Genomic DNA, 285,679 nt, shown 5'->3' with positions numbered 1-285,679 from the left:
AAGAAAGAACATGTCTTCCCCGCAGTGTCACTGTTGAGGCACTATTTCCAAGCTAGAAAAGAGAAATGGATTTCCTCTATGACTCTGGGCTCCACTTAATCTGCTACCTTCAGATGAACTATAAGGATTATAAGGACTTCACAGTTTTCGTTTCTGCAGTTGTGGATATCAGAAACACCTTTTCTTTCCTCTTCCTCATTGGTTTCCACTTGCAGAATGAAGTGGGCATCAAACTCATCTGTGTGACAATTCTAGAAGAATGGCTCAACATTGTCATGAAATGGTGAGTGTGGTGTCTACTTGGGCTTTTTTGTTTGTTTCTGGATCTTTAAAATCACTTCTGGTCCCTCTGGAAATTATTTGGAGAGAAGGGGAGCATGGTTGTATATATAAAAACTAATCTTCCTTTTCTTCATAAGAGTAGGGACTCTAATCTCAATTCAGGTAAATCCCTTAGTTCCCATCACAGTGTCATATACCCTATTCAGCCAGTGTTTGGAGAAGGTGAGGTGAACCCACAAGGTGAAGTTGAAGTATATTGCTAATTAACCAATTATCTGAGTTGTAATCAGCTTAAATAACCTCTTTGGTTTGTTTTATTTAAAATCTAGTAAAGGAAAATTAGAAATCCTTGAGGTTTTTTTTTTGCATATGAAGTCTCTCCAATAACTGATCCCTAAGTACAACACGTGGTCCATCTTTTCTTCTGATTATCTGGGCAACTGAAAGAGTGGAAGTACCTTTTGAAGTTCAATTCAATTTAATAAACATTTATGAATCACTTAACATGTGCCGAGCATCTTGTTTGGCCATGGGAATATATAGTTTCATCATTTTTTTTTTGGTGGGGCAATGAGGGTTAAATGACTTGCCCAAGGTCACACAGTTAGTAAACGTCAAGTGTCTGAGGCTGAATTTGAACTCAGGTCCTCCTGAATCAAGGGCCAGTGCTTTATCCACTTCATCACCTAGCTGCCCCCATATATAAAGTTTAGATAAGAAACATGGCCCCTGCCTTCTTAGAGTTTATAGTAGAAGGATAGTTTATGTACAAAAATAACCATAATATAAAATAATGTATGATAAGTGCATTAGAGAAATACAGAGAAAGTCTTCTGTGAAATCCAAGGAAATGATCAATTTAAAAAGGGGAAGACAGACAGGGAAAGGCTTCCTGGAGGAAGAAGCATTTGAATTGGATTTTAAAGTCTAAGTAGGACTTTTTTAGCTGGCTTTGCTTAATTGTTTTCTGAAAACTTGCCAGAATCTTAGAGTTTTAGAGTTGGAACAGGACTCAGTGGCCATTTAATCTATCCTGTACTAGAAAGGAATTGCCACTATACCATATCCAGCCTCTACATGAAGAACTCTACTGAAAGGGAACACACTGTCTTCAGAGGCAGTTCATCCTACTTTTGGGTAACTCTAATTGTCAAGAAGCTTCTCCTGACATCAAACCTAAATTTGCCTCTTTATATCTACCACCCATTGTACCTGATTCTTCCTACCAGGGACAAACAGAAAACACTGAATCCCTTATGACATGGTAAATTTGGAAATACTTGAAAATAACTATTGTATTCCTCTTCTAAATCGAGGCTAAATCATCCCTAGTTCCCTGAATGGATCACCATATGGAATGAACTCAAGGCACTTCACCATATTGGTTATCCTCCTTTGAATACTTGATTGCTTATCCATATCTTTTTTTCCCCCAGGGCAATGAGGGTTAAGTGAGTTGCCCAGGGTCACACAGCTAGTAAGTGTCAAGTGTCTGAGGCCAGATTTGAACTCAGGTCCTCCTGAATCCAGGGCTGGTGCTTTATCCACTTCCCACCTAGCAGCCCCCATGCCTTTCTTAAACTGTGACACTTAATGGGGGGAGGGAGGAAGTTGTGTTTGTGTTTGTTGGGCTCTATTATATATTTTTAAAGTATCTGTACAATAAAAATGTAAGGACATGTGGAAGTTGAATATGTAAGATATTCGACAGTACTTTCTAGCTGCAGAGAACAGAGACAAAGGTATGGAGGCAGAAAAGTATAAGGCACATAAAATGGACAATGAGTAGTCCAGTTTGTCTGAAACATAGATTACGTGGACAGGAGGAATATTAGAAAAGACTTTAAAGCTAGGATAGTGTCAGGCTGTGGAGAGCCTTGGATGCTTAGCTAAGGAGTTTTAATTTACTCAGGAAACAAAATAAGTCATTATAGAATTTTGAACTATGTGAGATGATCAGGTTTATGAATTATTAAGATAAGTCTGGTATACAAGTAAAGGATGAATTGAAAAGGTAATGAAGTAGAGATGAGCCAAGCTGTTAAAAAACTTACAAACATATAGATAGGTGGTAATGAGGGCCCTTTGTTAATTTTAGAGGTCAGTAACAACTCTAGTGCCTTTTAATTCTTGGAGAATCTCACCAGTTTATATGTAATAGGGTTCTAAGAAGACACTGGGGAACAGAATGTGTCTGGGACTTTGGGACAATTACAGGGGTGTTCTCCTCACTGTACCAACCATCTGTTGATTTCCACTATCCCCAAAGTTTCACCTCTGTTTGGTAAGATTCACTCTTGTTTGAGATTAATTGTTGTGATGAACATTAGAAAAGTTTGGGTTTTTATAGGTTGAGAGCATAACTCCTCCTTAGCCCTAACAAAGGCAGCTAGGTGGTGCAGTGGATTAAGTCCAGGGTTTAGAGTCAGGAAGACTCATCTTCCCGAGTTCAAATGTGACCTTAGACACTTACTAGCAATGTGACCCTGGGCAAGTCACTTTTCATCCTGTTTGCCTCAGTTTTCTCATCTGTAAAATGAATTGGAGAAGGAAATGGCAAACAACTGCAGCATCTCTGCCAAGAAAACCCCAAATGGGGCCAAGAAACCTGACACAACTGAAAATGACAGAAGCCCTAACAAATCATGGAAAGGAACTTAGAGATCAGTGTTGAGTCCCACTCCCCATCCCCACCTCTCATTTTATAAATGGAGACACAGAAATTAAATGACTTGCTCAGAGTCATACATCTAGTAAGTGTCTGAACCCAAACTTGATTAAAAAAAACACACACACATTAAAAAAGACATCAAGGGGCAGCTAGGTGGCTCAGTGGATAGAGCACGGGCCCTGGATTCAGGAGGACCTGAGTTCAAATCCGACCTCAGACACTTAACACTTACTAGCTGTGTGACCCTGGGCAAGTCACTTAACCCCAATTGCCTCACCAAAAAAAAAAAAAAGACATCAATAAGTTCTTGTAACTCAAAAGTGGGATTAAGATGAAAACCAGAATACTTTTGAGAAAAGATTAGTGTAGAACATTGGTATCTCCCTAAAAGAGGTTTACTTTTCAAAAAGAAGCCTTTTGGGAGATGCTATTATTTTAACTTCAGAATATCTGACTAGGAATTCAGTCCTAGTTGCCAGTGACACTTCTACCCTTGTTCATGCTTATTCATTTCAGATAGTTACTTAGTGGCAGGTAAAGTGATGCCACTTAGATTGTGAGCTCCTTGAAATCGAAGACTGTCTTTTACCTTTCTTTGTTTTACAATGCCCAGCATATAGTAGGTGCTTAATAAGTCCTTATTGACTGACATCACTCAAGGACATGTCTCCTTGACTGAATTCTCCCAGGCAATGTGCACTATTTCACCCCCCATGGATTTAATTTTAGGATTCTCTTTGGCCACAGATCCTAGTGGCAAATTCATAAAACCAATTTTTATCATAGCTTCTCAGTCTCAAAGATATGACAGTTTTCTTTCAGTTGTGAAGCTACTGCAGGTAAGTAGGATCTCCCAATAGTCTTTTGTGTTCTTCTAAGACTCATTTTTCCAAGTTAATCAGAGTTCATACTAGTACTAAAATCAACTTTAATTTACCTAGACTGACAGAGAACAGTGATGTGGATAATCCCAAATAGTTGATCATCCAAAAATAATATATTGGTAACTCAAAATGCATTATATTTGTTTTTTTGCAGATTTATCTTTCTAATTAGGTCTTGCTCAGGCACATATTAAAATAAATTCATATGTCCTAAGCATATATCAACTAATAGTAGAATTAGTCATCTAAGACTCCATGTTATATAGCAAGGAAAACCTTAGAAACTAAAATTTTGCTGCTGAAAGTTTGTAATATATATACATATTATATATGTTTATATGTTATATATGTGTATATATAAAAATGTGAAGAGTTGGTTGTTAGCAATGCTTTTTATTTGGTCTGGAGGTATGTTTTTAAAAATCACATATGTATTATATATACATGTGTGTATGTACATATCTGTATAAAAATATAGCATGATAGAGCTGAGTTTAGAATCAGGAAAAACTGGCTTCAAGTCCTGATTTTGCCACATACTATGTGACTGGCAAAATAATTTAACCTCAGTGATGTGTAAAGAGTCTGTTTCCTCATCTGTAAAAGGAAAATAAAAATCTCTTCCCTGTCTACCTCATTGGTTTTAATGAAGAAATCACTTAGTAAAATGTAAAACAGGGCAGAGTTAAGATGGTGGGATAGCAGAAAAGCATAACTTAATTCTCCTACCAAACATTTTCCACAAAGATCTAGAAAATATACCAGATTAAATTCTGATTGGGAAATCCAGGAAAAAGTCACAATGGGTCATTTTTCCAGCCTGGGTTGGCTTAGAGAGACAAACAAAGAAGTCTACTGACTCAGGTCCAGGAGTGTGCTGTATGTCCCATTATCCAAGGACAGAAAGACAGGACACCAGGACAGGAAGTATCAGAGCTGGAATTGCTGCCAGAGTGCAAGAATGGATGTCATCTGGCACCTCTGAGATGCACTTCCCAGTTCCAGATCACAGATCCAGGGTAGACTGAGGAAGGAACCTGCCTATAGAGGTGATGGAGAGGAGAGGTGGAAAAGGAATGGTGGTATACTAGACCCTAGCTCTGTACTGAGTGAGGAACAAGTTCAGAAACAAACATTAGCTGTGTTTGCTGCTGATCTCAGGAGCAAAACAAATGCTGAAGTAGAATAACCAGGGCAGGAATTCCTTACCAAAATGGAACCTTAAGTTCAGTAACTGAACCTGCAGAGCTTCCTAGCAGGCTAACAATGGCTGAGTTCAGGAGCAATCTATTGAAATCCCCGACCAAGGTCAAGCTAACAGATGCAAACCTGGGTCAGGAACTTGTAAAGCTCATACCAGGAGGGTACTGGACAAACTTCATCCTAGATCATGTTTCTTTAGGAACACTAAAAGCTTACAGATCCTCAGCTTGAGCTGTGAAAACAACAGGACACAAGAGGACAGAAGCTTAGGCCTAAAGTTCTCCCAGAAGTGTGCAGAATCTGCCACCAATATGCAACCCAAAGTCAAGAAGTAGACTGAAAGAATGAACAAACAACAAAAGAGTGTCCCCATAAAGAACTATTATGGCAACAGGGAAGCTCAAAACACAAACAGAAGAGAATGACTTGAAAACCTTTATAAGCAGTGCCTCAAAGAAAAGCTTAGCTTCCATACAAGTCCAACCAGAATTCCTGAAAAAGAAACAATGAAGAGGGGGGAGAGGGGAGAGAGAAAAGTTAAAATTGTGAGGGCCAAAATTTAATATACGGAGCATTATTTGGGTGACTTGCTTTAATATTGGGGTCCCAGAAATATGAGGGACCTTTTAGGTTCTCCCTCCGCTCTGAACTGTCCTTTTTAGATATTTCTCCCAGGCCAATAAGAAAGGAGCCTCTAAGCTTTAGTTCACAAAAGGATCAGATTTTATTACTTGGGAATTAATTAAGCAACAAAGGTGAAACTAATAAAAATGAAAGATAAGGAAATAGGAAAATAGAAATACAGATAGATATTCTTAACTCTAAGCTTAACCTATTCAACTGCCCAGACAGTTTCTAATTAAGCTAGTTCAAAGGAATTTAGGGTTTTCCGTAATTAGCTCACCAAACCTGAAAGTCTACACTTGCTAGCGCCACCAGAACAGCTAACATGCCACCACAAGGGGAGTTGCCAGACAGAGAGACCTGAGAAGCCTAACATTCTGGAAGCAGCCTACCCTCCTCCTCCCTTCAGGGAGTGTTCAATCTTTCCTTCCCCAAAAGGGGAGGTCCTTCAAAAGCTGCCCATGGAGAGTCTAATTTTTTTTACCACAAAATGATTTTTAAAACCAAATGAGGGGGCAGCTAGGTGGCACAGTGGATAAAGCACTTGGATTCAGGAGGACCTGAGTTCAAATCCAGCCTCAGACACTTGACACTTAACTAGCTGTGTGACCCTGGGCAAGTCACTTAACCCTCATTGCCCTGCAAAAAGAACAACAACAACAAAAACCAAATGAGAAGAGTAGAAGAAAATATGGTGAGGGGAGGGGAATGAAAGTTGTAGAAGAAAAACATGAAAAGATAATTTACAGCTTGAAATAAGATGTATAAAACCTTATTAAAAAAATTTTTAAATAGAATTGGTGAAATAGAAGCTGATGGCTCCATGAAACATCAAGAAACATTCAAACAAAGTCAAGACTGAAAAAAAGAGAAGAAAATGTGACTCACTCATAAGATAAAAAATTGACCTGGAAAATAGAACAAGAGAATTTTTTTTTTTTTTGCAGGGCAATGGGGGTTAAGCGACTTGCCCAGGGTCACACAGCTAGTAAATGTCCGGTGTCTGATGCCGGATTTGAACTCAGGTACTCCTGAATCCAGGGCCAGTGCTTTATCCACTGCACCACCTAGCCGCCCCCAGAACAAGAGAATTTAAGAATTACTGAACTACATTGAAACCATGACAACAACAAAAAAGAGCCTAGATTTCATATTTCAAGAAATCATAAAAGAAAACTACCCAGATCTTTTAAGGCCAGAGGACAAATTATGCATTGAAAGAATCCACCAATTGCCTCCTGAAAAAAACTCCAAAATGAAAATATTATAGCCAAAATCCAGAACTCCCAGTTAAAAGAAAAAATACTTCAAGCAACCTGAAAGAATTTCAAAACCAAAAAGCGATAGTCAAAATCGCTCAAAATTGAAAAGCCACCATCACAAAGAAACAAAGAATTTGGAATATGATATTTCAGAAGACAAAAGATCTCATCTTACAACTAAGAGTAACTTACCCAGCAAAACTGAGTATAATTCTACAAGGAGGTAAAGGGATCTTTAATGAAATAAAAGACTTCTAATCATTCTTTTTTTGTTTGTTTGGTTTTTTTAGTGAGGCAATTGGGGTTAAGTGACTTGCCCAGGGTCACATAGCTAGTAAGTGTTAAGTGTCTGAGGCCGGATTTGAACTCAGGTACTCCTGACTCCAGGGCCAGTGCTCTATCCACTGCGCCACCTAGCTGCCCTCTAATTATTCTTAATGAAGAGACAAAAGCAGACATACAAACATAGGAGTCAAGAGAAGCATAAAAAGGTAAACATGAGCAAGCAATCATAGAGGACTAAACAAGATTAAACTGTTTACATTTTGTTATGGAAAGAGGACACATTTATCCTCTCAGAATTCTATCCTCATCAGAGTTCCTAGGGAGAGTCTAATTTGAAGTCCTAGAAGTGATTCTGTTTTATTTTGATGTTCTTTTAAAAAGTGGAAAGGGAGAGGAAGAAGAAAACACTGGGAGGGGAAAGATGAAGAATTGAGACAATTATTCCTTTCAAAAGTTATACAAAACAAGGAGGAAGGAGTTTGGGGAGGGTGATGATGAGTGACACTTGAACCTCACTCTTATTTGAACTAACCTAAGGAAAGAATAATACATATACACACAGATGGGTACAAAAATACATTTTAACCAACAGGGAAATAGGAAGGAAAAGGGGTTAAGGAAAAAGGTAGAATAAAAAGGAGGATAGATTAAGTGAAGGATTAGTCAGAAGCAAAACAAATTCTTAAAGAGTAGTTGGAAAGAATAGTATGCAGTAGGGTGAAAGTAAACACACAATAACTATAACTGTGAATAGAATGAACTCACCCATAAAATGGAAGAGGATAACAGATTAGAAACCAGAATCCAACAATATATTGTTTATAAGAAATATACTTTAAAACAGAAAGATACCCACAGAGTAAAAATAAGCAGCCAAATCTATTATGTTTTAGTGAAAGCAAAAAGGGCAGGGATAGCAATCATGATGTCAGACAAAGCAAAAGAAAAAATAGACCTAATTAAAAGACATAAACAGAAAATTACATTTTGCTGAAAGGTATCACAGATAATGAATTAATATAATATTAAACATAGATGCACTAAATGGAACAATGTCTTGAATCTTTAAGGAAATTTAAATAAGTTACAGGGATAAATAGCCAAACTGTAATAGTGAGGGGACCTCAATTTGCCTCTCAGATTTATATAAATCTAACCAAAAAATTAAAAAGAAATGAAGGACTTGTACAGAACTTTGGAAAAAGTTAGATAATAAAGGTTAGATAAAAGAAAAGTTAGACCTCTTGAGGAATATTGAGTGGATATGGAACCTTCACAAAAATTACCATGTAGTTATCACGTCACACCTATCAGAGTGGCAAATATAACAAAAAAGGAAAATACTGGATGTTGGAGGGGATGTGAGAAAACTGGGATGCTAATCCATTGTTGGTGGAGTTGTGAACTGATCCAACCATTCTGGAGAACAATTTGGAACTATGCCCAAAGGGCTATAAAACTGTGCATACCTTTTGACCCAGCAATACCACTACTATGTCTGTATCCCAAAGATATCAAAGTAAAGGGAAAAGGACCTATTTATACAAAAATAGTTATAGCAGCTCTTTTTGTGGTGGCAAAGAATTAGAAGCTGAGGGGATGCCCATCAATTGGGGAACAACTTGTGGCATACAATTGTGATAAAATACTATTTTGCTATAAGAAATGACAAGCAGGGGAAAAAAAAGAAACGACAAGCAGGATGGTTTTCCCAAGAAAAACTTGGAAAGACTTACATGAACTCATGCAAAGTGAAGTAAGCAGAACCAGGAGAACATTGTATATAGTAACGGCAATATTGTAAGGATGATGAACTATGAAAGACTTAGCTACTCTGATCAAGACAATGATCCAAGACAATTCCAAAACACCCCTGATGAAAAATACTATCCACCTCCAGAGAAGGAACTGAGGAACTCTGAATGCATATTGTAGTATTCTTCTTTTTGTTGTTTTATTTTGTTTATGTTTTCGTTTGTAACATGGTCAATATGGAAATATGTTTTGTGTACCTTACAGGAACAATCAAAATCAAATTGCTTGCCTTTTCAAGGAGGGGGGAGGGCTGGAAGAGAGGGAGAGAATTAGGAACTCAACATTTTAAAAAATGATGGTTAAAATTTTTTTTCACATGTAATGGGGAAATATTTAATGAAATAAATACAGATAATTAAAAAATATATCATTACTATCATTTTTTGATATTTGTTGAGTGTTCCCACTTGGCTAGTTGGATGTAGTACTAGATAACTAAATAGAACATTACCAGAACATGTGCACATGCTTTGCTGTCCCCCAGGATTACCATTTTTTCCTTTCGTAACTCCCGTTAACTATGAACTTTTTCAGGTTTCTTCATATATTGGGTGGCGTCAGCATTTTGGACAATTGAGATCTGTGTGTGTGTGTGTGTTCAGGTGCTTTTTAGCAACTCATTTCTCACACCAGATGGTTAGTGGTGCCATTGCTGTTGTTCAGCTGTTCAGTTGTATCCAACTCTGTGATCCTATATAGGATTTTCTTGGTAAAGATACCAGAGTGGTTTAATCCTTCTCCAGTGCATTAAGGCAAATAGAAATTAAGTTACTTGTTCAAGCTCATACAGCTAGTGAGTGCCTAAGGCCACATTTAAACTCAGGTTTTCTTGACTCCCGACCCAGTGCTCTATCTGCTGAGCCACCTAGCCATTACAGGTTAGTATTTGCTGCTGTACTCTCCCTCACATACAAGTGGAATCTCTCCTACCCTTCTCTTACAAAAAACATGATAAATGTTCCAAATACCATATAGAAATCTAGTTCACATCCAGACTTCCTTTAGGTGTATTTTACTTTAGGCTGTAAATGTATTCCTAAAATGGGTGCAAATCAGGATTTTGTTGTCCTTGTGCAAATTGAATCAGATTTTAAAGATATGAGGAACTTTTTCTATTGAACCTTCTTAGGAATCATTTTGTATAGTGAAGATGTCCACAAATTTACATAATGTTTTCATATATCATATTTGATCAGAGTACAATCGTGCCAATCAAAAATGAAGTATAAGCATTACTGCTTTTACTTAAGAATCATCAAAGGGATAGATTTATAAGTAGCATGAAGGAAAGATGAGAAGTGATGAAGACTCTTAAGACTGGAGATAGAGAAGGAAATACAGATGACATTTAAATTCTGACCTAGGGGCAGCTGGGTGGTACGATGGATAAAGTACTGGCCCTGGATTCAGGAGGACCTGAGTTCAAATCTGGCCTCAGACATTTGACACTTACTAGCTGTGTGACCCTGGGCAAGTCACTTAACCCTCATTGCCCTACCAAAAAAAAATCAAGCATAAATTCTGACCTACAAGAAACAGATAATAGATCATATCTATTTATGTTGTCCATGTAGCTATTAGTATCATCAATGCTACGGAATGTAGAGTAGCTCAGGAGGTAGGTGCAAAGGAAACTTCAGAACCTAGCACTGCTCTAAAACTCTGGTCTTTGGTTTTGTGTGTGTGTGTTTTTTGTTTGTTTGGTTGGTTTTGGTGAGGCAATTGGGGTCAAGTGGCTTGCCCTGCGTCACACAGCTAGTAAGTGTCAAGTGTCTGAGGTCGGATTTGAACTCAGGTCCTCCTGAATCCAGGGCCGGTGCTTTATGCACTGCACCACCTAGCTGCCCCAACTCTGGTCTTTGTAATGGTGGGATTTAATGTCTAGAATATCAATCATCATTATACTAGAGAAGGATAAACTTGCTCCATAAAAAAAACAAATAATAAATTCCTTCCATATATTATACAGGTTGACCCCTGAGCCTCTGTTAGCATTTTGTAAACAATCTCATATATTACAATATACCAAAGAGATAATGAAATGTTTTCTTTTCCATTTGGCTTAAATACAGGTGGCAATTTTAGAGTTCTTGAGCAGTTTTATAATTGCAACTCCCCAGCACCCCCTGCTGTTGATATATAACTTTGCAGTTCTTGAGGATTCCTTTCAATAGTAGCTACTAAAGGATTAGACGAAGAAAAAGCAGAAGAAATGTTTAAAAACACTATTTTCATGTGAAACTTTAATAGTAGTTAATGTTACTAGTAGTAAACAGTAACAATGAGACAGGGAATAGGGATGTCACCAAAGGATGTATTGAATTGTTTTTTAGCTTTTTCCACATACATGCATGTTACACTGGAAGAATATATTTTTACCAGTGCTATTAATAGAATAAATGTATAATGTATCTCCTTAGAGATTAAATTTTGTTAAGTAAGAGGGAGAGATAAATCAACAATTTGCTTTAGAAATAGGAACCATTGATGTTGACCTCTAGGGTCCCAGGAAGGAAGGTCCTTGAAAACACCTCAGACTCAGCATTATGCTTAAGAGGCCTGTCCTATTCAACTTGAGATTAGAAAATGAGTGGCAACATTAAATTTGAAAGGTTGTTAATTTATTAATTATTAGCACCTCAGAATTCTTGTGTCCAAGGTCCCAGAACCACTTAATTTAACTCCAATAAGAACTTGATGGCATATAAAATAGAAAGTACATTGTTAGAACTTGGAACAATTCCTCACTTGGGGGGGGTGCTGAGGCAATTGGGGTTAAGTGACTTGCCCAGGGTCACACAGCTAGTAAGTGTCAAGTGTCTGAGGCCAGATTTGAACTCAGGTCCTCTTGACTCCAGGGCTGGTGCTCTATCCACTGCACCACCTAGCTGCCTCTGCCCCCTTACTTTTAATAGAATATGAATACCGCTTTTCTTTTTTTAGGAATTTTCCTTGCCAAAAAAATTTACTACACCAATAGGATATGTAAGGCAAATTTCAAGATCTATTCCTATATTATCATCTTCCTGATAGCCTTTGCCATAAGTTTTTACCTGCTGCTGAAGGTCATAGGGGTAGATCTCCTGTGGTCATCGGGAATGGCCAAGAAGTAGTTAAATATCTACACAACTTCCTTTGCCAGCCTCTTCAGCGTTGTAAGCATCTTATTTGAATTAGGGTTAGTCCTACATTCTCAGTTGTACAAGAATGACAAAAGAATACAAAGACTGCAGAACTGCTTCTATGTATGCAGCATGGTGGCATCAATGACCTTTGTGCAAGTGTTAGACCTCCGGAAAACATCATCCTACAACATGCTATTGTTTTGCATATTGTCTTTCTGTGAGTATGCTGCCATATCTGTGCTGGTAGTTGGGATAAGCCCTTTCTGCATGGTCTACATCCTGAGATTGTAGGTAAAAGGTTTGTTAGGAGAAGAGGTATTAGATCTATCCATTTCTCCTGTGGTGAGTACCTTTTCTTTTATTCAGCATACATATTTGTTCATCCTATGGTGCTCATGTACTTGAAAAGAGAATTTTCTTGTGTGACCCTGGGCAAGTCACTTAACCTCAATTGCCTCACCAAAAAAGAGAGAGAGAGAGAGAATTTTCTTTTACTGTTCAAATGAGAACATCCCAAAATAATTACTAGAGAGAGCCTTTTAAAGGACTCTGAACACAGGACAGCCTAAATGTATAAAGGTTGGTTGAGTGGAATGGAAGGAAAGGGAAATTCTCATTCACAAAAGAATAGATTAATTCCATCTTTTTTTTAAAGCCACACAATATTCACATTGATGTTTTTTAAATTGATAAGAATGTCATAAACAGAGCAATGACAAAGTTATTGGATGATCTATCAGGGATTTTGAAAGGGTTGATATAAATTGAAGAGATAAGATGTCACTGTGATTTTTTTTCTAGTCAAGTTCTCGGCATGGAAATCCCACAGGTAAATAATGTATGAATTGGGCTTGTTTTCTTAAATATTTAAGTTCTCCCAAAGGTCCCAGGATTTATTAGCAGAGTTACTCATGTAGGGTATGTAAAACAGAGTACATATATATCCCTTTGTGAAAAGAGGGAACTCTCTTTCCCAAAGAATACGTATCATCCTTTATAATTGGACTTTATTAAAATTATGCATTCATTAAAGATGTTTAGCTATAGGTTCGGTCAAGTTCTAGGAAAAATATTTGGAAATGTTCAATAAAACTTTCTGAGATATACAAACTATTCACTAAGAAATGTCAAGATTTTTTTCTCATCATCAAATTAGGCTCTGATGTTATGCATCTTATTATTAAGGAAACCACTTTGGAATTTTGATCTAGCATAATATCCACTCATGACTAAAGAGTGTAGTGAGACTGCAGTGGGTACTGTCACACATACAACAGCTGTCTAGAATTTAGTGTCTTGGCTCTAACTCTATTTTTCATTTATTAGTACTTGGAAACTAACATTTGTAGTACATACACATATGATTCTGAGATTCTCTGAAAATTAAATAAAACATCTTGCCATAATCCTTCCTGATGATCTATATCCATGAGCAATTAACAAGACCCTTTTTTTTTTTTTTTGGTGAGGCAATTAGGGTTAAGTAACTTGCCCAGGGTCACACATCTAGTGTGTTAAGTGTCTGAGGCCAGGTTTGAACTCAGGTCCTCCTGACTCCAGGGCCAGTGCTCTATCCACTGCACCACCTAGCTGCCGCAACAAGACCCTTTTGACACTTGAATTTCTAAATTCCTTTGGGATGGTATCTGACCTAAGGTCTGGCTTATACTAATTTCTGCTTTATAACAAATATAATTACAGAAATCTTCCTGTGTATGCATGTGGGGATGTACATATCAATAAGTTTATTTTAAAAAAACATAGCAAATACAATTCTTATTTATGAAATAAAGTGTTAGTGATTTAAAAACAGCTTATATCTGGTCTACTTTTCATTTCCTTTCATTATTCTGATGGATCTTAGGAAGTGCTGAAGAAAATTTTACAGATAACCTACCTGTTTCTGGTAATTTTTTTAAAATCATAAAACTGCCTAAATCTAATTAGAAAGCAAAAATAAAGAGGCAAAGTAAAAATAGAATCTACCAGTCACCACTTGAATGGAGCTGGAGAAAAACATGGAAGTGTGCTGATTAATTGAAACCACTACAAGTTTATGTTACATGATCTCAACTGAGTCCTTACTGCAGCAAGGAAATACTCACCAATTGATGCACTGCTCCACTCTCTGGTGACTATTTCAAGCCTCTTCATCCTTTCTGAAGCCTTCAATGGAATTTTCCATTCCCAATCTCTCAACTGAGGACCTTGCCTCATACTTAACTGAAAATTTTGCCAAGAGCTCTCTTTTATTCCTGGGGACAGCTAGTTGAATAGAATGCTGAGCCTGGAGTCAGGAAGACTTGTCTTTCTGAGTTTAAATCTGGCCTTAGACATTTTTTTTACCCTGGCCAAGTCAACTTAACCCTGTTTGCCTCAGTTTCTTCATCTTTAAAATGAGCTGGAGAAAGAAATGACAAACCACTCTAGTATCTTTGCCAAGAAAACCCCAACTGGGCCATGAAGAGTTGGACACAAATGAAAACAGCCTAACAACTGAATTCTCTCAAGACACTGCTCCTTCCTTGTTTTCCTACCTTTCAGACTAGTGAGCAATCTCCTTTTCTGAATCTTCATCCAAATTATGCCCACTAACTTTGAGTGTTCCCCAAATATCTGTCCTTGGCCTTCTCTTCTTCCTCTATACTATCTTGCTTGGTGATCTCTTATCAGCTCCCATGGATTCAGTTATCTCTATGAAGATGATTCTCAGATTTGTCCAGCCCTAACTTTTATTCTGATCTCCAACTGACATATTACACCCCACACAAAATGAAACCACTATCAAATCCTGTCCTTTCTACTTTCACACTGGCACTCGAGTATGCACACATGCGCACACACACAGACACACATACACACACACTCTTTCCACTCACATAGTGACCACCATGTTGCATGTTCTCATTATTTCATGCATGGGCTATTACAATAGCTTGCTAGTTGGTCTCTCTGCTGCTAAGAAGTCTTCCCCACTCCATCATTCACTTAGCTGCTAAAGTGATTTTAAAGCACAGATCTGAACATATCATTTCCCTATCCAATAAACTCCAGTGCCACCCTACAACTTCCAAGATCAAATATAAAATCTTCTGTTTTACTTTTCAGGCCCTTCACAATTTGGCTCCTTCCTACCATTCCAATCTTTTTATATTTTGCTCTTTATATACTCTATGATCCAGTGACATTAACCTTCTTTCTGTTTATTGTGCCTTTTTATTATTTTTTAAAATTCAATTTTCACTTCCAGATTTTCTCCCTCTTCCTTTACTTTCCTTCACTCATTGAGAAAGCAAGAAAAATAGAACCTGTTACAAATATTTATAGTCATATAAAACAAATTTCCATATTAGCCATGCTCTTCCCAAAAAGAGTAAGAAAAGAAAATATATTTCAGTCTGCAATCTTTAGTTCATCAGTTCTCTGTCTGGAGATGGAAAGCATGTTTCATTATGAGCCATTTGGAATTTTGTTTTGTCAATGTGTTTATCAGAATTACCAAGTCTTTCAAATCTTTACAATATTATTGTTATTGTATAAATTATTTTCTTGGTTCTTCTCACTTCATTTTGTATCTTTTCAAAAAAGTCTTCTCGGGCAGCTAGGTGGTGCAGTGGATAAGCACTGGCCCTGGAGTGAGGAGTACCTGAGTTCAAATCTGGCCTCAGATACTTAACACTTACTAGCTGTGTGACCCTGGGCAAGTCACTTAACCCCAATTGCCTGACCTAAAAAAAAAACAACCAAACAAACAAAAAAGTCTTCTCAGGTTTTTCTGAAACCATCCCTTGTTCATTTTTTACAGCATAATATCATTCCATTCCATTCATATACCATTACTTCTTTAGTCCCTCCCTAGTTGATGGGCAATTGCCCAGTTTCCATTTCTTTGCAAATATAAAAGGAGCTGCTATAAATAGTTTTGTACATATGGGTTCTTTTCCTCTTTCTTTGATCTATTCGAAGTTTAGACCCAGTATAACTGGGTCAAAGTGTATGTTCAGCTTAATAGCTTTTGGTACAGAGTTCCACATTGCTTTCCAGAATATTTGGAATAGTAAAGAGTTCCACTAAAGTGCATTAATGTATTTATTGACCCCCACATGCTCTCTATCATTTGCAATTTTCCCTTTTTGTCATAATAGCTAATCTGATGGGTATGAAATGGTACTTCAGAGTTGTTTTAATATGTATGTCTCTAATTCTTTGTGATTTAGAGTATTTTTTTAATGTGGCTACTCATAGCTTTGATTTTTTTCCCCTCTAAAACTGCCTGTTCATAGCTTTTTACCATTTATCATTTGGGGAATGGTTCTTATTCTTGTAAATTTGACTAAGTTCCCTATACATTTTAAAAATGAGACTCTTATCAAAGAAACTTGATGCAAAGATTCCCCCCCAAAAAAATTCCCTACTTTTTTCTAATTTTAGCTGCATTGTATTATTTGTGCAAAAACATTTTAATTTTATGTAATCAAAATTATCTATTTTCTCTCTTATGAACCTCTATATATATTGTTTGGTTATGAACTCTTCCTCCATTCATAGATCTAACAGATAATCTTTGATATTTGCTATATCACCTTTTTTGTCTAAATTATAAACTCAGTTTGAGCATAGCTTGGTATGTAATGTGAGATGTTGGTCTCTGGTTTCTGTTAGATAAAAGCTACTTAAACTGTGGTCTCAACATTGCATAACTGAATGTGGGGATCATGAAAAATTTGACAACAGTAAAAGGTTATATATACCTATTTTATATGCCTCTATACCCCGAGATCACATAAAAAATTTTAGGGTGAAAAGGGGTCACAAGTAGAAAAAGTTTAAGAAGTCATGTGCTAGATTACTTTCCATTCCCCCCCCCAATTTTTTTTTTCCAAATAGTGAGTTCTTACTGCAGTAGTTGGGATCTTTAGGATCAAATATAGGTTACTACTCTCATTTGCGCCTGTATATTGTGCATATAATCTATTACACTGATCAACCTCTCTATATCTTACCCTTTACCAAATTGTTTTGACTATTACAACTTTGTAGTATAGTTTGAGATCTAGTACTGTTAGTCTACCTTCCCATTTTTTCAGTGATTCTCTTAATATTCTTGACCTTTTGTTCTTTAAGATAAATATTGTTGGGGCAGCTAGGTGGCATAGTGGATAGACCACCAGCCCTGGAGTCAGGAGTACCTGAGTTCAAATCCGGCCTCAGACACTTGACACTTCAGATACCATCAGTTCTTTCTCTGTAGATGGATTGCAATTTTCATAAGTACTTTAGGGCTATACTGGAAATTATTGCTGAAAATAATAACCACATGCTTACCAGCAGATCATCTTACACTATTGCGGTTATTTTGTATACAGTACATTTCACTCTGCTTCAGACATTTGACACTTACTAGCTGTGTAATCCCGGGAGAATCACTTAACCCTCATTACACCACAAAAAAACCGCTGAAAACCCAAAATAAATGAATGAATGAATAAATAAGTAGATGTATGGTTAATTAAATGAATGAATTAAAAAAACACACTAGAAAGCACAGGTATAAATGGAGCTTTCCTTAAAATAAGTAGTATCTAACTAAAATCAAGAGCAAGCATTTAACATTTCTGCTTTTTTGTATTTGTGAGATTTTTATAGCCTAATTTATGATCAGTTTTTGTAAAGATGCCATGCACATCTGGGAAATAGTTATACTCTTTTTTTCCCCATTCAATATTTGCCAGAGATCTATAATATTTAATTTTTCTAAAATTCTATTTAGCTCCTTAACTTCTTTGTAGTTTATTAATTCTCTGCCTTTTCACTGGGTGTCTGTGCCTGGAATGCTTTCCCTTGCCTTCACTTCCTTGCTTCAAGACTGAGCCTCAGATCCCACCTTCTTCAAGAAGACTTTCTCAATCTCAGTTCTACCTCTCCCTCACCCCAATGACAATGTCTTTCCTCTGAGAGAACCTCCTACTTATCTTTCATATATCTTTTATGTCCATACTTGTTTGTCTGTGGTCTCCTTCCACTTAAGAAAGCGACTGTGTTTTTGCCTTCTTTGTATTCCCAGTACTTAGCACAATGACTCCTACATAGTAAGGGACTAATAATGTTTGTTGATACCTCCTGAAAGAAACCCTAAGCTGAAAATATCCAGGAAAGTAATAGCCAAAATCCAGAGCTGCCAGGTCAAAGAAAAATACTGCAAAAAGCTGTAAAGATAGAGTTCAAGTACCAGAAAGCCACTATCAGGATCACATAAGATTAAGTTGCAGTTACAATAAAGGAGAAAAATTCTCCTCCTGGGGAAATTGAGAAAGTTATATCTCAGCAGGACCCCATTAACTTATCTCTTCTACCTCCAGTTGGAACACAGAGTCCAAATTTCCTTCTCTTTTATTTAGGCTATGAATCTTGTCTCGTAAGTAGTGCCAACTTGTTTGTTCTGGAAGAAGGCTAATTAGATTGGTATTCTCTCTTCCCCAAGGCATGTGATGTGTGAGGAAAAAAATAATTAGATATTAAAGATGTTTGGACCCAGAGTCACAACCTACAGTGACTTCTTTTCTCCTTTTTATTAAATCATGTTTGCAATCAGAAACTACTTTAATGATGTGCCTTTCAAGACTGGGAGAAGCATGTGACAACTATAACTATCTGTTACCTCCCCTGGCCATCAGCTTTATTGTCTGTTTTATTTCCCATTATGTATTAAGACCATTTCAGCTTTATAATCTGTTGTAAAAATCATTTTTACTGACATTACCCTAGAACGTTTCCCCCAAAGGATAAACTAGAATGGGGCTGGGTGTGTTTCCAACTTGACTCAGCTGCTCTTTTTCAGAGCATGAGAGGGGAGAGGTATGTGCTTATATTTGGGGACCATCTTGGGATGTTGACTGAACATGGCTAGTGCCTGGATGCTAGCATAAAGGTGCCAATCCTCATAGAAAGACACGTAAACAGAAGTTCTCTTCTTTTGTGCCCCCACATTTTCTTTCAAAAGGTCTAGAGCTAAATGTAGAACTAACACATAAAGACAGGTGTGTATACACCAACTAAGTGGTGATAGCCTCTGGCCTGTACTTGTGAGGTGTAGAGGGAAGATGTCTACTACCTTCATTTGCTACCCACTCTCAATACCAATTAATGAGGAGAACAAAAGTTTAGATAATAGGGAATATTGAATAATCTGAGTTCGGTTTTTTTTTTAACTTTGTAACAGAGACAAACAGAACAAACACATGTGCCCATATGAAGCCATTCAACTCTCCCGTCCTTGATTCCTCTCTTCCACTTTTCCATGTTTATCTGTGATGCAAATCCAGACTTAGCTCTACTGTCAACAGCTGGAAGCCAGAGTCACAATTCTGACTTCAGAGGGTGGAACTGAAAACACTGAGTTGAAATTGTAGAAGCAGATTTAGGTTCTATGTAAAGAAATATAATTTCTTTTTCTTTTTTTTTTTTTTAGTGAGGCAGTTGGGGTTAAGTGCCTTGCCCAGGGCCACACAGCTAGTAAGTGTTAATTGTCTGAGGCTGGATTTGAACTCAGGTACTCCTGACTCCAGGGCCGGTGCTCTATCCACTGTGCCACCTAGCCGCCCCAAGAAAAACTTTATAACAATTAGAACTGTCTAATACCTTATATGAGCTTCCCATCAAGGAAGGTTCCAATTTGGAGAAATTGGATTGTCTGATCACTGAGGTCCCTTCCAACTTTTGGATTCTGTGCATAATCCACGAATGAGTTAGTTGAGCAATACTACATGTGTCCTCTGCATGCTTTTGTGGCCATATTTACATGGCTTATAGTCCTACAGCAAAAAAAAAAAAAAATGAAAAATACTAATGGGAACAGATTGTGGGTCCTCTCATCTAGGCAGATCTACAGCTTTTATCCAACTGTTTTTCATAGCTTCAAGAAAGGAAGCCCTGGTTGAGTTGGCATATTTCATTCACACCAAACCCATTACCTTTTTTATAGAGTACATAATTGTGTACACACACAAAGAACAACTACATAGGCTTGTAGACAGTCAAACACAGGATTCCATACTCAATAAAGTCATTTTATTGTCTAGAAGAAAGCAAAATTTTTCCACGGCCACATGCTGTCTGGTCCTAGGGAAATGCCTGGGAAGGACACAAGGGCAGGAGTTGTTATTCCTCAGCACTCTGACTGTTGAGATAGTCCTGGAGAAGGGCCTGTACCTCTGGCCGCCGGCTGAGTTTAGTGGCCTTGCCTTGAAAGCGGCCTTTCTTCCCAGCTCCCTTGCCTTGTAGCAATTCAGCTACCCTGAAAACCAATGGATAACATCAGAGACAACCAAGCCCGCTTAGGAAGAATACTAAGAAGAGCAAAGTTCTTAAGTTATCCTTTACCACTTACAGGGTATCTCGTAATTGTATTCATAACTGTCCCTTTATATCTCTCTTTCATAACCAAACACCTGGAAAAAGCTCTCTATACTCACTGCTGCCACTTCTTTAGATGTAAGATCCCAAGGTAGGGGCTGGAGACCTAGTTGGGACCCAGCTGTGGAAGCTTCCTCCTCTCCTCTCCCTGAGCCTCTACTCCCAACTGGATGCTAACTCCCCCATCCTCTCTCCATCCAGGAGTTTATCCCAAACCTCCATTCCATTCTGACCCTCAGGCTGACTGCCCATTTCCCAACACTCAGGCCAGGGATATGGTTAATAACATTACTTGGAAAAGCAGGATGTGACCAAGATCCTTCTGGTAAGATGGTAGACCACTGGGCCTGACCACATGCCCTGCCACTGTGCTCTCTTAGACCCCCCAGGGTATTGCCATTTGACCTATAACTGCCCCCTAAGAATGCCTTGCCACATGCCCTGCTCCTTCACCCTAAGCACCACTGTGCCTTTCCATCTGCCCTGAAGCTGACCCCTTCTAGATGTGTTGTCTCCTCTAAGTAGAAGGAAGTTCCTCAAGAGGAGAGCTGACTCCCTTTTCTGTTGGTATACTTGGCACTTAGCACGGTGGTGCCTCATGCTCATGGTAAGTGCATTAAAAAGTTCTTTTTCACTCATTCCTCCATTTCTCAATTCCTGGCAATCAATCCAGTTTAAGATCCAATTATTCCACTGAAACTATCCTTTCCAAAGTTATTAGTTATCTCCTAATGGCTAAATCCAATGACCTTTCTCCTACTTGTCTTTCTTCTTGAGGTCACATTGGCATCTGACCTATGGACTGCGCTGTCTTCCTAAATACTCTCTTCTTCTTGGGTTTTCATGATGCCACTTTTTCCAGATTCTCCTACCTACCTGACCATTCCTTCTCATCTCCAAGATCACATACATCCTGCCCCTGTTATATGAGTGCACCCCAGGGCTCTGTCCTGGATCCACATCTGTTTTGAGTGTAACCTCTCTCCTGGTGATCTCTTCCAGCTCCCAATAAACATCTTTATGCAAATGACTTTAAAAATCTTGCTTATCTCCTGAACTCACCTGTAACCAACATCTTTATCTCAATATCTCATAAGCATCCTAAACTCAACAAGTTCAAAATGGAACCTACTACCAGCCTGACCTCATGACCCCAATTTCCCTCTTTTTGTCAAAGGCATTACCATCCTTCCAGTCAGTCAACCAGCTTTACAAACTCAGGGGTCGTCCATCAACCTTCCCTCTCCCTCACTCCCCCACTCAATCAGTTGCCATATACTGTCCATTCTACCTCCACATCTCTAAAATCTGCTTCTTCTTCCTACAAGAATGATTCGTAGCCCCAGCTGTTAGCATCCACGCCTCACCATCCACAATAACTTCATACATATTGTACATTTACTGATCCTTATACATTTTGCTTCCTTTCAGTAGAATGTAAGCTTCTTGAGGTCAGAGATTGTTTTGCTTCTGTCTTTGTATCTATCCCCACTGCCTGGTACTCATACATGCTCCATATCTGAATCAAAGGATTTCTTCTAGACTTACCTGGGTCCTAACATATCCACGGCCTCAACTGGCCCTGCAAGTAAGAAGAGCCCAGCACCTTTTTCATCTCCTACAGTTAAGAAGAGAAGGGTGTCCTAGAAGACAAGATGGAGGAATGAGTCCTAATACCCAGTGATACAAAACCTACCCTTTCCCAAAATTATTCCCTCCACCAGGGATGAACATCTCCTAAGTTTCAGAATCAAACTCCCTGAGCAAAGCAGAAAGATCTCCTTCATCTGTCCATAATGCATAATACAAGAAGAAGAGATGGTCTTGAAAGCAGTTGGAAGATATAGGGGAACTACCAGGAGAGCTTGGAGATCATTACACTTAACGGATGACTAAGAGTGACACTGGACCATCATTCCAGAGGGGTTGTCTGAAACACAGGTGCCCAGGATGAAAGGTCTGGCTATGACTCAAAAACTGGGTCCCACAAACAGTAGGGGTGTCCCCCTCTAGAGCCTGCTCTAAAAGGACAGGCATACCAAGGCCAATGCTGGAGGCCCAGGAAGACATATGCTACAGTCTGACCTTGGAAGAAGTTAACAGACTGTGTTTACACTAGAGCACCAAATATGAGGAGGAAAGGCCCCTGAGCCCAGAAGGGTAAGGGAGGGTACCTCATACACTCTCACCTCTATCCCAATCTCATTGGCAATGATGTTCATAAACTCAGAGTCTCCATCTTTCCTAGAACAAAGGACCATTTAGATTTAGATTTGAATAGGACCACTAAGATATCTAGAACATTTTACAGATAAGGAAACCGAGGCCTAGAGAGACTAAATGACTTCCCCAAAGTCACACACATGGCAAGCTGAAGAGACATGATTTGAATGGAGGTCCTCAGACTTCAGATCCAACATTATTTCTACCACCCCTCATACCCAAAGCTTGCTTATATAGGGCATTAGAGCCAGGTTGGGGTCAGAGACCAGTGAGAGCAGGCTGTGTGCTTTGTGTTTAGAGCCATCTGTTCCCCAAGAGTAGGTGTCCATGGCACACAGAACCTCAGACTCCCTCAAGAAGGAAAAGTACACCAGAGAAGAGAGAGCATATGGTCCCTCCCCAACCTCAGCAGTTAAAGCTTTGGGTTTGGTTTATTTTTCCCTAAGTGGGGCTCCCTGGGACAACTAGAGCTTTTCTGGATGGTAGCAGAAGTGATGGGACCATGAAGCAGGGTGGGGGGGAGAAGAAGATTCTGGGGACATGTTCATCACCCTGCCCAAACCAAGAAATCAGGCACTGACACATTTCCCCCTCCCCATAGATTTTATAATATCAGAAAGAACTCAAATGCGCACAGACTTGTCTTTCCAATGTCTTTAGGCAGGCCATGTACTGTGCACAGTAGAAATGTGGGGCACAAGCCTAACTTCCCACTCCAGCCCTCCTCCTCACTCCTGGTGCCCATTTCTGAATCCTCACCTGTGTAATACAATCACTCCTCCCCTGTCTGGGCTGTCCCTAAGACTGTGGGCAGTGAGAACGGCCAGGTCTCTCAGTAGATTCAGGTTGCTCTGAAAATGTTATAACTTAGCAATGCAGGTGGTAGGGAGTAAAGGTGACACACAGGAAGGAGGTGACACACAGTAGGTGCCCCCCATCTCCCACCCCCCAGTTCCCTTATCCCTTGCCACCAATCCATACATCTAGGGAGTCAATTCTGTAAAGCAGCTGCAGCAATCAGGGCCAGGCCTAGATGTTACTTATACTCTCACAACCCAGTCCCCATGGAAACCCACTGCAGGGCAGTCTATTTCCACTACAGCCTCCCCTTCTTGTGGCTCCAGGGTAAGTCACCTTCTGGAGCAGCTTGGTTGAGTTCTGCAATTTCTGAACAGCCTCTGCATGTTCTTCCACTCCGCACCTTGAGAGACAAAGAAGTCTGGAGACCCATCCTCCAATTCCCCACCCTAATTCCTAGAGCATGAATTTCTAAGCAACAGTGATGCCAGGCCTCAAACAGTTGCTTCTCCCAAGACTAAGGACTGTAGATTATTGTTGGGGATAACAGAGGGACAGCAGCATCAGGAATAAAGTCTGAGGGTGGAAGGTCAGTGATTCACAAGACAAGTGGGGGGCAAGGCCTGGCTATTTAATAACAGCTGACATTTGTTTAGTACATTAAGTCTTACAAAGAACTTTGCATTCACTGTCTCATTTGATTCTTCTATCAGTTCTCTGAAGTAGGTGCTATTTTTAGCTGAAACTCAGGTTCAGAGAGGTTATATTGTTGCTTAGGTCCACACAGTTAAGTGTCTGAGGCATGATTGGAACCCAGGTCTTCCTGACTCTAAGCCCAGCACTCCTTCTGCCTGGCTGTTCTGCCTGAGTGTACATGAAGGACTTCACCTTCAAGAGCACTCCCACACCTATGAGCTCGTTTGATCCCTGCACTGAAAGAGAGGAAATAAAGGGGGATATTCCTCATGTTGCTGATGGGGAAACTGAGGCACTTCCCTAACATCACTCAATAAATCCACAAGAAGGAAAAGACAGACACCTACTTGAGTAATGTGGTCAGGGCCCTTTCTGCTCCATGACTTCTCTCCATCCACTTCAGCACCCGGTTCCCTGCTAGAAACACCAGGTTGGTCTTGTTCTTTTTGCCCTTCTCTGTACCCAGGATTTTAATGACCTGGATAGGGTTTGGAAGACATACACAGTGAAGTGGGTTCTAAGAGTGAGCTAGACCCACATTGTCTCTCCAGAATAAGTGAATTATGAGGTCTTTGGGGGGGGGGGGGAGTCTTACAAGGAATCCCTCATATAGGGACTCAATGCACTTTGCCTATATAGAACACGTTCCCAGTAGAAGTGCTGGGACAGACGCTGGCTCCTTTGCCCAAAGCACTTCAGTTATTTTTGAGCTTCTCCTCTCTCTCCTCCTCCAGTCTCAGGCTCATCTTGCTCCTCCACCCCACTAACAGGCCTTGTCTGGAACTCCAGCCCTTTCCTCCTCCCCATCCTACTCACCTGCAGGTCACTGAGGTTTCTCACATGGGTTCCACAGCACATATTGGAGTCGACACCCTCAATGGTGATGACCCGGATAGGTCCTGCATGGTCATCTGGCAAACCCCGGCCCCTTACCTGGGAGGGGCAGATGTGTCTGAGCTTCTAAACAGACCCCTTTAGATACCCTGGAGTTGTCACTGGCTAGCTCTTCCCAACAGATTTTACCTTCTCCACCTCAGGATCATCTGGGTTCAGTTCCCTCACAGTCACAGGGAGCCGATTTCGGATCTTCTCATTGACGCTCTGCTCGATAGCAGCTATCTGTTCTGGCAAGACCATGGGGCTATCCAGCTCTATCGTGCTCCGAAAGCGTCCTAACTCCCTAACCAGAGAGAGTGGCATTCATGGGATGAGAATGAAATAGAAGATTGGCAGCTTGGAGGAGCGGAGCTTGAGGTGTTCTTAACCTCTGTTGTGTCACCAGCCTCACTCTGGAAGTCTGCTTAAGCCTATGGCCTCCACTGCAGGGTAATGCTTTTAAATACACAGGCATGCAAAGGGATCCGATTATTTTGAAATGCAACTATCACAATACTGAAGAAACAACATCATAGAAGCCCTGAAAGAGGTCATCATTGAAAGGGGTCCAGCAGCCTCCAGTTAAGAACACCTAGATTAGAAGAGCTCCCTTCCCCCATCTATCCTCTGGCGCAGATCTCACCCTACACATCTTCTGGGCTAACAGAAGAGTACTGAGCAAATGAAAGGCAGTATTCCATTCCAGGAAAGCTCCCTCCCTTTCTCTGGTCTCTATCCCTAGGTCTTTGTTAGGAAAAAGCTGGAGAAGTCAGTGATCTGTATGAAATAATCCATTATAAAACTGCAAAATGAAAAAAAGCAGAACAAGAAAATGGAGGACATACTAAAAGTACAACCTTTTTTTTTGTACCTGTAATTTCAGCAGTATAGAGAAACTCCGAGTGAGAGAACTCTGTCCACCAATTCAGACCAGTAACTGTTCTAAAACTGGTGGTCTTAGATACTTGAATGGGCATTGGGAAGTTGAGTGACTTCCCCAGGGTCATAGAGATAGTCTATGTCAGAGGCAGAACATGAATCCAGATCTGCCTGACTCTAAGCCTGCCCCCCTACCCACTATCCCATGCTGCCTCTCTAATTAGGGATAGGAACTAGACTGGTGGTGTATCTATTTAATCTGGGCAGTAAATGAGCCTAACTCTCATCAGAATTGGCTCAAGGAGGGAATAATATATACACTCAATTGAGTAGAGTAATCTATCTAACCCTGCAGGAAAATAGGAGAGGAAGGGGATAAAGAGAGAGGGGCAAAAGAAGGGAGGGCAGATTGGGGGAGGGGGCAGACAGAAGCAAATCCCTCTTGAAGAGAGATAGGGTGAAAGAAGATAGATAATAGAGTAAATATCATGGGGAAAGGAATAGGATGGAGGGAAACAGTTAACAATAGTAATCATGAAAGAGATAAAAGGGGGGAAATAAATAAATTTTTTAGAAAAGTAATAAGGAGAGGGGCAGCTAGGTGGCACAGTGGATAGAGCACCGGTCCTGGAGTCAGGAGGACCTGAGTTCAAATCCAGCCTGAGACACTTAACACTTACTAGCTGTGTGACCCTCGGCAAGTCACTTAACCCCAATTGCCTCACCAAATAAATAAATACATAAATAATAGGGAGTGACTGAAAAAGGACTAAGACATGTTACATGTTGAAATTAATTTAAATGTTAACATCTGCTGAGCCAGTTTAGTGGGTTGTACTGATGTTCAAAGTTAAGATTTTAATAAAACATTTAAATTGTTCGTAGTTAAGAAAATGCCTTTCACTCACCACGATGTTGTCTTAAACCCAAACAGGTCATCTGCCACAGCTGTGATGAGATGCTGCCCTGGGTCCCAAGAGAAAGAGATAAGGAGAAAGGGGAACATTAGAAGTCTAACACACTTACTAGTTGTGTGACCCTGGGCAAGTCACTTAACCCCAATTGCCTCACAAAAAAAAAAAAAGAAAGAAAGATCTGTTGGGGCAGTTAGATGGCACCAGCCCTGGAATCAGAGTATCTGAGTTCAAATCCAACCTCAGACACTTAACACTTACTAGCTGTGTGACCCTGGGCAAGTCACTTAACCCCAATTGCCTCGCTAAAAAAAATTTTTTTTAAATTAAAAAAAAATTAAATTAAATTAAATTTAAAAAAAAAGAAGTCTAACATATGGGGGCTTACAGATTCAGACAGTCTTTCTACACAAATGCTTGTCTACATGGGTAGCCATGGTGTCCCAATCAGCCAGACTTGAATTCCCAGCAACAAGGCTAATTTTTTTCTCCATTTCCATTCCCAAGGTACCTGAATGCTGCTGCATGTGGTCAAACCTCCGCTCCCAGTCCAGCTTCACTTGGACCTGGCTCCCTGGTGCCAGGGGGGTAAGCAAGAAATGCTCAGCTTCAGATCCCCGACGGGTCACTTTGAGCACTGGGATGTTGTCAATGGAACCTCGGTCATCAGGCTGGGGGGAAAAGGTGTCTACTATGGATTTAGGAAGGGAAGGATGAAGGAGTAATTCACAATAAGTAGTTTAGGAATTTAAAAGTACATTTTGGCCCATAAGGTAGGAGTTAGGATTTGTCTACACTACAAGGGAATAAGGAGAGGTTCAGGCCTAGCTGCCCCATGATGACATCTTTAGGGTTAAATTGAGGGGTGAGGGGAATGCACTGGGGGAGGGAGAAGGGCAGAGGTAGCATGGGGTGAAATCCTACATGAAAGAAACAGGAAAGGGAGGAGCAGGGCAGTAAATTAATTTTACACTCATCTGAATAGGCTCAAACACCTCAATCTCATCGGAATTGGCTCAAGGAGGGAATAACATACAGACTCAATTGGGTAGAGTAATCTATCCAATCCTACAGGAAAATAGTTGGGGAAGGGGACAAAGAGAGGGGTAAAAGAAGGGAGGGCAGATTGGGGGAGGGGACAGACAGGAGCAAATCCCTTTTGAAGAAGGATAGGGTGAAAGAAAGATAATAGAAAAAGTATCATGGGGAAGGGAATAGGATGGAGGGAAACAGTTAACAATAGTAATCATGAAAAAGAGAAAAGGGGAGAAAATTGTACAAAAAATATTTATAGCAACTCTTTGTGGTGGCTAAGAACTGGGAATCAAGGGAATGTCCCTCAATTAAGGAATGACTGAAGAAGCTGTGGTATGATTGTAGTGGAATGGAATTGTGCTATAGGAAATGACAAACAGGATGATACAAGAAAAACCTGGAAAGACTCATATGAGCTGATGTACAGTGAAGTGAGCAGAACTGGGAGGACATTGTACATTGTGACAGCAGTATGTGACAATGAGCAATTGTGAATGACTTAACTACTCTCAGCAATACAATGATCCAAGACAATCCCAAGGGACTAATGACAAAGCATACTGTCCACCTCCATAGAAAGAACTGATAAAAAGAGCACTTGTGGATTGTACATATATAACCTGATTGATGTCTTGGGGGGGGGAGGGGGGGGAAGAAAGGGAGGGAAGGAGAAAAATTTGGAACGCTAAATCTTATGAAAATGAATGTTGAAAACTACCCTTACATGTAACTGGAAAAAATAAAATAAATGTTTGTTGCAAAGAAAAAGAGAAATAAATTTTTTTTTTAAAAAAGGAGAGGTGTAGGAATGAAGGCTTAAGTTTGAATACTGTCTTTGCCACATACTTGTAGGACTTTGGATAAGGTCACTTTATCTTTCTGGGACTCAGTTTCTTCCAATATAAAATGAACAAGTTGAATGAGATGACCTCTGACATCACTACCAATTCTAAATCTATGATCCTTTGAAACTAGGTATGTTGGGTTTTTTGTGTGGGAGGGAGTGGAATAATGCTAGAATCTGAGGTTTCCAAGGGTTGGAGGTCAAATGCAGAGGTAGTAATGGGTTTAATACGATCAGGCTATTCTGTTTTAAGCTTCTGATAACTGGGAAGGAGGGAGAGGGTTTGTCCCTCTAGCTTCCTCTTATTCCAGCTTACTTTGCTCTTAAGGAGGACAGGGATAGGAATGGGCCTATTTCATTAGTATAATTGTATGAAGAACTCCCTTTACCAATGTAAATCAGCTCCTTCTCTGCAAATTATAGAAAGTAATCCACAATCCAGAGAGATTAAGTCCGGGGTGACACAGTAAGTGAAAGAAAGCTCCACCTGGATTCAAGGCTGGCTCTTTAATAATCATAGCTAATAAGAACTAAGATGTCCTTAGCACTTTAAGGTTTCCCAAAATGTTTCACATATGATACTATCTACCATGCCATGTTCATTCTTAAAACTGTGGTGCTGAACTGGAAGAGCATAGGATCAAAGATTTAGAGCTGAAAGAGGTCTTAGAAATCATTTAAGTGAGGGGTTCTTAAACCTGGGGCCTATGTACTTAAAAAAAATATTCTAATAAATGTATTTCAACATAATTGGTAATGCTATAGATTTCATAGTATGGATTTTAAAACATTATTCTGAGAATGGCTCCACTGGCTTATCAAACTGCCAAAAGAGTCCAAGACACAAAAAACGTTAAGAACCCCATATCTAGTCTAATTCCCTACTTTTACAGGTAAGGGTAAAGAAATGTTAGACCCAGGAAGAGACCCAAGGTAGGGAAAGGAAGGGCTTTGCTAGTCTTGAGTATTTCCCAATATAAGTAATCAGGTCTTGGAGATGAGACAGGACCTAAAGGATTTTAAGAGAAGCCAAGGTTTTTTTTAAAACCCAAGACTTAGAACTTAGAACTCTTGTCTCTGCTACCTATTGGTGGCAAGTAACCTTGGACAAGTCACTTCCCCCTCAGTTAAAGAAGTGATCTCTGATACCCCACCCATCATGAACCCTCTCTTCTGCCCCACACGAGGTGACTCCAAAGAGATACTACATTGGTGCATGGGGGTAGGTCCTGGGGAACTGGGGCAGGGCCGGGAGGAAGGTATGGCTCTGAGGGTGGGGCCAAGACGGGGGCGTGGTCTAAGCGAGGGGCGGGACTTCTGGGAGGATGACTGAGAGGAGGCGGGGCATAGGCAAAGGGATGGGACTTCTGGGAGAGCAACTGGCGCGCTGGGGGCAGGGCTGGAGAACTAGGGCGGGGCCTCGCACCTGGCCCCCGCCCTCAGGGAAAAGCAATGTATCTTCCAACACCACGTGGTAACCGCTTAGCTTCTCCTTGTTCTTGTTATTGCCTGTTCCTTCGGTCAACAGCTCCGCGGGGCGGCAGGAGAGCACAGTGGTGCTGAACTGCGGAGCAAAGGGAGGGCCGTAAGGCGGGGCCTGCCGGCCGAGCCCCCAAGCTCCACCCCTCCCCAGCCCCTTTGATCTCAAACCCCCAGCCCCAGATCTCACCGCTCGAGCGTAGCTGTCCCGCTGGCACCGGAACACCATAGTTGCTGGCTCCCTGGCCGTGGGGAACGCTAAACAGAAGGACCTGGCAAGGGCGGAGCTCAAGCCCTAGGTAGCACCTGCGTTTCTTTCCCCTGCGGCGATAGAGTGTGAGGAAAAGGATTCGGACGGTAGGCGGCGTGGGCCAGAATTAGCGAAAACGGAAGTCGGGGACTCTTCCTTCCCGGTCGTTTAGTAACCTTTGGCGAAGCTCTCAGAAACCGGAAGTGAAGTGCGGGCAACGGAAATCATGGAGCCGGGAAAGATGGCGTCCCCCAAGACCACGCCGAAAGATGCCCAAGTGATGGCCCAAATTCTGAAGGATATGGGGATCACAGAGTACGAGCCAAGGGTCATCAATCAGATGCTGGAGTTCGCCTTCCGCTACGTCACCACGATTTTGGACGACGCCAAGATTTACTCGAGCCACGCCAAGAAACCGACGGTGGATGCGGACGACGTGCGGCTGGCCATCCAATGCAGGGCCGACCAGTCGTTCACTGCACCGCCGCCCAGAGACTTCCTCTTAGATATCGCGCGGCAGAAAAACCAAACGCCGCTGCCACTGATCAAGCCGTACTCGGGGCCCCGGCTACCGCCGGACCGTTACTGCCTAACGGCCCCCAACTACCGGCTGAAGTCCCTGCCCAAAAAGGTGCCCGGCCAGGCCGGGAGGATCACGGTGCCCCGGCTCAGCGTAGGCGCCGTTAGTAGCAGGCCAGGCACCCCGACCCTGGGCACGCCTTCGTCCGCCCCCGCAGTGGCCGTGGCCGCCGACGTCGGCACCCCGCTGTCGTTGGCCGGCCAGAGGTTCACGGTGCAGATCCCGGCCTCGCAGAGCCCTGCGGTCAAGGCCTCGATGCCCGCGGCGCCGGCCGTTCAGAACGTCCTGATCAACCCCTCCCTGATCGGGTCCAAGAACATCCTCATCACTACGAACATGGTGTCGTCGTCGTCCTCGTCCTCATCATCATCCTCGTCGTCCTCGTCGTCGTCGCAGAGCACCCCAGCCGAATCCTCGAATTCCTTGAAAAGGAAACACGAAGAGGACGATGACTATGACAATTTGTAAAGGACAGGAGCCAGGCCCGGTGTTTGTCAAAGGTAAGATTGGGCTGGAGTTCGGGGTTTTAGAGTCTGGGTTTGTGGGGAATGTCCCAAAAGTCCTAGTGCAGTTTGAAGTTCAAAATAAAGCAGGAGCTTCTTAGGCTGTACCGGTTGCCCTAAAAGTCTTAGTTCAGGGGCAGCTAGGTGGCGAAGTGGATAAAGCACGGGCCCTGGATTCAGGAGGACCTGAATTCAAATCCAGCCACAGACACTTTACTAGCTCAGACACTTAGTAGCTGTGGGACCCTGGGCAAGTCACAAAAGAAAGAAGAGTCTATAATCTTCATTCAACTTCCAATAGGTCTCTTCCCCTCACTTCATAATGTCAATAGTTACATCAGCTCAAGTCTGGAGAAATTCAGTAAGGGTTAAATGGTTATCCTGTGCTTTTTTAAAAAAGTCTTAGTGCAAGTTTAAGCTAATAAAGCTGAGGCCCACTCTGTACGGGATGTCCTGGGCAAGTCAGCTATAAAAACCTAAAACTGCACCAGGACTTTTGGAGCACCATATATTATAAATGATAATAGCTGACACTTATGTAGCACTTTAAAGTTTGCAAAGTACTTCTTCACAACAACCCTAGGAGGTAGGTACTATTATTATCCCTGTTTTACAGGATTTTATTGAGGCAGAGAGATTAAGTGATTTGCTTAGATCAGACAGTGTCGAGGCAAAATTTGAACCCAGCTCTTCCTGACTCCAAGTCTATCCACTGCGCCACCTAGCTGCCTTTGTTATTAAAAAATAAATAGGGGTGGGGCAGCTAGGTGGCGCAGTGGATAGAGCACCGGCCCTGGAATCAGGAGTACCTGAGTTCAAATGTGGCCCGATACACTTAACACTTACTAGCTGTGTAACCCTGGGCAAGTCACTTAACCCCAATTGCCTTGGTAAAAAAAAAAAAAATTAATAAATGAATGAACGAATAAATAAATAAGTGACCCTGGGCAAGTCATTTAACCCCAATTGCCTCAGTTAAAAAAAATACATAAATAAATGAATGAATGAATAAATGGATAGATAGATAGATAGATAGATAGATAGATAGATAGATAGATAGATAGATAGGGGGCGGCTAGGTTGCACAGTGGATAAAGCACCAGCCCTGGATTCAGGAGGACCTGAGTTCAAATCTAGCCTCAGACACTTGACACTGGCTGTGTGACCCTGGGTAAGTCACATAACCCCCATTGGGGGGGGATCAAATAAATAAGTGGTGTGGCAGCAGTATTTTTTACTGGAATCATAATTATTGTATTTTCTTTAGTAGGATCAAGTTTTTTTTTTTTTGTTAGAATGCAGTTAGAAAATATAAATAAGAAAATGAGTGAAACAATGAAATGATATCTGTACTTGACTGTGACTCTTTAGCCTTGATGCCCTTTGGGGCCAGGGTTCTTCAAGTTCATAGCATCTTAGTATTCAGAACTGAGATTTTAGAATTAATTTAGACAAGGATATTGGGAGAGGATCAGGACTGGCCCAACATATTAAATTACAGGTAGTAAATATATGAGTTAAAATTGATTACCCCCCACCCCCATTTGAACCCAGCTCTCTTCCAGTATAACTTACAAGTGATGGCAATGATAGAGTCCTCACCAACATGGGACTGCTTGAGAATATTAATTCCCAAACATGGGGAAAATTCCTTACTCCAACATATTCACAGAATCAGTATTTCAGAGTTGGATTAATGAGAATAATAATAACAATAGTAGTGATTAACATTTATGTAGCTTTTTAAGGTTTGCAAAGCCCTTTATATATATTATCTCATATGGATACTATTGTTATCCCCATTTTGTAGAAGAGGAAACTGATACTAAGGTTAAGTGACTTGCTTAGAGTCACACCTAGTTAAGTGTTTGAGGTAGAATTTGAACTCAGGTCTTCTGGATTTAGACACTACAACACCTAGGGGCCTGACTTGAAGGGGACCTCAGTGGCCATCTAGTCCAACCTGTACCCAAAAAGGAATCTCAACTATAACATATCAGAAAAGTGGTTATCCTGCCTTTTATTTCAGACACTCCCCACTCAGTAATTTCTACCCATTGCTCCAGGTTCTGACTTCTTGGGCTAAACAGAAAAGTCTAATCTGTCTTTCACATGACAGCCCTTCTAAAATGTGAACTCAGCCATTGTGTACCATTCTCTCCCCCTCCCCCTCCCTTCTTTTCTCTAGGCTAAACATCTCCAGTTCATTCAACTATCCTTATATGACATGGACTCAAGATCCTTCACCATCATGCTCTTTGACAATGTCCTGCTTATCAGTGTCCTTCCTAAACTGTGGTGAAACCCAGCTTCCAGCAGAATTCTTGATATTGCTCATGCTTCCTGAAAGTGTTGTTTCCTTTGAAAAAAGTACCCACCTTTTTTTGCCTCCTTTTCTACCCCATACATTTTTCATTTGAAAAAACAAATATCCCTCTTCTCAGAACTGGATCGCTGTCTCTGGCTATGGCCAAAGTCATGAATATCATCCAAATGAACTTCTTCAAATACTTCTTTTCCAAGGCACCACATCATGTTCTGGGTGGGTGCGGTTAAATTAATGTGAAAACTAAGCAAAAACCACAGCAGCCCAGTTTTTGAAAGGGATGTTCTATGATGGTATGGAAGTGACCCTTGGTTTTTTAAGGCAATGAATAAACATGCATTTTGGTAGGTATTTCCTACTTGGGAAGGCTTTCAAGTATGTCCTCAGAAATAAACTTTACCTGCTGTCTGAGGACCAGCCCAGCTAAGTACAAAAGAGGATCATTATAAAAATATAAAATGACTCTCTGGTCTGTGCAGCAGACATGGTGATGATGGGAAAGGGACACTTTTAAGAATCAGTTCTTGGGGCAGCTAGATGGCGCAGTGGATAGAGCACCGGCCCTGGAGTCAGGGGTACCTGAGTTCAAATCCGACCTCAGACACTTAATACTTACTAGCTGTGTGACCCTGGGCAAGTCACTTAACCCCAACTGCCTCACTAAAAAAAAAAAAAAAAAGAATCAGTTCTTAGACTTGTCTAGACAATTTAACTGTTGTTTTAAGTCTGCAAGCTTTATTTCCCATTGATAATACTGGAGGAACTGAAATATCCATGGGCACATTGTTGTTACAAATAAAAGCCAAAAGACATGAAGTTGTTGGTTAAATAGAAGGCTGGTTCCCAGCTTCCCGGAGTGGGGTTTGTTTCATCATGTACCCAAAGGCAACAAAGAAAGTCATTTTGTGGGATGTGACCTTAGAACTCTGTGTCTCTGTCATCTCCAACAAGGGAGAGGGAAAGTGACTGTAGGTTCAGAACCTGAATTTTAGGCATAATAAGGGAGAAGTGGATTGTTCAAAGCAAAAGCTGTATAAACTGCACCTATCTTGTGATGAAATAATTCACCTTTTGGGAATGTGCCCAAAGGAGATGACTAAAAAAAGTTATTTATAAAAATCATAGCACTTTTTACAAAATTTGAAACAGCCCCAATGGCCAACAATAGGGGATTGGCTCAGTAGTCTATGAATACTAACATACCAGTAGTTTGCATTTAGATAGCACTTTATAGGCACTTTCTTCACAGCCTAGTGACACAGGAATTGGACTGTTAGCGCATTTTGCAGATGACCAAACAGGCTTATGGACATTGAGTGAATTGCATATGGTCATACTGCTAGTAAATGTCAGATTTGGGACTTCAAGAGCTTTTGGTTTTAGATCCAGTGTTCAATCTCCACTATATGATGACTATGAAATATGTATAGTATATTGAAACATGCAAATGTATATGTGAAATCACGTTAAGTTAAAAAAAATACACAATACAACTTCAAAAATGAACATAGATTTACAAAGGTGGGAAGGAGATACGGAGGGATGAAGATGGCATGTTCATTCTCTTCTGTAATGTTGCTTAAGTTCCTAATAAAAAAAAATTACAAAAGCTTTAGTAAAATATCCTTTGCTCTTTGCCTTTTGTCTTGCCATATACACAAACATGACTGCCCCAAATCCAGAAATGAAAGGCTGATAATGGGAAGGCAGCACCCCAACCCCACCCCTCCTGCAGCCTATTTCTTTGCCATCCTGTTCAGAAACAGTTGCCAAAGTCACTTCCCTGCTGGAGGGCCTAAGAGAAGGGGCTTCCTGGGAGTGTAAATGTTAAAGGTGGAAGTAAACCCAGGGGCAGCTAGGTGTCACAGTGGATGAAGCACCAGCCCAGGATTCAGGAGGACCTGAGCTCAAATCCAGCATCAGACACTTGACACTTATTAGTTGTGTGACCCTGGGCAAGTCACTTAACCCTTATTGCCCTGACAAAAAAAAAGGGAAGTAAACCCAATGCCCAGGACTGTTTCACCATAGGCCTATAGTACAGCCAAAAAGGGACAAACCCCCCAGCATTTTATAGGAAATGGTTTCCAGACCCCTACCCATCTCTTTTACAGAGAAATTACCTGTCATGTCTTCACCACTGGACTCATCCTAGAAAAAAACAGAGGCTATGTTGGGCCAGGGAAGAGAAGCAGTATTTGGGGGTAGCTAGGTGGTACAGTGGATAAAGCACCAGCCCTGGATTCAGGAAGACCTGAGTTCAAATCTGGCCTCAGACACTTGACACTTACTAGCTGTGTGACCCTGGGCAAGTCACTTAACCCCCATTGCCCCCCCCCCCAAAAAATGTCTTCTGCAAGAGAAGCAGTATTTGCATTCATATTCCCAAATGGGGCAGGAAGGAAAAAGGCCCTGCTGCGGATACCCATGGAAAGGAGAAAACTCATCCAAGCATCTTTGCCTTTGCTACCTGGAAGGAAATTGGAACTAGATAAAGCAGGCTTCACTAGGGAACATAGCATCTAAGGGCCATAACCAGAAAGAAGAACCAATTTCACTGACCAGAGCCTCATGAATTAAGCTGTATCAGCCCCACTTACATCCAGATCATCCATGGCAGGGGGAGGTCCCTTTGCACTGGCCTTCTTTAAGAGCTGGAAAGGAGACAAGAAGTCACAGGGGGACAGGATATCTAGATATCTAGATTGCATCTAGATCAAAAAGAGCCAGCAAGACCCTACATGACAGCAAGCCAGACAGAACTTACACAGAGAAAAAGACAGGAAGAGATAATAAACCCAGGGACAGACATGGAACCCTGGTATCTTCTCTCACCTCTGCATAATGTTCCACCTGGGCCAGCTCCACCTCTTCATCCCCTTCCCAGTCTCTCCAGTTATCAAAGTCCACAGATAGCCACACGGGCTACAAGAGGAAAAAAAATTTAAAATTCAATAAACATTTATTAAGAGTCTACTATGTGAAATAAATAAATGAATGAATAAATAAGTAAATAAGAGTCTACTATGTGGCTGGCAATCTAAGGTCCTGGAGATGTTTAAAAAAAAAATCCCATAATAGTACTGTGAAAGGTAAAACTAAATGTGTGTGGTCACCTTATCTGTCCCCTGTGTGGGGAAAGCTAACTAGGACAACAGTTACAGTTTAACAGTTTAGGTATTAAACATTTATTGAAATATATTAGACGTTAACAAAGAGAGAACAAGTGTCTGAAAGAATAGGAGAACCCTAACTACCCTCTGGGAGCTATCAAAACTCCATACCTCACAAGGTTCCAACCACCAATTGACAAAATCAACTGCCTTACACACTGCTTCAAGCTGATTGGTTGAAGGTGGTCTCATGCTCATTCAGCAGGGGGGCCCAGATAATAATATTCTCACAGTACAAAGGGTTTACATTCCACCATAAGAAACGAAGTAAATACAATACAATGAGTAATATCAAGAAAGGCCTCATGTAGGAGCTGGCCCTTGAGATACGTTTTGGGGGCAGCTAGGTGGCACAGTGGATAAAGCACCAGCCCAGGATTCAGAAGGACCTGAGTTCAAATCTGGCCTCACACTTGACATGTTCTAGCTGTGTGATGCTGGACAAGTCACTTAACCCTCATTGCCCCACAAAAAACGAAATGAGTTTTGAAAGATGTTATTTTAAAAGATGAAGGTAAGGAGAAAGTTCATTCTATACATGGGGAACAACTTGTACAAAGTTATGTTGATGGTAGGGAGAATGTCCTAATTATAAGAGCAACATCTACCCATTGTAGGCTGGGTTTGTTTTTCCTTAAAAAGGAATTGAGGGTGGGGGAAGTGTGGGAGAAAATTTGGAACTCAAAATTTAAAAAAAATGAATGTTATAACTAATGCAGAAATATGTTTAATGTGATTGTTCATATATAACCTATATCAGATTACTTGCTGTCTTGGGGAGGGAGGGAGAAAAATTTGAAACTAAACTCTCTAAATGTAACTGTAAAATAATAAAATGTTTCTATGGAAAAAATGAATATTAAAACAACTTATATGTACTTGGGAAATATTTACAATAATTTTTTTTAAAAATTAAGTGTTATAGGGTAGCTAGGTGGCACAGTGGATAAAGCACTGGCCTTGGATTCAGGAGGACCTGAGTTCAAATCCAGCCTCAGACACTTGACACTTAACTAGCTGTGTGACCCTGAGCAAGTCACTTAACCCTCATTGCCTTGCAAACAGAAAAAAAAAAATTAAGTGTCGAAACCATCTTAGAGATTTAGTTGGTGTAGGGATTAAGGCTCAAACCATGGAGGTAGATGGCTGGGGGACTTAAATACACAAGGAATTGAGAACTTCTCCCTCAAGTATGACTTCTGGTATACCACCATGGCAAATGTAGACTTAGGGAAGCTGTACCCATAACTGAATTAAAGCAGTATACTTGCTCAATATCCTTTCCAACCTAGAGCTAAGTAAACTTTCTTTTCTTAACTATCTGATGAATTACAAATGTCTCATTTAATTCCAATAGGGAATGTAAACCACCAGGCCAGACCTAATTCAGGCCAGTCAAAGACTACAGACAGGTCAAGGGTGAGGACTGAGAAAAGGCCATTGGATTTGTCAATAAAGAGATCACTGTTAACTGTGGAGAACACTGATGAGGCCAAACCCAAATAACAAGGCATTAAGAAATAAGATGTACCAAAAGAAATTAATAACTCGATGAGTTCAGAGAAGCATGGAAAGACATGAACTAATGCAAAATGAAGGAAGCACAGCCAGGAAAACAACATATACAATGACTACATGAATGTAAATGGAAAAAATATCCACAAAGAATCTTGCAAAACTATAAAGAACAGGGGCAGCTAGGTGGTGCAGTGGATAAAGCACCAGCCCTGGATTCAGGAGGACCTGAGTTCAAATGGAGCCTCAGACACTTGACACTTACTAGCTGTGTGACCCTGGGCAAGTCATTTAACCCCCATTGCCCCAGCCCCCGTCCCAAAACAAACAAAAAAAAAAACTATCAAGAAAAAGCTTGGCTTCAAAGATTTATGAGAAGATGCCTCCCTACCTCAACTCCTGTACTGGAAGGAGAGAAGGGTTTGAGGGGACCAAGAGTACAGTGATACGAAACATTGCATATAATGTTATATTTTTTCTATTCTATATTTTCCTATTTCTATTTATTATTTCTATTTTTCATTTATTAGTCTACTAGTGAAGATTTATCTTAACATGTACAGACAATACAAACTCCTACAGATGAGGCCTGGCCCTTCAAGGCTGAGGAAGATGGTTATCTTATTCTGATTCCCAACTGAGAAATCAACTCACCTCCATATCCAATCAGTTGCCAAGTCTCATCAAGTCTACCTCCACTGCAGCTCTGTCTTCTTCACTCACAGAGCTGCCACTCTAGAGTTTGGGGCCTAGAACTTTGGCTTCCTAATTAGCCTCAATGTCTCCAAGTCTCTCCCCGCTCCAATCCATGCTCCACATAGCTGCCAAACTGATACTCCTAAATCATGGGACACTTATTAGCTGTGTGACCCTGAGCAAGTCACTTAATTTTTATTGGCCTCAGTTTCCTCAATTGTAAATGGGGGGGGCAGCTAGGTGGGGCAGTGGATAAAGCACTGGCCCTGGATTCAGGAGGATCTGAGTTCAAATCTGGCCTCAAACACTTGACACTAGCTGTGTGACCCTGGGCAAGTCACTTAACCCCAATTGCCTCACCAAAAAAAAAAAGAGAGAGAGAGAGAGAATTGTAAATGGGGATGATAATAGCATCTACTTCCCAGGTTTGTGAGGATCAAATGAGATATTTAGCACACAATGCCTGGCACTTACTAATTAGTTAGTAAATATTTGCTCCTTTCCCTTCCCTTTCTTTTCCTTCTCTTCCCTTAGGTAGGAACATAAACTCAATAAACTGCAGTGGTTCCCTATCACCTCCAGGAGCAAATACAAAATGCTGCTTGGCATTCAAAGCCCTTCATAAGCCAGCCTCCTCCTACCTGCCATATCTTATTCTTCAACACCTATTCTTTGATCCAGTGACACTGGCCTCCTGGCTCTTGCATGAATGAGACAACCCATCTCTCCGATCCAGGCATTCTGCCTGCCTCTCCCCTTTACCTAGAATGCTCTCCCTCCTCTTCTCCAAATACTGATCTCCCTGGCTTCCTTTAAGTCCCAACTAAAATCCCATTTTCTATAGGAAGCCTTCCCCAACCCCTCTTAATTCCTGGGCCTTCCCACTGCTCATGATTTCCTATTTATCCTGTACATAACTTGTTTGTATATGTTTGATTGCATGAGGGCTCCCCCATTAGACTATAATCTCCTTGAAGGCAGGGACTGGTTTTTGCCTCTTTTTTATCCCCAGCACTTAGCACAGTGCCTGGTACATCGCAAGCATTTAATAATTGTCTATCAATTGATGGATTTATTAAAAGAAGCTTTAATGACTATCATCTGTAAGATAAAATATATACCCCTCTGTTTGATTTTTAAAGCCCTTCACAATCTGATTCAAACCAGCCTTTCCAGGCTGGTCTCTTCTTCACACCCTCCTAATTTTAGCCAAGCTACTCATCCCCTTCAATGCTGTCCTCATAGGCTGTCCCCACCCTACCACCCCCAGTTGTTCTTCCTTCTCCTTTCTGCCTCTTGGAGTCTCTACCTTCCTTCAAAGCTCAGCTCAAATGACACCTTCCAGCAAAAGCCTTTCCTGATCCCCTTAACTGTTAGTGCTTTTCTCCCTGCCACATTTTTTGTCTTTATTAGTATACATCTCGAACATGCTTATCTGGGCACTGAAAGATGTCCTGGGATCCAAGAAGACCTGAGTTCAAACCTTCCTCTTACACATAGTGTTCTTCTTACTCTCAGTGCCCCAAGTGGCCGATAGGGGAAGTGCTGCTCTTCATGCCCTAGGAAATCAAGGGCCTAGTCCCTATTCCTAGCTAGGTTAAATTGTATCCCACCAAAAGAAAGTAAGTGCCTTGAGGGTAGGGACTGTTTTGTTTTTAAAGTCTTTGTATCCTAGCACCAGATCAAAAGCTTCTGGAATGAATTCGAGGCCCCAACCTAATCTCTGCATCCTTAAGTCCCATACCTGCTCACCTTTATGTCTTCTTTGGTGAGCCGTGGCCAGGCTACCTTCTCCTTCCACTTTCTCACGAAGCAAGTGATTGAGCGGCTAGACCGCTTATCCTGAGAGTCCTGGGGGACAGGCAGAGGGGGCCTCAGTCAAGTGGGGGGTAGGGTGCTTCTTTGTCCTAAAACAGTGTCTCTCCCCCTCCCCCAGGCCCTTTTCTGTCTTTCCCCATGCTCCATTCCGCTTTACCTTGGAGTTCACTTTGGCGTAGAATTCAATCTCATTGTACATCTCCACACCGTCTGCATTCTTGCAGCTGGAGAGACAGAGAAAAGGGTCGGGAAAGGGAGCGGAGGTGAATGAGAAGAAAGACCCTATCCCAAAGTCAGCGGTGGCCCTTACCTGAAAACAATCCGGTGGTCCTCCAGAAGTACTTGGACATCAGTGCTGTCCTCCACACAGAACTCCATGAACACATACTTGGGACGGTCATACCACAGAGTCCGGGCATGCTGTCTGGTGAGGAGGGGGGATGGGACAGGCATGAGGAGGGGGGATGAGGGAGATCAGAATCACACCACCCATAAAAGAGAGCAAATGGGAGGCGGCAAATTGTGGGAACCCCAGAAGGCAAAGTTTTCAGGGGAATCCTCTGCTTCCTTCTAACTGCTCACCCTCCTACCCACATGATCTGATCTCTGGGGTCTTGAGCTCACTGAGGCCAGACCACCTAGAGGCACCGAGTCCTGGGGTTCTGGGGGATGCCAGAGGCACTGCGAAAGGCAAAGCTAAAGAAGAGAACCTGGCCAAATGGGCAGAGGACACTCACCGTGCCATGGCGCTTCTGGCAGCGTGTTTTGTGCTACTCAATGCAGCCCCTTCCCCCTCTCCCCAGCTATCTTTAGAGCCAGGTGCCGCCCCCAACAGCTGGTGCTCCTTATATGGCCCTGGGAAGGGCAGGCAAGGGACTACAGGGTCCAGACGCCTGTGGGGTAGGGATTTCAAGATAGGGATGGAGGGTTTGAAGACAGCCCTACGACCTCGTGCAGAGCAAGAATAGACTGGCTGCACTAAGATTCTGTCTCTCCTCTCTGCGTTTCTGTCTCTGTGTCTCTCGCCCACGCAGCTCCATCCTGAATTCACCAAGTATTTATTTGCTAAGATAAATTTTATTGATATATTTTAACATCGCCTACATTTCCCAAGGTATCTGTCTTTCCTCCCCTCCCTGGAGAGCAATCCCTAATAACGATTTTTTTAAAGGAAGGGGGAAAAATTCTGCAAAATTAATCAATTTTAAAAAGTTTAACATCATGTGTAATATCATTATATGCACCCACAAACTCCCACTTCTGCAAAGAATGTGATAGGGGATGGTAGATGTATTTTCATGTTTTTTTTTTCTTTTGGGCCAAGCTTTCACCAAACATTGAGAGTACTATGCACATAGTGGGGGGGGGGGGAGAAAAAGAAAAGAGAGAAAGGAGGGAGAAAGGGAAAGAGAAAGAAAAAATTTGAAAGAAAAAGATTTTTGCCTTCGAGGACCTGTCTACTTCTAGGATATGCAACATGTAAAAATAATTATATGTCAGATAATCCAAGACTCACAGAACAAATTTAGAACTAAAAGAACACTAAACTACGGGAACCCCATAGGAGGTAGCACCTGAACTGAGCCTTGAAGTACATTCTAAGTATTGGGAACAGTCTGTGCAAAGGCTCGGAGGCGGGAGCTAGAATGTCGAGTGAAGGCCACTTCAGATGGCCAGTATGGCTAGTAAATGGAGGAGGGGTAGTGTGAAGTAAGTCTACAGAGCTGGGGAAAGAGCGGGGTCTAGAAAACTTCCTCGATTGGCGCAGCTCACTGCCCTATTTAGCTGGAAGGTCGACCTTCGGTCGGGGGAATCTGGAAAGAACGCCCAGTCCCGATGACGCCACATGCCCAGGCCCCGCCTGCCACCCCCAAGCTCTTGCGCGCGGCGTTGCCATGGCAGCGAGGGGGCGCGGCTGACGGGACGCGCTTCCGGGAAGATGGCTGCCGTGGAGGGTATGGCGGCGGCAGTTGCTGCCGGAGCGGCGGCGGAGCTCAAGGCTGAGGCCGAAGGGGAGGAGGCGGAGGCGACGCCGCCGCCGTGTGAGGCTGTGCGGTGGGCGCCGGTGGGCGCAGTAGCCGAGGCGCAGGCGGCGCTGTGCGAGGAGGACGACGGCTCGGAGGGGTGCGCGGGCTCCGGCCCCTCCTCGCCCCCGGAGTCCCCGGGCCGGGCGCTGCGGCGGCTGCGGGCCGAGCGACGGCGGCTGGACTCGGCGCTGCTCGCGCTGTCTTCGCACTTCGCGCAGGTGCAGTTCCGCCTGCGCCAGGTGGTGCGCGGGGCCCCAGCCGAACAGCAGCGCCTGCTGCGCGAACTCGAGGACTTCGCCTTCAGAGGCTGCCCCCACGTGCTGGGCTGGGGCGCCCCCGGGGACCCAACGGCCGAGGAGGCAGACGGAGAGCGGCCGCGCGAGGGCCCGCAGGGGCTGCGGCCCAAAGACCGGGTGAGGCCCTCCCGCGGGCTGAGGGGTGGGGGCACTGATGGAGAGAGACCGGCGTTCCTGGAGGCGGCTCTGCCGAAGGGGAAAGGGCTGGCAGCCGGAGAGGCACACCCCGCCCCCCAGCCCCAGCTGATAGAGACCTGTACACCTGGAGGCGCCACTGCTGAAAGGGGACAGGTCTGACAGCTGGACTGGGGGGACAGGATGGAGAGAGACCTTTGAGCCTGGAGGTGGCCCTGCTAAAGGGGCCAGGCCTGGTAGGGGCAGATCTAGCTTCCCTCTCCCTCTGCTGATCCTAGGGGGTCTCATAAGAAGCAGCTTTACATCTGGAAGGGACTTTAGATGCCATCTGGGCCAACCCCCTCACTTTACAGATGAGATGTGAGATGTGAATCCAAGCACCCCTGATTCCAGTGCTGCTCCACTCTGCCCTTCTGTGCCTCAGGCAACTCCCTACACTTGTCTAGTGAGTCATAGGTAACTGGAATCCCTACACCTGCACTTCCCCAAGCTGATGAAACCCTGAGGGACTGAAGGCTGGGAACAAAAAGGAAAAGTGTAAGGGTTGAAGGCTTGTGTAGGGAGCAGCAGCAGCACAGCCTAGTGGCAGGAGTACTGCCCTGGGACCTGGAGAGCTGGGCTCTGTCCCAGGCTCTGCTGCTAATTAGCTGTCCTCTCACTTCACTGGGCCTGTTCCCTCTTCCCTAAAATGCAGATGGCATATTATAATCTCTAAAGGCCTTTCTAGTTCTCTTTGATTCTGTGCATGGCTCTTTGAAGGTGAATCCCATGACTTGGTTAATGTACCTGCTGCTGCTGTCCCTTCCAAAAGTGTAGGTCAGTCCAACCTTGACGAAAGGAGGAAATTTATAAAAGCTTGGGAGTAGCAGCAGTCCAAGGAATCTGGAGAGGCCCATCCGTGATTTCCTAGAAAGATCTGGAAGACATTTAATCTGAAATAGTGTCTCAGGTTTAGGATTTTACATAAAATAGTCTAACCACTGAAACTCAAATCTTGACTAATTTGAACACTTTAACCCTTTACCCTCCATACACCCAAGTGCTCACAGCCTTAGGCTGAGGTCTTATTAGTGATTAGTCTTAATTCTTCTGCCCTCCCTTCTATCAGTACCACCCTATTCCCCTAACCCTGTGCTCTTTACCACAGGGAATTTCCTTCCTGGGCTGACTCTGGGATGGCCCAGGTGTACACAGCTTGATATGCTGAGAGGGCTCTGTATCTCCTAGACATTCTTTTAGTTTGTTATTAAGTCACATACACATACTCCCACATATGGCTTCCTTCCCACCAGAAAGTGAAGTCCTGGAAGCTTCTTATCAGCAAAGAATGTTGACCTACTTCTTTTAAATCTGAAATATGCCTAGTTTAATCCTTCCTATTTGCTCCTCCTCCTCTCTCCTCCACTGCCACTGGAGGAAGGAGGGTCAAATGAAGCCATTCCCACCTCTCACCCAGGCTTGTTTGGTCCTGATTGATCCATAAACTCTAAGGAAGCCTCCCTTCCTGGAATAGAAGTGGTGTGAATATGATTAGGCCCCTTGTTCTGGGGTATCAGCACCATGTACCCCACCTGCTTAAGAAAACAATGTAGAACTTTTAAAAACTATTGACACTGGGGCAGCTAGGTGTCGCAGTGGATAAAGCACCAGCCCTGGATTCAGGAGTACCTGAGTTCAAATCCAGCCTCAGACACTTGACACTTACTAGCTGTGTGACCCTGGTCAAGTCGCTTAACCCCCATTGCCCCACAAAACCAAAAGACAAACAAACAAACAAAAAACTATTGACACTGACTATCACTACCATGAAGTTTCTTAGATCCTTTATTAAGTGGCTGGGAGCTTGTACACAGGGAAACTTTAAAATGGGAAGGCCAGTGGACAGAGCCAGAGAACCTGCAGTTGGAACCCTGTCTTTGCCACTTAAGTACATTCACCTCTCTGTACCTGAGTTTCCTCATAAGTAAAATGGTCCAGATGACCCCTGAGCTTCCTTTCCAGCTCCAAATACATGATCCTGGGGCCCTGTGGTGGTATAGTGACTGCTTTACTAGATATTATTTAGAATTCTTTTTACAAAAGTTCCCTGTGCCTTCATACTGGGGGGAGGGGAGGGGAGGGGAGGGGAAGGGAATGGGAATGGATATTGTTTTCTACCTTGCCACCTTTTTCTAGTGTTCATTATAACTTACCCTGTGATTAACCTTATTGGGTTTGTCCCCATTCTAGTAAATAGCGGTTTTTTGCCCCGTAGGAGACAGTTTTCTGCAGAGATTGTCAGATTGTTTTTTGTTTTGTTTTTTTGCCTTTATCTGCAGAAAGTTAGGACATTTGGAAAAAGAAACTTCCCCCTTCTCTCCGGTAGCTGGTTAGACAACTTTTCATAGCCAGAGTTCAAGACTAACTGGAATGTATGGTCAGATACACCGTTGACACTGCTGTGATTTTCCTAGGCTGTAGTCACTGTTTGTAGAAAAGAGGAGATTGAGGGATTTCTATTTAGAGCAAACCAAAAGGAAATGAAGTATTTATAAACTATCGTGACATTAATTTGCCATTTTTGTCTTTGTTCTTTCTCATGCCTTACAATTGCAGGGATTGGTAAGTGCCTCTTAAAAATGTAATTTTGTTTAAGAAAAATGAGGATAGATTTATGCTCTCCAGAATAAATCTGAAAAGTCCTAATTGTGGATTTTTACAAAATAATTCTGTGCATAAATTGGAAGCTAAAAATGGGGGTGGAGAATGTCAGGAGACCTAGAGATTTTTATTTATTTATTTATTTATTTATTTGTTGGTGAGGCAATTGGGGTTAAGTGACTTGCCCAGGGTCACACAGCTAGTGTTAAATGTCTGAGGCCAGATTCGAACTCAGGTATTCCTGAATCCAGGGCCGGTGTTCTATCCACTTCACCATCTAGCTGCCCCCGGCCTAGAGATTTTTAACCAGCAGTTTGCTCTATGCTGCCTTAACCCTCATTTAGCACTTGGCTCTACAACTCCATCAATGAACTTAGTACCAAGAAGAGATCACTGTATATTTCTTACCTTGATATAGTGGTCAGTAGATAAACATTTATAAATTGCCTACTATGTGCTAAGTGCTAGCTCACTGTTTAATAGAGGAGACGATATGCAAACAACTATGAGCAAACAAGATAGAGATGGCCAGAAAGAAACTGTATAAACTGGAGAAAATCTTAGAGGGAAGGCACCAAGATTAAGGAGGACTGGAAAAAGCTTCCAGCAAAAGAGTAGTTTAAAAAAAAAAAGGCAGGCAGCTAGGTGGCACAGTGGATAAAGCACTGGCCCTGGATTCAGGAGGACCTGAGTTCAAATCTGGCCTCAGACACTTAACACTTACTAGCTGTGTGACCCTGGGCAAGTCACTTAACCCCAATTGCCTCACTTAAAAAAAAAAAAGGCACAGGGTTTAGAAGAATGGATGAGGTGGTGAGAGGATAGCTGTGTATCTGCTGGTATATATTTCTCTCTTTATTTCCCTCAGAGAAGTACAAATGTTGCATTATTGACTTCTGATTGGCCATTACTACCATAACTGTGCATTGCCACATTTGCCAGTGAGTGGATAGGAGCAGGGATAGCCTTACTTTCTTTTCTCCTTCTCAAGACAGAAGGTAATGGGAGTTAGAGAGTAAAAGCCCAGGAACTAAGCAAGGGGGATACTGGAGTGATGTGTCCCCAGACAAGGGTTTAGAAGCAGGCAGAAGGAAGCAGTAATGGGTCACCCTAGACATGTGCTGTCATGCAGTAACTGACTAGATTATAATTTCTTGGGGGGGGGCAATTGGGGTTAAGTGACTTGCCCAGGGTCACACAGCTAGTAAGTATCAAGTGTCTGAGGTCGAATTTGAACTCAGGTACTCCTGAATCCAGGGCCAGTGCTCTATCCACTGCACCACCTAGCTGCCCCTAGATTATAATTTCATTAGGATGAGATGACTGGACTCTGTAAACTCAGTTTTTCCTTTATTCTGTTTTCTTTTACTTTTCTCTTGGTTGTCTAGAAAATTTCCCTTCAAAATACTGAAACTTGGGGGCAGCTAGGTGGCCCAGTGGACAAAGCGCCGGTCCTGGATTCAGGAGGACTTGAGTTCAAATCCAGCCTCAGATACTTGACCCTTACTAGCTGTGTGACCCTGGGCAAGTCACTTAATCCTCATTGTTCCACCAAAAAAAGAAAAGACAACTACTGAAACTTTAGCTAGGTTGAATAAGGGACAAAACAATGGTTCATGTTCTTCCCTAGAAAACTAGGGGTAGAATGTGCTCTAGAAGCTAAATGTGGGGGCAGCTATGGGTGGAGCCCATTAGAGAGGTGATAAGGAATCTAGTTTGAATGATTTTCCCTACTCGACTACTGCTGTGTTTTTCCAAGACTCCTGGAGATGTGAGTGTGAGCTAGAAAGTCCATAAGTGGTAATGTTGCCCAAGGAAAGTTTGGGCTCTTCTGCTGGGGAGGATGCTCATGGCTGAGACCCAGGAAGCCTTGGCAGAGATAGTGACTAGTTGGTTCAGCCCTAACAGTCCAATTGGGATGAGGCTCTACTGTGTCCAAAGACTTCTGCCAGGGAGAGAAGGACACTAAGCGTCCCCTGCACCAGCTCTTTTCAAACTCAGCATAAGAATTCTGGGTATTTCCTTATTTTAGAGTGAACAGGAAAAACAGGAGCGTGTAGAAGCCCAGAGAGAGAAGCAGCGAGAGCTCATTGTTCAGCTCAAGACTCAGCTAGATGACCTGGAAACCTTTGCCTACCAGGAGGGCAACTATGACTCCCTGCCACAGTCCATGGTCTTGGAAAGACAGCGGGTAAGTACATCTCGGAGATACCTTTGCTAGGTGCCTCTGATTGAGTGCTCCACACACACACACACACACACACACACACACACACACACACACACACACACACACACACACACACACACACACACACGGTGTCAGGATTTGGCCTTTGCAGGCATTGTTTTAACTGGCTTTTCCTAGAAGTCTTTTTGGGTTGCTTCCCCCACCACCAGTGAGTTTTTTAGGAGATAGGAACAGATTTTATTACTGCATTAGTTTAAGCATGATAGACATGGTAAACATGCTGGGTTCTATATACAGATACACATGTCCATAGAACTGTAGTTCAGGGGGCAGCTAGGTGGCGCAGTGGATAAAGCACTGGCTCTGGATTCAGGAGTTCCTGAGTTCAAATCCGGCCTCAGACACTTGACACTTACTAGCTGTGTGACCTTGGGCAAGTCACTTAACCCCCATTGCCCCCCCCAAAAAAAAGACCTGTAGTTCAGGTTATATAATATATGGGGTGTGCAGCGATTAGTCAGTAGGTTTATTTTCCTACCTCTGTCTTTAAGATAATACTATATTAAAATTATTTTGTAACACTGAAGGAAACAGTCACTTTCCCTTGGGAACACTCCTGCTTCAGAAGTAGGTGGGAGGCAGGTCATGCAAAGGTCTCATAACTGAGCCAGAGTTCCAGAAGCCTGTAATGGATTTCCACCAGGTCCTGATAGTAGCCAGATTATTTTTCTCTCTAATTTACCACAATATTCCTCAGTCGTAACTGATTTTTTTCTCTCTAATCACCTAGGACCTGTAGTTATCTAGTTGACCAGAAATTTTAAGAAATCAAAATAAGTCTATGCTGGGGCATTTGGGAAACAAATTTCAGTCATATCCTTCCTAATGTTGTTACGTGGTTTTACAAAACTGTGATGTTAGGAGAAACACAAAGAGGCAGATAATTTAGTCTCCTAGTGTTATAAATGAGTGATTTTCCAAATGGGGGTACAGGATATGTTGTAGCTTTATGATGGTATTGACATCATTCTAGTGCATTCACAATGTTATTGTGAAACTTCATGAGCAACCTCATGTAGGCTATACACAGGCTTATAGAGTGGCCACAAGAGAGACAGAAGGTCTGCAGACTTGGTCAATCAGCTGTAGCATCCTGGGCTTGGATATGTGTATGTCTCCCCCTTGTGGAACTCCATGTCAAATGAAAAGTTTGCCAGAAGTCCCCTGTGGTGAGCCGTCTGTCATTGCTTGTGGCCTCATGCAGATGATCATAGACGAACTAATAAAGAAGTTGGACATGAATCTGAATGAAGACATCAGTTCACTGTCTCCTGAAGAGCTACGGCAACGTGTGGATGCAGCCGTGGCCCAAATAGTGAATCCTGCCCGAGTGAAGGAGCAATTGGTGGAACAGCTAAAAACTCAGATCCGAGACCTGGAAATGTTCATTAATTTCATCCAAGGTCAGTGGGCCTCCCGAGGCAAGGGGTGAAGGCATTGCAGAATCATAATTCCATGTCCATATAATTGGAGCACCAGTGACCAGCCTGTTAGAACTTAATAAATGATCCTAATAAATAAAAAAAATATCCAACCCCATCCCAGTCCCTTCCTCAGAGAGGCTTAAGTAAGGGCCCTCTCCTTGTGACTTTGTATTCCAGATGAAGTGGGAAGCCCCTTGCAGACAGGAGGTGAACATTGTGAGTGTGGGACATCAGGGAAGCCTGGAAATGGCTCCTCGAGGGTTGGTTCTAGATTATCTTCTGGAAATAAGAAAGGTAAGTGTGGCCTCATCCTTGGCAGCTCTTCATCATGTCTGGGGTGTATGTGTCTACCCATGGTGGGCAATATGCACCTCTCACTGACAAGTGGTTGTTTCTTTCCACAGTGAATACTGAGGAGGCAAAGAAGATCCGAGAGACAGGGCTGCATTTGATGCGGCGGGCACTGGCTGTACTCCAGATCTTTGCAGTGAGTCAGTTTGGCTGCACTGCTGGTCAGATCCCCCGCACCCTGTGGCAGAGGGACCAAGCAGATAAGGACTATTCTCCTCTGTTGAAACAGTTGGAGGCCTCAGTGGACAGGGTGAGGCAGCTAGCTTTGAGGAGCCAGCTGAATGATCACGTCATCAGCAGTACCAGCCTTCAGGACATCCCCCTGGGGGGCAAAGATGAGCTAACAGTGGCAGTGCGAAAGGAGTTAACGGTGGCCATACGAGACTTGCTAGCCCATGGATTGTACGCCTCCTCATCAGGGATGAGTCTTGTATTGGCACCCATTGCTTGCCTGCTCCCTTCCCTCTCCTCTGCCCCTCAGACCATGCACCCTTGGGAGCTCTTTGTGAAATACTACAACAACAAGAATGGCCGAGCTTTTGTGGAATCCCCAGCTCGAAAGCTGTCCCAGTCCTTTGGGCTGCCTGTCACAGGAGGTGCTGTTGTGACACCCAAACAAAGCTTGTTAACTGCCATCCACGTAGTGCTGACTGAACACGACCCCTTTAAGCGCAGTGCAGACTCAGAGTTGAAGGCTCTGGTATGCATGGCCCTGAATGAACAGCGTTTGGTGTCTTGGGTCAATCTAATCTGCAAATCTGGGGCACTCATTGAGCCACACTACCAGCCTTGGAGTTATATGGCACACACAGGCTTTGAAAGTGCCCTCAATCTGCTCAGCCGGCTGAGCAGCCTCAAATTCAGCCTCCCTGTGGACCTGGCTGTCCGACAGCTCAAGAACATCAAAGATGCCTTTTGACAACCAGGCCCTTGCCCCTGCCCAGTGCCTCTCCATAGGGATGAGTTGCCACTTTACTACATGAGGCTGAGGGAATTGGAGGAAGAAGCAGCTGGGTTACAGGTTATCCCTAGGCTCTGCATAGGTGGCCAGCCCTAGTGCCTCTAAAGTCTGTTACCCACACTTTAGCACCTTAGAATTCACACTGGAGAGCCCCTGGTTGGAAATGCCCTGTGCTGGTATATGACCGCTTGCCTGTGTGTACCTGGGTGCACACGTGGATGTGCATGGCCTTTCTCCCAGAGGCATCTTTGCCTTCCCAGCTGCTCTAATAACCCACAGGTACCTTCATCAGAAACTTAGCAAACCCAGGAGTGCATTCGTCCTGTGGCAATAAAAATAAGGGTTGGCAAAGATGTGTTCCCACTTGTGGGGAGAAGTTAAGCCCGGTGTTCTGCTGCTCAAATGAGAGACTCCCTCTTTTTCTTTATTTTTTTTATTTTGGACTTGACAATGAACACTTCCACATAGATAGTAGGACAGAAAAAAGAGAATTGTACCTGAAACCCTTGATCTCTATAAATACAGCTCACTTTTCCTTTTAATCCTCTTTTTTCTTCCCTTCTTTCTTTTTTCTTTTTCTTTATTTTTTTTTGAAGCAGGGGACAGCTGGGTAGACATAATAATACATGGAATTCTGGATTGGAAGTCAGGAAGACTTGAATTCAAATGCTCCCACTTACTTACTGTGTGACCCTGAGCAAGTTACTTAATCTCTGTCTGCCTCAGTTTCCTCTTCTGTAAAAATAGGGATAACAGCACCTACCTCCCTGGGTTGTTGTAAGGGTCAAATGAGATAATATTTGTGAAGCTTTTTGCCAAACTAAAGCATCATATAAATGCTTTTTTATCGTTTTTTTTCTTAAAGCAGGTTTGAATCACCCAAAGGCAGCCCCCCTGTGACCATAGTTTCTCCTTTGTACCCAAAGACAGTCTCTGTGCTAGAAGTTTCTGTATCTTTCCTCTGTTCTAAGCCAGTGAATACCATAAGAAAAATTGCATTCCCTTATACCTTATGACAGAAATTTCGGCAGGGCTGTAAGGGAGTTAGCCACATTTATTTCTTTGTTTTTCTTTTAAATTAAGCCATTTAGAAGCATCTTTCCTCGTGGAGATCAGCTTCTAAATCCGAGTGGGCTGATGTTTTGCCAATTTGTGTGCCATGACAAATATTCTCTGGCCTTGTGTGTTTTCTACCTACCCACCCTCTTTTCCCAAGACTCTTGTATCCCTAGGAATTCTCAGATGCAGAGCTGTTGTTGATCTATTGTGTCAGGGATCCCCATGTTGGGGCAGACTTGTGTGTCTAAAAATACACATGCATAACCAGTATCAACTTTTCCTTAATTCAGGAGCTTCCTTGGCACAGCCTGTCTTGGAGACTGAGAAAGCTTTCTTATCCCTCCAGGGAAGACATTAGGTTGATCTCAGTATGCTAGGAACTGGCCCCTCCTATTGTAGGTGTTGATGCTTGTCTGCTGATAATTGTTCCCAAGAGTGAAATGGGAAGAACTGAATAGCTAATTCTAGAACAGCCCTATTTAGCATTTATTATCTCTTGAGTCTTTTTATTCCACTTTTTTTTTCAATCAGTTTATGGCAAATACCAGTATATAACTGTCCAAAGCTGTGAATGTACAACTTTCTGGACAAACCTTCGAGGTTTAAACACCCTTAAAAAAGCTTTGTATTCAGTTACATGTGTGCAATTGTGGGATGATCTTGTGTCTGCTGAGCTCTACAGTGCATTTTAACTTAATTTTTTTTTTCAGCAAATGTCACTTATTTAAAATTGGGTTGATTTTTTTATCCTAATTTATCCACTGTATGACAGAATAAATGTAAATGTTGTGGACGATAACCTCTCCTTGTTCCTTTACAAAATCTTTAGTGGGAAGTGTTTCCTTGAAAGCTGGGGTTCCCATCTCAGAGTCTCCTAGGTTTTCTGATTTTTGACTGACAAGTATTAGGCATTCTAGTCCTTTTAGCAAGCAGCTTCATTCTTTGATAAGTTCTCCCTTTTGTAGGTGGGGATATCTAGAGTATGGCCCCCTTGTACGCTGGAATTAACTTAGTTAAAAATAAATTACTACTGGGGGCAGCTAGGTGGCGCAGTGGATAAAGCATTGGCCCTGCATTCAGGAGGACCCGAGTTCAAATTTGGCCTCAGACACTTGACACTTACTAGCTGTATGACCCTGGGCAAGTCACTTGACCCTCATTACCCTGAAAAACGCAAAACAAAACAAAAAAATAAATAAATTGCTACTGCTCCTTAAGAACGCCCCCAAACTGTAAGATCCCCCTGCCAGGGGGTTCCTATCCCTGGCTGTTCATGTTAATTTTCTGCCAAAATCACCAGAAAATAGACGAGAAAAATTTCTCCAGTGCTTCAAGAAGGGTGCCATGGTATTTCAGATTGCTCTTCTCCAGCAGGACTTCTTCCTCCACCTCAACGCTACCTTCCCCATGCATGGTCCAGTCCCTGGTGTGTTATGTGAACTCATAGTTGATATACACAGCTGTTCTTGACTACACAAAGAATTTGGAGTGCAAACTATACAGAGGATGTAAATAATAGGCATTCATTCAGCAAACATTTGTTAAGCATTTGCTGTGTGCAGTGTACTTACTGTCCTAGGCAACGTGCAAGGAGAAGGTAGGAGCAGGCCTCTGCCTTATCTTTGTATGCTAAATGGTAGTATCTTATGACTCAGCTAGGTACAAGTTTAAGGCATTTAGCTTCCTTGCTTTTAGCTGCTTCTGTTGTCAGTTTCAGTCTGCAGTTCCCTCTTGTAGACATTTGTCATCACTATTGCCATTTACCCATTGCTACTTAGAGCAAAGGCCAAATCCTCCTTCAGCCCTCTAAACCCTCCCATTGCAATAGCCACTAGACTTGACACTGGCTGGTATTCTCTGGGTTCTACCCACAGTAAATCTCTGTCCTACCTTTGTTAGCCTGTTTGTGAGGCTCCATCGTGGGTTTGGTTTCCTAGTTCTGTTCTGTGTCTTTTACTTTCCCCCTGAATGTTGTTTACTCTCCAACTCTGGATCAGCTTATTCTTTCCAGGTTTTCCGTTTTTCCCCCCTCTAAACCTTAAGTTTCACCAAAATTCACTGTGGTTCTTGATAATTTTATTCTCTGGCACCATCATTGGCTGTACCCACTGAATTTATTTTTCCTATCCCCTCAATTAAGGCTTGCTACACATACTGTTCCTCCCTCAGGCAAACTGACACCACTGTCTTATACCAGGTTAATCACAGTTCTAGGTCTTCATCAACATATAGCAAAAGAACCATCCTTTTGTGGGTTTTTGTTTTGTTTTGCAGGGCAATGAGGGTTAAGTGACTTGCCCAGGGTCAGACAGCTAGTAAGTGTCAAGTGTCTGAGGCCAAATTTGAACTCAGGTCCTCCTGAATGCAGGGTTGGTGCTTTATCCACTGCGCCACCTAGCTGCCCACATCCTTTTGTTCTGAGAAGTCCCAACACTGCAATCTTTTAAAACATTTTGGTTAGACCTGTAACTTCATCCATGTGGAGGAATTCCCATGGCAAGAGTGGCAGCTTCAGGGCAGCTAGGTGGCACAGTGGATAGAGCACCGGCCCTGGAGTCAGGAATACCTGAGTTCAAATGCTGCCTCAGACACTTAACAATTACGAGCTGTGTGACCCTGGGCAAGTCACTTAACCCCAACTGCCTCACTTAAAAAAAAAAAAAAGAGTGGCAGCTTCTCTGTAACTTAAAAATATGCTTGGGCCACTCACTGTCACTTGCTTTCCAGCTCAGATCTAACCTCAACTGGGTCCTCACTGAAGAAAGCAATCCTTTGACTCTGCCCTGATTGATTCTCTATCACTCTCCACAAGCTCTCCTCAAACCTCCCCATAACACACTGGAAAAGAGGCAATTTGTTGAGTGCTCCCTCATTTCCCCCCTTCCTCTTCTCACAGCACATTGACACTATGCCTCACCATTTCCTCTTTTACTGTGATAAAGAGATGGCCTTTCCCACCCAGAGCAACCCTCTAGATGCACCCTTGATCCCACCCCTTCCCATCTTCTCCAGCAGACTACTCCTACTATATTACCTACCCCTTTGATTTTCAAGGTTTTCAATCTCTCCCCTACCTGCTGGTTCCTTAGCCTGCTGCCTACAAGCATGTATGGAGCTATCATTAAAAAAACTCTCACTAGATCATACCATGCCCACTATCATCCTACATCTCTCCTTTGTCAGCCAATCTTCCTTCACACATATAAAAACCCATTGCCTGCATTTCCTCTCCTCTCCTTAGCTTTCTGCAGCCTAGTTTCATCAGACTCAACTCAACACTTAACAAAATGATTTTTCCAGTTACCAAAGATTTCTTTATTGCCAAACCTAATTTTTCTTAGTCTTCAGCCTCCTTCACCTCTCTCCACCATTTGATACAGTTAACTACACGTTATTTATTCCTAGATGTTTTCTCCTTTGAATTTTTTATTTTATTCACCCTGGTTCTCCTGCCTAATGCTTCTTCCCTGCCTCCTTTGCTGATTCATCATCATGTTAAGCTCAGTACCCCAAGGCTCTCTCTTAGGTTCATTACCCTGTTCTACACTCTAACTAGGCATCCCCTGGGTTCAGTGGTCTCTAAACAAATGATTCTAGGATCTGTATATCCAGTATCTTCTGAACTCCAGTCCCACACGGCCAACTGCTTTTGGGGTATTTCTTTCCAACAGGTTGTCCCATAGGCACCTCAAATTCAAGTCCAAAACAAAACTCATTTTCTTTACATCTTCTGAAATTCTCTATTACTGCCAAGGATACCCCCATCCTTCCAGTCATCCAGGTTCAAACTTTGGTGTCATCCTGAACTCCACATTCTCATCCCACCTACCCAGTCCACTGGCAAGTTTTGTCACTTCTAAATTCCACATCTCTCTAATATCTCCCTTTCTTTCCACTTATACACCTTTCACCCAAGTTAAGGCCTTTAACTGTTCTTGCCTGGGTTATCACAACAGCATCCTCTGGTGTCTTCACCTCAAGCTTCTCTCCACTCCATCCCCCACCATTGCATGATTTTCCTACGGCACACGTGCAACCATGTCACCTCCTACCCGGTCAAACTTAGTGATTTCTTGTCACTTCTAGGATCAGATATGAACCTTTTTTGTGTTTAAAGCTCTTTACAACCTGGCTTTTATTACAACTGCCTCAATTAGCTATTAGTTTTTTGTCTGTGTCATTGCACTGGCTCTTATCCATACAAGGAAAGGACCTTCATCTCTCCTCTGCCTCTTGGAACCCCATTTTAGTTTAAGACTTAGCTCAAGTGCCACCTTCTTTCTCCCTGGACACTTTTCGTATCTCGGAGTAGCTAGTGCCTTCCTTCCCGGAAGGACAGCTCCCTCTTCAGTTTGTATGCATATAGCACTGCTTAGTTGTGTATAGATTCTCTCCCTGTTAGAATGTAAGCCCCAAGGGGGCAGCTAGGTGGCGCAGTGGATAGAGCACCGGCCCTGGAGTCAGGAGTACCTGAGTTCAAATCTGGTCTCAGACACTTAACACTTACTAGCTGTGTGACCCTGGGCAAGTCACTTAACCCCAATTGCCTCACTAAAAAAAAAAAAAAAAAAAAAAAGAATGTAAGCCCCTTTGGTCTTTGTATCTCCAGTGTTTAGTGCAGTGCCCAGAGCGTAGTAAGTAGTTGCTCGTTTATTAATTGCAGAAGTGTGTTGGCAAATGTTTAACAACCTACTTTCTAGGGGGAAAAAGTATACATGACAGATTTTAGTCATCTCCATCACTTTCTTATGTCCAGGCAACCAAGAAAAGAAATCAGACCCTGATTTGTAGCATTTGCCTTTTTCTGAGGTGCAAAAGCTCACACTGAAAATTTAACAATTGGCCACTGGGAAGCTCCAGCACACCAGGAAGGCCTGATGCTCTCTAATATATCATCCAAAATCACCTGAATTCCAATCCTTGATCTGCCTAGAAACTATTCATGTGACCCTGAGCAAATCATTTAACCTTTTCTGGGCTCCAGTCTCATCTCTAAAATAAAGGGGTTAAAGTATCATCTAGCTCCAAAGGTCTATGATCTAAATTCATGCATGAGGGGGCAGCTAGGTGGCGCAGTGGATAAAGCACCGGCCCTGGATTCAGGAGGACCTGAGTTCAAATCTGGCCTCAAATACTTGACACTTACTAGCTGTGTGACCCTGGGCAAGTCACTTAGCCCTCATTGCTTTGCCAAAAATAAATAAATAAATTCATGCATGGATACAAAAAAGAAATCAATCCCTAGATCCTGAGAGAGACTGGAGAACAAGGGCTCCTCACCCGGGGTCTGTGGATTTAAAAAAATATATTTTTTAATCACTATTTCAATAGAATTGGTTTCTTTTGTAGTTCTAAGTGTTTTATTCATTTAAAAACATTATTCTGAGGAGTCCACAGGCTCCAATTGGACTGCCAAAGGGGTCCATGACACCAAAAAATTCCCTGTTGTAAAGTCCCTGGGATAGCTTCAAAAAAAAAGAGAAAAGGGGCAGCTAGGTGGTGCAGTGGATAGAGTACTGGCCCTGGAGTCAGGAGTACCTGAATTCAAATCTGGCCTCAGACACTTAACACTTACTAGCTGTGTGACCCTGGGCAAGTCACTTAACCCCAATTGCCTCACTAAAAAAAAAAAAAAAGAGAGAAAAGACAAAGTCTAAGTACACTAAAACTAGGGTGCTTTATTAATGATAATAGCTAACATTTATATAGAACTTTAAGGTTTGCAAGATTTTTTTTTACATATGCTCTCTTATTTTATCCTCAAAACAGTCCTAGGGAGCAGGGATTATTATTATTATTTCCTTTTCACAGATGAGGACACTGAGAGAGGTTAAGTGACATGCCCAAGGCCAAGACAGCTAATAAAGGTCTTAGGCAGGATTTGAACCCAGGTCTTCATAACTCTAAGTCCATGTGCTGAGCTGCCACCTATGATTAGCCCTAGGGGACAGCTGGGTGGTGAAGTGGATAGAGTGACAGCCCTGGAGTCAGGAAGCCTCATATTCCTGAGTTCAACACAGATGCTTAGTAGCTGTGTGACCCTGGACAAGTCACTTCACCCTGTTTGCCTCAGTTTCCTCATCTGTAAAATTAACTGAAGAAGAAAATAGCAAACCACTCCAGTACCTTTGCCAAGAAAACCCCAAATGGGGTCACAAAAAATCGATAGGACTGAACGATCTCTAGACAAATCAGATCAATAACAATTGCTCCTTCAGTGCTAAGCTTGGGGGGATACAAAAAAAATGGACAGTCCCTTCTCTTAAAATCTTATGGGGGAGGGGCAGCTAGGTGGCGCAGTGGATTCGGGAGGACCTGAGTTCAAATGTGGCCTTAGACACTTGACACTTACTAGCTGTGTGACCCTGGGCAAGTCACTTGACCCCAACTGCCTCACCAAAAAAAAAAAAAATCTAATGGGGGAAGCAACATGCAAACAACCATGTAGAGACAAGATGTATACATGATAAACTGGGGATAATCTCAGCAAGAAGGCACCGAGGTTACAGAGGAACAAGGGAAAAAGCTTAGCTGAGACCTGAAGGAAAGCCAGGAAGCAGAGAGGATGGGGGAAAGCATTGCAGGCATGGGCACAGCCCAGCCAGAGAGAACGCCTGCGAGTGTGCCTGTCATAGCAAAGAGGCCAGAGTTCCTAGGAGGCGCCGGGTGATGGGAAGCTCTGATAGCCAAACGGTTTTATATTTGATTCTGAGGTGATCAGGGGCTACAGGGATTTAGCGAAGGGGACTGGGGTTGGTCACATGGTCAGACCGGCGCTTTAGGAAGATGGAGTTGACAGATGAGTGGAGAATGAACTGGACACAGCTTTCAGGGAGGGAGGTCGGACTGGACTGGACCCGTTTGGGACCATCCGTGTTTGAGGGCAAGGACTCTTGCCTTTATTTGCATCCCCGGCGCTTAGCACTGTCCGTGGCACATAGTAGGCATTTCATAAGCCTGATCAGCGGGGAGGAACTCCTTCCCAATTCCAATAAAGAAAAAGCAGAGTGGATGCTGGGGGGTCCCTCCAGCACCTTGAAGGGAACAAAGCCTCTCCTCTATGAGAGCCCGGGTCTACAGATTCCACCCCCTCTACCCCCGTCTGTTCTTTGGGGGAGGGTCTCCGTTCAGTTCAGACGCTCCCGTCTCAGAATACTGCCCTAGTCCCGAATCCCAGGGAACTGCAAGGGAAAACCGGAAGCGGCTTCCTGTCCCTGTCCGCGTCGCAGGCTGCTAATAAAGTTTGATTTCACGGAATGACTCACCAGGCCCCGCCTCCCGCTCAAAAAACTTCTTCCGCCCACAACCCGGCTTCTGCAGAGCGAGGCTCGAATGCTCGGGTTCGGGGGCGGGACTTAAAGCGGAAGTGACGCCATCCGACCCGGCGTGAAAGGTCAGCGGAAGCGGGCCGTCTTCCTTTTGGCTGTAGGAGCGTTCTGCTTCGTGTCGGTGAGTCCCGGGCTCCGGGCTGCGGTAGAATCCGCCGCCATCCGCGCTCTACGGGGCACCGGGGCCCTCGGGCCCCATCTCAGCAAAGACCCGGGGGCCTCCGGACCTGTGGGCTGGGCGGGAATGTGGGCCCGCGGGGAGGCTGAAGGAGCCGGGGCTGGTTCTGGGCTCAGCGGTGCTTCGGCCTCCCCGGCACTGACTAAGGGTCTCTTTCCTGCTGCGTTCTCTCCCCAGAAATGGGCAAGTTCATGAAACCCGGGAAGGTGGTGCTGGTCCTGGCCGGGCGGTACTCCGGGCGCAAAGCCGTCATCGTCAAGGTACCGGGGAGGGTCGTTGCAGGCTGGAGGAGCCCGGGGTGGCCGGCCATTTTTGCGTCAAAGCAGCAGGCATACATTAAGCGCCTGCTGTGTGCTAAGCTCTGGTGCTAGAGAGAAAGCAAAAACAGCCCCTTCCCTCAAGAATGCTCAAATTGTAATGGGGGAGACTGCACGCAGACCACCATGCACGAACAAGTTCGAACCGCGATAAATTAGAGATGATGCATAGCATTAAGGAGGATGGGGAATGTGGGATTTTAGTCGGGACTGGAAGGAAGCTGGCAAGTGGTGAACGTGGGAGAAAGCTCGGGGGAACGCCCAGAGAAAAGGCACAGTTTGGACATGTCGCGTGTGAGCAAGAGAAAGGAGGTCATTGTCACTGAATCCTAGATTAAGTGGAGGCACGGAGTGAGAAGTAAGGCCAGGTTATGAAGGCTACCTAGATGGAGCAGCACATCCTTAACATAGACCTGAATTTTCCTGGGGCAGAAAAAAAATGTCCTCTTGGGGAGAGAGAATTGGGTTGTGGTGGAGCTGATTTGAAGAGTTGCTGAGCTTTTAGCCAAAATCTCAACAATCAAGGATGGAAAATTCTTAGTCAATCTTCCAACTCTTTTAATTAGTTTTTAGCAGCCATTGAGTTAGGGACCCCAGCTTTCTTTGGTTTGTTTGTTTGGTTTTTTGCGGGGCAATGAGGGTTAAGTGACTTGCTCAGGGTCACACAGCTAGTAAGTGTCAAGTGTCTGAGGCCGGATTTGAACTCAGGTCCTCCTGGATTCTGAATCCAGGGCTGGTGCTTTATCCACTGTCCCTTGGGACCCCAGCTTTCAAGGGAGCCTGATCACCAGGATTTTTTGTAGGGTAAAACCAAAACCTATGTAGAGAAAGTTCCATGTATCATATGTATGTATCATATATTGATTGTTTCTCTTAGAACATTGATGATGGGACATCCGACAGGCCCTACAGCCATGCCTTGGTGGCAGGCATTGACCGCTACCCTCGAAAGGTGACTGCAGCAATGGGCAAAAAGAAGATTGCCAAGAGATCGAAAATCAAGTCCTTTGTGAAAGTTTATAACTACAACCACCTCATGCCCACCAGGTAGGCCTCTTTAAAAGGTACAGTTCTGGCATTAATTCTCTAGTGAGTCTGACTTTGTATTGGATATTGGTTCAAAATCTTAGAATCTGAATTGGGAGAAGAAAGTAGCATAAATAAATACTACATTTCAGAAGACAAAGGGGTCACTGAAGGCAGAGGAGCTGGGTCCACTTTGAAAGAAAGCCAGACGTGGCCAATGCATTTATGTGTTTGATGTGTTTTTTAGCCTTTTCCAGAATAAGGACAGTTGATATTTCTTCTCCAGCTTATCTAAGAAAAAATATTCTACTCTTTAGATTTAGGTTTGCCATAAATGATTAATGAATTTAAATTAATGCATTAAATTATATTCATTGAACATTCTGTGTCCAAGTCTTTCTGCCTCAGAGAAATGTCCAACCTGGCATAGTCTTCATATGCCCTCTGACATCTTTCTGCCCCAAGACAGTTTGAGGTAACAGGAATCTGAAGGAAGAGAACATAGTCTTCAACTAGAACTATTTCTTGGCCACTCTCAAGAATTGGAAAATTCCTCCAAAGATTATAATCTTAATTCTTATTTGTAAATAAAAGAAAACAAAAACTAAACCCCTGCACTAGGCCAGGCTCCGGGCCAATAAAGCATTTTGCAAATATTAATCATTTAATCCTGTAACAACCCTGGGAAGAAGTAGGTGCTATTCTATTTTGTAGTTGAAGAAACTGGGGTAGAGAAAGGTTATGTGACTTGCTCATGGTCTCAAAGTTACCTGAGGCCATGTTTGAACTCAGGGCTGACTGACTTCTAACCCAACACTCTTACCAACTGCTCCACCTAGCTGCTTTTCTATGGTTGCTACCATCAGGTAGACCTTAAGCCAATTATCTGTGGATGAGGAAGTTCAAAGTTAAGTTTCCACTCTTAATCCAATTATATATATATTCAGTATATATAATCCTAGTTCTAGTCTTGTCCCCTTATCTTTTACATGTTCCTTAATTCAACCATCCACCATGTCCCCATTTCCCACTTCAAACTACCCTCTTGGTCTGGCCTATATAATACTCATCTGATACTAGCACTTTAAAAATTGCTTTGGTGAACTCTAGGTGGACTGCCTGTGTTCTGATACTAGAGAGTAGCCTTCTTGGGGTTGGGGCGGGGGGATCCAGTTGTCAGGTTGCTGGCTCCCCTACCTACATTCTGTTGCTTTTCCTATCTCCAGATACTCTGTGGATATCCCATTGGACAAAACAGTTGTCAACAAGGATGTGTTCCGTGACCCTGCTCTAAAACGGAAGGCAAGAAGGGAGGCCAAGGTCAAGTTTGAGGAGAGGTGAGTAATGTGAGGTAGTAGGAGAGTAAATTTCCCTTTAACACGGAGGCCTTGTCCTCCCTCCCTGTTGCTTACTTATCTTTTCATCAGTGCTTCTTTTTCTCTCTAGGTACAAGACGGGCAAAAACAAGTGGTTCTTCCAGAAGCTACGGTTTTAGAACTACTGTTGGTCAGTAAATAAAATGTTTATTAAAAATGAACGTTGGTGTGTCTGATTCATAGAGTGCATGGGACCTAAATCACCTCTTTAAAGATGGGGAGATTGGATTGTTTTTAATCACCTGTCTAATCAAGTGGAGGGAAACAGAAGTAGACTGGGGTAGGGGGCAGAGTGCTATTGGCTTGTGCACACAATCATTACTAAGCATTTCTCAAGGGGCTTACATTCCAATAGGAAACTTGAACAATGTGGATACATACATAAGGGTAGTTTGGGGGAGGGAATACACTAGCAGCTAAGGAGATTAGGAAAGGCTTCTTGTAGAATTGGGGGTTTGTAACCTGGGGTCTATTAACTTTAATATTTATGATAACTATTTCAATATACTCATGCATTTTATTTATTTTGGTAGGGCAATGAGGGTTGAGTGACTTGCCCAGGGTCACACATTTTGAGGATTCCACAGGCTTCACCAAAGGAGTCTGACCCAAAAAGGTTAAGAACCCTCAACAAAGGTGATAATTCAGTGGAATTTTGGGTGTAGGGATTAGTAAATAGAACTGTGTGACTACCATGGAAGGCATTAGAGTTGTAAGTTCAAAGACTCATGATAGAAAATGCTATCCACATCTAGAGAAAGAACTTATGGGGAATCTGAATGCAGACCAAAGCATACTATTTTCACTTTATTTTTTTTCCCTTTTCTGTTTCAAAGCACAACTGATACAGAATTGTTTTACATAATCTGTATCAAATTGCTTGCCCTCTTAGGGAGAAAAATTTGGAATTCAAAACCTTATTAGAATGTTTTTTAAAATGTCTTTACATGTAATTGGAAAAAATAAAATACTATTTTTGTAAAAGGTGAGAATTAGGGGCAGCTAGATGGCGCAGTGGATAAAGCATGGACCCTGGATTCAGGAGGACCGGAGTTCAAATCTGGTCTCAGATACTTGACACTTACTAGCTGTGTGACCCTGGGCAAGTCACTTACTTAACCCTCTCGCCCCTTAAAAAAAAAAGTGAGGATTAAAATGAGATTTGTAAAGTGCTTTGCAAATCTTAGTGTTACATAAATCTAGTTATTAAAAAACAAAAATTTGAACATTGTGGGGAAATGGAAAACATTGTGGGACCTCTGAACAAGTGGTATGTGGTTGTGATGGGATACTGTTGTGCTATTATGGGGAGGGAGAGAATTTGGAGTGCAATTTTTAAAAAGAATGTTAAAAATTCTCTTTAAAAGACTTAAATGAACTGATGCTGAGTGAAATGAGCAGAAACAACATTGTACACAATAACGGCAACATTGTGCAATGATCAATTACGAAGAAATATAATGATGCAAGACAAAAGACTCATGTTAAATTGTCCCCACATCCAGGAAAAGAACTATGGAGTCTCAATGCAGATGGAATCATATTTTTCTTGTGGTTTTTCCCTTTTCTGATTCTTTCACAATATGACTATATATGATTATACATATATAACCTATATCATTGCTTTTTCTCTTGGAGAGGGAGAAAAATTTGGAACTCAAAATCTTACAGAAATGAAGGTTGAAAACTATGTTTAGATGAGCAGGAGGAGTTCAGAGAAACCTGGAGGGTCTTGCTTGGGCTGATGATGAGTGAGATGAGCAGAACCAGAAGAACATTGTACACAGTAACATCAACAGTGAGTGTTGATCTACTGTGATGGACTATATTCTTCTCACCAATGCAATGGCACAGAAGAGTTCCAGGGAACTTGTGATGGAAGAGGATCTCCAAATCCAGGAAAAAAAAAACTGCAGAGTATAGATGCTAAATGAACCATACTATTTCTTTTGTTTTTGATGCTGTTGTTTTTTTTCTATTTTGAGGTTTTCCATCATTGCTCTGATTTTTTTCTCTTATAACATGACTAATGCAGAAATAGGATTAATGTTATGTGTATATATATAACACCTATATCAGAATACCTGCTGTCTAGGGGAGGGGGAGGGAGGGAGAAAAATCTGAAATTGTAAAGCTTGTATAAACAAAGGTTGAGAACTATCTTTACATGTAACGGAAAAGAAATAAAATTATTTTAAAAAACTGTTTACATGTAATTAGAATAAGAAAGTATACTATTCAGATGGAAAAATTATTTTACAAACAAGGGATTCAATACAACTAAATTGTTTATATTTTGACATGGGAAGATATCTCTCATTTAAAATTGTACCGCAAGTAGTACTGCTAGAAGGAATATATAGAGAGGAGGGTATGAGTGTAAATTGAATTTTTGGGGATGACAAAAAAAAGGGAAGGGGTATACTGGGTCCAGAAGGAAGGGAGAAGTAGAACAGGGTAAATTATTTCATATGAAGAGGCATTAAAGACCTATTACAATGGAGGGGAAGATGGGACAGTGGCAAAGGGCATCACTTGAACCTTACTCATCAGAATTGTCTCAAAGAGGGAATAGTATACATAATCAATTGAATACAGAAATCTAACCTGATCAGGAAGTATGAGGGGAGATTGATTACAGGGAGTGGGGTACTGATAGGAGGGAGGTGGTAGACAGAAGCAAAAGATGTGGGAGGAGGGAGAGAAAAGAGGACAGGAGGAAAAATAACATAATTGGAAAAAAACCTGAAAAGACATGAACCAATGTAAAGCAAAATGAGCAGAACCAGTAATAGCACAGTGATAGCAATATTGTAATAATGATCAGCTGAATGACTTAGCAGTACAGTGATCTAAGACGTTTCTCAAGGATATATGAAAAATGCTGTCCACCTTCTGAGAATACAGATTGAAGCATACTGTTTTTACTTTTATTTTGGGGGATTTTTGTCTATTAATATGGAAATGTTTTACATGTTTATGTCTGTATAATCTTTCAAATTGCTTGCCTTCTCAAAGAGAAAGGGAGAATCTGGAATTCAAGATATAAAAACGCTTTTTTGTTTACTTGTGATTGATTATTAGTAACTTCTGGGGAAGCAGTTTCTGTTCAGTGATCAAGTAGGAAGATTGTTGGTGTGGTAGTGGGTGGGGAGGGATGGTGTGTGGTTAAAGAATGAAGCACCAAGTATGTGTGACATCAAAGAGTATGGCTGAGAAAGGGGAGAAGAGATTTGTTAGCAGCCATGATAGGATGGATCTAAGGCGTGTTTTATGAGTGGGATTGAAGATTAGAGAAAATTGATAGAGCAGTATGCAGAAGATGATGAAAGGGGTTGTACATGATCATGGTTCCCTTAGGTAAGAAAGACCCCTCTCCTTCAGAAATTGGATTAAAGGGGGAAGTGACAAGGAATGATGTTCAGGAGATTGTGAGATAAAGCAGAGAAAAGAATCTTTGGTGAATAGCCTCAGTTTCTTTAGCCAAGGATAAAAAGAGGCCTTCAGGAGGCAGCTAGGTGGCACAGTAGATAGATAAAGCACCAGCCCTGGGTTCAGGAAGACCTGAGTTCAAATGTGGCCTCAGACACTTGATACTAGCTGTGGGACTCTGGGCAAGTCACTTAACTCATTGCCCCTGCAAAGAAAAGAAAAGGCCCTCAGTTGACAGGGTTGTAGGAGGTTTTGAGAGAAGAGGTTTGAAACCACCATTGTGAAGAATGGAATAGAAAATGCAGATGTAAAAGGATTGCCTTGCTGCAGTGAGATCCCAATTAATGTTAACCAGTGAATTTGTAGAAGATTCCATCAGCATGAGAGAGAGTATGCAACCCTAACTCAAGTCACTTAACTTCTCATTTCTCTAGGAAACTCAAGTTTCAGGGAGGGTACTAACTTGTATTTGGTAGGAGTTTCCTGGGAGTTAGTATGACCAATGAAATAAATTCAGTTGAAAGATTTCATCCATCAGCAGCACATGAGTAAGAGCCAAGGAGGTAAATGGTGGGAATAATGTTGGGTTTGACAAGGCATGAGTGGTGATAGAACAAAGGCCTCTAGAGAGGGATAGCGTAGACCTGAACTGGTTCACCAAGAAGTTGAAAATGAGAAAGTTGGAGAAGCATAGCCAGAACAGGGGTGATGATGGCCTAGCATAATTACTGAGTGGAGAGATTGCAAGTCAAGGTGAAGATGAAGAATAGATATATATTTTTTTTCTCGTTCAGAATTTTATTTTCCAAATTACATGTAAAAGCAAATTTTGACATCAATTTCTTAAAACTTTGTGTTCCAACTTCTCTTCCTCCCTCCCCACCCCAAGAACTCAAGCAATTCAATGTAAGTTATACATGAGTAGTCATGGAAAACAAATAGATCTATTTCCAATGTAAAGCACTCCCCTGCTCAGAAACCAGCAGGGGCTCTTCTGTACAGAATAAAGTCTAGACCATTTAAACTGATTCTGTGTTGCGAAATTATGAAAGAGATCATTTGGCCCCAAGATAGAGTTACAAGGAGACCCTCTTCCCACTACTTTGTGGAGGTGGAAGGATGGTTGTTCACAGGTGTGGAACAGATATTTTTGCATATATTCATTGATTTGATGGGGGGGGTTTCTTATTCCTCTTTGTTTTTTAAAAGTCTTTATTATAAGGGATGGCTCTCTGGGAAGGATATGGGGAAGGATAAGAGTAATTCTAGCTGATGTAAAAACAAAACATATCAGGGGCAGCTAGGTGGCACAGTGGATAGAGCACTGGCCCTGTAGTCAGGAGGACCTGAGTTCAAATCCAGCCTCAGACACTTAACACCAACTAGCTGTGTGACCCTGGGCAAGACACTTAACCCCAATTGCCTCACCAAAAAAAAATAATAATAATCAAATGGACCTATAAATGTTCTTATATCTACATGCTAAAGATCTGGAAACAGAAGGTTTGAACTTATTTAAAATTTTTCTAAATTAAGGGCTTCAGTGGATTCGTAATCCATTACTTATGAAATATTAAAGAGTAATGCATTCTAATTAATATTCAGGAACAATTGACATAAAGGAAGATGAAAATTTACTATCCAAGTTTCAACAAAATACATAACTGGTGGATGAAATTGAAAAATGAGCAACATGATTTTTTAAGCAGTCAATGATGCAATTCCTCCATTTAGAACTGTGTATCTTAGTGATATATGGTTTTTAAATACAACAGTCATTAAAACTAAGTAGTAACATAAACTGAACTTAATAAAGTATATTCAATCATATGGTTCTCACAAAAAAAATTTACTACTAAAAATAAAATAAGAGTTGTGTCATTAACAAATAAAACTTTAAAAAAATAATCAAATGGAAACAAAAAATGATGAATAAACTAATACTCCAGGCCTTCTACAACCTGGCCTCTTTTCCCTTTCTAGGTCTAGACTGTTTTCTATGTTAACATCCTAGGTGCCTGTCCCAAACTTAATTGCTCCTGGGCATGTCCAACACTTTTATTCAGTCAGTAAACACTAAGCGTCAGGCTATGCCGAAGACTGATGAGACAGTTACTGCCCTTGAGGAGCTCACAAATCTATTTACCCTATTCCTTAGGTCTTTAATGCCTCCTCCGGCCCCACCTCAACATTCCCGTGCCCCACCCTAATTTGGAAGGGATCTATCCCATCAAAATACTACCTTTCTTTCATAATTCTTCTATGTACTAATCAGGTTAAATACTTTTTAATGAAATTATATCTCCTAATAGACTTTTCTACTCTTGAGATTCTGTCAGGCTTCTTTCTCTTTGAGCTAGCTAATTACTCACTCAGCAAGTGTGGGAACTCCTTTTGACTATGGTACTTTGAGATCAATCAAAAGCTCATTGGTCAGGGTAGCTACGTGATGCAGTGGATGAAGCACTGGCCCTGCATTCAGGAGAACCTGAGTTCAAATCTGGTCTCAGACACTTGACACTTAATAACTGTGACCCTGGGCAAGTCACTTAACCCTCATTGCCCTGCAAAAAAAAAAAAAAAAGAAGAAAGTTAAAAAAATCTTTGCAAGATTTTGCCTAAAAAGGTGCATCTGTTAAAGTACAAGTACGTGGAGAATTTGGGTCTGATTGATAGCTGCCTCAATCATCGGGACAATCTCCTGTTCCTTTGCCATTGTGGCTTTGGTCTGGGACTACCTACACCCCCTTCCAGTATTCAAGTTGGTTCTTGCCTTGTGTGTCCTATTCTTTATCATCATTTTAAGAATCCTCACCATCTGCACTGCATATAAGGAGAAAAGCATTTTCCTTCTAGCATATGGAAAAGATCCATTGGAAATGTATTCTGAAGATGTTTGGAAGCTCTCTTCCATCCTTAAGCAATTTGATGACAAGTGTGCACTCTGAAGCTTTTCTTCTTTAGTGGGAAAACCAAGCAGTAGAAGGAAGTAGGGGCCAGCTAGGTGGTGCAGTGGATAGGGAGCCAGGCCTAGAGTCAGGAAGACTCATCTTCATGAGTTCAAATCCAGCCTCAGATACTTACTAGCTCTGTGGCCCTGGGGAAGTCACTTCACCCTGTTTGCCTCAGTTTCCTCATCTGTAAAATGAGTTAGAGAAGGAAATGGCAAACCACTCCAGGATCTGTATCTTTGCTATTAAAACCCCAAAAGGGCTAACAAAGAGTTGAACATAACTGAACGGCAACAAAAGAAGGAAGCAAAGTTCACTAAGTCCATCACCAAGTATTTTGACACCAGTGGGATGCTGGTCATAGGAGCCTATGAGCATGAGATCTCTAAGCTCCATGACAGTCTTGCCACAGGAAAAGGAAATAACCTTTCCAGGAGCAGCCTTTTTTTTTTCTGCTAGGATCATGCTGACCACTAAAGGGTTAAATTTTTGTGTATGACTAAAATAGAATGTTTTAATAAGGAAAACTAATTCATGCTGACCCACAAGGTTGCAAAACAGAAAAAGGAGGCAACCAAGTTGCTGATAAACTGCAGGTTTGTTTGTACAGGAGACCTCTGGACATTCTCCAAAACAGAATGTCTTCAGGATAAGAAAAAGGACTTGCGTCAGTATTATGTCAGCAGGAGAACAATGTTTAGTAAAGAGAAGAAACCGGAGTCATTTTAATCAAGGGTTTTAAAAATTGGGGTGATTTTTTTTGTTTTCTTTTTGTTGTTGTTGTTGATTTCTTGGGTTTTGTAATTGTCCAGAAACTATGTCTCTTGAACTTTTTTTTTTTTTTGGTGAGGCAATTGGGGTTAAGTGACTTGCCCAGGGTCACACAGCTAGTAGTGTCAAGTGCCTGAGGCCAGATTTGAACTCAGGTACTCCTGACTCCAGGGCCGGTGCTCTATCCACTGCACCACCTAGCTGCCCCAAATTGGGGTGATTTAGAGGAATTTCATAGCTTCTCTAGGGGGCTGCCTACACGTGTGTATTTGGCCTACATCTATTCATTCTGGCTACTGCACATGACAACCAATAAGCTTTTCATTAATTTGAGATAATTTCTGCTTCCAGATTTCTTATGACCTTATAGCACAGTTGTTATTGTTCAGTCATGTCCAACTCTTTGTGATCCCATTTGGGGTTTTCTTGGCAAAAATACAGATACTACAATTGTTTACCATTTCCTTCTCCAGCTCATTTTATAGATGAGGAAACTGAGGCAAACAGGGTGAAGTGACTTGTCCAGGGTCACATGGCTAGAAAGTATCTGAGGCCAGATTTGAACTAAAGATGAGTCTTCCAGACTCCAGGCCTGGTACTCTATTCCCAGTACCACCCAGCTGTCCCACTGCATATACACACAAAACAAACAACAAAAACTAAAATGGAAACAAAGACCCCACAAGCCAGAAATTAAAATAGATAAGAGTAAAATAAGGAATGTTTAAAACTTTTCACGTTTTGTCATGAAATTCTATTCCCTTCTGGATCAAAAGGATTTCCTAAATCGGAACTAGTTGTTGGGAGCTAGTCCAGATTGAGGTCAGCTGCTTTGCTCTAATTTACCACTGGGGTTGCCCTTGGACCTTTTTGACTGGATTAAAAAATTTATTTATCAAGAACATTTGGAAGGAGTTTTTGCTGGCAGCTCTTTCCTGTCAATGCTTTTACCATGCAGAAAATTCTTGCCCTTTCTGAATTTGTTAACCTGTTTCTGATTATCCCAACTTTGTTGTACTTGTTATTTATATATGTGTGTGCACATGTATCTATGTGTGCATCTATACACACATGTACATGTATATTATGTATGTGCATGCACATATGCATGTGTATATGTATAAATACACCTACATGCGTGTGTGTGTGTGTGTGTGTGTGTGTGTGTGTGTGTGTGTGTGTGTGTGTGTTTAAATCCCAGGACCTGCCTCCTTAGATTTAGTGATTTAGAACAAAACCTTCGGGATACAACAATTTCCAGTCACCATCCTACTTTTCTTTAGTTTCCTATTTATTGGACTGAAGGGGTGTGTGTGATTTTTAAAAAGTAATAATGCCCCATACTTTATTTAATTTTTAATTTAATTTAAAAATATTTATCTTATTTTTATTTTTTATTTTATTTTAATGTTTATTTTATTTTTAATTTTTTAATTATTTGTTTTATTTTTGTTTTTATTTTTCTCAATTACATGTAAATATATTTTTGAGTTCCAAATTTTTCTCCCACCTTCTCTTCCCTCCTCCCTCCCAAGGCCAGCAAGCAATTTGTACATTATTATCAGCAAGGTTGTACATTACTATCATGTTAAACAAATTTCCACATTAATCAGAACAAAAGGGGAAAAAAACCACAAGAAAGAATAAACAAGAACAATAACAAAAGTGAAAATAGTATGCTTCAGTCTGCATTCTGACTCCACAGTTCTTTTTTTTGTTTTGTTTTTTAGTGAGGCAATTGGGGTTAAGTGACTTGCCCAGGGTCACATAGCTAGTAAGTGTTAAGTGTCTGAGGCCGATTTGAACTCAGGTACTCCTGCCTCTAGGGGCGGTGCTCTATCCACTGCGCCATCTGGCTGACCCCCTCCCCAGTTCTTTTTCTGAATGTTACTCATCACTTTAATTTGTTGAAAGCAGGCCCAGGGGAGGAGAGATCTTTTTTCCGGATCTCAGGTTTTGTGCTCAATCAAATCTGTCTATGGCATTTTTAGTCCTCTTTACGTCCTTACTGGCTTTCTCCCCTTTCCCTCCCCCCTGCACCACCCCAACTCTCACATTTCTTAATTTCTGTCCTATATCCCTTTTTTAACTGCCATTTTCTAAATGATTTTTTTCAACAAAAGGAGAGATGCAAAAAAAGCTTTAAATCATTATATCCATGTTAGCTATTGTTATGATTGTTCCTACATAGTCCAGTAGGCAATCAACACTGATGTGCCACCTCTGGGCTAAGTGCTGGGAGCAGAAAGGCAAAGGACAGTCCCTGCTCTCAGAGAGCTTACACTCTACTGGAGGAGACAGAATGCAAATAACTACATACAAATATCCACATGCAGAATAAATTGGAAATAATCAACAGAGGGAAAGCACCAGAATTAAGAGGGATCTTGTCTCCCCCTTTAGAATGTGAGCTCTCGGAGAGCAGGGACTGTTTTTGCCATTCTTTGTATCCCCAATACTAAGCACAGTGTCTGGGACACAGTAAGCACTTAATAAATGCTTATTGACTGACTGCTTAATAGGCACTTGGAATAGTGGGTGAAGGGGTTACCATTCCTGTATGTATGTGAGGCTTCCCTGGGAGGCAGGGTCTCACCTACTCTTTAACTCATAGCTGGGGATGGGGAGACAATCCCAGCTGACCGAGGGTAGTGAAGGTTGGTTCTTCTTATAGCTGGGCACAGGCTCCAAACACAGGCTCCGTACAGGAAACCAAACACAAGGGAGGCGTGGTCACCGAGGGGAGGGTATTTATAAGAAATGAAAGTGGAAGTACTGATTTGGGGAGAGCGAGGGGATCCTGCGGACTGTTTCCGTAGAGTGTTGAGACCGAGGGATTAATCCTATATACTTCACCCTCACCTCCATCCCTCCCACCCCGAATCTTCACCTCCAGGTGGCACCCTGAACCTTTGTGTTGCCCCTAAGCAGGACAAGAGAAGAAGCTCATGGATGAGAAATGTAATAAGGTAAGTGGTGGGTCCGGTGATGGTCTTCAAATTGGGGGAGTGAAAATGGATCATGCTGTGGCTGGGATCAGAAATCAGGCTGATTTTTTTCCACCACCACCCCTTTGGCTTCCTTGCAAAAAAGAGGAGAAACAGACTGAGCCCTTGGAGTTGGACCTCACCTATAAAGAAAACCAATTCTCACATTGTCTCAAATAACACTGTTCTTAGGGTCTGAAGGTGTCTGCCTCACCCTCGCCCTCTGAAGAGAAAAGTTACTCTGGGCTCCCCTTCTTCCCCAAAAAAGTCTAACGACAACGAGAAACATCAATCCTAATTTTTAATTCAGTATAATCTGTCTGCATTTTGATCTATTCCCCAGTCTCAAATATTTTCTTAAAGCTAGTTGGGTTTCTTTTCCTAATTAACAATCATTTCTTTTCTCTCCCTCTCCCTCCCCATTCCCCATCATCTCAAGTTAAAGAAAAACAAAACCCTTATAATAAATTTGCATACTCAGGCAAAACAAATTCCCATCTCGTACACATCCAAAGATGTATGTTCCATTCTGTATATTGAATCCATCCCTCTCTCTGTCAGGGGACGGGTAACAATTTTCATCATCAGACCTCTAAAATGGTTGGTCATTGCACTGATCAGCCTTAAATCGTTTAACGTTATTTGTCTTTATGATATGATCATTATTATTACTATAGAATTTTTTCTCCTGGTTCTGCTCACCTAGTTCTGCATCAGTTCATAGCATAAGTGTTCCCAGGTTTCTCTGAAAGCATCCCTGTATCGCCTCCATACAATAGTTACCATAATTTGTTCAGCCATTCCCCTTTAGTTTCCTATTTTTTGCCACTTCAAAAAAAAAAAGCTGCTATAAGTATTTTATACATATGTGTCTTTTCTTTTTTTCTCTCATCTCCTTTAGCCATAGGCCTGCTAGTGGTATTTCTAGGTCAAAAGGCATGAACAGGGCAGCTAGGTGGCGCAGTGGATAAAGCACCGGCCCTGGATTCAGGAGTTCCTGAGTTCAAATCTGGCCTCAGACACTTGACACTTACTGGCTATGTGACCCTGGGCAAGTCACTTAACCCCCATTTCCCCGCAAAAAAAAAAAAAAAAAAAGGCATGAACAAAGTTTACAGAATTTTTTGTGCATTGTTCCAAATCGATTACCAAAATAGTTGGACCCAATCAACCAGCACCATTTCCACTTACTACTTAGGTAACAGGCAAGTCATTAAAGATCTTTGGTCCTCATTCTCTTCATCTATAAAATGAAGATGATTAGATCATAGGTTCATAGATTGAATGCTGAAAGAGACTATCTGGGGCAGCTAGGTGGGTCAGTGGATAGAGCACCAGCCCTGGAGTCAGGAGGACCTGAGTTCAAATCCGACCTCAGACACTTGACACTTACTAACTGTGTGACCCTGGGCAAGTCACTTAGCCCCAATTGCCTCACCAAAGAAAGAAAGAGACCATCTAGTCCTACCCTTGTCATTTTGCAGATGAGGAAACAATCTCAGAGAGGTTAAGTGACATACCCAGGGTCACAGGCAGGATTTGAACCCACGTCTTCAAAAGCCCAAATCCAGTAATCTATCAACTATGCCATACTGCCTCTAACGTCCATTCCACCTCCGACTCTGATGTTCTATGTGTAAATTTTGCCACGATAGAAACCACGGGATTATAAAGTCCTTGAGGGATCATGTTTCATATATCTCCTAAATCCTATGAAGCTCCTTGCTTGGGGCTCAGTGGATAGTTGGTACTCAATAACTGCTTGTTGATTGATTGACAAGGACCAACTGATGCCAGAGACTACTTTGGGAGCAGAGACACACAAACTTCAGGCGGGGATTCTATGGAGACGGAAGCTTCAGGTGAGTCCCAGTGATCAGCAGGGGTCTTCCTTCTCTCCAGGAAGGAGAGGGAACAGATGGGGTTTCAGGTGGGACCTTCCAGGATGGGGAACCTTTTCCTTGAGTAGGCAGATTCTTTGGAAAGGCAAGTGGTTAATTCATCACCATCATCATCTCTCCCTCCAACCCTTCCTGAGCAGGAGCTCTGCTCCCTGAAAGAAGAACAGAAGAGGCTGAAACGGAGAAAGGAGGAACTACAGCAAATCCAGACAGAACAACGTGTCCCCGAAAAGGAGGAGGTAAAGGGGGGAACAGACAGCAGGGGACAGGGAGGCAGGGGGGGAAGGGGACTTTTTTTCCTCTTTTCTCCTCTCCCTCATATCCAGTCAGTTCTATGTCTGATAATCTTTCTCATCCCCATCATTTCTATTATCACTATTGCCCACAAAGGTTGGGTTCTTACAACATCTTTCTTGGACCATAGTGTGGTTATCCTTTCCACATAGGAGGAGTTAGGGGTGTGGGGGCCCCCACAGTCTAAAAAATTCGCATAGGGGCAGCTAGGTGGTGCAGTGGATAAAGCACCGGCCCTGGATTCAGGAAGACCTGAGTTCAAATGCAGCCTCAGACACTTGACACTTACTAGCTGTGTGACCCTGAGCAAGTCACTTAACCCCAATTGCCTCACCAAAAAAAAAAAAAAAAAAGAAAGAAAGAAAAAAGAAGTGATCCTTCCTATCCCAGTCTTTCTTTGATTTCTCCTGTATACCTTTTTCTAAATTTTGTGATAACAATGTGTATTTGTATACCTTTTTTATGCTGTATTAGAATCTAAGATCTTCGAAGGCAAGAACCCTGTGGTAGCTTGGGGTTAGGGTTTTTTTTTTTTCTTTTCGGGGCATTGGGGGGTTAAGTGACTTGCCCAGGGTCACGCAGCTAATAAGTGTTAAGTGTCTGAGGCCAGATTTGAACTCAGGTACTCCTGACTCCAGAGCCAGTGTTCTATCCACTGCGCCATCTAGCTGCCCCCCTTGGGGTTAGTTTTAATCTTTATATTTCCCATGATGCCTTACAGTAGTTAAGCATTTACTACCTGGAATTTAATCAGTGAATTGTTCACATAATTTACCTGGCTGAGGGAGCCATGTGAGAATTAGGGGGGCAGCTAGGTGGTGCAGTGGATAGAGTACTGGCCCTGGGTTCAGAAGGATCTGAGTTCAAATCCATCCTCAGACACTTGACACTTACTAGCTGTGTGACCCTGGGCAAGTCACCTAACTCCAACTGCCTCACCAAAAAAAAAGAAAGAGAGAATTAGGAGCAATGACTGGAAATTGACAAGAGAGAAATTTAGACTCAATGTAAGAAGGAGAATCTTCCTTAAAATTGGGGTTATCTAAAAGTGAAATGAATTGCTTCCTAGAAGGGAGTTCCCCCTACTCAGGCAAAGGCTTGATGACCACTTGTCAAGTATGTTGTAGAAGGGATTCTTGGTCAAGCATAGGTTGGACTAGATGGCCCCTGAGGGCCTTTTTGATCCTGAAGTTCTGTGACTTGGTGGAAGCTCTTCTATCCTGGTGCATTAGACTGGAAATCAGAAGCCCTATAGTCAAGTCATCAATTCTGAGCTTCACTTACTAGCTTTGTGACTGTCCATGTTTCTTCCTCCCTCCCTCCCTACTCCCAGAGAACCATCCCATATGACAAAGAATATTTTTTTTTTGGTGAGGCAATGAGGGTTAAGTGACTTGCCCAGGGTCACACAGCTAGTAAGTGTCTGAGGTCACATTTGAACTCAGATCCTCCTGAATCCAGGGCTGGTGCTTTATCCACTGGGCCACCTAGCTGCTCCCAAAGAATAGTTTTTAAAGAATAAAGAGGGGGGGGGGCAGCTAGGTGGTGCAGTGGATAAAGCACCAGCCTTGGATTCAGGAATGCCTGAGTTCAAATCTGGCCTCAGACACTTGACACTTACTAGCTGTGTGACCCTGGGCAAGTCACTTAACCCCCATTGCCCTGCAAAAAAAACCCAAAAAACCCAAAAAACAAAGAATAAAGAGGAAAGGAGAAAAAAATAATCAAAACCAATTAATGACATTGAAAAAATCTGAAAGTACAGACAATATTCCACACACATGGACTGCCCACCTCTGCAAAGGAGTGCAGTGGGATTATCTTCTCTTATCTCTTCTTTGGGGGCTTTGTTTTCCTGCTTACTTTCACTTCTTGTGGTGGTGATTCTTTTCCTTGTTGTACTCATTGTATATATTGTTTTCTTTGCTCAGCTTACCTCCATCTGTATCATTTCATCTAAGTTTTCCCATGCTTCTCTGTATTCACCATATCTGTCTTTTAAAGTAAGGTGATAATCGATTGCACTCATGCATCGGAACTCGTTTAACCATTTCCTATTTAATGAGTATCTACTTTCTTTCTTGTTTTTTTTGCTACCACAAAAAGTGCTGTTATAAATATTTTGGTGTATAGGAGGACTTCCTTCTTATCAGTGACTTCCTTGCCTAGAATAAGAATCTCTTAGTGAATGGATATGGACATTTTAGCCAGTTTCTTTGCATAATTCCAAATTGATTTCCAGAATGGTTGTACTCATTCAGAACTCCACCAACAATCTATTAGCTTGCCTGGGTGACTGTCTCCATCTTTGCTAATTTGCTGGGTGGGAGGTGAGACCTCAAGATTCCTTTGATTTATATTTCTTTTACAAGTAGGGATTTCATGTGGTTTTGGAATTGTTGAACTATGGCTTAAATCCTAGCTTTGCCATCTACTAGCCGTGTGACCCGGGACAGATCACTTTACCTTTGTGGGCCTCAGTTTCCTCATCTGTAAAAGGAAGGGTCTAACATTCCTTCCAACTCAAAATCTAAAGTTTGGCTAGTAAATTTCCATTTTCCCTGATGTTAGGGATGGGAGGGTAATTATTACTCTTTGGGGGTCAGGTCCTGGGTCCAGAGGGTCTTTTTTCCAGTTGGGAATAAGGAGGTAGTAGCAGATGGCAAGATGCCCAACTAAGCCCTGATGTCTTGGTGCTGGTTGACCTTCTTTATTTGCTTCCAAGCTGATGAATGGGTTTAGGTGGATCTGGTCCTAAAGCAGATCCTAGAGAATTCTGGGCTTGGTTACTTAAGCCTCAAACCCACTGGCAGTAGTAGCCAACACTGTTGACTCTTTTTTTTTTTTTTTAGTGAGGCAATTGGAATTAAGTGACTTGCCCAGGGTCACACAGCTAGTAAGTGTCAAGTGTCTGAGGCCAGATTTAAACTCAGGTACTCCTGACTCCAGGGCCGGTGCTCTATCCACTGTGCCACCTAGCTGCCCCTGAACACTGTTGACTCTTGCTGGTTGCCTACTCTCACTTTTGATATGTCTATGCCTACTCTTCCCTATTTGGTCCAAGTCTTCCTTGTTCTTTTGGAGGTAGGAGGAAAGAAAGAAGAACCTGAGCAAACAAAAGGGAAATTACATGCATGGGGAATCATTTCCCCTATCTCAGCCCAGCCTGGCTGCCTGAGCTCATGGAGAATCCCTTTCCCAAGGATTTCACAGATCATTTCCCCTGGTCTGTCCTAAGTTCTAGAGCATACATGCTATCTATCCTTCCCCAAGGGTGAGGCCCTGCAAGGGTCCCCACTTTCAGAGAAAAGCGGGGTCTGTCTGTCACCTCAGCATCTCACTGGGGTCCTAGAAGAATGAAGAGCCCTGGCCAGGGGACATGGAAGGTATGCCCTACTGCTGCAGTGACACAGGAAAGGGAGGAAGGCATGCACAGAGATTAAGGAGGGAATGACCTGCTGCCTGCCTGCCTGCCTGGGGAGGATCAGCTGTGGGTCACAATCTGCCCTTGGGACAGGAAGAAGGAAGGAGAACAGTGGGGACAGGCAAGTATGTACAAGCTTGCTGAACAGCTGTGCAGTTGTCTTTGGGGCTTTACTCTTTTCTTTGTACATCTCCATGGATCATCTTGCACTCCTGGGGTACCCCACTTTGGAGGCAACTGATGCAGAATAGGAATAATAGGAGAAAGCCATTTCCTAGTAAATAAGTGGCCAGAGGATATGAACAAACAGTCCTCGGGAAACAAAAGGTTGGAAACTATTAGCAGCCATACAAAGGAATGCTCCAAATCATTAAAAGAGAAATACAAATAAATCATAACAACCTTGGAGTTTCACCTCATGCCCTTAGTAAATTGGCAAAGATGACAAAATATGGGAATAGTCAAAATTGGGGAGGTTGTGGGGAGATAGGCACATTCATGCATCGTTTGTGGAATTGTAAATTGTGTGTGTGTTTAATTGTTTTCAGTCATGTCCAACTTTCTGTGACCCCTTTTGAGGTTTTCTTGGCAAAGACACTGAAGTGGTTTGGCATTTTCTTCTCTGCCTCATTTTACAGATGAGGAAACTGAGGCAAACAGGGTTAAGCTACTTGCCCAGGGTCACACAGCTAGTAAGTGTCTGAGGCTAGATTTGAACTTAGGTCCTTCTGACTCTGGCACTCTGTCCACTTCATCATTGTTCAATTAGTTATGTGTGACTCTTTGTAACCCCATTTGGGGTTTTCTTGGCAAAGATAATGGAACAGTTTGCCACTTCCTTCTCCAGATGAGGAACCGAAGCAAAGAGGGTGAAGTGACTATGACTTATTTACCATTATTTAGATTATTTCATTTATTTAAAAAAATAAGAAAATAATTCTTTAAATATGAGTGTATTGCCCAGATTTCAACATGCACATGTTGCATGGTGCCTGGCACATAGTAAGAGCTTAATAAATGTTGATTGATTGGGTAGACACCCTATTATTAGCCCTTTTCATATCATGCATCCCTTCCCTCCTCCTTGGCAGTCTGTTGAAGCCCATGGGCCCCTTCCCAGATTAATATATTTTTTTATTTTTAGTGAGGCATTTGGGGTTAAGCAGCTTGCCCAGGGTCACACAGCTAGTAAGTGTTAAGTGTCTGAGGTCGGATTTGAACTCAGGTCTTCCTGACTCCAGGGCCGGTGCTCTATCCACTGCGCCACCTAGCTGCCCCTCAGAATAATATTTTTAGAGGTACAGAATAAAATACATAGGATTACAAAGGAAAACAATTCTTATTTAAATACAAAGATGTCATTTATTTTCCCATCCAAGTTCAGGTACCCCCTGAAATGTATTCCTAGATCCCTTGTGGATCTGTGGACTTCACAATAAGAACCCTTGCTAGAGAGCTAGTCCTACCTTAGGTCAATGTGTGGGGCCAAAAGAGCTGTAGGACAATGAGTTGGTCCCAGACTTGAATAGGAGGAGGAGGAAAGTGGCTTGGATTGTGTTAGGGTTAGGGGCAATGGGGGTTAAGTGACTTGCCCAGGGTCACAGAGCTAGTGTCAAGTGTCTGAGGCTGAATTTGAACTCAGGTCCTCCTGAATCCAAGGCCATTGTTTTATCTACTGCGCCATCTAGCTGTCCTCCCACCCCACCCCCACCCCCGCTGGATTGCTTTTAGGACATTGCAGAGCTTTGTGCCTAGGCCCTTCTTCTCAGTACTATCACCTTATTTGTGTTGCCCTATGACACCAAGACATGGCACACCACTGCAAAAGATGAGAATCACAACCGAGAGGCCCTTGGGAGCAGGTGCAACATAGAACCAATGAGGAGCTCTGAAGAAGAACAGAAGTCATCGAACGTTGTATACCAAGGGTAGAAGAAGAAATGGTGGTGTGGCCCAAGAGGGTAGATGTAATAGGTGGACAGCCACCCTGCCCTTCTAGAGCCCCCTCGGGGTCAGGAGAAAGCAGGAAAAGCCTCCAGGACACTGGGGTGGACCCACAGGGGTGAACTTGTGGGAAAACATGGACAAAAGTCACACTGGATGGGCAGGATTGTGATTTACATGTTTGGAAGGAGCTCTTTGAATTGGTGAGATCACAGATGCATTTGAGACACCAGAGGGATCACCGAGAAGGACTTCCGCTGCTTGGGATGTGGCTGTCTCTGGGCTGAAAGAGAATGGTGGTCATACCCTGACTCCCTTTTGCCCATCTCTCCTCCCCATCTTCAGGTCCCCTTCCCAGTGCCTCAGGTCGTACTAGTGTTCAAAGGAAAGACAAAGGTGGAAAAGGAAGTGCTTGAGACCCTGGTTTCTGATCTCCGTGTCCATTATCCACTGCCTGCAAGTTCAGCTTTGGTTAGCTTTGAGGATCCTGAAGGTAGAAGATAGAGGAACATGGGAGAGGGATTGGATCGGTTGGGGGATGGGGGGGGGCTAGGATGTGTGTGTGGGGGGAGGAGGCTAGCCTCTCATAGTGAAGTGCTGCCCCCGTCCATCCTTGTCTGTCCTCTAGTGCCAAAAGGTCTCCTAAAGAGCCGAGAACATAATATCATCTTGGAGGAATGCCGGCTTCCTGTCCGCATCCAGCCCTTGGAGTTGCCTATTCCCACTGCCATCAAGGTTCTAAGAGCTCGGGGTGGGCAGGCTCTAAGATGTCGGCAGGCCCAGTGATCCCATTCTCTGCCATCCCATTCCCAGGTGCTGACTTGGTTATGCAGCCAAAAGGTGCTGGTCACTGGGGTGCCCCCTGCCCTGAAGCTGAGTGAAGAGTATCTATTGGACAAGTTAGAACTTTTCTTCTGCAAACCCTCCAATGGAGGTGGTGAGGTGAAGACCAGGGAGCTGCTACCTGGGGCTGCTGTTCTGGGCTTTACTGATGACAAAGGTAAGCGAGGGAGAGGGAGGTCTGGGAATGGTGGGGGCTTCACTGTATAACTCAGGGATCTCAGGAGCTTCCCCTTCATTCCACCCCACCCCCACCCCCCGCCCCCATCCAGTGGCTCAGCGCCTGGCTGAGATCTGCCATTTCATGGTGCCCTTCGGTGGTCTGGACGTTCCTTTGAGAGTCTTTCCTTATGTTGACGGGAAGATCCAGGAGATAGAGGTGAGATGGGGGAAAGGGGGATGAACAGGAGACCGTGACACCATCGGAGGGTGGCCTATCTCCATCTGATCCTCTGTATGTCTGCCTTTCCCAGATAAGTCCTAGCTCAGTCCCCAACTCGGTGCTGGTGCTTAACATCCCAGACGTCCTTGATGGTCCAGACCTCCAGGATATCCTCGAAATCCATTTCCAAAAGCCAACTCGAGGTGGGGGTGAGGTGGAAGCCTTGATGTTGGTAGCCCCGGGGACCCAGGGCCTGGCCCTTTTCACCCCCATGTCAGGTTAGCCAGCCGCACAAGCTCCCCAGGCTGCTGCTTCCTGTACCTCACTATGCCAGATTTTCTGTCTGTATTTAAGGGAGAAGGCTTCGTTCCCTTCTCTCCAGCCTTTCCCCATTTAAAACATTAAGCCCCCTTTGGGCCATGGAACATATGACCTGACACTGCTACGTTTTCACAGTACTGTACTCAAATGTGATTGTGGGGGAGCAGGGGGAGGGAGAAAGTGAGCTTCCATCTTTCATCTCTCTTTGTATCCCCAGCATTTAGTATGGTGCCTGGCACATGGTTGGTGCTTAATAAATGCTTTTGATGGACTATATGAGTAGCAAAATAATTGCAGCTTCCTCCACAGTGTCACTTACCCTCATTCCCCCACCCAAAACACACACACACACACACACACACACACACACACACACACACATACACACACACACACAATTCAGTGGAGACGGGCTATAGGGACAGCGCTTTATTGACACAAACACAAAGGCAGCTTCGGCAATGGGTAGATGGGGGAGACAAACACACAAGCAGAAAAATCACATTTCACTTAGGCCTTGCTTAGAAGATGAGGGAGGGATAGGATATGTCTACCTCCCCTTCCCCACACTGGTCATTTTGGCAGTGACCTACCTGCCCTTCACCCTCAGAATCCTGACATTTGGCCTCCAGCTCAGGGACCCGAGGGCAGAAGCCCATATCTGCCCACTGTTCTCTTCCCCCCCCCCCAACCAATCCCCAATGTAAACAAGAGACCCAGGGCTATGTTTAAGAAATCTGTCTCCCGCTTTCAGGAGAGCAAAAGTCGTCGGGGCCTTACAAGACTCAAGCTGGAATGTGCTTCAAATTTTACTTTGGTCCCAGAGTTTGGAAATGGACACAATTGTCTCTAGGAGCCCAGGCTGGTAAACTCCACAGTTATCTGCAAGGCTGAAAAAAATATCCTCCCCAACCAAAAACAGACAGATAAGGTAGACTGGCAACAGGAGTGGGGGAGTTTCTTTCTCTCCAAGCCCCAGAGACTATAGCCTGTCTGGATCCCCACCCCCTCAGACACACTTAGGAGATTTTTGGCAGCGCAGTGGGACTGGAAACCCCAGCTCCATCAGAACAAGGCACTGGGGAGTGTTGGCGGTGAGAACGTAGGGGGAAAAAATATGGTTATACTCCCCATGAGCACAAGAAACTTTTCAGATGCTAAGGCACTGAGAACAGATCTAAGGAACTCAGTGGAAGAGGGGATGCCAGGGGGACTCCTGCCAGGCCCCCTCAGAGCCTAAGGGTGGGGGGCGGGGATAAGGACAAGTCTGGTCCTTTCCCTTGGGTGTAAGACAAAAACTAGGTTAAGACTGTGGAAGAGCCCTGTGTTAGGAAAGGCCCAGTTGTGCTTATAAAGTCAGGAATAAGGAGGAGAGGCATGCTGACTGGGCTTAGCTAATGACTGATAATTACTTACATTTTATACAGGGTGTCCCAGAAGTCTTAGTGCCATTTGAAGCAAGCTTACAATGTCACTAAGACTTCTGGGACACCCCGTCTATCACTTTAGAGACTGGTCAGCTCTGGGGCTGTTCAGACTTAGTGGGAATATGGAGTGCAGCTGAGATGGGACATATGCTAGACTCACCCCCACCCTGACCTGGCATTTCAGTTTCATTGGGGGAAGTAAGGGGTAGGACTGGAGAAGAGTAAGCAGAGACCAACTCATACACAACAGGGCAGGGAGGGTGGCAGCGGGGTAGAGGCTAAACTTGGCACAAGTAGGGCGGAAAGCCCAGGGGAACAAGAGGTGGGGTGGGAAGAAGCAGCTGGGCCCCTGGGTGGGTCCCCGCCCACTCAGCAGGACCCATACATCCAAGTGGTCACTTCTTAACCTTCTGAGGGAAGAGGAAGGGAGGGGAGGCAGCCCTGACCAAGAGGGAAGAAACAGGATCACAGAGAGGTCATCACACCATGGAGACCGTCCCTGACCCTTGGAAGGGCAATGTATTTGGGAGAGCTGAAGAAGGAAGAAGGCAGAGACATCAGTAGTAACCCAAAAGAATATGACTTCCTGACCTCTCCATTCTAGGTCCCCCAAGTCTTACCCTTCTCCTCTCTGCCCCCCAACCTTTCTCCCCTGCCATGACCCTCCCCCCTAGTTCTTCTTCTCTGAATTGGGCACCAGGATGACTTTGCCCACGTTCTTTTTCTCTTGGATTTGCTTCATGGCGTCAGCCACCTGTAGGGAAAAGTGGGGGGAAACCATTGAAGCTTAATTGTGAAGGAAGCAAAACCTTCACCTTCCCATCCATCCATCCATCCCCACACGGGGAGTCATCCAAGACCAAGCTGTCTCTAAGGATCATGGGATTTGGAGTTGAAAGAGACAATCTAGCTCAATTTCCTCTTTTTTTTTTTTTTGGTGGGTTAATGAGGGTTAAGTGACTTGCCTAAGGCCACACAGCTAATGTCAAGTGTCTGAGGTTAAATTTGAACTCGGGTCCTCCTGAATCTGGGGCCAGTGCTTTATCCACTGTGCCACCTAGCTGCCCCCATGCCATCCAATTTCCTCTTACAGATGAGAAAAACTAAGCCTCAGAAAGATCTCGAAGTGACTGGCCCAAGGTCACAGGGAGGAAGCTTAGAACCTACATCTCTTCACTCCAAATGCAGTGTTCTTTCCAGCCCTTCTCAGCTACCATCACAATTATGGGGAAGAGGCCTTCCCTTCTAAGAGCTGTAGAGAAAGCATCGTAGGGTGGAAAGAGCCCTGGACTTGGAGGAATGAAGAAGGAAACAATCACTTATCACTGTGTGCTAAGCATTTTTATAAACATCTCAACGATCCTGAGAGGCAGGTGCTATTAGGATCCATTTCATAGTTGCGGACTCTGAGGCAAACAGAGGTTAAGTGACTTACCCAGGATCACAGAGCTAGTAAGTTTCTGAGGCTGGATTTGAACTCAGGCCTTCCTGACTCCAGGCCCAGTGTTCCACCCACTGCACCACATGGCTGCCTTGGTGTCAGGCAAGGCTTGGGTTGCAATGTGACCTCTGACACTTAGAAGCTATGCACACATGGGCAAGTCTCTCTAAACCCTGGGGTCCTCTTGGGTCCTCTTATGTAAAACATGTGCCACCTAAGGCCCTTTGTATTTAAATATCAGCAGTTATCCTTAGACCTTCACAAGGGAAACCCCAGAGGCCTGCTTGGGCCAGTCCCCAACTCACCTTCTCAAAGGGCCAGACTGAGTCAATATGGGGCTTGATGTGGCCCTGGCTGTAGAGGGTCATCAGCTGCAGCACCACCCTGCTAACCAGCTCCACCTCGTTCTCCAGATAGTTGAGGTTGAAACCACAAATGCCCCGATTTGCCTGCAGCAGCTGCAAGGCAGACACACTGAACTGATTCCACCAGGTTTTAGCCATTGCCATCAGGTTCCGTTTTGGGCCGGTCAGCAAGTTGGACACCCCTGTGGAAAAGAGGGGACAGGGCACAGTCATCAAAAACCACCCACATCTGTTACTGGCCGAGGAAGGAACTGAGGCTCACTGGCCAACTAGAGCCGTCTCTCAAACAATTCCCACCGGGGCAGGAAGCAGCCACTCAGAGAATTCCAAACCAGCACCTGATCCGAAAACAATTTACGTTAGTTTTAAAATCCAATTTGCTCTGACGTAGTAGACTGGTTTTTTTTTTATCTGTGCTTGGTTCAGGCAGATTTTTTAAATATAAAAACACACGAACACACAATGTACACGTATGTGGATATACATGTACATATGTGAACATATAACATATAAAGGTGTTGTGTATATTCTGTGCATCAAATATATTAAAAATCTGGTATGTACCTATAGTATAGATTTAATTATACATTGTATATTAAATATGCATATACTTTGGAGGCAATATCAGGGTATAATGGATAGAGAGTAGGCCTTGGCCTTGGAGTTAGGAAGACTTGAATTCAACTGTTGCCTCTGACACAACCTGGCTGTGTCACCTTGGTCAAGTCACTTAACTATCTGAGCCCCGGAGTATAACCCTCCAAGGTTCTAAGTTGGAAAACAGATATTGATTTACATTGACAGGAATTTCCTCACTGGGCATTCTTTATTATTAATAAAACTATAGGTCTGCTCAAATTTTAAAAAATGTATCAAATTAAATATATATACACACACATATATATATATATATTTATGTATGTATAAGTGCATACATGAGGGGGAAGCTAGGTGGCGCAGTGGACAGTGCCAGACCTGGAGTCAGGGAGACTCATCTTCCTGAGTTCCAGTTCGACCTCAGACACTTACTGTCTGTGTGACCCTGGGCAAGTCACTTCACCCACCCTGCTTGCCTCATTTTCCTCATCTGTAAAATGAGCTGGAGAAGGAAATGGCAAATCACTCCAGTATCTTTGATAAGAAAACCCCAAATGAGGTCACAGAGAGTCAGAGACAACTGAAAATGACTGAACAAATACATGAAAGTATTTGTGTGTGTGTGTGTGTATACATACTCACACATAAATACTGTATAAACATGAAGAGAGGCAGATACACAGAGAGACAAGACAAATGGCACTGTGGAGCAAAGACTAGTTTTGGAGCCAGGAAACCTAGACTTAAGTTCTATCTCTGACATATGCTAACTGGGTGACCTTGGGCAAGTCATTTCACCATATAATCAGCAACACCAAGACAGTGAGAAATGGACAAGTTTTGGTTCTCAATCAGTTTCCACACTGATGAAATCAGAAGTTCAGGCTCCGCTCCAACCTTGTCCCCTGAAAAAGAGTGAGTGTGTGAGTGTGTAACTAAAATGTTTAAACTAGAAATTTAAGCATTTTTATGGTGGGGGATCAAGTTTTGCTATTGTTCAGTCATTTCAGTCTTGTTCAACTTGACCTCATCTTGGGGTTTTCTTGGCAAAGATGCTGGGAGTGGTTTGCCATTTCCTTCTCAAGATCCTTTTATAGATGAGGAAACTTGGGCAAACAGGGTTAAGTGACTTGTCCAGGGTCATATAACTCGTAATAGTCTGAGGCCAGATTTGAACTTAGGTCCTCCTGACTCCAGGCCCAGAGCTCTGTCCACTGCACCATCTGAAGGAAACCTACTGTACTCTAAGGTACTCATATTACTTTCTGGTATTTGTTCATGTGCTTGTGTCTACTTTTACACACTTGTGTCACTGGGTCAGTTGACAGGGACCGCAGAAATCATCTAGTCCTACCCATACCTGAACAGGAATCCCCTCCTACAATGTTCCTCACAAGTAGCCATTCAGCTTTTATCTGAAGACCTCCAGGGAGGTCTTTTGGCCAGTATGACTATAATCTTGTGGATTTTCTATTGCAAATGTCCCAGATCTTGTCTCCACAGACCCGACTGCCAAACTGACAGATGGTCTCTGACAGGTGTCTCGGCTGGAGAATCAGCAAGCACAGGCGGCACGTCTGTTACACTTGGGCTGGTTCTTGAAAAGCAGACAGGCCCATGGCTAGGCCAAGGCAGCTGCCACATTTTCTAGGTCCTAAGGCCTGTTGGAGTCTTTGAGGCACAGTCCCTCCATGCACAAGAAGGTATTGCTAGGAGAACTTTAGCACCATCTAATCTCAAACACATTATTACTCCATGTGGGCAGAGTCTACACACCTATCACTTTATAGCCGGCCAGTATTCCACTGTGATAGTTTGTTAGTTTGTTTAGTCAGCCTAGATCAGCAATCTGGGCTGCTGGCCATTTTTCTGCCATCACTGTTATAAACACCTTTGCACAAATTCCTTCCCCCCACCTACTTCCTTTCAGGTTATTTCTTTGTGGGATATGAGTCAAGGTGGAATCGGCAAGCAGGTCAAAGGGTGAGCATTTTTATATTTCTTGTGACACACTGCTGGATTCCTTTCCCAAAAAGAAGGAAGGGACACTATTCAGGGAGAAGAGTAAGATGACTTTGCATTCCCTGGGCAGTGGGTGTAGCAGCCAAGCATGCTGGAAGATGGAAGTGAAGGGGAAAGGAATAAACAGTTATTAAGCATCTACTACTATGTAACAGACACTTTACAAAATATTATTTCGTTTGGTCCTGGAGGAAATTTGGGGTTTTTTTTGTTTGTTTGTTGGGCAATGAGGGTTAAGTGACTTGCCCAGGGTCACACAGCTAGTAAATGTCAAGTGTATGAGGTCAGATTTGAACTCGGGTCCTTCTGAATCCAGGGCTAGTGCTTTATCCACTGTGCTACCTAGCTGCCCCATTTTTTTTTTAGTGAGGCAATTGGGGTTAAGTGACTTGCCCAGGGTCACACAGCTGGTAAGTGTTATTAAGTGTCTGATGCCGGATTTGAACTCAGGTCCTCCTGACTCCAGGGCCTCTGCTCTATGCACTGCGCCACCGAGCTGCCCCCCCCCCCCCGTTTTTTTTTTAAAGTGTGCCTCAAAAGCTCCTTGCCTCAGGGGCGGCTAGGTGATGCAGTGGATAGAGCACTGGCCCTGGAGTCAGGAGTACCTGAGTTCAAATCCGGCCTCAGACACTTGACACTTACTAGCTGTGTGACCCTGGGCAAGTCACTTAACCTCCATTGCCCCACAGAAAAAACAAAACAAAAAAGCTCCTTGCCTCTCTACCTCTCCAGCTGTATCTTTCCTTAAATCCCTTCAGTGGCAGTGTGGCATGCTGGTTAGAGTGCTGGACAGAGAGTCAGGAAGATCTGTGTTCTAATCTCATCTCTGACACTTATTAGATCTGTGATTCTAGGTAATACTTAGCCTGCTTCTTTACTTGAAAAATGAAATAGATGGATTTAATGACAGCTAAAGTCCCTTCCATCTCCAAATCTATGATCTTATGAAAGAGAGAAAAATTGGCCAACTCCCTTTCCTCAGAGACTCAGGAATCACCCCCCACACACACACACACTTCATCTCCAGACCCTTACCCCATTTGCCTATTTTTCCCCCTAACCCATTCATTAAAAATCTAACTTAAATAAGACAAGTTTAAAAATAAATCAATAGGGGCAGCTAGGTGGCGCAGTGGATGGAGCACTGGCCCTGGAGTCAGGAAGACCTCAGTTCAAATTCGGCCTCAGACACTTGACACTTACTAGCTGTGTGACCCTGGGCAAGTCACTTAACCCTCACTGCCCCGCCCAAAAAAAAAAATCAATATGGGGCAGTTAGTGGCACAGTGGATAAAGCACCAGCCCTGGATCCAGGAGGACCCAAGTTCAAATCTGGCCTCAGACATTTGACACTTGCTAGCTGGGTGACCCTGGGCAAGTCATTCAACCCTCATTGCCCTGCCCCCTCAAAAAAAAGAAGTATTTCGGTTAATCCAGAAGAATACATGGAGACAATGCCAAACAACAGATTGACAAACTCTACTGTACCAAGCACTGCAAACATCCCAACTCAACCCCTCTCCCTCAGTGTTTTCTCCCCACTCCCAAAGCAACTCACCATAGGTGACAACTTTCCCCATTGGTTTCAGCAGGTTGTAAGCTTTGTAGGTATCTGCTCCACCCAGTGGATCGAGGACAATGTCCACTCCTGTAAAGGAAGGTCATTGGAAGTCAGCAGGGATGGAGATGGGGAAATGGAGCCCCCTCCCATGACAGCCACACATGCTCAGGGTGTGCCCACCTTTGGGGGAGATCTTTTTGACTTCTTCCACGTAGTTGGATGTGTGGTAGTCAATGGGGTGGCTGACCCCCTTCTCCTTCAGCACGTCATGCTTGCTGGCTGAGGCCGTCCCAAACACGGTCACGTTCTCCACCGTCTGGCACAACTGGATGGCTGCCATCCCTACCCCTCCTAGAGCCGAGGGACAGAGGAGACCATCACAAAACCAGGCCAAGTCTTCTGGCAGGCAGGCCTTCACGCAGCCCACCTCCCAACCCACTTCTACACACATACACATTCCACACCCAGATTTCCATAGGAAAGGGGCAGGGGCAAGTTACTATGGAAACCACACCGCCAAACCGAACCTGGAGCCTGGATGTTGCCAAGGCAACGGCACTGCTGAGGCCTCTGGGAGGCTCCTGGGCAGTACAGGCCAAGGTCTGGCTGGTGTTGCTATGACAACGACCAGCTTTGGTAGTTGGGGGAGGGGGCAGAGTTGGGGGTGGGGAGTTGAGACAGGCAGACAGAGCCGAAGAGCCTGGCATTACCTGCGGCCATGTGCACCAGAACACTGTGGCCAGGCCGAAGATTGCCACAGTCGAAGAGGACCATGTAGGCGGTGATGTAATTGACCGGCAGGGCAGCTGCCTCCTCGAAGGACATGGCTTCTGGCATCGGGAATGTCTGCACTGCTGGCACAGTCACCTCCTCCTGCCACATCCCAGCCTGTACCAGCACCATCACCCGGTCACCTACCTTGGGGAATGGGAAGAAAAAAAAGACTTTGCATTCAACAAAGAAAATGACAGGACGTCAGAAGGGGAAGGAGCTTGACTCAGCTGCTCTGGGCCCCTTTCTTGTGCCATGGACCCCTGTTCAGAAAAAAAACAAGTTCTCAAATGCACAAAATAAAACAGAAAGGATCATAAAGGAAATTAATTCTACCGAAATTCAGTTGGCAAAATGATTTTTAAAACTAATCCATGGACCCTGGGGTTAAGAACCCTGATCTAGTACAGCTCATTTTATGCACAAAGAAACTAAGGCCCAGAGAAGAAAGTGATTTACTAAAGTCACACAGTTAATATGTGGAGGAAGAAGGTCTCAAACTCAGGCTTTGTAACTCCCAAGTCCTGTTCTCTTATTTAACTATTGTTCAAGCACTGCTAGGGGAGGGGCAGAATGCAGAGATGGAATAAAACCAGGCCTTCTCTAAAGCTTAGAGTCAAGTCGGAGGGATAAAACATATATAAGAATCAACTCTAATACTGTGGCAATTCAAAGAAGGCAGGGTTCCAACTCTAGAGGGTGAGATGGGAGTGGGAATCAAGGGGAGATTTTCTGGAAGAGGAAGCACTCAAGTTAGGTCCGGAAGGATGGGACAGAATCCAAGGTATTCTGAGTCTTAGCACAGTTTAGCTCAAATAGCTTTAAATTACATTAAGGTTTCTGGAACACCCTATATACACAGACAGGTTATTGGATACTCAGTTCTGGGTAATCTGTTCTATCACCTCTCCCCCATTCCTCCACTCTAAGATAGAGCAATACTCCCCTTATAAATACACACAGAGCACGAATACACAATGACTATTATTTGGTCTTCTCCAGCTCTGCAGCATTTTTTGAGGGGTGGGGGTTCCTCTCTGGGCTGGGGGTGGAAGGTTTATTCTTCCTCCATGGGTAACATAGAGATGTGGGTGAGGGTGAGATCCCTGGACAATCAGGGTCTGTCTCAGCCCTTGCCAAGAATGATGGGACTCCTGCATGGTAATGAGAACCAACCAGTTAGCTGGGAAGGGGGAGGGGGCCAGAACTCCCACACATAACCCCCTTCCCACCAGAAAGTCTACTACCCCCAAGGCCTACATTCCCTACATGGTAGAGAGACTAGAGCATAAAAACTCCGAAGGTATTTCCCTTTCTCCTCAGCCCCACTCCCCACAGCCCAGGGCAGCTGCCTTAGACAGAGTCAAGGAAAGAGAGCAGGAGGAAAATATTATTCCAGCCTTGGTTCAAAGGCTAGGAAATGGGGGGAAGGGGGGATGGAAGTACCCTATGATTTAACATGGTCATAGAATTAGAGCTGGAAGGGACCTGAGGGATCAACTTCCTCACATTTCAAGACAAAGAAGCTAAGGCACTCTTTTAATTGGCTTGCCCATGGGCCCATGCCTAGATCTGAAGCAGGATTTGAACTCTGGTCTTTTGGACCCCCAAGCCTCCTTCCCCAGACCTCCCCCACCCCAACAATCCATTTATAGGATCTTCCTGTACAGGGCCCTGGCTGTGCCCTGTATAATGGTTCCTCATGGCTCATATCCCTTGATCTCAGAGGTGGGGTCGATTCAAAGGCCAATTCTAGACCCTCACTTCAGATTCTTCCTGGGGACAGGATATCCGACGGAAGGCCTGTGTATATTGGTGGGGGAAGATACAGAGAATGGCTTTCAACAGTTTACAGAAACTTGTGGCTAGTCACCACCCCCAAATCCCTCATGTACCCTCCCTCCCATCTCTTCAGGTCAGCTTCCCAACTAAAAGGGTAGAAAGAAGGGCCTGACACTGAATTGAGGTTAACAGAGAGTAAGAAGGAAAGGGCTGGATTTTAATGGCGTTTTAGCTAGACGTTTTTAGCAGCAGTCTTTCTCCCCTGTTATACCTTTGGGGACTCTGTTTCAGAGTTTGGAGTGGGAAATGGTTCCTGATAAAAAAGATCTTTTTCGATTGTCGTTGATCTATCCCTTTGCACACATATTTCTCTAAAACTTTATTTTAATTTGTTTTCCTGAATCAAACCAAGGGCTGTGTCTGAGATTAATGATAAATTAAAACAGGATGCTGTGACCGGTGGAGCAGGGACAACCTGCTCTTTAGTGCCAACCCCACCCCCAAAGCACTGAAAAGCAGAGTCAGGGTCCCGGTGGGGGGCTGCTTTGTCTGACCTCTCCCTGGGGAGGGTGCTCAGAGGTTTTTGCCCGGGCCTTGCCAGCAGCGGCAGAGTGAGCCAGGCCGGCTGGATGACTCACGGGGAGGAGAGATAGCAGGATGGTCACAGAAGAAGGAGCCTCTCTGAAAGCCCTCTCCCGCCTTCGATGCCTCCTCCCTAGATTTCTCTCCCCCCACCCCTTGAAATCCCAAGCTAGTTTACGGAACAGAAAACGCCCCAAAGAAAGGGGGGAGGGGAGGAGGGGGTAACTGGTGGGGTAAGAGTTCCAACCCTCCCTCTTCCAGAGGGTGGGCGTGTCCGTCCCTCAACTCAGGCTTAGGGAGAGGTAGTCACCTCCCCTCCGCCCCCGCCAGCCACGGGGGTGCATGTGACTCTGGCCCTGGCTCCCCCTTCTGCCCCCCCAAAACCCACTGGCTTTTAACCAACGTTTATCCCCGCCCCACCCCTTCGCCCTTACAAGAGAACCGAGTGCTACAAACCTTGCCTAAGGATGTGCACAGCCCAGGCCCGACTGTTTGTTGAAGGGGGGGGGCGCATTCAAGGAGATTGGGGGGGGTTAATCCTTTTTTTTGGGGAGGGGGGCTGGATGTGTAGCTCACTCTCCGCATGCGCATGGCCACCCTATTGTTTTTCAGTCACTAGCGAAGGGCGGCGGCTGCAACTGGACCAACATATGGGGTGGAGTCCCCCTCCCAACAATCACCCCCAAATTCCTTATCCGCAGGGGCTACTAAGGAGCCCCAAGGCAGGAGAGCTCATCTGCAGATCCTACACCATTCACTTCCCCAAACACACCCACACACCCCACCCCGAGCTAGTTTCTCCCTCTGTGCCACACCCCCGGCCCCCATGCACTCGCCTATCATACCTGCAACCCCCACACTTCTTCCAGACCCCAAGAGCCCTCTCACCTTGCGTTCGCTGACTCCCTCTCCCACCGCAATCACAACGCCCGCACCCTCCATTCCGGGGGTGAAAGGTACCGGGGGTATGCGGTCGTACACCCCCTGGCGAATCATGAGATCAGCAAAGTTGAGGCCGCAGGCTCGGACCCGAACGGTCAGCTGTCCTGGGCCGGGGGCCGGAGGGGCAGCCGGCCGGCTCTGCAGCTTCACTTTGTCATAGCCGCCGTGGCCGGTGAGCACCAGGCAACGCAACGGGGGCCGCTCCGGGGGAACCTCGTCCTTGGCCTCCTCCGACGGCTGCGGAGCGGCGGGCTCTTCAGCCTTTGGGGGCTGCGGAGGGGCATCGCCCCCTTCGCCGGCCGTGGCCGTCGCTGCAATGGCCACCTCCGCCGACTCCCCTTCTGCGGACATAGCTATCTCCTGCTCCATTCGTTCACCGCCGGGTCCCGGGTACACAGACAGCTATGGGAAGCGAGCTCCGGACGCTGGGGAAAGCGACGGGCGCGGGGCGGGGCCGAAGAGGAGAAGAATCGCGAGGCGCGGGGCGGAGCCCAGGCGGCCGAGTTAAAGGGACGCTTGGAGTCTGTATGCTCGATGCTAGTCAATTTCTAACTAGGCTCGAGCCGCCCTCCTCCCCCGCCCAGGCCAGAACGAAACGTTCCCAGCCCTCACAGCGCTTACATTCTAATTGCGCTAACGTTCTACTCCAGATTTCTTGTGGGAGAGGGGGAGGTGAGGCATTGTTGGCGTCTTTCAGGGAAGCTGAGGGTAGTGGACGGATGGAGGAGAATCTATTTTTGTTAGTAATATGACAAATTAAGAATCTTAATGGTCATTGTTAACAACAATGTAACAACTCTGGCCCCAAACATTTATTAAGTGCCCATTATTTACCGGCGCTGGGGATAAAAATACGAAGAATGAAGCAGACGCTACCCTACATTCTTCTCAATCTGTTTTTTCTTTTTTATGAGGCAATTGGGGTTAAGTGACTTGCCCAGGGTCACACACAGCTAGGAAGTGTCAAGTGTCTGAGGCTAGATTTGAACTCAGGTCCTCCTGACTCCGGGGCCGGTGCTCTATCCACTAAACCACCTAGCTGCCTCACTACCCTACATTCTTATAGCACTTCAGGCTTTTTCTTTAAAACAGAGGTTCTTTGTAACCATGAGACTTAGCTACCCTGTTCCAAGACAGTTTCCAAGGACCTGCGTTGAAAAATGCTATCTACCTCTCAAAGAAAAAACTGATGAACTCTGCATGCCGATGGAAGCATAATTTTTTCATTTTATTTTTCATGTGCGCACATGTGTGTGCTTTTGCAACATGGCTAATGTGGAAATGTTTTGTATGACTTTACACATATATTCAATATCATATTGCTTGTCTTCCCAAGGGGTAGAGGAGGAGCAGGTGACAAGGAGAGGATTTGAATTCAAAATTCTTAAAAATGAATGTTGGGGGGGGCAGCTAGGTGGTGCAGTGGATAGAGCACCGGCCCTGGAGTCAGGAGTACCTGAGTTCAAATCTGGCCTCAGACACCTAACACTTACTAGCTGTGTGACCCTAGGCAAGTCACTTAAACCCCAATTGCCTCACTAAAAAAAAAAAAAAAATGAATGTTGGGGCAGCTAGGTGGAGCAGTGGATAGAGCACCGGCCCTGGAGTCAGGAGTACCTGAGTTCAAATCTGACCTCAGACATTTAACACGTACTAGCTGTGTGACCCTGGGCAAGTCACTTAACCCCCATTGACTCACTAAAAAAAAAAAAGAATGTTAATTTTTTTACATATAATTGGGAAATAAAGAAATATAGATATTTTAAGAAAAAAAAGGTTCTTAACCTTTCTTATGTCATGGAGTGACACAATTTGGTGATGCCTGTGGGGTTTTTCTTCAAATAATTTATTTAAGTGCATAAAGTAAAATATATATGGATCACAATTTATGATAACACAGTTATCCAAACATATAAAAACCCCCAAGTTCCTGGACCCCAAATTAATAATCTTATGCTTCAAAAGGACCTTAGTATCCTTCAAAACTCAGCCCAAAGGTTACTTTCTGAGGCCTTTCTGATCCCATCAGCTGTTAGTGGTTAGTGATTGACCCCATATTACCTTGAAATGATAATGTATATATTTTGTACGGTCTTTTTAAAAATTATTAAATGGGGCAGGTAGGTGGCGCAGTAGATAGAGCACTGGCCCAGGAGTCAGGAGTACCTGAGTTCAAATCCGGCCTCAGACACTTAACACTTACTAGCTGTGTGACCCTGGACAAGTCACTTAACCCCAGTTACCTCACAAAAAAAAATATGTATATTAAGTAATTGATTTTAATTTTGTACTTTCTTAACTGTGTATGTGTTGTCCCTAGCCCTAACTTAAGTTCGGTCACTTTTTCATTTAGGTATTTGTATCTGTAGTGCCTAGCATAGTACATGGTTTAACAGGAGGGACTTAATAAATTCTTGTTGATGATCACATACATACTTTTCAGCCCTTTAGGGGCTTGAGAGGATTTGACATATCCTGCCAAGGGCACCCTGAAGGAAGAAAATCCTTGGCCCTACAACTAAAGCCAGGCCTTTCCTACCTGGAGCCCCAATCCAGAAAAGATGTTACTGATTTTATTTTTTTATCTTTCCCCAGGATAGAGTCTAGTTTAGTGTGGCCTAGTGGAAAAACTATTGGGCTGCTAGTGGGGTAATATAATACAGGAATGCATAGGGTGAAGGGAAGTGGTTGCATAGTTATATAACTTTAGACAAATAAGTTATTTTCCCCTCTCTCTGCCTTAATTATCTTGTCTCCAAAATGGAGATTAATTCATTATGCATTCATTAATTCAACAAGCAACAAGCACCTGCAGATACAAAGATAAAAATAAAAAACAAATTTTCCAGTCTCTGTAGTAAATCAACTTTTAATTTTATTGGAGAAAAACAACATGTATACAGTTTAGTTTTTAAAATGTGCATATACACATATGTATATGTGTTTATATATGTTTATATGTATATGCACATATGTATATAATAAATTTGGCAAGAGGTACTGTAGGGGGTAGGAGTAGAGCTGGGCCCTAAAGAAAGCCAGAAATTATGAAAGGCAGAGGTAAGAAGGGAGTACCTTCTATACATAATAAAAAAATTCATGCCCCATAATGTTACTTTTTTTTATTCCAAGTTATTTCAATTTTTTTGGGGGGGGCAATGAGGGTTAAGTGATGTGCCCAGGGTCACACAGCTAGCAAGTGTCAAGTGTCCAAGGTCAGACCTGAACTCAGGTCCCCCTGAATCCAGGGCCGGCGCTCTATCCACTGTGTCACCCAACTTCCCTCATAATGTTACTTTTTAGTAAATGAAAATAGGTTCTGAAAGTGCATTAGAAAAGTAAAATAATTAAAATCATCCAAGTTAAAGCATTAGTGTTAGAAGGAACCTCAGTGATAGATCACCTACTTGAGTACCTACATTTTGCAGATGAGGAAATGGAGGCCCAGAGAGGTTAAGTGATTGTCCAAGGTCACACAGCTAGTTAGTGACAGAGCACCTGGGATTTCCTGAACCCTAGTTCAGTTCTAAGATCAGACTGCTCTTGAGAATAATAAAAGTTCATTTGGAAGGAGGGAAGTTTCATGTTACTTTTCTCACAACCCTGTTAGGTAGGCATTGACACCAAGGGGTAAGTAATATCACCTCTGTTTTGCAAAGGAGGCGACTAAGGCTGAAAATGACTTGTTTAACAAGACACAGGACTCATAAAGGACAAAGCCTGGACTCAAATCTTGGTTTTATTGACTCCAAAACCCTTCCTCTCGCCACTATGCCAAAGATGCCTGTGTGGGGGAACTATTAGGCAAGCCAGTATTATAATTAAGCCTTGACAAGGCCCACACATGATTCCAAGCCTAGCCAGATGTGGGTCTGAATTCACCAGATGTTAACACCAAAACAGAATGCTATCTTCTCCCTTCTCCTCTCCTCAGGTTGGCCACCAGAGGGCGCCGCTCTCCAAAATTTTCCAACTGGACTCGTCACAGGAAGCGGGTGCCCGAGCTCTCCTAGCTGCATCCCAGGCTCTCGGTGCAGTCACCACTACTCTCCCCTATCACCCCACCTCCCGCCCCCGCCCCACCGACAAGGAGTTGACCGTGATGTCACCACCGTCGCCCCGAGCCTTCAGGCTCCGGGGCTGTCAGTCACCGGTCCTCAAAGCCCGTCCCCTAGCTTAGAGAGAAGGGTACCCTTATTTTCTCTAAGATCTCCTCTGGGCAAGAAAGAATCGAGGACCCCCCTACCTCCAACCCCGCAAGTCCTGGAGGTGGACTGTTGCACACGTGGATGCACGCGTTTGGTTGGAGGAGGAAACTTAACCTGTGTAAGGCGCAGACCAGTGGCTTCACCCCCAAGAAAACTTCTTCGGGGGCTCAGCGCCCATTCCCCAGGCACCCCTCCTTTCCAAGGAAGAAGCTCCCTAATAAGGCCCACCCACCCGTCCGCAAATCTGCAGGCACCTCATGCCCCTGGCCCCGCCCCTCCCGGCCCGGCCCCTCCCCGTTGCGCTGGGGCGGGAGGCGGGGCCGGGGGCGCGGTTCCCGGGCTGGGGGGCGGAGGCCGAGGGAGGGGGGGGGTGGCTGCCCGGGGCGGGGGCTCGGCGCGGGCCCGGGAGATGCCGGTGTCGGCGGCGGCCGGAGTGGCGGCTGCAGCGGCGGCGGCTGCGGGGCCCGGGCGGGGGACCCAGGCTGGCGCGTAGCTGTGATCATGGAGGGGCAGAGCGGCCGTTGCAAGATAGTGGTGGTGGGGGACGCGGAGTGCGGCAAGACAGCGCTGCTGCAGGTGTTCGCCAAGGACGCCTACCCCGGGGTGAGGGGCTGGGGACCCGGGGGATGCGCTCCCGGGAGGCGCGGAGCTGGGCAGCTGGGCACTGGGGGGGGGTCCGGGTGTACGGAGGGGAAGCCTGTATGCTGGGATGATCGGGGCTGGGGGGCTTAGGCAACGGGGTGGGGGCTGGGAGGACTGGGGGCCGAGGGACAGGGCTTCAGTCTTGAGGTTTGGGGTACCCGGGGGAAAGCCAGAAGAAGGCGATCTCTATCTGGGGAACCAAGGAAGACAAAATGAGGGCTGCAGGAGAGGGGGACTGTGGAGGGGCTCTCTGCTTCTTCCCACCAGGCAGTGCCTAGAGTCCTTCTAAGCCTTCTTCCCCCCCTCCCCCCCAAAAAAAAAATCCCAGGGCGATCCCGTTCAGGTCCTTCCCCGGGATGAGCGGGAGGGGAGGAAATATGGCCCGAGTATGGTAGGGGAGAGGGGGAAAGGGACCTCAGCGTGACCCAGTGCCTCCTGTCCGCAGAGTTATGTCCCTACCGTGTTTGAGAACTACACAGCCAGCTTCGAGATCGACAAGCGCCGCATAGAGCTCAACATGTGGGACACTTCAGGTAACTCCCTCTCCTGTCATCTCTGAAGGACTTAACACCCCTCCAAAGCCCAGGCCTCCGCTCTAGCGCCAGGTAGCTCAGATCCTAGGAGACCCCAGATGTCTGTCACACTGAGACAGACAGACAGACAGACAGACAGACAGACACTTCCACGCCCCCCCCTCTTTCCATCCATTGCCTTAAAAATCTTCAGGCCCTGGGGAGAAGGTGTAAAGGTAGGGTTGGGTCTTGGGTCTTGTCTGTGCAAACGGGAAACTGAGTCATAAGACATAGGGAGGAACCATTCTAAACTTACACTGAGTCCAAGCCCAAGAAAATGCAAGATGTCTGAGATAATGTATCTGCGGAACTTAAGGGAAAGGGGTGATTTTTATTTTTGTAACCTTTTCCTTTTGACATGAGATCAAGCTTGGAAAAGTCTTTTAGAGAGTTTGGGGGTCAGGGGCTTGCTCAGATAGTCCAGAGCAGTATCCTATAATAATAATTGAAAAGTTCTTACTGGAATCTAACTTCCTCAATTGCTTCTTCTCCCAGCTTCCCCCACCTCCAAGAACCCTGAAGGACAATTCAAGGGCTGATTGACATTATTACTAATTGATCTTTGATATTCTCCCAGCCTTTGCATTTGTGTTGGAGTAGGGGGCTGGGGAAGAAGAAGAGGGGAGCTCTCTTCTTGGCTCTGACACCTTTTCCCCTACTCTGGTCCTATTGCCCATTCCCTGGCCAACCAGTCTTTCCCCAGCCTACTTTCTAGGCCTTCTCTTACCAGCTCTGGACCCCTTGTTTCTCTCTCTCCATAGGTTCTTCCTATTATGACAATGTCCGCCCACTGGCCTACCCAGACTCTGATGCTGTCCTTATCTGCTTTGATATCAGCAGGCCAGAGACACTTGACAGTGTGCTCAAGAAGGTGGGAACTATTGTGGGAAAATCTAGGTTCTCTCCCTTAGGAAACCTGAGTATCCTGGCATCACCAGGATACTTGGGTAGCTCCCTGTGCTTTGGAGAATAAGCAAGTGACTTCTGGCTTGTCTAGCCTAGCCAGCTGTGCCCAGAGATTCTCTGATCCTTCCCTGAAATTAATCCTGATCCAGCATTTGGTTCTCTCCCCATACCCCACCCCTCCCCACCCCCAGCCTGCTCTCTGTGGGAGATTGGGAGCTCCCTGAGCTTAGGGGGGTGGGGCTGGGGAAGCCCCACTCTCCAGCTGCCTTCTCCCCAGGACCTGATTTCCATGAGAAAAGTTAGTGGTGAATAGAGAGAAGTGGGCTCTTGGCCTGCTGGATTCCTGGGAGGAGGCGGGGGCGGGGGTCTGAATTAGTCAGTTCCCAGGGAAAGTTTGGGAAAGAGGGAGTTCCTTAACCCTGGCTGAGGTCAGCCCCTCCCCTGGGGGAAGAGAGTGAGAAGCCCCAAGTTTTGAAGCCTTTCCCTCCATCCCGAGTCCTCTATTCTCACACTCCACTGGAAAGGTTCCCACGACTCTTGCTCTGGCTACCTGGGTATCTCTTCTTCAGTGCCTTCAGATGCAGACTAGGCACAGAGATCCACAGTTTCTGAAGTCAGAGCAAGCTCTTTCATATGTGTGTGTGTGTGTGTGTGTGTGTGTGTGTGTGTGTGTGTATGTATGTGAGATCCCTCCCCATGCCTCCTCTCCCCACAAACAAACCTATTCTTTACTCCACCAGTGGCAAGGGGAGACCCAGGAGTTCTGTCCCAATGCCAAGGTTGTTCTGGTCGGGTGTAAACTGGACATGAGGACAGACCTAGCGACACTGAGGGAGCTCTCTAAACAGCGACTCATCCCTGTCACCCATGAGCAGGTGCGGCCCTTGCCCCTTGCCCTCTGACCCAGGTCCAGCCTGGATCCCAAACCTCTGACCCTTTGATTTTCTCTCCAAACTCTTCCCTGATCTGAACACCATTTCATTCCCAAGTCCACCTCTGTACCCTGACACTGGTGCAGTGTGCTGGCGAGTGTCAGGAGGTGGAATCGTTGCTGGGGGATTGCTCCCCGATTCTATTATTATCTCTGTGCTTCCCTCTGTCCCAGGGCAGCGTCCTGGCCCGGCAGGTGGGGGCCGTGTCTTACGTTGAGTGCTCATCCCGGTCATCTGAGCGAAGTGTCCGAGACGTTTTCCACGTGGCCACCGTGGCCTCCCTTGGCCGTGGCCACAGGCAGCTTCGTCGTAGCGATTCAAGGAGAGGCCTACAGAGGTCAGCACAGAGGTCAGCACAGCTGCCTGGGAGGTCAGACAAGGGTGCCGAGGCGGAGATTCGAAAGGACCGAGCCAAGAGCTGTAGCATCATGTGAGGGGATCAGAGAGGGCAGCCCAGACACCCAACTGAGCCTGAGGGGAGTTCTGGGGGAGGGGGTCAAACTCACCCATGACCCCCCTTCCCCCAGGACTCACCCTGATAATCTAGTTTAACTAGACACAAGGATGGGGGTGGGTGGGACTTTTATGCCCAACACCTTCTACCAATCCTCCTTCTCTCTTATAGAACTCTGGGGAGGCTGGGAGGGTCTCTGATGATCACATGATCTGGGCACATGCCACACAGAGGCATGAGTGCACAGGCACAGGCATGTCCACAGAATATAGACATACATGAACGTGAGGGAGATGAGGAGTGGCCAAATCCTTGGGTGAAGGTAACCTTCCTGCACCTCCCCCAATATTCATATCATGTTCCTAGTGGCCCCAGAGCCAGCCTCACCTCCACATCCCATCCCCTCATCTGCTTCTGCTGCTGTTTTCTCTGACCCCCTAACTCCAGGCCACATGCACTAAATTCAGGACAAAGGATATGTCCCCATCCAGTTCCTTCCCTACTGCCTTCCTCCACCAACAGGAGGCTAATAAAACCCATGTCCATGGAAAATGGCTGTATTTCAGTTCATTGCCTTTTTAAAAACCTACAGAAAGAAGCAAGAGGGATGGAAGCTAAACCCTAGGTAGGACTTGTTATTGTTTGAGGCTATCACAAATGAGAAGAATCTTAGAGGTTGAGCAATGGAAATCAGACCTCAGCTAGGGGTCCTGATATCTGAAGGTACCACAGAGGAGATGAATCTTGGTTAAAGATTGAAGTCAGAGAAGGAAGGATGCATGTCTTGATAGCTCTGGGAGGTGTTGGAGATTTTAGGACATTGATATATATTGGCAAAAGCAACCTTCCCCTTCCCTCCATCTGGTCCCCATTTCTCTCCTTGATAAGAAAAGGAAGTCTCTGGTACTTCCCACTGTCTTGGATGGGGAAAGAAAAAACTGGGCAGTTTGGGTCCCTTTCCCTGAAAAGGGTACATCACACTGCTTCAAGGCAGCCAGGCCTGATTTCAAGTCACATAGGCATCACCTTCAGACCCAACTAACTCTTTGCCAATGCCAACTTGTCGGTGGGGGAGGGTATGCCCCTCTCCCCAACATCCTTGACCCTCATTCTCGTGGCCTTGGATTCCCTCTTTTACTCAACACCCAGGTTCCACATTTCCCACTTTCCCAGGAGAATAAAAATCACTTATATTTGATTTCAGCATCCCAGATTCTGAAAATTAGGAAAATCTGTGATACCATTAGCTACTTTGGGGGATCTGGCCAGTGCTCCACCCCATTTATGAGCTCTTTTGCATTTCTGAGGTTAAATACTCATCAGTATTTAAAATTATTAACACACTCACTAGGCAAGGTTAAATAAGTTCTAAGGTTCATGGGCTAAAAGGATTTGGAACCAGAGAGACCTTGTTCTCCTCTCATTTTATAGATTTTGTAGTGTTGTGCCTGACATACAGTAAGTGCTTAATAAATGCTTTCTATGGCTATCTACAAATAACAAAACCTTGGCTCAAAGAGACATTTCTCTTGCCCAGAGTCTCCTAAGGTGGCAAATTCCCGAGCCAGGATTTGAATCTAGTTCTTCTATCTCCCAATCCAAGGTTGTTTTTTCCCCTCTAGTTCATCCCTGTTAGAGTTGCAGGGTCCCAGGGTGGAAGAGGGAAGCCAGGTGGAAGGGACCCAGGGGAGTGATATCCTGGTGAGTCGTTAGGTGTTTGCCTGTCCACCTTTTCTCCCTGGCCCTGGTGCCAAGGACGGAGACTAGCTGGGAAGGGGGCAGGGTGGGGCAAGAACGATGTTGAAATGGGAAATAAGTGGAGAATTTTCTCATGACAAAAGGATGGAGAATTGCTGTATACACTATGAAGTCACAGCTGCACTGATTGTGGTTCCACTAATCCTCTTCTTGGGAGTATTAAGTCTCCATTGTTTTCGAGGGGAAAATTTCTTACTTCCAACCCCACCCCCCAGCCCAGGCCTAGGGTTCCTAAGAACAGGGAAATGAGAGCCGGCGCAGATAGTGTCCCCTAAGCAGAGAGGATGGTCTCTCACCCAGAGACACCTACCTACATCACCTACAACACCCCATCCTGCCCTCTCTCTCCCACTAAGCCGTTCTCAGCTTCTCCACACTCCCCCGAGAGACCCCAGGTCTCTAAACTTGCCTGTATCCCACTCCTACTCAAGTTGATAACCTATGCCCTCTTTGTTGGAATTTTTCCCTGGGCATCTGCTCTGAAATTTGTCATTTAAAATGATTCCTCCCTATTTGCTTCCCCCTCCCCCATCCGAAACAAAGAAAGGAAATTTCCACTCACCTCCCTCTGACTCTTGGGGGCTAGCTTCTACATCAATGAAAAGCCAGGCCCCTTAAACATAGACACTATGTATGACCGAGTCAGATTCGGGTGCAGAGACACTGCAGGGACTCAGGAGTCTGAGGCCCTGGGCCTCTATCTCACTGCCGCCCTCTCCCCTCCAGTGTAGCTGAAGGCCTTGGGTTCTTAGGCCTGGCTGCAATGTTGCTGCCCTGGGGTGTATCACTCAGACTTTATCCACTGACCATGCTATGGCCCACAGCTGGGAGGCTCTCTGGAGGGAAGAGGAAATCCAGTCCATTCTCAGTTATCTGCTTTGTGGCTACAAGATTGGCTTTACTGGCCTGATAACCTAGGTGATCTGTCCCTATCCATCCACCTCTCCCTTCCCTGCTCACCCCCAATAGTTTGCATCCAGGAAAAGCAAACTCAAAATTTCAATATCAGCTTAAAAAACATAATTAGGAAGATAAACCCCGGGGGGGGGGGAGGGAATGGGAGAAGAGAAAGGGGGTGGAACAGGAACATTGAATGCATTTCCATTGCTTGTCATCTGGAAATGAATTTGGTATCCTGCTTTACACCTGGGCTTGCCTGATATGCCCTGAGGATGGGGGCGAGAGGGCAGACAGACGGGAAAAGGTGGGATAGTGTGAGAGAATGGGGGTGGGGGCTGTTCTCTCTTGCCACCCCGAAGCCCCCACAGACAGGCGGGTGGGGAACCGTGTCACGTAGGATGAGAGGGAAGCTGGTTCAGCTGCTGCTTTCCCCACAAATTAGGCATCCTTGTGGAAACAATGTCGCCTCAGTTAATCATTTAATGAAATAAACAGCTAATCAGACTCTGGAGAAGCTGCCACTGTTTCTGAACCTCTGAGACACTCGACTTGCATTAGGAAGGAGGAAGGGGAATGGGGAGTAGCAGGGAGGTTGGAGATTAATTGGATAGAAGGCAGGCCGTCCTGGGAAAGTCCTCTGCTAGGAAACACTGGTTCCTCATCCCTCCCGGATTTGAGACATGGGACAAGATCACCTACTCAGACATGCAGAGGAAATTTTGTGATGCTGAGTTATTATTGAGGGGATGATGCAAAGCACTGACAAGAATTGGAAGGGAATGAGAAGAGGAAGAGGAGAGAGAGGGTTGACTTGTTCTCAGAAGATCTGCTCTGGGGAGGATGGTCTGAGGTTTGCAGGCCTTGCTACTTCCTGGGGACAAGGTTCAGAACTTCATCTTCCAGTCCTTGATTCCTGACACCAGACCGGCTTTGTTCTGTGGTGTTTCCGATTGTCCTGTTGGGTGCTCCCCTCGTTGCCATGGTACCACACATTCAGCTTATTTTTCTAACAGTCCAGGTCTAGGGTGGGAGAAGGATTGATCATATCAGGACCACAGATTTAGAATCAGAAAAGACCTCAGAAGTCACCTAGTCCGGTTTCTGTAGATGAAAGAAGCCCAGAGGGAGACAGGAAGGTTGGTACAGTGGACAGAGTCTTAGCTCTGGAGTCTGAAGACCTGGGTTCAAATCTCACTTCTGATGCTGACTACCCCTTTGACCCTAGGCAAGTCAATTAACCTCCCGAGCCTCGACTTTCTCATCTGTAAAATGAAGAGGTTGAACTATATGGTTTTGTAGGTTCCTTCCAGTCCTGTACTCCTATAGAAGTGTATAAGAGAGAAGGGAAATACCCCCATATCTCATGTCACGGAGCTGCTGCCCTCATCTGGGGGGTGCATTTGTGGAGGTGATATTAGGACAGAACTTAGATGGGGAACATGATGTGGAAAACAGCCTCTGTTTCAGAAGCAGCTCTTGTGCAGGATAGACTGTTGGGTCTAGAGTCTAGAAGTCCAGAATTCAAATCTGGCTTGTGTGACCCTGGGCAAATCATTTAACCTGTTTGCCTCGGTTTCCTCAATTATAAAATGTGGCTAAAAACTTGGCTTGCAGGGTTGTTGTAAGGATCAAACAAGATATTTTTTTTAAAGGAAGGTATACAGTAGGCATTATATAAATGCTTATTCCTTTCCCTCTAGAGGGGAAGTTAGGTAGAGGGGGACTAGTGACTTCTTGTACCTGGTTCTGTTCTGCCCCACCCCCTTCTTCCATCTACTTGAGTTTTCTGAGCCCTCTTTCCTGCTCCCTGCTCCCCAAACTCAAAACTGTGAATCAGCTTGAGACACTAGGTCCATGGAGGGTGGGGCATATGGGGATGTGTCTGTGGGGAAAATCTCCAGGAATGAAAGGGGTGGAGAAGCTTCTTCCAGCCGAGAAGCTCCTCCCCAAAAAAACCTTGAGTCGTGAATTCAGAAATAACAGATGTCTGTTCACATATTAATGAAATTGGACAAATCATTGGCAAGTTTTTCATTCAGTGTCAGAATGAACCCAGAGGCCTTATGTTCTCACATACATACACAGTCACCCACTCTCTCCGTCTTGGTCTGTCTCTTTCTGTGCGTGTGTCTCTCTCTTTTCCTCTGTCTGTCTGTCTGTCTCTCTCACACACCTCCTAGAGAAACAGACCTGAAGAGATCTAGGTGTACACACACACACACACACACACACACACACACACACACAGATTGGTTCACTCACAGATTTGATTCCCATGCCAATATTATGAGGTAGGTAACCAAAAGGACAGGCTACAGGTAGGGGATGTGTGTGGGTTGGGGAGGGGAAGATTTTCCAAGAGCAGAGGCCCTCTGCTCAGGGTATCTCCCCCATATAATCTATTAGCTATCCTCTGGCCTCATCCCACCCACCCCAAGACCCACTCCTATTATACAGACATGCTTTGTTGCTGTTCAGTTGTTTTCAATCCTGTCTGACTCTCTTCATGACCCTGTTTGGGGTTTTCTTGGCAGAGATACTGGAGTGGTTTTGCCATTTCCTTCTCCAGCTCATTTTACAGATGAACAAACTGAGGTAAACAGGCTTAGGTGACCTGCCCAGGGTGGCTAGCCTTTGATTAGTCCAAAGCTCTTCAGGGAAGGGCTGTAGGATTATAGGCTTAGAGGAGGGGGATAAACCTCAGAGGTCATCCAGTTCAGCCCTCTCATTTTACAGGTCTACAAGGGTTAAATGACTCACTTCCGCAAATATAGGTTATAAGAAGCAAAGCCAAGACTTTGGATCCAGTACTTTGCCAGGCAGAGTGGGAGGCAGGGATTGGAAACCAGGAGCTCAACTGAGATATTTGAGGGTATTCAGAGAATTCCCCGAAGATAATTCTGGTTTAGACTGAGTTGAAGGGTCCTTCCTGAGCATTCTGGTCCAGTTTTATAGATTAAACAAGCCCAGAAGTAAACAGGCAGGGTGGCCCAGTGAAAAGAACTTTTGCTCTGGTGTCTGAGGACCTGGGTTCAAATCTCACCTGTGATGCTGACTACCTCTTCTACCATAGGCAAGTCACATATTCTCTTGAGCCTTGATTTCCTCATCTGTAAAATTAGGACATTGAACTAGAGATGGCTTTTGAGGTCCCTTACAATTCTGGATCTAGGTTCCTATGAAATCGTATAAGAGAAGTAAGAGATACCTGCCCCTGAACCCTGAGTCCCATGCCACAGAGCTGCTGCCCTCATCTGGGGTTGCATCTGTGGAGGTGGCACCAGGGCAGAGTTTTCCCCTTGTCATGGCACCATATTTATCCTCCCACATAGATGGGTGTCAAATTGCCACCTCTCCCTGCCAAATCTCAACTATGTTAGGGCAGGAGTTAATTGGACATAAGCCTGGTAATTATCCAATCTGCAGAGAGACCTAAGTATTCACATCTACAGAGTGCTTAAGAATTTACAAAGTGCTTTCTCTCCCTTTGAAACCAAACCAAGCCAAACCTCTTCGAGGGAAATCATATAAAGCATCTTCCTCAATTTATAGATGAAGACACCAAGGCTGAGAAAGTTGTGACTTCCCCATATATGTTGCATAGCTCTTAACTGTCAGAGGAATTCTTTCCATTCTACCAAGAGGAGAGGGACATAGAGATGCAGGCATGCACTGAGATGGAGAAATCAAGCAATTGTGGAGAAACCAATCAAATCAGTCGATATTTATTATATTCCTACTATGTGCCAAGCACTCCAGTAACAAAAAATAAGCAGAAGAGACCCTGGGATTAAGGAAGAAATATGAAAACAGAGACTAAGAGAAATAGACCTGCTTCTAAGAGAGATGGACAAAGTGGCAGAGACAGGTACAGGGGCTGAGAGAGAAACCGAAAGATCAACAGGAATTATAAGGATATAGTGGTGGAGAGGGGGGTGAAAACCCTGTCTCTGTCAATGACTAGCTATGGGACCTTGGGCAATCTCTGAGCCACAGTTTCCTTCAATGTAAAATGGTGATTAAAAATAATTTCCCTTCCTACCTCAATGGGGTGTTCAGCCACTAATGCTAACTACCCCAAAGAGGCACAGTTTGTGGAGCCCATGAATTGGTCCAGCTATTTTGGAAAATAATTAGGAATGATTTCTCCAAAGTCACTAAACTGTACATACCCTTTGGCCCATATATGTTATGGAGAAAGTGAATTACAAACTTTAAATCATTATGAAAAGGCGAGTTATTACTGATTTTGTATTTGTTTCCCAAATGAGCATAAGATATACCATGTCCCAAAAGTCTTAGTGCAGTTTTAAGCTTTAGGAACTAAACATTTTGGAACACCATATGACCGTTATTGTTGGCGATCGAAGGTCCCTTCCAGCTCTAACCAGCTACTAGAAGAGACATAGAGACACATAGGAGCAGAGAGAGACAGCGAACTGACTGAAAGAGATGGTGCAAGGACAGAGCAGGCAGAGGGTGAGACAGAGAATGACAGAGATGGGGGAGGAGGGGGGGGCGGGATGGGGGCTGGTGTTATCACCCATCAGTCATTTGTGCTCAGTTTTCTTTCTCCCCGGGGTAAGTGGATCTGCTGCGGCCGCAAACAACTGTCCATTGTGTCCTCTTGAGGGACGAGCAGGGAAAACCAATCACTTCTGATGCAAATGAGCCAGCTTGCTGCAGCCCTCCCCATTCACTGAGCTAGCTCCTTTCTCGATGACAAATCCCTGCCCTGCCCCAATTGGGAGCTTCTCCCCTAACCCCAATCCCCATTTGCATCTGGAGGAGAAGGAAGACTAGGCTCACCTCCCAGTCATCTCTTCTTCCCAATCCTTACTGAGAGTCACTTAAACTCCCCTGATCCCTTTCCCCCAAGAACTGCCCTTGATCCTTAGCCCACTCCATTCACTAGGGCTGGGCAGTATGGCAGGGGATCTTAGGTTCACACCACTGCTGTTCAGTCTTGCTTGGAAAAGGGAGGACCTAGAACAGTTTCTTTCCCAGGTCCCAGGGCACCAGCTTCATTACCATTCTCCCAACCTGACCCAGTTTCATAAATGCTCTTCATCCTAGGGAAAGCCCTGAGGCTTCATCAAAGGGGGTAGGTGAAGCAGACTTGGAATGGGGGTGCACAGTTGGAGAGAAGAGGTTGAAAATCGGCCCCGTAGAAAACAGGCACAGTAGTGCATTGTTGATGGAATTGTATCTTGGTCCAGCCATTCTGGAAGGTGATTTGGAAATATTCCCCCAAAGTCACTAAATGTTACATACTCTTTTTTTTTTTTTTTGCAGGGCAATGGGGGTTAAGTGACTTGCCCAGGGTCACACAGCTAGTAAGTGTCAAGTGTCTGAGGCTGGATTTGAACTCAGGTACTCCTGAATCCAAGGCCAGTGCTTTATCCACTGCGCCACCTAACTGCCCCTCCATACTCTTTTACCCAGCTCTACAGCAAAGTAGCCCAAGGGAAGGATCCAGGGTACTGAAATCTGGAAGACACGAGTTCAGATATAACCTCAGACATGTACTGTGACCCTGGGCAAGTCACTTCTATTTGCCTCAGTCTCCCATCTGCAAAATGAACTTACCTGCACTTACCTCCCACGGTTGTTATGAGGATCAAATGAGATAATAATTGTAAAGCACTTAGAACAGTGCCTGGCACATGGTAGGGGCAATATAAATATTAGCTATTACTATTGGGTTTTTTGGTGAGGCAATTGGGGTTAAGTGACTTGCCCAGGGTCACACAGCTAGTAAGTGTCAAGTGTCTGAGGTCAGATTTGAACTCAGGTCCTCCTAAATCCAAGGCCAGTGCTTTATCCACTGTGCCACCTAGCTGCCCCTTCAACATTCTTTTTTTTTCTTTTTTTTTTTGCAGGGCAATGAGGGTTAAGTGACTTGCCCAGGGTCACACAGCTAGTAAGTGTTAAGTGTCTGAGGCCAGATTTGAACTCAGGTACTCCTGAATCCAGGGCCGGTGCTTCACCACTGCACCATCTAGCTGCCCCCTCAACATTCATTTTTATAAGATTTTGGGTTCCAAATTTTTCTGCCTCCTTTCCTTCCCTTCCCCCTCCCCAAGATAGAAAGCAATCTGATATAAATTATATATGTACAATCACATTAAACATATTTCCTGCATTAGTCATGTTGTGAAAGAAGAATCAGAACAAAAGGGAAAAACCTCAAAAAATTTTTTTTAACTGGAACAGTATGGTTCAATCTGGATTCAGATTCCACAGTTCTTTTTTCTGTATGTAGAGAGCATTTTCCATCATGAGTCCTTTGGAATTGTTTTGGATCATTGTATTGCTGTGAGAAGAGCTAAGTCTGTAACAGTTGATCATCACACAATGTTGCTGTTACTGTGTACAATGTTCTTCTGGTTCTTCTCACTTCACTCAGCATCAGTCCATTTAAGTCTTTCCGGGTTTTTCTGAAATCTGCCTGTTCATCATTTCTTTTTTTTCCTGTTTCTTTCTTTCTTTCTTTCTTTCTTTCTTTCTTTCTTTTCTTTCTTTCCTTTCTTTCTTTTCTTCTCTTTCTTCTTTCTTTCTTTCTTTCTTTCTTTCTTTCCTTTCTTTCTCTCTTTCTTTCCTTCCTTCCTTTTCTTCTTCTTCTTCTTCCTCCCTTTTTGGTGGGGCAATGAGGTTTAAGTGACTTGCCCAGGGTCACACAGCTAGTAAGTATCAAGTTTCCGAGGCCAAATTTGAACTCAGGTCCTCCTGAATCCAGGGCTGGTGCTTTATCCACTGTGTCACCTAACTGCCCCCTGCTCATCATTTCTTACTGCACAATAATATTCCATTACATTCATATACCACAACTTGTTCAGCCATTCCCCAATTAATGGGCATCCCTTCAATTTCCAATTCTTTGCCACCTTGATCTCTTAAGTGCCAAATCTATTGACCTTTTCTTAATCTTTTTTTTTTTTAGTGATGCAATTGGGGTTAAGTGACTTGCCCAGGGTCACACGGGTAGTAAGTGTTAAGTGTCTGAGGCAGCATTTGAACTCAGGTACTCCTGACTCCAGGGCCGGTGCTTTATCCACTGTGCCACCTAGCTGCCTGACCTTTTCTTAATCTTGATCCTCTTTGACCTCTCTGCAGCACTGCACAGGGTGAATTACCTTCTTCTACCTTCTACTTTTCAAGACACTGTTCTCTCCTGGTTCTCCTCCCACTTGTCCATCCTCTCTTGCTCAGTCTTCTTTGCTGGTTGCTAGACTGTATTGGACTTCCTTCTCTTTTCACTCTCTGTTATCTCACTTGGGGATCTTCTCAGCTCCCATTTGTTCCATTGTTGTTGTTTGTCCTTTGTTTTAGGAGAGGACTAACGGCATGACCTGGCAATATCTTGATTTGGCCATGATTTAAGTGAGGCAGAGTTCCTCAAAGTCACCGGCCTTACTCTCTCTTCAGGAGTCATCAAAGTCCAATGGTGAGACAAAAGTTAGGACAACCGGGATGCAGAGGATGACCTTGGGGTCTTCCATTTCTGACCAAGTTCTAAACATTCCACAATGCCTTCATGGCTGTTGGAACAAAAGTTCTCATCTGACCATTCCTCCAGGTAGAAGTTTTCTCATGGTTGAGGTAAACATCCCCCTAGCTCACCAACAGGTTTGAGGCCTGTCAGTCACCCTCAACCTGGTTTAGGCCATCTGCCAAAATTGTTTTACCAGGGTGTGGCTACTGTCCACGCTACAGATTCTTGGAGCCACAGGAAAGAGTTAGATGAAAAGTGGACACCAAAGGTAGATGAGTAGCCCTTAAAAAGGCTCATTGAGCTCTCACACCATAGATGCTAGTCTTCCCTGAACACTCTATCTACCCATTTGTTCAATTATCACCTCTCTGTAGATAGTTCTCATGTCTATTTGTCCAGCCCTCATCCCTGGGGGGGAGCATCTCCAGTTGCCTCTTGAATATCTTTTTTTTTTTTTTAGTGACGCAATTGAGGTTAAGTGACTTGCCCAGGGTCACACAGCTAGTAAGTGTTAAGTGTCTGAGGCCAAATTTGAACTCAGGTCCTCCTGACTCCAGAGCCGGTGCTCTATCCACTGCGCCACCTAGCTGCCCCTCCTCTTGAATATCTTAAACTGGATATCCTATAGGCACCTCAAACCTACCTCATCCAAAACAGAACTCATCTCTTCCCCAATACTTCTTTCTTCCAAATATTCCCTTTGACTGTAGAGGATACTATCAATGTCCCAATCACCCAGGTTCGAAACCTCAGTGTCATCCTCAACTCCTTATTCTTAGTCACCCCACACATCCAATCCATTGTCAAATCTTGTTTCTATCTTAAACATTTCTCTTATATGGCCCTTCCTCTCCACTCCTACAGTCACAACCCTAGGTCAGGCCCTCATTACCTGTCAACCTGAACTCTTGCAATAGTACTGGCCTCTCTGACTACATTCAGATCCATCCCTCATCCTTTTTCTAAGGCAGAGATCTAACCAGGGAGCATCCCAGCTTAAGGAGCTCCAATGGCTGCCTATTATCTCTTACACAATACCTTACTCCCTTTGACACTCTCTCTGATTCAGTGACGATGATCTACCCAGTGCCTTCATCTCCCATCTCTGCTGTCCCCCATGTCTAGAGTGTATTATTGTCTCACCTTGGTTTTCTAGGCCTCCTTCTAGACTCAGCTTAAATCCTGCCATCTGCAGGAGGCTTTTCCTGGCCCCCTCAGCTTGCTTCTCTTTTACATGCTGTCTCCATTAGAATATGAGTTCTTTGGGGGGCAGCTAGGTGGTGCAGTAGATAAAGTACCGGCCCTGGATTCAGGAGGACCTGAGTTCAAATTCAGCCTCAGAAACTTGACACTTACTAGCTATGTGACCCTGGGCAAGTCACTTAACCCTCATTGCCCAGCCCCCCCCACCGAAAAAAAAAAAAGAATATGAGTTATTTGAAGGCAGGGACTGTGCTTCCTTCTCTCCCTGACCCCCCTACTTTTCTTTGTATTCCCAGCCCTTAGCACAGTGACTGGCACATATTAAGTGCATAACAAATGCTTTTTGACTGTTGATTGACAATCTCCCAGCGGCCCCGGGCATTTCTGTAAGACTATAAATCTGCACTGTTGGAGGGAGTTTCCCCAATTGCAGTATCTGCACTGACAGTGAAATCACAGGTCCAGTGCCTTCCCTCTCTCCCATCTGCCAGACAAAGAACCCTTTTTCAAACATAAAAGCCTTCAAAATGCTGGAAATGGAGGTGAGCATGGCATGTGAAACGCAGGCAAATGGGGGCGATTCCTTCAAAATGTTCATTGTGGTTGTTTGTTGTTGTCTGTCCTTCGTTTTTTGGTTTTGGTTTTTTTTGGTGATGCAATTGGGGTTAAGTGACTTGCCCAGGGTCACACAGCTGGTAAGTGTTAAGTGTCTTCGGTCGGATTTGGACTCAGGTCCTCCTGACTCCAGGGCTAGTGCTCTATCCACTGCGCCATCTAGCTGCCCCCATCTAGCTGCCCCCTGTCCTTTGTTTTTGAAGAGGACAAATGATACCAGGAGGGTGATGTCTTGACTTGCAACTGAAGTTAAAAGTGAGGCAGAGCTGTGCAGTCATAAGCCCCACTTTCTTCTCCAGGGGAATTGGAGTCCAGTGGCAAGACATAGGTCACGACAATTGGCAATTGCCCAGCATTGTGGTTATGGCGCCGATAGAAAAGCAGAAACCCAGTTGCTGTGAGATCTCGTCTCCACACCCTCCAAACAGCTCCTTGAATTCCTGCGGCATTGTTTTCATTCTGTGGCACCTGATGAAAAACCAGGAGCAGTTCAGGGGCTTTGTGCTAATTTGGGGGCAGAGGAAGGAGTTGGAGTGGACCTCTGCGGCCATCCAGCCCAACCCACATATTGCCAATATAACATATACAAGTGGTCATCTAGCCTGGGATGATGGAGGAGCAGTGGTAGACACTAATTTTTAGTGTGAGCATCTATACCTCAGAAATCCAGCAAACGCTACAAATCAGAGCTTGATTTTTTGCTTTGTTGATTGTCTAGACATAAGAAAGTAAAGCAGAAAATGTTAATAATGCAGAGATGTGTGATGGGTACATGCCTCCTCCCTTCCTGAGAGCTGGTTGTTAAACATTTACCAGCATGCCCTGGTATGAGGTATGATGGAGGGCTTGCCTGAGGGACGACCCTGTTGCTGCTTCCGATGCTACTGCCAAGAATACTGATGGTGAAACTTTCCCTTCTCTCTCTCTTCTCCGCCTCCTAGGGAGAATAAGTAACCTCAAAGCTTATCTCTGTTGCTTAAAGTTTGTTTACATTTCTGTTTAATTAGTCCTGAATGCTGGCTTAAGATAAAGTTTGATTGATGGATCACAGCAGCTCCTGATTCTTATGTATAGAATTATAGATTTAAAGCTAAAAGAACCTCAGAGGCCATCTAGTCCCCCCCCCCTTTTTTTTCTTTTACAGAGAAGGAAACTGAGGCTCGGAGAAATGTGTTTCCTTACTTTGGATGGAGAGTCAGGGAGAAGGTCATTGAATAACATGGAATGCAGGGATATATATATATATATATATATATGTGTGTGTGTGTGTGTGTGTGTGTGTGTGTGTGTGTGTATAGAAAAAGGAAGAGAGAACAGACTCATTGGAATTTTTGTCCTGACTGGGAGGACTCTAGAACTAAATGAAAGGGAATCCTGATTTCATATCCATCACCTTCCCAAAGCAGGGCAAAAGCTTTATTCTTTGACAAAAATCTGAGCTATAAGTAAGCAGTTTTCTGTGGTAGAAGGAGGCTGGGGATCGGGGAGAAGGCATCTGTTTCCTTCAGAGGCAGCTGGCCTTGTGTGGATTTCCTCTTTGTTCTTTCCCAACATGGAAAAAGGGTCCCATCCTTTCTTCATTTTGGGATAGAAGGAAGGTTTTGACTTAAGGAAAGTCATGCCCACTAGGATGGTTGGAGGGAAGAGCTGAGAGAGCAGGCCCCATGGCCATCCTGGTAGGGGCCATCGAGAGCCAACAGCTAGGTTTTTTTTGTTTTTTTGTTGTGTTTTGTTTTGTTTTTGCAGGGCAATGGGGTTTAAGTGACTTGCCCAGGATCACACAGCTAGTAAGTGTCAAGTGTCTGAGACCGGATTTGAACTCAGGTACTCCTGAATCCAGGGCTGGTGCTTTATCCGCTGTGCCACCTAGCCGCCCCCGCCAACAGCTAGTTTTACTGCTAATCCAGACAACCTCTATGTGCCCCACCCCACCCCTCTGTTACTACATGAATATGCTTATACATTTTGTGCATATTTATTTAAGGATGTATTGGCTTCCCCTGGTTCGATGGTAAGTTCCTGGAGGACAGGAATGGGTTAATTTTTGACCTTGTATCCCCAGTGCCTAGCATACAGTAGGTGTTTAATAAATTCTGGTTGACTGAGTAATACATTTGAGGCCCTTCACCTCCCTGGTTGTCCTCCTCAGGTTACTCTCCACCTTCTTAATGTCCTTCTTAAATTGTGAGAAGCATCGGTTTCAGAGTATATGTATATAATTTATATGTGTATGTGTATGTGTGGACATGCATGTGTGTATGTACATATATGGTTATTAAGTGTATACATATGGTTAATAATATACATATATACATATTGTATATGCACATACACATACCCTTTTCTCCTTAATTCCATTTTGCTTGCTTAGCTTAACTTCTATATCTCCTATCCACAAGCTCCCTCCCCAAGGTCAGAGTCAGTAGCCCTCGGGGTTATCTACCTTCAGGCCAGAAATTCCTTCTGAGTTCAGTGAAGCCTGGAAAGGGGGTTGTCTGCCAGGAGGCAGCCCTGCCCTGTCTCCTTGCTCTGTTATACAGGTCTTTTGGCCGGACTCCAAAAGGTAGGTTACATAAGTTGCAGACTTCACAAGTATTGCTACTGAATTCCATTTTATTAGATTCAGGCCAATGTTCTAGCCCATTGGGAACCTTTTGGACTCTGACTCTTGTCATCTAGTATGTCATCAGTCCTCCTTCCAAGCTCTGTGTTTCCTGCAAATCTGAAGATCATGTTATCTGTGACTTTATCTAAGTCACTGATAAAAATGTTAAATCATACAAGGTGAAGTCCAGATCCTTGGGGGCAATCTCCTGAACACCTCCTGACAAGTTAACCTTAAGCCATTAATAATTGCCCTTTGAGTCTGGATATTTAACCAGCTCTGAATCCATTTAATTCTCTAGGTCACATCCCTCTCCATCATTTCCTTAAGAAGAACATGAGTTACTTTTATTAGAATGTGGGTATTAGAATGTGCCATGGCATTTTCCTTATCTACCAGTTTAATAACCCTATCAAAGAAAAAAAAGGGAAAGGTTAGTGTGGCATGACTTGCTTTTGATGAAGCCATGCTAGCTTTTCAGAATCACCAATTTCTTTTCTAGATGTTCACTGGGTACCTCCTTAAAACCCTCTTTTAGAATTTCCCCAAGAATCAGTCAAGTTTGTTTATGTTTTAAGAAACTCAGGACGACATTTGCTCTCCTTCAGTCCTTCCTCAGTCCCAGCCTGCATCGCTTTTCAGATCTTCCTGGCAGAAGCTCAGCAATCACATCTGTCAGTACTTTCAGCACTCAAGGATGTGGTTCCTCTGGGCTAGGTGACTTGAATTTATTAAGGGCATCCAGGTGCTGTCATAATATTTCCTTACTTATCTTGGGTACCAAGTCCCATTTTCATTCTGTTTCTTCCCCTTGTGGCAAAGATCATTCTCCTTGGCAAAGATAAGGGAAGCCAGATGAGTGTAATGAAGTTTTGCATGTGTCCAGATCACCTAAGATGAAGGTACCCATGTGGACAATGGAAGAGATCTGCTTTTGGAAGAAGATGTCCTGAGTTTCCCTGGATGATAGTCTCTTTACAGAGGCTGAAGTTGTTGGAATAGGCTGTGCAGGTCTTTACAACTACCAGAATGGGACAATCTTAGTCTCTCTGGCAGCATGCAAGGGGAGTAAATACACTACATACCTTTACCCCTGGGTATGAGGGAAGGGCTACCTTCTTCTCCTCTCATTTAGAACTGTTAGCCCTGATAATTGGGCTTGAGATTTTGGTCTATTTTGTTTGTTCTTTTCAGTTCGAGGCCCAGGAGGTGGAGTCCCTGCACTTGGGAACTTGAGCCAAAGCATGCTTAGAAGCATTACTGCTAGCCAGCTGGGAAGCCCTGAGGAACCAGGGTTCTGGGACTAATGCCAAAGGAGACCTTTGGACTTGGAATTTGGTGGGACTATGCTATATAGGAACTGAACCAAATTGTGAACCTAATCTTTCTCCCCTCTCCAGAGACTGGGGTGGTATGAGGGAGATTATGTCCCTCCTCCCACCCCACAAGTGTTGGGGGAGGATGTTTGTATGTCTGTTATCATTGTTCAGTTATTTTAGTTGTGTCTGACTCTTCATAAGCCCAACTGGGTTTTTTTTTTTTTTTTTTGCAGAGATACTGGAATGCTTTGCCATTTCCTTCTCCAGTTCATTTGACAGATGAGGAAACTGAGGCAAATAGGGTTAAGTGACTTGCCCAGGGTCACACAGCTAGCAAGTGTCTAAGGCTGAATTTAAACTCATGAAGATGAGTCTTCCTAATTGCAAGCCCAGTGCTCTATCCACTGCACCACCTAGCTGTTCATGTTTGTTCTACCTTTTTCTTTTCTTTTTTTTTTTTTGCAGGGCAATGAGATTTAAGTGACTTGCCCAGGGTCACACAGCAAGTAAGTGTCTGGCTAGTGAGGTTGGATTTGAACTCAGGTCCTCCTGAATCCAGGGCTGGTGCTTTATCCACTACGCCACCTAGCTGCCCCTCATTTGTTATACCTTGATGTAATATTCCTTTGTAAATCTGATCTGTTAAATGGTTAAATGGAACTGGAGTACAGGGGACCCCTAAACTGGGGAATGTCAATGGCAGAGACTAGTCACCCCTCCAAGCCCTCTTAAAGATACTGTAGGATTCTAGGGGAGAGATGAAATACAAGGTAACACACCTGGCTATGCGGGGTTGAGAGGAGTGTCAAGGTCACTGTTCTACACGAATCCAGCCACTCTGCCTTTGATCTGTTGTGAATCATCAATTGTCCCATCCACCCTAGGCAATGGTCCTATCCCTTCTTTGATAGTCTTTACGGTTCCAATAAAACTAGGGGAAAAAAAAAGATGTGGTTAGTTTCCCTCACCAGTTTCAATTCATTTTGAGCTTTCACACTCTAGATAATGAGTTTTACAGAACTATGTCACATTTTTGTATTCATCTTGTGACCTGCTCTTGCTTCCACTTTATGTATTTATCTTTTAAAAATCTATGTTGATTCATCTTGCTAAGTGGGTATTAAGCTCTTATTTGCTACACTCCTGGAGGACTGTAACTGATTTCGGAGCTCTCTAAATTTGGCACTCTGTTGTGAAGTAGCAATAATACTACTCTCCAATCTGAATGAATAACTGTTTAAAGGGTAGAAGTGTGTAATCTGTAGCATTACATGTGTTCAAGGACAAATAGAAATAAAGAACAGGCCAACCACGTCCCCCCCCCCCCCATGTTGGTTGGTTAGTTATATTAGACAACTTCTCTTTTCCTCTGTCATCATCAGAATTGTTTCCCTTTGTCCCTTAAGAATTTCATTCTTGGAGCAGCTAGGTGGCGCAGTGGATAGAGCACTGGCCCTGAATTCAGGAGAACCTGAGTTCAAATTCAGCCTCAGATACTTGACACTTACTATCTATGTGATGCTGGGCAAGTCACTTAACGCTCATTGCCCCGCCCAAAAATTAAAAAAAATTAGTCATATTGCAAAAGAAAATGCAGAACAACCCCCCCAAGAATAATAAAGTAAAAGAGTATGCTTTGATCTATATTCAGCCCCCATCAGTTCTTTCTCTGGAGGTGCATTTTTCATCATGAGTCCTTTGGAATTGTCTTGGATCTTTGTACCGTTGAGAATAGCTAAGTCATTCACAGTTGATCATTGTACAGTATTGCCGTTGCTGTGTACAATGTTTTCCTGGTTCTGCTCACTTCACTTTGCATCAGTCCTCTGTGCCGGTTTCTTACCTGTGGCTTTTCCATATGAGTCTAATTATCTCTATGGGATGATCATGTCTTGTATTATTTCTCTCCTCTTGGTTCTAGGACCAGTTTCTGCTGAGAGTGAATATATCCCCTGTTCCTTTAAGGGGGAGTAGATGGGGAAGAAACCCTGGCTCTACCAATCTTGACCCAGCTGCCGTTATTAATCATGACAGTTAAGATTCATGGACACCAGTTTTTTATATCAACGGGAATAAATTTATCAAGACACAGAAGAAGGGGGTGTTAGTTCCTGATTAAGTGGTTACTTCTTCAGGATATAATCATAGGTGACAAAGTAACACACTCTGCTATTCCTAGACTTGTATGACCTGATGCAAAGTGAGGTGAGTGGACCCAAGAGAACTGTTTCTACAATGACAACAACACTGTAAAGAGAAGCAACTTTGAAAGCCTTGACAACTCTGATTGATGCATTGACCAACTAGGTTTGCAGAGGACAGATGATGGAGCAACCTATTCAGATCCTGACAGAGAGTTGATGGACTGAAGCCACAGATTGAGACATACATTTTTAGACCCGATCGGTGTGGGTGTTTGTTTTGCTTGACTATGCATATTTGTTATAAGAGTTTTGTTTTTCTTTCCTTTTTTTTATGATGGGAAGGTGGGAGTAAGAGAAAATTAATGCTTACCAGTTGAACAAAATTATAAAAGTTAAAAAAACCCCTTCCTTATTATTGTTGTTCAGTTATGTCCAACTCCTGGTGACTCCATTTTGGGTTTTCTTGGCAGTGATACTGGAGTGTTTTGCCATTTCCTTATCCACTTCATTTTATAGATGAGAAAACTAAGGCAAACAGGGTTAAGTGACTTGCCCAGGGTCACATAGGTAGCGAATGTCTGAGGCCAGATTTAAATTCAGGAAGATGAATCTTCCCAACTCCAGATCCAGCACTCTGTCCACTTTGCCATCTAGCTGCCCCTTTGTGCCCACACAAAATGTGAACATTTTACTGAATTGGAAGGGGTAAAGTCATTGACTAGGCTGAAAATTGGCTAGATCCCTGAAATATGTGTTCCTCAGTTCAGAGAAGTCCAGGCTCAAACAGTTTTGTGGAACATGACCTCCATGCCTATACTATTGAGCAGCAGAGGGGGAGAAGGGAATTTCCTTCTCTTCTGTCCCTTTCCTGGTCCATCCTCACCAGTTTGACCTTCTGAGAGTTTGACAATTCAGGAAAGCCCGGGCAGGAACTAATAGTGAAATCTAGAAAAATGGTCTCCAGACAAACACAGAAAGACAGTAACTAAACGGAGGAGGGATCTTTAAGGACTGTAACCTCTGGCAGCAGAGAAGAGAGCCAGCATTGAATTCAAGGGAAATTAGCCCTGGAAATTGAGATAAGAGCTAGGAAGATGAATGTAACTTGAGAGTCCATCTGAGTACCTTGCCCAGCAGAGATGCTACCCTCCATGGGAGGACAGCATAAAGATTTTTCTTTTCTTTTTAATAAAATGATATACTTTATTTTTTTAACATCCATTTTTAAAATGTTAAGTTCCCAATTCTCTCCCGTCTTCCCACCTGTTGAGAAGGCAAGTGATATTATGACACATGTGAAGTCACAGTATAAAGATTTTTACAAGGAGAGAAGGGACATAGGGACCCTGTAGTACCAGAGTTGTGAGTTGTCTTTGACACATTTATTCCCTACATATGTGCCTTACTACAATTGTAGTTCACACTTGTGCCAACTCTTCTCATGGATGCTATGTATATTTGTCAGAATGACTCCCAGGTATATGGTTGAAATATTTTGTACCTAGGATTCTTACTATTCCATCCTAATCAAAGGCTTTGCTTTCAGTTTATGGTGACTGCTGGCCAGTTATTAAAAGTAAAGTAAATAAGCACAGTGGGACTTAGGAAGGTGGCCCCACAGACTACACTTGTAGAACCTTGAAATGGTAGTTGGCCTCTGAGAAGTAGCCCAGAGAGGATGTCTCACAAAGAAATGGCATAAATCAAATAGTAAGTAGATCATTTGGATGTTGGATACCTGGGGCTTATTCTGATTAAGGGACAAAATAAGTTCCTTTCTCTTTTACTTTTCTCTTCTACAGAAAGGAGGTGAAATGGGAAATTAGTATTTGCACAGTAAGTGGAGGATGAAAAGGATGACTCTCCCATATGGAGAAGAGGAAATGATGGTGTTAGGTTTTGGGGTGGGCAGCTCCCCACTGCCCTGCTAACTATACCACCTGCTTGTCTCCCAATCCCACATTAGCCCTGCAAGACGGGCCTCCCTTTCAGCATACTGCTCCAATGTAAAATTCAATGTCTGGTTATCTTTGGACATCTGATGTAAAAATGTTCTCTTAGTTGCTAAAAGATCTTACTGGGTCCATGTTCCCACAGCAAGGTCTCTAGCAAGTGAGAGTTATATTTCTCCCCAGGGAAGGAAATTTTGCATTTCCTTGAAAAATCAATTTAGGTATACTTGGCTTCTATAAATATATGTCACAGGTATTGAAAGAAACGTCAATATAATAAAGTAACAGGGGTGATTATCTTAAGGTCTCAGGGTGCCATTCACAGCAAATTCACCATAACAGACATGTCATAGACACAGCACAATACAAAGCGTTGCTTGACAGGCTACTTCAACAAATAAATGTCTGTGCTCCCTGAAGGAAATAGTAAATGTAACGTCCTGATAGAACTTGCACATCCATAATACATTAAGTGAATAATCATCAAAACCAAAACAAAGCTAGTGAGATACCAACAGGCCTCTATGCTGACAAACCTGCATGAGCATTACCATATACAACATACAAATAACGATGAAACAGTCCATCGCCAACAGGCTGCTCTCCTGTGTGCCCAAAGCTAGTGCATAAACAATGAAACAAAACAGAAAAATGATAAAACAAACAGAACTCAAAGCGTGGAATGATTAATGCATGCATCAATAGACACCTGAAATTATATGCAAAGTACACATTCCATGGTCAAACATTAGTATTATCATCTTGCTCCTAGTGGAGTCATTTTCCAGCTTCACTTGAAACATCCTAAGTGAGCCTGGTCACCAGTTGACTGGGTTTTGGCTCTTTTTTTCAGCCCCTAACCAAGCTGACCCATGGTTTGGGCTAGTCAACATCCTCATCAGATCTACAGGTCTGGATTTTTTAATCAAGAGGGGGTAGCTAGGTGGTGCAGTGGATAAAGCACAGGCCCTGGATTCAGGAGGACCTGAGTTCAAATCCGGCCTCAGACACTTGACACTTACTAGCTGTGTGACCCTGGGCAAGTCACTTAACCCTCATTGCCCCACCAAAAAAAAGAAAAGTGCTTAATAAATATTGATTCCCAGATTGTTTCCAAAATGGTCAGGACTTGGTGAGTTGGATTCTGTGAGTTGCTCTTCAGACATTTCCTACATCCCACTCATGCGGTGAGAACATGCCTGTCCTCTTGCTGAGCTTCTGCCTCAACCAATCATTTCGTTCTTGTGGTACAGGACACTCAGTCACCAAATTCAAATTCTCGAAATCCACCTTGAAGTTTGAAGAACCATAGGTTTCATGATGTTCTTCTCTATCACTCTCTTCTCCCTTCCCTCTAGGTTTCTTCAGAGCCTGTGGATGGTCAAACCCTGGAGTATTGTGTCCCAGCTTGTACTCTTTGGAATAAACTGAGATTGGTTCCAATAAGCACTGGCAATCCAGAGATGTTGGGGTGGATCTATATGTGCCAGAGCCATGTTGTCTATCTTCCCATTGCTGTCAACAACTTCCTTAAGAAACGTCAAACTTGGGGGCAGCTAGGTGGCACAGTAGATAGAGCACTGGCCCTGGAGGACCTGAATTCAAATCCGACCTCAGACACTTAACACTTACTAGCTGTGTGACCTTGGGCAAGTCACTTAACCCTCATTGCCTCATTTTAAAAAAATTAAAAAAAACAAAAAAACATCAAACTCATCTGATGGATCTCAGTTATAGGTAGTCTTTGTCACTCAGTTCTCCCTGGAACTAAGTCCTCTGATGGGTCATAAAGATACTTTCTATTAGATTGTAAGCTCCTTGAGGAGAGGGACTGTCCTTTGCTTTTCTTTGGGTTTGTTTTGTTTTGTTTTTTTGGTGAGGCAATTGGGGTTAAGTGACTTGCCCAGGGTCACACAGCTAGTGAGTGTTAAGTGTCTGAGGCAAGATTTGAACTCAGGTCCTCCTGACTCTAAGGCCGGTGCTCTATCCACTGCGCCACCTAGCTGCCCCCTTTGCTTTTCTTTGTATCCCCAGGGCTCAGCACAGCTCCTGGTACTTGGTAGGTGCTTAATAAATGCTTATTGACTGATTGACTTTCCTCAGATAGCTCTCATCAAAGGATTAGAGTATGATGGTCACTTGAGATCCACTGTCAAGGAAAGCAATGCATTGCATACCTTAATTGTTGCCATTACCTCTATGTGAGGTCCTATGAGTCCAGATGTACAATGAATTGATAAAGTCATACAGTTCCAGTGGTCTGAATGACCTCCTTTCCCCAATGCTCATTCCTTGGAATTCAGTCTGTCATGTACTGACTCTGCGTTCTTCTCTCAGTTCTTCTCTCAGGGGCAGCATCCCTCATGGGTCACAGTTCTACCACCCATGCTGCATCTTGCTGGTGGCATTCTTAAATCAGGCCATTGCTTTGGCCCTTTATTCTTCCAGAAGGAAATTTTGTTTGTAATTCAATCTTTTGCCAAATTCTCTGTTGTGGACTCTTGCCATCTGATCTGAATCTGCCACGTGGCTTCCTGGCTTTGCTTCTGTGGCTCTCACACAAAGGCCAAAGTAAAGCTTCCTCAAATTGAGCCCCACTTTGTGAAGGAACAGCTATGCTCCATTGCCAATATTGTTTGCCTTCGTTTGACAAGCTATAGCAGCAGCTGTTGTGTCTCACTACCAATAAATGACAACTGGGGCTCAAGATTGCATACCAAACCTCTACCTGCTTGCTACAGCCTACCTTTATCTACATTCTCAGGCGTTATTGCTTTTCTCTGTGCCAGTCTCTATAATTGAGTATATGTCCTTGGATTACAAGGTCAGAAGGCCTTTCTCCTTTTGCAGTGAGCGAATGAATGGATAAATGTAATCTAGGCTTCCTGGGGAATCTCACCATCACCATATTGTATCTCTAGCTTTTGCAAGTGTGCTTGCCATAAATCCAAGAACTATTTCTTTAAGGTTTTCCATTAATCTACCCTTCCTGTCCAACTTAGGCATCTGTCAATGGTGTGGAAGCCTGGATGATCTAAATTTCCCATGATTGTTCACGTAGGGAATATGATCCCTATTGGAGAAAATTGCTTACTTGTGCCTAATTCAATATTTTTTATGATGTCTCTAGTTTTATATTAATACTAATAGCTAGCATTTATATAGCACCTTACGATTCGCAAAGTACTCTACATACATTATCTCATTTGTTAATAGAGACTCTGCAGTATATTCTTAATATCAGTAGACCTCTAAGAGTTTTAATAATGCATTTCAACCAAGTCAGTCTCTGTTTGCTAAAGAGATTGCTCCACGATTATAGTATTCAGCAACGCTAACACAATAAAGCAAGTAATACATTGTGAATAAACAATTATACGTAACTTCAGTGCAACAGAGTTGGAAATTGCAAGATTACAGGAAAGAATTTCAATAACTGCCTGCATTCATGCACCAACAATTAGTATGTAACTATGCAAACGCCCAATAAGTCAAGATCAATTGCACATTCATGCTCTCTCATCAAACATACTTAATTCATTAGTCAGTAGCATCAACAAAATCATTTTGCAGTTACAATTGTTCCATGATTGCAGTGGATGATTATAAGGAAAGGAATTATCTCTGGGAGGATAAAACAATACAAAATCAGAATGAAATTTGACAAAGCAAAATTTTCATGACTGTAAGAAAAAAAAGTTCTCTCGTGAAATTAAGCCCTCTCATGGGTCATAAAGTATTTTCATTAGACTGAGAGGTCTTCAAGGGCAGGGACTATCTTTTAACCCTAGGGCTTACCATATAGTGCCTGGACACAAAGTAGGTGCTTAATAAATGCTTATTGACTGATTTTCTTCAATAGCTCTCATGGCAGGATTGGATGCATGATGTTCATTTGAGAATCCACCGCCAAGGGAAAGCATGCATCCTCATATGCTTGTTTTTCTGTGTGTTTTTTAAAAATATGGAATCTGAAAATATAAAAGCACCCCCCCCAAAAAAAAACCCTGGGAAATTCTTTCCAAAGAAAAACAATAACAACAATATGGACTAATATTCTCCTCAAGCTAAAAAAAAATAACTGATTTCATACTGAGGAGAAATTGGACCTCAGGGAGGTTTTGTGAGACTCTAAGCATTTCCATGGGTGGGAAGAGAAAAAAAAGAAAACTTTTAAAAACAAAGAAAAATAACCTAAGAACCAGTAATTCCAAGGAGGAATTTTCATGTGTAACATTCCTATAGAGAGAGACTCTCTCCATACGAAAGGTTTCCACACGTTATGGGCTTACAGGTATAATAAAAGTCTCATTTGTGGGACTAACTCAAGTAAGGTGACTTGGTGCAGTAAATCAAGTCAAACCACCTCCATGCCAGTTCCCCCCCTTCATGGTCTTTCCCTTGACTCACTTTTCCTTTCAGGTCTCTCTGTCTAATGGGAGATCTACTCTCCCATTGGTTCCAGGTCCCTCCCTTCTTATCTCCAACTTCCACTGAAAGAGAAAAGTGTCTCTTGTCTTTTTCCACCTCTATTCCAGTAGCTTTCTCCACCTAGAGATGCTTTCTACCCCTCTGATTGGTGAGTTCCTGCTCAGATCACCATATAAGGAAGTGCCTAGGCACAGCATCCTCACTTTTTCTCCTGCCTCTTTTCATGATACCCTGCACTTTTCTACCTCCATCCCAACAGCTGGATAGACATGGAACCTTGGGATACCTTAGTGTCTATGTTCCCCTCCCCCTGATTGGTAAGTTGAGTCCCCTGACAGAATATAATTTACGAAAGTGCACAGGCCAGCTATCTCCTCATTCTGTTCCTGACTCTCCAGACTTTTCTACCCACGCTTTCACTTTTCTAGGCTTTCCTTATGTCTTATCTTTCCCTATTAGAGGTTAGAGGTTAGAGAATGTCTTCCATTTTTGTCCTTGAGGTTGGAGATAGTCTTTCTTTTTGCTTCTATTTTGAGTTTTCAGTGCTTATCACAGTATCTAGCCCATGGTAAAGGCTTACAAATTCTTTTTTTTTTTTTTTTGTCTATCATCTATGGGACAGCTAGGTGACACAGAGAATAGAATGCCAAGCCTAATAGTCAAGCTATCTGTCCCATCTCTTTAAAAAAAACTAAAAGTATTTTATTATTTTCCAGTTACATGTAGAGATAATTTTCAACATTTGTTTATATAAGATTTCCAATTTCAAATTCTTCTCCCTCCCTCCCCCTCCCTCACCCCCCCCTCCCCTCCTCCCTAGACTGCAGCGTAATCATCACTCTCTTTCTGTCTGTCTCCATCATTCTATCTAACTGCCTGCCTGCCCTGTCTCTATCACCTATTGAAACATCTATATCTATCTGTCTGTCTGTATCATCTATCATCTATATCTATCTGCCTGTCTCTGTCATCTAACAGCTACATCCTATCTGTCTGCTTTTCTCTATCATACTATCATTTATAATTATCTATCTCTGTCTCTATCATATAACACTATCATTTATATCTATTTATCTCTCTACCTGTCTCTATCATCTAACATTTATAGCTATCTGCCTGACTATCATTTATCTATCATCTATATCTAGCTGTCTGTCTTGATCATCTATCTCTATCTATCCCATCTCTCTTCTTTTTTTGGGTGGGGCAATGAGGATAAGTGACTTGCTTGGGGTCACACAGAATCCCCATCTCATTTAAAGAAAAACAGACTTCTAATGCTGCCCCAACTGACACCATTAATCATACCAGTCAGGGTGGGTGACCACCACCTTTTTTATATCAATGAGAACACATTTATAAGCAAAGAAATGACAGAAATAAATCAGGAAAGAGTTCATTGGGAATGGTGACCATCTGGGACTGTATATGAGTATCTGGGACAGTTAAAGGGGGCTTCTGTGGCTTCTCTATTGTTTCACTTCAACAAGATAGAACCATGGCATCAGTTCCCTTCCTGATATACTTACTCCACTGTCAAATATGATGTCTGGAGACTTTGGGAATTCTGGGTAAAAATGTCTGCTTATCTGCCACAGGATTTTTCTGAGTCTCACATTCCTCTGGCGATGTCACCAGGAAGCTAGGGTTACATCTGGATAACTGAAGTCTCGGGTTACTCATACACCATGCTAATTCTACCACCAGGTTATTTTTTTTTAATCTGTATTCCTTGTTATTTCCTCTTTCTCTCCAGGTTTCTTGTAGTATATTGTGAGTTTGGCACATGCCCAGAAGACATGGGATGGTGTCTATCCTAGGAGGCCAGGAGCTCAGTCTCAAGACAACCATGATGACTTATAAGAGAAGTGTCTCAGAGATACTGTGGAGCATCTGCAAGACTGTAACGTTCTGGTTGGTTAAACACATGTAGAAGAGGAAGTTCCCAGATGTGGTGTGGAAGCATTCAAAAGGCCTGCCTGCCAGCAATGGGCCGCTTCCTTGTTACTCTTGGGGGAAGATTCTTAGAGCCCTTTGGCTCATGGTGCCTGGTGAGAGACCTTCGGGCCTTCTCCCCGCTTGAGGACCTATGGCTCAGTGGAAGGGCCTCGGTTCTTGGTCCCTGTGTTTGTTTCTTTCCTATTCTAGGTAGACAGAATGGAACTTCCGTGATAACACCTTGGTATCATTATATTCCATCGTCTAAGGGCATGCAGCTTCCTAGCATCAACAATCCCAAGGAGGCAAAGAATGGTCTTCAGTGTCCCCAGCCCGAGACAAGGACTCATCCTGCAGATGTGCTGCCTTTTACTACTAACCTGGTGGGACCAGTGCTATGTAGGAACAGAGCTAAGATCTGAGCCTAGTCTCCTCCAGAGTGAGGTGGTATAGGGGAGATAATGCCTCTGAGGTGCTGGGGGAAATCTTTGTTCTTGCTATATCTTTGAAGTGAAATTCCCTTTGGAAAAGCTACCCAAAATGAAGGGGTTCAGTGGAACCGTGGTGCTCATTACTGGGGACAACACGGCCAATAACAGTAGGGAGAAGAGATACCACATCCCCTCAGAATCTTGAGGGATGTGCAGTTGTAGCAGCCTAACTCTACAATGAAGAGGATAGGGCACATTCTCTACAGTAATATGCTCCTATGATAAAATCGCTTCCCTTTTTTTACCTCCACTGATCTTCATCCAAATACTCTCCACCATCTCATTCCTGGATTTATTTTCCTGAATATGCCATAATACTACATCACATTTGCCAAATGCCTACTCTATGCCAGGCAAGACTACTAGGGAAACAAAGGCAAAAGCAAAATAATCTCCACCTTCAAGGAATTTACATTCTATTAGGTAGAAATAACCCATGTACAGACAAATATAAGATGTAAATAAATAAAATATAAAGATAAAATATAAATAAACAACATAGAGTAATAAATAAAACATAAATAAAATATAAATGAATAATGTATAATAAATAAATAAAATCTGAAAATATACATAAATAAAATATAAAAACATATAACAAGCATTTCCACGAGGAAGGACACTAGCTCTGTGGGGAATCAGGTTAGGACTTCTGTAAAAGGGAGCACTAGAGAGTCTATGAGGTGCATTCCAGGCATAGGGACAGCCCCTACTAAAGCACAAGGGCATGAATGGCATGCATGAGGAAAGCAAGTGGAAATTTTGGTAAGTGCATAAAAGGTTTAAAAGGCCAATAATGTGTGGTGAGCAGCTAGCTAGATGGTGCAGTGGCTAGAGTGCTGGGCTTGAAGCAGGGAAGATTCATCCCCTTGAATTCAAATCCAGCCTCAGACACTTATAGCTGTATGACCCTACACAAGTCACTTAACTCTGTTTGCCTCAGTTTCCTCACCTGTAAAATGAGCCAAAGAAATGGCAAACCACTCCAGTATCTTTGCCAAGAGAACCCCAAATGGGTCATGAAGAGTCAGACCTCACTGAACAACAACGTGTGGTAAGCTCAGAAAGATGGTCTGGGGCTAGGTTGCAAAAAAATATTAAAAAACCAAAGAGAGGACTTTTTATTTTATCTTAGAGAGAAGAGAGAGTCCTTGGACCTACTTAAACAGGAGAGTGACATGGCCCAACCTGTGCAGTAGGAATATTATTTTGGCAACCATGGAGGATAGACTGAGAGGTTGGCAGCTGGGGAGATAAATTAAGAAGCCATTGAGATTGTGTGAGGGGATGACAGCCTGAAACTAGGGTGGTGGCTTTGTAAGAAGAGGGACTAGGATGACTATGAGATACATTGTGGGGATAGAATCAGCAAGACTTGGGAACTAAGTGAATGTGAGGAAGGTAAAAGGTGACTCTGAGGTGTCAGTCCTGGGGTACTGAAATTTGGTGGTGCTCTCAACAGGTATAGGAGAGCTCAGAAGAAGGGAAGGTTGTATGTTCAGGATGAGCATGTGGAGTTGAAGGTTTTTTGTTAGTTTGTTTTTTGGTGAGGAAATTGGGGTTAAGTGACTTGCCCAGGGTCACACAGCTAGTAAGTGTGTAAAGTGTCTGAGGCCAGGTTTGAACTCAGGTCCTCCTGAATCCAGGGCCGTTGCTCTATCCACTGTGACACCTAGCTGCCCCAGAGTTGAAGATTCTTACAGGACATCCATTTGGGAGCTGTCTGCAAAGAGATTCTAATTGAGACCCTAAATGAGATCACCAAGGGAAAAAGTACAGAGAGAAAAGAAAGACCAGGAGAGACACCTGGGTACACTTATACGACAAGACACAGATGATTATCTGCTCTTTTTGTGGTGGAAAAGAATTAGAAATTGAGGGGATGTCCATCAGTTGGGGAATGGCTAAACAAGTTGTGGCATATGATTATGATGAAATACTACTGTGCTATAAGAAATGATGACCAGGATAATTTCAGATAAACCTGGAAAGACACAAACTGATGCAAAGTGAAGTGAGCAGAACCAGGAAGATATTGTACACAGTAACAGCAATATTGTACAATGATCAATTGTGAATGACTAGGTTATTCTCAGGAATACAACGATCCAAGACGATTCTGAAAGAAATAAGATGAAAAATACTATCCATCTCCAGAGAAAGAACTGATGGGAGTTTGAATGCAGATTAAATCATAACTTTTAAACTTTCTTTATTTTTATTTTTTGGTTGTTTTTGGTCTGTATTTTCTTTTGTAAGATGGCTAATATGAAAATTTGTTTTTACATGACTGCACATGTAATAATCTATATCAAATTGCTTGCCTTCTCAAGGAGGGATGAGGGGAGAAAGGAAGGGAAAGAATTTGAAACCCCAAATTTTAAAAAATGTTAAAAATTGCTTTTATAATGTAATTAAAAAATAAAATTTTTTAAACAACAAAAAAATAAAGGTCTTTGGGCATCACTTAGGTCCAAACTCTCTCTTTACAGATGGGGACATAGGAGAGAGAAAATAATTCACCCAAGGTCACACAGAAAGTCAGAGGCAGGGAGAGTTTTTTTTTATCTATCAATGCTTTTATATAAATTTAGTTATAGTATCAAGGTCATGGAATTGGCCTGTCCGAGTTTCCCTTTGCAATCTTCTTTCTACCATCATCATGATACTGTATAAATAAATCAGTTCTACTTACTTCATTCTGCATTGGTTCATACAAGTTGGTTCATTTAAATCTTCTAAAGTTTCTCTGAACCTGTTCCTTTCATGACTTCTTATGGCGCCAACTTTCATAGTTGTTCAGTTCATCATAACCCCATTTGGGTTTTTCTTAGCAAAGATACTGGAGTGGTTTGCCATTTCCTTCTCCAGTTCATTTTACAGATAAGGAAACTGAGGCAAACAGGGTTAAGTGACATGCCTAGGGTCACACAGGTAGTAAAGTGTCTGAGGCCAGTTTGAACATAGGAAGATAAATCTTCCTGACTCCAGGCCTGGCATTCTATACTCTGTACCACCTATCTGCTACTTTCATATACCATATTTTATTCGTCCATTCCTGTGGTGTTGGGTACTTCTTCATTTACCAGTTCTTTGTTCAGCTGCTATAAATATTTTTTTGTACATATGAGGACTTGCTCTCTACCTCAGATCTTTTTGTAGAATAGTCTGAGTAATCCACCTCTTGGTGCATAGAGCTTAATCTGGTTTGATTTTCTTTTGAAAGGATGATGGGAAACCTTTATAGTGCCCCCTTTCTCTTCTCCACTTCAGTCTTAGAATGAGTCAATTTTCCAAAGTTCTGCTTGGAATTAGAGCCCAAATTCCCTTCATCCCTGCATCTAAGAGCAACTTAACAGCCCATAATTAAAAAAACAAACAAACCCTTATTTAGCCAGTTTGCTTTTTCCCTGCCCTCTACCAACCTTTGTGGGGGAAAAAGCCCCCCATCAACATTTTGAGGAGAGCATCCTTCCTTTTCAATATGGTCAGTGGAACTGAGATTTAAGACCCCTGGATTCTAGTCCCAGGCCTGTAACTAACTTAACATGCTAGTGACAAGTCATTAAGCTTCAATTTTGCATTCTGTAAATGGTTGATAATAATCTTTGCCCTACCTACCTCCCAAGGGTATTGTAAAGATGAATATTGTAAAGATAACAGTTGTCAAATGCTTTGAAACTGCAAAGAGAACTCATTATTATTCCCAGAGTCATAACAATATGTCTCTGATGGCTGGAACCAGTGTCTGGCCTAGAAGAGTGGCCCAGGGCCCAGTTCCGGTTTGATTCCCATTATTATCAGCTGCCTTCAGGTCGAGGGTGGGGCTGGAGTGTGCTGGTGGAAGTGTATGTTTGGGGGGGCTAATTGTCAGGAAGGATAGGGTAAAGTGTGGGTTAAAAGAGAGGTGGGAGGAGGAGGAACTAGAGGGAGTACACACTGATTTATTTTTAGCAAAATGAAAGATCCTATCTCCCTGAAACAAGCAGGAAAACATCATTTTTAACACAGATATTTTCCTGGGGATTCTCTATGACTGCAAGTCTTGGAACACCACAATCCCTGAACAATCAAAATAGTCTGCTGAAGGACCTGAAGGACAATGGAAAAATGTTTGGAGGGCATCAACAGGTAATGATATACTACCAAGTGCTGTCCATTGCATGAGGATAGCTTGCATTCAAGAAGCAATGTGAAAGAGATCACTCAGGAAATGCATTCTGGGGAAAAGGTAGGGTAGCAAAAGGGAGGGATAAAAGATGGATAGCCCAAATGTTGAGCGTGTACCCTGGAAATATTTTTTAAAATCTAGAACAGGGATTCTTATCCTTTTTTTTTTTTTTGGTGGCATGGACCCCTTTGGCATTTAAAATTTTTTTAAAAAATTTAATCATAAAAGTATTTTATTATTTTCCAGTTACATGTAAAGATAAATTTAAATATTTGTTTTCATAGGATTTTTAGTTCCAAATTTTTCTCCCACCCTCCCCCCTTTGGCATTCTGGGTAAGTTTTTTTTGGGGGGGGCTGAGGATTAAGTGACTTGCCCAGGGTCACACAGCTAGTAAGTGTCAAGTGTCTGAGGTCGGATTTGAACTCAGGTCCTCCTGAATCCACTGCTGTGCTTTATCCACTGCACCACCTAGCTGCCCCTGGGTAAGCTTTTAAACCCCTTCTCAGAATAATGTTTTTATGTGCATACAAAAAAAAATACATAGGATTAAAAAATAAACCAATTCTATTGAAATACAATTATCAAATACACACACATATGTGTTTTGTTTTGTTTTTGCGGAGAAATGAAGGTTAAGTGATTTGCCCAAGGTCACACCACTAGTACGTATCAAGTGTCTGAGGCTGGATTTGAACTCAGGTTCTCCTGAATCCAGGGCCTGTGCTTTATCCATTGCACCACCTAGCTGCCCCTATGGTCTTTTTTTTTTTTTAAAGAAATTTCAGGGTTCCCAAGTTAAGAATCCCTGATTTAGAGGAAGTCCTTACTGCGTTTTAATTAGATGCTATAAGGAAGATTTATTGGAAGAGAAGATTGAGAAAGAGAAGGCCTGGATCCAGAGTTGCAAGTTATATTGCTGAAGGGAGTTGGTGAACTTAGGAACACAGATTTAGAGCTGGTCGGGACCTAAGAGGCCACTGAATCCAGCTTCCTCATTTTACAGATGAGGAAAGTGACTCAACCAGAAATCACACCTTTAATAAGTATCTGAGGCAGAATTTGAACCCAGTTCTTCCTGAGTCCAGGCCCAGTCTACCTTCATTTTGCTGTGCTGACTCTGATGAGATGAATGAGATCCACTGAAGCATGGAAGAATCCCCAGCACTTAGCACAGGGCCCAGGACATTGTAAGTGCTTAACAACCCCTTGCTGATAATGATGCTGATAATAGTAATAATAATAGGTAGCCTTTATATAGCACTTTAATGTATGTTAACTCATTTGAAGATACTCACAGCAAAAGAAGTGGGAGTGATTGGAGAGAATTATGGAATCCATCAGTTGAGTAAATTCCATCTTCCCAGTAGTTAGCCATCTGTGGGTAGGACTTGAAGAGAATTCAGTTTAACTGATGGGGAAAATTTAGGATCTTAAGAGGATTCACCTCCTGTAGGTAAATAAGGAAGAGATTTAAAAGACTGCCTTTAAATTGGACAAGATGACTCTTCTACTAAATTCTGGGAAGACAGTGATGTTTTCTATGCCAAGCCTGTAATCTGCCTCCATCCCTTGTCAAATATGCTACATCTATCCTTCGAGGCCTAGCTCTAACTCTAGCAGGACTCCTTCCTTCTCAGGGTTCTCTTTCTTTTCTGCACGCAAGACACCATATTACTTTGTTGTTTGTTTAGTCTTTTCAGTAGTGTCTGACTTTCTGTGACTCCATTTGGCTTTGTTTGTTTTTTGGCAAAGATACTGGAGTGGTTTGCCATTTCCTCCTCTGGCTCATTTTAACAGATGAGGAAACTAAGGCAAACAGCTGGATTTGAACTCAGGCCCGGTGCTCTATCCACTGCACCACCTAGCTCTCTCCCCAGGTTACTCAGAACCTGCTCATTAAGTGTTTCCATTCTCCCATTAGACTATACAATGCGTGAGGCCAGGGTGATTATCTCTTAGCTGAACCTTGGATCATCCTAGCACTGTGTTAGGAGTACAAGGTAAACAATAAACTTTTATTCAGTTGAATAATTGCCTCCACTACCATCATCTACTGTCTTCTGTTTCATATGTTAGTTGGTGTCTCCAACTAGGAAGCTCCTTGGGATGGAATTCTTTTTTTTTTAAATTTTTGGTGGGGCAATGAGGGTTAAGTGACTTGCCCAGGGTCACACAGCTAGTAAGTGTCTGAGGCCAGATTTGAACTCAGGTCCTCCTAAATCCACGGACGGTGCTTTATCCACTGTACCACCTAGCTGTGCCCCCTGCCCCCCCCCCCTTGGGATGGAATTCTACAAAAAAAGTTAATAAAATGCTTTTGGAGTGTTAATTGTGTGCAAGGATTTGTCATTGGCCTCTCTACCTTCTTTTGGTGATTTCATCAATTCTCATGGCTTCAATGATTATTTCGACCTGAATAAATACTACCCCTACAACTTTAGCATTAACATTCCCCTAGACAACAGTACTGCTCCTATCACTCAGATGGAAGTTCAGCCAAGGGATGTTCCTCTGCCACTTCACACCTCAAACTGAATTAATCTTTCCCCTAAAACCTTACCTCTGCTCAACTTCCTTACTTCTGTTGGGGGCACCCTGCTAGTCCCCCAGGCTTGAAACCTCGGAGCCAAGTCCTATCAATTCAATTACTACGATCCCTCCCTTTGCTCACCCTGTTACCACCCTAAATTCAGGTCTTCATTAGTCTCCCTCCTGGACAATTATAATAGCTTCCTAACTGGTTTTGCTACCTCCACACTCTCCCCACACATTTTGGATGCTTCCAAGGACCTGTGATCTCATCAGTGTGGGTTTTGTTGCATCATTTTAGTCATGTCAGACTCTTTGTGACCCAATTTGGAGTTTTCTTGACAAAGATACTGGAGTGGTTTGCCATGATGACAGATGAGGAAACTGAGGTAAACAGGGTAAAGTGACTTGCCCTGGGTTACATGGCTAGTAAGCATCTGAGGCTGGATTTGAACTCAGGGTGATGAGTCTTCTTGATTGTACTATCTTCAACGAACGCACAGTGCTTCTTCTGTGGGACTTTTGTCTAATCTCTTTAAATCTTCCATAGGGAATCTTTCCCCCCAACATTCTAGAGGCTAGATATTTTGACATTGTATGGATAAAAATGGAGTATGAGGGCTGGGCCTCAATTAACCATGGCTTTTGCTACATGACTGATTCTCCTTTTTTTTTTTTTTTTTTGGTGGGGCAATGGGGGTTAAGTGACTTGCCCAGGGTCACACAGCTGGCAAGTGTCAAGTGTCTGAGGCCGGATTTGAACTCAGGTACTCCTGAATCCAGGGCCAGTGCTTTATCCACTGTGCCACCTAGCCATCCCCTCTGATTCTCCTTTTACATCATTTCTCCTGTATAATTTTTTGTTGGTCATATGATGAAGCCAGTCTGACTCAGGCACATTATCCACCTTTCCTTTGCACTTTGGGTGACCTGCGAGTTCCATTCTTTGGAGGCTGTGGTATTTTATGACTCATAGTCATTTAGAATCACCAGAAGAAAATGCTTCCATTAAAATGAAAACAATAACAACAGGCCTCCATTCAGGGACAAGTTGGGGTTTTCAAAAGGACCGCACAATTTCCCAGATCTCTTCCCATCACCTGCCAACATAATTTCCCTAATGCACAGGACCATCCATCAATTAATAAACTTTCATTAAGTGCCTACTATATGCCTGGCACTGTGCTGATGGATGAGGATGCCAACACAAACAGTTCCTGCTCTTAACAATAACAATAATTTTGATGTTATTGTTGTGGTTTTGGTTGGTTTCTTTATTGGTAGTGGAGAGAGATAACTGCATGTTAAAACAAACAGACAGGACTGACAGATCTGTCAATAGCAACAATAATAGTTAACATTTACAGAATGTTTTAATGTTTGCAAAGCACTTTACATGTGTAGCAAATATGCATTGACTTTCCTCTCCCAGAGAGAGAGGCCTCCTGCATTTTCTTCCACTTCTATGGGTACCAAAGGGTTAGGGTTAGGGTTAGTTTGGGGATTCTCTAACGTCATTGGCTCAAGACTCCACCAATTGTGTTCCCCATCAGTGGCACCCCTAGTCCATTGATTTTCTTTTACAAAGCTTATCAATACCTGTTTGTACAGGGATATTTACTTCAAAGATATAGCAAGAGCAAAAGTATAAACATGTTCCCCCAGTGTCTAAGGGGTACACTTTCCCCTGGGCAGCTAGGTGGCACAGTGGATAGAGTGCCAGGTTTGGAGTCAGGAAGACTCATCTCCCCAAGTTCAAATCTGGCCTCAGACACTTACTAGCTGCGTGACCCTGGGTGAGTCCCTCAACCCAGTTTGCCTCCGTTTCTCATTTGTAGAATGAGCTGGAGAAGGAAACGGCAAACCACTCCAGTATCTTTGCCAAGAAAATCCTAAATGGAGTCATGATTGAAATGACTAAACAACATCAACTGCTAGCAGACCAACCAAGAAAATGAGGTGAAGAGAGCACACAAGGCCAACTAAAGTCTTTCTGAAAATCTTCCCAGTTCTGGCTACATGACCAAAACTCTTCTGGGTGTGAGGTCTTCAGCCCCTCCATGAGGGGAGATGCTATTAGAGGTAGAGGCTCTCTTGGTCTACTCTTTTTTTTGTTTTTTTTGGCGGGGCAATGAAGGTTAAGTGACTTGCCCAGGGTCACACAGCTAGTATCAAGTGTCTGAGGTCAGATTTGAACTCAGGTCCTCCCGAATCCAGGGCTGGTGCTTTTATCCACTGTGACACCTAGTTGCCCCACTCTAGATCAGCTCTTGACATTGCACAGATAACAATGGCACACTGAGGGCTGGACCTCAATTAATGGCTGCTTTTGCTATATTACGTATTGGTCATTCTCCATCTCTGGTTATACATCTCTCTGGTGGTATCTTTTTTTGCACCTCTTCCTTTTCTTTCTTTCTTTCTTTCTTTCTTTCTTTCTTTCTTTCTTTCTTTCTTTCTCTCTCTCTCTCTCTCTCTTTCTCTCTTCCTTCCTATCTTCCTTCCTACCTTTTTTCTTTCTTCCCATCTTCCTTCCTTCCTATCTTTCTTCTTTCTTTCTTTCTTCTTTCATTCCTACCTTTTTTCTTTCTTCTCATTTTCCTTCCTTCTTTCCTTTCAATATATTATTTTTTCTAATTACATGTAAAAATAATTTTCAATCTTTAATTGTTACAATTTTGAGTTCTAAATTCTCTTCCCAACCTTTGAATAAGGTTATACATGTGCATGAAAAACATTTCCATATTAGTCATGTTGTAAAAGAAAAAGACTAAAAAACTCCCAAGAAAAATAAAGTAAGTAAAAAAACCCAGCATGCTTCAATCTACATTCAGATTCCATTAATTCTCTCTTTGGAGGTGGATAGCATTTTCATCATAGGTCCTTCAGAACTGTCTTGAATCTTTTGATATGATGGTATACTTAAAGAATCCTAGAGAATAAACTCAAAAATTACTTGAAACAATTAACAACTTTAGCAAAGTAGCAGGATATAAAATAAATCCACACAAATCATCAGCATTTCTATACATGACCAACAAAGTCCAGCAGCAAGAGATAGAAAGAGAAATTCCATTTAAAGTAATGGTAGATAATATAAAATACTTGGGCATCTACTTGCCAAGACAAACCCAGGAACTCTATGAACACAACTACCAAACACTCTTCACACAAATCAAATCAGATCTAAACAATTGGAAAGATATCAATTGCTCATGGATAGGCAGAGCTAATATAGTAAAAATGACAATACTGCCTAAATTAATTTACTTATTCAGTGCCATACCAATCAGACTACCTAAAATTATTTATAGAGCTAGAAAAAATAATAACAAAATTCTTCTGGAAAAACAAAAAATCAAGAATATCCAGGGAAATAATGAAAAAAAAATTCACAGGAAGGTGGGTTAGCGGTACCAAACCTGGAGCTCTACTATAAAGCGGCAGTCATCAAAACTATCTGGTACTGGCTAAAAAATAGAGTGGTAGATCAATGGAATAGGCTAGGCACAGGAAATGCAGTAGTAAATGACACTAGTAATGTAGTGTTTGATAAACCCAAAGACTCCAGCTTCTGGGATAGGAACTCAGCATTTGACAAAAACTGCTGGGAAAACTGGAAGATAGTATGGCAGAAATTAGGCATAGACCAGCATCTTACACCTTATACCAAAATAAGGTCAAAATGGATACACGATTTAGACATAAGAGGTGATACCATAGGTAAATTAGGAGAGAAAGGAATAGTCTACCTATCAGATCTTTGGAAAGGAAAACAGTTTATGACCAAATAAGAGATAGAGTATATTATAAAATGCAAAATGGAGGATTTTGATTACATTAAATTAAAAAATTTTTGTACAAACAGAAGCAATGCATCCAAAATTAGAAGGGAGGCAGAAAGCTGGGAAACAATTTTTGTGGCCAGTACTTCTGATAAAGGCCTCATCTCTAAAATATATAGGGAACTAAATTAAATTTATAAGAATCCAAGTCATTCCCCAATTGAGAAATGGTCAAAGGATATGAACAGGCAGTTTTCTGATGAAGAAACCAAAGCTATCTATTCCCATATGAAAAAATGCTCTAAATCTCTAATGATTAGAGAGATGCAAATTAAAACAACTCTGAGGTACCACCTGACACCTATCAGATTGGCTAAAATGACAAAAAAAGGAAGATAATAAATGTTGGAGAGGCTGTGGGGAAAATTGGAACACTAATGCATTGTTGGTGGAGCTGTGAGCTGATCCAACCATTCTGGAGAGCAATTTGGAATTATGCCCAAAGGGCAATAAAGCTTTGCATACCCTTTGACCCAGCAATTCCACTTTTAGGTCTTTTGCCCAAAGAAATCATGGAAGGGGGAAAGGGACCCACATGTACAAAAATATTTATAGCTGCTCTTTATGTAGTGGCAAGGAATTGGAAGTTGAGGCGATGCCCATCAATTGGGGAATGGCTGGATAAGTTGTGGTATATGAATACAATGGAATACTATTGTGCTGTAAGAAATGATGAGTAGGAGGAGTTCAGAGAAACCTGGAGGGTCTTGTGTGGGCTGATGATGAGTGAGATGAGCAGAACCAGAAGAACATTGTACACAGTAACATCAACATTGAGTGTTGATCTACTGTGATGGACTATATTCTTCTCACCAATGCAATGGTACAGAAGAGTTCCAGGGAACTCATGATAGAAGAGGATCTCCAAATCCAAGGGAAAAAAAAAAAAAGAACTGTGGAGTATAGATGCTGAATGAACCATACTATTTCTTTTGTTTTTGGTGCTGTTGTTTTTTCTATTTTGAGGTTTTTTTATCATTACTCTGATTTTTCTCTTATAGCGTGACTAATGTAGAAATGGGATTAATGTTATTGTGTATATATATATATATATATATATATATATATATACACATAAAACCTATATCAGATTGCCTGCTGTCTAGGGGAGGGGGGAGGGAGGGGAGGGAGGGAGGGAGAAAAATCTGAAATTGGAAAGCTTGTATGGACAAGAGTTGGGAACTATCTTTACATGTAATGGGAAAAAAATAAAATACTTTATTAATTAAAAATAAAAGAACTGTCTTGAATCTTTGTATTGATGAGACTAGCTACATCCTTCAGAGTTGATCATCATACTATATTGCTGTCACTGTATACAAAGTTCTTGTTTTCCTCAGTTCACTTTGCATCAGTTTATGTATGTCTTTCCAGGTTTTTCTGAAATCATGCTGCTTATATTTCTTAAGGTACAATAATATTCCATTACAATCATATACAAGGTTTCAATTTTCATAATAATACTAATATATTTTAATTTCTAATATGATATATGTGTATATATGTAATCCACATCAACAAAAACTCTTTTTGGGGTCTTCAATAATTTTGAATGTGTGAGAGATATTGAGATAAAAAATTTGGAGAATGATTCGATAGTATATTATTAAAGGGAAGGTGAATGAATATACAGAAAAGGAAGAAATGATTGTAATAACTGATCAAGAACAGGTCACGCCACATATACATTTTACACATGGCTAATGAGGGAATTTGTTTTGCTTGACTATGAATATTAGCTACCAGAGTTTTGTTTTTGTTTTTGTTTTTAAATGGAGAACAGAGAGAGGGTCAAGGGAAGAAAATGGATTTTTTGGGGGGGGCAATGAGGGTTAAGTGACTTGCCCAGGGTCACATAGCTAATAAGTGTCAAGTGTCTGAGGCCACATTTGAACTCAGGTCCTCCTGAATCCAGGGCTGGTGCTTTATCCACTGTGAGAAAACGGATTTTTAAATTGAAATAAAATTAAAATTAAAAAACCAACCAAACCAAAAAACAGGTCATGCCAGACTAACTTCATTTCCTTGCCAGTTAATAGAGTAGTAGGTCAGAGGAATGATATATAGTCTACCTACTGAGATTTTAACAAAACATTTGCTGGCATCTTTCATGCCATTCTTGTGGACAAGACAGAGAAATGTGGCCTAGATAATGCTCTAATCAGGTGGACTTGGAACTTGTTGAATGGCTGGTGTCAGAATAGTTGTCAATGGTCTCCCATCACTGTGGCTGGGAATCTATGGTAGAGTGCTCTAGGGATACTCTCTTTACTCTGGGTTGTTTAATATTTTTATCAATGACTTTAATAAAGGTCTGCAGGTGTGCCTGCATTCACTCCTCAGCAACATTTGCAGGTTGTATGGGCACGTTATAGAGACAAGGAGATTTTGCCTACATTTGCACTTAGTAGAAGGAGAAGCCCTGTTGGATGTAGGTGGATTATTCTGTATCTTGTAAAGGATAACAGGCTTTGAGTAGCTCATTGGCCTATGAAAAATCCAGCTGAGACAATTTGCTCCTAGGATGTAGGTTGCTTCTTTTTTTTTCCCCAACCACTCCTTTGCATTGAACTCTAGAGTTTAAAAACAAAACAAAATAACACTGAGTTTCAGAACTGTATACAAGCATGTTGTTATTCAATTGTGTCTGGCACTTTGTGACCCCCATTTGGGATTTTCTTGACAGAGATACTGGAGTGGTTTGCCATTTCTTTCTCTAGCTCATTTTACAGATGAGGAAACAGGCAAACAGGGTTATGTGACTTGCCCAGGGTCACACAGCTAGTGACTGTCTGAGGCCAGATTTGAACTTAGGAAGATGAGTCTTCCTGTCTCCAGCCAGGGCACTCTATCTATTGTGCCACCTAGTTGTGTAGGCATATCTCGTTTTATTATACTTCTCAGATATTATGTTTTTTTTTGTTTTGTTTTTATTTTAGTGAGGCAATTGGGGTTAAGTGACTTGCCCAGGGTCACACAGCTAGTAAATGTTAAGTGTCTGAGGCCGGATTTGAACTCAGGTACTCCTGACTCCAGGGCCGGAGCTCTATCCACTGCGCCACCTAGCTGCCCCTATTTTGTTTTTTTTTTTAATTGAAGGTTTGTGGCAATCCTGTGCCAAGCAAGTCTATCAGCGCCATTTTTCCAACAGCATGTGCTTGCATCATGTCTCTGTGTCACATTTTGGTAATTCTCACAATATTTCAAACTTTTTCATTATTATTATATTTGTTATGGTGATTTGTGATCAGTGATCTGTGATGTTACTATTGTAATTGTTTTGGGGCACCACAAACCATATAAGATGGCAAACTTAATTGATAAATGTGTGTTCTGACAGGTCACCTGAATGGCCTCCCCATTCTCCCTCCCTTTCCCCCCTTTCTTCTCTTTCCTTTTCCTTTAGCGTTCCTATTTCCTAAGACACAACTCTAGGGGGGCATCTAGGTGGTGCAGTGGATAAAACACTGGCCCTGGATTCAGGAGGACCTGAGTTCAAATCTGGCCTCAGACACTTGACATTTACTAGCTGTGTGACCTTGGGCAAGTCACTTAACCCTCACTACCCTGCAAAAACCAAAAAACCAAAACAAAACAAAATAGACACAATTCTATTGAAATTAGGCTAGTTAATAACCCTACAATGGCTTCTAAGTGTTCAGATGAAAGAAGAGTCAGTCGATGAGGCAAACTTCATTGTTGTCTTATTTTTAGAAATTGCCACAGTCACCCCAACCTTCAGTAACCACCACCTGATCAGGCAGCAACCAGCAACACCGAGGCAAGACCCTATACCAGCAAAAAGATTATGACTTGCTGAAGGTTCAGGTGATGGTTAGCATTTTTTAGCAAAAAAGTATTTTTAAAATTAAAGTCTGTACACTTTTTTTTAAGGCATAGTGCTAGGGCAACTAGGTGGCGCAGTGGATAAAGCACCGGACCTGGATTCAGGAGGACATGAGTTCAATTCTGGCCTCAGACACTTGGCACTAGCTGTGTGACCCTGGGCAAGTCACTTAACCCTCATTTCCCTGAAAAGAAAAAAAAAAAAGAATTACACCGAAGACGTGGTATAGTATAGGAGATTAATTAACATTTATATTTGCCAAGTGCTTTACAATTATTATCTCATTTGATTTTCACAACAACCCTGGGAAGTTGGGATATCATTGTTGCTGTTATTATTATTATTTTTATTTATTTATTTATTTTTGGTGAGGCAATTGGGGTTAAGTGACTTGCCAAGGGTCACACAGCTAGTAAGTGTTAAGTGTCTGAGGCCGGATTTGAACTCAGGTACTCCTGACTCCAGGGCCGGTGCTCTATCTACTGCGCCACCTAGCTGCCCCTGTTGCTGTTATTATTAAGTTGTTTTCAATAGAGTCTAACTCTTCAGGACCTCACTTGGGGTTTTCTTGGCAACCATAGTGAAGTGGTTTGCCATTTCTTTTCTTTTTAAAAAAATTTAGTATAAATATTTTATTATTTTCCAGTTACATGTAAGGATAGTTTTCAACATTTGTTTTGACACTTCTTTTCTGATCCCCATTTCACAGATAAGGAAACTGAAGTTGTTATTTGCCCAAGGTCACACAGTTAGCAAGTGTGTGAAACTTGGATCTGAACTCGAGTCTTCCTGACTCTCAGCCCAGTGCTTTGTCTACTGTGCCACCTAGCTGCCCCTAGACCTGTGACCCAGGATTCACTGTGGAACAGTGGAATGAGAGCAGGAGATAACTGGAGAACAGCCTTTGTGCTCCTTTGATCCGCATTCAGGGAGCACAGAGAGATCTAGTGGAAAGCCATTGGCATGTGGAGTGAGTGGGTCCTTGGCCAAGGGTTTATGGCTCAGCCCACATGGACAAGAATTATGAGGCAGGAAGAGATGGTATAGATGGCTGGTGATCTACCTATAATGAAGAGATCAGCGGTCCAGGGAAGGAAATGTATGTAGTGTTAAAGTTGGCGTCAAAGAGATCAATTTCCTGTGGAAAGACAGACCAAGGGGTCACAGAGGGAAGCAGCTAAGTCAGGAAGACCTGAGTCTGAATCCTGCCTCAGACACCACTACTGAGCGGGTCACTTAACTTTTCTCAGACTCAGTTTCCTCATCTGTAAAATGGAGATAATAATATCACCTCCCTGATAAGAGCTGTTGTGAGAATCAAATGTGAAAACATATGTAAAGCACCTTGCAAACCTTAAAGGGCTATGTCGGGCAGCTAGGTGGTACAGTGAACAGAACATCAGGTCTGGAGTCAGGAATAATCCTCCTTCTGAGTTCAAATCCAGCCTCTGGCTATCTGTGTGATCCTGAGCAAGTCACTTAACCTTGTTTGCCTCAGTTTCCTGATCTGCAAAATAAGCTGGAGCAGGAAATGGCAGACCATTCTAGTATCTTTACCAAGAAAACCCCAAATGGGGTCAATGAAGAGTCAGACATGACTATATAAATGTTAGCTATTGCTATTATTATTGGTATTACTATATATGCAATGATTGCAACAATGTAAGTGAAAATCATAATAATTACAAAACAATTGAAGGTTTTTGAGAACAAGCTTGGCCCCCCAAAAAAGATATGAGATGATGCCTCATCCCTTATCTTTGCAGAGGTGGGGGTGGGGTTAATGAGTGTTTTGCTGAATTTTTTTCTTCTTATCTTGGTCTTTTTTCTTTTGTGGAAAAATCTTTTGCCTTCTGGGAGGGGGGGAAGAGAAAGGATATAGGGGAAAATCCAGGTGCTGCAAAAACAAAATGTAGCCATAAAAATCTATTTAAAAAATCGATTTGAGCAGTTTGCATGAAAAAGATCTGGAAGGATATGGTGGACAAGCAGGCTCAATAGAAGTTAACAGTGTGACATGGCAGGCCAAAAAGAATGTAATCTTATGGCCACCAAGAGTTGTCACTAAACATTTTAGTCCCTAATATGTGCCAGGGGCAGCTAGGAGGCACACAGTGGATAGAGTGCCAGGCCAGGAGTAAAAAAAGACTCATCTTTGTAAATTCAAATCTGCTCTCAGACACTTATTATCTGTGTGACCCTGGGCAAGTAAGTCACAACCCTGCTTGCCTCAGTTTCCTCATCTGTAAAATGAACTGGAGAAAGAAATGCCAAACCACTCCCTCCAGTATTTTTGCAAAAAAAAAAAAAATCCCCAAATGGGGTCACAGAGGGTCAGACACAATGGAACAATAACATTTAATACTGATCATCACTGAGCTTCTGCAAAATAAACTGATTAGGTAATATAACATCATATAATAATATAATAATCAGTGTATGCCTCCTTGGAACAGGTTCATCTCCCCAAGGGTGAAAAAAAGGTTGTATAAAGGTGAGATAGACAATATAACTCCTCAGCTTCTTCAGACCATTTTCATAAAGTTTCTTTTCTCCCTGGGAAAGCACAGTGGATAGAGCACTGGGTCTGGAGTCAAGAAGACCTGAATTTAAATTCAGCTTCAGACACTTAACTAGCTATGTGACCCTGGCAAGTCACAACCCTGTTTGCCTCAATTTCCTCATCTGTAAAATGAGCTGGTGAAGGAAATGGCAAATTGCTCCAGTATCTGCCAAGAAAACCCCAAATGGGGTCAGGAAGAGTCAGACAAGACTGAAAATTCCCAGTTGAATGGGGGAGAAGATAAGCAAACAGTTAGGCATAAATAAGCTATAGACAAGGTAAACTGGAGAGAATTAATAGATGGACAATAGCATTAAGGGGGTGGTGGGTCAGGAAAGGCTTCTTTAGTATTTGAAAGAAGCCAGGGAAACCAGGAGGGAGAGAGGAGGAGGAGGGAGAGAGGAGGAAGGAGATCACTCCAGGCATGGGGAACAGCCAGAGAAAATGCCCAATTGGGAGATGGAATGTTTTGTGTGAAGGAGGTCTGGACCCGGTGGTCGAAGACTACGGGGGTGGGTGTAAGGTGTAGGAAGACTGGAAAGGTAGGGGAGGGTTAGTTATAAAGGGCTTTGAATGCCAAACAGAGGATTTTATAGTTGATCTTGGCATGATTAGGAACCAGCGGAGGTTACTTTTTTTTTTTTTTAAGTGAGCCAATTGGGGTTAAGCGACTTGCCCAGGGTCACACAACTAGTAAGTGTTAAGTGTCTGAGGCCGGATTTGAACTCAGGTACTCCTGAATCCAGGCCCAGTGCTCTATCCACTGCGCCACCTAGCTGCCCCCAGTGGAGGTTACTGAGTGACATGAGGTGACATGGTCAGACCTGGACTTTGGGAAGATGACTTTTGACAGCTGAGTGGAGGATGGACGAGCCCAGAGAGACCTGTGGCAGGCTGATCACCAGCAGGTGTGAGGTGATGAGGGCCTGCACCAAGGTGGTGGCATTGTCAGAGGAGAGAAAGGTGCATATGCAAGATGCGCCATGAAGGTAAAATCAGAGACAGGTTGGATATGAGGGTGGAGGGTGAGAGAGTGAGGAGTCAAGGATGACTCCCAGCTTGCAAACCTGAGTAACTGGAACATGGTGGTGCCCACCACAGGAACAGGGAAGTTTGAGATGGCAGGGGTAGGGGTGGGGATCATGAATTGAGCTCAGGATATGTTGAGTTTAAGATTTCTATAAGACATCTAATTCGGGGCAACTAGTGGATAAAGCACGGGCCTTGGATTCAGGAGGACCTGAGTTCAAATCTAGCCTCAGACACTTGACACTTACTAGCTCTGTGACCCTGGGCAAGTCACTTAACCCTCATTGCCCTCACAAGAAAAAAAAAAAGACATCTAATTCAAGATGTCTAATCGGCAGTTGGAGATGTAAATCTAGGGTCAGCAGAGAGGTTAGGGCTGTATGTGTAGACTTGAGAATATCTGCATGGGAATGATAATTAAATCCATGGGAACTGATGAGATCACCAAGTGAAATAGTACAGAGGGAGAAGAGAGGCCAGAACAGAGCCCTGGAGTGTGTGTGTGTGTGTGTGTGTGTGTGTGTGTGTGTGTGTGTGTGTGTGTGTAGTCCACATAGAATCCTTTACTCAGTTGAAGATAAGCGATTTTTAGTCTCTGAATCAAAGTGATTTTTTCTAAAATGATAGGTATGTATAGTATGGGTAGGTTTGACCCTGTCCCCTCCCCTCCCCCAATAAACTCCTATAGCTTCCTATAGGCAGCTAGGTGGCCCAATGAGCATCTAGGTGGCACAGTGGATAGAGTGGACAGTCCTGGAGTCAAGAAGACTCATCTTCCTGAGTTGAAATCCAGCCTCAGACACTTCCTAGCTGTGTGACCCTGGGCAAGTCACTTCACCCTGCCTGCCTCAGTTTCCTCATCTGTAAAATCACCTGGAGAAGGAAACAGCAAACCACTCCAGTATCTCTGCCAAGAAGACCCCCAGTGGGGTTGCAGAGAGATGGACACAACTGAACAACGAGAAGAAGCTTCCCATTACCTCTAGCATCACATATCAATCCCTTTATTTGGAGACTGAAGTTTTTCCTAACACAGCTCCTTCCTAGCTTTCCAGTTTTTTCTGGTTCTATTACTTTCCATGTACTCCCCTGCTTGAGGCTCCTCCCACAGGACACTCCAGGCCTCTCAGTGGCTGTTTCCCATGACTGTTCTGCCTCCTGTTCTTAGAATCTCTTCCTTTAAGACTCAACTCAAGTGCCACCTTTGTGAAGCCTCTCCTGGTCCCTCCAGCTGTTGGTGCCATGCCCTCTAAGGTTAACCTCCAGCTATTCTGTACTTATCTTTTTTTTTTTTTTGCGGGGCAATGGGGGTTAAGTGACTTGCCCAGGGTCACACGGCTAGTAAGTGTAAAGTGTCTGAGGCTAGATTTGAACTCACGTACTCCTGAATCCAGGGCTGGGTGCTTTATCCACTGAGCCACCTAGCTGCCCCCATTCTGTACTTATCTTGTATGTTCTAATTTATATGTGACCCAGGCTTCTCTGGGCATGCTCAGCTCTTCTACCATGGAGATATAGCTGGAGGGAATTTTTGAGCATGCCCAGTTGGCCTAACGTGGAGTCCATTACATCCCTTGTCCACAGGGGTGAGGGGTAGCCTCCTTCTGATTAGCTGCCTTTGTCTCTAAAACTGGCAAGACGGAGCTGTTTTCTCTCTCTGCTGTGTTCTTTTGGGCAACTCATATGTATGTATATTATATAGGTATGTATGTATACACATATATGTATGCATATCTATAGATATATACCTATATATCTATCACATATACATATAGTCTATATATACACTACATATATTACAAGATATGTAGAACATATAGTATCTCTCTATCATCTATCATCCATCCATCTATCTATCTTCCATCATCTATCTACCTACCTACCTACCTGTCATCTATCTATCTATCATCCATCCATCATCTATCATCTCTCTATCTCGCTATCATCTATCATCCATCATCTATCTATATATCTGTCATCCATCCATCTATAATTTGATCTATCTGTCCATCCATCCATCTCTCACTTTATCTATATTTTTATCTGTCCATCCATCCATCCATCCATCCATCCATCCATCCATCCATCCATCCATCCATCCATCCATCCATCCATCCATCCATCCATCCATCCATCATCTCCCCCATTAGAATGTGAGCCTTTTGAGACCAGAGACTGTTTTCGCTTTTTCTTTGTATCTTGAGTGTTTGGTACAGTGCCTGGGACATAGTAAGCACTTGATAAATATTTGTTGATGAATTAATTTGCAAAGAACCCCTGTGAGATGATGAGGTTCCCAAGCGAGAGAGTAGATGGAGAAGAGAGTGCCTATGATGGAACCTTGGGGATAGTAGATGGGAGCAAAGAGATTGTTGAGTGTTCTGATGGCTAGGAGATAAACCCAGAGATAATAGTCACAAAAATCCAGAGGGGAGTTGGTGTCTTCAAATTCTGAGGTTCTGTGATTTTAGTCTGATTTTAACATAAAATATGGTTGGATACATGGGAGACAGAAGATAATGTGAATTGTTGGAAAGGAGTAGTCAAAGACTTGGTATGGAGTCAAAAAATCTGAGTTCAAATTATGGCCCTACTCAGGACTTGTGTACGATCTTAGGTTAAAAGTCCCTTTTCCCTTTGGGGGCCTCAGCTTCTTCACTGTTGTTATTGTCATTTCAGTTGTGTCTGACTTTTTGTGATCCTTTTGGAGTTTTCTTGGCAAAGATAGTGGATTGGTTTGCCATTTCCTTCTCCAGCTCACTTTACAGGTGAGAAGACTGAGACGAACAGGGTTAGGTGACTTGCCCAGGGTCACACAGCAAGTAAATGTCCAAGGCTGCATTTGAACTCAGGAAGCTGAGTCTTCCTGACTCTAGACCCAGCACTCTGTGCACTATGGCACCATCTAGCTTCTTCACTAGAAGATCCAGGTAGGGCTGTTCCATCTCTATATCCTATGATTCTAGGTACAAAGTGCTATGATAGGAGTTCTGAGGAAGAAAAGATCAATTCTAACTGGTGGCTGGTATAACTTGGTATGAGGGCAGCTAGGTAGCACCATAGGGCACAGGGAGCTGGGCCTGGAGTCAGGAAGACTCATTTTCCTGAGTTCAAATCCAGCCTTAGACACTTAGTAGCTATATGACCCTGGGCAAGTCACTTAACCCTGTTTGCCTCAGTTTTTTCATCTGTAAAATGGGCTAGAGAAGGAAATGGCAAGTCACTCGGGTATCTTTGCCAAGAAAATCCCCAGTGGGGTCAGAGAGAGTCAGACACAATTGAAATGACTGAACAGCAATCAGCACAGCTTCTGGGAAGAAGCATTTGATTTAGAACTTAAAAGAGGTGTAGTTTCTTCCCTGCCTCCTCCGTTTCCATTACCCCTTTCTCTTTGCCAAGGCCAGCCTCACAGGGTAAGTGTATGCCTCAGACACACCAGTCAATAAAGATAAATTACAAAATAATTTGTTTTATTTGTTTTCCTTACCTTGAGGGACTGTCTGTAATTAACTTAAAAAAACAACAACCCACCTTTATTTGCATATTTCTCTTCTGGAGTCAGAGGCTACAGCTGAGGTTTCACAATGATTTAAATAATAACAACTCCCTAAACCTCAAGCTAGATACCTAACCTCTACTTTTGCATATCTGTCTGCATATATATATATAAACAGTGTGGCCTCTCTACTCTGGAGTTACTATGATAATTATTCTCCCTTTCCTTATCATCGGTTTAAAAGAGCTGTTTGGAATAAACTGCATGAGGCCTTGCAAATAAGAACCACTTACAGGCTCCCCACACTTTTTCTCCCCTTTAACCAGCCAGGGTCCTCTCTCTTCTAAACAAAAATAAGTCTCAGGTAACACTATAATTTCTTTGTTGTTGTTCAGTTGTTTCTTATTCTTCCTGACCTCTTTTGGGTTTTTTGTTTGTTTGTTTGGTGAAGATACTGGTGTGGTTTGTCATTTTTCAGCTCATTTTGCAGATGAGGGAACTGAGGCAAACAATATTTGAACTCAGGTCTTCCTGATTCCAGGCCCAGCCACCTAGCTACCCAGGAGTCTGGACAGACCCGAGTTCAAATCTGGCCACAGGTATTTGCTAGCTGTGTGACCCTGAGCTGGTCACTTAACCTCTGTTTACCAATAGCGCCTACCTCCCAGGGTTGTTGTGAGGATCAAATGAGATAATTGTAAAAGGCTCAGTATAGTGGCTGGCACCTAGTAAGCTCTCTATAAATGTTAGCTATATTATTATTACTATTATTTTGGTGAGGCAATTGGGATTAAGTGACTTGCCCAGGGTCACACAGCTAGTAAGTGTTAAGTGTCTGAGGCTGGATTTGAACTAAGGCCCTCCTGAATCCAGGGCCGGTGCTCTATCCACTGCGCCACCTAGCTGCCCCTAATGTTAGCTATTATTAATAATCTCTGATCTCTCCCATGATCCCTGATGTTCCCCCTATTTCCTGACCTCCCAGGTCTGGAGAAGCAGAGGGCTTCCTTGATTTCCCCTTCTCATCATCAGGAGCTGGCTGTCTCCCTGGTCTTCATTATTTTCTAATTGGCCAAGTTAATTCTTTAATTTTTTTCTTGTTGCAAGCAAATTGAAGGGCTGTCTGGGGGATTCTGTTGAGAGACACCACTGAGACGTGTGGAGGTGGGGGCTTGGGGGGCGGGGCACTGCCTCTCTCTACTATTTCAGTCATTCAGTTTATTCCCCCTCTCTCCCTCCCCAATTTCCTTCCTGGAAGACCTGCCGTTCCCAGTGCCCTGGCTCTTCTCTACCTCAGCCTCAGCTTCTGGGGCTGCCCTTATCTGTCCTTTCCAGCTTTCCCCGGACACAGTTTGGCCAGCTCGAACACTGATTCCTTTCTTTTCTCTCCTGAGTGTTTGGAGCAGATATTTGTTGACTACACTGGTTGCATTTTTTAGGAGAGAGATAATCTGCCTGGGCTTTTTTCTTGCCTCCCTCCCTGATCCTGCACAATAATCCTCCCTCTTCTCTCCCCCTTCCTTGCCAGCTCTGGCTGCATGGGCTCGTTTTTCGTGAGAGGCAGCAAGGTCGGAGCTGGGGTGGGCTCAGAAGCGGGGGAGGGGGCTGCTGTGCTCAAGGCAGAGGGACAAGGTGGGGGAAGGGAGGTCAAGGTCAAGGTCGGTGTCCAAAAGGAGCAGATAACTTATACCATCACCTTGATGATGATCAATAAACATGTTTTAAATGTCTCCTACATGCAGAGTGTAGAATCCTGTGAAAGGATAGCTCTGGGGCTAGGGACTTAAACACTCTCTCAGTGGGAATTATTTTCAAGCTCTTAAAGTTGAGATGAATAGGTTAATAGATTGTAAACTGCAGGAGGGCAGGGACTGCGTCATATTTATTCATCCTTTTGGCTTCCATCCCTGGGCTTGCAAAGAGGTCCTTAATCAAAACATTCACAGCAAGAGACCATTCTATTCCCGGGTCCAGGCTTTCATCTAGAGTGGGTACTTCCTCCCTTGATGCATGGAGGAGATGGTATTTGGGAAGTGTTGCGGCTAAAAAATTTATGGCCTTGCAGTCAACCTGGAGATGAGCCTTTCCAAACTGAGCTGGTCTGGTCTTTGGACAACAGACAGTTTATCACTGGGCCTTTTGAATTGAAAACATTTTAAAGAGCTTTTAGTCCTAGTAAACTGACTTTCACAGCAGGTTTTCTCTGCCCTTTGGAGAGGGTAGTAAATACTAGAGGGATATAAGCCCAGTGGCCTAGTGGATAGAGAACTGGACCTAGAGTCAGTAAAATCCAAGTTCAAGTGCAGCCTCAGATGGTAAGACCCGAGTTCAAGTGCAGCGTTGGACACTGTGTGACTTTACCTTCTCCCTATCTGTAAAATGGGGATAATAGCATCCACTTCCAAGGACTGTTGTGAGGATCAAATGAGACTTAGCACTTAGCACAATGCTTGGCACATAGTAGGTGCTATGTTGATGCCAGTCACTGAGGTTGATCACTGTGTGTGTGTGTCAATGAGGGTTAAGTGACTTGCCCAGGGTCACACAGTTAGTGTCAAGTGTCTGAGGCCAAATTTGAACTCAGGTCCTCTTGAATCCAGGGCTGGTGCTTTATCCACTGCGACACCTAGCTGCCCCCAGTTGATTACTTTTCTATGAAAATCTGTCTGCAAGGGTAAGGGGTAAAACCCTCTTCCCACCTCCCCATTCCAAGAGGGCCAGTCATTCTAAGCTTTGGCACTGAAATCAAAGCCAGTGTCAAAGGGGGCAGCTGTTGGCAGCATTGCCTCACTCCTCTACTCATCAGCAGCAGAGATGGTGAGACCTTGAATCTTGCTGGAAGATAGTATGAGTTTTGGAGACAAGTAGCTCAAGCTGAGACAGCTAGGTGGCTCAGTGGATAGAGTGCTGGGTCTAGAGTCAGGAAGACTCATCTTCTGGAGTTCAAATCTGGCCTCAGACACTTACTAGCTGTGACGCTGAGCAAGTCACTCAACCCTGGTTGCCTTCATTTCCTCATCTGTAAAATGAGCTGGAGAAGAAAATGGCAAACCACTCCAGCATCTCTGCCAAGAAAACCCCAAATGGGGTCACAAAGAATTGGACACAGCTGAATAACAGGTCAAGCTGAAGGTAATACTCAGCTGTTTTGGCTACTCAGAGAATAGGAATCTAGGTTAGATGGTGGAGAGAACACTCAGTTTGGTATGGAAGAGGCGGGAGGGGCACTTGGGTTTGGGGCAGAGATGCCACATATTAAAGCAAGGCAAGTGGGGCTTTATTCTTGTCCAGATCTCTCCTAGCTCCCAATGAGGGAACTGGAGAGTTGTCATTTCTTTAGTGGGGTCCATTTTCACGCCAACACCTCTCCAAAGATGACTTAAGGCCTGAAGTACCAACAACCATCATCAGGTGGGTAGGATGCCTCTCAGGACCCATGTGGAGTCCCTGTCTCAGGCTAGGGTGGTCGTTACAGTATATGACACGAGGAAGTTTCTGCCTTATTACTCTTGGGGAGACACTTCCTTCCTCCAAAGGATGGTGTGAAGACAAATGAGATGAATGGCCATGACAGCAATCAGAGTCTAAATCAGGAGAAGCATCTGCCATCAAGTTTATTTGCTATGAGTATCAAAATATTTACAAAACATACTTTGCACAATCAAGTCATGATTGCCTGGGTACAGTGGCGTTCTAGGGAAGAACTAGTCCTTCCAGTGGCTATAAATGGTCTTGGATAATGTGTTTATGGAAACGCTTTCTTTCTTCAGCAAGGGAAAAATTATTTATGAAGCTATAAGATTCAGCATCTTTTTCACCTCAAGGAAAGCAATATTGCCCTTCTTGTTGAGATCTGTCATTTTACAGAGATGAAATATTGATATCAGAGATCTTATATTTTAAAGTTAATGTTATATATCAGTGGTGGTCATAAATATCTTATTTATTACCAGTGGTGAATTGCAGAAGTAATTCCTTTGAGTCCCAGCACAGCTTGTTTTTCCAGAACTTCTGCACACTGTACCCCTGAAGTTTCAGTCATGCCATTTCTGTCCCCCTAAATTCTCTTTAAGATGAGTCACTAGGACACTTAGGAAACAAAGAGCTGCCTCCACACAGCTCAGAATTACCCTGTGTCATGTCGCTGATCCCTAGAAGTCTCCTTCCATCGAAGGCATATCAGCTAAACCAGGGAAACAAATGACCCTTGGGAGGCTGAGCAAACCCAAACCTAGAGCCCCAAGCCCTGGTGTCGCTTTCACAAATGACTGTGTCTAAGCTCTCCTGGTGAAAATATGCAGGGACGTGGCTGTCATGATAAATAATGAATCAGCATCTTTCTCCCTCTCTCCTTTGTGAAGAATCTGCTTTTAAATTCTTTTGCAGGTGACAAATCACCACATTTTGTGCTCAAAGCAGATTTCAAAAGGGAGACTTTGAAGCAGAAAGTCTTTTAAAAAGGCGCACGCGCGCGCACACACACACACACACACACACACACACACACACACACACACACACACACAGGCGCGCGCACACGCAGAAGCCCTTTCCAGGCTGATTGACACAAAATGTTTTGTAATCAGGACTGCAGGCCAGGACAAATGAAAGGAACCACCTGTGCCCGGGAAGCCAGCTCCCTGGACCAGCCTTGGCAGGCTACATGGAGACCAGGCCTCCACCTACTGCCAGGTGGGATCATCAGCAGCTTGGGGAAGGCTGGGGTATCATGTAGGCATCCAGCTCCTGGCGCTGATAGCAGGCGACACTGTCCAGCACCCACTCCCGGGTCACTATGGGTGCTTTGAATAGCAGCCTGATTCCTGGGGACGACACAAAGCACAAACCTGAAATCAGAGTCGTGTCCTCTGATGCCCAGACCCTCCCATAGAAGCTGGTGCAGGAGCTTTGAGGGTCAGAACACATTCTTTAGTCTAAAGCTCTTATCAGAAAGTGCAGCAAATCATAGTGTGTGCTGAAGTTCCCAAGACTGTATACAAGTCTGGAAGACTCCTGATAATAAAGTCTCATTTCTTTGAGCAATCTTCTCATTAACCAATCAATCAATAAATCCTTGTTCAGTGCCTACCACGTGCCAGGGACTGTGTTAGGAGCTGCTTTATTATTATTTTTTTAAATTAACAAGATACTTTGCTATATCAGGGTAACAACAGGTTGTATTTGGAGTTGGAGAACACGAGTTCAAATTGTGGCTTTTTGACATTCACTGGAAAGAGCCTGGATGGAGGCTTCGTGTTACACAGCAAAGAGTGTTGGCCGAGTCAGAGGAACTGCATGGACATCTTGCCATCTGTGTGACCTGGAGTAAATCACATCTGCCTAGACAGGTTTCCTCATCTGTAAAATGAGGGGCCAGACTAGATGACCTTCGCAGTCCTTCCCAATCTAGATCTGAGGTTCTAGTTCTAGAGAGTGTGAGTCTGAGTGTGTGTGTGTGTGTGTGTGTGTTCATGTGCTTGTGCACAAGCTCACTCCCCTCCCCCGCCCCCCCAGCCTTACTCTGAAAACTGCTGTCGTCTTCCCAGGCATCAGGCTGCACAACCACAACCAGAGAAGTACCCTGTGATCCCAAGAGAAAAAAACATATATGTTAAAGGGGAGAGGAGAGAGGAAAGTCCCACCCTGCCATTGTGGTTGATCTGCTGGGAAATAGCTTGTGGGTTCCTAAGGGGTCTGTAAGAAAGGAGACTTATTGCAGGAGGGGAAATAATTCACAGCTAAGTGAATTCAGCATTGAGGATGACTGACAGCCTGCTCGGCAGATCAGCTGCTATGATCTGGGCTCTCAGTAACTAGCTACATGATCATTTGCCACCACTCTGGACCTCAGTTTCTAGCTAACCTCCAAAGGCACCTTTCCCACCTTCATGATACTAAGCCAGGCAGGGGCCCATGGGAGTCCACAGGAGATGAACCGTCCCAGTCTCACCTTTGTCATGAAAGGTAATGGTACGGTCTCATCCTCCTGGCTAACTTGTAGTGTGAGTCCCTTTCCTCCAACACTATACTCACCACTCCTGGTCTCAACGAGGAAGGCTTCTTCACTACTGAGGCCCCGCACAGCCGCACCATCCACTCTAAGTGATCTGCACAAACCATAGCATCACAATGTTTACATTTATTAGTCCCATCACTTCCCATAAGCCTTTGTTCTTTTAACTATTTCTGCTCTGGTTGTGAAGGAAGAAGTCCCTTATATATCAGGCTGAGCACCTACTTTTAAGAGGAACTAGGAGCACTATATGAGGGGACAAGGCTTCATGGAGGCTCAGCACACTCTTTGGACGATCAACAACCCAAACTCAGGCACTATGGGGTCAACTCTCTCAGCAGCTTCTCCCCTGGTTAAGATCTGTCTACTGTACAAGCCTCACCAATCTATTTCCTGTTATGCTGGTTCTTTGATGTTAATCACCTAATCTATTTAGGAGCAAACAATCCAACGAGGCCCCCTTGCATGCTCTTATCCCCCAACTACTCATCCAATCAGTCTATCACATAACCTGTTTCATTGTGTCCTCTAGAACCCCTTGCTCTATTGATGAAAAACCCTTCAACTGACAATCTTTGTGTCTTCCTCAATGCCTCCCCTCCTTGGATGATGACAGATTTCTTGCAATACTCTTCACTGAATGAAGAAGCCCTTCATATGATAGTCTGTCTAGATGCTCCCGCTTGCCACGACGAAGGAGAATTAGCCTTGGGAAAAAGCTTCATAGAGGTACACATTTTGGAGAACCAACAAATGAACATCCCAAGCTCTAATAAATTCTAGGGTGAGTTTTCATCTCTCCTACTCCTACTTCTAACAGGGCTAGAAAGAAGGGTGAATAATGAACATACTTCTTGCTGCCGGCTGTTACTTCCAGACTATAGCTGTCACCATCCATCAGTGACCTTTCATCCTTAGAGGTTTATGCACCTCAAAAGGTACATAACTACCCAACCTTTTTTTCTAGACTCATCACCCATTATTCCTTCAGTTTTTAAAAACAGGATTCTATTTGTCTGCTTTGGGACTACCCTCTCCTCTACACCCATAAACATCACATCTCAGTACTGGAAGGGAGATAGAAGCCACCAAGTCAGACCAATACCTAGCTAAGAATTCCTTCTGAAACAATGCTGAAGAGTGGTCATCTGGGCTTTGCTTAAAGATTTCTACTGGGAGTGAGTGAACTCCTCCTTTCTTTCTTTCTTTCTTTCTTTCTTTCTTTCTTTCTTTCTTTCTTTCTTTCTTTCTTTCTTTCTTATTTATTTATTTATTTGGTGAGGCAATTGGGGTTAAGTGACTTGCTCAGGGTCACACAGCTAGTAAGTGTTAAGTGTCTGAGGTCAGATTTGAACTCAGGTCCTCCTGAATCCAGGGCCGATGCTCTATCTACTGTGCCACCTAGCTGCCCCATGATCCAGTCTTGATGTTTCACTATTCACTACTCTGGAATCTCAAAGACCCCTGATCTTTCAGCATCATTAGCCATTCTCCTTCCCCTGTCCATAGAGATCAATCCTACTACCTGTACCCGATGACCTCTTTCTCTCTGGCATCATCCAAGACCTGTGTACACTCTACAAGTCTCTTCCTCTTTCTCACACATCTTCTAGTTTTGATTTTCCAGTTGTCCTTGGAAACATTCTCAGGTCTCCCCAATCCCCCCCAAAGCCCTCTCTCAATTCCATTTAACTATCATACCACATCTCCCCCCTCCCCCTTTCCCCTTCACTGCTAAATTTCTTGCCAAGGTTGTCTGCAACTGGTGCCTTCATCTACTAACTACCCATTAATCTCTTCAACCCTTTACAATCTGGCTTCAACTCCCCCTGAAACTGTTCTCTCAAAAGGTCACGCATGACTTCCTAATGGTCAACTCTGAGAGCCTTTTTTCCTATTCCTCATCTCACTCGACCTTCATGTTGCTTTTCACCAAGCTGACTGTACCCTCTAACTGGATACTCTCCTGGTTCTTTGATTAGCTCCCTATCTTCTTTTTATCTCTTCCGCTGGCTCCTCAGCTTTCTGTCTGGCTGACTGCTCAGTGTGGGGCTCTCTTCTTTCGTTTTTCTATCATCTGCCTCGGCACTAGCATTTTCTCCCAAGCTTTCCATCACCACCTCCACGATGATGTCTCCAAGCCTTGGAATCTGTTTTGTCCTTGACTTGCTCTGGATGTTACAGGGAAAGGGCTTTGTCATGACTCTAAGCTATCACTACTACTGCTCCCTGGCTACCCATCTTTATCTCCATTAAGATGTTGTACCAGTACCTCAAATTCTACATGTCCAAAACAGGCCTCTCTGTGTAAGCCTGCTTGTCCTTTGAGCTGGATTCTTTCTGTGCTACCATCATCCAACCAGCCGTCCACACATGCTGCTCTAATTTTTCTTGTTCCTGCAGCCTTTCACATCCAGTCACCAAGGCCCTGCCGATCTGACATCCATCACCTCTTCTCTGGTCTCTTGAGCTGGCTGCCTGGACTATTATCGAAACAGTCTTTCTGACTTCCTTCCCCTCTTCAATCCATTCCATCCTTCATGTGATCTTTATTATGCACAGATCTGGTCATGTTATTTCTTTGTTCATCTCTTCTGTGGCCCCACAGGGTTGTCAGAGGAAAGGAAGGTTCAAACTTCTTTGGGTAGTGTTCAAAGCTCTCCCCGTACCTTTCCATTCTTTTAGCATGACCCCCCCCTCCAACACACACACACACACACACACACACACACACACACACACACGCCCCTCCAGCCAAGCTAGTTTGCTTTGTTCTCTGAACACAGCACTTAGCTTCCCCCTCTACTCCTGACTACATGGTGCCTTGTGCTAGAAATACCCTCCCTTCCCCAAGCTGCTTGCTGAATTCCCACTCATGCTTTAAAGCCCAGTTAAATGCCATTTCCACTAGGAAGCCTTTCCTGATCTCCCCTTTCAGAAACAATCCTCCTGTCTGTACCTTACATAGCATGTTTTGCAACTCTCTAGTGCATTTATAATGCAATGTGGCACACATATTATAGCTCTGTGTTTTGTGTCTTGTCCCTCTGCTAGTCTACAAGTTGCAAGAAACAAGGGACTGGGGGCAGCTAGGTGGCGCAGTGGATAGAGCACCGGCCCTGGAGTCAGGAGTACCTGAGTTCAAATCTGGCCTCAGACACTTAACACTTACTAGCTGTGTGACCCTGGGCAAGTCACTTAACCCCAATTGCCTCACTAAAAAAAAAAAAAAGAAACAAGGGACTTATCCAAAACTTGTGGCTTTTCTTTTTCCTTATATTTTTTTCCAGTACCTATTCTAGCCATCTCTAAACAGCAGGGTGCTTAACAGGTGTCTGTTGAATTAATCAACGAGCATTGCAGTAAAAGACTTCCCACATCCTCTTTCTGGGTGGAGGGGCAGAACAGCCTGGCACTTGAATCTAAAGCTTCTCCACCTCTGAGGGGCTATGTGACCCAGGGCAATCTCTCTAGACTTTTGTTAGAGGGATGATCACTCACTGAACTGGAGACTGATAATCAAAAAGCATGAGTTTCTTTGGAAGAAGAAAGTGAGTTAACAGACAGATCTAATTAAACCTAGAAACTTTATTTATAAAACTAGCAGGGTCTAATTTTTTGTTTGTTTGTTTGTTTTTTTGCGGGGCAATGGGGGTTAAGTGACTTGCCCAGGGTCACACAGCTAATAAGTGTCAAGTGGTGGAGTATGTGATGAATATAGGGACTCAAGAGTGAAGAGACAGATACCAGACTTGACAATCTCTCATGAATGAGATACTTGAAAAGAAAAAAAAAATCCAAGATAATTTCTATTAATTTGCTAAATCACTGGCTAAGAAACTATGGAGAAGAGAAAAAAAGGCAACCTTTCCTCCTAAGGCTGAGTCAGTAATTGATAATCATGGCAGTGAAGAGCACCACACTCAGTGGTAATTACTGCAAATGTCAAGAGACAGGAGAATTCATTCAGTCAAAAAATAAACGCCACCCTGGACAGAGCCTCGCTGAGAGGAGGCAGAATCTACATGCTTATGGGATAGTGCTGGCCAGAAGAGGTTTTGGAAGGCTGGGTCATTTGCAGAGGTGACTCACTGCATGGCAAGGAGAATGAGAGTACAAAGCATCAAATGGGAGAGCTAACTTCTTGCTATGTCTGCACATCTTCTTGCATGGAGTTTTATACAGGCTTCCCTTCTCAGCAGCCTACATTTTCCAGATTAGTAAGAAATGTAAGTGACAGGAATGAGGGTCAGAGGTGTTTTAAGCTTTCTCTGTGTTGCTGAATGGGGTAATTGAGACCAGGGCAATACTGCTTCCAACAAAACCCTCCGGAAGGCAGTCTGGTAGACCTGCTTCAGGCAAGTTTTCATTACATAAAAGAACAAATTCATCTCAAATGCCTCAAGGAGAATATGTCTGGAAATTTCATAAATCCCAATCAATAGCCAATAATGAAGGAAAATAAAGACAAAAGAAAGACATTTTGCATACCTCTGCTGGCCTCCCTAGTTGCTGGTTCAGTGCATCACCGACATAGTTACTTAAGCCTCCCTAAGTTAAGGAAGAAGACTTCAGCTATACAGGAGGCTGATGGAATCTGACCAGGGCAAGTGTGTGTGTGTGTGTGTGTGTGTGTGTGTGCGCGTGTGCGCGCACGCATATGCATGTATTATAAAATGGGAGTATTTGGTCTGAAGAGGAATTACTTGAATCATTACATCTGGTATGCACATAATGATCTGGGTGAAATTTAAATGAGAAAATGTTCATCAAAAGCATTCCCTCCAATATTGCTGCTCTGAGCCCATGCAAGGCCCCTGCCCCAAAGGCTTAAGCTACAGCCATGCATTCTTCCCTATTAATAATGTATCAGAAGGAATGTGTGGGCAGAGGAAGGTTTGGGAGAACCAAGCAACCTGATTCTCAATTATTGTAAACATCTAAGCCATCTTCCTCCACATTTATTAATTTTCCTTTCTCTTAAAGCAAGAATTTAAAAAAATATATGACTTTTCCCTTCTATTCTAGGTTTGGGTACAGGAGAATCTCTATTCTCAAATCTATACCAGGAAAGCCGCATCAATCTGAGGTCTTTTGGAAGTTGGACACACACAAAGGCTAGTTGATCCTACAATACTCTTCTTGCCGTAGGTTTGGTTGGTGCAAAGGAACAGCTGTTATGAGAATGTTATTCTGTAGACCCTCAGTCTCTTACCTGTTGGCATGTCTGTAAATGGTCCATAGCAACAGATTTCCAGGCCCTTGAAGATCTGGGGAAAGACAAATGAAAATTATCAAGGAGTACAGAATGCTTTAGTCCCTGAATGAAGCTCCTGGGACACACTTTTCTCTTCCTTTAAATTTGATGGCTTCCACTGTTATTTCTCAGAAACGATAAAGATCAGTCTTACACCCAGCACTCTGTCCCAGGGCAGAGCACCTTTTTGCTCTATGTGTGGATTTTCTGTCTATAGTTACTGTAGGGCTGTTTCCTCTCTACGGCTTGATCAGGACTCAGAAGACCTCAGTTCCTGGCCCAGCTCTGCCATTTACCAGTCTTGTGACCATGGGCAATTAATTTAATTTTGCTGTTTCCTCATCTGTAAAACAGAGACAACTGTGCCTGCCTTGTCCACCTCGTAGGGTTATTACAAAGACTAAAGATGAAATGTGTCAAGATGCTTTGTAACCTCTATATCACTCTGCATTAAATGGAAGGGTCCTTCAAGTTGGAGACTTATACATATCAGGTATATTTATCCAAGTACGCGGGACCTCCTCCAATACAATGCAAGATCCTTTTGGGTGAAGATTATTTAATTTTTGTCTTTGTAGCTCCAGTATCTTGCATGGTGGTATACAATTTATTTGTTACAAAGTAAAATAATTCACAAAGTACTTTTACAAAGTAAAAAAAGGTATAAGCACCTAATTATTTTCATGTTTGTTTCCCACTTTAGACATGAGCTTCTTGGGTGCAGGGGGTGATCTTGCCTTTCTGTGCATTCCCAGAAGCACATAAGAATCACTTGATCAATACTTGTTGACTGACTGACTGACCAATTATCTACTGGGGAATGGTTCTTGACCCTATATATTTGTATCAATTCTTTATATATCTTGGATAGCACACCATCAGCAGAGAAACTTGCTATAATTTCCACCATAGTTAACTGTTTTCCTACTAAGTCTTTTTCTTTTTTTTTTTTTTGCGGGGCAATGGGGGTTAAGTGACTTGCCCAGGGTCACACAGCTAGTGTCAAGTGTCTGAGGCCAGATTTGAACTCAGGTACTCCTGAATCCAGGGCCGGTGCTTTATCCACTGTGCCACCTAGCTGCCCCCCTACTAATTCTAACATTAACAACTTTGTTCGTGTAAAATACTTTGGACTTAATGCAATTATAATTGTCCATTTTATCTACTGTGATGTTCTCTATCTCTTGTTTGTCCAGGGACTCTTTCCTGATCCATATTTGTAAAAGCCATCTTTTGCTTACTCCCCTAAATGGCTTTCAATAAGACTTTTAATAATGAGAGAGATGATTATTAAACAAATTATTGGGGAGCTCTCTGACCTTACCCCTAAATTTACCCCACATAGACCATCTTATCCAGGTGAAGTTGTTTTTCCAACCAGCTAATTCTACTCTAGTAATTTTAGTCAGCCAGGTCTGAGTAGAGGTGGTCCCCCTTTTGTCCAGATTGTGCTAGGTGGGGATAGAGTCTGGATAAGAGATGTCTCTTTGTCCAAGACTAAGTGATCAGGAGAGAAGCTAGGTGGTGCGTTGGATAAAGCACCAGCCCTGGATTCAGGAGGATCCGAGTTCAAATCTGGACTCAGACACTTGTCACTTACTAGCTGTGTGATCCTAGGCAAGTCACTTAACTCTCATTGCCCCACCAAAAAAAAAAAAAAAAAGATTTATTACTCAGAAATTATGTCTCTCAAACCTTTTATATGCCACATATGTAGGCTATTTATGCATTTGGAACTTATGATAGTGTATGTTGTGAGACATAGATCTAAACATAATTCCTACCAGACTTTTTAATAGCTTTCCCAGAAGTTTCTATTGAATAGTTGGGGTCCTTTGGTTTACTGAACACCATGCTAACAAGTTCAATTGCTTCATAGTCCTATGTATCTACTCTGGTCCAGTGTTCCACTTTTCTATATTTAATTAGTACCAAATAGCTTTGATGATTACTGTTTTGTGGTATAGTTTAAGATCTTTTCCCACCTTTGCTCTTCATTTCCTGTGAGCTTCTTGACCTTTTGTTCTTCTAGATGAATTTTATTCTTTTCTACTTCCCTAAAGTAACCCTTTGGTAATGTGACTGGTATGACACTGAATCTGCTAATTAATATGAGTATTGTTATTTTTTTATATTAGTAAGACCCAAACATGAGCAATATTTAGGTACCTCTCTTTCCTTAAAGAGTGTGTTGGTGGCTGCCTTTATAGAATTCCTGCATGTGTCTTGGTAGCTAGACTTCCAAATAGTTTTACATTTTATAGTTTTATCAAATAATAATGGCATAAATGAACATCACTGCTTTATCCCTGATCCTACTGAAAAGACCTCTAGTGTTTATTACAAATACTGCTCGCTAATTCTTGAGTTTAGATAGATGTCATTTAATCTATTAAGGAAAGGTCTGTTTATTTTTGTGTTTTTTAATATAAAGGTGTTGTATTTTGTCATAAGCCTTTTCTGTATCTATTGAACTAGCCATGCGATTTTTATTAATTTTGTTACTAATATGATCTTCTGTATTTATAATTTTTAATTCCTGGCAAAAATATAACCTGACCAGAGTGTATTTGACTTTTAATATGCTGTTGTAGTCTCTGTTAATTAATATTTTATTCAAGATTTTTACATCAATATTCCTTATAGATACTGGTCTATAGTTTTCTTTTTTTCTTTCTTTATCTCCTCAGTTTAGGTATCAGGGTCATATTTATCTCATAGTAGGGGTTTGATAGGATCCTTCCTTTCCCTACTTTTGAAAGCAATCACTCCTTTGCCTAATTTTTACTGAGCCCAAAGCATAGATAGCTTTAAGCCTAAAGCTCCTTCAGAGATAGCTGTGGAAAACATTATCAGTCTCCTAAGGGAACAGCCTGGGAAGTCATCTTCTTCTTCTTGTACTGTTTTGATTGCTTGGTCACCAAAGGAAGGGGCCCATATCCCACTACAAGAGTGATTTCCTTTTATACCTTCCCCTAATACTCATTATAGAATCATGTCTCTTCTGAAAACATTCACTTTTGGGAGTTGCATATACTGCACATGATAGATGCTTAATAAAGGTTTCTGAGTGTTGAAATAAATGATTTTTGAAAGTTTGAAGGTACTGAAAATTAACAACATGTGAGGACATGATATGAGTAGTAAAAATAATAATCCTATTCTTTTTTGCCAAGAGTCTCCAAGATGGTATCATGTGACTCATATTATTCTATAATATACCCTCCACCTGCTCAAAAGGGACAATTATGAAAATGGTCTCAATCTCCATTCCTTCCTCCCTTCCCCTTAAAGCTGGAAAGAACCGAAAAAACCAAAAGGAGGCAAAAATGAGCTGCACTTCAGGCTATTACTTCAATGTCACTTTATAGCTTATTGAAAGAAAGGGAACAACTCTACTCTCATTCTAAGTAATGGATCCCATTTATACTGACAGTGCCACCTATGTGAATGAAATACGTGCCCTAACAACACTTCCCCTAATGCCGCTGGCTGGTGATGTCATGGACTCAAGCCACTCAAAATGCTCAAGTTCTATTTAGGCGTCTCATCTGAGCCAAATGCTACGTGAACACTTTAATGATTGGATATTTTCAAATCTTATGCTTGGTTGACATTCCCTGACAAGGACCTCTAATGAGAAGATAAGAGACTTGCAGTTTGAGCTCTTCAACAAATACATTTCTCCCTGTCAGGGAGAAACCACTGTGACATTTAGCATCTTCAGTTTCATCATTTCGACTAGTCACTTTCCATCCCTGCCATCCAAAGGCTCCTGCACATGGAAAAAACCCAACCAGGCAGCAACAAGAGCAGTGTTTCAGTTAAAGTGGGGGAGGGATCTGGGGCTAACCCAACCTTACACACAATGTGGTGAAACAAAACAAAACTAAACAAAACAATTAGCCATCTTGTGCTGCAACTCTCTGGGGAGGTGGCATAATAGGAAGAAGCAAATGACATCAGCTTCTTTTTAACATTGGGAGATAAAAGTCTAAAGGAATAAATTGCCAGGGCTGAGTAGGTAGAGTGAGGCGAGACTGACCCTTGGATTCAATGCTTTAGGGCCTGACCAGTGCTTATCTCCTAGATCACTTCTTTGCCCAGTGCCCTCTCTGTCACTGCCCTTGCCCGTGGCTAGAAAAGGTCAGGTTGTGCTCCAGCGAGGAGGGAGTCCATTCTCAAGGGTTAGGTTGTGCTCCCTCAAAAGAGACAGAACTAAAACATCATGGTTAGAAAGTGTTAGTCAGGAACATAAGCTTTTGGCAACCCCAGAAGAGCAGGTGTCTTAGGGAGAAAGAACTACCATCAGGCAGTCACCATTACAAAGAAGCATCTTCTAGGTAAGACACCCACAGAGGAGTCTTGGCAACGCTGGCTTCTTCCTGTGTAACTGAGGTGAGATCTTATCCAGTAGCTTTACCTTCATTCCCTGAGATTCTCTTGCTCTCTCTGGGCCTCGGTGGTTCCTCCCATTGATGACATCTCCTCTGACTTCAAAGTCACGCTGTAAGAAATAAAAGAACCAAGAAAAAGATGGTTTTTTGGCTTCCAGCTGGAATTTACATCACTTTTAGGGAGCTAAGCTTTCCTGGGCTTGTTTGTCCAAAAAGTTCACTAAATTTGGCAGGCTTGGTGAAATGACTGGCATCTCAGCTGCTGTAGGCAGTTCACAGAGGCAAATCTCTTGGCAAAAACTAACTGGCTTCCTTCCTTACTAGGACATAATGTATTTAGATTTCCAATATCCATCTCTTCTCGAAACATTGCTTAGCATTTAGATTAAACTGATAACACTTTGCTATGGAATGATAACAGAAATAACCCCCATCTTTTAAATCAAATTGCATATTGCCATTCTAAAGAGAAAAGGGCCTTTCATATTCCAACTGAGAAATTTCCATGGTTAATGAAACCTGGAAGAGAGAATGGGCAGGCTTCTTATAGTAAGGTGAAAAGGAAGTTTCTACTACTATTGATTTGGGTTCAAGAAGGGAGTGAAAGAGCGAAGAGCAAGAGGTCCTTGGTTATATTCAAACCAAAAAGTGCTAACAAGCACTTGCTAACAAGCAAGACAGAAGGGAGGCTAGTTCTCCTTTGCATTTATTTTTTAGATAAAGGAGGCAGTGTGATACTGAAAAGGGCACTGGCTTTGGAGTGAGAAGACCTGGGTTCAAATCCTCTCTCTGATGCTTATTACCTGTCCTGGGCAAGTCCCTGAATCTCCCTTGCCTCACTTTTCTTATTTGAAATAAGTGTGGGTTGGACTAGATGGTCCAACCAAGGTCATCTTCCAGTTCTAGATCGGTCATTCCTATACTATTAGAACACCAACATGTGAAATCCTGTGGCCACCTTCCTGGCTCAGTCATGGAGCCACTTGGATGGGTAGTGTGCTGTGCAAAGTTTTTAGCAGCCAACTGAAACAACAAAATGATGGCTTGTGCCTGCACAGTTCTGTTCTGAAATTATTCTTCTTCCTACATGCTATTATTTACCTCTCTTTGTTCTCAGAGCATCAATAGCAGATATTCTCCTGAGGTAATTTTATTTCTAAATAAATTCCACTTGCTTCTTAGAAAGGCAGATCTTGCCTTAACCATAGCACTGAAGAACTACAACTACTATATAGGAAGGTATCATGTGTACTGGCACAGTGAGTCTGTTTCTCTGCAACTCCCTCTCCCAATTAAAGAGTCATTCCTTTTGAAGCTCTCGAGAATAGTCAAAGTTTTTCTGCTGTTAAAATATAAGCTCCCAGAGGGCAGGGGCTAGTCATTTTCATCTTTGTATCCCCAGTGCCTAGCACTCAGTAGGTGCTTAATAAATGCTTGCTTGATTCTTCTGTGTCTCAGTTCCAGGTTTCTACTTGCCCAATGCGTTCTCACCATCATCCCTACCTTTCACCAAGAAAGTCATTCAAACTTCTCAGCATGAGGCCTATCTTTGGTTATTTTGGGACATCAAGGACCTACCTCAGGCAGTACCTTTCCTTCTTTAAAAGACTGCACCACCCCTGAAGAGAAGATAATAAAAAGAAAGGTCATACACAACAGGAAAAAACCCAACTTTCTGACAACGATTTGGTCAAGAAGCATTTGTGGAAAAGTGAAGTGAGCAGAGGCAGAATAGCACACAGTAACAATACTATACAATGATCAACTGTGAATGACTTAACTATGCTCAGCAATTCAATGATCCAAGACAACTCCAAAGGACTCATGATGAAAGGTGCTCTCCACCTCCAGAGAAAGAACTTATGGAGTCTAAATGCAGATCGAAGCATACTATTTTTCGCTTTCTGTATTTTTTCCCCCTTTGAGCCTGTGTCTTCTTTCAGAACATTTATAAGATGGTGATATATTTTGCATCATCAAACATGTATAACATATCAAATTTCTTACCATCTCAGGGAGGGGGGATGTGAAGGAGGGAGAGAGAAAATTTGGAACTCAAAATTAAAAAAAAAATGTCAAAATGATCTTTACATGTAATCAGGGGAAAAAAATAAAATACTGTTAAACATCTGCAGAATACTAGTGAAAGGGGTAGCATATAACCCTAAAAAGCCAGAGATTTACAAGATGTACAGCAGATTCTTTCCTCAGGCATGGCTGTGGCTTAATTCAAATGTTAGAAATTGCCTGATGTACATCGATTTTAGGCCAGTATCTAAAGAAAGCCTCCTTTACAGACTAAAATTGCTAAGAACAGATTAGATTCTATTAGTTATGAAAGGAAACCCATTTCCCCAACATTGCCTGCTTATCTGAACAAAGCAATGCACATTAAAGATAAAACCAATTTAGTGTAATCATTAAAGGCCTTTTGGGTATTCAGACTCAGAACTGTAGCAATCTCAGGTGTTAAGACATTAAGTGTTAAAAAAAAAGGGGGGGGGGATGCAGAAAAACCAAAGCATGAAGGGTAGAGGGGGTAGAGAGTTATGTTAAATTGTACGTACAGTGGGCAGCTAGGTGGAGCAGTGGATAAAGCACTGGCCCTGGGTTCAGGAGGGCCTGAGTTCAAATCCAACCTCTGACACTTGACACTTACTAGCTGTGTGACCCTGGGCAAGTCACTTAACTCTCACTGCCCTGCTCAAAAAGAAAAAAAAAATTATACTTACACAGAAAACTCACGATCCATTTCCCTCCTGCAATGCCCAAGAAGTACTTTAGGGTCCGCTCACACACAAACTCAGCATCTACAAAGTAAAAACCATACAAGAAGTCAGTAGAAGTTGGTAACTAATTCTGAAAGTCTGGCTATAGTGGGCTCAGGAGGTCCTAGCCCACTAGAGAAGGGTTGGTGACTCCATCTACTCTGGGGAAGGAGGCAGAAGTCAGAAGTCTGGACCAGCACAGCAGTAAAGGGAAAACACGGATCTCTACAAGTTGGATCCCATGCAATGTATTTTCTGTATCCCAAAACTATTTAGGTGCCTTCAAAAAAATATTCAAAGCATGGCCTGGGCTGATACTGTTGCTATACTTGGAGAGACTAAATCTGTCTTAGTGGATGGTTATATGTAGAAGGAAGAAATGATATGTGTGAGAATATAATGTGGAAACAATAACCCAAGTAATATGTGCCTCCCCTTAGCTAGAGTTGGAGACCCCTAACCCTTTAGCATTCCTACAATGGGTACTTGGGAAATATGCCAGTTGGAGGCCAAGGATCTCAGGGTTCTTTCTTTTTTCTACATCAATACTTCAGAAAACAACAGCTAAAGAACAATTTCTATTTATTTCCCAGTATTTCAAAGGCCTCTTTGAAGAACTAAGGAAGCTGTGGCAAAAACTCTTAGGAGAAATGCATTTAATTAAACCTTAAGATACAAAAGACAAGCCATCATCAGCAAAAGCCCTTCTTCATAAAATTCTTCACATTTCTATTTTGTAAAGTTTCTTGTTTAATTGTTGATAAAGGTGTTGGAATAATGGACTTCAAACACAGTGCATTAGCCACTTGCAAACTGGACAGAGCTGCATGGCCTCTTTGAGAGACACTCTAATACATGGTTTTATGAGATGTCTCTACGTTTTATCAAGTTCATAGGAACAGAGATCCAGGGCAGGAAGGTACTTGAGAGGCCAGCTAGTACCTGAGGTCAAGTGACATGTCCAACATCACATGAGGATGAAGTGGCAAAGCTAAGATTTGATCAACTTTTAAAATTCCATTCTATCGGGGCAGCTAGGTGGCACAGTGGATAAAGCACTGGCCTTGGATTCAGGAGTACCTGAGTTCAAATCCGGCCTCAGACACTTGAAACTTACTAGCTGTGTGACCCTGGGCAAGTCACTTAACCCCCACTGCCCTGCAAAAAAAAAAAGAAAAAGAAAATTCTATTCTATGGTTGGTTTATCTCCCTAGTCTCTGAACCTATGCTAATAATTTTCTTTGGTAGAAAGGCTAATAGGATTACCTTTTATTTGGGGGGTGGGGCAATGAGGGTTAAGTGACTTGCCCAGGGTCACACAGCTAGTAAGTGTCAAGTGTCTGAGGCTGGATTTGAACTCAGGTCCTCCTGAATCCAGGGCCAGTGCTTTATCCACTGCACCACCTAGCTGCCCCTAATAGGATTACTTTTAAAATAAAATTAAAATTTGTAATTATTATTAGATGAGTAGGATTTGTCTCTTGGTTGATCAAAATTTATAAAGTATTCAAGAGAGCAGCTTAAATCTAGGCTCTTTAGAGCAAAATATCTGAGAACAGAAGCATTTAGAATCTAGACTTATTGTCAAAGTCATTGCAATAACAAATGTTTGCTTGGGTTTAATGGAACCATGTCATAAATAGTCAATGAACCTGAATTTCAAGTAAATCTTAAGGAAATGTTTCCTAGAGCAGGGAAAATGAAGTTTGACTTTTTGAGACTTCCTCAACTGTCTGTTTTCCCACTGAATTCCAGGACAGGTACTTCTTACCTGGAAGAGAGTTAACATGTTTTGTCTGTTAATAAAGCTCTTGGTATACCTGTTTTCATTATCACATGAGTGGTTCCTTCAGTAATTTGATTAGATAGAGTGCTTTGGGTTTTCCTGGCAAACTTCTGCACTAGCATCTGAAAGCAAGCAAAACACTGAATTATATCAAATTGCCTCCAATGTAATAACAGACAGCTTTGAGCATTAGAAATCCTGGCTTTGAATTCGCATCAGTCAAGGGATAAAAAGATTTGCTGTCTAACATAGCTAAAGTACCAAAATAAACCCCAATTTAATAAAAAAGTACAACTTAGGGGAAGAAATTCTGAAGTATTCCATGTCAGGAGACATGGAAAACATAACCAAGATTTCAAAATGGTATTGATTTTTGCCTTTAAATAACAGAAATCACTTGATTGCCTGAGACAGTTTCTTTGTATGGTGACACTCCACTATAGCATAATTCAGATTTATCAGCCTGCAGTTTATGAGCTTCAAGAAATCCCGCCTTCCCAGAAAGATGTGTGGTAGTTATGTCTGGCCTGAAACCAAGATTCAAGCCTCTGATGGTTACAAAATATTAGTCACAGTGATGCTAAAGGTCAGTGTCACAACCATCAGTTCCAATACATTTAAAGAAAAGGACTGAAGGAAGAATTTCATCCTTTTCCCGAAAGAAAACTAGCACCAATTCTCCATCAATCATAATAGACAATAAATCGGCAGTTTAAGAAATGAACCAGATTCATTTAAAGCACAGTTGACATAAATGTTAACTCCTGCTTGGTAAATAACTTTGTTCATCAAGCACCATTATTTACTAGCCAAGGCCACAAACACTACCATTTATGCACTGAATGATACTGCAATTGAGATCAGCTTATCTTCCTCCAACCTGTCAGACCATGCCCACTGCCTGAGGGCTCAGAGAAAGGCTGACTTACAGAAGCTAATGATATCCTCCCTCCCATTACCATAGCCCTCTGCCAGAATCATTAGCAATTCTGAACTGATTATTTGCTGAAATCCCCAGCTTGAAAGTATTCAGTTAGAGCAGTAACTGGTAAAAAGATCATTTTAATGTGAGCTTCAGAATTAATCATGTGTAATACAGTCAGCTGCTTCATCATAAATTTGCCACACTTCAGCAACGACGAATAGTGCTTAAAAGTTTTCTTCTTTTCTTTTTTAAAGACAACATGTACCCAAGCCACTTGTGCACTCATCTGCAGCTCAGAGCTGCCAGTGGCAAGAAAAATTAGACAGTTTAAAAAAATGTCTGAAATGCTTGGCCCTTAAAACAAAAGTAACCGGGGCAGCTAGGTGGCGCAGTAGATAGAGCACTGGCCCTGGAGTCAGGAGTACCTGGGTTCAAATCCGGCCTCAGACACTTAACACTTACTAGCTGTGTGACCCTGGGCAAGTCACTTAACCCCAATTGCCTCACTAAAAAAAAAAAAATTAACAAACAAACAAAACAAAACAAAACAAAAGGAACCCTGGTATTTATCCAATGGGTTCTGGGCAGGGTGGGAAAGTGAGAGACCTAAATAAACACAAATGCCCAGGTATGAGCTTTCAAAACAAATGTTTGTTGCATATGCTTAAAGACAGTCCAGTGCTAGATAGTAAGGAAGTTGTCACAAAGACATCAGCCAACTGCTTAATGGATTGCTGTTCCTAGGGTTGGAGCCAGTTCTTGAAGCAGGGCTTTCTAGCCACATACAAAGCCATATGCTGAGTCACTGGCTACCTCAAGGAAGGTTAGAGTTAGGGATGGGGAAGGATGCTATTAAGAGACAGAAGAATTACCGAGCATTTTCATTCAGTTTGCAATAAACATTGCTTATCCCTAAAGCCCATTTGACACTCTGTAGTTGTTGGGGGCTTAAAGAAATATTTACTAAGTTCTTTTAATTATATGAAGTGATATCAAGTATGCTAAGTTATAGGCAAGGTGAATGGCTTTCATGTGTCTGAATTTCATCCCCAGGCCAAGTAGAAACAGGTTGACTCCAGCCTTCATATTTCAGTGGGTATTTTTCCACGATAGGAAACCATTCTTGGCTTTGGCAAGATAAGCCAGAGGAGAGGCCAGATTCCTAATAGTAGTGGGTGTTGCAGGGCAGAAATGACAGGGCAGGCTGCTGAATGACTGTGTTACAAGGCAGAGGAAAGACAAATAAACATTGGACAAATGCCACTGTCTGGCACTGTTTGGAACTGGGCTAGATTCAGTCAATTTATGCTGGGGAGCAGCAAGTACACTGAGATGTGGAGGGGAAAAAAAGGACTACCTCCCAGAGAGAGAAGAGACACACCTATTTTCTGTTTAAGATGAAAAGGGAAAAAAAATCCCAACTAAATAACTTTTAATAGCCCTGGATCATGCCCGTAACAAAGTCTAGTTGCTTTCTGTTAGCATCTGAAAAAGTGACTTGTCAAATAATGAACAGAGATAGAAGCAAGAATCAGGAAAACAAAGCTGTCTAGCAGCAATTTTTCAGAAATCAACAACAGAAATGACATTGTTGGCTTCCCAGGGCCATCCTGACAAAGGCTACCCTTTACCCAGGGCCCCATTCTAATGCACTGTGAGAAGAATGTAACGGTACGGTTACCAGGAAGGCAGCAAAGCACCTGGTCAGATACACACGGACACACTCACATGTTCTTTGGGAGTCAAACCGGACGCCACAAGGGACATTTTGGAGCTGCCCGTCCCTCCTTTTTTGACCCTCTCAGAGGCAGAAGCTTCCTCCGGCTGACCCCTCACATTGCAAGCAGGAACGTTGGTGGTTTCTACAGTCTGAAGCTGGGCTGGCCTCAGTGCATAAGTTGAAGTGGACACGTTGAGGATATCTCTTAGGGCAGTGTCCTTATTTTCCTGGGGGCTGGATTTGGTATTCTTAGTGTCCACTTTGGCTTTAGATTCTGGCTCAGGGTCTGTTTCTAAAAGAGAGAGAAAAAAGTCTTATTCAGGGGGTCATTATAACCTGGAGTTTGTATACTTTTTTTTGGGGGGGGGGCAGGGCAATGAGGGTTAAGTGACTTGCCCAGGGTCACACAGCTAGTAAGTGTCAAGTGTTTGAAGCCATATTTGAACTCAGGTCCTCCTGAATCTAGGGCCAGTGCTTTATCCACTGCACCACCTAGCTGCCCTCTGTATACTTGTTTTTTTGGGGGCGGGGCAATGAGGGTCACACAGGTAGTTAGTGTCAAGTGTCTGAGGTCACATTTGAACTCAGGTCCTCCTGAATCCAGGGCCAGTGCTTTATCCACTGTGTCACATAGCTGCCTCCCGTACACTTGTTTTAAAAAATATTTTGAGGGGGCGGCTAGGTGGCGTAGTGGATAAAGCACCGGCCCTGGATTCAGGAGGACCTGAGTTCAAATCCGGCCTCAGATACTTGATATTTACTAGCTGTGTGACTCTGGGCAAGTCACGTAACCCCCATTGCCCTGCAAAAAAAAAAAAAATTGAAAACTCTATTTGAACATAATTGGTTTCCTTTGTAATCCTACGGATTTTATTTTATGAACTTAAACACATTCTCCTGAGAAGGGGATCATTGGCTTGCCTGGATGGCCTGAGGGGTCCAGGACACCAAAAAGGTTAAGAACCTCTGGTCTAATCTATTCAACAGTAAATTGTTAACTGCGCAAAGTAGGAAAAAAGGGCAGGTTATATTAGGTTAAGAGGATATTGCCATCTTTTTTTGCTTTTTTATTCACCAAAACACAATTAGTTTGTGCATTAGAGTCATCAGGCCTCGTTACCAAATTAAAAACAAAACAGAACATCTCTAAAACCTTTTAAGAAAATGCTACTCCATCAGGAAATAAGTGTAAAAACAGGAAATTTATGATAGCCCTAAAAAGACACTAATGAACATGGCCAAATGTGGGATTTTTATGCCAAATTGCACCTTTTGTGCTAATGTGCTTTTTAGAATTAATTTAAAACTTTTTTTTTTGACTGATTCAAACTCTGATTTACAAGTCATAAAACTTGCACTCCATTAAAATGATTTAGAAGACAGAAAATGTGGAGTTCATTTAGTTCCTTCATCCACAGATGAGAAGGGACTGGTTTTTCAGCTGCTTTTTCTCAAGAGGACAAGCCAGCTCTCAGCAGCCTTCTTGTCTGTCAAAGTTGTAGCATTTGGGCAGCACCCCGAGTGCTGACCCCACCAGGGGAAAAGAAGGCTAGACTTAAGGCAAATTCATGTTACTTTCCTCTCATGGATCTTAAACGGTAAGACTCAGAAAAGACAGATCCACTGTGTGAATGATAATCAACTGCACTGATAGAAAAACCAAACAGAGAATCTTGGGGTGGATTACATGAAAGTTTAAAGAGGAACACCTCCCCTGACTGAGAGGTCCAGTCTGAACATTACCCAGGTTTGGTTTCAGCACACAAGACTGCTCCATCATCACACTTTGATCCTTAGGTCGCCACTGTTGTTTTTCTTTTACGGCAGCAATCCTACTGATCCCCTCTTCAGAAGGAGAGCCTACTTTCTGAAGACTCCTGGAGTGGCCAAGCAGGCTCCAGACCCCATCTGGCATTTGGGAGTCCAAAAGGGAAGACCTGGAAATAAGGATGGAGAGGGGAAAACCATCAGAACAGCTTCTGAGAGGGCTGATAATAGCTCCCTCTGGTCTTTCTAGCAGCTGTGGCAGAATCAAGCAAGAGCTGTTAATGTCAGAGTATTTGGGAATGATTGGCAACAAGAGGGCTGGTGTGTTGGCATGGAAGCAACATGCCCAGATTCATGTTGCATGCCGACACGTCAAGGATGACACGTGACATCTCCCTTTAGGGGGTTAGTCTGAGGCTCACTGCCTAACAATATGTCAGCAAGTTTCACCAAATTAACCACTACTGTCACTCACTCAAATCCCACAGACTCCGCTCAAGTCCAAATGGCTTTGTGGGAATCATCTCTCACAGGAGCACAAAACAGAGCTGAAGAGTCCTCCCAAATACTCTCCACAACTATACTTCACACTCAGCAGCCAAGTTTACACCATCATTCCTGCTCACTGCCTCTTATTTGTCTCTGGAAGCCTGCTGTGAAAGGGTCAGTTGAGAAACCATAGCCTACCAGTAGGTTTTTCTATTATTCTAGGCCTTTGGGCCTGAATCATGATTCAGTGGCAATCAAGACTGAAAAGGTTAACGAAGCTGTGAAAGAGCTTCAGTATCTTGGGATGCTAACTTCCTCCACTACCTGGGGGAAAATGTTGGCTAATAATTCTAACAGTAGGCCCCTTGGTTCCTGTGTATTAATTAGTCTCTAGCTGGCTAGCTCAACTGCTTAAGCAATGGTAGTAAGGCTTGGTCCCCACATAGGCCAGACAGCATTGCTCTATGCCATGGTCATAAAACCTCTGTCCCTAGCTTTAAAAATGTGTATCAACAGTCATAGGGATTTGAGGGTGCAGCTGGATCAAAGCTAACCCATCATTACTCTAAGATCCATGATCCAGAGCATTAGCTGCATTGTTACAGGTACAGTGCAAAGGGCAAAAGACTAGGGGTCATGATCACCAGCTCTGCCATTAATTAGATGCAACCTTGAGAAGGCAGTGTGCTTCTATTTCCTCTACACGTTGGGGATGTTGTTTATTATTATTCATAACGTGTAATTATCACCCCCACTGTATAGAAGAAACAATATCTTTCCTATCTATCTCATAATCACTGGTCCTGAGGTGATGTTCAGAAATCTCCCCCACAGCGCACTGTCCCTAGGACTTGTCTATGTTCCCTCCCTTGGCTGAAATGATCATCCCCGTGCAGAGGATAATCTTATTTCTATATCCAGCTCCAGTTTGCCACTGAGGTTTATTTTTGAATTTCTCACTACTCTCTCCACCTAAATGTCCCAATGGTATCGGACACTCACGATATCCAAAACTGAGCTCCTCTTTCCCCTAAATGTGTGTGCCCCATAGCTTCCCTATGCTTGTTGCTGGCAACACCCTCTGTCTGGGGCAGCTCGGTTAAACTTCAGAGTCCTCTCCTTCCCAGGGAATCAGGCGCCAGATTCTGTGGAACGCAGCTCTACCACCTCTCATGTCTGCCTCAGAACCCCCATTGTTCTCGTTCGCATCTCTGTCATCTATTTTAACTGGCTCCTCTGCTTCCAGTACCACCTTTATTCAATTGTCTTCCCAACCCCCAAGTCCAGCCATGTTGTCCCCCTGCTTGAAACCCTTTGGCAGCTGCCTACTTCCTCCAGGATAAACTGCAAAATGACCCCTTGCTGTGGCCCTCGAGGCCGCCCCAAAACTCTTTCTGGTCCTATTCTATCCTACCCCCTTTACAAACCAAACTGGATGACTAAACTGTGCCCCAATCTCATCTTCCCCTGTCCTGACTAAAATAAATGCCCTCCACATCTGTTCAAAACATTTTCTTTCCTGAAGACCAAGGCTGAAAGGAAAGGCAATAAGTATTTATAAAACCACCTACTATGTGTCAGGCACTGTATTGTGTTTTTTTTTCCCATCAAAATTATCTCATTTGATCCTCACAATGACCCTACCAGGTAGGTGCTATTATTATCCCCATTATACAGTTGAAGAAACTGAGTCAAATAGTGGTTAAGTGATTTGCCCAGGGTCACACAGTAAATGTTTGAGGTTTTCCTGACTACAGGCCCAGTACTCTATCTACTGTGCCACCAGCAGCCTTCCAGCTATTCCCTCTGGGTCTGAACCTCTAGACAGCTAAAAAAGTGGCTCCTCACTCCTTTCTCCACCAATTTTTCTAGAACCCTTGGATAAAGTTTCTCTGTTACCACAATCACTGCTCTCTCTCATATTGTGTTCATTTGTGCACAGTAGACATCACATCACCCATCAGCCACTGTTTGGCCCCTATGCCCTCTTCCATCAGACCCTAAGTTCCTCGAGGGCAGGGACTGTTTCTTTATTTTCATATCCCCAGGGACCTCACACATAGGAGGCGCTTAATGAGTATTTGCTGACTTGAATTGAGGGAAGTTGGCATCTAAACTTATTTCTGGAAAACAGGAACTACAAGTAGGGTGTGGGCTGATCCGTGAGGGGAGCCATGTCCCATACTGCATTAGCACTGTTCAAAATCTTAGTTTAGCTATATTTTATTCTATTCTAGAAAAGGGACAGGTCATCTAACTCCATCTGGCCCATGGCCTCAGGTACAGCATAAGATTCTTTCCTGCGCAGTAGCTTATATTGTTTAAGACTAAAGCAAAAGGGGCAGCTAGGTGGTGCAGTGGATAAAGCACTGGCCCTGGATTCAGGAGGACCTGAGTTCAGATCTTGCCTCAGACACTTGACACTTACTGGCTGTGTGACCCTGGGCAAGTCACTTAACTGTCATTGCCCCGCTCCCCCAAAAAAGAAAAAAAAAAAGATAAAGCAAGAATAAGATTAAAAGCCTATAGGTGATTAAATAAGATGGATATTTTAAAGGAACAAGAAGCTATAGGTCTACATACATAAAACCAGGGACTTTGTGGAGAAAAATAACGAATACTCACCCTGAGACAAAGAATCAAGAAATCACAGCTTTCTACTCACAGCAGCACTCTCTCTCTCCCCCCCTCCCCTCTCTCTATCTCACCCTAACCCCTGCCCCCACCATAGGCTTTTACCCTTCAACTCCTGGTTCTTCACTTTTACTGCTGGAATCCTCTGGAAATGCTTGGGACTTGTCTGCTGAAAGGCTCTGTGCATTTTGGCTCTTGTGATATTCAACAGTTTTCTCTGTTCCTAAAAATGGAGATGAAAAGAAAACACAAAGATACAATTTGCTTAGTAGCCTTGTTCTTGCTGGTGATAATTCAGGTGAAGACATCGATTTTTAAAAAAAGCAGCAGCCTGTGACAATCAAATCGGTTTTTAAACAAGCGTATCAGAAGGAGAAAATTAAAGTGTATAAACATTAACAAGTGATGCGACAGACAGATGCTAACACCAAATGGAGGAGAACTATTAAAAAATAACGATAATGGGCTTAGGCTGAGGCTGCTAAGTGAAGACATCCAGCTGAGCCATAGCTACTTAACCCATCTTTTTCTCTCCCTGAGGAAGATGTGAGATTAGGGAAGTATTTGTGATCAGTGACTTGGCCAAAGATGTAGCAATCAGGCTGGAGGGAACAGGAGAGAAACAGTTACTTTGATAAAAGCATAATAGCAATTCCCTTTCCATTTTTACTCCTCTTCCTTCAAAACTATATAGAATATGGGTTTGGAGGGATTGGGGATGGGTTAGGGTGGAGGACTGGTGGAAAGAAACAGCGACATTTCACTTTAGTTGTTCAATTATTTAAAAAGACAGGGAGCCTTGAAGTAATGGAACTAAAGATGAAATATCGAAAAAAAGGATAAATACAAAACAGACCTAAGGCAAAGTTCTGGCATGTTGGGATACACTTTTGATTTACGAATTCTCAAAAGAATTGAATATGCTACTACTGCCTTCTAAGAAGTGATTTAAAGGCAGAAATGCCTAGAAAGCAGAAATGAAAAACATAAATACCACATTTTCTCCTTTTCTATTAGCAAACCACTAATGATTAAAATAAAATTTCAAGCTTACATTAGGAAGGCAGAAGCCCATACATATTGTAAGAGGAAGATGCAAAAAAAGGGCTGTATTAATTAAATTGTTTTAAAGATACTGTGGGGGCAGCTAGGTGGCACAGTGGATAAAGCACTGGCCCTGGATTCAGGAGGACCTGAGTTCAAATCCAGCCTCAGACACTTGCTAGCTGTGACCCAGGGAAAGTCACTTAACCCTCATTGCCCCACAAAATAAATAAATAAAATTAAAAAGATATTGTGTACCCTGGAGGAAAATAGTCATTGATTTCTTGAGCTAATCCTCAAATACATTACTTATAGCTCCCCTTACTGCTTGGTCTCTCTGGTGGTATGAGTGTATATGTTTTTCAGGAACACAAGAGGCCTGACTAGAGTCAGCAGCTGTTCACAACAGGCCGGGCCCAAGAATGAACCAAGACATTTTTTCCCTTTCAGCTGGGTATAGAAAGCCTTTCAATATAGTTGTCATTTTCCTAAAAATACAGGGTGGTCATTGATAGAATAATGTGTAGCCACCCAAGGACCTATATGAAGTCGAATTAATCACTCACTGAAAAGGAAAATAAGAAAAGCTTCATGAAAACCAGAAACCCAGCTATTAACAAGTCATTACATAACTGGAACATTTAGCTTATGAATTACTCTTTTCATTACAATGGGCCTCAAGCCACAGAGAAAGAACAAAAGCTAATCTAAGTTATGAGGCAATCACACAGTGGTACCTCAAGGATATGCCACCAGGTTTTTTTGTTCTCTTTTTGCCTCAATCCTCCATCTCCTTCTAGGAGAGCCCCAATTATTCCAGCCTTGTGGGAAAGCTGTTTGAGTTCTGATGTGGGGGCCAGATTGGAGATCTCAAGTATTATCATGGCAATCTAAAGCCCAGAGGGGTTCTCCAGCCACGGTGCTCCCTTGTCTCCCAGAGTCTTCTGATGTAGAGGACTTGGGCCAGACAGAAGCTTCTAGAGATAAGTAGATAATGACAACGGATACTGAAATGCTGCGTGGTTACCGGACTCTATATAGGTATTGCTTCATTTCCCCCTCAACACTTCTGTAAGATGGGCCGTGCAAGGACTATTACCTCCATTTTACAGATGAGGAAAATGAAGCTCAGAGAGGTTTAATGACTTGAAAAATTCATTTGGCCAGTAGCAGAGCTGAGACTCAGATTTCTAAGGTCCAGATCTCTTTCCATTCTTTACAATTTATAGATTTAGAGCTGGAAGGGACTATAACGGTCCTCTAGGTTTAACCCCCTCACTTTATAGAGGAGGAGCTGAGGCCAAGAGAGATGAAGGGATTTGCTCAAGGTCACCAGGGTAGTGAAAGTCAGAATTTAAACTACTTCTGTATAATTACATATCTACACATACATCATATACATAAGACAGTCAAACTACTTCTGTATTGACACATATCTATATGCATATCATATACAAAGGACAGTCAGAATTTAAACTACTTCTGTATCGATACATATCTACACACAGACACACACATATACGCAGGACAGTTGGAATTTAAACGATAGACATATAGTTTACATATACACACAGTTTAAATTCTAACTTTGTTACATGTATATTGCCATATAATTCTGACTGTCATATATATGTATACATACACACATATGCCAGTATGTGTGACCCGGGGGGTGGAGTGGGAGATAGCCCCCAGGTAAAAGCTAGCAAACACTTCTGCGTTAAAGACATTATGGGGCAAAAGTGCTGCAGTCATCCTTAGGATCACCCCTAAAGGGGGCAGCTAGGTGGTACAGTGGATAAAGCACCATCCCTGGATTCAGGAGGACCCGAGTTCAAATCCAGCCTCAGACACTTGCTAGCTGTGACCCAGGGAAAGTCACTTAACCCTCATTACCCTGCCCCCCACCCCCCCAAAGGGAGCCAGGGTGTGGCTTCATAGGTCATACACTGAGGCAAACAGGTCTGTCTTTCCTAGTGAGTGTGACGCTTGGCTTCTAGTCCCTTAGGCTCACATGAACCCAAGGGGGGATGATAGCTCATGATTGGAGTTAGCATTCAGTTGCAACCACAAACACTTAAGAAATAGTGACACAAAGGGAACTGTTTTTCTCCAGACCTCCAGGAACATACAAAACCCAAGATGAGCTAGTATATTATGCAGATATTCCAAGTCAGACAATAACATTTTATTTCTTGCACACTTGGATTTTAAAAGTCTAGTCAGTATTTAGACTAGAGACAGTGAAAGCGCCCCAAAGAGAAGCATTGTGCTGGGGATCGTGACAGGACTTTGGGCTTCATTATTTGGGAGATGAACTAAATGGAGATAGTTACAAAGAATGCATTTAAGGAAATACATTTTGAACCACTGCCATAGCAACAGAGTTCCCAGCTTCTCATGCATGAGCTACTGTTCTCTCTGAACACAAAAAATACATCGAGGAGGAACCAGGGCCTCAGATTTGAATAGCTAATGAATGGTCTTGGGTTCCTAGAAAGACCCAAAGAAGAAAATAAAGTCCCAACACCCCTAAAAGAAACGACAGTATTTGAGAAGAAAAATGATGAACGATTTGGGAAAAGGATCAAAGGAGAAGGGAATCTGGATCTCTAGTTAGTTTGGTAGACCCACATGGAGAGGGCAATGAAAAGAACTCTGGGAGATCTTAGGAGGAATAGGTCACTGTACAAAAGCTACGAGTACAATTTGGCTCAGCAGCTAGTATCTGCCCCACCCCCCCCTCCCCTTTGGGCACACACCTTTCTGCTTGTCCTCCCACCTTTGGTGAAGTTTTTCCCCCCAGTTAAAATCTAACATCTTTGCCTCACCTTCCCCCATCCACTCTTTTATGTCAATACACAGGTGCAAATGATTCCCAGGATCATCTTTTAACACCTAGCTCAAGACTGCCCCTTGAACAGCCCCATTTGGCTCTCCTTCACCTTTAGTACTCATGTACTTGAGTTATGCTTTAATTAATTTGGCCTCATCAATATAGGAAAACCCCGTGATAAAGCACTTTGCTGTCCACCACAGAATTCAGCACACTATGGATCAAGTCATACCTCCTAAACACTGGGCATCTTTCAGTCTGATATAGAAAGCCTGGTAGTTTGGAGAGTTTCTCCCCTCTTACCAATGTTAAAGGAACAGAATTTTGGAATCTCAGAGTTGAAAGGAACTTGAGATGCCTTGTCTGATTTTACGTCTCTAAACCAAGAGGTGTCAAACTCATAGGCAGCCTGAGATCCCAAACCCGTGGGAGGCACAAACCACATGAAAACATAACTGGGAAATGTTTAACAAAATAAATAAAAATATAATACAACACAGATAATGTTAATTTGTAGTTTTTAAGTCAATATGCCACCACAGGGGTCTGTTTCTATTTGACTTTGATACAACTGCTGTAAATGACCCTCAATAAGTAGTCACCTAGCCCCTGCTTGAACACCTTCAGTAACAGGGAACTCACTAACTTAAGGGCAGTTGGACAATGATTAAAATTGCTATAAAGTCAAAATCTGCCTCCCTGTCTGTAACTTCCATTTACTATTCCAGGTAATTAATAACAACGGTAATGATGATGGTGATAAAAATAACGAACACCTATATAGTACCTACTATGTGCCAGGTAGTGCTGAGTGCTTTACAAATATTATCTCATTTGATCCTCACATCAAACCCTGAGAGGAAGGTCTTATTGTTATCTCCATTTCATAGATCACAAAACTAAGGCAGATAAAGTTTAATTGACTTGCCCAGGGTCACACAGCTAGCAAGTGTATGGGGCCGAATTTGAACTCGGGTCTTCCAGACTATAGGCCCCTTACTCTATCCATTGCACCACCCAGCTGCCCTACAGTATGTTCTACCATACAGAATAAAAACATAATCCCTCTTCCATATGACAGCCCTTCGAATTGAAGACAGCTATCCTACAACTCTAGAGTCTTGTCTTTAGTGGGCTTAGCACTCCTAGCTCCTTTCACCACATCTCATGTGAATGGTCCAGGTCTCCTTGCCTTTCTTAGCTGCATCTCTCAGGCTGATCTCTAGCTCATCAGGGTCCCTCTTTAGTGCAGAATATGCTAATACAGACTAACACTGCATACTGCTTCACAAGTGTTATGTCATTTTCTTGTGGGTGCTTTGTCTCCCTCCTCAGATTCCTAACCATACAAAGACAGAGGATCATTTTCTCTTTTAAATCTCGGCATATTATTCAATACATAGATGGTGATCCCACGATGACCCTGGATGACCTTTCTCTTGGCTTCTCTGTGGAAAGGCCTTTGAAGGCAAGTATCTTATTTCATTTATGCTCTAAATTTCCCAGCACACCTCACAAGGGGCCATTTACCAAACGGCTCAATAATGTCTGCTGACAAAAATGTATTTACCTTTTTCTGATTTGGTCTGTTTTAAGTCTGGCTGCTCTGGGGAAGGACATAGCCCGGATTCCTGGGAAGCAGGACTGTTGGAGGTCTGACTACCATGTTGTTCCAAGACTGCCTCTAAGACGGCCATTTCCTGTTGGAGTTTTTTCAGGTTGTCTTGCATGGTGTCCCTTTGCTACAACAAAGAAACGACCCTGTCAGAAGATTATGTTTCTCTCAAAGAGGAAAAATGCCAGCATTAAAATTAATTACAAAGACATATTTTACGAAGAGAACACAAGTTGCCCAGTATTGAATGACTAAATCTGGCCAAACACTTATAATCTAAGATTCACATAAGACAAATTCTGGGTAGAAATGGGGAGGAGGGAAAGGGAACTGTAAAACCAATGACCTATTGTAAGGTGGTTATTCTGGTTTAAAGGTCAAAGGAACAGAAAAACAAAAAAAAACAACCTTGAGAAATCTAATACTTTTAAGATATTCAATTAACTTGATTTTAATACTTTGTATAGGCTTTGTTTTGTCCAACTTATATTTTAAAGATACAGAAAAGAATTAACTTTGCTCTGTAAGCTCAGAGAAGATTTAGGTTAGACAATAGAAAAGTTGCCAATTATCAAGGCGATTAAACACTTAAAAAGGCTCCTTAGAGGTCCTTAATCTTGCTTTGAGCCTAAAATTGACTTGAGAGAATTCCCTTCTAGCTCCAGGATTCCCTGATTCTCTGGCTTTAGTCAGAAGGAATAAAGAGCAAATGCTAATGAAGTGCTTAGAGATCACCACAGAAAAGGAGGAGAGAAACATTAACAGGCTGGAGGGTTCCCATAGAAAGATTACAAAAAAATAATGTAAATGGGGAAGAACAGGCATTGTTTTGTATAAGGACATTCAACTAATGCCACTGTTAGGGCACAATTGACACAGAAAATACTCAGCCAGGTACTCCAGGTGGAGAGAGAGAGAATTTATTATTCGAGGACCCAAAGGGGGTTTCAATCCTCCAACAATGGGCAGTGACTCTTGTAGTCCACCTGGTTATATACAAAAAGAGTAGGCGTGGTATAGTGGCAAGTTTATCAAATGAAGATGAGATCAGTTATTCACTGAATAAAGGATGCATAGTGGCGCCTACTGGTTAGGGGAGGCTTGTCGTTGCAGCTGGGGTACCTGAAGGCTAGAGCCTGTCTGAGACAGGCAAGGTCAGAAGGCAGAGATTACAGGCCTGCAGCTGTAGCTGGAACACAGCAAGGCCAGGGTCTGTTTGAGACAGACAAGGTCAGAAACTACGTGTGATTTTCTACACCATCACCACAGGTGCAGTTTCTTTCTGTCTTTTTTTTTGCGGGGCAATGAGGGTTAAATGACTTGCCTAGGGTCACACAGCTAGTGTCAAGTGTCTGAGGTCATATTTGAACTCAGGTCCTCCTGAATCCAGGACTGGTGCTTTAACCACTGCGCCACCTAGCTGCCCCTCAGTGCAGTTTCTTAGAGTAGAAGGAATGCTGGGTTTGAAATCTCAATTCTGATATTTACTATTTGTGAGACCATGGACAACTGAATTAATCTATCTTGAGTCTCCATTTAGTCAGCTGTAAAATGGAGATAATAATAACTGTAAGTACCCACCTCACAAAATTGCTGAGTTTCAAATGAGACAATATATAAAGCATTCTGCAAACCATAACAGCCTCTATAAATACTAGCTATTAGTATTACACCTTTAAGTTTATACTTCCACACTACTCATCATTTCTTTTTTTTTTCTTTTGCAGGGCAATGAGGGTTAAGTGACTTGCCCAGGGTCACACAGGTAGTAAGTGTCAAGTGTCTGAGGTCGGATTTGAACTCAGGTCCTCCTGAATCCAGAGCCGGTGCTCTAGCCATTGTGCCACCTAGCTACCCTCATCACTTCATTTCAAGAAAAAGCCATTTCAGATAAGGCTTTTGGAAGGCAAAGGGTTAAGTGGTCCAACTAGACTTCAACTGAAGTAAGGACTTTCTAAAATAGACACTTCTCTACATGCATCAGGAACTCTAACTGGTTGCAAAAATCTGGGGAGAAGAATTGGTTCTCTTATCTCTTACTACTTATAATTCTTGAAAACATCTTTGCCCTTCCCTAAAAACAAGCCATCTTCCTTCTCCTGCCACACTGAATTCAGAGCTTTAGCAGGAGGGGTTTTTTCATGAGTGGAAAATGTATTCTGAGCTTGACAAAGGTTTCCACTGCCACACTGAGAATGCATTGCTGCCAATTACTTTTGTAGCAACAGCACTGCCACCATGTGGAGCCTGGTTGTGCCTACATCTCTGATCAGGAAATGGACTGGGCTTGTCCTCAGCAACCCCTGCTACGTTACAAGAAAAAGGCCACTGATGAATGCTTCCAGAAGGTTATTCTGGTTGCTATATCGCATGATTACCATATCCTGCCTCAATGTAGCTAATATAATAAAGCAGCTTAGGAAGGCAGCAAGAATAGCAAGAAGACTATGACTATATTACTGTACTCGGAGGGCTACAGGCTATAGGGACCCTTCCATTCGTACCAACTAAATCTTCACAGTACTGTTTTCTGACTGGACAGCTCTGAGGCATCCTGGAGGGGTTTGGCCAGCCACATTTTAGATATCCCAGATCTGTGATGTAGTTAAGGTCTTAGTTAACCAGGGAACAGCTTAGATAGGTCATTCATTTCCATTGATGGGGCAGCTAGGTGGCGCAGTGGATAAAGCACTGGCCCTGGATTCAGGAGTACCTGAGTTCAAATCCGGCCTCAGACACTTGACACTTACTAGCTGTGTGACCCTGGGAAGTCACTTAACCCCCATTGCCCCACCAAAAAAAAAAAAAAAATTCCATTGCTGCCAGACATCTTCCTCATGAATGCACTTGGCTATATTATTTCTCTGCTCAGAACCTTCCAATGGCCCTCTGCTAACTACCAGGAAAATCCAAATTTCCCTGCCTGGCATTCAAGGCTCTCTCCAATCTAGCGCCAGCCTACTTTGTCTGTCTTATCTAATACTACTCTCTTCCATCCAATTCTGTTTAGATAGATACACAGATGGAAAAAGCATTCACTAAACACTTATTATGTGCCCATCACTATTCTAAGTGCAGGGAATACAAATACAAATACAAATGAGCAAGACAGTCCCTGCCCACAAGGAGCTGACATTTCTTCAGGGTGAGACAACACATAAGGGAAGGGGGGGGGGCTGGGAAACAGGAGGGGAGGGAGGGTGTGGCAGCAGCATGGTCTAGAGGTGGCTAGGAAGAGAGGTGAAGGTCTGGCTCTGGACAAGACAAGGCAACAAGGCCCACCTCTCAAGACTAGATCGATTCCAGAAACAGAATGCATGTTTCTAGCAGGAAGGAGGTTGTGCTGAAGCCTGCAGTGGGGTTGGCATGATCCGGTGACATTTGGAAGTGTGTTTCAATCAGTCTAGACAAGTTGCTGTCCCCATTCACGTGCTGTGCAATTCTCCCTCAGTGCCTTTATTTGCATTGTTTCTTATGCTAGAAATGCTCATTTTTCTACTTCCAATTTATGAATTAAATTGTACTATCATTATTTCAAGTATTTTTTTTTTTGGCAGAGCAATGAGGGTTAAGTGACTTGCCCAGGGTCACACAGCTAGTAAGTGTCAAGTGTCTGAGGCCGGATTTGAACTCAGGTCCTTCTGAATCCAGGGCCGGTGCTTTATCCACTGTGCCACCTAGTTGTCCCCTATAGCGCTTATAACTAATAGGGACCATTTATAGTTAGAAATATCGATAGTGGGGGCAGCTAGGTGACACAGTGGATAAAGCACCAGCCCTGGATTCAGAAGGACCCGAGTTCAAATCCGGCCTCAGACACTTGACACTTACTAGCTGTGTGACCCTGGGCAAGTCACTTTAAGTTATAAGTACTATAAGGGCAAGGGTCATGACATTTAAATTCTGTATCATCCCCAGCATCTGCCCTAGACCGCCAAACCTAATAAGTGCTAAATAAAAGTTTTGGTGAATTGTCTTCTCTACAGTTCTATTCTTAGTCTATGTGTACTAAGACACATTATGCTAATCTGTGCTCTCTGACACCAGGACTTTGGGGCAAATGTTTACTACAACACTTTGCAAAAAAAAAAAACAAAACAAGTCTCCAAATCTTAAAAAGTAACAAAAGATCCCTTTAATTAATACCTATGACATTTCTGAAAACAACTAGGAATATTATCTCCCACAATGGAAACTGGAGCAAATAATGGAGTGAGGATACTTCATCAGAATCACAGACAGGGTTCAAGTACAAAATGTGACAGGATCAGAAACTAGATCCCTAGAGTTTCCAATTTCAGAATAGAAGGAATAAAATATCATTCTGAGATGGTGAAAGCATCCTTTCCCACCCTCCCCCAGATCCAGAAAGAATCATGAATCAGAGAGAGAGAGAGAAAAAGCCCCACAGGTCTCTTTATCTGTCTAGTCACCATGGCAATCCTGCATAAATGAGGAGAATGCTTTGTACCTCAGCTCAGGTACAAAACAGGCAGAAACCACACAAACCTCCTCTGTAGTCCAATAGGCCTTCAGTTTCAGGAAACTTTCTTTCCACAAAAAATGAACAGAACACTTTTTTTTTGTTGTTGGAGTGGAGGATCATGGAAAGGGACCATTACATATTCTGTCAGATTCACTGATGTGTTGGTTAGTTTTGCTGAACTGTTTTTTGTATTCTTTGTTATAAGGGCTTACTAGGTAAAGGAGGAAAGATGAATATATATATTTGGAAGTGAAGGTGATAAAAGAACAGATAACAATTAAAAACTTGAAAAAAGAAAACAAACTGATAAGGCTTCTCTCACAGTCCCTGAAGCAGACTAAGGATTTGGGAAGTTGTTCTGATAAAAGCCAGCCAAACATTCCACCACTTCAAATACCAAGGACTTCAGTGGTGTGGCTATACTTCCCACCACCATGATGGAAACTGACCTAATAGGTTTTCATCCTACATTTCAGCCTGGTGTCTAAGACATTATGTTCTATAATTCTTCCCAGCATGGCTTGGGATAACATTGGAGTACAGAGAGGGAACCACTTCTCCAGGAACAAATTCAGCAGTAGATTCTAAGAATCATAATGAGCATACCTTGAACTTTAATGTCCCATTTAACCCTGAGGCCTTATTTGTTTCTGGAACTGGAAGCGGCTCATGGAATGCTCAATAATACAGTTCACTACAAACTGCTACAGTACTTAGGCCTCTCAAGGAACGGATTCTAGTGCTGAAAAACCAGCAAGGAAAGCTGTTACTCTCCCAGGTGTCCCTGATCAGTCTTGCACTACAAAGAATTATGAAAGGAAAAGAACAAGTACCCATTTGGCTTTTGCTTCTTATTCACTTGTTGACAGCCAGAGGCAGGCTTAGGATGTAAATTGGGGGTGGGGAGGAGAGGTGGGGTAGAAATCTGAAAAGAGATGCAGGGAGTGGTGGAACGATTCTTCTTTTAGGGATGGGGAAACTAAGGTCCTGAGTAATTCACTTACAGAATTAGATCTCATGGAGGATGGAACATATTGCTGGGGTGTTTTCTTTGAGAGGCAGGATAGCATAGTGGAAAGATTTCTGGGAGTGTCAGGAATCAAATCCCACATCCCTGGTGATTAGTGGTGTGACCTCGAAGAAGTCATATAACCTCTCTGAGCCTCAGTTTCCTTATTTATAAAAGGGCAATAATCCTGTCAATCATACCTATCTGCACAGGATTGTTGGCAGGATCAAATAACTGTTGGTACATAAAGTGCCCTTCAAACTTTACAGTATATTTATAAAAAAAGGGTGAGCTAGATATAATTCTTATTCTCCAGCAGGTTATTCTACCTCCAAGTTTGGGAGCACCCATTCCAAAAGATTCTTTTAAATGATAAGAGAGATTCTTCAATACTGTCTATACCAGATATCTTCAGGATAGAACACTGGTATTTGAAAAAAAAAATTGCAATTGCCTATAAAACAAGGAAGAACACAGGTCCTGGACAGAAAAGCCAGTGAATGTTTTAAAAATTGAAAGGTAAGATGCTTATAAATAGGGAGAAAACCACACAGGTCCCAGTTTAGTATTGTGAGCTAATCAATGTCTCTCTATAGAAGTGTTTGAAAAAAGGTGAGAGTAACTAATACCTTCCCCAGGTTGTGCCTTCGCCCTGGAGAGGGTGTTCCTGTCTCATCTTTCTCCAGGGGTGGGTTCAAGCACCACCTTCCGTGAAACCTTCCCTGATGCCTGCAGCTCAAAGAATTCTCTCTGTCCTCATATTTCTCTGGAGCCTGGTCTGGGTCTTTGTTCTTTTTTATCTCGATTTCTACTTAGGTGGGAGCATTTTCTATCTGTCCCAGCAGGAGATGAGCTCCTTAAAGGTCACAGTAAGTGTCCTTCCTTTTGTCTCTATCACCTGAACAACTTCTCGGTCATTTCTTTGCATCATCTAGCAGAAGGTCCACACATATGAAATGCTTAACAAACATTTGTCAAAACCAATTTGTTTGCCACGTGATCCACCACAAAGGACAATGATAAGACTAATTGATGCTTAATGAATGAATGAATGAATGAATAAAGTGTCCGCTACAGCCCTAGTGTGTTCTATAGGGGGAAACAAAAGATATGGTCAGAACTCCTGCTAATTAAAACTCTTCCATATTTTAGAACAGAACTTACTTGTGTGTGTGTGTGTGTGTGTGTGTGTGTGTGTGTGTGTGTGTAAAGAGAGAGAGGGAGGGAGTCAGTCTGGTGAAGTCCAGGGAACCCTTTTCAGATTTTCTTAATGCATAAAATCAAATACATAGGGAACAAATTATAGTGAAATACAGCTATCAAAATATTTTAAAAGAAACAAGTTCACAGACCTCAGGGCCCTGTTTTAAAAGATGGTCTATATGAGCTGCTGTTGCTGGGGGAAAAAATCATCACACAGTAGCCAACCCTTTGATGATATGCTTCTTAGTGCTAAATAGGACTAGACCTTGGAAAACAGACATGAAGTCTATCACTGGGAGTACTTGTACACTATGTGTTTCCAACCTGATTGTAGCAGACTGAGTCTATACCTATGGCATAAGCTTTGAGAACCCAAGATCACCTTTATGCTACAATGAGATATTAGGGTAGAAGGATAGTGGAAGATTTCATACATATGAGAAATGATTAAAGAGCTATATTTTTCTTGGTTCCTGGACCTAAAACTGAACCAGCTGACAACAAACACTGTTACTCATTGTGGCAGCCATCAGGTTTCTCAAGTAAAGGACAAATGATATGTAAATTAAATATGAAATGCATGACATATATCGTATAGATGAATGCTGACGATACACGTGGATAATGGATACACACACACAAATACAACAGAGATATACAAATAATTTTTCATACCTGAGTGGTTAAAATATCACTCTGAGAGGATAGCTGTGAAATGTCTCCAGGATGGCTTGTTTCACTGTCATACCCAGATGCAGATTCACCTTAAATAATTTTTAGAAAAAAAGAAAATAGATGTAAATTGTAAAACAAGATAACAACATAGGAGAGCACAATGTTTTTTTCTTTAAGTTCCCCAAATGATTTTGGGGGGGAGGCCAATATCATTTTGGAATTTTAATTTTGTACAACGAAACCGAATTTACATTTAAAAACTAAACTTTAAAAGGGATTGTTGCCTTCACCATTTTCTTTCCAATGACATAATGCACACATGCACACAGAGACAACTCCCCTCCCCTTTCTTTTCAGATTCTAAGGCAGGCACCTAAAAGATACTTTTTACAAAAATAGGTCATGATCTCAAGAAATTCTACTACATCTCACTCAAACAGAGATCTGTCCTCTAACTCCACAGTCATTCATTCAAAAATTCTTTCTGCCTTAGGAGAAAGTAGGGCTGAAAGTTTGAAGTTGCTTATCCAAAAAGAAAAAAAGGTGCTTATCCACAGTCATTAAATACAAACATTTAGGTCAGTAGTACAAACTAGACTTCTGCAAACACAAAAGCTTGGGGCCAATACCTAAATTTGAGTCCACACCCCGATCCCTGAGGTGATGATCTTCATCTAGGTCAGTTTCCCTTTCTTCTTCATCTTGGGAAACCCTGGGCATTTCACCGTCACTCTGGACTTCATCGGCTCCAGGCTGACCTCTCCCTTGTTTGGAAGAACCAAACACCAAGGCAGAATCCTTGTCGTTTGCTTTTCCAGTTAAGTCTTCTAATGAATTAGAGTGTGAAGAAAATAAGCTACCAGAACATTCAGATTCTTGGCTGGAATTCTCATCCTGGGATGCCTCCCCAGATAATATCTGAAGACTGTTAGCACCGCTATTTTTGTTTAGGAAGGCTAGATTCTCCTCTGCCTTGTTTGCTGAAAGCTCTATGGCAATAGCTTTATTTTTGGTGGGCTGAGAGGGTGTACTTGCAGCTTTGCCAAATATTAAGTCTTGAAAGTTTGGAAGTTCTTCCTCCTCACTGGAGGCATCCTCTTCTTCTGAGGACTCCAATTTCCGGGCCTGTCTTCGGGATTTCCAAGTCAAATTGGGATTTCTATGTGCTAAAGGACTCAGGCTTTTCCTAGACTGTCTTACCTGAAATTTTTTACCAAAAATAGCAGATTGTTCTTTGATGTCACTTTCAGCAAAGCTGCTGTCTTCTTTGATTTCGCCATCATTGTCCAACAAGTCAGGAGTCTCAGACCAAATCTGAGAAGAATGTTCTAAACATGGAGATGAATCTGTACTGATGGCCTGAGTTAATTTTCCAGTTCCTTCCTTCCCTTTTCTGTTAGACTCTTTGCAATTATCCTGAGGAAAGCTTTGTTGACAGACGTGGGGTTGCACAAGCTTTAATTTGGTTGGTGTATTTAATTCAGATTCTTTGTTTTCACCTTTTTCTGCCTGACTGCCTTCTCCACTACAGCCTATGCCAATAAATCTTTTTAAGTCAGTTGCTTCAGAAATAAATTCTCGGCTGTTACTTTGGCTAACTGGGCTTATGCTGCTTTGGACGAAGCTCTCATTTCCCATAGCTGTTTCAGGGCATGTAGTCTGTTCATCAAGCATTTCTTCCTGGAGGTTTTTTGTATACGTATTTTTACTAGCAGATGACCTTCCTGGAGAAACTGATTGTTTTTGATCAGGAACTTGTGAAATTCCCAGGTTGTTTCCAGCAATGTGTTCACAGTCATTGCCACTACGTAATGGAGCAGCTATGTGACAAAGCCTAGAGATTCCTGCGGTGCTACTTTTGGCATAATCACCTGGCTTCCTCTCCACTGTCTGACAAGCTGTGACTAAGCTCATGACTGCAGACACTGGCTGCACAGGCTTGTTTGAATCTCTGTTTCCCTGATTTTCTTTATCCTGGTCCCCACAATCTGTGGCATTATCTGGACTGTGCTGACTTACAAGCCTGGGGACAGTGCAGGGTTTCATACGTTCCTGCCTTGGGCTGGAACACAGAGCAAATGACTGGCGCTTTGAACGTTTAAAGGTATTCTGCAAAAACTGAGTATCGAGTTCACTATCCTCCATTTCTGTGGCTGTCTCGGAGGCATTTTTAACTTCTTGTCTCACTGGGCTCCTTAAATCTTCTCTGCCACTTTCGGTGTTTTTGGATGAATAACTATCTAAGAGTTCCTTGGAGGTTTCCCCTACTTCACAGTGACTTATAGGAGGACTGGGTCCTGCTTTTGAATGTTGGGGAGGATCAGCTGGAAACAACGAGGCACTGTCCTGAGTATCCCAATAAGAATCAGCAACTTCCAAAGCCTCCGAGCTTCTGTGGGCTCTTTCACCTTGCAGCCCCTCCCTTCCACTTAATGCTACATCTTGGTCTTGGTGTTTGCTGCTTGGGATTGCTTCCAGGCTCCTTTCATCATCTTCTGTGAAACTGCAGCTAGCTAATACCTGATCCCTATCCGTAGTGAGACTGTCAGTAGCACAAGCGGGCACATTTCCTATTTTTAGTTCTGGGAAAACTTCACCGACACAACTTTTTTCTGTTTGGTCATCTTGGGCATTCTTGGCTTTAACTGCAATTTCTTCTGATAGCAGCTGAAGCCTTCTGCTGCGTCTGACTTGCTTCTGTTCGGAACGATTTGCTTTCCTTATCTCTTCACTGCTGGGATAGCTATCGATCTGTAGTTCAGTCTCATTAGAAGAGCTTGGGTTCCTATCAGCTACAAGCTCCAGAGCATGGACAATCCTGGCTGAAGGCTTCTTCCTCAGTCTGTCTTTTTTTGTCATTTTGGCATCTCTACTATTTAATTTGAGCTCCCCGTGGTTCGTACTGCCAGCCACAGGCTCTGTTCCAGTTCTGAAAGTGGATTCTTTCTCTGCAGAGAACTCTGACGCCTGAGCATTTTTCAGGTCCCCTACACGACCATCTAGTGTTTTCTGTTCAGGATGACCATGAGCTGTGTTTATCACTTGGTCATTTTGTTTGCTTTCAAGAATTTGGTCAACAGCATGATTTTTCTTTTCAGGAGCTGTGTGAATAGTTGGAATGTCTGTCTTCCTGATAAAATCCTCAGGCTGTAGGTCAGATATGGTCTTTCTTTTACGCTTTAGTCTGGTTGTTTTGAGAGGCTCTGGAGGGATCAAAGAATCAGGAGCAACAGCTTCAACAAACAAGTTTTCAGTTATGTAACTCAAATGAGAATGGCCTGACTTTCTCCGATAGGTTTTTCCAAATATTTTATCTTCAATATTGTTGCTTTCTGCTGGCCTGGGGCAGCTTCTTTCAGACTCAGGCACGCAGGTAGCATCAGTAGTGTCAGCCACTAGATCAGTCTTCTCAGAAATGCTAGAATTTCCATCTGCAGCATCTGAATGCCCGTCTTCTAAGGCACTAGTCATCTCGGTATCCTGTTTACTGCTCTGATCACAGGAGTAATCAGGGGCTAAAATGTCATCACTTCTGGAGAGCCACTCATTAACTTTCTGAATACTGCTTTTCACTTTGGTTCCAGACAGGCAGTTCTGAGGATTACCTCTGGGGCTGTCAGGATGCTGTGGCTTCTCCTTTAGTTCTTGCCTCTCACACAGATGATGGGCATTCAGTTTATGCTGCTCCTCTGCATCTGGGGTCTTCCCAGAGCTACATATTTCCTTACTTTCATCCAGACTGCTCTCTTGGCTCCTTGCTAAGCCAGGCTGTTTGCTTTCATTACAGAGTTCAGCCTTTTCTACATTCGTTCTGTCTGTGTTGGGCAATAAACTGGTGGTTTCAGGCAGTAATGAGCTGGCACGAGTGTCTGTGCCACATGGTTCCATATTCAAGTTTGAGGAAGAAATACCCTGAGACTCCTCTGGATGTCCCTCAGTGGCATTTTCCTTGTTGATGTGCACATCCTTGGTGTTAGGCTGATGCTGTTGAAGGTTCTTTATGGTCTCCTCAGGTAACTCATACTCAGCTGAAAAAAAAAATACAAAAACAACAAAACACTTAAAGGCTTATGCTTCACTTATTTTAAAAGGACTTTAAAAATCATGCAAATGGCTATCTTCATGGAAAATGGCCTAGAAAGATTAATAAGTCTAATGGAATTGTACATAACATATATAATTAAGTTTGTTTATAGTTTCATTTATTCCCTATTTATTAAGATTCTCATTCCTTTCATTTAAAAAGAGTTAAAATTTAATCCCAGAATTTCTTTATTCCTAAATTGTCAAAGGCAGAGAGAAGCATTTTGGTAAAGAGGGAAGAGGGGCCCAGAGGAGCAGTAGCACTTTTGGTTACAAGGGATTAGGGATCCTGAGGAAACGTATCACTTGTAATCCTAAGAGATCAAGGGTCCTTCCATGGTAAGGACTAGAGTGCAGACCGACAGAGCAGTAAGTACACCTCTCTCCAGCATCTTAAAACTTGAAAACTTCTAACTCCCCAGAACTAGCTCTGAAAACAGCAATGCAAAAAAAGCCTGAAGTTTAGGACAGTGGCCCCTTCCCCTTTCAAAGCTGGAAACAGAGCTCAACTTTAACATATATTCAAAGCTAAGAAATAGATTAGAAAAATGAGCAAACAACAAAAAAGGAATCTGACTGTGAAAAGCTACAAGAGTGATAGGGAAGATCAAGACACAAACTCAGAAGAAGACAATGAAGTCAAAACAGCTACTGAGCAAAGCCTCAAAGGAAAAAAAAAATGTGAAATGAGCTTAGAATTCCTGGAAGGGTTAAAAAATGATTTTGAAAAATCAAATAAGCATGGCAGAAGAAAAAATCAGAGGGAAGAAAATTATGAAAAGGCAATTAACAGGTCAGTAAAAGAGGCACTATGAGACATCAAGAAACAATAAGACGAAGTCAAAAGAATGAAAAACGTAGAAGAAAATGTGAACTATCTCAACAGAAAAACCACTGATCTGGAAAATAGATTAAAGAGAAATAATTTAAGAATTATTAGTCTACTTGAAAGCTATGATTAAAGAAAGAGCCTGGAAATTAAATTTCAAGAAATCATAAAGGAAAGCTGCCCTATTACCCTAGAACCAGAGGATAAAATGGAAATGGAAAGAATCCACTGATCATCACCTTAAAGAGATCCCAAAATGAAAATTCCCAGGAATACTATAACCAGATTCCAGAGCTTCTAGAGAAAATATTTCAGGTAGCTAGAAAGAAACCTTTCAAATATTGTGGAGCCACAGTCAGGATCACATAAGATTTAGCAGCAACCACATTAAAGGAGCAGAGGTCTTGGAATATGATATTCCAGAAGGCAAAAGAACTGGGATTACAACCAAGAATAACCTATCAAGCAAGCAAAACTGAGTATAATCTTTCAAAGGAAAACCAGATATTTAGTAAAAATAGAGAACTTTCAAACCCAGAGCTGAAGTGAAAATTTTACTTCAAGAGAAGAATAAAAAGATGAATATGAAAGAGAAATTATAAGGGACTCAATAAGATTAAACTAGTTATATTTCTATTTGGGAAGATGATATACGTAACTTCTAAGAACTTTCTCATTATTAGAGCAGTTAGAAGGATTCTACATAGAGAGAGGGAGTGGGCCATAAGTCAATTATGTTAGGATGAAAAGAAAATGGATAGGTGAGAAAGAGATGTCCTGGGAAAAGGTAGAAAGGAGAGAAAGAATGGGGAAAATTATCTCACATAAAAGAGGCATGCAAGGAAGAAATTTTACAGTAGAGGGGAAAATTGTAGGGGGTAGGCAATGTCTGAACATCACTCTCATCTAAATTGGTTCAAAAGACGGAAGTAGATACACATACTCAACTGAGTATAGAAATTTATCTTACCCAACAGGGAAGTAGGAAAGGAAGAGAATAAGAGAAAAGGAGTGGTGGGGGTGATAAAACGGAGGGCAAATAAAGGAAGGCTGTAGTCAGAAGCAAAACAAACATTAGAGGGGGAGACAGGATAAAAAAAGAGAGAGACAGGATAATCAGAAGAAAATAGGAAGGAGGGAAATATACAATTAGTAATCATAACTATGAATGTGATAAATTCACCCATAAAATGGAAACATATAACAAAATGGATTAGAAACCAGAATCTAACAATATGTTGTACAAAAACCACATTTGAAACAAACAAACACACATAGAGTTAAAAATAAGGAGCTGGAGCAGAATCTATTATGCTTTAGCTGAAATAAAAAAGGCAGGGGTAACATCTATGATTTCAAAGTCAAAGCAAAAAGAGACCTAATAAAAAGATATAAGCAGGGAAACGACATCTTGCTAAAAAAGGAACCATAGACAATGAAGCAATATCAATACTAAATATATATGTACCAACTGGCACAGCATACAAATTTATAAAGGAAAAGTTAAATGAAGTACAGGAGGAAATAGACAGTAAAACTATACTAGTGGGAGACCTCAACTTTACTCTCTCAGAGTAAAGAAGTAAAGGGGATAAATAAAATCTTATGATAGACCTCTGAAGCAAATTGAATAGGAATAGAAAGGAGTATACTTTGTTCTCAGCTGCACGAAGCACCTTCACAAAAACTGACCAAGTATTAGGGCATAAAAGCCTTACAATGAAATGCAAAAAAGTAGAATTATTAAATGCATTCTTTTCAGATCATAATACAATAAAATTATATTCAATAAAGGTCTGTGAAAGGATATATTAAAATTTAATTGGAAACTAAATAATCTACCTAGGTTACCATACCAATCAAACTACCACAGAATTATTTGATAGAACTACAGAAAAATAACAAAATTCATCTGGAAGAACAAAAGATTAAAAACATCAAGGGAATCAAAGGGAAAAAATGAAGGAAAACAGCCTACCATACATTCTAGATTTCAAACTATATTACAAAGTAGTAAACATGAAAATAATCTAGTAGTGGCTAAGAAATTGAGTGGTGGATCAATGGAGATTAGGTACATAACACATAGTAGTAAATGACTTTAGTAATCTAGTGTTTGATAAACCCAAAGATCTAAGCTTTGGGGTAAAAACTTATCATTTGACAAAACCTGCTAGGAAAACTGGAAAGGAGTTTGGGAGAAAGTAGGCATAGACCAACATTTCATACTGCATACCAAGATACAATCAAAATAGATAAATGATTTAGATATAAAGGGTGATACTATAAAGGTTAAGGAAGCACCAAAAAAAAAAGTACTCATCAGATCTATGGAGAAGGAAAGTTTATGACCACATAAGAGATAAAAAGAATCACAGGAAATAAAACGGATAATTTTGATTACATTAAATTAAGAGGGTTTTATACAAACAAAATTAATGCAGCCAAACACAGCTAGAAGGAAAATAGGAAACTGGGGAAAACACTTTTATATCATGTTTCTCTGATAAAGGCCTCATTTCTCATATATATAGGAAATGGAACCAAATTTACAAAAATATGAGCCATTCCCCAATTGATATGAACAGGCAGTTTTTAGAAGAAATCAAAGGTATCAATAGTCATGAAAAATTGCTCCAAATCACAATTGATTAGAGAAATGCAAATCGAAATGACTCTGAGATACTACCTTCACTCATCAGATTGTCTAACATGTCAGAAAAAGAAAATGATAAATGCCGGAAGGAATGTGGAAAAATTGGGACACTAAATGCATGTGGGGAGAGGGGTCAGACATCTGAGCAGGTTGGAAGACCTTCTTATGCCTAGAGATGTCAGGCCAGTTGAAGGTGAGAAGGAACTAGCACACATCCAGTGAGTGCAGAAGTAGTAGGAAGGAATGCTACTGGCTGGAGAGCTGAGTTTCTGGTTTTGGTTCCAGGCCATAGGGGAGAACTGAAGATTACAGCCACGGAGGGTCCTCAGGGAACAATAGCATTTCCAGCATAATGTGGCTGGGGGCCCTAGCTGTGACTTGGAGGGGGAGAAGAGTGCCAAGGTTGGGCCCTGGATGAAACTTAGAAAATAACAGTAAGAAGGACCTGAGGCCAGAGGAAACATCCCTCATGCTCTTTAGTCATAGACGTGATTCTAATAACAAGCTGCTAAAAGAAAAAAAAAAAATGAGTAAGCAAAGGAGAAAGAATCCAACCACAGACCACAATATGGTGATACAGAATACCTGGGTTCATACACAGAAGAGGACACTGAAGCAAAAAAAAAAAAAAAAAGCCCCTCTTATCTCAAAGAGCAATGCCAAATGGTCACATGCCCCAAAAGAGTTCCTGGAAGAACTTTAAAAAATCAAGTATGAGAGACTAAGGAAAAATCAGAAGGGGAAAAAAAGAACAATCCAAGAAAACCAAGAAAATCAACTGATTAGAAAAAGGGATCCAGAAACTTAAGGAAGAAAACAACTCCTTGAATTGGGCAAGGGGGAGTGAATGATGTCATGATACCAAGAAATAATAAAACAAAGTCAAAAGAATGAAAAAATAGAAAAGAATGTGAAATATCTCATAGGAAAAACAACTGATCTGGAGAACAGATATAATATAAGAATAGTTGGACTACCTGAGAACTATGATCGAAAAAATTATCTTGATACAATGTAACAAGAAATAATTAAAGAAAATTGCCTTGAAATTTTAGAACAAGAGGAAAGAAGAAATAGAAAAAACATACTGATCAGCACCTGAAAGAGAGCCCAAGGAATAACATAGCCAAGTTTCAAAACCCCCAGGTTAAGAAGAAAATATTATGATCAATAAGAAAAAAATTCCAAATATCACGGAGCCACAATCAGAATTACATAAGACCTAGTAGCTGCTACACTAAAAGATAACAGGTCTTGGAACACTACATATCAAAAGGCAAAAGAACTGGGGTTGCAGCCAAAACTAACTTACCCAGCAAAGTTAAGTATAATCCTGAATGAAAAAAAAAAGGGCATTCAATGAATTGACAGACTTTCAGATTTTTGTCATAAAAAGACCAGAACTTAGTGGAAAATTTGACACACATGGTTTAGGAGAACTATAAGGTAAACATCAAAGACCAATTATAAGGGATTCAATAAGGTCAAACTATTTTTTATATGTGGAAATGTTATCAGTATTCTTAAGACTGTCATTAGTACTTGGGTAGATCAAAAGAAAGGTTGGGGCTGAGCTAAGTATAATGGGGTGATTCTAAAAAGCAAAACTGTGTAGGAAAAGGTAAAAAGAGCAATTATCTCATAGAAATGAGGCACAAGAGAAAGACCTGATACAGAGGAAATAGGTGGGGGTAGAGGGCTGGTAGTGCTAGATCCCTACCCTCATCAGATCTAGGTTAAAGAGAGAACAACATAGCTATATCTATAAATCTAGATATCTAGAAGGATATATATTTAGAAAGAAATTAAGAGGGTGACGGAACAGGATAAGGGAGAGGAATTTTAGAAGGGTCTGTAGATTAAGATTTAGGAGGCTGAGAAAAGAGGAAAAGGGAGGAACCCTTAGGGGAGTTGGTATAATAAGGAAAAGGAAGATTAGGGGAGAAGATAAGGGAGAAAAGTCTTTGAAAGGGTATGGATTAGGGAGGTAATAGTTATAAGTAGACTAGAAGATGGATAGGGTAAAAAGAGAGGCTGCTATGACTCTGAATGTGAACGGGATGAATTCAACCACAAAATGGAAACAGATAGCAGAATGGATTAAAAATCAGAATCTGACAATATGCTATTTATAAGAAACACATTTAAAAATGAGAGTTACAGGGCAGCTAGATGGCGCAGTGGATAAAGCACCGGCCCTGGATTCAGGAGTACCTGAGTTCAAATCCGTGCTCCGACACTTAACACTTACTAGCTGTGTGACCCTGGGCAAGTCACTTAACCCCAATTGCCTCACCAAAAAAAAAAAAAAAAAAAAAAAGAGTTACACAGAATTAAAATAAAGGCTGGAGTTGAATGTATTATGCCTCAGCTAATGCAAAAAACACAGAGGTAGCAATCATGTTATCAGACAAAGTCAAAGCTAAAATAGATTTAATTAAAAGAGATAAATAGGGAAACTACATTATTATAAAAGGCACCGTGGATAATGAAGCAATATCAATAAAAAACTTATATGCACCAAATACCATAGCATCTATATTCTTTAAAAAGTTAAATGAATTACAGGTGGAAATAGATAATAGTACTATGATAGTGGGGGACTTTAATCTTCCCCTTTCAAAACGAGATAAATCTAACCAAAAAAGAAATAAGAAAGAAGGAAGTGAATAAAATTCTAGACAAGCTAGATATGATAGATATCTGGGAAGAACTGAATGAAAATAGAAAGGAATATACCTTTCCCTCAACAATACATGGTACCTGCAAAGCCTGGCCAATATTAGCTAGTACTTTATTTAGACTTTTTGTATCCATATTCATTAATAAAATTGGTCTATAATTTTATTTGTTTTCACTTTTCCTGGCTTAAGTATCAGTATCATTTATTTCATAAAAGGAATTTGGTGTATGAGCCCTTCTTTGCCTATTATTCTATGGTCCCTTATTAAATATAATTTTATTACATTGTGGTCTATAAAGGAAACATTCCATCAACATTTAAAGACTAAGTAACTTCAATATTAAATAAACTATTTGGAATAATAGGCAATAAGAGAAGAAAAAGAAATAGGAGGAATAAGAATAGGAAATGAGGTAATATAACTATCTCTTTTTGCAGATGACATACTCGGAAAATCCTAAAGACTCAACTAAAAAGTGAAATAATAATTTCAGCAAAGTAGCAGGATATAAAGTAAATCCTCATAAGCCATCAGCATTCCTCTATCAGCAACAGGATTCTGCAGGAAGAGAAAGCTAGAGATCCCCCATTTAAAATAACTTTAGAGGGGCAGCTAGGTGGCGCCGTGGATAATGCACCGGCCCTGGATTTAGGAGGACCTGAGTTCAAATCTGACCTCAGACACTTGACACTTACTAGCTGTGTGATCCTGGGAAAGTCACTTAACCCCCATTGCCCCGCAAACAAAACAAAACAAAACAAAACAAAACAAAACAAACAAAAAAAATAAAATAAAACAACTTTAGATATTATAAAATGCCCAGGAATACACCTACCAAAACAAACCCAGGATCTATATGAACAAAACTATAAAAAACTTTGTACACAAATAAAATTAGATTTAAATAAATGGAGAAATATCAATTGTTCATGGCTAGGCATGGCCAATATAACAAAAATGAGAATCTTACAAAAAAATTTTTTTTTTTTGCGGGGCAATGAGAGTTAAGTGACTTGTCCAGGGTCACACAGCTAGTGCCAAGTGTCTGAGGCTGGATTTGAACTCAGGTCCTCTTGAATCCAAGGCCAGTGCTTTATCCACTGCACCACCCAGCTACCCCCAAAATTAATCTACATATTTAATGCCACCCCAATTAAATTACCAAAAAATTATTTTACTCAGCTAAAAAAAATTATAAAAAATTTCATTTGGAAGAACAAAAGGTCAAGAATATCAAAGAAACTAATGGAAAAAATGTAAAGGAAGGAGGTTTAGCAGTACCAGATCTTAAACTATATTAAAAAGACAGTAATTATCAAAACTATCTGGTACTGCCTAAGAAATAGGAAAGTGGATCACTGGTACAGAGTAGACATACAATCTACACCAGCAAACAAATACAGTAACCTAGTGTTTGACAAATGTAAAGACTTGAGTTTTTGTGATAAGAATTCATTATTTGGTAAAGTTGGGAAAGTTAGAAAGCAGTTTGGTAGAAATTGGGCAAAGACAAATCAATATCTTACACCATTTACCAAGATAAGGTCAAAATGGATACATGACTTAGATATAAAGGGAGATATTAAAAGAAAGTTTAAAGAACATGGAACATATTACCTATCAGACTTATGGATAGGTGAACAATTTATGAACAAGAGATAGAGAGCATTGTGAGATATAAAATGGAAAATTGATTACATTAAATTAAAAAGGTTTTGTACAAATAAAACAAATGTAGCTAAGATCAGAAGAAAAGCAGAAAACTAGGGGAAAATTTTAAAGACAGTTCCTCAGATACCTCAAATACATAAAAGAACTGTCAAATCTATAAGCAATGTGAGTCATTCCCCAATTCATAAATGATCAAAAGACATGAACAGGCAGTTTTCCAATGAAAAAAATAAAAACGTATAGTCATATAAAAATGCTCTAAAACATTGATTGGAGAAATATGAATTAAAATAACCATGAGATATCATTTTATACCTATAAGATTGGCTAAAATGATAGAAGGGTAAAGTGACAAATGTTGGAGGGGATGTGGAAGAACTGGGACCTTAATTCATTGTTGGATCTGTGAGCTGATCCAACCATTTTGGAGTAAGACTTGGAATTATGTCCAAAGGATTATTAAATTGACTATACCCTTTGACCCAGCTATTAAATCTGTCCCAAAATGATTAGGGAAAAAGGAAAAGAACCTATATATTCTAAAATATTTATAATAGCTCTCTTTGTGGTGGCAAAGAACTGGAAACTGCAGGGATGCTGGTCAACTGGGGAATGGCTAAACAAATTGCAGCATATGTTCATGCTGGAATATTACTCTGCTATAAGAAATGATGAGCTCAATGACTAGAAAAGCATGACGAGACCTCCATGAAATAATGAAAAGTGAAATGAGGAGAACCAAGAGAACATTGTATACAGTATCAACAGTATTGTTTTAAGAACTTTGAACAACCAAGCTATTCTATTATAAACACCTAAACAGGATCAAAGATCCTATGAAGGAAGATGTATTTGCATCCAGGAAAAAAACCCAAACAAGTTGGTACTGCTATAATAATATTAGATTATTTGGGGCAACTTCATGCAGAATGTGGATGAAAAATAGGAATCACAATCAATTCATGACATATTAATGGAATAACAATGTAGAAATTCCCCAACCAACTGATAAAACTCATAGTGGAAAGTAAGAAGATATACCAAATGTTACAAGGGCATGGTAACAACTACTTGTCCTTAGATAAGAGACACTGGCAGTCTGGTCTAAAAGCACTTCTTTCACAATTGCAAAAGTATTTGGTCACCTCCCCTTAAACAGAGAATGTTTTCTTATTCTGATAATAAATCCTGCTATTTACATTACAAATATTCCTCTTTTCTCCTCTGGCTTGTTACCCTGCCCCCCCCCCCCCCGAAATGCTTTATTTATCTATCTTAAGTTGCCAGAAAATGATGCTGATTGGCTGATTGGTTATGTACTCTAATCGGACCTGAAAGGTTATAAAAAACGAAATATAAATCTTAGGAAGCAGAAGGTGCTATCAGCAGTTTTTCTTAGCATGCTAATAGACTTTTTTGCTTTCAGTTTTTGGCCTTTGATCTTTGGCCTCATGCCTCTCCATGGAGAGAATTCCCTAGCAAGGGATATTACTACAAACACATGAGATCATATTATATATTCGAGACTACTATTCTATGCAAGGCAAAAGATGCTATGGATTATAAAAAGTCTATTGTTCTTCAGTACCATTTGCATCTACCCATACTTTCTTCTGAGCTCAACAAGTCAGGAAATACGAATAAAGATTGTCATTACCTTTTTTCCTGGACTTTAATCTGACTTTAGGTCTGGTTCCTTGTGGTGAGGTTTGGCACAATTCTTGGTCTTCCACACTATGGGAAAGAAGGCAGAGGTTCTGATGAGAAAGGGGAGTCATGTCTTCTTAGAACTAAATAGGTCTTCTCCTAGGATTTACAATTTTAAGGAGTCTTATAAATAATTTAGTACAGTCACCTCTCTACACATAAGAAAACTTAGGGACAAAGAAGTGATTTGCCCAAGCTCACCTGGGTAATGAGTAGATAGCATCTGAATTAAGGTAATTAACAATGACGAAGATGATAACTAACATTTATATAAGTGCTTACTTAGTATGTGCTAATTTTAAAGCTAAGCACTTTACAATTCCTCACAACCACCTGGGAAGTTACTGCTATTATTAACCCCATTTTACAGCTGAGAAAACTGAGGCAAACAGGGGTTAAATGACTTGCCCAGGGTTGTACTGCTAGTAAGCTGCCTGAGGTTGCATTTGAATGCAGGTCTTCCTGAGTCCAGATTTGCACTCTACCCACTGTGCCCTCTAGCTGCCCATACTGAATCTAAATCCAGTGCTTTTTTCCTATCATACTATTATTGCTAAGCTCCTGCTGCCAATTTCAGTCAGAAGAGAGTCAAAGGTTGAAGGTCTCAAAGGGCAAAGTAGTAGAGACCACTGATGCTTTAAGTCTGTGAAATTCCTAACAAACTAGTCAGAACTAATGATATGAATATCTCACGATAAAAGCACCATTCAGAGAATGGTAGGGTCCCTCTCAAGAAGGCAGAGTCATCAGTCCGCATGAGACTCTGTGAAGGACATAAAGCTGTGAGAACCATTACACAATATCCAGAAACACTCTAGCAGGATACAAGTCACCTCTTTACTGCCTTGTGCCCATTACTGTCTTCAGGAAGTTCCCAAATCTCCCCCAGTCCTACCACTAGGGAAAATGGATCAACTATTAAGTACTGTTAAGGGACCCCCTGAACTGGTCTTCTTGAGTTGCTATATTTTCCATCCTATCTTCAGGGGTCTAGCAGTTCCCAAGGGAAAAGAATGATGCTTTTGCCATCACAAATTAGTCCTTCCCTCCTCTTCTATGACTTCCCCTTTTCCTTGTAACTTAAATACCCAATGCTTTCCCTGCACTGCTAGGCTCTTTAGTATAAGGAATTCCCACATGCGTGGACCTTTCTCTTGTAATAAATCCAGATGCAACGCATGTCTCATGGACTCATGATATTATTTTTTTTTGGGGGGGGGGGGAGATTTAACAGTACTGATTATATCCAGATTTCTCAGTGATATCATCACCCAACCCAGCCAGGCAGGATTGTAGAAAAGACTCAATCTGGGCTATGTTTTCTCTAACAACTTGTGGCCACTTACTTAACATTATAAGTTAGGACAACAGATTAAGTTGGGTACGGCTTCCTTTTCTGAGGAGAGAAGAAGGGATATAGCATGGAAATTTTTGTTTGTCCTCCATTCTCCCTTTGTCACCTTGGCCTTCTTAAGCTAAGGTCTTTCCCAAATCTCAGTTTGTCAGAGGCAATGCCCATTCAGTAATTAAAGACTAGGTAAGAATTAAAGCAAAAGACGGCCTAGTTTTCCTTCAAAAAAGAATCAATCTGGGAGAGGAAGACCTTCAGTTTCTGGCCAGAACACAAACAGTTGCTATTTACTCAAACTCTGAGCCATCAAAACCCAAATGATGTGCTTAAGTAAGGCTTGGGCTGAGACCTATTATGGCCCAGTCAGTGAAAGGGGGTTGGGGGGCGTGTAGGGGGTGGTGAGGATAGGTTAAGATAACTAGGGATAGCCCAAGATGCAGTGGGGGACCCAGCATGGAAATGGGGAGGGCTCATCCTAAATGTTCAGCAACTCACATAAATGTACATGGATTTCATCTACATTTATAGCTATACCAACTTCAGCCCTTCTCAGGCTCCCTCTATTTCTTGTCTCCCCCCCCCCCCCGGGCAATGGGGGTTAAGTGACTTGCCCAGGGTCACACAGGTAGTAAGCGTCAAGTGTCTGAGGCCAGATTTGAACTCAGGTCTTCCTGAATCCAGGGCTGGTGCTTTATCCACTGAGCCACCTAGCCGCCCTCTATTTCTTAGCTAGGAAACACAAATCTCTCTCAGCCACATCCATTCTCAGAATTCTCTGGCTAATACAGATTCTTATGAAAGCCAACGATAAAATAAAAAAAGGTGCAAACTCTCAGGCATAATGCTTGACCTTCTTTAGAATCAGAGTAGCTGGACTCAGGTTAATCCATTTGTGAAATGATGGGGCTGGCTTAGATCTTGAACGTTCCTTCCAGGCCTGGAAACTCTGAGCATCAACACTCCCCTAATATGAAAATACTACTTATCTACTCTCTTATGTACACGAAAAGAAGCATGGTATAGCAGGAAAAAACCCTGGACTTGGAGTAAGAAAAATGTAGAGTTGAACCCACTTATCCATCCTTACTAACTGGGTGACCCTGAATAAACTACATGGCCTCTTCTAGCCTCTTTCCTCATTAGAACACCTGCTTTGAAGGGTTGCTGAGGATCAAATGAAATCATTTACTTCATGTACATATCAGATAATCAATACACAGAAAGAGTTTTCTCTTGTATTTGTATTCCCTGAAGCTGGTACATGGTAGGTGCTTAATAAATGTTTGTTGATTCATCTTCAGCTTACCTGTTACAAACTGCATTTTTTACACCATCTTCAGAAGAATCAGATCCTAAAAAATTCCCCCAACACCCCAAAACACAAGTTAGAAGAAGATTTTCCAGTTGAGGTGAATAAAGTGTTTATAAGGTTGTTTTCTCTTTCAAACCCTCCATTCTAAAAAGAGGAAGGGAATAAGCATTTATTAAGTGCTAGCACTGTGCTTAGCACTTTACAAATATTATTTCATTTGAAGATAAAGCCACCAGCAGACTGAGCACTAAGCTCACTTTGCCATTAAGCTTTCCAGATCTGCCCCATCTGTTCCTGCCTCCTCAAAATACCCACTAGTCCTATGTTCCCACTTCATGTCTCTCCAGGAAAACTTATTCAGTCAGTTGGGGAAATATATGAGGATTTCTGGTTCCATCACTTCTTTAGATTGTAAGCCCCCTTAAGGCAGGAACTGTTTTACTTAATTATCCCTCCCTTCCTATTGTATTTGTACAGTACCAAGTGTACAACGGGTATTTCAGTAATGTCACTACATTGACAGACTCTGCTTCTCTGTAGTTATACTACACACAATATACTTGAAGCTTTAAAATTACTGACCAAATACTGCAATTTTTTTCTTTCTAAAGTCCTCTGCTACATACAAAATGTCAGTGGCTTTAAGTAAAAACATTCTTTCCTCTTTCCAATTCTAATATGTAACATATAATTTGTCTGTGAAGACCATTACCTAACTCAACGTAGAAAGCATTATTTTTAATGCATTTCTTTTGCTTCTGCCTCAGGGAACCTTTTCTGATGCCAAGGTCAAAGAGCTGGACACCGAGACTGGATTCCTGACAACAAATGCAGAGAACAGTCATCTACTTAAAAGGAAAAAAAGTCTGTTTAATCTGTCACAGGATTTCTGTGGCTACTGGCTAAGTTTGTGTACTATACTGGAAGAGAAACTTGTAGAAAATTCTCAGAACTGACTGATTATAATCAATTAGTTAAAATTCAACCAGCTATCTTGTAGCCAACATTTTTAAGTGTAACAGAAAATAGAAACTGGATTCATTTAGTGCTGTTTCCCAATGCTCCAGTACCCCAATGATATATTCCAATTAGTCCTGATAACTTCCTCTATATCTTCTATGAATTGTGTGAAGAATAAGGGTATTAGACTGAAAGATCCCCAAGGGCAGAAATAAGTCCAATCTATTTTTTTGTTTCGTTGTTTTTTGGTGAGGCAATTGGGATTAAGTGATTTGCCCCGGGTCACACAGCTAGTAAGCGTTAAGTGTCTGAGGTCAAATTTGAACTCAGGTCCTCCTGAATCCAGGGCTGGTGCTCTATCCACTACGCCACCTAGCTGCCCCCAATCTATTTTTGAATCTCCCCCTAGGTACCTACCAGAGTGCTCTGCATATGGCAGACACTGAAAGTATATGTGTAGTTACCTAACAAAAACTTTTCACTGATCTGAGGATCAGAGGTTAAGAGAAAAATACTTGGAAGATTCTGCTATTACTTTTATCCAGCTTTTTTCTTTTCTTGCTTCTCAATCTTTTTGCACTAACTGAAAAATTGCTACTGGCCACTGTTATGTTTAATACAGATTTGTTAAGTTCTCCATCGTTACAGGACCAAAAAAGTTCCTAACTTTATTATTTTCACAAGAAAGCAAGGAAATAAAAAAACATTCTACTTTATGGCTGGTGAACTGAAATAGAATATTTTTCTTTTAAACCAGCAAGATTTGTTGAACACTGAAGACCCTGGGGTTGTTTTAAATAAACTACAAGAAAGTAGTAACATAGAAGAAAGGCTCAAGGGGCCTTCTTTTGTCACACCAACCCATAAATCGTATAATAAGGTTGGAAGGGATCTCACAAGTCTAACCTGGATCCTATATGAGTAATGATACTTTCTACAACATGCCTAACCAGCCACCAAATCTCCACAAACAGTGCCCTAGTGACAGAAGGCTCACTACCTTCCCAAATAGCTTTCTGGGCTCTGTAACGCCTCACCATCCACTCAAAGCTTTCTTTCTCTATGCTAAATAAACATTTTCATTGCCTTCAACTTATTTTTTTTTTATCATTATTGAATGATTTCCTCATGCAATTAGCTCCCCATACCACCAGGGTGACTCTACAACCTGCATTCTGGGTACTGTTGTTATACTACTAAGATTGAAACATCGATGTAGACTGACTTTAATTCCTCATTAGGGCATGGGGATGATCGTGCACTTTCAAAGTTTATGCCAGCAAAGTGTAAACTGTTGTTAACAGTGGTGACAGAAAGACATTGTGTATAGGCAGATAAATCTTTCAGTCATAGCAACTCTCAGAAAGTTGCATTTTGCACTGCTGGCGGAAAGAACTATACTGATGAAACTACAAGTCCTTAAAGTACTGAAGTCTAAGATTATGTTAGTTTTGGGGGTTAGAAACAGAATTAGGTTCAGCTTTTTGGCTTGCTACTTCATACTACTGATTCATATTGAATTTAGCAATGCAATACATAAAAGAATAAGGACTGAATATAGGTCAGAAATTAGAACTCTCAATGTAAAATTAGAAAACACAATTAGCAGATAAGGAAAAACTGAATCTGCGATAGACTCTAAAAAAGTAAAAGAGCTGAAACAAAAATGCTGAAATAGAGGACAATTTGACATGAAAGAAACAAAAGGCAACAACATTAAAAATCACATGAATTCCATACAGGCTAAAGTGATTGACTTTAAACATAGGATAGGCAAAAATAATTTGAGGTTCATAGGTGTTGCAGAAGAACATGTCTGACCCTAGAACCTGAATATTGTAACCTAGAACATAACAAGGAAAGAGTCTGGAACTTTTAAAACTCCTCTTCTTTTTTCCCCCCACCCAAAATGCTGCTTAGCCCTTATTCCCTTTATTACACTTGGGCAACTGATTTTAAAAATCAAAATGCAAAATTTCCTATTTAATCTCTATTCAATTTCACCTGATTAGAATTGGCCCATTAATTGCTCTCGTCTGTTTGGCATGTTTTTGGATCTGGATTCTGTCATCTTACATATTAGCTACTCTTCTCCCATTTCATAAACTTTTAAGAATGTGACTGACCACTTTACTCAAATGACTGAAAAAAGCATTGAAGAGGATGATACCGTTTCTGCCTCTGGGCCTGTCTTTCAACAGCTATTGTTTCTCACAGGAGTTTGTTTTGACCCTTTCCCTTGTCTGGCAGTTGCTTGGACAAGCCAGGGCCTGCACATGGCTGGAAGAACTTGGCTTTCTTAATGGATGCCATTCTTTCTTTCCCTCTTCCTCAAATTCCTATAACACAAGGTGGAGCACTGGCCATGGAGTCAGGGAGATCTGAAGTAAAATCTGGCTGTAGGTGTTTACTAGCTGTGTGACCCTGGGAAAGTCACTTAATCCCAGTTGCCTCCCCCACAATATTCCTATAGCACTTATTGTCTAATACCGTGTTGTCATTAGGGCATTTAATTATGCACTGTCTTGCATTCTACTTGGTTCTGACATATGTATATGTCTTGCCTTTCTAACTAAATTAATCAGCCCTTTTTGCATTCTCTCATAATGCCTGGCACACAGTGATACAAGCAGAAGACAAGTTAAAGGACAGAAGGGGCTTTACCAAGCTTGGGTTTTCTGGTTCACTGGCTCGGAATCTTTTTGTGCGGTTTCTGTAGCCCACACTTTGAACGACAGCCGCTTCCTTCTTTAAGGGCTCAGGACTCCTCTTCTCCCATTTTGAAAAATCCTGACTATTTGAAACTGTTAAATTATAACAGAGAAAACCACAAAGGAAACACTGGCAAAGTGATTAGAGGAAGTTATCTACAATAAAAAAACCTAGTTATACATGTCTATTCCTACTAGAAAACCTGAAAAACAATTGGCCAGCACAGTGTGATTCAAACAGTGCTGGGCTGAGAAGCAGGAAAGACCCATTAGCTGAGGAAATTTGAGTAAGCTACTTATTAACTTCTTGCTAAGACTGTTTCCTCACCTGTAAAATGGGAATAATATTACTTTTGTCACTGGCATCACAGGTGTTGTAAAGAAAGATCTTTGCAAGCCTTAAGGCACTAGAGAAATGTGAATTGTTATAAGATCACAGATTTTGAGTTAGGCTAACTTCATTTTACAGATGTGGAAACTGAGGGACAGAAAAGTTAAATCACTCGCCCAAGGTTATATAGAAAGTAAGTTGCAGAGCTGTGATTCAAACCTAGACCTTCTACCCCTAAATCCAGTTCCCTTTCCACTTGGGTGAAGTGAATACTATCTCCATGTCTCTCCAAGACCAGGCTGTTGGGATCCTGAGACTGTGCTGAGCCTCCATCTCTGAATACCTTCTCTAGCCCACTTCCCAGCAATAGCATCAGCATCATTATTTTGGTCCTTTCCATCACCCAAGGCCAGTTAATCCTTTGATAACACCAAGTCAGTAGGAAAGCTGACTTAGTAATTATGTTAAGGAAATGAAAACGAACTTATCACAGGGCCACAGCAAGCAAGGGCCCATGTTTTTGGGCTACTGTCCCTGGAGACAGCCGGCACTTACATTGGAATCCGGTGTCAAGCTCAAAAGCACGAATGGTTTTTAGCAATCCTTCTACAAGCTGACTGAATCTTGTACTTTCTCGTAGGCTTCTGGAACAAAAGCATTTGATGGATTCTTTTAAAACGGAGTCATTGTCCACGGTTTCAGAGATGTTCAAAGAAAATAAATAAAGGCAAGGAACAGAACTATTGTACAAGGGGAAAAAACCAGCCACAGTAACTATAGAAATTGTTTTCTAGGGACAGAGGATTAATTCTTCTAGATGTTCCAGACATTACACTATAATTAAAACATTATTCACATCAGAATAAACTAAGGGACAGCACACATTCTTTTTATAACTTGGTCTCTAAAGAATCTAATACAACCCAAAGCACTAAAGCTGCCTGAACTCAGGGTGCCCTGAATCTATAAGGGGCAAACAACACTGGTGTAAGTCAAGGTCATCAGGGAGTTCGTTGCTCTCTCCATCCAAAGCCCAGCGCCACTATTTCAAATGACATAATTTGGACTACCAGATGAAGTCCCTAGAGAAAAGTTAAGAATTAATTAAGAAAAGGGGCGGCTAGGTGGCGCAGTGGATAGAGCACCAGCCCTGCATTCAGGAGAACCTGAGTTCAAATCTGGCCTCAGACACTTGACACTAGCTGTGTGACCCTGGGCAAGTCACTTAACCCCCATTGCCCCACAAAAAAAAAAAAAAAAAGAATTAATTAAGAAAGGTCTCAAAATAAAGAGTGACTCAAAGGATAGGCTCAAAGTTTCTACACTTGTGTGGGGGAAACAGAAGGAAGGAGGGAGGGCAGTGGATTGGCATAAGCACCGTACTGGAAGTTGGGAAATGCAGGTCTGTCACTAACCAGTTGTTACATTTACTGAGTTAAGTCAATAGAATGAGGGGCTGGAGCTATTCCCCAGGGTTCCTTCCAGTGTTTCAAACATTCTATAATTCTGCGATTCTACAGATAAACTGTAGATGTTAACAAAACACAGAACTCATAAAACTTTCCAAACATTTTTTTTTGGGGGTGGGGCAATGAGGGTTAAGTGACTTGTCCAGGGTCACACAGCTAGTAAGCGTCAAGTATCTGAAGCCAGATTTGAACTCAGGTCCTCTTGAATCCAGGGCCGGTGCTTTATCCACCATGCCACCTAGCTGCCCCCTTTCCAAACATTTTTAGAAATAACTCATTGCACCTATTAAAACATACTTTCCTAAATCTGATGGTTAGGAATGGCAAGACAATCAATCATGCTGTTGAACAATTCCACCTCCTGTGGTGTTGGGCTTTCTTATCACCCAGCAACACTTCAATTATATACCTTTTGGTTATATTGTTCTTGCACAGTGGACACAGAGAGGGCCCTTTCTTCTTGCTGAGAAGCTTCAACATACAAAATCTATAAAAAGAAACGAAAAACAAAGCAAGTTACTTTTTTGTGGCTGGGGCACCCTATGGGTAGGGGGCCATCCATGGCAAGATAATCCTACATCTATGTTAAAGGTGAATTACAATAAATCATCCCCAGAATTAATCAGATGATCTCACTAGAGTTAGAAGGGATTTCATGAGTCATCTATTCTGACTCAGAGTCGCACTGAGATCCCCTCTAGAACACCCCAGCAAGTGGTCTTTGCTTGAGTAAGGGGGAGATCTGCCCCCTTCCTGGTATCCTATTCCACTTTCAGAGAGTTCTAATGGTTATGAAGTTGTTTCTTACATCAAGACAAAGTCTTCCTCTGTGCCTTCTACCCTTTGTTCTCAGGTTTGCCCTTTGGGGCTGACATAGGGCTAAATTAGGACATCATGATAACTCAGAAGAAGCTTCTCCTTTGAGAAGCAAAGCCAAAGGTGACCAGATAACAGGACAGACATATTGAGGAATCATGGGATTATTAAAGTTTAGCTTGGCCAAGTACATATCAGGACTGACACACCTGAGAAGTAAGAGGAGATAAAATTCTTTAACAGGAAAGTCAATTAGGCGTGGCTACTACCCCAGCTAGGAGACAAAGATAACTCCCAAGATCAGGGCTATCATTACAAAAGAAAAATCCCCCTGACTCTCTGGAAGCTTTCCCCACCATTCCCAAAAGGAACTTTCCATTGTCAGATAGTCACCCCATCTATCCTCTACAAAAGCTTTTGCCTTCCTTCTGTTCAGGGAGGAAGATGTTCTTAAGCCATCTCCTCCCCTCACTTTCTCTAGCACCCAATAAAGAACCATTTTAATTCTAACTGGACTGTGTATGAGAATGTAATTCTTTATAGAATTTACCTAAGGACATCCACTACCTTTCCCCCGTGACAGGGCCAAGCAGATCAAGTCTAACCATTCCTTCTTCCACATGAAATGCCTTCAAATACATAAAGAAAACAATTCCTGTCTTCTCTCAATATTTTCTTCCTCAGACTAAACTTCCAAATGTCACCATTTGCAGTCTCTTCAATACGCTCTTTTGGACTTGGTCCAATGGGTCAGCAGACAGTGCTGTTGCACAAGAGGATGTCGGTGCTATGTGAGCAATGACCTATGAAGACTGACCATGTAAAAAATGTACAGCTGTAACCAAATGAAGTTTACAAGCCATTTAGTTTGGGTCCTGTTTAAAGACAGTGCTGATTTGTCAGAATTAGAATGTACTTCACATAACTGACTATATGTGTATTAAAATAAAAATTGAACTATTTGGAATCCAGACCTCCAGAATTTTTAGGTTAATGCAATCAGTCAATGACTCCAGTTTGGACAGAGATGGCAAACACGTCACCATTCTGGGGAGAAGACAGCAGCCCCTGAGCACCCAGAAATAAATGAAGAAAGCTGAAAAGAACTGAAGACCCAGAGATTACAGTTCAGGAGTTATGATGGATTGTTCTGCTGAATATGAGAAGAACCATACCCTGCTAGGCTGGTGAAGTCTATAAAAGCCTTGTCTTTTCCCCTGGAGAAATGACAAGAATAGGCAAGGGGAAAAGAAAAAGGCAGAAAGAGGTTAAGAAAACATGAAAGGCCAGAAGGAACAGCAGTGATTCCTGGCAGTGATGGAGTCTCACAGCATATAACAGATTACCTACTAGTGGAAAAAGAATTCTCTAGCACATTAGTTTGAAGGAGACAAGTTACCTGGGTCAAATCTGAATAGCCCCCTGAAGGTGTCAGTGTACCACCATGAAAACACATCGACCAGTACAGTCCTGCAGTTCTGGGGAGGAAGCTTATTGTATTGAGAATGACAAGCTCTGGGCATACAAGCTGAAGGTAGAACTGGGTACCTGGCAGGAGGTAAGTGATGATGTAGATCCTAAGCTCCCTCTTGTGAAAGGTTATGAGAAGAACTATGAAGCTTTCACCACAGTTACAGGACATCTTGTCCAGCACATTACCTACCTTTTCAAAGATTGCATCCATTCCCTGTTGCCTACTCAGGAAACTATCAACTGCTTACCCTAAGATTCAAGGTTATTCATAAACTGGCTCCAGACCACCATCCCGGCCTCATTTTACCTAATTCTCTTTCCCACCAGATTCTATGTTTTGGTCAAGCAAGCTGCCTTCCATACTTCATTCTTTTTTTTTTTTTTAGTGAGGCAATTAGGGCTAAGTGACTTGCCCAGGGTCATACAGCTAGTAAGTGCTAAGTGTCTGAGGTCGGATTTGAACTCAGGTACTCCTGACTCCAGGGCCAGTGCTCTATCCACTGCGCCACCTAGCTGCCCCTCATACTTCATTCTTGTCCTGTCTCCAAGTAGTTGATCATTCCTGGAATGGGCTACTCCCCTAATCTCCATTTCTAGAACTCCTTCCCTGTCTTCCAAGGCCCAAGTCAAGACCTTTCTCTATGAAGTTTATCCTAATCACCTGTGCTCTGGTCCCCAACAAAGTGATCTCTCTAGTCTCTTCTTCACATTTATCTCACTCTCCCATTTATCATTTCTAGTTGTGTACATCTCTCCCCTCATTAGATGGCAAGTTCCCTGACAGGAGGGTCTGTATTGTATTATCTTCATATCTCAAGCATGTAGCACAGTGCACTGCATATGTTAGGAATTTAATGTGGTTGCTAAATTGAAATCTATTTGGTGTTTCAAACCAAGAAGTATCTGAAGCTAGTGAAAAAAATCGCAGGCAAATAATAACATCATAGAAGAATTTGGGGGCTTTTTCCAGAGAACATGTTTCTGAGTATATCAATTTCCTGAAGAATTTTTAAATTTGGAGGAAATTGCTCCATCCCAGCATGTGTCAGCGAATTAAGTACAAGGTCCTGAAAAATACAACCTTTGGTGATTGAAAAATGTCATTATCCTAGCATTTCCCAGGGTGGCACGCATTGCCTGATACTCAGAATGTGTAAGTTAATGAATATATGGTGAAAGACATTTTTTCTGAAATTTTTTTTTCCTTAACCTTCAGGGAAAGATCATTTCAGAACTGTAAGCTTGCCTGTGGCTAGAAAAATGCTTCCATTATTAGACAACTGTAGAACACAATTCAAGTAAGGTTAGAGTGTGGGAATATTCTTATTCTCTATCTCCCAGTATTACCTCATTAGTTCAACTTACAGATGAGGGTATTCAGAATATGAAATGTTATCATAGAAGAAATGTCATAAGGAAGCTGATCATGTGAGCATTCTGTAAGACTTTCAATTTCATTATTACACTAAAGATATACTTAATATTGTTTTTGCCTAGAATTCTGCTTTTAAAAAAATCAAACATTATGGTAAGTTTCAAGGAAAGTAGCCTAGGATCATATCCACAGAAGTATATTTTTATTATGAAATTTTGTAGCCTTTAGAGTAGGGGGTTCTTTTTTTTTTTTTAAGTGACACAATTGGGGTTAAGTGACTTGCCCAGGGTCACACAGCTATTAAATGTTAAGTGTCTGAGGCCGGATTTGAACTCAGGTACTCCTGACTCCAGGGCCGGTGCTCTATTCACTGCGCCACCTAGCTGCCAGAGCAGGGGTTCTTAACCCAAAGTCTTTGAACTTAAAATTTTTTTGATAACTATTTCAATAACTGGTGTCCTCTGTAATGTTGTCTATTTTATTTTGTGCACTTAAAAGCATGACTCTGAGGAGGGGTTCCTAGGCTTTACCAGACTGCCCAAGAACCCAGGCTTAAATACAGCATCTAGGTCCAAAACACCCAGGCAACAAATTCTTGAAGTTGTGAAGTGTGCTCTGCTTCATGCCCCATCAACAAACAGCGTAGCTGTAGAAGATTGGGTACAAGCTGAAAAGGAGATGCATGTGCTCCACTAGGTTAATAATGCAGAGATTAAAAAAAAAATCTCGTGAATGTTGCTGACAAGTCAAAGAACTCAGATCAATAGTAAAGATGGTGACAGTTTTCTAAAGAGTAAGAAAGTCAGTTGGGAGAAAGGTGCATAGGCCCGAATCCCTAATTAATTTTGGAGAAAGGCAGTCTGGGCAGTTATATTTCTCTTGTTCCGCCTTGATAAGAAAGGCAAAAAAAAAAAAAAATTGACAACAGAGACTTTTCAACAAGGCAAATTCTTGGGCCAGTGCAAAGTTCCACACCCATTAAGCTCCATGTCACATAACATCTGCATCGATTCTACATGTGTGTGTGTGTGTATGTATGTATGTATAAAAATGTGTGTATGTGCATATCTGAAAAGGTTAAACATCATCAGACTTTCAGAACTCATCTGCATTGTTTTTTTTAATCTCTGGAAGATAATAACAGTATAAGCCATGTTTTAGGAGTAACTAATCATTTTACCAGAGAGGCACAAGCCTATTTTACTATCTTTGAAGATTTTCTCCCCTCTTTTCACTTCTTTAAAGTTCTCCAACACCGAGACTCGGTGTCAGTTGTTTTCCCTGATATGTATGAAGCCTCTTTAATCATTACTATCTTCAGATATTCACATCCAAGGAAAAAGGTCCTGGATCAAACTCTCTTAACAACTGGGCTGTTGTGACATCTTCCTTCCAAATAAATGAGTAGTCCTCAAGTAGTTTATCCTGAAGCTGAAGTCAACAGAAGCTCGGGGCCATAATGCTTTGACCCGGAGATTAAAAGTCTAATGCTCATTTTTTTTATTTTTTAAGTGAGGCAATTGGGGTTAAGTGACTTGCCCAGGGTCACACAGCTAGTAAGTATTAAGTGTCTGAGGCCAGATTTGAACTCAGGTACTCCTGACTCAAGGGCCCGTGCTCTATCCACTGCGCCATCTAGCTGCCCGTGCTCATTTTTGTTTTTTTAGACACAGGGGAGTTAGAAAACCTGGGGTGGGGGTGGGGGGGGCCAGGAGCAGAGAGGTGAGAGGGTGTAATAAATGGGTTCTGAATCACTAGATCAGTAAATGAACCTTAGAAAAGTATAACAAAGGAGGGCTCAAAGATAAGGGAAAGGGAGCTATGTAGAACAGTACTGAGCAGCTACTAAGGAAGCAGAGTGCTACAGGAGAAATAGTATTGGATTTAAGAGTCAGAGGTCCTGGGTTCAAACCCAGGCTTTGCACTTACCACCTGGGGGACCCTAGATACTTACGCCATCTGGAGTCACTTAGCCAATCTGTGAAATGAAGGGGTTATACTGGAAGACCTGCAAGGGTCCTTCCAATTTTCAGCCCTCTAATAACTTATACAGCTCAGGGTTATCATTCTAGGAGTAGACATGGAACATCATTGTCCCTTTTGGATAAAGTACTTGAAAATACTAAAGCAGATTTACCTTCAGGGGCAGGTTTAGATGTTGATTTCAAGAACGATGAGGGGGCAGCTAGATGGTGCAGTGGTTAAAGCACTGGCCCTGGAGTCAGGAGTACCTGAGTTCAAATCCGGCCTTAAGACACTTAACACTTACTAGCTGTGTGACCCTGGGCAAGTCACTTAACCCCAATTGCCTCACTAAAAAAAAAAAAAAAAAAAAAAAAAAAGAACGATGAGAAGCTCTCCTAGTCCTACCTCCAAAAGACACTGCCCACACCATTCCTATATATGAAATATAAATTGCTTGAAAATATCAAGAGTTAACTCGAAACATCAAAGTTTCCACCTAAGTGCAGTATAAATGTCTGATATAATATTCTTTCTTGTTTTTAAAAAGATTAGAAAGCAAGGAGGTTGTGGGCATGAGGGATACTGTTAATTGGGGGGGGGTGGGAGAAAGTAAACCAAAAGAAGTGTCTGAGAATAATCAGAACAAATACCGACTTGTCACACAATTTTGACTTCTCTTTTTCTGTTCTTGTACAAATAGAAATGTGTGTAAAGACTGGGTCATACAGTCATTTGTGCCCCGACAAAGAGTTAAATATGCTAGTACCTTTAATAGAAATTATGATTCCTATGTGTATGGCAAAATGGGTTCATTAAAACTTTTCCAAAACAAACTATGACAGATCCAGGTTGGGTTTTTCTTCTTAATTTAATTTAAAAGGTTAGGAGAAAATGCTAGAATTAGACAAGTCCTGTTATAAAATTTTAGGGAATCTTGACACCTACTTGCAAAATATGTGGTCACAGGTTGTAGAAACAGGCTCTTTGATCAGCTCCAGACTAAAAGGATAGAAAAGAAAAAAATATTTATTTTTATTGCAAAGTCAATAAACACCATTTTTAAAAAAGCGGGCATATCCTTTGTAAAGGCCAAATTAATGTAGAACTAGAACTTTTGGTGTTTTACAATTAGTTTGAGGTAGAGATTTAATTGTTCCAGTGACTTTGATCATTCTTTTTCTTTTCTTTTTTTGTGGGACAATGAGGGTTAAGTGACTTGCCCAGGGTCACACAGCTAGTAAATGTCAAGTGTCTGAGGTTGGAATTGAACTCAGGCCTTCCTAAATCCAGGGCCGGTGCTTTATCCACTGCGCCATCTAGTTGCCCCAGATCATTCTTTTTCTCTGCATTCCCTGGACACTTAAAGACTTAGCACTGCTGTAGAGTAATTTACACTCACTGGTATATTGTTAAATGCCAGTAAAGGCATTTTGCAAATATGTGTATGTATGTGTTTGTTCATCCCATCTCTCCAATTAACCTGTAAGTGATGTTGTTTCTCTTCTGTTGCCTTTATATTCGCTTATAATGCATAGTCATCAGCACAGAACCAGTGCCTGATAAATGGATTACTATTCACTAAGAGCTGTAGCTGTCTACCCCCAAAGCCTTCACCTATTCACCATGATCCGATGTTTCAGCCTCATTTTCCAGTGCTTCTTTCTTTTTTTTTTTTTTGCGGGGCAATGAGGGTTAAGTGACTTGCCCAGGGTCACACAGCTAGTAAGTGTTAAGTGTCTAAGACTGGATTTGAACTCAGGTCCTCCTGAATCCAGGGCCAGTGATTTATCCACTGCACCACCTAGCTGCCTCAGTGCTTCTCTTTTGACACTGCTCTTTCCAAAGACCAGAACAAAAAAAAAGATATTCTAGTACTGGGATGGAAAAATGGTTCCTTTCGAATAAAAGGACCTTCTTTGTGGAGAGATTGGTAACAGTCCTACAGAAGCCATCAAGTCAGACCCTCTCACTTTACAGATGAGAAAACTAAGTCTGAGAGAGGTTAAGTGACTTGCCCAGGATCCCATAGCAAGTAGTATCTGAGGCAGGATCTGAATTGAGGTCTTCCTGACTGTAAGAACAGGACTTTATTCATTTGCTGGCTAGTTGTCTATTAGGAATTCTGATGAGGAAACTGAGGGTCACGAGAGGACAAGTGCCTTATCTAAGGCCACAGAGGCCATACATAAGTAGCAAAACTGGATTTGAACCCAGGTCCTCTGAATCCAAATCCAGTGTTCTGTCCACTGTACTACACTGTCCCTGTTAATAAGCAATATTCTGACAACTTCAGTGTTGTATAGTGACAGTACAGTGCAAACTGCACTATTTGGACTAAAATAACCAACCAGGGAGTGGAGAAGACTCCAATTTGTTATTATACTTCTACTACATGTCTTAGTAACTGGTAAAAGAGAGACCAGATTTAGCAATGATATCAGATGGTTTTCAGTCTCATCCAATGACTCAATTTGGAAAGAGTTACATTCCACTATGGTAATTATAACTCAAACTACCCAAACACACCACAGACAGAAACTTTAAGATGAAAACTCCAATATGTAACTGTGTGTACCCCCATATGGGAGGCTGGGATACATGTTGATGAACATTCAGATGGGGGACAGAGAAAAAAAATCAGGCAAAATCTGTTCTCCTGGGTACTGAGAGAGTCAATGTTTATCATAAAGACAGGAAAAGATCCACATTTAAATATTTACCAAAATAGACCCACTGCATGTTTATATGTGATTGGTAAGAAAGTGAGAACAGCTCAGGAAAGGAAAAGAATACTCCATTCAACAAGAATTCTTAGTGTTCAGAATTTTTTTAAAATCTAGGTATGAAAGCAAAGGCATCAGGACATAGTGGAGAGATAGCCGACTCTAGACTTAGGATCCGGTAGTAGAGTAGAAAGAGCCCTGGCTATGAGGTCAAAGGACCTGGATTCAAATCCTGCCTCTGATGCCTAAACTACCTGTGTGGCCTTAGGTAAGTGCCTTAATTTCACCAGGAGTCAATTTACTCATTTGTAAATAACCAGGTTAGGTTAGATGATCTCTGAGATCCATTCCCTTTCTGCTTTAAACATATGAACTTAAAATTAAGTCACACTTGTGACACACACTGGCTGTGACTGGGCAAATCACACAACTTCTAGGTGCCCTAGGCAATTTTCTACAACTTTAATAAGTTATGGCCCAGTTATGGATCTGTAGGAAGAATTCCCTACACTAATTAAATCACAGTTCTGAACTAATAATAATAGATGAAAGAAAGAGAAAGAAGAATCCTCAGAAAAAAGTGGCAAATATTTTTATTTTGGCAAACAAATCTCTTTTTTTAGATGTTAACAAAAATAAGCACTTGCCTGCCCTATGCTAGACACAGTACAAGCATCATTATTCCCTATTTTACAGATGAGGAAATTGAGGCTCTGCTAGTGGAAATGATTTGTCTGGGGTCACCTAGATCATATCTCTCAAGTTCAATGCCCTGTCTAGTGCTACCCCTTGGAAGCAGAAGGAATTTAGTATTATAAGAATTAGGGCTGGAAGAAACCTTAAAGACAACCTTGAGCCCCCCTACCTGCCCTTTTATAAATGAGAAAACTGAGGTTGGTAAGAGAGGTGATGGGACTTGATGAAGGTCCTACAAGAAGTGAGGTGGCCAAAATTTATTAGAGATAGACCTTCCAACCCCTTGAGACCTAGTGTTCCTTCTACTATACCAACAGTTTCCAATAATCATCAAAAGGCATTTTTTAAGCACTTAATTACACATGGTGCTTATAAATATGGCATAAGCAAGTGAAATAGATATGGTCCCTGTCCTAAAGGAACTTTCATTCAAAGAAGCAAAAGATTCAACAATCATCAGAATGAGTAAACCTATATACACTTCTTCTTCTTCTTTTCTGGGTAAGTCAACATGGATTAAGTGACTTGCCCAGGGTCAAACAGCTAGTAAGTGTCAAGTGTCTGAAGCCAGATTTGAACTCAGGTCCTCCTGAATCTGGAGCCGGTGCTCTATCCACTGCGTCACCTAGCTGCCCCGCTATATACACTTCTAAGGAAAAAGCTTAAGTAGTAACAGTTATAAGATATAAAGCAATTGTGGACCAAAAAGGAAAAACTAGCATTAGCTCCCATTTTTGCATCTTTAATTTTTATGTATGAGTGTTTTTAATTGATGGTTTAATTTGCCAGAGTAATGGTAAAGGCACATTATATTTTTATGACTTAAATACAAAATAAATGGAGCCAACTGCCACACTACTCAGGACATTTGATCACTATAGGAAAATACCACGGGGAGTCTACCCTAAGTTTTGTGCTTTTCCAATAGCAATTTTCTCCTCCATGTCGTCATTTCTTTCTTCCCTGGCTGTGAGACTTCACAAATTAGATCATAAATTTCTTTGGGTCCTTGTGGCTTGTCGCTTAGCTAAAATGTGGGAGGATTTTTGCTTTCTAAATCTTGCCTGTATTTGACTTAAACTTGGAACACAAATTCACCCTATTTTTATTTCCCTGATATGAAATTTGGAACACTCAACACTTTCACATGGTAGAAAGAAAAATGCTTGTTGGCCTCAAGTCACCTTCCTTTTAAATCATAAGGAACAATGAAAAGAAATCCATATTCTCATATTCTTTATACTCATTAAATTTTTATATTATATTTGTTCACTTATATTCATTCTTTATATTCTATAAATCTATATTTTCAGTGTTAAACATCACTGACAGTACAATTATAGAAGAAACAATACTCAAGGGCCCATTTGTTTTTTAATTCCTATAGTTCTGGTTTCATTTTTAAATCCAGATTTTCTCCATTATGGCATAGATGGAATACAGGATTTTTTTTCATGTGGAAGGTTACTTTGTGGTCAGAGGTCCTATCTGCCATTTGGCCTTTCACAGACACCAATCAGTCACAACTTTTTTTTTTAATAACCATTTTTAACCCTATCCACTCTTTAAAAAAAAAAAAAGATTTATTATTTTTTTTTTGTGTGTTTTTTTTTGGCGGGGCAATTGGGGTTAAGTGACTTGCCCAGGGTCACAAAGATAGTGTTAACTGTCTGAAGCCATATTTGAACTCAGGTCCTCCTGAATCCAGGGCCAGTGCTCTAGCCACTGCGCCACCTAGCTGCCCCCCCACCCCCATCCATTCTTAAAATCAAGTAAAGTCAAATTCAGGAGCAGGACCAACAAGGGATGTTTGACAATCACTATAAGCCAGGCCTTTACACATACCTTTGCTAAAAACTAATTGAGACTTCTGGATGACTGACTGTCAGTGGGGACTACTGCATTTGGCACTTAGGATGACCTCTTGTAGGAGATTCTTTCTAGAACCCTGAATTGAGCAGAAGCTGTCCTCTGGGGACCAGCCTGCCAATTGAGCACAAGTTGGGGAATCCTTTCTTTCTTCCTCCTTCCCTCCCCACATATGCTCCATATGATTATAATGTTTGGTCACTCATTTCGTAAGATATTTTGGGGCGAGGGGGCTCGATGTCAAAAATCTAAACAATCTTTATTCATTCTTTTTATTCCCCCCCCCAGAAGCTAGGACCATTTTATTTTTTGTTCTGTGCAGTTTTCATTTATGATTTCTTGAAATACAGCTCTGAAAAAACCATGGCTTTAAAAAAACCCATTGTGTTTCAAATGGAGCTACCTGACTACCCTTAAAGCCCAAATCACTCTTTTTTTTTTTTTTTTTGGAATGGCCAATAATAGCCCCAGCCCAAGCCTCTCTGGCTCAGTTTTGGTTCTGATGGCTTAGAATGAGTGTAAATAGCATTTTTCAGTTACATAAAAACTTTGAAGGTCTTCCACTCCCAGACTAATTATTTTTGTGATGGGAAATTAGGCCATCTTTTGTGTCAATTTTTACCTAGAACTTAGTAACTGAAAAGGAGTGGCCTCAGACAAACTGAGACCTGGGAAAGACCTTAATTTAGAAAGACCAAGATCACCCACTGCATCCTGGCCCATCACCAGTTGTCCTGACTTCTGTCCAGCCACGGGACTTAGATGACTCTAGGACAGTGAGGCTGATGACTTTTTGCAGCTCTGCCTCACTTAAATCCAATTCACAAGCAAGTGAAGACTCACTCTAGTGATGTGATCATCTTCTTTGAGAACAAAGGACAAACAACAACAAAAATCCTAGTCCCTGCCTTAAATGTCTGACTTGACACATAAATTTGATTGAGAAATTAAAATAGATATTAGGAAATTACTTCACCAGCACAGCAGATAGCTTAGCAGAGAAGTACAGACTGCTGTCTTACAAACCATAATAAATTCATCAGACTTGGCAGTATTGCTCAGTTGAAAGAAAGGAGAAAGGGTTTTGTTTCAGCTCGAGCTACCTCTCAGATTAGTTTACTATACTAGATTTCTGAAGTGCCCTTTCAAGGACAAAGGAACATATGGATACTTTCCATCACTAAACAAATTCCCTCCACATTTCTGCCTATTATACTTCTCTTCCTTTAAGGTCCAGTTTAGGTTCAAGGCTCCTCCAGGAAGCCTTACCTGATGTCTTCCAGATGAAAGGAATCTCTTCTTCCTTTCTCAGGGTAAGAAAGATTCCATTTTTGCAAGCTCTGGCTGAAATGAAAGCAGGGGGTCTATTCTTAAAAAGCACAGTGAGGTTCTTACAATGGAGAATTAGGACGATGTAAGGAGATTCCATAGCATGATTTCTGATATTGAACACTATGAACCTCTTCTTTGTTATTACCTTTTACTAGGTATCATACCTTTTTGTATTCATGTCTTTTTTCCCACCTTGCTAGATTGTAAGCTCTTTTGGGGCTTATTGCTTGTTGAACTGAATCCAGAAAGAAATGTACCTATACTAAACGAAACAGAAAGAGTGTTGGGTGAGTGGTAGCGGTAGGGAGGCACCTCTATTTTTAAAAAAATCCCCAAAGAAGGAAAAGCTGAAATGTATGAAACCTGACATGGGGAAGGTGTATCCTGTCACCTCTATGGCCCCAACCTTGAACTTTGTTATAAAGGAAAGATCCTTTATGTGGTTTGCAGACTGGCATTTTATTGATAGAGCCAGGTTAGACTGTGTGTTCCTTTGAATGGGGCCAGGAGATGTGGCTCAGAAGATCAGTGCTGCTATTGGTAGAGGGCCTTGAAAGAAATGCTGGCTGCCATGTCCTTTGCCACTATAATCATCATTTGAGTTGGGCCTATTACTCATGGCATAATGCCATCCTAAATAGATTAGCAAAGGCCAGAGAGACCGACCACTAAGGTTAAGGTGAATTTGACTGTTTTGGAGTTAGAAGAAACACTTTGACTAGATCTGGTAATTGTTGACGGTAAGAGCCTCACTGTGCCTTTTGAGAATAGATCCTTGGCTTTCATCAGTCAGAGCTGGCAAAACTGCAAAATATCAAATAGTATGCCAGCATCTGGCCCCACCAAGGCTTTAGGATATATAGTAACCCAGCGATTGTGGACACTGTGGGACCCGAGCAATGACTATGTTATCTGAAATAAAAATAAACAGAGGTATGGCGATCTTATGATTGAGATTTGATCAAGTGGCATAGAGTATATTACTGGTTTGAGACAATATATAAAACGAATATAAATGAAGGATAAAAGGGGGCAGCTAGGTGGCGCAGTGGATAAAGCACCAGCCCTGGATTCAGGAGGACCTGAGTTTAAATCCAGCCTCAGACACTTGACACTCAGTAGCTGTGTGACCCTGGACAAGTCACTTAACCCTCATTGTCCGGCCCCCCCCCTCTTCCCCCCCCCAACTATGCTATTTTAGCAGGACATAATTTTCTTTCTTTTTTAATCTGAGAAGCAATTAGCTGTTTTCCTTGTACTGGACTGTTATAAATATCTTTTTTCCCCCTTTCCTTTTTTATAAAGATATATATGTACTTTATATGCATATGATTTTAAAGTACATAACCTATTGTACTTTATCATTATTATTACCTATTCGTTCAGAAGGATAATTCTGATGGGAATCATAATGTTGTGAAAATGATTTTGCATTTGTTCTTTTAAATATTATTCAAATAACGTAAAACTATCAGTGGTTCTAAGCCTTTTTTAGTTTATGACCACAGTATTATTCTTTACCATGAGGAACCACTAAGGGAGAACCTGGAGGCATGTGAATGTAATTGCAAGGGTAAGTTCCACACAATTTGTGGGAGACCTGCACAAGTGCTTGCAAGAGTGAATGCCATACAGTTTTCAGCATACTGAAAGCAATGCTGAAATACATCCTTTGAGAACCACTAAATAATAGTGTACTTTCACCTCTAATAACACTCACTGTAAATTCTTCTAATGATTAAAGCCATTTTCCCCTTTGTGCTGGTATAGGCTTGGGAAGGGGTCACAAATAAATGATGCCTGGCCTACAAACTTACCAGATAGGACATTCCAAGATTTTCTGCATCCCCATGAGGACATTTTTTACTTCTTCAATAGGGACTGTAGATAAATCCATTTCTTTTCTCTCTCACTGAACCTTAAGAGACACAAGGTAAACATTCAGAAACAAATATCTTACACGAGACATTTTTGAGTCTGTTTTTTAAACACAAGGTCTTAAGACTGGAAAGCTTCAGCTACAGCTTTAGATAAACCAATGATAAGGCCTCTATTAAAAGCAAAGACAAATTTAGTACTTTTTCCTGTATTTAGATTTATTTAAGTCTTTCTCTCTCTCTCCTCTTCACTCTTTTGTCCCTGGATGCTCTTTTCCTTCTATATTTTTACCTTCTACAGGAACAGTGTAAAAAAAAAAACCCTGTGTTATGACAAATTGAACAAGCCTCAGTTTGTTTTCCGCTGTCTAAAAAAGTAGGCATACTAATAAAGAATTTGTCCATGTTGCTTTTTTCTTTTAAGCTGTTCCTCCTCATATATTGGTAGGTCTCCTCTCTCTTTAGTCCTCACTTCTTTTACTGTTCCCTATGCATACTTCCTACTCCTTAATCTCCTTTAATGTTACCTTATGCTCCTCTACCACTGAACCCCCCCCAAAATCTCCAATCCTAGCCTCCTACATACACACACTGTATATTGACAATGACGGATCTATCTATCGATCTATTGATCTATCGATGGATCTATCTATCTCACCTGGCTACCACTCTTGCTCAGGCCCTTATCACCTGTCACCTGGCCTATTACAACAGCCTAAATTAGCCTCCTGACCTACCTCTCTTTTCCAATCCATTTGCCACCCAACTGCCAAAATGATATTGCTAAAGCACAGATCTCACTATGTCTTTCCCTTACTCACGAAGTTTCGGTGCTTCCTACTGCTTTTAGGATAAAACATATCCCTATTTGGCATGTAGGGCACTCTATAATGTGGTTTAATTCTATCTTTCCTGATACAGCTCTGAAAGAGCCCCTCAAGCGCTTCCTGTTTCTATCAAACTTGTTTATTTGCGGCGTCTCATACAGGGCCACTCATTCTCCCTTCTCCAAGCCTGATCCCCCCGATACTTGGAATCTTAGACTACCACTGGAGGCCAAGATTGTTCATCTTGGTTAGTACAGCTTTCTCCCAAACCCGAAATCTCTATCTATCTTGTATTTACTTATCTCTATTCATGTGGTTTCCTCCCAATAGAATGTAGGCTCCTTGAAAGCTTCATTTTTTGGTTTTGTAACCTCAACACACTTTGCATCTAGTGGGCGCCTAATAAATGCTTGCAAAATTGAACCAAACCTTTCCGCTTTTTTTACAGACTTCCCTCTAACCTCACTTTAGCCCTCTCCCCTACATACGCCCTCCTCCCCTCCGCCCAGGCAACACACCCAAGTTACCTGGCCTAGTAAATGCTTTCCTCCTTCCACGATCTTCTCCGCGGTTTAGCGCGCAGTCTCAGTTTCAATTTATGCTGATTTCCCGCGCTTTTCTGTCGTCATGGTAACGGAACTCCGCCGACTGCCTCGAAGCCAATCACAACGCCCGCTCGTTCAAGTAAACAGGAAGGGAAGACTAGGTTTGGCTCCTCTTGGGTCCTGTGATTGGTCCTCCTTACTTTCCACGTAAGACGGAAATGGAAGGAGCCGGAAAAGGAAGAGGTTACGTACTGTGTCGGGAATGTTAGGCTCCGCCCCCTTCTTTTCTACTCTCTCAATCACTGGGTTATTGCGTCACAGTAATTGCTCTCTGAGAGTCGGAATCACCACCGGGAGCCACACTGTCCTTAGCAGAGCAGCAAGAGAAGTCTCGAGTCTTCCAACCCCTTCCGCCGAGATGGGAATCTCGCCAGGTAAAGCAAATGACTGAGACTACAATACCCAAGGCGCATTGCGACAAGGTCGTATTGGAGGTGGGAGGGGAACGGGTCGCTGACACGCATAGTCGGGGGTGTGTATGTGGGGGGGAGGAGAAATGAGGCGCAGTGCATCTTGGAAACCGTAGTCTCCAGAAGAGGCTGCATCGTGGATTTTCGTGGGACTTGGTGACGGTAGAAAACAAGTCGGAGAGTGTTCGTGGTACACAGCAGATACAAATCCGTAGCGTTTCTGGGGATCTGTACTGGGAGAGTAATGGTCAGGGAGAGAAAACCTGGGAGTAAGGGATAAACTACAGGTTCCATCATGTCCGAAGTGGCCTGTAGCTGGCCAAGGCCAACTGTCCAGGGAATCAGTAGAAGGAAAGCCACTCCGGTCCGCTTCCGCTCCGCCTTCTTTCTCCGTGTTTGTTATTGTTGTGCTTCTCTGCTCGCCGCCCCGCCCCTGGCTTAGCCTAAACCAATCAGAGACATATCTGTTCAGAGGGACAGGGACCGGAACCAATCATCCCTCCGTGGGCTCGGATGACCCGAGTCTAGTTTCCATCCGCCATGTTAGAGTCTCCCCAGAGGGGCACCAGCTGAGCCGGCCCCGAGCGGTCCTTGCACCGGTGTCGGGCAGGCGCCCCCCGGGGGCGGGAAGCGCGTAAAGAGACAAAAGGTCCCCCCAGGAGGTGGTGTCAGACTGCCTTGGGGCAGAGCTTTCGGAGGGCCGTGGACGGGTCGCCCGCAGACAGCTGTGAGTGGGTCAGGAGTCTCCCGGAACCCGAGGGGGCGAGGCCCAGCCAGGCCTCTGAGGTGAGGAGGCTCCGAGGAGGGGACGAAGAGGAGGCCGATGATCCCAGCGAGAGGAGGGAGGGCTCCCGTTCAGCACGGTCTAGGAGGGAGGGGAAACTCCTCGTCACTGGCCCCAGCCCTGGCCGGGGAGGCATTCAGTGAATCCACATTTATTAAGCGCCTACTGTGTGCTCTGCACTATGCCAAGCCTTGGGGCTGTAGTTGTCTTCGCTGGCCCTTTAGACTTGGGCTCCTCATTAACACTCCACCCTCTCATGGCTACCCACGCAGCCCCTTTCGTATCAAAGAAGACAAAAATAGTGAGTGAATAAAGGGGTGAGTTTTCAGAACTAAGACCCAAGTTCAAGTCCTCCTGCGGGCCACCACCGCCTCCTGACTTCCCTGAAGGCCCAGCTAAAATCCCGTCTTCTACTGGAAGCCTTTCCTCTATTAATTCATGCTAGTGCCTTCCCCCGAAGATCACCCTCCGTTTATCTCCTCTTTCCCTTGTTTGTACCTAGTTCTTTGTGTGTTGTCTCTCCTATTAGATTGTGAACTCCTTGAGGGCAGGAACTGTTTTTGCTTTTCCTTGTATTCCCCAGCGCTTAGCAGAATCCTTGGCACGTTGTAGAAGCTAATAAATGTTTATTGCCTGACTGATTTCACCCCAGATAACTCTCTAGGATTATCCACGGGATTTTAACTTGGGGTTCATGAACTCCTGCAGGGCCTTAGGATGGATTCCAGGGAGTCGGTGAACTTGAATGGGGGAAAAACGCAATTGTAGCTACATTTTCCACCTTTTGGTTCTTTCATAATCCTCTACATTTTTTGTATTATTTAAAAACGTTTTGAGAAATGCTCCATAGTCTTCACCAGCCTGCCAAAGAGGGGTCCGCAGCACCAAACAAACAGATTAAGAACCTCTTCTATAAATTATAGGGGTGTTGAGTATCTTCTTTAGGAGAGGGAGCTCCTATGCCAATGAATCACAGTTCTAGTGCAGGAAAAAAAAAATATTACTTGGGTTCTCTTGTCATCTGCCAACCTAGTTTTGAAACAGAGAGGAAATGCGGTTTACCCCAACTAGTGGTGAGTCAGTGCTCTTGACATAGAATGATGTACTGCTAGATAGAAGAGGAATAGGATGGTTGGCTACATTGGCTCTTAATTTAGGCCTGATCTGCATATAGATCTGAGATTACTATTTTGTTTGTTTGCTTGTTTATTTTTTAGTTTTTTGTTGGGTTTTTGGGGGGCAATGGGGGTTAAGTGACTTGCCCAGGGTCACACAACTAGAAAGTGTCATGTTTTAGGCTGGATTTGAACTCAGGTCTTCCTGAATCCAGGGCCAGTGCTTTATCCGCTGCGCCACCTAGCTGCCCCCTGAGATTACTACTAAAATGAGATTGCTGATTACTGATTGATGCTTCTGGAAGAGAAACAGATAAAAACTAAAGTACTAGAAATGGGCAAGAACTCTCCCTTCTCCTTACCTCTCTTTTCAGCACACTCTCGCTTCCTCTTTTTTAATCCCATCAGTAAAATTATCCTATTAGTAAATATCCTAGACTGTTGTGTACATTTCTATTTGTGTGAGATGAGAAACAGGGAAGGTTAGTTCCCCAGTATGAAAACTCATTTGAAACTTGGAAGTAGGTATGGAACATCAGGCTATGCATTTCTTGTAGATGACCCAAACTTAATTTTTTCCCTTGTTTATTTTTTTGACATTTATTTTTTAAAAATTGAGTTCCAGATTCTCTCCCTTTCACACCCTTCAGCAAGCAATGGGATGCCCATATACATGTGAAGTCATGCACAACATATTTCTGCATTAGTAATGCTGCAAAGAAAGAAAAGGGCAAGAAAAATAAAGTGAAAAATAAATCATGCTTGGAGTTCAAGGAAGATAGCCTTTTTTGTCAGGAGTCCTGGCTCTTTCTAAAATTCCTGGGACATCATGAAGGAGTGTACTGGATTTTTCAAGGGTTGAACCTACATGTTTGTACTTGAATGAATTATGTGTGTCAACAAGGTTGGAGCTAGAAATATGGCAATATTTTGTTAATGAAATTGAGCCTAGGTTGGGGAAAATTTTGCTTTGGTAAATTATCTTTAGGTCAAAAGAAACCTCTCAAATTCAAGCAGCATGGGGTCTTGAATGAGAGTATTCTTTCTACTGTGTTGCTTTATAAAGCTTTATCTGCTGTGGAAAAGAAAGACGACTGGTTTTTAATAATAATAACATGTTTATATTGCCCTATGAGATTGATAATGTGCTTTCTTTAAAACAACAAAGAAAGGTAGGGAATAAGTGGAGCATTGTCCCTATTTTGCAGATGAGAGAACTTAGGCCAAAAGAAATTAAATTACTTGCTTATAGTCAGCATAGTGTGTTATGGAGCTGGGGTTCAAACCTGGTTCAAAGCCTGGTCTCTCCTGATTCCAAGTCTGATGCTCTTTCCTCCATACCTAGTTTCCACATAAATTATGTTATTTATCGTCACAACAAGCCTAGGGTCTGTCTAATGTATCAGACCCCCAACCTTATGAGACCTACTAATTCTGAATCCTAGCCCCCATATCTAACCCTAAATCATTGGGCAGATGAAGATCTGCCTCTTTAAATGAAGGAAATTAAGTACTAGAATCTACTATTACTGAATCTTAGTCTAGTGTTCTTACAGCTCTTCACAATCTATATTTAATTTTAAGCCACTTAAATTATTTCATAGAGGCCAAAGAAATTTTCCAAGTCACCTATGATGCCCCACTTCATAAAAATTCTGTTTATGAAAACACAAAGTTAGTCAGGTTAACTGTCCTCTTGAAGTAATATTTTAATGCTACATGCCTGCCTAGAAGATAATAAATTCCTTTACCTGTTGGAGACCAGTTTCTAATAGAAATCAATTATTAATGATCAGTGGATGGAAAAATTCTATTCAGGATGATGTTGGTGCCCCTAAGAAGGTATAGAATTGAATTTCAAATTAATGATTATGAAAGGTCTAAAAACATTTTTTTTAAGTGTGGGGTTTTTTTATACATGCTAAATAACTTCAGGTGTGATAAAAAAATTAAGGCTTTAAAAAGTCATTTATTTCTTATGCAAAAATTTCTTCCTCCCCCCCTCTCCTCCATGTAAGTCACTTTCTAAAGTAGAGGGTTTTGTGCTATAGTGTTGCCACTCATTTTTTTTTTCATTTAACATTTTTATTGACTATCTTTTGTTTTTACATCACCTTCATTTCCATAGATAGGCCTTCCCCCTCCCTACCCAAATACTCATCCTCTGGGGGGAAAAAAGAAGACTCTAAAAGAACAAGGGGGAAAAAAGCAAGTTTAGCAAAACTAACCTCTACATCAATATACACATTCTTCCATTAAATTGTAGACTCCTCCAGAGCTGGGACAATTTTTGTACCTATATTGTATCCCCAATGCTTAGAGTGCCTGGCACATAGATGGAGATTTGTAAATGCTTCTTGACTTGGTTTTCATACCCGGAATCCCCCTTCTCTACAAATAAGGGAGAGAGGAGAATTTCTCATCTTTTTTTTAAGTGCAGGCTTGGTCATTATAATTAAGGTGTCCAGTTTTTCCCCCCATTTACAACATTAGAGTCATTATGTGTGTTATCTTCCTGATTCTGCTTTCTTCTATGAGTTTCTATAAGTCCTCCTGTACTTTTGATTCTTTACATATTTTCTTGCAGTGCAGTAATACTTTCCATTTGTTTGTCATGGGCATCTACTTTGTTTCCATTCCAGTTTTTTGCTACTACAAAAAGGGCTGCTCTAAATAATTTGATGTATATAGGACCTTTCTGACTTTGATTTCCTTCAGGTTTATGCCTAACAGTAGGCTCTTAGCAACACTTTTTGTATGCACATGTTATTCACTTTCATATTACTTTCCAGAATGATTGCAACAATTTCCGAATTCACCAACACCTACAATTTTCATCTTTGCTAATTTGCTGGACATGATATGAAGCCATAGAGATGTTTTGATTTACATTCTTCTTATTCGTGATTTGGAATAATCTTTCATATGGTTGTTACTATTTTGCAATGTTTCTTTTAGAGCTTTTTGTTTATATCCTTTAACCACTAATCATTGTGGAATGGATGCTTTATAGAGAAACATGTTCTTGTTAGGAATTTGAGTGAAACTATATCCTCATCTTCACAAGTTAGCATTCATTTCTTTTGTAAAGCCTTTTCTGATTTTTTTCCCCCCTTTAGCCCCAAAGCATGGAGCCGCAGGTTAATCTAAATGTGACTTTTAAAAATGAAACACAAAGCTTCCTGGTTTCAGACTCAGAAAATACAACCTGGGCTGATGTAGAAGCAATGGTGAGTGTTTTTATTTTGTTTCCCCTTTACCTAAATGAAAATTTTTCCAAAGACAACTCTTTTTTAATAGTATAACCTCATAGGTTGTTTATTTTTATTTTTTTTTGTTAAATATTTTTTGTGTGGGGCAATAAGGGTTAAGTGACTTACTCAAGGTCACACAGCTAGTAAGTGTCGAGTGTCTGGGGTTAGATTTGAGCTCAGGTCCTCCTGAATCCAGGGCCGGTGCTTTATCCACTGCGCCACCTAGCTGCCCCCAACTTCATAGGTTTTTAAAGTTGTTATATTTACCAATTCTAGCCCTTATGAAAAATTTTCTTTGTAAGTAGGTCACTGCTTCCTTTTCTTATATTAAATGTTTTAGTTGGGAAGTAGAAAATAGATTCTTTTTTAAAAGAGATGCTTTGCAGAATAGTAATTATTTTGGGAGAGAAAAGGCTTAGTGAGTGATTTTTTTTTAATATGGGAGGGATTTGAAGAACTTATAAAAAGTTTTTAAAAATGAATAGTATGTAGAAAGAATTGGTATGGAGTTCATCTTGCTTAAGTTCTGATAGAATGTTCCTGGGCTTGAGAACAGATATGTCATTGTTCATTGTGAACTGCAAAAGGGGTAGGTTGCATTTTTTAAGAACCAATCGATTATTTATTGCTAACTCATAGGTGTCTTGTTCCAAAGTTAAACAGGAATATCCCTGCTTTAGGTATTTACATGGTAGGCTACCTGCTCTTTTCTGTTTGGTAATGCTTTTCCCATTCTTGGTTTGACCTTTGTACTTACCATGTTTGTCTGGGTTTCAGTAGTAAATGTTTTACTTCCTGTGTAGCAGACTTTATCTAACAGGAATCTTAGCTTAATTAAGATTCTGTTTTCAAGCATAGTATCATATGGAGTCAGCTTAAAGGAATCATAAAACTATAAAAGACTTTCATAGATCGTGTAATCCAGTCCCTTTCCTTCAGTCAGTTAAGTGTGTTAAAACAGTTACCTGGAGGGGCAGCTAGGTGGCGCAGTGGATAGAGCACTGGCCCTGGATTCAGACGGACCTGCGTTCAAAGCCAGCCTCAGACACTTAACACTTACTAGCTGTGTGACCCTGGGCAAGTCACTTAACCCCATTGCCTCACAAAAAAAAAACAACAAAAAAAAACCAGTTACCTGGAGAGATGATTGCCTATAAATTGGATCTTGTTTTTTTGAAATGTGATGTTTCTTGTTTTTCCTGTAATGGGTAAAGTTGAAAGTTATTTTGATTCTCTAATTGCATAATCTGTGTTTTCTCACTTGCAGGTAAAAGTTTCATTTGATCTGAACACCATTCAGATAAAATACCTGGATGAGGATAGTGAAGAGGTAAAGTATATTATCATACTCAGTGCTGATTTTCTAGGACAGCGATTTTATCTTATTTCCCAGGGGTACAACAGGGCTCAACAGCTTCAGAAAAATAGTTGGTCAAGTGTGTTGGTTGGGTAAAGTGCTGATTGACCACAGTCATTCATGAGAAGGGACTTGGGGAAAATGACGTAGGGTTGAGAGAGAAGGAAGTAAAATAAAAGAAGAAAAATGAATATAGCTACTGTTTTATAGTCTGCTAAATTATCTTAAGCCTAAATATATAGCACAGTGTAGATGGGGGAAGGAAGTGGTATTGGAATAAGTGTATATAAAGAGTGCCTCCTATGTACAAAGCCCTGTGCTAAATTCTTTACATTATTTTATTTGTTCCTCACAACAAGCCCACAAGGTAAATGCTGTTATTATTCCCATCTTATTGTTGAGGAAACTGAAGTAAACAGGTATGAGTGAGATTCTTCCCTACCCTTTAGATTTAAGTGATTTGACTATGGTAATTATCAGTATAAAGACTACAAACTCTGATTTAACATATTTAGGTATTCCTTAGTGGCTTAAGGTTATCATAAGGAAGTAAGATATTGGTAGAACTAATATACATGTCCTATTGTAATCTGGTTTTGGATAACTCAGAGTCCATCGGCTCTTCGTCAACTCAATTCCAATTGTGGTTGGGCATCCACCAATCAGCTTAAAGGTCAGATAACAAAAAAATCGTAACTCCTGACCTAGAACAGACCAATCAAAGCTTAGAAGAGAAGTCATCTGATAGAAATAGATTGAGTCCTCCATCTGTCATTAGATATCCAAATAGTGGCATTTGCTAATGCCAAATAATGGACAAACCCAAATCCAAGGGGTTAGCAAGTTGGATGACTCATTGTATAAAAAAACTTGCCTACTGTATGTTTTGGTGGATTGTAAAGTGGGAGGAGTTTGTCTAAAAATAATATGTATAAATACCTTTGAACCCTAATTGCAAATAAAAACTCTTGGGACCTGTGGCTCAGGGTCTTTGGGTCCTAGACCTGAGACTGGCTTTATCGTGAGACAGGTATCCTCTCTCAATAAACCTATTTTCTATGGCTTGGAGACTGGTTTTTCTTTGTCTGACCCTTCGACTTAGAAATTTTCTTGACACAGGGGTTAAGTGACTTGCCCAGGGTCATACAGTAAGTGCCTAAGGCTGGCTTTTAACTCAGATCAGATCTTCCTTACTCCAGACTCAGGGCTCTATTTCTTTTGTTTTATTTTGTTTTTGTGAGGCAGTTGGGGTTGTGACTTACCTAGGGTCACACAGCTAGTAAGCATTAAGTGTCTGAGGTCAGATTTGAACTCAGGTCCTCCTGAATCCAGGGCCAGTACTCTATCCACTGCACCACAAAAAGCTCTAAAATTAAACCTAGCTGCCCCCTCAGGGCTCTATTTCTTGTACCACTTAGCTGCTTCTGATGTTGTATGTGAATTTATACATAAATGAAAGAAAGGTTAGAATATGGGAAAATATTGTTGCTCAGTCATTTCAATAATGTCCTGCTTTCTGTGACCCCAATTTGGGATTTTCTTGGCAAAGATACTAGAGTGGTTTGCTGTTTCCTTCTCCAGCTTTTTTTTTAATGGGGCAATTGGAGTTAAGTGACTTGCCCAGGGTCACACAACTAGTAAGTATCAAGTGTCTGAGGCCAGATTTGAACTCAGGTCCTCCTGAATCCAGGGCTAGTGCTCTATCTACTGTGCTACCTAGCTGCCCCTCCAGCTCATTTTACAGATGAGGAAACTGAGGCAAACAGGGTTAAGTGATTTGTTCTGGGTCACACAGCTACTAAGTGTCTGAGACTAGATTTGAACTCAGGAAGTTGAGTCTTGCTGACTTCAGGCCAGATAGTCCATCCACTATGCCAGTTAGCTGCCCAGGGGAAATACTAATATCATTGAAAAAAATTGGAGTCTCTTTAAAATTTTGCCTTTGTATTATGTGGTAATGATATGCTTCTGTTTCATTGTTCTTCACTTTTATAGGTCTCCATCAATAGCCAAGGTGAGTCTTGTCTTTTACTATCTGGGGAAATCATTATGTTCATCAGTTCATACTTGGGAGACCTGGTTCTCCCTCATTTAAAAGCATTGGGGAAGATTATTGGTTCACATGTTTTCATTTGCACTAGTGCCTTGCTACAGCATTATTCACTACAATAGTGGTATATATAGTCTGAGAAAATCAAATTGATTCCATTTTCGTAATTGATTCTATTCTGTACCAACCATTGTCATTTTATATAACTGCTAAGGTCACACTTTTCGTTTCTGAGTTAAATTCAGAAATTTGTACATTCAGAAGTTCAGCCTTCCTCTCAGAGTTAAGTTTGAATGTTCAGTTTCCCTATAAATGATTTTAGTTAAAAGAAACCTATTATCTCTAAACTAGCTGTCCTTGACCAATTAGAAGAACTCGGTTATCTATATACTTTTAGTTATTTTTGAGGTGGACTACCCCAATCAATTTCTTAAAGAAAGATGAGATGGAAGGGAGAGGTTGTTGGTCCCACCTTCCCAGTTTTCATCCAGTCATATTATCCCCCACATCTATGATGTTTTGGGTTTTGTAACTAGTCATAATGTGTTCCTCATCTATGATGCTGCTTTCTCTTATTTTGGATGCTCCTCCTTTTGTTTGTAAAAATAATACATCAGCCTTCATTGAAGTATCTTGACTTGCTAAGGAGCTAAAGATATATTTTTCATTAATAATTGATAGCCTTACCAATAAAGTGAAGGTGCTCAGGACTTTGTTTACCTTAATTTCAGTTGAGACAGGTAGAAAGTAAATCCATCTTGGATCTAATCCAAGGACATTTAGTTACTGGCACTTGAATTTACAAAGTAGGCCCTGAGCATGAATTCAGAGGTTAGTATCATGGTTAGGTTCTAGTGTGTATGCTGTAGGATCTTAGGAATTTAGCCTACTAATTTGCAATACGTTGCATTATTGCTCTAATGATCTCATATTACCTTGACTTGATATATAGGCAGTCCCCAGCTTTTCTACAACAAAAGCACCAAATTTGAACTTAGAACTAAAAGCAATGTTGTAAGTTATGATTAGGTTTCCAGACCACCCCACGAAAGCCTACTTAACTTAATGTAGCTAAAATGATAGCCCTAAGCCCCTGATCCCTGAACTCCTCTGAGCCTTAGGAAAGGGTAAAGGAGCCTTGGTGTTTAAGGGTTTATGCTAACTGCTTTACAGAATCACTAAGGTAGTAGGGCTAGGAAGGGGTCTCAGCAGAAGGCCAGCTGCTACTATATCCTTGTGTATAGGTTGTTTAGAAGTTAAATGTTCTTATTTCAAGGACTTCTTGTGCTTTCTAAAATCTTCTTTTGAGTTGTTATTTAAATACTCATACATATATATATTTTTATGTTCTTTTAGGAGAATATGAAGAAGCCCTTAAGGTAATCAGTATCGCTCTCATTTTCAAAGGAATTTTTAAACATGTATATATTGATTAGAAAATTGGATCTGAATTTCCCAATTTACTGAGAAGAGCACATGTCTAGGTATACAGTGAAATTTGTTATAGACACTCCAGTGAATAGGGCCACATACAACATAGAGGCTCCCCCAGCCAGGTACACTATTGTATTGATGATCTTGGGTTAATGTTTGGTACTACCACTCAAGAAAGAGTTAAAAGAGGGGAAATTTTTCTTCCAGAAACTTTACTTCCTTCGTCTTGTAAGACCTATTTTCACTTTGTTTTCTTCAGATTATACATAGTTTAAGTAGAGAAAATGTAGCTTGAAACTGGACACAGTTGAACTGAATAACAAGTATAGTCTCATGTTGCCCAGCACAAATTTAGAGAATTGGGAAGTTTTTCCCGTTTCCTGTTCTTCCTTTCTGATCCGTAGGGTCCCTTTTCTAGACCCTAAACCTTGGGGGTTATCTGTCTTTTGCATAGTTCTCTCTTTACATTTTCCAATCCAAGTTTTAGTTTTTTGTTTTTTGTTTTTTTCATGAGATTTAGAGCTTAGAGGTAACCGTGTGGTACTTGGTCTTGGAAGGAGCAAAATTCTTTCCTGTTTGAGTCTCAGACCCATCTTTTCTAGCTTCTGGATAGAAATACTACTTAGGTAGCTATATACCTCACCAGCTCAGCCAGTTACCCCTTAATTCTGCCCTTAGGAATCCTTGGTTAAACTTTTCCTTAGTTTCACAAGTACTATTCAGTACTTATGAGTTCTGTATGAATAGATGTGCTTTCTTTTATCCAACAATGAGAACTATGTAACCCAGCTTGTTTCCTTCTTTGCCTTAGCTGCCAGAAAGTTCAGAGCTACTGTAAATTCAGTGATGAACTTCCTCATACTAGGTGCTTTGCGTATCTGTTTTTTTAAACTCCATCCTAATTATGTCATATTGTCTGATTTTATATGTGTATTCAGTTTGCGTGCTACCCTTAAGTCCTTTTTGGAAGTATAAATTATAAAATAAATTAATCCTTTCCTTCCCATCACTTTTACTGTTATGCTGGGCAATTCCCTCAAACCTTTTAATCTTGATCAACTTGTCCTGGCCTTCTTCCCACTTTCTCTTGATCTGAAAACGAGATCTAAAAGCTTTTATGGTTCTATCTCCTTTGTTCATTGCCAACAAAATTAGTTCTCCTGGCCCAATTTGGATGTTCTAGCTACAGGGATTCTTTTTTTTTTTTTTTTTGCAAGGCAGTGGGGGTTAAGTGACTTGCCCAAGGTCACACAGCTAGTAAGTGTCAAGTGTCTGAGGCTGGATTTGAACTCAGGTACTCCTGAATCCAGGGCCGGTGCTTTATCCACTGCACCACCTAGCTGCCCCTACTGGGATTCTTAATGAACATTTCAGTGTGTTAAAGATAATGACCTTCTAGACTTGAGAATTCCCACATTGCATTCTTTTACAAATGCTTAGGACGAACTGTGAGAGCAGTTATCCAATCAACATTTCTGATAGTTTAGCTTTTAGAGTGCTTCATGATCTGGCCCCGACCTCTCTTTCCAGTCTCTTTGTTTGTCACTCCCCGTTACCTTCTGTGATCCAGTCAAACTGGATTTCTCTCTGTTCCTCATGTGTTCCGTCCTTCATGTTTGGAATGCTTTCCCTTCTCCCCTCTGACTTGCAGAATCCCTCAGTTCTTTAAGATGTAGCTCAAGCACTACCTTCTACATGAAGCATTTTTAGATCCCTTCTCCCAACTGCTAGTGTTCTTCCTCTCAAACTACCTTGTATTTAAATACTTTTCTATTTATTCTCTTTATATAATAATCATTTCCCCCATTAGAATATAAACTACTTGCAAATTGAGGAGGTTTCATTCATTTTAATTGTACAGCCTCTGCCTTGCATAATGCCTGACACACATTGTAGGCCTCTAATACATACATATCAGTTGATTGGTGTGTCCATCAGTTTCCTTATTGGTCTAGCTACCATCCTTATAACTTCCCAGATCCATACCTCTGGCCACCACTCCTCTATTTGTGTTGCCTTCCCATATTAGAATGTAATCTTTGAGGGCAGGGACTGACTTTTCTTTTTGCATTTGTATGCTCTTCATTTAGAAGTGTGCCTGGCATAGTGTAAGTTTTTGATTACTGCTTTTTCATTCATTAAGATCCTTTATTTAAACCTCTGTGCTGTAAAGGTAACCCTTTAATCTATTAATATTGCTTCAGGCTTTCCCCCCCCCCAATAGACTTTCAAGCATTTAACTGAAAAGTGACTTTTTTTGGTCATATGGTTATCAGATATAGTTTTATACAATATAAAATCTTATATAACCATGATGTAATATAAAAGTTTTGGACTTTAGTGAGGCAATCTGGATATTCTGGCTCCAATATTTCCAGTATTATTAGCATCCTTTGAATGAGAAAATGCTAACAAAAAGCTTGTAGGTTCAGTAAAGCATTTAAATTTATTTATATTTAATTAATCATAGCAGTATGATATTATATATATATTTTTTACAATTAGTGCATGTATTAACAAGTCATTCAATCTATTGAAGGCATGTTTATTGATTATTCTGAATCATTTCATGATATGAACCTTTTACGGTAACTCCAAGGGATGCCACCCTGAGGTCTAGAACCCATAGAAAGGGAACCATTGATCTTTAACATAGATTTTTTTCTAAATAACATTTTATTTTTATTACCAATTACAAGTAAAAATTTTTAACATTCTTTTTTTAAAATTTGGAGTTCTAAATTTTCTCCTCCCCCCAACTCCCTCTCTGAGACAGTAAGCAATTTTATATGGTTTATACATGTACAATCATGCAAAATATAATTCCATGTTAATCATGTTGTGAAAAAAACCCCAGACAAAGCAAAAATAAAGTGAAAAATAGCATGCTTCAATTTGCATTCAGACTCTATCAGTTTTTTCTTTGGAGGGAAATAGCATTTTTCATCATGAATCCTTTTGAATTATCATGGATCTTAGTATTATTGAGAATAGCTAAGTTATTATGCTCAAAGGGCTTTGGGAGCTTTGCATACCCTTTGGCTCAGTAATACTACTACTAGGTCTGTATCCCAAAGAGATCATAAAAAAGGGGAAAGGACCCACATGTACAAAAATATTTATAGCAGCTCTCTTTGTGGTGGCAAAGAATTGGAAATCGAGGGGATGCCCATCAATTGGGGAATGGCTGAACAAGTTGTGCTATATGATTGTGATGGAATACTATTGTGCTATAAAAAATGATGATTTCAGAATGGCAGATTTCAGAAAAACATGGAAAGACTTAAGTGGACTGATGCTGAGTGAAATGAGCAGAACCAGGAGAGCATCATACATAGTATCAGTAATATTGTACCTCTGTGATAGACTTAGCTCTTTTCCGCAATATACAATATCCAAGACAATTCCAAAGGACTTATGTATGATGGAAAATGCTCTCCATATCCAAAAAAAAGAACTGTGGAATCTAAATGCAGATTGAACCACACTATTTCTCCTTTTTTGTTTTTTCTTTTTTGAGGTTTTTCTCTTTTCTGATTCTTCTTTTACAACACGGCTAATGTGGAAATATATTTAATGTGATTGTACATATATAACAGATCAGATTGCTTTCTCTCTTGGGAACTAAAAATGTTATAAAAACAAATGTTGAAAACTATCTTAACGTGTACTTGGAAAAAAATTAAATACTATTAAGACTGCAAAAAAGAGAATAGCTAAGTTATTCACAATTCTTCATTGTACAATATTGCTATTACTGTGTATACTATTCTTCTGGTTCTACTCACTTCACTTTGCATCAGTTTATATAAGTTTTTCCAGGTTCTTCTGAAGTCATCTTGCTCAATATTTCTTATAGCACAATCATATACCACAACTTGTTCAGCCATTCCCAAATTGACGGGCATCCCCTCAATTTCCATTTTTTTTTTGCCACTGCTCTAAATACTTTTGTACAAATAACCCTTTTCCCTTTTTTTTTTTTTTAAATCTCTTTGCAACACAGACCAAGTAGTGGTATTGCTGGATCAAAGGATATACACAGTTTTATAGCCCTTTGGGCATAATCTAATATAATTTTTATTGGATTGCTTTCAATTATTTCATTTTGGATTTTTTCTGGAACCATTAATGTCATTAATGACATTAAGTGGGATGTGCTCTCAACATGATTTCTGAGAGTTCCTTGGACAGCAAGGAGGTCAGTTCTGTCAATACTTAAAAGCAATTAAAGCTACTTAATATAAGGTCAAATATTGAAGCTGAAACTGAAGCTTAAACACTTTGGCCACATAATGAGAAAATGAGACTCATGGAAAAGACCCTGATGTTGGGAAATACTGAAGGCAAAGGGAAAAGGGGATGGCAGAAGATGAGGTGGATAGATAGTGTAATGGAAACAATAAACATGAACTTGGACAGACTTGGAGGATAGAGGGTAGTCCGTGGGGTCACAAAGAATCGGACGTGACTGCATTTCTAAACAACAAGAAGCCCTAAACATCTATTACCATTACTAATACATTGTAAGCTCCCTAAGAGTAAGAATCATCTCATATATTTCTGTTACCTCTAACTTTTAGCAAGACTATTGATTGCCTATAGTGGGAGTTAAATAAATGTTTGTAATGAATGTTTTTAGTCTGAAGCAGTGGTTCTCAACCAGTAGGCTGCTGACACCTAGAGGAATGTAGAATTGTTGCAAAGAAACCATCCCATCAAATGACAGTATAATAAATATTACAAGGATTATACTTAATAAAATATAAATCGTATATTTAAGCACATACATTTTCTACTGAATTAAAATAATATACATTTGTATTATGATTTTTAACATGTAAGAGCTATATGGTGATTATTTTTTCAGTTAATAGATACTAATAGTATAATTATCATCATGTAAAGCTCTGATATGTTTTTGATATTAAAATGGAAGTTCCTTTTCCAACCTTTTTTAGTGTATTGGCTTAGAACCTTTTCTGAGAAAATGAGATCAGAGAGGTAACCACTTAAAGTACATTTTCCTTTCTAGCGTTCCTTGAGGGAAAATATCTTAGTTGCCAGGATGAAACTTCAGGTTACCTAGATTCCATTTTTCACTGATTTTTTTTCTTTTAACATTTTAATTTATTATTTACTTTTAACATTCTTTTCTTTTTAAATTTTGAGTTCCAAACTTCCCTACTCCCATCCCTTCCCATACCCACTGAGAGGGCAAGCAATATATCAGTTATACATGTGAAATCATGCAAAACATATTAGTCATATTTCCAGAAAAAGCAAGAAGTGAGATGATTATATATACTTCAATCATTTGAGTCCTTTGCAATTGTCTTGGATCATTATATCGATCAGAGTAACCAAGTCTTTTACAGTTGATCATCATTATAACCTTGCTGTTAACTCTGCACAATGATCTCCCAGGTCTTGTCACTTCACTTTGCATCAATTCATATAGTTCTTCCCATGTTTTTCTGAAACCTCATGATGGATTCTTTTTAATACAGGTTAGATTTAGGGTGGTCTTCTGGTGATTTTTAAATGTGAAAGTGCAATTCCTGTCAATGAAAACATGGTACCAGTAAATAACTATATTGGATTTTCTAAAACTTTGCAAAACTCCTGCTTTTGTATTCAGTTTTAATAGCAAGATTTTACTAATTGACATCTTTGGCAAAGAAGCAGTTAGGAGTAATTTTGTATGTGGTGTTTAATTTCCTTTAAAACAACAGACCCTGTTTTTTTTTTTTCAGTGTGAATCATTACACTTTTCTATTTGAATCTTTTTGTTGCTATTTGGGAAAACAGTGCCACTTAACATATTTTCACTCTCAAAATGTGTCTTCTCAGATTGCAGTTAAACAGGGGAACCAACTGCAGATGAATGTCTATGAAAGGCATCACACTGTAGATGAAGCCCCACAGCCTGGTTACAAGCATCCGCAGGATCCATCTGGGACTGAAAAACGGTCAGCTGTCCGGGCGGGGAAGAAGCCACTTGCACATTACTCTTCGTTGGTGAGAGTCCTGGGATCAGAGATGAAAACACAAGAGGAAGTCACAGCACAGGTGTGATGGAAATGGATCTGACTTCCTGGGACTTTTTCCTTTATTTCTGCTTCACTGTCTGTGATTTGTTCAAGGTTTGATGTATTCACATGACTTTCCTTGAATCTTTTTTTTTTTTTTTTGCGGGGCAGTGGGGGTTAAGTGACTTGCCCAGAGTCACACAGCTAGTAAGTGTCAAGTGTCTGAAGCCAGATTTGAACTCAGGTACTCCTGAATCCAGGGCCAGTGCTTTATGCACTGCGCCACCTAGCTGCCCCCTCCTTGAATCTTTATTGGGTTTGGGGGAGCTGCCTTAGATCAATCATCTTGACTTAGATGATGTAAAAGAAAAAACAACCAAAAAGCTAAGATTTTGGGATATGTTTTCTTACTACAGCTTTCACTCACTCCCTGTGAAGCTGACAAACCTCAAGATAAGCCACCAGACTGGTTTACAAGGTACTTGGAGACGGTGAGTATGTTTGCTGCAACAGTTTTCATACAAGAGTTACTTAGGAAAAAGGGAAGAGAGAAAGGGGAGGCGGGAAAAGTGATAATTTAGCTGATAAAAAGAAGAATCTCGGAGCACAAAGGAATTTCTCTCTGCTGTGTTTTTGGTTCATTTAGCCAGAAAGGTTTTGGATTAATTTGGTGTCATTCTTTCCTTTCCCATTTTATGTATTAAGATTATTTTGTTTTCTTCTGGTTTCAGTTTAGAGAGCAAGTGGTTAAAGAAACGGTTGAGAAGCTTGATGAGAAATTAAGGGAGAAGCTGATCCTCCAGAGTCCATCTTTGGAATCCTGCTCCTCAGCATTATCTATGCCTGTTTCAGAAGAAGCACTATCGTTGCCAGGAAACCAGTGTGACTGGCTTATGACGTGCAGCAACTGCCAAAGAAGAATCATCGGCATACGTTACCAGTGTAGGTGAGCAGCAGGAGGAGAGAATTGCCTCTCCGTTATTTACCTCAGGGCCAAAATACAGCAAACAGTTTTCAAACACACACTCTATTTATTTAGGGCACTTCTCTAGATGGTAAGTGAGATAAAAAAGTTTACATTTGTCACAGTTGCCATGTTTATGGGACTTGCAATTAATTAAAATACTGACCTTGGCGTCCTGCATATATGTAAAAGAAGAGGAAGTTGGGCATAATACCTCAGCTCTGAGCTTTGGATGCTGAAATCCTGACTCAGAAAATATTAGCTATGCTACATAGATAATGGAGAGTTAGCAGAACCACCAGTCAGTTCTCCATGATCTTAGGGACTGGCTACTTAGCTAATATAGGATCATGACTGCTAGCTGAGAACTCTTTCTGACTTTTGCCACATTACATAGATTATTTTGGCTAGATATGCTCTTACTCTTGGTATCACTAGGGCTAATCACAGTTTCAACTCCCAGTATTAAAAAGGAACAATAATAATAACATGGTCTTGGGCAATTTCCAAATGGTCATTTGTCAGTTTCCAATTTGTCATTCATCCTTTCCACAACCTATGAAATAGACATGAGTAGACATTGTTAGTCCTGGAAAAATGGAAGTAAGAGATGTTAGATGGCTTGTGAAAGGACTCACAAGTTGGTGACTCATTTAACACAGAAATCAAGTCGTTGCTATCTTCTGGCTCTTCCTACTGTGGCACCTTTTCTTTTGTTAAATATGTGGCATATTATTTTTTCTACAGCCTATGTCCATCTTATAATATATGTGAATTGTGTGAAGCAGGGTCGTATGCCCATGACCCTAACCATATTCTCTTGAAGCTACGGAGACCAATTATGGGTTCCTCTGAAACATATACTCACACAAAGCTCTCCCCTCCTCGTCTACCAGCTGCTTTGGAGCAAGTTAGGTAAGGCCATGGGTGTGGTGCTGGACACTCAGTATGTCAACTTGACTTTGATAGCTGTGTGTATGTTGCCTCTCCCTGGTAGAGACAAGGGTTGTTTCTCAATATGCGAAGAATCATTGTTAAGGCTTTTGTTAATCTCTTATTTTATAGGCTCCAGAAGCAGATGGACAAGAACTTTCTTAAGGCAGAAAAGCAAAGGTTGCGAGCTGAGAAGAAACAGAGAAAGGCAGAAGTTAAGGAACTTAAGAAGCAACTTAAGCTTCATAGGAAGATTCATCTGTGGAACTCTATCCATGGGCTGCAGAGCCCCAAATCGCCCCTTGGTAGGCCAGAGAGCCTCCTTCACTCAAGCACACTAATGTAAGAAGAGGCACTTAAAGGTCGTCTGAGGCTTTCTCTCTAGCTCTCCAAAATGATAGATTTTGGGGCCATAGAGAGGTCAAATTTGAAGCTTTACTTGGGGAGTGAGGGAAAGAGCTTACTTTGAAGCTTCTAGAACCCAAACCCTTCAAAAATGATCAGTCTTCTGAATAGAGCTTGATGTTGGTGTGTTGTTTATTTTATATTGTTATGATGATTGATGAAAGTATAAAGCCTTTCCCAGGAAAGCTCAAAGTCATTATGGGGCTGTTGTTCTGGTTGACTGGTCGCAATTGCTGTATGTCAGAAGAGTGCAGCAGAGAAATTATAAGTGCCTAGCTCTGTAGTGGTTTTATTTACTGTTAACTTTTATTCATCCTAACATTAGCTTTCTGTCTCAAATGTCAAATGTACCTTTTGGCTTGATTGTTTGTCTGTTTTTGAGTGAAATAAAAGAGCTGAGAGGGGCTCTCACTAAATCCCCAGAGCCAAGGATAGCCTCTTTGTTCTCTGTGCTGGGTATTCACAAGCCACCATATTAGTTAGAGAATTAATGGATAGATATTCTTATCTGTGTTCAGGCTCCCCATGCAACCTTGTGCCCCAGTTGTGCCAACTCTGAGTGCAGCATTTGTGGATGAGAATGTGCCAGATGGGACCCACCTTCAACCAGGAACCAAATTTATCAAACACTGGAGGATGAAAAATACAGGAAATGTCAAATGGAGTGCAGAAACGAAGGTATTTCCTTTACAGACATTAACATAGAATGTGAGTTTGGAGTGTCAGAGGACTTAATTGATTATTTTTCTTTATTCCACTATTTTCCTTTTTCAGCTAAAATTCATGTGGGGAAACCTAACTTTGGCTTCTACTGAGAGGAAAGATGTTTTGGTGCCCTATTTAAAGGCCGGACATGTGGGAATTGTGTCAGTTGAGTTCATAGCTCCAGCCTTGGAGGGAACCTATACCTCACACTGGCGCCTTTCTCACAAGGGGGAGCAGTTTGGGCCCAGGGTCTGGTGCAGCATCATTGTGGACCCTTTCCCTACTAGAGAAAATCTTGAAGACAGTGAAAAAGTCTCCTTCAGGACAAACAAAGTTGATGGTCTCTCCTGTCAGCAAGAGGCAAGTATTCTTGAGCTTTGGCCCTGTACCTTTTCCTGCTGGTTGCTCTCTTCTCCTGGGGCTTTCCTCCTGATATGGGTTCCATGGTGGTATGTTCTTGATCTGCTTCTCCTTCTTAGACTCCCCCTTTGTTAGTCTTGTCTCCCCTCCTCTCATGGCTTTAGCTGTGCCTCCTATGATCTCCACACCTGTGTTTCCAGCTGTCTCCCTGGGTTCCATCTTCAGTTGGGGCTTCCACTGGCAGGATCTCCCAGAGTGAGCTTATTATCAATCCCTCTGAAAGTGTTCATCCTTTTGTCCATTGTACACCACTAACCCAGCGTTCCGTGTTAGAAACTGCTCTTCCTTTGCCGCGTTCTCATCTCTCACATCTAGCCCACTGGTTATCAGGTATTCTTCCTCCTCTGTACCCTTTCCAGCATTCATCCCCTTCTCTCTTCCCACTGCCACCGATATAACATACATGTCTTTCTTACTATCTGCCTATCCGGACTCTTGTAGTGACCTAATTATAGGTCTTCCTGTGTTCATTCTTTCCTCATCTTTCATTCAAATGCCTGATTTTCCATATGTATAAATCTGATCAATCAGTTGCTTAACAAACAACTATTAAGCACCTGCTTATATGCCAAGCCCAGTGCTTATCAGTGAGTAGATTTTGTTGCTCAGTTGTTTCAGTTGTGCCTGACTCTTCATGACCCTATTTAGGGTTTTCTTGGCAAAGATACTGGAGCGGTTTGCCATCTCCTCCACTTCATTTTTACAGATGAAGAAACTGAGGTAAACAGAGTTAAGTGACTTGCTCAGGGTTTACAGAGCTAGTAAGTGTCTGAGGCTGGATTTGAACTCGGGAAGATGAACCTTCCTGACTCCAAGCTGCACTACCCAGCTTATGTCTACGTACAAGTAGATAAAAAAATACTTATAAAAATTAGTTTTGGGGGGGGGGCAGCTAGGTGGCACAGAATATAAAGCACTGGCCCTGGATTCAGGAATACCTGAGTTCAAATCCAGCTTCAGAAACTTAACACTTACTAGCTGTGTGACCCTGGGCAAGTCACTTAACCTCTATTGCCCCACAAAAAAAGAAGAAAAGAAAAGAAAAATTAGTTTGGGCCAGAGGAAAGAGGGACTAAGTAGCTGGGGAATCAAGGAAGGCCTCAGGTGAAAGGCATGGCCTAAGCTGAGCTTTGAAAGAAGCTGGGAAATAGAGGTTTGGGGGGAAGAGTATTCCAGGCATGGGGGCCAGGTCAGTGTTTGCCAAGGCACTGAGTCAAGACATGAAATGCCGTGTGTTAGCGAAATCTGGAGTATGGGAAGAGGAATAAAGTGGAAGAGTCTGGTAAGGCAGGCTTTTTAGGCGGGGTGTGACGTGGCCAGGCCTGTGCTTTGGAAACATGTCTTTGGCTGCTGTATGGAGAATGGATGGGGAAAGGGGGAACTAGAGACCACTTTTAGGAGGCTCTTGAAAGAGTTCAGTGGACAAGTTACTTAATCTCACTGGACTTATCTGTCAAATGAGGGAGTTGGTCTAGTTGAGGGGTTCTTAAAACCTTTTTTTGTGCCATGGAGCCCTTGGCTAGCTTGGTTAAACCTATGACTCTTTACAGTAATGTTTGTTGCTTACATTCATAATTGAAGAAAATGCTAAATTTTCATGAAAATAAAGATGCCATTTTTTTTTCCTTTCCAAATTCAGTCCATGGACCTTCAGAAACCACTGACTCCAGGATAAGAACTCCTGGTTTAGGTTTATTCCTAAGGTGTCTTCTTGTTCTCATTCATTCATTCCTAAGACCCTGTGTCATTCTTCTTCTAAAAAATCTTCAGGCAGTTTGCCATTGCCTACTAAGTAAATTTCAGGCTCCCTTGTTTCATATTCAAGATCGTCAGCAGTCTGGTACCACTCTACCTTTCTAGCCTTGGCTCCTATTACTCACTTTTATGTACTTAATGCTCTAGACAAACTATCCCCAAACGTAACCTGGATTTTCCAGACCCCATGCCATTGTTCACACTGTTCTCTTATTTCTGAAGTGCCCTTTCTCCTTCTTTCACATACTGAATTCTTATCCATTCTTCTTAAGCTCATCTCAAATTCCACCTCTTCCAGGAAGCCTTCCTTTATACCTATTTCTCCCATTAATAATGAACTCCTTACCCATATAGCATTTTGTTTAACCACTTTTTTCTAGAAAATTAACCCATTTTGTTGATGCATTGTAATTACATTTTACTGTATTGCATAGAAAATACTGAAAATGCAATCTACTTTGTAAAACCAAAGACAAACATCAAATCCAAAGATAAACTGTTTTACACACCGGACCTTTTTCCGATTTGCTGTTCAGTTGTGTCCAGTTCTTTGTGACTGCGTAGACAATAGCATGCCAGGCCCTTCCATCACCCATTCTCCTTTTACTATAGTTAAAGTATTAAAATATCTATGTTAAACTTTTAAAAGATCAATATTTCTTTTGTAAGAATTATTGTTTTACATATCCACTAGTAGTTCTCAGAAACTATCTGTTTCTAGAAGTTTTTCAAAGGAAGAGCACAATCAGAAAAGGGGAGAAAGCAGGAGTTTATTTTTTCTTTTTAAAAAAATCTTTTATTTAGTATTTTTGTTCCCCCGGTTACATGTAAAAACAATTTTTAAACATTTGTTTTTAAAACTTTGAGTTCCGAATTCTTTCTCTTCCCTCCCCTCCCCCGTTGAGAAGGCTAGCAATTTGATATAGGTTGTACATGTGTAGTCATACAAAATATCAAAAGCAAGAGTTTATTTATTTAATAAAGTATTTAATTTTTTTTCTCATTACATGTAAAGATAGTTCTCAACTTTTGTTTATACAAGGAAAGCAAGAGTTTAAATAGCACACAATAGGTAGCATTTCAAATACACTTAATAAAGTAGGAGTTTCATTGCAAAATCAAGGATTCAAAGCAAATAGTATTTTTCAAGCTGAATCAAAAATCACACATTCTATAAAGTTTAGCAACAAACAACCACATAGACATGTTGTACTATCCATCAGTTTTGGTTTTTTTTGTTGTTGTTTTTTAGTGAGGCAATTGGGGTTAAGTGACTTGCCCAGGGTCACACAGCTAGTAAGTGTTAAGTGTCTGAGGTCGGATCTGAACCCAGGTACTCCTGACTCCAGGGCCGGTGCTTTATCCACTGCGCCACCTAGCTGCCCCTATCCATCAGTTTTTAAAAATAAAAAAGGCCTGCAAAAATAAGTGAATGAATGAATAAATAAAGAATGAATGAATGAATGAGGGAGGGAGGGAGGGGGCAGCTAGTTGGTGCAGTGAATAAAGCATGGGCCCTGGATTCAGAAGGACCTGAGTTCAAATTCGGCCTCAGACACTTGACACTTACTAGCTGTGTCATCCTGGGCAAATCACTTAACCTTCATTGCCCCACCAAAAAAAAAAAAGAGGAAGCAGGCTTAGGCCATTCGTGTCATTGAGAGGCAATTTCATTTTATATGTTGTTGCCAAACCATCCTACCTAGTGGATTCTGCATAACAGTGATAAGTGAGATGTATTAATTATCTGCACACCTGGCTGAGGGCAGCCCTGACTTTTCTGACTAGGGACGAATAGATGGAGGCCATTGCAGAATCATGAGGACTGGCCTGGGGTGCAGTTCTCTGTCAGGGAATTCCCAAACCAGGACTAACCAAGTCACTGTTACCCCATGAAAATGCTTCAAGACAATAGTGCACTTCTCATGTAATGGTATATATTCTAGTGATGTTTTGTTTTACCCCCTTAATAGACAATAAGTTTCAAAAATTTGGGGACCCTGTCTTATCTAAACTTTGTATATTTTGTAGTTCCTAGTACAGTGCTATATGAATAATAAGTACTTTAGTAAACATTTGTCAAATTGTTGAGTTACTCAGAATAAAGGAGTTACAGTAAAGTGACTTAGAAGCCTCCCAAATGACTATGTAAAAGTATCTTTTCCTAGACATGAAGAACTAGCTTTCATACATCAGGGTAGTCACATGTTTTAAGCTGGCTTAGTTCCAGTGGCCTCAGTTTGAATGGCCATTAAATTTCTTTGCATCTCTATATAGTTAGAAGCATTAATGGAAATGCTTTAATTCTGAAATATTGAGAGGAATCCCAACCTGTGCTGACTTGTTGGGTTTATGTAGCTCTGAGAACCTTGCTCTTTGTTGGCTTCCATTAAGTTGTCATTTTCATTTCTGCTTGGTGCAGGGACTCACGAAATTACCCTACTTTAATGGCTTTCATTTTTGTTGTCTAAATTGGTAGGGTGGTGGGGGGAGTGAGGGTGAACAATTTCAGCTGATTTACAAATTTCGAGTGAGGGTCTGAGGTTTATCCTGCTTGGCTCCACAGGAAGCTTTCTCACTTGCTAAAGAGGAAATTCCGATTGATGAAGTGACTGAGTCAACAGAGGGAACAGAAATTTGCATCCCTCGAAAGGTCAAAAACGTTTCTAGTGAAAGGGAGCTCTACATCCCATCCGTCGATCTCCTCACTGCCCAGGTAGAAGAGCCAACCCTTTGAGGTGCAGGGGGCAGGGAGAGTACTGGGGAAGAAGTTTTATAGCTCTGTTGAAAGGAAGGGGACTTCCTTCGTCCTATTTGAGAAAGTCACGATTGTATCCACTCTGACCCATGTAATTTCCATAGTTAATGTTAGGATTGCCCATAGTTTAGGCTCTTTTGCGGGTCCTTATATAACCATGGCTAGTGCCTTTTCCCCTGTGTAACTGGCAGAATGCACCAGTTTCTTGTGGATTTGAGACAGTCACCCTCTACCCCTCTATAACCTTCTTTCAGTTGCTATTCTTGTCACATGGCCAGCCCTTCTCCACTACCATTGCATTTTCTTCCTCCTGCTTTTAGAACAGTTAAGAGCTCAATTTCAGTTCAGCCTTTCTCCTTCAGCCAGGGGTGCTGGGCCATGAGTTAGAGGGGAAGAGAGTCTTGGGTGATATGGTGCCAGGGTTCTGTGTGGGCTGTTGAGCAGAGAGAATTCTTGGCACCAGCATGGTGCAGTAGCCCCGCTAACATTATCCATGTTCTTTTCCAGGATCTGCTGTCATTTGAATTGTTGGACATAAACATTGTTCAAGAGCTAGAGCGAGTGCCCCACAACACCCCAGTGGGTAAGAATGCCACTAAACTCATCTTTTTTCTTTTTCATGGGCAGCTGCCAGGTACACAGGTACTGCCCCTGAGGCTTTATGAAACTTGGTGTTTTACTATAAGAAAGTACATGTTGGGACTATTGATGAAACATACTATCCACCTCCAGGGAAAGAACTGATATTGATGGAACACAGACTGAAGCATGCTATTTTTCACTTTCTTTTTTTTTCTTTCATTCGAGTTTTCTTATACAAAATTACTAATATGGTAATGTTTTACATAATCGTACATGTATAACCCATATCTGATTGCTTACCACCTCAGGGAGGGGGGAGGAAAGGGAGGGAAGGAGGGATAAAAAATGGAACCCAAAACTATAAATAAAAATGCTTATTACTTAAAAAAAATAAGCAAACAAACAAATGAATGAATAAAAAAAAAGAAAGTACATGTTAAAGATTGTTCCTCTTCTGGATCTAGCCTTATGTCAAAGAGATTTAGTTCCGAGAGATGGATCAGTGGCTATTTCACACATCTGCCTTGAATAGAAATCTACTTAATGATTCTCTCCAGATTTTTTTTGCTAAAGCCTATATCTACTTCTTCCCTTACAGTCAGATTTATAGTTAGCTACCTTTGTCATTAACATAAAGCAAGTGTTTGCTTCTAGTATTTCCTACATTGGTCTATCAGAGGGGCCTGTGCAGCTAGAGTTCTGGGCTCCTTAAACTTGAGAAGTGGCAAGAAGTTTGTGGCTATTACTCACCCTTAACAGTAAAAGGTGATACTTTTTTCTTGGTTGACCATCTTCTTGTCTCTGTTGTTCAGATATGACCCCCTGCATGTCTCCTCTACCACATGACAGCCCTTTGATAGAGAAACCAGGTTTGGGGCAGATACAAGAGGAAAGTGAAGGGACAGGATTTAAAGTGCTTCCTGGTAAGAGAATGTATATGTATATTTATATGTATTTTACCTTCTGCTACCCTTTAAACTTGTCTCAGTGCTTGAGTGGTTTTTCTGTACCATAAGAAGTGCCTTCACCTTCAGGTGACATTGGCAGCTGCTGTTTGTTGTCTGGTCTAGTATCGAAGGTAATAAGTATAAATTGGACCACAACTCCTGACTGTGTTAAGTACAAAGTGCTTACAAGGATTTGTGTTTTTTCAGATTCTACGTTGGCATCAAAGAATAAGGCTGATAGCACAGTTCCTGCAGAAGAGGGTGAAGAAGACCTGAGTGGCACCCAGTTTGTCTGTGAAACCGTAATCCGTTCCCTTACTCTGGATGCTGCCCCTGACCATAATCCACCTCGAAGACCTAAGTCCCTGCAGAGTGAGTATGTCAGCAGCTTCTGCCCACTCCCCCCTACCATTCTAGTGGTAGTGCAGGGTTAAAAGTGAAGGGAAGGGCGGCTAGGTGGCGCAGTGGATAAAACACCGGTCCTGGATTCAGGAGTACCTGAGTTCAAATCCGGCCTCAGACACTTGACATTTACTAGCTGTGTGACCCTGGGCAAGTCACTTAACCCCCACTGCCCCGCAAAAAACCAAAAAAACCCAACCAAACAAAAAAAAAAGTGAAGGGAAAGGGGACAGCTAGATGGCGCAGTGGATAGAGCACTGGCCCTGGAGTCAGGAGTACCTGAGTTCAAATACGGTCTCAGACACTTAACACTTACTAGTTGTGTGACCCTGGGCAAGTCACTTAACTCCAATTGCCTCACTTAAAATAAAAAAAAAAAAGAAAGAAAGAAAGAAAAATTGAAGGGAAAGGATTTGGTTTTGATGGAAGTCCTTTTTATTCATTAGGCTCTCTGCATATGCTGCCTGACAGCTTCAGTTACGGGATCAGGAGTGAAGAAGCTGTCCGAACTCCATTCTCTCCTTTGGAAGGAGAGTCACAGCCCCAGCTCACTGCGGAGAGGCAGCTAGTCCAGTTAGATGGCTTCAGCAAAGAGATATCCCCATGTGAGTCAATCTTTAGAGTTGTTCTTGGGGTTTGGAGGATACCTGTCCAGTTCTTCCTAAGGAGGGGCACAGAAAATTATGGCAGCAGCCACAGGCAATGAGAATTTTGGGGTGTGAGTGCACATTTTTACTCAGTTTCTAGAAGTCAGATCCCATTATGACTAAAACCATGGAGCCCAAGCCAGCAGCTGATTATTTCTAAAAGCTCTTTAAACATCTGATTTCCAGAACAGTTAAAGAATTTAGTAAGTTTATATTTGTTAAAATGAAATTTAACCTATTTTCTACTGAGTGACTTTATTGAAGACCAATTCCAGTAAATGTGGCCTTTTTTTTTTTTTTTTGGTCTAGGCAATTGGGGTTAAGTGACTTGCCCAGGGTCACATAGCTAGTAAGTGTTAAGTGTCTGAGGCCGGATTTGAACTCAGGTCCGCCTGACTCCACAGCCGGTGCTCTATCCACTGTACCACCTAGCTGCCCCCAAATGTGGCCTTCTTTAAATGGGTCACCCAGGACTCACCATCCAGAACTTTTTTCTCCAATGTTTTGATGGTTACAGTAAACCAACAGGCAGGTTTTTGTTTTGAGCCCCTGTCTCAGAGCAGTCATAGTGATTGCCCTTCTCCTTGCAGGTGGCTGCTCCTTCAGTTAAGCTCCATCTGTCATGCTTCTTTGAAGTGTTTTTGTCTTATTCTCCTGAGCTATGATGGTATTCTCTTTAGTCCTCTCCCCCCTGACTAGAACATCACCCTGATTCTGCCAGCAGGCAGTCTGCTCTTGGTCTCCCATCCCCACTTGGATTCCTATTTCCAGTCTGTGCCTCATGTTTTGCTCTGGCTAGCAATGCCACATGCTTACAGAGCAGCTAAAAGTCGGTTGCTTTCATCCTTTAGCAAATTCCATTCTTCCTGAGGAGAGACTGGTGAGTGATGAAAAAAAGGACACTGTCCAGGAAGAAGAGGAGGAGGAGGAAGAGGAGAAAGAGGAGGAGGAACTTAAAGATGAAGTCCGAAGTCAAGGCTCTTCTGCTTCTTCTGAGGATTACATCATCATCTTGCCTGAGTGCTTCGATACAAGCCGCCCCCTGGGGGAGTCCATGTATAGTTCTGCTCTTTCACAGCCAGGCCTGGAGCGGCTCATGGAGATAGAGCAGGTGGTCAAGGATGAGCAAGAACCAGCTGAGGCTTATGAAGGGCTCCCTGGAGAGGAAAACCAGCTGCAAGTGCACAGTATCAATGATATCTTGACAACATCACAGACTCTGGATGCAGTGCTTCTGACTCCAGAAGTAGTGGGGCCTCCACAACAGCCGCCCAGGTATCATTTGCCTCTCCCAGGACTCAGCTGGATGCTGGGAGAGAGGTCAGCCACATCTTGAAATATCTTTCTTCACCATGAGAACAGATTTTTTTCCTCCCACTTGGCACAGTGTGGATACAGATAGTATACTTCCCAGTACCGCTTGACCTTTAATTTTAAAAGAATAATTTTAGCCAATATTAAATTAAAGGCAAACTAGCTAGTTTCTGTATAGATTAGATATCTACTTTGGAGTTTGTTTTTACCAGCTAGCTTCCCTCTTGATACCTGGTATGCGGTTGAGCTTTCTCTCCCTTTTTTATTCGTCTCAGAGATGGAGGTAGTGAAAACAGATTAGCATGAGCAGTGTGTAATCAGGGAGTTAAATCTACTGTAGAAAAAGCATAAGGCATTTCAAAAGCAAATATATAAATTATTTATACATTATTCACCACTGATCCATTAGTGTGGAAAGTAATCAAGAATTGACAATAGGTATATCAACTCTTTCAGTGTGGTGGGAGCTAGAATTTGTCATCATTTAATTCGTATTCAGTTTAGCAGACATTCATGCATTATTTACTGTGTGCTAGACACTGGGAAGTAAAGTTATCATGAGCACTATATCTGGAAAAAAGAAGCCAGTGCTATTAGAACTTAACTCTGAATCCTGTGGTAAGAGCCAAGTTCTAGGTCCTCTTGGGGTCAGGCAGCCCAAATCAAGGTTAAAGCATTTCCTATGCATTTGTATTATGTTGATTTTTTTCTCACTACATCTGTGTGGGTATCTCACTTTTCATTTCAATGTTATTTTTTGGAAGCAGTCCTTCATCTCTTCAGAATGTTAATTCTGCAGAAACAGACTTTCCAGTTACCATTCAAGAATTTTCTCCAGTTCCTGATCAAGTAAGAGGAGGTACTGATGAACTTGGGCTTTTTCCTTCTTTACTACTTTCAATAGGAAGAGGAGATGAATGATCTTTTTATGTTACTCTTTGTGAGTCCCAGGACTTTGAATTTTTCTTTTTGTTTTGTTTCTTGTACTTTTATTTCTGTTCTTCCCAAACTTAGGTTTATTAAATTTGAAGAGGTTATGTAGTATCCTACAGATCTAAAGTATTTAGACCATTAATTTGTATGACAGTATCAGGGGTATTTTTTTTTACTGAAAGCCTACCCAATTATTAGCTGCTTTGCATTTTGGATGTTTTTTCTTTATCATTTATCTAATTCCACAGAATTTCCCAAAGATTTATTTTAGAGGGGAAAAAACACTTAGGTCCCCAAAATAGCTCCTAAGGGAAGGTGGGAAACTCATTTCCATCTTTTTTGTTACTATCTCTAACCAATAATTCTTTTCTTTTCAGAACTAAGGGCTTCAGCAGGACTTGTAAATGGTAGACAAAACAGCTATGAAAACTCAAGGTAATTGGACCTTGTGCGGTCTCCTCTTCAGAAGCAGCTGGACATAGCCCTTAGTATAGTTTTCATTTTAAGAGTGCCTATGCTAGTCTTTAGAGAGCAACAAAAGTAATCCATTATTCTTCTTGCATTTCCATTTCTCTTAAAATGGTTGTGCAATAAATTAAACTTAAAAAGCAGAAGTTATCGTGTAAGACTGTGGACCTTTCCAGACCAGAAACATTCCCTATTCACCCCCCTCCACACACACACATGTATATGTATACACACACAGTCATATCATTATGGGCAGAGTAGGGACCAAGAAGGTCTTTTGGTATAATGGCAAGTGTGGTGGATATGGAGTCAGAAGAACACTTACTACCTTTGTGACCTTTGACAAATACTTAACTTGTCTAGGCCTCAGTTTTCTTATTTGTAAAATAAGGGGTTGGATTAGATGACCTTTGAACCCCCTCCCTTCCCCTTCTCTGCACAATCTATGATTCTAAAGCAGGAAAACTGACGTTAGTTTGCTGATGGGAAACAAACCTTTTCCTCTCTTAAGCTCCACACTGTATTTTTGCCCCCACTCCCTATCCTTAAAACTTATATTAGCTGCCTACTTCATTGAGAAGATTGAGGCCATCTGATGGGTACATTCTCAACTCCTCTCTTCCACACTTCTCAACATTATCACTCATTCTTTATTCTGGCTTCCTCTTTCAGAGAACAATTATTCCCTACCCCTTACTGAAGCCATCCCTTCTATCTCTGCACTGGATCCCATCCCTTACTTCAGCAATCCTCTCCCCTTTCTCTCCTGTATCTTTGCTTTTCCCCTTCAATCTGGCTCCTTTCTATCTACAGACATATTCAGATCTCTCCAATCCAGTGATTATCCAAATTCACTCCTGCTCTTTATAGCCAAACTTAGTGAAAATTGTCTCCACTGCCCACTCTCTGTAACCCCTCACAAATCTGCCTTTCACCTTTATCATTCTACTGAAATCATTCTCTTCAAAGGTCACCAATTACCACTTAATTACAGGTCCATTGGTGCTTTCTCAGTTCACCTCCTCCTGGATTAACCTCTCTGCAGCCTTTGACACTGTTGTTGACCACTACATTCTTCTGTGGACTCTCTTCCCTTGGCTTCCAGTGCAGCAAACTTCCCCAGATTCCCTCCTGCCCCTTCTCTGCCTTTCACTGGCTTCTCTACCTTTTTATAGACTCTTAAGGCTTTTTTCCACAAGGTTTTGTCCTCAGCCTCTTGTATGCATACATGTGTGTGCATGCACATATATACATGTATGTACACATGTGTATGTGTACATATGCACTCTTTTTTCATGTGCACAGTTTCAATCATTAATCCTATTGAGATGATGCCTACTAGCTATGTGACCCTGGGCAAGTCACTTAACCCTCATTGCCCCACCAAAAAAAAAAAAAAAAAGATGCCTGCATTTATGCTTCAAGCCTGACCCCCTGCTGAGTTTCCTATTCAAACCTCCCCTGCCCATAGGACATCTCCACCTTGATCTGTCATTAGCACCCCAAACTTAATGTCTTCACAGTTTAACTCACTCCTAGAAACCTGTTCTTCATGTTTTTATCTGTGACATCACTATCCCCCTCCCCAATTTGAAACTGATATTGTCTTTGGCTTTTCTATGCCTCTCACATCCAGTTAGTCACCAAATATTGCTGATTTGGTCTTTGAAATCTTTCTCAACCCTATCCTCTAATGTCTTGTCCCACTGCCACCTAGTATAGTCTTCATTAGCAACTATAGCAATAGTTTTCTAGTACTATTATCTTTGCCCTGAAAACCATCTTTTCACACTTATTTTCTTTGTGTATAGATCTAATATGACTCTTGTGCTCAATATTCTCCCTGTTCAAGGCCCTCTACAGTTAGGGTGACAGCTGTTCTCTTCCAAGGGCTCTGTCCTCAAACCAGATTGGACTGCTTGTCATCTAAACACAGCCTGCCCTTTCTTCTCCCTAGACCGGAAATGCCCTCCCATTTTCCTTTTTCCAAATGGTTGGTTTTTTTCTGTTGAGCCTTTAAAATACTGCCAAAATACTACCTTTTTCCTTTTTGTCATAATTCCATCCTACTGTGCATACTATATTCCATTTCTGTCCATAATTCCATAAACTCCAGTCTTACTAAAACATGTTTTTCCAAAGTCCTAGCACAATACTCTTTATGCAATACATCCTTAAATATTTGTTGAATTTAATTCTCTTTGGGAATTTTATTGGTCTGTTTTGTTGATTTAGTATCAATTGGCTTTCTTTCGGTAGAGAACTGATTGAGAGATGCTTCTCTTGGATTAACTCAGAATAATTGCCTCTTGCCCTTCCTTCTCTCCTCCTCCTTTCCTTCCCACTGTATACTTGGTGTTGTGGGTATGGGGCTACTAGCCTGTAGAATCAGATTTCTTTAGTACGAATTCCTTGCAACTGTGGTATTGAACCCTAGAGTTGAACCAAAATTTGAACTTGAAAAACAAATAAGAAGCTACCTAATTGGATTTTTAAAAAAAGTGTGTGTATGTTTTGTTGTGTTTGAAGAATCCCCCCCTTTTTTTTGAGGAATCTATTTGGAGTCCAGAGTATCTTATAAGAGTAGTTGTTTTCCTTATCTGTTTGAGATCACTTTATCCTTCCTCCATAGGTACTACCATGGGAATAGCATTACTGGAGGGCTGGTGAAGGGTGCTATGTCTTTTGCTGCCTCTGCCTACAAGGCCCTATTTGCAGGGCCACCAGTCACTGCTCAGGTCAGTGTATATGTTATTTTGTTCAACTTTGCCCAGGTCCCCAGTGAATATATTGGTAATTGTCCTGATTCTATTGTGAAAAGGCATAAAAGCATCAAGAAGAAGAGATGTTCTTAAATAGTTATTGACCCAGATCTTTGGATAGCTGTCTAAATTTCCTTTGCCACATTTCCATCTCAGTCTCTCATTTTTTCTAACTTTTTGTCCTATAATCATTATCTTGAGAAGGTCTCTCCATACTCTTGCTTTTCTTCTCTCCTTCCTTCTGACTCCTTAAAGAATAACTACCAATTCATGTTACTTTCTGAATTATCCCCTCTTCTGAAATATTGAGAGACAATATGCTCTAATGGAAAGAGTACTGGACTTGGGGTCATAAGACCTGAGTTATCTGGTTCTTTCATCTGAGCAGGTCACCTAAACTCTCTGGGCTGAAGTTTCTTCATCTGAAATGTGGCAGCTGGACTAGATGAACTATCTGTTCCTTCCCTGTGGCCCCCCCCCCCCCAGTTTTCATTGCCACACACATAACATAAAAGGGGCTCGTATTGTGTTTTCAAAAGATGTTTTGAATGTGCTAGAGGTATACAGAGAATGTATGAAAGAAATGCTTGAATAAATTGTAAAGGAATTATTTTATTGTTGCCTGTGCACAGCCTATAGTTTCTGAAGATCAGACGGCAGCCCTGATGGCCCATCTCTTTGAAATGGGGTTCTGCGATAGGCAGCTGAACCTGAGGTTATTGAAGAAGCACAACCATAACATCCTGCAGGTTGTGACTGAATTACTGCAGATCAACAACAATGACTGGTACACTCACCGATACTGAGGAGCTGCCTTCGACTTGAGGGAACTGTTGTATTAAATAACTCAGCCTGCTGCTCAGAGATGACTTTATTCTGTTATTGGGGTGTGGGGTAGAAGGACTTTGCTTCTTTATTTTTTAACCCAAAGAGTCTGATATGTAGTTCATCATTGCAACTTCATCATCTGCGTCACAGTATTCTTTGGATCCAATCAAAGACCAGAACTTAAATTTTTACTTTAGACTGGATTAGTAGGAAGACAATTTAAAAATTGATTTGGAGTAATGACTCTATCTTTCCCCACTATTTCTCCCTGTTAGAGAGCATTGAAGACAATGGTTTGAACTTTATTTAGAATTAACGTTCTCTTTGTATTGAAGTTGAGTACGTTTTTCTGGTTTTGCTATTTTTGTCTGGTTGGTTTTGATGTGTTGTTTAATATGAAAGCCCTTGAAAAGAGAAGATGCTATTAAGTTAATCTCATAGCTCCTTTAACTTTCTCAGGGTAGCCTCACTCCTGGGTGTCGAGGTGACACCTAAGCCTAATACTGCTACTACCACACAAAGTATACTTGGTGAAGAAAGTCACTTCCTTGCACAGATAGCTGTCATTGGAAAATCTGTTTTCCAAAGATTCCCAGTAACATTAAAGAATAACCACCCTCTTCATTCCTGGATTTCAGTGGTGTTAGGAGGTAGGAGGAGTTAACTCACCAGCACCTACTGAGCAGCATCAAGTTGTAGTCATTTTATGTACTTTTTTTCTTTAAGGAAAATTTTTTTAAGAAAAATAGGTAGTATAAAATATTTTGCTAATATAACTAGAGGATATTGGGGAGGTCAATTTTAATGAATACCTTTTCCCCCTAAGTAATGATGATGGAGAGATCCTCTTATTTTGCAAGAGTACGGAAAAATAGGAATATTTTTAAAAGAGAGAGGCAGGGTCATATATTAATTCCAATAGAGTTTAAGATCGGTAAATGAGAGTATTGGGGCACAGGAGTGCTTTTCTTTTAGCAGAAACTGGTCAGAAGTAGCATGGGGCCCTCTCTCTATTCTTAATTGGGCGGGTAAAATATGGAGAAAGGATGGTGTACAAGTGGATTTTGAGGAGTGCCCTGGGACGGGTACAGTGATGCAATCTGTTCAGGGTGTGAAAGTAGTGGAAAGGTTTGGATTTTACCCCCTTTTGTGTAGAGGGAAAGTGTTTGGATTCCAGCTAGTCTTGGGTGTGGTCTGAGAAGGGAGAAGGAGGGTGCAATCTTTTAGAAACGTTACTGAAATATTCATAATGAGGAGAAAGAAGAGTCTGGCCTCTGGCGGGGGTATTTGATTGGAGAAGGGAGGGATGGGTTGTTAAATAGTGTTATTTACCTGGTTGGTATTTATAATTAACAGGATGATTATAATCAATCATTAGCCATGAATAAGGAAAAATTATTTACAGTATAACCCAGAATGCTATTAAATAAAGCCGTGGGGTGCAGATTGTCTGGCCAGGAAGCCTGTTTTCTTATTTAAAACGTATTTTTATAGGGGCTCCTAGGCAGAGGGAAGACGATCCGGGCACCTGGGACTTAGTTTGCTGAAGGGGCCCTTTGAGCAACTCAGCCCCAAGTGGGCTTTACGGTGGGGGTTGCAGGTGGCGCCTCGGGGCTGGACCACACATCTCTCTGCAGCTGTAATGCAACCTGTTGTTGAAACAGTCTAATAAAGGTCGCTTAAACTCAGCCTCGGCTGGTTGATGGGAGTTGGGGCGTGGGGGAGGGAAGGGCGGGCGTTCGGTGGGGGTGGGGCTGGGGCTGGAAGTGGACTCGCCGGGGGCGTGGCGGAGCTCGGGAGAAGGTCGCCCTTTCCAGGTTCAGGGTGGTTCCAGAGGGCGGGGCCCACACTCCCGGCCTTAGGCTTTGATCGGGACTGTCCGCTGGCTCCAGAGTCGGACGTTTGGGGCTACGACCTCTGCCGCTACCCCGCTGCTGGGTAAGGAGCTCGCGGGTCTCTCCAAGAGTCCTGCCCGCCCCACTTCCGCATGACCAAGTCCCAGGCCCGGCTCTGGCCTCCTTCCCTTCTACCCTTCTTCCAGCAGGTGAGCAGTGGGTGCCAGGGGGCATCTGGAGAGAGGGAGAGGGGGCGGGGCTGGAGACACCCCCTCCCCATCTGAAACTGAGTGCTAGCTGCCCCTGGCTCAAGCCGGATGAACCTGTTCCCCCTTGGGTGCATCGCCACATCCCCGAACCGAGGCATCCCGGCCCACGCGCCCCTGGCCTGGACCAGAAACTCCGCACAGGTGTCACCTCCCCCTCCCCCGATTCCCATCCCCCCCCCGTCGGAAAGCAGAGGCTTGGGGAGGGGGCCCTGATCATAGACACCGCACACCTGCGCCCCGCCCCACCCCCACGGTCTTCGGAAAGCAGTGGCTTGGGAAGGGGGCCCTGGCCTCTTCCTAGGAGCCCCCCAGGGATCCCGGGGAGCAGGCCTCTCCCGGCCAGCGCCCTGCCTCTTCCTCCGCCTGCTCCCCCAAGTTTGTGTCTTAGCTTCCTCTATGGAAGAAGAGCTTTCACTTTGGCCTTGGGATCGCCGCCAGTTTAAGATCTTTTCAACATCCCCCCCCCCCCATGTTCAGCCATCAGCTTTATCCTGAAGGAAGAAAAGGAGCTCTCTAGATCTCACCCCGTTCCCTCCTCCCCCTCTCCCCTGCATTTTTCCTGTTGCCTTTCCCTTCAAGAAATCAAAACCAACTTATTAACTGTCAAGGGAAGTCACGGCTCTGTGTTCGTTTCTCCGCGTGAAAACAACTTCTGCTTTTGTCACCTTCAGAAAAGGAAAGAAGTTGGAACGATGGGTGGTTTTTGATAAGAAGAGAAACACCGTATAAACGAATTGTTTTCATTTACTTGATAACTTTTGTGCAGGGCAGGAGGGAAAAAAGGTTAAATCCCTCTTTTCAGTAAGAGGTTGGGGGAGTACAGGTGCAGAATGTTACACCCACCTTCAGACGCCCATTTGTGGCTTGGTTTTGCTTGATTATCTTTCTTTTTACAAGAAAAGGCTCTAACGAGAAGGGTGTACTATATCCAGAAATTGCTTTTGCAAAACCAAAAAGCATCAACGAAACTTTAAAGTAAAAAGGAGAGAGAAGTTAAAGTTTCAACTGTGTAGGGTATTAAAGGCATTGAGGGAGTTTGTGGCATTACTTAATGATCTGGATAGGAAAGCGAGGGAGCTTTCAGGAAAGTAAAAAGCCAGGCAGCCTCTACAATCCTTCCAACTAAAGATGCAGGGACCAAAACTCATCATAAAACTTTATTCTTTTCCCACAAGTGAAGATCTCCTTCCTGATGGGTGAGACAGCGTCCAGGTTTGGCTCTCAGAATAGTGAGAGCAAATCTATCCTTTCCGGAGACCAAGCTGTTGCTAATGAAGCCTCCAGTTATTGTAGCATCAATGGCAGCAAGTCCATTATGTCTTGTGTGCCTTGTGCAGGCTCAGCTGACTCAAGCTTTGTGACCTGCCCCACCTGCCAGGGGACCGGGGAGATCCCAAGTGGTGAGTCTTTGTCCTTTCCTGAACTTGGAACTTAGCCTGGAAACCAGTAAGAACTTTTGTAAAGCAAACCTGACCTGAGTCGGGGTCCCTTTAGGTGTCCTCCGTCCATAGTTGTCCCTAACTTTTGGCTGTCCATTCTTCTGATGAAGTTGCCAGGAAAGCCAGTTAGTAGACTTTTTTTTTTTGGTGGGCATTGAGGGTTAAGTGACTTGCCCAGGGTCACACAGCTAGTAAGTGTTATGTGTCTGAGGCCGGATTTGAACTCAGGTACTCCTGAATCCAGGGCTGGTACTCTATCCATTAGGCCACCTAGCTGCCCAGTTAGTAGACTTTTGCAGTAGTGCAGGCAGGAAGAAGTGAGGAGGCCTGAACAAGGATGATAACCGTATGAGCAGAGAAAAGGGGGGGGGTGGATTCAAGATATGGAGGCAGAGTCGACAAGACAACTAATTGGAAGTGTGGGGTGAGGGAGAATGAAGAGCAGAAGGTTAAATTACTCTTAGGGTTTCAAACGAGGGTGTCAGCAAGTATGGTGGTACCTGGGACAGAAATAGAAAAGAAGGGGGCAGCTAGGTGTCGCAGTGGATAAAGCACTGGCCTTGGATTCAGGAGGATCTGAGTTCAAATCCAGCCTCAGACCCTTGACATTTACTAGCTGTGTGACCCTGGGCAAGTCACTTAACCCTTATTGCCCAGCCCCAAAACAACACAAAAACAAAAACAAACTAACAAAAAAAAAAAGAAAGAAAGAAAGAAATAGAAAAGACTGGAAGAGGGATGAGTTTGGGTGGAGGGGGGGGGAGTCAAAGATAAGTTATATCATGACTGCATATTGCTTATACCATAGCATGAGTTTCCAGTACATCCTAAAATCTAGTCCCCATCTGCTCATAGAGCATGGTTGATTCCCTCAGCCCCTTAAGTGTGTCTTCAGGCAGCTTCTTCATCTATCCAGGCAATATCAGTTTAGAGTAGAAAGATTTTCCCAAAGGTTTGTTTCCTTCCTCTCTTGCAAAGATCTGGAGGGGTATCTTTAATTCAGTTCAGTTTTGCAAGCATTTATTATGCATCTCCTATGTGCTGGGCACTGTGTGAGGTGTGGGGGAATGAAGACAACAATGAAATGATTTCCTTGCTGTTCAGTCATGTGCAGCTTCTTGTGACCTCTCTTGGGGTTTTCTTGACAGAGATACTGGAGTGATTTGCCATTTCTTCTCCAGTTCATTTTACAGATGAGGAAACTAATGCAAACAGGGTTAAGTGACTTACTTACCTAGGGTCCCACAGCTAGTAAATGTCTGAGACTGGATTTGAACATAATGACTCCAGGCGTGGAGCTCTATCCACTGTGCCATCTAGCTGCCCCCTAAATCAGAATTCTTAACCTGGGATTCATGAATTGTTTTTCCCCCCTCAATTGTGTTGTTATAAGCCAAAGGTGGAATCGTCCTACTCTTCTGTTATGTGGGCCTGTGGAGGTTTCCTGAGGAGCTGGGCTGTGGGGAATAGAAATAGGCATTCCCTAGGACCCCTTCCCAACTACCTTTTTATTTTTCTAAAATTTATTTAATTTTTAATTTATGGAATTAAACCAGCACTTCCAATGACATGGTATAATAGAAAAGTTGATCATAAACCTTATGTACAACTTGCTACCTTTTTCTGTCTCTGCAGAGCTAGAAAAACAGCTGGTGGCCCTCATTCCATATGGGGACCAGAGGCTGAAGCCCAGGAGAACGTAAGTGTCCCCTGTTATTCATTCCACAAACCTTTATAAAGCCCCTCCTGTGTTGCACGACTCTATGCTGGGTGCTGAGATGGCATGGGAAATAAATGAGATGGCTCCAGATATTGAGAATAACTGTCTTTAAAAACAGGTCAGCACAGGGGCAACTAGGTGGCACAGTAGTAGATAGAGCACTGGCCCTGGATTCAGGAGGACCTGAGTTCAAATTCGGCCTCAGACACTTGATACTTACTAGCTCTGTGACCCTGGGCAAGTCACTTAACCCCAATTGCCTCATCAGAAAAACCAAAACCAAACAAAACAACAACAAAAAAAACAGGTCAGCACCCTCTGAAGTTCTTCTTGGCGCTGTCCCTACTTTTAGGCAGTTCAATAGTAATAGCATAGGGCAGCTAGGTGGTACAGAGGATAGAGTGCCAGGCCTGGAGTCAGGAAGACCTGAGTTCAAATTCAACCTCAGACACTTACTAGCTGTGTGACTCTGGGCAAGTCATTTCACCCTGTTTGCCTCAGTTTCCTCATCTGTAAAATGATTTGGAGAAGGAAATGGCAAACTACTCTGGTATCTTTGCCAAGAAAACCCCAAATGGGATAGAGTCAGACACGACTGAACAACAACAAAAGAGATAGTATATGTCTTTCTTGTTCTGAAAGACTTCCCAAGGGAGAGATGCTCTGGCTACTTCTATCCTGTCAGGAAATTATTACCATCTACTCACTATCCTTTCTATTGTAATTGAAACTTGATCGTCTTGTTGTCCATGGAGATGGAAAGTAGATGCTCATTCTTCCTCTGGTAACCCTTTGGAGGCAATCATTAAGCCTTGCCACATGATGCTGCTTTCATACAACTTGAAATACATCCTATTGCAGTCCAGGCCAGTTGTCCAAAGTAGTGTTGGTGCCTGGGCTGCATCAGAGCTACTGAGATGCTTTCTGACCCTTGTTCCTACACCAGACAATGTGAGCAGACCAGGGTTTTTTATAGTATATGTGAAGCAATATCTTTTTTTTAATGAATTATTTTAAGTTACTCATGCCAAGAACAGAAATATAGGGCTTGTCATAATACAAACATGAATAATATGTACCTAATCTTTGGACTGGAGCACTTGCTTTGACTAGTAGTCATGCATCACAAACCTTTAAGGGCCTTCTGTGTGACAGAGAGATGATGGACTAATTTGTAAAATGAGAGACATTTTTGGATGTGATGTGGGATTATATTTTGCTTGATATGATGTGATATGATACAAGGGTTCATTCTTTCCTTCCTCCCTCCCTCTCCTCTTTCCTTGGTAGGTCATAAGAGAAAATTACTTTAGAAGTAGGGGAAGAAAAGACATGAGAAGTTTTTCTTTTTAAAAAATATTCATTTTGAACTTACTTAAATACAAAAAGGCCAAAAAAAACCCCACCCTAACCCATTTCCTTGTACACAGCATAACACAAAAAGAGGATTCAATATGAAACCACAAATCTCTATTTGATGCTTTATTTTAAAAAAACTATGTAATACTACACATTTTCAAAACTACCCCGCTTTTCTGTGCTTCTGAGTTTTTTATTGTTCTCTGCTCTGCGTTTTTTTCTTCCTCCCTCCCCACCCGAAATAGACAAGGCCACCATTAGACACAGATATGTGTATATGTATGAATGTATATAAATGTGTGTACACAACACACACACACACACAGATATATGTGTAAACCATACTATACATAGTTCTATTTATCAGCTCTTTCTCTGGAAATGACTAGCATCCTCCTTCACAGGTCATTTGTTGTTGATTTGAGTATTTATAATACTCAAAATAACTTAGTTGTTTCACAGTTGTTCTTCTAACAACATTGCTGTTACTGTTTACAGTGTTCTCTTGGTTCTGCTCATTTCACTCTTCATTATTTCCAGCAAGTCTTTCCATGTTTTTTCTAAAATCAACCAGCTCATCATTTATTCTAGCCCAATAGTATTCCATCATAATCATATACCACAACTTGTTTAGCTATTCCCCAATCGATGGGTATAGCCACAATTTCCAGTTCTTTGCCACTACAAAGAGAGGTGCTATGAATATTTTGGAACATATAAGTTCTTTTCCTTTTTCCCTGATCACCTTGGGAAACAGACCTAATAGCGGTATTGCTGGGTCAAAGGGTATACACAGTTTTATAACTTGTTGCGCATAATTCCATTCCATTCCAGATTGCTCTCCAAAATAGTTGGATCAGTTCACAGTTCCACCAAGAATGTATTGATGTCCCAATTTTTCCACATTCCCTCCAACATCTGTCATTTTCCCCTTATATCATTTTAGCCAGTCTGATAGGTATGAGATAATATCTCAGACATCATAATTATTAAAAGGCACTGTACTAGGGATACAGACATGAAAAAAAAATGACAGTTCCTGCCCTCAAGGAACTTACAGTCTAGTATTGGGACCACATTTTTCCAGGCTCTAAACTGAAGCATGATAAGTGTTAGTCTTATCAGGGATTTTCTTTTTTCTATTTGTATCCCTAGTGCTTAGCACACTGCCTGACATAGTCAAGGTGTATCTAACATGCTTGTTTGACTGGGAAAATGTTTTGTCTCTAATGGAACTAACTTCAACATGGATCCTGAAACTGGAAAGTCCCCTTTTCTCACAGGCTTCTTCTGTTCTCCCCACCTCTCTTGACCTTGCTTTCTCACAGGAAGCTGTACGTTTCCCTGGCAGTGATGACCTGTCTGCTAATGTCATCCCTCATCTTCTTCTTTCTGTTCCCCCGCTCTATCGAGGTACAACCAGCTGGGCTCAGCTCTTCAGTGGTGGCCTTTTCTGACAATGTTATCTTCCTCAATGTGACGGTATGTTATCTCTGGGGACCCTCTGACTAAGGCCCCAACAGGCACATATTTTCCTTATTAACAGATTTTTTCCAACCTGCTGTCCAGTACTGTTACTCTGGGTCAAGTTGGGGCTGGTTGAGTCATTGACCCTAATCCTGTGGCTAGTAAGGCCCCTTTATGTTGAGGATTGGGAACTTGGCAAAAAAGGCAAAGCTCTGATTGGTTCCAGAGTGAAGAGCATGCTCTGAATTTTAATCAGGGAAGGTGGGGAATCTTGAATCCCAAACACCTTAGAGAGAGAGTATATGACTATTGAAAGTCGGTGATGAAGCAGTTTCGCTTCTAGGGAAAGCAGCTGTGATCTTTACATCCTTTAGTGATTTAAGAGAGTTTCTTATGGACTCCTTGCTGTAAGGTCCTTTACAACTTGAGAATTGACATTTAAGGTTGTCAGAGTGTAGAGTTATTGGACTGTTGGCATTCAGGCAGAATCTGTTTCCAGTCATCTGCCCTGGAGATGGTTGGTTGGCTTCATCTCTCTCTCTCTGTCTCTGTCTCTGTTTCTCTCATTTTCTTCTTTAGAATGTCCTCAACATTACCAACAACAACTACTACCCCGTCACTGTGACCCAGCTCAGCATCGAGGTCCTCCACTTGTCACTCGTTGTGGGGCAGATGGAAGAAAGCAAACTTTTACACATCGGCCCTTTGAGCAGTGAACAGGTGACTCCCATCCCGTGCTGGCATCCCTCTCCCGTTGGCTAGCCCCGCCCACCATGTGTGTTGTGGGGAAAGGTGGAGCATGATAGCTGTGGCTGATAATACATGTTTCATTGGCAGATACTCTATTCAGTAACCAGCAAGATAGCGGATGAAAACACATAGTGAGTATTGCAAAAAACAAAACTCCTCCCAGCCTTTTCCCCTTACCCAGCAGAATGAGTTGACCATTAGGAAACATTTCTAAGGAGCAGTTTCCAATTGGAATTGGGCTTCAAATGGCATTCAAAACCAAAGCTGGACTTTTCTAACTCTGGGTACTTTAGGAACTAGTAAGCAGTTTTTTTGGTCCATGAATTTGTGCCCAACCTGTGGCAGAGCCTTGGTCTGATCAGCCACAGTTGGACACACTGTACCTTGACCCCCAAATCGTGATGTCATTTTGATCCTCTTTGGTCATGAAGGTAACCACCAAAAGAAGTTCAGGAAGACTGTCCTTTGAAGAAGAATGCTGGTGTAGGCTGGAGAGTGTTGTGCAAATGTTTTGGGGTACCTGGTATAAAGGCCTGGGGGAGGGGGAGGTTGCTATCACAAAGTCAAAGTCAGTTTCATTATTGGAGCTGGGGATAACAGATGGGAGTGGACACACACATACATCCCCTGCACCCAAGAACCTTCTCCCATCTGCCTGCTGGGATCTTCTGGACTGATGACAGGTTAATGTAGCATATGGTACGAAGGGGAAGCAGTATGAAGACTTTGAGAGGCGAGGGACACAACCATTCTCCTCTTTTGCTACTATAAATAACCAGAGCTCTGTGTGTGTCTTAATCTCTCAGCAACATCTGTACCTGGTTGAAAATCAAAGTCCATAATATACTTCAGCACATCCAGTAAGTATGTTTGGGGGCAAAGACTGTGCCTCACCTTTCCTTCTTCCTCACCCCCTCCCAGCCTCTCCCCAGTCTTCTTAGTCCTATTTTACAGATATAAAACTTTCTGGCAGAGAAGGATTTAGGGTGTAGTGGGAGGGAGGACTCTGTTGTGATTTTGTGATGCCCTTTGCATCAGAAGACCCCAGCTCCCTTTGCAGGCCTTTTTTTGCTCTTAAGAGACACACACCTACTGTGATCTTCCCAGATGCTCAAGGGCTTATTATAAGCTAGAATTGGGGAGGTGGAGTCATTGCTGTCCCAAGGTTCCCTTGAGGGCCCCCGGGGTTGGTTGGCCGGGTCCCCTGAATGGCAATGAGAGCAAAAGTTAGAGAGAGGTGGCCTCAAAAACCCAAAAGGACAGGCCAAGAAGGCCAGGCTCCTCTTGGAGGTCAAAGACTTCCTCCCCATGGTGACATAACGGCCTCATTCCTCTCTAGGGGTACCCTGACCTGCTCCTATCTGAGCCATACAGAACAACTGGCTTTCCAAAGCTACATCTACGTGGACTGTAGGGGGAACACATCGCTCCCTCACTGGCTGGTTCCTCACCCACCATGACGTTGCCTGCTTGCTCACGCTCCCTGCTCGCCTGCTGTCCTGTTACTGCCTTCATATGCCAAAGGACCCGATTCCATTGATTATTATTGGGGGGTTTCTTGTCCATGAATGGAGAACCCAGCTTTGCTTTTCCTTCCCCACCCCCTGATGGCCTGTGGAAAACAAGGCCGTGGTGGTGCCAGGAGCTGCCAACAGTGATTTTAACCTGTCCCAAGGGCCTCTCACCAGACCAAATGGCACCCAGGAGAGAATGCCGGCCTAAGGGATTTATTCTCCAGTTCAGGGTCTCTGTCCTGGTGGCCACTCCTTTTCCTGCTCTCCCACAGAAAAACACAGGTGTCCTGCCCTTCACACACTTCCAAACTTTTTTTTTTTAAACCAAAATTCTGCACTGAGATGAAGACACAATGATAGGTTAATTGCATGTGGAGACAGTTGTGGTTTAATGTGACTTTTTTTTTAAGCATGTGCACTTTCAATTTGCTTCTTCCTGCTAAGTGGGAGGAAGGGCTTTGGGGTCTAAATATACTTCAGACTATGGAGAATTAGGGAGCCCCTTTTCTTCGTGGTGGAATCATGTGCCTATTTAAAAATCTTGGTAACGGATCTTGGGGAAAAGTTAAAGGAGAGAAAAAATCGTCCTGCATTTGTATTTCTCCTGGGCTCATATCTGCTGGATTGCCTCATGTAAGAGAAACCCTATGAATTTTCTTACTGTTAACCCTTGCCCTGTGTCTCTGGAGCATGTGCTAAAAACCCCCAAGCATAAATCATGTGAGAGGATTAGAAAGAGAACACAGCCAGGACCTGTCTTTACCCTGGTACTTTGTACTTGGTCGTGAAAGGGGCAGAGCTGGCCAGTAATTCTCTGCACCCAGGCTGCTGTAACTTGGAGGGGAGGGGAGGCAGCCCAGAAGTATTCTCCACAGCCCACTGGTTCCTAACTGCCCACTGTTCCTCACTAAATGTTCTCTCTCCCTTTCGACTTCAGCCTTGTAAAAACAGCCGCATTCACTCCCTCTGAAGCAGGAGATGGAAGTCAGTCATGAACATGGCTTGGGGACAAGGGCTCCCCTGGGACTTCCACAAAGGCCAGGGGAGGCGTAGCCTTCACGGCTTTTGAACTGATGCTGAAGCCCCTTTCAGAATATAAAAGGGAGGCCTCCCAGATGATGACAAGCAAGCAGGCAAGCAGGCCTGTTTGGGGGTTTTCTCTCTGTTCTGTCTGAGAGGCTAACCTCAGTGGTAGAGATGGAAGTTTTATTGCCCCTAACTCACCTTGAGCTCGTCCCTGAGCCTGCCAAGGAAAGAAAGGCTGTTACGGGTTTGGTTTTTTTTTTTTGGGGGGGGGGCGGATTTTTTGGAGGGGAGGAGGGACGAGTGAATCCATCCTGCCCCAGCACTTCAAAATAGATTCGTTAGATCATGAAGCAGGACACAAGGGGCTGTTGAAGACAATCTCTCTTCTCAGGAATGAGTCTGGCCCTGCCTTATTGTGTCAGGGCTTCCTCCCTCAGACTCCTCAGGGATTAGCTTTTCCAGAGACTTTTTGACATTATGAAGTCAGGGGCTAGGGGAGCGGGAGGAGAAGGATTTATCCTCACCTTTTTCCTCCTTTCTGTTGTGAAGCAAAAGCTAAGTCTAAAATAAACCAAGACTGGCCAGTAAGTGAAGGTGGTGTCTGTGCTGATTTCTTGGCAAGGGTCTGGGAAAGGTTATTGACACACTTCAGGCCAGGTGATAGCTTACCTAGGCTTACCTCCAGGGCAAAGCGGGTTTATCTGACCCAAAGCAGAGCAGCTTTTCAAAGTGCCCCAGACCTGTACTTAAACACTTAGGCCCTTGTTCTTCATCCCCTAGGCCCTTTTAAGGAGGAAAGGAAAATGTTCCAGTGCAATACCTCTCTCTTTCCCACCCTGCTGCATGTCTCAAAAAAAATCCAGCAAACAAGTCTGCCTGCCGGCCCAGTCCAACAGCATGCCCAGGATTCTTGTCAGAAAAACATTTTGTAAACTTTAGAGTGCCACATAAAGGTTAAGAAGTTACAGCCCATAAGAGGCTCCTAGAAGGTCTAGCTATCCTTGGTGGTTTTGTTTGCTGGACAGGAGGGAGAGCAGCATTCCAAACTCCCGTCCACTTGTCCTCCCCACTATTCCACGTACATCCAGCAAGAATCTCCTTCGTCACTTTGTCATTCCAAGAACAGTTTCCTTTTTTTTATTGCGTGCCATTATCCTCAGTGTTGGGGAAAAGATTTATTAAGGGTAAGTTTTAGATGCCAGCTTCATTGATTACTGATTGGTTCTCGTCTCCTGATGAACAACAGTGTTGAGACTGGGTCCTCTCTCCACTACCACTGCTGGACATACTCCGTAGCCTGGGAGGAGGGGAGAGGGGAGAGAGGGAGCAGGCAAGCAAAAGTTAGGCACTTAGTGAGCTCGAAGGAGGGCCTAGAGTGTTTGACTTGGAGTCAGGAAGCCCCAAGTTTGAATCCTCCTTCAGATACTACTGATCAGGCTCTGTGACCCTGAGCAAGCTACTCAACCTTTATTTCTACCTCAATTTCGTCATCTATAAAATGGATTAAATAATAGCACCTAATCACAGGGTGAATCTCTTGTTTGCCTCAGTTTTCTAATCTGTAAAATTAGGTGAACCTACCCCCCTGGGTTGTGGCAACTAGGTGGTGCAGCACATAAAACACTGGGCCTGGAGTCAGAAAGACCTGAGTTCAAATCCAAACTCAGACATTTAGTAGCTGTGTGACGATGGGCACATTAACCCTGTTTGCCTCAGTTTCCTCATCTATAAAATGAGCCAGAGAAGGAAATGGCAAATCACTCCAGTATCTTATTTCCTAAAGAGTCTGAGACAGCTGAAAAAACAACTCAATAACAATCCTGGGTTGTACTGAGGTTCAAATGAGATAATAATTAAAACAAGTAGTACAATGCCTGGCATATAGTAAATGCTCAATGCTAGCTATTATTATCATTATCAAATAAGGTGATAGACATAAAGTGCTTTACAAATCTTAAAGGGCCCATCAGAACACTGTGCTAGGCACCAAAGGATAAAGGCGAATAAGAAGAAGGCAACCTGATCTGTATCTGAAGTGTAACGATTGGAATGACGCCACCTGCTGGAGACTTACTGTAGAAGAGTTCTGCCCATGAAGGGAAGGTCTTTGAGGGCAAGACCAGGAGTCAGGAAGTGACGCGGGCTAGTGGGAGGAGGAAGGAAGAGACTGGCGCTCAGTCTCGCTCTTTTTCCTGAGGACGCTGGCGGAGAAGGGAGCTAGAAATGTGCTCTCCCTTTAATAGATAGGAATCTAGGCCTTTCTCTCTCTCTTTACCAAATTCTTATTCTCCTTAATAAATGCTTAAAAGTCTAACTCTTGCTAAAGCTTGTAATTGATTGGCGACCACTCATTAGATATTTTAGACAGACTAGCTAGAATTTCCTCCCACTAGCCCGCGTCACTTCCTGACTCCTGGTCTTGCCCTCAAAGACCTTCCCTTCATGGGCAGAACTCTTCTACAGTAAGTATCCAGCAGGTGGCGTCATTCCAATCGTTACAGTAGGAACTTAAAATCTGTTTCTTCTCATCCTTTCTTCCCTTTCTGTCTCTACAAAAAGGGGCCCTTCCTTTGGAAGATGTATCCCTTCACGTATTTTCTTGTTCCCTTTTTCTCATATTTTGTCCATTATCTCAAATGATTCATTATCCCATTTAAAAAAATTCTTTTTTTTTTTTTTTTCCTTTTTTGGGGCAATGAGGGTTAAGTGACTTGCCCAGGGTCACACAGCTAGTAAGTGTCAAGTGTCTGAAACATGAACTCAGGTAGTCCTGAATCCAGGGCCGGTGCTTTATCCATTATCCCATTCTTTTGTACCCAGTTCTTCTCTTTTTCCTCTCCCCACTATGTCCCTTTCCTCCCAACCTCCAATTTGTCCATCTGTCACTAGTCTTAAACCTTCTTGTAGGAGCAGCTAGGTGGCCAAGTGGATAGACCTCTGACCCTGGAGTCAGAAGGACCTGAGTTCAAATTTGAACTCAGATACTTACTAGCTGTGTGACCCTGGACGAGTAACTTAACCCCAATTGCCTCAACCCCCCCTCCCAAAACAAAAACCCTGTCTTATAGCTACTGTCCCGTCTGGAATTTGGTGGTAAAAGAGAAGGAGTTGTCTATGTTCATTGCTTCCCTTTTCCTCATAAACCAGGCACCAATTTATTTATGTGTGTGTACACACACACATATACATGTATAGGTATACATATACATTATGCACATACATGCATGTATATATGTACATGTATCTATGTGTATGTGTGTACATGTATAGATATGTAGAGGTATGTGTATATATATATATTATTTTCATATCACTCCTTCTCTCTGTCTCACCCAGAAAACCATCTTTAAAATAGAGAATTTAAAAAGAAGAGGGAAAAAGGCAATTTGGCAAAACAGATTATCACACTGAGTATAACTCTATGTGGTATTCCACATCTTTCAAAGTAGGAGTGGGTTGGAGTGCTTTTTTGTATTTCTTCTTCAGAACCAAGGTTGGTAATGATGATTATACATTTTCACAGATTTGGGTGGGTCATTTCATCAGGCCTCATCTACCTTGTTCTTTTCACCACATTCAACACATTTGTTCACTCTTCAAAACCTGGCATCCTTCCCTTGAATTCTTCTAATTCCTTAGCTGTGGGAAATTAATCCCCACCTTTTGTTATAATCCCCACCTACAAGCTTAAATTAAACCCATGTGGTTCTGGGACCAACCTAGCTCAGGGACCAACCTTAGGGGAAGGGTGTAATTAGGTAATGAATTAGAAGATGCCACCAAATCCAGCTCCACTATCTACCATCAGTGTGGCTTTGGGTAAGTAGAGGCAATCTGCTGGAGATGGGAGAGGAGAGAATCATGGGTACATACATTTGTAAAGGGGCTGGTCTTAGAGCAGAGCTTCAATTCTCCTCCCTTGGCAATCTTTCTGGATCACAGATTTAGAGCTGGGAGGGTCTTAAAAGCTATTCAGTCCAGCCCTCCACATTTTTTTTTAACCACTCCCTTGGCTAACACTTAACTCTCCCTGAATGACTCCAGAAATCTCCAGTTCTTTCTGCTGCTGTTGAGCTCCATTCCTGCCATCTTCAGCTAACAGTTGGATATTTCCACCTGGATGCCCTGCTATTATTTCAAATGAACTAATCATCTTTTTGCCCAAATTAACTTTCTTCATACTCTCCATTTTCTTTTCCTTCTTTCCCTCCTCTTCCTTCTCCCTTCTTTTTCCCCTTCCTCTCTATCCCTTTCCCTCCCCTTCTTCCTTCTCCCTCTTTTTTTCCCTCCCGCCCTCCCTCCATCCCTCTCTTTCCCTTCCTCTTTCCCTCCCTCCCTTCCTTCTTTCTTTTCTTTTCTACCTCCCTCTTTGCTTCTTTCTTTTCTTTCCGTTCTTTTCCCTCCTCCCCCTCCCTCCTTTCTTCTCTCTTCTCTCTTTTCTTTTTCTCTCTTCCCTTCACCCCCTCTCTCTCCCTGTCCCTCCCCTCCCTTATGCTTATTTCTTTTCATCTCCATGCCATCTTTCTCAAAGGCCCAGCCCTTGATGAAATCTTCCTACTTTGAGTTCCTATAACACTTAGTATCTTACTCACTGCTTGCTCATGGGGCAGCACTTAACATTCACCTCCTTGCATCGTTGTGTTTTTTTTTTTTTTAAGTGAGGCAATTGGGGTTAAGTGGCTTGCCCAGGGTCTCACAGCTAGTAAGTGTTAAGTGTCTGAGGCCGGATTTGAACCCAGGTACTCCTGACTCCAGGGCCGGTGCTCTATCCACTGCGCCACCTAGCTGCCCCCTCTTGCATCGTTGTTAATCTTTTGTAGCTCTTCTGCATTTCTGAGACTATAAGCCTCCTGAGGACCTGGACTGTTTCTTTCCTCTGTATATTCCTAGAGTCTCCTAGGATGGTGCCTTATGCAGAAAACATGCTCAGTAACTCTTTGGTGATGGTGATTTGAGGACCATTACAAAGAACTGTGGCAACCTCCCCTTCCTTGTCATAGCAGAGTGACAGGTGACAGAGCCAGGTGCTACAAAGAGGATTGTCATTTGAGTTACTCCTGGATGAGAAGTATATGCATTGTTTGCCCTTTCCTCTCCCCTTACACCTTCAGGCTTTCCTAGCAGCATAGATTTAGAGGTAGAAGGGATCTTAGAGGTTGATTATCTAGTCTAATGTCCTCCTTTACAGAGGAAGGAATGGGGCACAGAGAGGTTGAGTGATCTGCCCAGGGTCACACATGCCATATGTGGTAGAATGCAGATCTGAATCCAAGACTCTCCACTCCAAATCCAGCACTCTTCACAATTCACTCTCACACTCATTCCCATCCCATTCTTACCGTGTATCTCTTTCCACGTTTGGGATGGCGAACAGTATCTGGGGCGCCTGATAGTGGGGATTGAAATAGGAGAGAAAGCACAAGTTATTGATACATAGATTCATTCATTCATTCATTCATTCATTCATTCATTCATTCATTCATTCATTCATTCATTCATTCATGTATGATTGCTACTCTTGCTAGCTGTAGGAGGGCTAAATCCCATAGTGCTGTATGTAAGGAACTGGAAAAGATAATTAAGACATACTCCACCTGCCCCCATAGAATTCACAAGCTAGTAGGGGGTATTAGACACAAATCATCATTAACTGTTAGTAATAATAGCTAATTAACCTATTGGTTTGGAAGAGGCTCATTGCTACAGTTGGCCACCTGGTGACAATTGTTTTAGCAACTCTTCCCATCAGATACTTAGGTTTAGGACTACAATCCTTATTTTCATGCAACAAGCACTCATGAAACATCTACTATGTGCCAGGTTCTGGGCTGGATGAAGGGGAAATAAAAAGACTAAATGGAAACAATCCCTGCTATCAAGGAGCTAACAACATTCTATTAGGAATGAGAGGAGGAAAACAAACACGAAAGCACATAAATAGCAAATGTAAGGGGCAGCTAGGTGGGGCAGTGGATAAAGCACCGGCCCTGGAGTCAGGAATGCCTGAGTTCAAATCCGACCTCAGACACTTGACACTTACTAGCTGTGTGACCCTGGGAAAGTGATTTAATCCTCAATACCCCACCAAAAAAAGAGAAAAAAGAAAATGTATAAAAAGCCATTACCCAAGTAATTGAGGGGAAAGGGTACTAGCAAAAAAGCCTCATGTAGGAGATGGAGTTTTGAAGGAAATAAAAAGATTTTTAAGAGGCAAAGGTGAGGAGACAGTACATTCCAGGCACAGGAGGAAAGGAGCTTGTGCAAATACACCCATAGAGATGAAGTCATTGAACCACCAAGTCCCAGGAAGACAATGCCAAGGGGTTCAGGAATGTTCTTGGGAAGACTTGGCATTTGAAGGTTCAGTATATTTCAACAGCAAGGACAGAGAGAGGTCTTCCAGGCTTAGGGAATGGTGTGAACAAAGATATGAATGGAGACAGGAAAGCCATAAATAGGCAGGAGGGAAGAGGAGTAGCAAAGTGAAGGGAAGTAGTGTGAACTAAAGGCTAGCAAGTTAAGAAGGTGCCAGGTCATAGGGCCTTGAAGTGGCTGAGAGTCTGGACTTTATTTATTTATTTGTTTGCTTATTTATTAGTTTTTTTTGCAGGGCAATGGGAGTTAAGTGACTTTTCCAGGGTCACACAGCTAGTAAGTGTCAAGTGTCTGAGGCCAGATTTGAATTCAGGTCTTCCTGAATTCAGGGCCAGTGCTTTATCCATTGCTCCATCTAGCTGCCCCCTGGAAGTAGGCAGATAGGAAGCCTATGAGAAGATTTGGTCAGAGTAGCAGTAGAATGAGATCAGGAAGATTCTAACAGCAGTTCACAGGGTGGATGGAGGAGAAAATGGAAACTGGGAGATCAGTTTAGAGGCTGATGCTATAGTCTGGCTCTAGAATCAGCAGGAATAGAAAGGAGAGGACAAATGAAAATGATTACTGAGGTAAAAGGATTTGACACTTGATTTGGATCGGGAGGGTGAAAGGGCAGAACCAAAGATTTGGTTTCTGAGTTTCCGAATCTGGGTCTAAATTTCCTAGGAAATCCTCCAAGAACTCTTAGATCAGCTCTCGCTCTAAACTGTTTTCAGTCCTAATATACTGTTGATTTGTCTAACTACTTCTTTTCATACTATCAATTCTGTATTCCTTCTCTCTCCTCCCTAAACCCAGGGTTCTTTCCCCAGGATGCCTAGTTTGTATTTATTTATCTACATGCTGTTTCTAACCCCCTTTCCCCGCAATAGAATGGAGATTTCTTAAGGACAAGGTCTGTTTTATCTGTTGCATCTTCCTTGCTTAGCATAGTACCTGGCAGTCAGTAAACAAGCTCGTTCCTACTTTGTGGGAGGGATGAAAAGAAAGGCTCTCTAGGAGCCCACTTTCTACACAGCAGATGCTTGAGAAATGCTTAATGGGCAGCAGATAGGCTGGGAGCCCACAAGTGTTCATCTTTCAGATCCTGCAGGCAGACGCAGACATTTAGACTGGGTTTGCCTGTCCACAGGCTAGGGAGCTGGGTAATTTGATCCTCCCTCTGGGGTAATGCCTTCTCTGCTCAGCCTAATTCCCGGCCCCCAGCACCCCCAACTCCAGGGACAGTTAGTTCACTTACTGTGTTTGAATTCTTGGGGACGATGAGCAGCTTGTTGGTGACCCACAGTATGAATTTTGTGATGGTGGTGACCAGGATGGTGTCCGGTCTGACCTTGGTCTTTGCTGGAGCGTTGGCTCTTGTTCTGTTCTCGGTCCCGGACCTGGCTCTTGCTCTGGCGTTGGCTCTTGCCCAGGCCCCGGTCCCGGTCTTGGCTCTTGCTCTGGCATAGGTCCCGGTCCCGGTCCCGGTTCCGGCTCTTGCTCTGTCCCACATCCTGGATCTCTTCCTGGTCCTCATCCTGGTCTTCCTCCTGGTCTTGGCTCCTGCTCTGATGTTGGCCATGACCTTGGAAGTGGCATTGGCACTGGCACATACAGTGGCCCACGTTCTGGCGTTCAGGAAATGTGTAGCTATGTCTTAAGTCTTCTGGAGACTGTCCAGTGAGGTAGGCTCCAGTGTTCCGGTGAGAGGTCTCAGGGCTCTCGTTGCCATACAGGTAGTCACGGTCAGGGCTTGGAGAGTGATACCGCTGATAGGGTTCAAGCCCCATGCAGTATCTTTGTTCCTCCAGGTCACTCTCTATCTTTTTGTTCTTCAGTTCCTGGGATGTCCCAGAGACTTGGCTTCAGCATCCAGGACCTCACTTTCCTAGCCAGCACTGTGCTGCTGGTGATTGGGTGACTGAGCAACCTCCCCCCTGCCCCTGCTAATTGCACCATTCCAGAATCCTCCTGAGCCCCTGAGCCAGAGGTGGGGAGAGTGGGGTAGGAAAGGTTGGGTTTGAATGGGGAGGGGTGAGAGGGGATGAGCCAGTAATACAAATGACTTTCAGCAGTGAGTAGAAAGTAAAAGTTCACAGTTCCAGAGCTTAACTTCCCTTAGTACCTAACCTATGGTCTGGGTCGCATCACAACCAGCTGGGTCAACAAAGATAGCCAGGGACAGGAAAATCCAGGAAGAAACCCCAATGCAATTCAGCAAACATTTATTGGGCATCTATAGCGTGCTCCCAGTGAACTGGCTTCTTCCCTCCCCGCCCCAATCCCCAATGTGGAAATTCATTGCTGAGAAGCAATTACTAGGTTCTCCTTCCCCAACCACTCCCGAGCATGTGCACTTTCCCCACTTCTGATATTTAAGTCTCTTCCAAGTCCCAGACTCAGCTATTCTGCTGGACATTGGGATATTAAAGAAACCTGGGGAACAGGTTAAAGGAGAGAGATACTCAGGGAGTGCAGGCTTTCCCTCACCTACCTGTTGAAGCTGGTAGTGTCTCCTCCGGTCCAGAGCCATCTGTCTGCGTCGGGCTTCCCAGTGATAAGCGCTAGCCATGGTGTTGGAATTTGGAGAAGGGAAGAAGAAAGAAGAGAAGGGTAAGGAAAAGGGGATAGTGGAAGGGAAAGGAAAAGGGAGAAGGGGAGGAGAGGGAAGTGGGGGAAAAGGGGGGGAGAGAGAAGGGGAAGGAGAGATGGGGAGGGAATGGGGGAGAAAGGAAGAAGGGAAAAGAAGGGAAGGAAAGCGAAAGGGGAGAGGAAGGAAAAGAGGGTAGGGAAAAGGAAGGGGAAGGGATAGGAGAGAGAAGAGAAGTCACCGCTTTTTCCACCACACTGTCCCCTCCTCCATAAAAAACCCCTGTTCAGCCCTAACCTGTAACCAGAGCCACCTCACAATGTAAACTGCTGTCAGGGCAACTGGGATAGAAGGGGTGTGTGTGTATGTGTGTGTGTCTGAGTGGATGGGGTGGGGAGGGAAGGAGGGAGGACTGCTTGTCTGCCTGCCTGGGCCTAGAAGCGTCCACAGGATCTCTGTCTCTTCCATTTTCTTGACAAAGTAAATCCCAGATTCATTTAGCTGACCCACTCCCTCAGAAATACTGGTGGCCTTGAGGGAAAAGTCTCAAGGGAGGCCAAGCCAGGCTGGTCTTTTCAATTTCCTTCCTGGTCTCTCCTCCAAATCTCTGTACTTGGGTATGAATTCTGCAAGCCCCATTAACCCTTTAAGGTATGAATTTCCCCTTAGGAAATTTACATTTTTAAAAGAGTCTGGTCAACTTAAATGAAACTTTGATAGAATTTAAAGTTTTGAGCTATAATGGAGAGATGATTCAGTTCAAAGATCAGCTAAGTGATTCGATTCAATGAATCACAAGCATTACATGCCTACCACACTCTACCTTACTTTGCTAGGAACAGAGGGGTTACAAAGAATGAAACAAATGCCCTCAAGGTAATTGTACATTTTGTGGAAGGAAAATATGTACACATATTAGTAAATGTGCTTTAAAACAATAGAATTGTAATTTCATCAGTGTAGAGAGCACCAGGTGAGGAAATTCTTCCACCAACAAATGCAATTGGCGACATCCTTACAACTTATAGTCTTGAGGAATGGCCTGGAGCCCTGAAGGCTCAAGTGACTCATTCACTCTGGATGACATATCCTGTAGGTGGCAGGAGACTTGGACTTGCCTCATACAAAATATATACAAAGTGAAGACCAAGTGATTTGGGGTCAAGGAAGGTCACTAAATAACTGAGAAAGACCTCTTGTAGGAGGTACAACTTGAGCTGAACTTTGAAGAAGCTAGAGGGAGTTGTGAGAAAGTAGTCTATGCAAACAAGTGTAGGCTGGGGGCAGCTACTTGACCCAGTGGATGGGGCACTGGGCCTGGAGTCAGGAGGACCTGAATTCAAATCCAGACCTCAGACACTGACTAGGTGTGTGACGATGGGCAAGTCACCTAACCCCGATTGCCTCCCCCAAAAAAAGAGGAAGTAGAGATGGGGTGAGGAATTGAAAATTGTCCAAGTTTGGCTGAAGCAGAAAGTGTGAAGGGAAGAAATATGAAATCAGCTTGAAATGGAAGGTTGGAGTCAAACTAGAAAGCACTTTAAGAGTCCATTAGTAATTTTAGTATTTTACCCTAGAAGCAATAGGGAGCCCTTGGAGTTTCTTGAGCTAAGGAGCGACATTGTCTATTGTGTTCAACGGACTGTGCTTTTAACGAGGGGAGATACAAAATATACTCATGCAGTTTGCAGTCTTGAAGGAGAAAAGGCAGATAAGTATACAATGCAACAGTTCCAGGTAAATGCGTCACAGAGGTATAAAACAAAATGCTATATGGAAAGGTAGAAGTTATTCCAAGTGGAGAGATGGGGAAGGCTTCACGTAAAGGTTGCATTTGAATTGGACTTTTAAAAGGGTCGGGGGCTCTACGTAAGGCGCCACCTGCCCACGGCCGACAGCCCGGTCGCCACGGGCGAGCTCCCGGTGGGTTCCAAAATCAACGCAAGCAAGAACCAGCAGGCCGACGGAAAAACGTTTATTGGAGGGCTAAAGCTGGGCTACGAGGCGGAAAGATCTCTCCGAATACCTGTCTGGTTTTGAAGAGGTTGAAGACTGCATGGTTGAAACAGATCTGGTCACCCGGAGACTCGAGTGGCTTGGCATTCGTGCTTTTCAGTGACGTTTCCAAGTGTCGGTAAGGTCCTGGAACTTAAAGAACACGAGCTGGGGGGCAAGTTGATGAACCTCAAAAGGGCTAAAGCTTTAAAGGAAAAGGAGTTCCCCGAAAAAAATACATTTGTTGGTGGGCGAGCTTGGATATATTCGAAGAACAAATCAAAGAATATTTCAGAGCACTGGGAGAGATTGAGAATACTGAACTTCCTATGGACACACAAGCAAATGAAAGAAGAGGATTCTGTTTTATCACACATACAGATGGAGAACCAGAAAAGAATGATTAGAAAACAGATAGCGTAAGCTTGTTCTTGGAAAGTGTGAAATCAAAGTTGTCCGGCCCCAAGTTGTATACAGGCGGCGACAATAACAGAAAGGAAGGGGAGGTGCTGCATGCAGCTGGCTAGGGAGGTGGGACTAGGGGTCACAGCCCAAGGTCATGTCAAAACTGGAACCAGGGATTTAATAACTATTATGACCAGACACTAGCTGTGTGACCCCAAGCAAGTCACTTAATCCTGTTTGCCTCCATTTCCTCATCTGTGAAATAAACTGGAGAAGGAAATAGCAATCAAAGATACTCTTCTTAACCCCATTTGGGGTTTTCTTGGCAAAGATACTGGGGTGGTTTGCCATTTCCTTCTCCAGCTCATTTTATAGATGAGAAAATTGAGGTAAACAAGGTTAAGTGGCTTGCCCAGGGTGACATCGCTAGTAAGTGTCTGAGACTGGATTTGAATTCATGAAAAGGAGACCAAGAATAGTGCTCTATCCATTGCTCCATCTAGTTGTCCCAGAGTAGCTAGGGTGGTGACTAAGACTATAGAGTCTATGTTGGATGTGATTCTATTGTGTATAACTATGGGAACTATAGATATGGACAGGGATATGCTGACTCCAGTGGTCCACAAAGCAGGTATGGGAAAACATTCATGGAAGGGGGTGTAATCACCAAAACAACTACCAGTTGTCATGGAAAAACAAGTGCACATTCTACAGCAACCTATCTACAGGATGATGACATGATAAGAAAGTGATGCATTGATCTGATGTGCTATTTTGTAAAGGACTTTTACTGTACAGGACACAAATGTGTCTAATTGTATATAGCAGATGACTTAGTTTTCTTGTTTTTCCTTTGCCATCTGTGTTATGACAAATGTCAATTTATGTTTATACAAATTTTATTGGTTTTATTTCATGTTAAATGGTTCTCAAAAATAAATCACTTGTGATTGTTTTTGTGTGTGTCAGGTCCTAAACAACTCTGTAAAAATGTAATTTTAAATAAAGAAAAACTGAGTCATTGTTTATTTTCTAGGAAGTCATGGACAGTGGGGAGAAACAGTGGTCCTTTATAAAGCAAACTCCACCTTAGTTTCTGAATTCCCTTGACAAGATCTAGCCTAAGGATTCATGTCCATGTTTAAAATAACGATAGACCCTGCCATGCATTTGAACAGTGCTTGTACCTCCACATGCATTCTTGGGATCTTTGTGAAGAGAAGTGTTGATTCAGCCTGTTATGAGTAGCTGAAATTGTTTCTATCAGGCCATAGATACCTTGACTTTTTTTTTTCAAGAGGATCATCTTTTTTTCTAAATACCATAGAATAAGGCATAATTAAATAACTTTTTATGAGTTGACAAGATGCTTTGAGCCTATTTGTAAAAAAAACAAGACTACTTCATCTATTATGATTATTTGACATTTGCATTGAATGTGAGTATAATTCAGGATTAGTACAAGAAAAATCAGAATTATAAGTAAATGAATTGTACTCTCAAATAGTGCATTATGTCACCACTACTGCCAAATCATAAATGGCTTTTTCTTGTTAGAAAAAAATCATTGGAAAGCTTTAGGATAGCTTTGACTCTTGTGAAAGTTTTGAGAAAAAGTCCTGATAGGAAATCCCATAAATTTATGTATTGTTTTATACTCTAAAATAAAAATTCATTTTTTTCATTTTGAAGTGATTTTTTTGGGGGGGTGAGGCAATTGGGGTTAAGTGACTTGCCTAGGGTCACACAGCTAGTAAGTGTATAAAGTGTCTGAGGCCAGATTTGAACTCAGGTCCTCCTGAATCCAGGGCGGTGCTCTATACACTGCACCACCTAGCTGCCCCCATTTTGAAGTGATATTAAAAGGCCATGTACTCTGAGTAGTTCTGAAGCATTTCCACATTTGGACAAAGGGGAAGGGATGTGTGGTAACTAGAAACTTAAAGCCTTATTTATGTGATACATCCTGTGTGATTACAGGACAACTTCATAGTTGAATACTGCAATAGAATCAGGCCTTCAATAGCTTTTGAGCAGAAGACCAAAATCTGAGCTTGATATTTAATTGATTGACTAGAGTCTGTATTAGAAAACTGTTTTATATTCTCACAGCTCCCCCTTTAGATTATGGCCTTTGTTAGACCTGAAATAACAAGTTTGTTCCTTGGGCCTATTTGAAGGGAGTATGTCATAGGAGAAGGCTGATTTCTCTTGTACTAATCCTGAAGTTTGTTTGTAATTCAATGCCCTCAAGTTAAAACTTAATCTGAGGGGCAGCTAGGTGGCACAGTGGATAAAGCACCGGCCCTGGAGTCAGGAATGCCTGAGTTCAAATCCGGCCTCTGACACTTAACACTTACTAGCTGTGTGACCCTGGGCAAGTCACTTAACCCCAATTGCCTCACTAAAAAAAAAAAAAAACAAAAA

General features: G+C 42.3%; 11 protein-coding genes and 2 pseudogenes across 18 annotated transcripts; 9 read left to right on the top strand and 4 right to left on the bottom strand.

The window, feature by feature from the left end:
* Positions 1 to 20,196: 20,196 nt before the first annotated feature.
* On the bottom strand, positions 20,197 to 42,160 carry LOC122753574 (putative protein PTGES3L). 3 transcript variants are annotated; one of them, XM_044001046.1, is made up of 17 exons: positions 41,906 to 42,095; positions 41,479 to 41,592; positions 41,326 to 41,392; positions 41,103 to 41,201; positions 36,802 to 36,891; positions 36,567 to 36,620; positions 30,255 to 30,392; positions 27,461 to 27,620; positions 26,944 to 27,001; positions 25,304 to 25,460; positions 25,097 to 25,213; positions 24,628 to 24,758; positions 23,921 to 23,987; positions 23,546 to 23,637; positions 22,753 to 22,807; positions 22,112 to 22,206; positions 20,197 to 20,444 (listed from the first exon to the last, which is right to left on the bottom strand). In XM_044001046.1, exons 1-17 carry the CDS (start codon positions 41,911 to 41,913, stop codon positions 20,309 to 20,311), a joined length of 1,638 nt encoding a protein of 545 aa, XP_043856981.1. In that variant the 5' UTR covers positions 41,914 to 42,095; the 3' UTR covers positions 20,197 to 20,308. The 3 variants fall into 3 exon arrangements, with proteins under 3 accessions (XP_043856981.1, XP_043856979.1, XP_043856980.1); XM_044001044.1 differs by lacking the exons at positions 36,567 to 36,620; positions 36,802 to 36,891; positions 41,103 to 41,201; ... (1 more) ...; positions 41,479 to 41,592; positions 41,906 to 42,095 and adding an exon at positions 30,498 to 30,640; XM_044001045.1 differs by lacking the exons at positions 20,197 to 20,444; positions 22,112 to 22,206; positions 22,753 to 22,807; ... (6 more) ...; positions 27,461 to 27,620; positions 30,255 to 30,392 and adding exons at positions 35,444 to 35,553; positions 36,090 to 36,117 and having other exon boundaries at positions 41,906 to 42,160.
* LOC122753575 (transcription initiation factor TFIID subunit 9-like) lies at positions 30,784 to 35,589 on the top strand. Its single transcript, XM_044001047.1, has 2 exons — positions 30,784 to 31,637; positions 33,829 to 35,589. Exon 1 carries the CDS (start codon positions 30,784 to 30,786, stop codon positions 31,603 to 31,605), a length of 822 nt encoding a protein of 273 aa, XP_043856982.1. The 3' UTR covers positions 31,606 to 31,637; positions 33,829 to 35,589.
* Positions 42,161 to 43,098: 938 nt separating the features above from the next.
* RUNDC1 (RUN domain containing 1) lies at positions 43,099 to 53,111 on the top strand. The gene is made up of 5 exons (XM_043963452.1): positions 43,099 to 43,608; positions 48,299 to 48,457; positions 49,722 to 49,920; positions 50,119 to 50,235; positions 50,346 to 53,111. Exons 1-5 carry the CDS (start codon positions 43,108 to 43,110, stop codon positions 51,209 to 51,211), a joined length of 1,842 nt encoding a protein of 613 aa, XP_043819387.1. The 5' UTR covers positions 43,099 to 43,107; the 3' UTR covers positions 51,212 to 53,111.
* A 6,507-nt stretch (positions 53,112 to 59,618) lies between these two features.
* RPL27 (ribosomal protein L27) lies at positions 59,619 to 62,698 on the top strand. Its single transcript, XM_043964244.1, has 5 exons — positions 59,619 to 59,761; positions 59,996 to 60,078; positions 61,013 to 61,182; positions 62,388 to 62,498; positions 62,608 to 62,698. The coding sequence occupies exons 2-5, from the start codon at positions 59,998 to 60,000 to the stop codon at positions 62,654 to 62,656; spliced, it is 411 nt and encodes a 136-aa protein (XP_043820179.1). The 5' UTR covers positions 59,619 to 59,761; positions 59,996 to 59,997; the 3' UTR covers positions 62,657 to 62,698.
* A 4,750-nt stretch (positions 62,699 to 67,448) lies between these two features.
* LOC122754795 lies at positions 67,449 to 69,379 on the top strand (annotated as a pseudogene).
* A 3,096-nt stretch (positions 69,380 to 72,475) lies between these two features.
* On the top strand, positions 72,476 to 82,090 carry IFI35 (interferon induced protein 35). The gene is made up of 8 exons (XM_044002888.1): positions 72,476 to 72,660; positions 74,460 to 74,540; positions 74,720 to 74,818; positions 80,587 to 80,734; positions 80,870 to 80,976; positions 81,055 to 81,241; positions 81,354 to 81,460; positions 81,555 to 82,090. The coding sequence occupies exons 1-8, from the start codon at positions 72,640 to 72,642 to the stop codon at positions 81,744 to 81,746; spliced, it is 942 nt and encodes a 313-aa protein (XP_043858823.1). The 5' UTR covers positions 72,476 to 72,639; the 3' UTR covers positions 81,747 to 82,090.
* Positions 82,091 to 82,198: 108 nt separating this feature from the next.
* Positions 82,199 to 93,756, bottom strand: VAT1 (vesicle amine transport 1). Its single transcript, XM_044002887.1, has 6 exons — positions 93,221 to 93,756; positions 89,908 to 90,115; positions 89,378 to 89,548; positions 89,195 to 89,284; positions 84,958 to 85,199; positions 82,199 to 83,965 (listed from the first exon to the last, which is right to left on the bottom strand). The coding sequence occupies exons 1-6, from the start codon at positions 93,641 to 93,643 to the stop codon at positions 83,882 to 83,884; spliced, it is 1,218 nt and encodes a 405-aa protein (XP_043858822.1). The 5' UTR covers positions 93,644 to 93,756; the 3' UTR covers positions 82,199 to 83,881.
* A 4,133-nt stretch (positions 93,757 to 97,889) lies between these two features.
* RND2 (Rho family GTPase 2) lies at positions 97,890 to 104,111 on the top strand. Its single transcript, XM_043964066.1, has 5 exons — positions 97,890 to 98,085; positions 98,570 to 98,657; positions 99,458 to 99,567; positions 100,343 to 100,477; positions 100,708 to 104,111. The coding sequence occupies exons 1-5, from the start codon at positions 97,984 to 97,986 to the stop codon at positions 100,966 to 100,968; spliced, it is 696 nt and encodes a 231-aa protein (XP_043820001.1). The 5' UTR covers positions 97,890 to 97,983; the 3' UTR covers positions 100,969 to 104,111.
* Positions 104,112 to 152,910: 48,799 nt separating this feature from the next.
* On the bottom strand, positions 152,911 to 225,861 carry BRCA1 (BRCA1 DNA repair associated). The gene is made up of 22 exons (XM_043964359.1): positions 225,776 to 225,861; positions 218,284 to 218,337; positions 212,119 to 212,196; positions 210,796 to 210,884; positions 209,863 to 210,002; positions 206,951 to 207,056; positions 206,233 to 206,278; positions 203,526 to 203,602; positions 190,575 to 193,973; positions 189,946 to 190,034; positions 182,528 to 182,699; positions 177,183 to 177,300; positions 173,931 to 174,124; positions 172,196 to 172,479; positions 169,577 to 169,664; positions 167,721 to 167,798; positions 166,567 to 166,607; positions 165,015 to 165,098; positions 160,550 to 160,604; positions 155,355 to 155,428; positions 154,842 to 154,902; positions 152,911 to 154,144 (listed from the first exon to the last, which is right to left on the bottom strand). The coding sequence occupies exons 1-22, from the start codon at positions 225,853 to 225,855 to the stop codon at positions 154,023 to 154,025; spliced, it is 5,529 nt and encodes a 1,842-aa protein (XP_043820294.1). The 5' UTR covers positions 225,856 to 225,861; the 3' UTR covers positions 152,911 to 154,022.
* Positions 225,862 to 227,485: 1,624 nt separating this feature from the next.
* On the top strand, positions 227,486 to 262,214 carry NBR1 (NBR1 autophagy cargo receptor). 6 transcript variants are annotated; one of them, XM_044001059.1, is made up of 22 exons: positions 227,486 to 227,641; positions 232,696 to 232,806; positions 234,098 to 234,160; positions 236,183 to 236,201; positions 237,594 to 237,616; positions 243,525 to 243,743; positions 244,120 to 244,194; positions 244,435 to 244,649; positions 245,415 to 245,582; positions 245,733 to 245,942; positions 246,524 to 246,683; positions 246,780 to 247,070; positions 251,452 to 251,601; positions 252,151 to 252,226; positions 253,038 to 253,148; positions 253,380 to 253,544; positions 254,021 to 254,179; positions 255,073 to 255,541; positions 256,303 to 256,394; positions 256,846 to 256,903; positions 259,569 to 259,674; positions 260,331 to 262,214. In XM_044001059.1, the coding sequence occupies exons 2-22, from the start codon at positions 232,705 to 232,707 to the stop codon at positions 260,502 to 260,504; spliced, it is 3,105 nt and encodes a 1,034-aa protein (XP_043856994.1). In that variant the 5' UTR covers positions 227,486 to 227,641; positions 232,696 to 232,704; the 3' UTR covers positions 260,505 to 262,214. The 6 variants fall into 6 exon arrangements, with proteins under 6 accessions (XP_043856994.1, XP_043856998.1, XP_043856997.1 ...); XM_044001063.1 differs by lacking the exon at positions 227,486 to 227,641 and adding an exon at positions 228,196 to 228,463 and having other exon boundaries at positions 255,073 to 255,496; XM_044001062.1 differs by lacking the exon at positions 227,486 to 227,641 and adding an exon at positions 228,196 to 228,463 and having other exon boundaries at positions 255,073 to 255,496; positions 256,300 to 256,394.
* Positions 262,215 to 262,374: 160 nt separating this feature from the next.
* Positions 262,375 to 272,346, top strand: TMEM106A (transmembrane protein 106A). Its single transcript, XM_044000069.1, has 8 exons — positions 262,375 to 262,570; positions 263,811 to 264,030; positions 265,705 to 265,768; positions 268,477 to 268,630; positions 269,195 to 269,335; positions 269,453 to 269,496; positions 270,172 to 270,225; positions 270,705 to 272,346. The coding sequence occupies exons 1-8, from the start codon at positions 262,514 to 262,516 to the stop codon at positions 270,823 to 270,825; spliced, it is 855 nt and encodes a 284-aa protein (XP_043856004.1). The 5' UTR covers positions 262,375 to 262,513; the 3' UTR covers positions 270,826 to 272,346.
* A 723-nt stretch (positions 272,347 to 273,069) lies between these two features.
* On the bottom strand, positions 273,070 to 280,834 carry CCDC200 (coiled-coil domain containing 200). The gene is made up of 4 exons (XM_044003246.1): positions 280,757 to 280,834; positions 279,521 to 280,103; positions 277,245 to 277,291; positions 273,070 to 273,202 (listed from the first exon to the last, which is right to left on the bottom strand). The coding sequence occupies exons 1-4, from the start codon at positions 280,832 to 280,834 to the stop codon at positions 273,176 to 273,178; spliced, it is 735 nt and encodes a 244-aa protein (XP_043859181.1). The 3' UTR covers positions 273,070 to 273,175.
* A 1,740-nt stretch (positions 280,835 to 282,574) lies between these two features.
* Positions 282,575 to 283,985, top strand: LOC122754793 (annotated as a pseudogene).
* Positions 283,986 to 285,679: the final 1,694 nt, after the last annotated feature.

This window comes from Dromiciops gliroides, chromosome 4 (genome assembly GCF_019393635.1).
Source record: "Dromiciops gliroides isolate mDroGli1 chromosome 4, mDroGli1.pri, whole genome shotgun sequence".
NCBI lineage: Eukaryota > Metazoa > Chordata > Mammalia > Microbiotheria > Microbiotheriidae > Dromiciops > Dromiciops gliroides.
The sequence above is the reverse complement of the archived record's forward strand: the minus strand, read 5'-3'. Positions and strand labels throughout refer to the sequence as shown.

What these genes read in the sequence shown, in the direction of transcription:
- LOC122753575 (XM_044001047.1), top strand. Translation starts at nt 30,784, where the DNA reads ATGGAGCCGGGAAAGATGGCGTCCCCCAAGACCACGCCGAAAGATGCC.
- RUNDC1 (XM_043963452.1), top strand. Translation starts at nt 43,108, where the DNA reads ATGGCTGCCGTGGAGGGTATGGCGGCGGCAGTTGCTGCCGGAGCGGCG. An exon ending in TGGTCTTGGAAAGACAGCGG is followed by an intron (nt 48,458 to 49,721) that starts GTAAGTACATCT and finishes GGCCTCATGCAG; the next exon opens with ATGATCATAGACGAACTAAT. An exon ending in GTTCATTAATTTCATCCAAG is followed by an intron (nt 49,921 to 50,118) that starts GTCAGTGGGCCT and finishes TTTGTATTCCAG; the next exon opens with ATGAAGTGGGAAGCCCCTTG.
- VAT1 (XM_044002887.1), bottom strand. Translation starts at nt 93,643, where the DNA reads ATGGAGCAGGAGATAGCTATGTCCGCAGAAGGGGAGTCGGCGGAGGTG. An exon ending in AGGGAGTCAGCGAACGCAAG is followed by an intron (nt 90,116 to 93,220) that starts GTGAGAGGGCTC and finishes CCATTCCCCAAG; the next exon opens with GTAGGTGACCGGGTGATGGT. An exon ending in CAAAAAGATCTCCCCCAAAG is followed by an intron (nt 89,285 to 89,377) that starts GTGGGCACACCC and finishes CTTCCTTTACAG; the next exon opens with GAGTGGACATTGTCCTCGAT.
- CCDC200 (XM_044003246.1), bottom strand. Translation starts at nt 280,834, where the DNA reads ATGGCTAGCGCTTATCACTGGGAAGCCCGACGCAGACAGATGGCTCTG. An exon ending in GACACTACCAGCTTCAACAG is followed by an intron (nt 280,104 to 280,756) that starts GTAGGTGAGGGA and finishes GGGACATCCCAG; the next exon opens with GAACTGAAGAACAAAAAGAT. An exon ending in TCCCCAAGAATTCAAACACA is followed by an intron (nt 277,292 to 279,520) that starts GTAAGTGAACTA and finishes CCCCACTATCAG; the next exon opens with GCGCCCCAGATACTGTTCGC.
- BRCA1 (XM_043964359.1), bottom strand. Translation starts at nt 225,855, where the DNA reads ATGGATTTATCTACAGTCCCTATTGAAGAAGTAAAAAATGTCCTCATG. An exon ending in TGTGACCACATATTTTGCAA is followed by an intron (nt 212,197 to 218,283) that starts GTAGGTGTCAAG and finishes TTCTTTTTATAG; the next exon opens with ATTTTGTATGTTGAAGCTTC. An exon ending in TGTGCTGAAACCAAACCTGG is followed by an intron (nt 172,480 to 173,930) that starts GTAATGTTCAGA and finishes TCTCTCTTTTAG; the next exon opens with AAACAGACCCTGAGCCAGAA.
- TMEM106A (XM_044000069.1), top strand. Translation starts at nt 262,514, where the DNA reads ATGACCAAGTCCCAGGCCCGGCTCTGGCCTCCTTCCCTTCTACCCTTC. An exon ending in AGGCTGAAGCCCAGGAGAAC is followed by an intron (nt 265,769 to 268,476) that starts GTAAGTGTCCCC and finishes GCTTTCTCACAG; the next exon opens with GAAGCTGTACGTTTCCCTGG. An exon ending in ATAGCGGATGAAAACACATA is followed by an intron (nt 269,497 to 270,171) that starts GTGAGTATTGCA and finishes TTAATCTCTCAG; the next exon opens with CAACATCTGTACCTGGTTGA.
- IFI35 (XM_044002888.1), top strand. Translation starts at nt 72,640, where the DNA reads ATGGATGAGAAATGTAATAAG. An exon ending in TAGCTTTGAGGATCCTGAAG is followed by an intron (nt 80,735 to 80,869) that starts GTAGAAGATAGA and finishes TCTGTCCTCTAG; the next exon opens with TGCCAAAAGGTCTCCTAAAG. An exon ending in GGGCTTTACTGATGACAAAG is followed by an intron (nt 81,242 to 81,353) that starts GTAAGCGAGGGA and finishes GCCCCCATCCAG; the next exon opens with TGGCTCAGCGCCTGGCTGAG.
- RPL27 (XM_043964244.1), top strand. Translation starts at nt 59,998, where the DNA reads ATGGGCAAGTTCATGAAACCCGGGAAGGTGGTGCTGGTCCTGGCCGGG. An exon ending in AACCACCTCATGCCCACCAG is followed by an intron (nt 61,183 to 62,387) that starts GTAGGCCTCTTT and finishes TCCTATCTCCAG; the next exon opens with ATACTCTGTGGATATCCCAT. An exon ending in AAGGTCAAGTTTGAGGAGAG is followed by an intron (nt 62,499 to 62,607) that starts GTGAGTAATGTG and finishes TTTTCTCTCTAG; the next exon opens with GTACAAGACGGGCAAAAACA.
- RND2 (XM_043964066.1), top strand. Translation starts at nt 97,984, where the DNA reads ATGGAGGGGCAGAGCGGCCGTTGCAAGATAGTGGTGGTGGGGGACGCG. An exon ending in CCAAGGACGCCTACCCCGGG is followed by an intron (nt 98,086 to 98,569) that starts GTGAGGGGCTGG and finishes TCCTGTCCGCAG; the next exon opens with AGTTATGTCCCTACCGTGTT. An exon ending in TTGACAGTGTGCTCAAGAAG is followed by an intron (nt 99,568 to 100,342) that starts GTGGGAACTATT and finishes TTACTCCACCAG; the next exon opens with TGGCAAGGGGAGACCCAGGA.
- NBR1 (XM_044001059.1), top strand. Translation starts at nt 232,705, where the DNA reads ATGGAGCCGCAGGTTAATCTAAATGTGACTTTTAAAAATGAAACACAA. An exon ending in CTTCACTCAAGCACACTAAT is followed by an intron (nt 245,943 to 246,523) that starts GTAAGAAGAGGC and finishes ATCTGTGTTCAG; the next exon opens with GCTCCCCATGCAACCTTGTG. An exon ending in AATGGAGTGCAGAAACGAAG is followed by an intron (nt 246,684 to 246,779) that starts GTATTTCCTTTA and finishes TTCCTTTTTCAG; the next exon opens with CTAAAATTCATGTGGGGAAA.
- LOC122753574 (XM_044001046.1), bottom strand. An exon ending in ACGCCAAAGTGAACTCCAAG is followed by an intron (nt 41,202 to 41,325) that starts GTAAAGCGGAAT and finishes CCTGTCCCCCAG; the next exon opens with GACTCTCAGGATAAGCGGTC. An exon ending in CCAATGAGATTGGGATAGAG is followed by an intron (nt 22,207 to 22,752) that starts GTGAGAGTGTAT and finishes CTTGTCTTCTAG; the next exon opens with GACACCCTTCTCTTCTTAAC.